The 288,358-nt window shown below is 43.2% G+C and overlaps 3 protein-coding genes across 5 annotated transcripts; all 3 read left to right on the top strand.

Moving 5' to 3' along the window:
* Positions 1 to 61,173: 61,173 nt before the first annotated feature.
* ATP8B1 (ATPase phospholipid transporting 8B1) lies at positions 61,174 to 163,345 on the top strand. 2 transcript variants are annotated; one of them, XM_080920395.1, is made up of 28 exons: positions 61,174 to 61,285; positions 95,866 to 96,068; positions 112,261 to 112,358; positions 114,031 to 114,144; positions 115,626 to 115,724; positions 115,839 to 115,900; positions 119,717 to 119,789; positions 119,959 to 120,029; positions 121,033 to 121,115; positions 121,218 to 121,376; positions 121,626 to 121,714; positions 125,550 to 125,740; positions 129,382 to 129,590; positions 131,882 to 131,925; positions 132,303 to 132,459; positions 137,268 to 137,456; positions 139,024 to 139,136; positions 140,399 to 140,563; positions 141,597 to 141,708; positions 142,959 to 143,034; positions 146,707 to 146,839; positions 147,225 to 147,513; positions 153,204 to 153,427; positions 154,361 to 154,444; positions 155,489 to 155,734; positions 156,039 to 156,177; positions 160,436 to 160,566; positions 162,359 to 163,345. In XM_080920395.1, exons 2-28 carry the CDS (start codon positions 95,888 to 95,890, stop codon positions 162,581 to 162,583), a joined length of 3,756 nt encoding a protein of 1,251 aa, XP_080776521.1. In that variant the 5' UTR covers positions 61,174 to 61,285; positions 95,866 to 95,887; the 3' UTR covers positions 162,584 to 163,345. The 2 variants fall into 2 exon arrangements, with proteins under 2 accessions (XP_080776521.1, XP_080776522.1); XM_080920396.1 differs by lacking the exon at positions 61,174 to 61,285 and adding an exon at positions 64,884 to 64,896.
* An 11,056-nt stretch (positions 163,346 to 174,401) lies between these two features.
* Positions 174,402 to 190,098, top strand: NARS1 (asparaginyl-tRNA synthetase 1). Its single transcript, XM_080919859.1, has 15 exons — positions 174,402 to 174,533; positions 175,572 to 175,654; positions 178,612 to 178,677; positions 178,782 to 178,874; positions 178,959 to 179,048; positions 179,824 to 179,902; positions 181,199 to 181,269; positions 182,443 to 182,529; positions 184,883 to 185,104; positions 185,200 to 185,399; positions 185,744 to 185,879; positions 186,447 to 186,560; positions 187,870 to 188,001; positions 188,305 to 188,436; positions 189,088 to 190,098. Exons 1-15 carry the CDS (start codon positions 174,491 to 174,493, stop codon positions 189,217 to 189,219), a joined length of 1,680 nt encoding a protein of 559 aa, XP_080775985.1. The 5' UTR covers positions 174,402 to 174,490; the 3' UTR covers positions 189,220 to 190,098.
* A 9,171-nt stretch (positions 190,099 to 199,269) lies between these two features.
* Positions 199,270 to 235,542, top strand: FECH (ferrochelatase). 2 transcript variants are annotated; one of them, XM_080919700.1, is made up of 11 exons: positions 199,270 to 199,421; positions 203,950 to 204,073; positions 211,676 to 211,795; positions 218,476 to 218,624; positions 222,889 to 223,023; positions 225,223 to 225,329; positions 228,676 to 228,774; positions 230,552 to 230,659; positions 231,088 to 231,252; positions 234,119 to 234,178; positions 234,628 to 235,542. In XM_080919700.1, exons 1-11 carry the CDS (start codon positions 199,355 to 199,357, stop codon positions 234,760 to 234,762), a joined length of 1,269 nt encoding a protein of 422 aa, XP_080775826.1. In that variant the 5' UTR covers positions 199,270 to 199,354; the 3' UTR covers positions 234,763 to 235,542. The 2 variants fall into 2 exon arrangements, with proteins under 2 accessions (XP_080775826.1, XP_080775827.1); XM_080919701.1 differs by lacking the exons at positions 199,270 to 199,421; positions 203,950 to 204,073 and adding an exon at positions 206,731 to 206,764.
* Positions 235,543 to 288,358: the final 52,816 nt, after the last annotated feature.

Here is a 288,358-nt window from a genome sequence, read left to right as displayed (position 1 = left end):
AGCCCTCTTTGGGTGTTCTTTGCTATGTCTAGCCTTAGGATATAATACCCTGTGCTGGTTAGTTTTTGTCAACTTGACACAAACTGGGATCATCTGGGAAGAGGGAGCCTTGAGTGAGAAACTGCCTCCATCAGATTGGCCTGTAGACAAGTCCGTAATGCATTTTCTTAATTAATAACTGATTTTGGAAAGTCCAGCTCACTGTGAGTAATGCCACCATAATCCTGGGTTGTATTAATAAGCAAGCTGATAAGATCAGAGTGGAAAAGTTCCCCAGAACTAAAGATATACTTATATAGATAGATACCTTAAGAACACAAAACCCAGAATCTATAAGACCAGAAAGGAAAACTCCCCAACAATATCCTCATTAAAATACCAAATATACAGATCAAAGAAGAGAATACTAAAAACTGAAAGCGGGCAAAAACCCATCAGAATAACACATGAATTCTCAATGGAAACTGTGAAAGCCAGAAGAGTCTGGGCACAATACACTCCAAGTTCTGGCAACCTGGATCACTGTATTCAGCAAAATTATCTGCCATGGTAAGGAAGAAAGAGTTCCCATGAACCAAAGAGCCTTTAAAAAGTTTATATACAACAAAACAAACAAAAACGATGCTAAACAGAGTCCTGAAAGCAATACTTTGAGCTGGAGAGAAGAGCGATATAGACAAGAGACTCTAGAAAGAGAAAAGTCAAAAGAAAAATTAACAAAATACAAAACATGACTAACACAAACAGGAGCAATCAAAATGACTATAATTAACACATGTACACACATTACATTTCAATAATAACTAAGTATTGGTGTCCTCAGTTCTCCCATCAAAAGACACAGACTAGCTGCATGGATTAAGAAAAAATATCTATTTTTTTGTTATCTACAAGAAACCTCTGGGCATAAACATAAATGTATGAAAAACAACTTGATAGGCACATCATATCTCATTTAATAAAACATATGCCTCCCCCAGATACAGGTTTTTGCTTTACAGTTCTGAGTCCCCTTCTATAGAGTGAGCCTTCACCCAAGGAAACAGCAGTTGTTTGCCCTCACAACAGCGATGCCAGTATTACATCCGCAGGCACATCTTGGCTGGCATAGTGTGTTGATGAAATAACATGCTGTATCAATAGCTGAGTGGAACTGTGGAGCCTATATAGGATCTTCTAGCACTTATTCTGATCATCAGGAAAGGAGCCATCCATTTAATTCCACCTCTGTTGTTCCATAGGCTGTAAGTAAAATGTGTAGTGTCTTCCACATCAAGTTCCAACATGCAACCAACAGCAGTGGAAATAATCTATATCGTGTGGGAGGGCCTCATGGGCATCATGGGCCTTATATCCAACAATTCAGGGGGAGGCAATGTGTCTCTGCCCCTATGATTTTCATCCAATAATAGTTCTGGGAAAGTTGTTGTCTACCCATGCAAGAATACATTTGTTTAAACTCTTTAATTGTTCTCTTAACATTTGCAGACACAGGATTCTGCAGGATTTTCCTACCTATTTTGGGGTTTCATCTGCACCTTACCCAGCTGTAACCCTACCCAGAAGTACACAGCTGCTCTGGCCCTTGCACCTCATGTCAACTGATTCCCCATTCTCACTCTGTTACATTCAGCCTTTCAAACAATGATTTTTCCCCCCTAAATCTGTAAAAGATCTATTGGTTAGCATTAGACAATGAAACCTTTATACTAAGGTAGGCAGGGTCTCCAAAGACCCACCCCAGAGTTCCAAGCAAGTGACAAATGGTTTTAGGATTATCAGCTAAGGGATAATGCTGCAAGAAGAATGAGTAGCAAGATCCAGCACGACATGCATAGATCCTGTCACTTACATCACTTATCTCCTTAGAAGACCAATGATGGGTCCAGCTGCACCAATGAGGTCTACTTCCCCTTATCCATCTCCCCACATCCTCCAGCGCTCCACTGGCAGGGCCACTACACATCTCTCCACTCACATATAGTCTCAGTGAGATTAGCATGCATGACTCTGCTTGGCTGAAACCCAAGGAGGAGCTATGCCTACTTCTGGAGTCTTGTTCTATCTGGTTCCAAGCCAACACTATTGGCCCTTGTCTTTTCATCAAGGTCAGGTGAGCAATCTCTACTCAAAGTATGTCTCCTTGCAGAGGAGGAACATATACTATATACTCTGGGAAGATACTTGTTTAGCTGTGGATCAAGTTTAATATTTTCATTAGGGTTAATGTCATATACATCTTCTGTGGATTACAGCCTGGGCTTTAAAGATTTGTAGATGCTTGCTCACACAGCATTTGTCCTTCTGTTATTTATTTTTTCCTAAGAACTACAGCTTAACAAAAATCTTGCCATATTTGCTTTCAAGTGACTCGGGTCACCCTCATTGCCTCTCATCTTCTTTTGATGGCCTTAGCATTTTATGAGTAGGATTTACCTACTGGACTAAATCATTTGGCTCTGATAGACCCTTTCCTACAACATGAAGATGATGACCCCACCACAGAGCTCAGCAAAGCCACTAAAGTCCGATATCAGTCTCATAGTCTCTGCTGAATCAAACCCTGTGAATAGAGTTCTGTTCTGTCAGACCCACCACAACTGTTCCAAGAAAGTGACAAATGGTCTTAGAATTGTCAGCTAAGGGAATGCTGCAGGGGAATGAGTAGCAAGATCCAATATGTCATGGACTTAGTGCTGAAGTTGGTATCAAACACCACCTCTCATACCCAGTTCCCTTACTAGCGACTCCTTCCTCTGCTGTCTTCCAGTCTCCGGTGTTCATGGGGACCTCAGTTGTGATAACCAAAGAGTCCCTAGTGACTCATAGGAGTCTGTTCATCATGGACTGATTTCCCTTGTTATACAGGTTATACTTTGTCTCAATGACACAGTTACACACAAAAAAATAAATGTATTCATTTTCTCTGCTCCTTCAGCATTCAGACTAATTTACCCACCCCCATGCCCCACAGCCTCATGAGCCAGGTTGTGGGAGGCTTTTCATTGCTTATTTAATACCTCCTCCCAAAGAAACCAATTCAAATGATGGTTATTTCTTGATTTTTACAGTTTCTTGCTGTGGGACATTATTATGAGACACTGCCTGTTGACTCATGAGTTTTCTTTTCATGTCTATGAAATGTCAGACTTGAGAGGTATCTTTTATCATATCTCCCCACATTTTCTTTCTCCTCATTATCCGAGTCTTCCCATGGGTTTCAAATATTTGGATCCCAGGAGGGGCTCATTAGTGTAGCTCCAGCTTACGTTCTCTTTTCCTTACATCCTGCTAGCTGTTAGAAACGGCAAGTCAGCATCTCCATGTTGTCCTCTCCTTCTGCCCTCTGCATCTTGCTAATTCATAAGCTACTTCAGAAAATAGCATCTATGTCTCTCTTATAATAATCCCTTCCAGAAGCCCTTGGTCCTGCCAAGTCTTGATGGTCCAGTGTAGGGGAATGTTAGGGTGGGGAGGCAGGAAGGGATGGGTGGGTGGATGAACACCTTCTAGAAGCAGGGAGAGGGGGAAGGGATGAAGGTCTATGGAGGGGAAACCAGGAAAGGAGACAACATTTGAAATGTAAATTAAAAACTATCCAATAAAAAATATAATTCCTCCCTCATGTAGGTAAGATCTTTCTGGGAAGACAACAGAACCCGAGTTGCATGTGTTGCTACCTATCTCCAAGGTCACACAACTGATACCAAAGTTTTTATAATCCTGTTGTGTACGTGCTAATTCCAAGGGCTACTATATATTCCCCAGTCCATCAGCCATTGTGTGGAGTGTGTGTATACTCATGTGACTGAACCCACTCATTAAGGAAGCTTGCAATTCTATACCACATAGAAGGAAATGAGCGCTTCGAGATTACTTCCACCTTCATACTATACAGCACCAGCTCCATGTGTTATCACCATGGCAGGAACAATGCAACTGTTTCTACAGCAAGAAAATCAGCAATTCTGCTCCATATGGGGAAAGGTGCCACATCAGAATCACCTTGTGGATGCTCCACCCTCCCTCGATGGCTTGACTTCAGTTGTACATCTCATACTAGGGAGAATGCAAGCTGTTCCTCTCAACTGACTCTTTAGTTCTGTCAGGTCTTTATTCAGGAACTAAATGCTATGTGACTTTTCCTGATGAGATGTGAACAAAATGTATTCACTCCAGATAGGGCATCAGTGACAGACCAAAGAAACATTTGTACCCAAGTTTAGTTTTAGGGATCAGTGAGTTTAACTTACAGGATCATGGGCAACTGTCTTAGTTACGATTTTATTGCTGTGAACAGACACCATGACCAATGCAAGTCTTATAAATAACAATATTTAATTGAGGCTGGCTTACAGGTTCAGAGGTACAGTCCATTATCATCAAGACAAGAGCATGGCAGCATCTAGGCAGGCATGGTGCAGGAGGAGCTGAGAGTTCTACATCTTCATCCAAAAGAAGCCAGGAACAGACTGAGCATCCTCAGGTAGCTAGGAAGAGTGCCAGAATGACATACTTCCTCCAACAAGGCCACACCTTCTACTAGTGCCACTCCCTGGGCCAAGCATATGCAAACCATCACTGCAACATAGGAACAGAACACAACAAAAAAATAACTTCCCCCTCCTTAAATCTTCCTACCAATTATTAATGACTTACTTATTCTCTGGGAGGGGAGGAGCCTCATGAGCTTCCCAGGTGCTGAAGCCTTTTAACCCTTTCCTCTTTAGTTCCTCAAGTATCTTCACATGAGTCCTTTAACCTTCCATGGCCTGGGTCTTATGAGGTTCTTACGTAAGTAATTGCAGCTGCTTTGATTTGAAGGCATCAATGCCATGCCATGCTCAAAGGATAATTAGCTATTGATAAGTGGGGTAGGAATATAACACAGCACAAAGTACTTTGGAAGAGAAAGGCAGTTCACAAGGAAGAATTCTTGTTATCTCTGGATTTCTTAAGAGGTCAAGAAGTGGAGGAGAAATGGAAGTTGATGGGCCTGAAGATGAAGTCCAGGTATATGCACCATACTACATCAGGAAGATGAAACATGGGCTGAAGGTGTGGCTCGGTGGTATAGCATGTGCTTTGTATGTGAAAGCTGGATTCCATGAAAATTGACCAAACAAAAGTAATGTGGACAAATCTTTGTTGGTTTTGTCTGCAGCTGCTAAGTCATCTATCTTCTTTCTTTCTACATCAACCTCACATGGCCTTGTATTTAAAGTTAGAGCATCTAATTTTTTTTCTTTTATCACATGCCAATGCACTGATTCATGACAAACATTAGATGAGCTTTAAAAATATGTTAATAAAATTTATTTAAAACATGTTATGTTCTTTGAAAAATATCAATATAAATTAAACAAATGCCACAATCCCAATAGAGTCAGCATATTTTTTTACAAATGCTGTAGTAGTTTGAATGAAAATGTCCCCCATAGTCTTAGGTACTTGAACACTTGGTCACCAGTTGGTGATGCTGTTTAGGAATGTTAAGAGGTCTAGCCTCACTGGAGGAAGCATGTAACTCTGCGATGGCTTTGAGGGTCAAAGCCACCAACGTCTTCCAGTTCATTCTCTCTGCTTCCTGTCTGCGGTGAGGGAAGCTCTTGTTTCCTGTTCCTGTCCCCAGGCATATTGCTCACTCCCATGTCCACCTCTTATGATGGACCTTGGACCACAAGCCAAAATAAACTCTTATTTTACTTAAGTTGTCTTCATCATGGTGCTTTATCACAGCAACAGAGAAGTAGCTAAGACAAATGCATAGACAAACCATAACCAACTCAAACATCACAATAAATGAATGTTTAAATACATTCTGCAAACAATGAACTGGGTCTCCAGTTCTTCCTTTAAAAATGGTCCCCAGGACACAACAAAGGGGAGCCAAAATACCCAACAAAGGGGAGATAGAACGTGTAGAGACCATATCCAGTGGATAGGCATGGCCCCTTGTTGAGGGATGAGGCCACCCACCCACCTCAAAAGTAATAATCCAGAATTCCTCCTGTCAAAAGGAAATGCAGGGACAAAGAGTGGAGCAGAGTTTGAAGGGAAGACCATCCAGAGATTGCCCCACCTAGGGATCCATCCAATCTGCAGATACTAAACCCAGACACTATTGCTGAAGCCAAGAAGAGCTTGCTGACAGGAGCCTGATATAGCTGTCCCCTGAGAGGCTCTGCCAGAGCCTGACCAATACAGATATGGATACATGCAGCCAAACATCGGACTGAGTGTGGAGACCACAATGAAGGAATTAGGGCAAGGACTAAAGGAGCTGAAGAGGTTTGCTGAGCTAGCGTTGGGAATGTTATGGCACTTAGGTGGGAGTGGGTGGGTATGGGCACACCTTCACAGAGGCAGGGGTCAGGAGAGAGGATGGGGAGTGTGGAGGAAAAACTGGGAAGGGGAATAACATTTGAAATATAAATAAATAAAATAATCAGTAAAATATAAAAAAAACCCGAAATTTGCTATAGTAGATGTCACTTTGGATGAGTGTGTAAAAGGATAAGATAATCATACATTAGTTAATCATAATTAATTGTAGACTGAAGTCCAGATGTGAGGTAACTGATTGAATGACAAGAACATTTAAGATTATTTATTATTATTGTGTGGTATAAAGGATGTGTATGTGAATGCACACATTCTATGGCTCATGTGTAGAGATGACAGTGCTAGGAAGTCAGTTCTTCCCTTCTACTCTGTTGATCCTAGACTGTGAGCCACCATCCCCAACTCCTGCCAATCACTGACTCGTCCAAAGCAACTACAATTTTGTTAGTTCATAAAGGTACAGTTATTAATTATGTCTTTCATCAAGATGGTAGAACACCCGAGAAAAGCAACTCAAGGAAGGGAAAGTTTCGTTTGGCTCACAGTAGAAGGGTACCTTACGCCAGAGTTGGGGATTCATAAGTGAGGGACCTTGAGGTCACATTGGATCCACAGGCAGAAAAGCAGAGTAAGGTGAGTGACAGAGCTCAGATCACTCTTCCTTTTTTATTCATGGGACTCTAACCCATGGACTCATGCTGCCTGTGGTTAGGGTGGATCCCCCATCCTAGATGTCCCAATCTAGAAATTTCCTCCCAGACATGCCCAGAGGCCTGTGTCCTAGGCGATTGTAGATCTTCAGATTAACAACCACTATTAACCATCACTTTACATAAACGTAATGCACACTAGCTAACCCCAGGGAGTAGCTTTTGCTAATTACCTTGATGGATCCCAGCAGTGTGTACTCACGCTCCATCTGGTTTATTGCTGAGCCGTGTTCTGTGGCATGCCTGGTTACAGCTTAACTGCTTGCTCACTTACTGAAGAGTTGTTTGCTGTCACTGGTTCAGCACAAAGCTGCCATGAGGCTTGAATATAAATATACATAGTAGAGTTCTCTTGTCTGGGCATGGCATGACCATTAGCACCTTGAATCAGAGCAACTGTGATCACCCTCATGGGACCAGGACTATTGCTATTTCCTCACAGAAGAATGCGTGACGTGGAGGTCATCAAACTCTTGCCTGAGATCCGGCTGCCGCCTCTTACCAACCCGACAGGTTCTGGCAGTCTGGGGTATGTGCAGGAGTGTACAGGAGGCAGAAGGCTGGCTGGAGGTGGAACTGTGGTCATGTAGCTTTCATGAGCCATGCTGGGTGGGGCATTCAGTGATGCAGGTGCCTGGGAGTCATCAAAATTAACTCATTGGTTTACCAAGCTGGACTGGGATGGAAGTTGTTCCCTGGTCTTTCAGTGCCTACCTAGGGTTAATAGGTGTTTCTTTACATCTCCCACACAACGCTTATGTATAAGGTTTGCAAACATGTATTTTATTTCTTGGGAGTGAATGTTAGAAAGCAGTTACTGATTTATGCTGTTAAGTGCACGTTTTGCTTTTTTAAAAGCCAGCAAACCCCTTTCTTGACTGGCTGAATTGTTTCACCCTGTGGGGTAGGAAAGATAAGAGTTTCCTCTCTGTTGTCTACAGGTCTTCACTGGGATGGTCCCCTAGGGAAAAGATGCACCAATAAAAGGAAAACAGTCAAAGCTTATTCATTCGTATGTTTCCATTCAAGATACTTAAGCATAAGAGTAAATATCAAAGAGGTGGTTTGAGGTCACATCTAGAGATGTTATCTAGGGGTTAGGGAGACGACTCAGTCGTTAAGCGTTCTTGCTGCTCTAGAGCGGGCAGGAGCTCAGTTCCCAGCAACCACACTGGAGGACTCATGAGCATGCTCCTGAGGATTTAGCATTGTCTTCTGTCCTATGAGATTAGCTTGAGACAGGGTTTCCCTGTTTAGTTCTTGCTATCCTGGCCTCAAAGTCTCACTGATTTACAGACACCTTCCTGGGTGTCTCTTACAAACGGAGATTACCCTTAAATTGTTCTTAAAAAGACAAATTTCTGCTCTGCCTTTAGGACTTTTCCTTGTCTATAGTTTCGCAGAATTTCAGCTAATTATCTCAAAATAATGTGTATGCCTAAGAGGCATATTTGGAGTGTCACATTCTGATCTCCTACAATCAGGTTTTGAGGTGGCATGATCTGCTGTCCCATGCCAGCAAGACAGGAAAATGTAGCTTCACCATATCCTCCCAGCATTTTGCACAATCGTTGATTTTTTTTGATCATAGCTATTTTGAGAGATGGGTAGTGACTACCTGTTGTATTTTTCATCTTCACAATGGCTTATGATGACAAATGTGCTTTTTATATTCTCTGTCATCTGTCTATGCTTTCCAGTGAGATGTCTACATCCCAACAGGATTTCGCTTTTGACTGTTGAGTGGTGAGGTATCTTAGGGTTTCATTGCTGTGAAGAGACATCATGAGCAGGGCAACTCTTATAAAGAGCAACATTTAATTGGACCTGGCTTACAGCTTTAGACGTTCAGTCCATTATTCTTATGGCAGGAAGCATGGCAGCATCCAGGCATGTGTGTGCTGGAGGAGCTGAAAGTTCTACCTCTTGTTCCAAAGGCAGCTAGGACCAGAGTCACACTTCCTCCAACAAGGCCACACCTCCTAACGGTGCCACTCCCTGGGCCAAGCACATTCAAACTACCACATGAAAGCTTTTTGTGTATTCTAGATGCAATTTTTTTCTCTCAGATAACATGACTTGAAAATGTTTTCTGTAGCTCCAACTTCTCAGCAACTTAGCAGCTGCTCAAGAAAGTAAGAGTTTCTATTTAACAAGGCCCAGTGTATCAATATTCCCTCTGGAGGCTGTGCTTGTGATTCAAGTCTAAAAACTCCACTAGTTCTTTGTCCCATAGATTTCTTTCCATGTTTTTCTTTCAAAGCTTTTAGGTTCGAATCCTTCGACTCCATGTTGCAAAGCTAACCCCTGTCTAGTTGCAGAAGCCTCTTCATTCCTGCTTCTGAAACATCCCTACCTAGAAACAGACAGAACAGAGGGCATATGAAGTGGCAGATAAATACCATTTAAAAGGAACTGGAAGGGCTAGATATGGTGGTGCCAGCATCTAATTCCAACACTCAGGAGGATGAGACAGACAGATCTCTGTGAGTTCCAGGCCAGTCTGATCTATATAGCAAGTTCCAGGATGGCCAGGTCTACATAGTGAGACCCTGACACAAGAAAATAAACAAGATAGTAATTTGAGGGTTGGCAAGATGGCTCAGGGATAAAGATGCTTGTACCGAAGCCTGATAATCTGTATTCAATCCCTAGGCTTCATATAGAAGCCTTCATAGAAGGAGACAGATGACTCCTGCAAACTGTTTTCTGACCTACACACATACACACACACACACAAACACACACACACATTAATAAAGTGCTCTAGGGATATAGCTGAGTAGTAAGAGCTTATCTGGCATGACTAAGATCCCTAAGTTTGATGACCAACAGCACAGAAATATGTACTTTGAAAGAAATAGACACTGTTGCAAAATTATAAATGCAAGGAAGTCTGCACCCACTTTACTGGTTGCCTTAGTTTGCTTTCCTATTGCTGCAATAAGTAAAGTGTTCTGATTGAAAGAAAATAAAAGGCAGGCGTAGTGGTGCATACCTTTGGTCCTAGCACTTGGGAGGCAGAGGCTGAAGGATCTCTGTGAGTTCAAGGCCAGCCTGGTCTACATAGCGAGTCTCAGGATAGCCAGGGTTACATAGAGAGGACCTGTTTCAACTCCCCTTATTCCCAAACAGAGCAAACATAAAAAAAGAAAGGACCTATTTCAGTCTCTGGGTAACAGCCCATCATAGAGGGAAGCCAGGACAAGACCTGGGAGTAGAAATGGAAGCAAAGTAGAGACCATGGAAGAATGATGCTTACTGTCTTGTGTCCTCTGGCTTGCCGTTCATATATAGCCTAGGCTATCTGCATAGAGATGGTACTGCCCACAGTAGGCTGGGCCCTCCTATAGCAATTAGCAATTAAGAAAATGCCTCACAAACACACCCTTAGGCCAATCTGATGGAGGCAATTTGCCAATTGCAGGTTCATCTTCTTAGGTATGTCTGCTTGACAACTGAAGCTATTCATGACACTAGTAAACGGAGTTCTGGATTTTGAGACTTTTATCCCTCAAAAGAAGCAAGGTGATTCATAGTTAGATAGCCTACAAAATAGATAAAGAAAGTAATTAAAGATCTCCTCTGTGGTCAACTAAAATAGATGAGTTTGCAAGCCCAGATTTGAATGGCAAGCACTTATAGTACAAATACTTAATAAGTATTAATATTAGTGCTTATTAATAGTTCAAGCCCTGTCAACACTCAGGTTCAGCCCTGTATTAAATAGGAAGCGTCTACCTAAAAGTAGCTGATACTTAAAATACAAAGTGATTTAAAATAAACTCAGCTAGATCACAGACTCGAATGCTAGATTCATGTGCACTTTACACATAAGAACTTAAGACTTTAGAGAGCATTGGTTTGTTTTCTGTGGCTGTAGCTAACATCTGAGGAGAGAACTTAAAAGAAGGAAAGTTTTGTTCCGACTTACACTTCCACAAATTTCTACCCACAGTCACGTAGACCCTTCCCCGAGGGCTTCTGTTGAACTGAAGGTGTCCGAAAATGTGTGGGGTACCGCTGCTGAGCTCATAGTGGATTGTGGGTGGATGGGGGCTAGAAAATGGGGAAGCAGAAAAGACCAAGATTTGCCCATCCCTCCAGTCACTGCTTCCTCCAAGCAGGTCCCACCTCCTAGGGTTTTCCCATTCCAATGCCACCAAGTTATAAACCCAACCATAGATCCACCGGTGGGTGATATTTGGCCTCTGGTGACTCAATCATTTCTCAAGAGCCCATTGGCTTTAGCATATAGTCTGTGGGGCACCGTAATCCAAATTACACTTGTAGGTTGTGGAAACCAGGCGGGGACTTGTAAATGTCAATATCTAAACTTGAATCCTCACCTACTTTTCCACATTGTTAAGGGTATAGTTATTCTATGTTCAATACCATTTTAAAAACTCTCTTCTCAGTTTCTAACTCTAAGGCTTTATTTTACCTAATGAAGTTCAGAGAATGAGATACCTTGGGGGGGGTCTTAGTTCCTATTTATGGAATGGTTAAGTCTGGGACATTGCCCTGAGCATTCTATCTGCACTGACTCACCGAATCTTCTAAACTGTGTGATGATAAACAGGAATTTCCATGGATGCTGCCGAGCTCCTTGTAAGGTATGTATTTGCACACATATTCCCTTCAGTACCACCTTGCTGTTGTCAACCACTTTACACTTAGTATCAGATGCATGAAGGGCTGAGTCGTTGGCCCAGCATACCTCAGCCTGGGATGTGATGGAACTGGGATGCTGTGGTACCCAACTGCCTTTGTACACTGACCACACCCTTGCCAATGGCTGAGCTGTGGGAAGGCTGTGTAAACTCATCAGTCACCCACAAGTGGGTAGGGAAGACCAACATTCAAATTTGCAAAAATTCCAAATTTTTTTGATTATTATTATTGTGGCCAATGCTACACACTCACTCACCACACATGCACATACACAAATACAACGGGACACTCATTACCATAACTGCTTTCATGGGTTCAGTTCAGTAGTGTTAAACACATCCACATTGTTGAGAAATACTTCTCTTGATCTTTTTTGCATTTGGCAATTCTGACACCCTACACATACTTAAAATCAACTTCCCCTTCCAGCTCCCTTCAGCCCATACAAATTACATTCTATTTCCTGTTTCTATTTCTAAGATGGATAACTCTAGACACTCTATATAAGAGGGAGTCATGCATCATTTGGCCTTTTATGGTTGACTTATTTCACTTACCGTGATATTTTTGAGATTGATTCATGTTATATGTGACCTGAATCTTCCCTTTAAGACTGAAGAATATTTGATTGCACACACACCTAAGTCCACGTATCTTTGACCCAAATTCATACTGTTGACTTTCACAGTTTTCTATCTTCTATCTTGTCTTCCAGAACCTTCTCTCACGTGGTACCATTTATCTCTACCAGGGATACCAAATATCTTCAGTCATATTAGTGTTAGCAAGGGTTTTCACACTTTGTCCCTCTAGTGCATATAAAGTTTGCACTAACACACATGGCCTTATAATTGTATCATCTCCTTGGAACTGTGACATCACTTGACATCTGCAACAAGAACCAACTTACAATACATGAAAATTTAAATTTTGTGGCAACCTAAACTGACTAGTGTTGGCGTTCCAGAGCATGGTAGCCAGAGGTTGGGCCTGGGCTCAGAAACAAGAGACATGCTGAGCACAATCTTAGGAGGAGGAATATTACATGAGGTGATGAACACCTAATCCTGGACTAGATGACCTCCACCTGCCCCATACCAGAATGATGACAAAGGATGCTTAAGTATGAATAGAGAAAGTGGGGAGTGGGCAGCTGATGTAAAACTGTCCATGCCATGACTGGCTGACCTGAAGTGGGGACCCTACTCTAAGTCATAACGAAAACACCCTTGCCTGATATGTTCTGGAGTGTGACAAAGCCTTCAGTGGCTTTTCCATTTTGCCTATGAGTTTATCTCAGGCAGGAGGAGAAAGAAGGATACAGCCATTTCCCTCTCTGTCCTATGCCAGCAAACAATGAAAAGAGCCCAAGCCAGCATTCCCTTTAATCTAGAGAAAGGAGACTCCTATAGAACCACTAAGGAGCAGGTAGGAGAACAAGATTCCCAGAACCCTGACACAGCCAGGCTCCCGAAGATATGTGACTTAAGCCAGATATGGTGTCACCAGCCTGCAACCCCAGTACTTGGACAGTCAAGGCAGAAGGATCACAAGGTAGAGGCCATCCTGGACTACCGAGGGAATTACAGGCTCTTCTGGGCTACAGAGCAAGAACTTGTCTCCTGAAAACAAAGACCATCCAACCTAGAAAATAGGTTGATTTTTGGATGAAGCAGCTTTTAAATAGAGTGGTCCTTACCACTTCACTGAGCAAGCTAAATTTCTAACTGCATTCTGAACACTTATTTTGCTACCCACAGAGAAGTATAGATCTCATCCATCATAAAAGATGCTTCTCTTTGCTGTAAATGGGGACCACTGTAGAAAAACCACAATGAAGAGAACCACCGGCTGTAGGTGCCCCACAGCAATCACTGCATCTATAACACAGCACCTGTACTGAAGCTCAGGGAACAACACCTTAGAAGCACCAGGGAAAGGTTGTGAAACCAGAGGATCAGGGAGGCTGCTGATAAGAGTGTCTCCTAGAAATTACAGGAAAGCTTATGACATGAAACCTTAACAATGTTGCTGCCTAAACAAGACCCTGGCAAGAGTGACGCTAATAGACAAAGTAGCAAGAGGGAAACATGCGGTGTCCACCCTACACACAGAGCTATAGGCAAAAAGGAATGCTGAGAGCAGAGTTCATCTTCCCCAGGGAGGAGCCCTTAGTCGGTTATCAGTGCCAACTAGTCAGCTCTGAGGTCATATACACATGAGTAAATGCAGTAAATAGATGGAGCAGTGTGTGTGTGTGTGTGTGTGTGTGTGTGTGTGTGTGTGTGTGTGTGTAATAACAATTAAAAAACAGAAGCCATGAATTTGAGAGAGAGCAATGGGGAACATGGGAGGGGTTGGGAGAAGGAAAAGGAAGAGAAAAATGAAGTTATATTTAATTAAAAATTAAAAAGTAGTATGGTTCTGTTTAAAAACTGTCAAGGACCCTGTTCTCTGTGTTTGTGTGTGTGTATCTATATCTATCTATCTATCTATCTATCTATCTATCTACCTCTACCTACCTATCATCTATCTATCTATCTATCTATCTATCTATCTATCTATCTATCTATCTATCTCTACCTACCTATCATCTATCTATCTATCTCTACCTACCTATCATCTATCTATCTATCTCTACCTACCTATCATCTATCTATCTATCTCTACCTACCTATCATCTATCTATCTATCTCTACCTACCTATCATCTATCTATCTATCTCTACCTATCTATCTATCTATCTATCTATCTATCTATCTAAGAGCTAGATAGACAGACAGACAGAGAGAGAGAGACACAGAGAGAGACAGAGAGGCAGAGAGACAGAGATAGGTCAACCTTTGGTGTTGTATAGTTTCTCAGAAGTCATCTCGTCTGCTTTGCTTGTCTTTTTGTTTATTTTTTCATTCTTCTTTATTGTTTGTTCCTTTGTCATTAGCCTAGAGCTCATCAAGTAGGCTAGACTACCTGGCCAGCTGGCCCCAGGAATCTACTTGTCTTCGCCTCTACACTGGGATGACAGGCCTATGCCATCACCCTTGGCATTGGGAATGGGTTTTGGTTTGTTTTTGAGAAAGGGTCTTTCTATTGTGTAGACTAGGCTGGCCTTGAACTCACAGAGATCTATCAGCCTCTACTTTCCAAATGCTAATATTAAGGGCAAATGCCACTTGTTTTTTAAGTAAATTTAGAGATTAAACACGGGTCCTATACTAGCATGACAAACTCTTTCCTGATCAAAGTATCACCCCAGCCTAAATATGAACTTTTAAAAAAAGATTCATTTACTTATTTTATGTATATGAGTACACTGTCACTGTCTTCAAACACAGCAGAAGAAGGCATCACATTCCATTACAGATGGTTGTGAGCCACCATGTGGTTGCTGGAAATTGAACTCAGGACCTCTCCAGTGTTCTTAGCCACCGAGCCATCTCTCCAGCCCTGAATATGAACTGTTTAAATGATTTTTACACTGAGTCATTTGGTAAACACATTTTTGTTTCTTTTGTTTGTTTGTTGCCTTTTGTCTACTAGGTTTCCTAATTATAATTATATTTTTATTAATTAATTTATAATAATTTTATTATTAATTTATAATTATAATTATAAATACAATTATATTTTATACAACTATATTTTGACATATGATTTGCTGTTTTCAATGGTTTTCTTGGTGTCTGTTACCCTTCATATTTTTAGCTATTCATAGATTTCATCACTACCTATAGCTCAGGAACCTCGTGTATGTGTGTGTGTGTGTGCACACACACGCATGCGTTTTGAGACAGAGTTTTACTACATAGCCCTAGCTGGCCTGAAACTCACTAAGTAGCCCAGGCTTAACTTATGGTGATGCTCTTGCCCAGCCTTCAGACTTGAGATTACATGTGAGTGCCACACACTTGGTTTCCATCTAATTTTTATATACAAAAAACCGATACGGAGTGAGCATTGGAAGGACATTCTTATGATGTGACTAGTCGTACCAAGCACTGAGGATAGGACCCCACATACTGCACGGGGCTCCTGATCAATAGGTAGATTAAAGGTATGGACAGACAAAAACAGGAAGCATAATGTAGACACCAAGAAAATGATTGAAAACAGCTTATATACCTAAATACATTTGGAGTAAGTATAGTTGTAGTTTTTAAAGAAACCTAACAGACACAAAAATAAAAACAAAACAAAACAATAGATGTTAAAGAAACATCTTTGACCCCAGAAAGCAGCCTTCTGATAAGGCATAGTCGCATCAGGTTCCTGTGCCTGCTGGCTCTCCATAGGGAAAAGTGGCTTCTTTTAATTTTGAAGAAGGAAGCACTCTGGGTCCATTGGTGGCCAGCCAAGGAGTCAGCAGAAAAAAACAAAAACAGGTTCAAAAGGAGATTTCTAAAGAGCTTTATTCTGACAACTGTTACCTTCCGGAGGACAAAGGGCTGAGCAGATGAGAGCAAGCTGTGTTGGTCTCCTTTCACAGTCGTCTGGTGACTCATGCATTGATTTATCCAGCTGATTTGTGCCATGCAACTCCCGGGGCCATTGCTCAGCATCCACAGTAAAGGCAAATTCCAAGCAGGGCCTGGCAGTGCTGGCCCACACCTTTAATCCCAGCTCTCAGGAGACAGAGGCAAGCTGGATCTGAGTCAGAGGGCCAGCTCGGTCTACAGAGTGAGGTCCAGGACAGCCAGAGCTACTGAGAAACCTTGTCTTGAAAAAAAAAAAAATCAAAACAAAAAACCAAGCCAAAACAACAAAAAACAAAAACAAAACAGAAAATATCGAGCAGGAAAAATACAAAGCGAACCATAATAAGAGATACGCCTGTGTAAATTTATGTTTTCTGGTAGCCACATTTTCTAAAGAAAGATAGTCCAATAGTGTAATTTATTTAAACCGATGTATGTATCTAAGAGATCTTCAATATAAAAAGTATCAGTGCAATAATCTATCTTCTTCTCTTGAAACTCAGTCTTCATTATCCGCTGGGTGCTTTACTCCTACGGCTCATCTCAACATGGACAAGATGTTTGGAGTGTTCAGGAGCCACTTGGGCTCACAGCTACTCTCTTAAACAGCTCTAGGAAAAACAACAGTGTTAAATGAAGCCGGGATAAAAGAAACTGTATTATATAAATGCATGTGCATTTAAAGACAGGTTTCATATACATGATTGTCATTAATTGTAGGATATTATATATGTATATATATATGTATATATATATTCACTTATTGGCATGAATTCACATATTGACATAAACAGAGCTACTGACAGCATTCCAGATGAGTCTCTCAGGTTTTGAATGAAAAAGTGTATAGAATGCATATGGTATTATTTTTTCCATAAAAATTTCAAAGTGTGAAAACTTAAGGAACATGTTCTTTAGAGACAAATTCGTCCATCATGAATACCATAGATCTTGTGGTTTAATAAATAACACCAATGGGGGAGGGGCATGATGACCCGCTCCTAGTTGAGGAGTCATTGGCAGTCAGTGGCTGCTGGAGGAGTAGTTTTTGTTCAGTTCCTTAGCCCCTGGTAAGTTGTTCACAATTTAGTAAATAAATCCATGGTCGTGTCCTTGCAAGCAGCCCTAATAAAGTCAGAGGGTTATAGTAATAAAATGATGCAAAGTTGGAGAGGGATGTTGGAAAGGTTCCAGAAGGGGTAAGGGGAATAAGAGAGGGAGTGAAATACTTAAAATATACCATATGCATTCTTAAAAAAAAAATAGTATCCACAATCCCAGAGGGTGAGAAATCCAAGGTCAAAGCCTTGACAGACCTGTTGTCTGGGGAGGCTGGTTCTCATCCTTCAAAGAAGGACCTTGTAGCTGTAAAGATGTGTCTTTACCCTGTAGATGGGGACAACCAGCCAAGCAGTCTCTCTCACATACTTTTTATAAAGGTTATAAAGGTGATAATTCCATCCCAGAGACAGAGAACTCACAGGCCAAAACCCTTTTCTGAAGATTCCGTCTCTGAGAGATTGGTTAAAGAACATAGCTCTTTTTTTTATATGAGTAATAATTCCACCCCAAAGACAGCACATTCATGGGCCAACCACCTCCTAATATGGTTGCAGTAGGGAGGGTGTCTCATCATGAATTCAAGGTTAGTCTGTGCTTTCTGATGACAAGACCCCTCAAAGAAGCCATTCAACACACCATCATAAACGTGAAAGCTTGGTTGCTCCGATTTTATTGTTTGTGTCAGTGTCCTGCCACGTGGAACACAAATCCCAACCCTGACAAATGACCTCAGACAGGTCATTCATTTGCAGATCAGCCCTGAAGAGAAAGATGAGGGTTGATCTGTAAAGGCTCCAATAACAAGGCTTACCTGCCCTGTAAGGTGAGGACACATGGTTATGAGAATCTACTCCCCAGTGGTAATCCAGTTACCTACCCTGGAGCCTGTGAGGTTTACTGGCTGGGAATGCCTTAGTGGGGACTGAAGGTTACGACAGTCTAACGTGAAGCTGCTGCCATTGTCATGAGATGTCCATCAGGTCACGCATCTGAATCTTGCTCCAGCCAATCACAGGAGACGAGAGGGAAGTGAAAGCATTAAGACTTGTTTTTTTGGTTGTTGTTGTTGTTTTGTTTTTTTGTTTTTTGTTTTTTTGTTTTTTTTTTACTGTATACACTGTGGTTCCTAATGCCTGGTTTTGCATGTTCAAAGTTGTGTTTGAGTGAAACTCTGAAGGACAAATTTGAACTTTGTCCCTCTATTACCTTCTTTAATATATTTTCCTCTGGTAGGGATAGCATGAATACTAGACTTGCTACTAAGACAGATCCAGCAATACACTGGCTTTTGTAGTATAAAGCGTATTTCTCTGATTGATAAAAATACAAGCTAGTGTGGCAATAGGAGACATGTCTGGATAGTTTTAAGACCTGTAGCTCTTGTCTAGTTAATCTGCCTCCTCCAATGGGTGTGAGGTTTTCATCTCCTAGTGAGCCGACGTTGCTGCTCATGGTCCTGTCAACTCGTCTGTGTTCCATTCTACATAAAGACTTAGTGGGACAAGAAGTGTTGTCAGCAAGATGCACCCATCACTCATGCCAAAATGTTATCATTGGGTCTACACAAAGCCACAAGGAAGGGCTGGTTTAAAGCAGAGAGCAGAGTTCAGCTCCAGCAGAAGATACTAAGTAATATGAAGGAACTTTTATCTACTCACTAGATTCATGCAAGGCTGTGCTATGCTGGAGCTCCTGCATGGAGCAGAAAGATGCTGGCTGAGTCAGCAGTGACAGGACGCGGTCCTCTGACTTGGACAAGACAAAGCCATAAGTGAAGGAATTAAGGGATGTTCAGGAATATTCTCTGTTCTACTGACTCCAGACTTTTTAGGCATATCCCATGTAGTATGTAGTTTTTGCTACCCCATTTTAAGCTCCAGGCCATGCTACCAACCCCAACCCAGATTCCCTCGGATCCATGGATGAAGCATGTACACACATTAATATAATTTTCAATGTGTCTTATTGATCAATTGCTGGGTGCTTCTAATCTCCTGGATGTCCTATGGCTGCTCAACCCGAGATTTCACATGGCTGATCTCCCTCTGAAGCATAGCATAGCATCTGCTAGCTTGCCTCCGGGACCAGAAGCCCCACCTATTCCATCCAGCTCATTGGCTGCTAGCATCTTTATTGATGGATCAAGAACCAATTGGGGAACATGATCGTAGCATCAGAGCCACACCCTACAATCCCAAGATTCCTTGAATTCAGGTGAGTCCTGGGAAGTCTGGGAAGTTGACAGTGTCGATTTCAACCATGTCCTGCAGCAGCTCAAGCCCAAGTCATACCAAACCAAATTCAGATTTCCCACATTGGTTGCTAAGCCAGAATCAGCAACTCCACAGGGGGGTCTCTGGGTCCCGTCTCTTGTGACCCCACCAAGTGCCAGCTCCAAGGTGCTCTTTAGCATTCTAAAGCACAGCTGCACATTTCTGCTGAAGACTTGTACTTGCTGGGCCCTCTGTCCAGATTGTTCTGTCTAGATTGGTGTAATCTGACTGTCTTCTTCCTTTGAGTCTCTACTTCATGTAGTTTTGACCTCTTTTAAGAGCCAACTCCTAGCCCATCCAGACGTACGGGTGCTACCTAGAATGCAACGAATATAGAGCTTGAGGTCCCCACGATGCCTGCTTTAGGGTTTCTATTGTCGTGATCAAATTCCATAACAATGAAAAAAAAACCAACTTGGGGGAGCAAAGGGTGTATTTCAGCTTACAGGTCCACATCACTGGGGGAAGTCAGGGCAGGAACTCATGGTAGAAGTCTAGAGAGAGAAACAGATGCAGAGGCCAAGGGAGTGCTGCTTACTCATGGCTTGTTCATCCCGATTTCTTATACACTCCAGGACCTACCTGTCCGTGGTGGACACCATCCACAATGCACCCTCCCATATCTATCACTAATTAAGAAAATGACCACACAGGTTTGCCTACAGGCTAATCTGGTGGGGGCATGTCTCAGTTGAGGTTCTCTCTCCCCAGATGACTCTAGCCCGTGTTGAGTTGACATAAAAACTAGCCAATTCAACACCCAAGGGTACAAGCAAGTTCCATGTTGTTGAGTTCAGGTGATGAATCATGTAGCTTGTGTCCTAGTCACAGATCTATGGTGTATTTCTATAACTTATTACATCATCAAAGCCATTATAATTTAAGCTCTCAACAAAGCCTGTGTTTTCTTTTCCTTTTTTTTTTTTTTTTTTTTTTTTTTTCTTTTTCTGGGGATGGAATCCAGAGCCTTGCATATAATTGGAACAAGCAAGGGCTCTATTTCTGCATTGCATCTCCAACACAAACTCCTTTTAAATTTTTTTCATGCAGGAGCTGCCCAGTGTCAGAGACCCTGGAACTGGAGACTGCTGTGAGCTGCCACGTGGATGCTGAGAACCAAACCCAGGTCTTGTGAAAGAGAAGTCGGCACTCTAACCACTAGGCAATCCCTGAAACCACTTTAGCCATATTCTTTATTCTGATTAAACAAACATGGCATAGTTTACTACTTCAATCATCCTTCCATTTTAATTCATTGCCATCATCCACGTACGTGGGGGTATGCAGCCAACATCCCCATCCATCTCCAGAGTGTTTTCATCTTCCCAAATGAGACTCTGCCCATTAAACAACAATTCCCTATTTCCCCTTCACCCAAACCTGGCAGCCACTATGCTACTTTGGCCTGTATATTCTGGGCACCTCACAGAGGTAGAGTCATGCAGGATGTGTCATTCTGGTTTGTCTTATTCACTTAGCATAAAAGTCTTCAGGGTTCATCCATAAGTCAGAATTCCTATGTGTGTATGTGTGAGTATGTATGTGTTCATGCACACGTGGTGGCCAGAGGTCAACCTTGGTCATTCCTCAGGACCCAGCCACCTTGTTATTTATTTCTTTTTGTCCATAATTAAAACTTTGAAAAAAAAATGACACCAAAACAGGGGGTCACTGTTATAACAAACTAATTCAGGTGGGGGATATTTGGCTTTCCGAGTTCCCCTTTTGTTCTGCGTGTCTGCTGCCTGTGTGTTTCTTCACTTCCAATAAATGTCTTTCTTCAAAAAAAAAAATATAATTATAGCGAGGTGGGTTGTTGCTGCCCCGCACTCCTTGCCTCAGAGACCCGGAGGAGCAGTGCTCACCGCATGGAAATGAATCAAATAAAATCATTATATTGGCTTGGTAGAGTAACTGAAGATAAGACTTTCTGTAAGAAGACACAAATGCAGGAAGTCACGGAGATCATCGCTGTGGCATTATCCTAAGTGAATAGCTTCTGTGAGCCTGGCTTTTCCTACTGTTGAAAACGGTGGTGATCTTGTAGCAACCTGAACATTTTGCATCCATAAAGCAAGACTTTGGACTAAGCAATTACTTTTAGGGATTTTATTTCTTTTCTTCTCCTGCCCCCTTTGCCAAAGGCAGGTGAGCATGCCTCTTCATGCTGTCTGGGGTGAGGAGTGTGGGCAACAACCCCACCTCAACATTATTTCTTTTTGAAGAAAAACATTTATTTGGAGGAGAAGAAACACACACAAGCAGCAGACACACAGAAAATATAGGGGGCTTCAGAAAGTGAAAAGAAAAGTTCCACCTTAATTTTTCCCCCATGGCTAATGTACTTTTAAACTGGAAATAGATTTTTATTTGTACAATATATTCTAATTATAGTTTTCCCTCTCCCAGCTCTTTCAAGATCCTCCCCACTTCCCCTCCCATCTGAATCCACACCCTTCTGTTTTCTTCTCATTAGAATACAGGCATCTAAAATTAAAATAAAATAAGATGAAATTAAAAAGATGGGGGAAAGAACAACAAGAATCTGGTAGGTAAAAACAGACACAACATAGCCAAAGAAAAAGCACAAGAAACATATACACACTTAGAGGCACATACGTTCACATACATACAAATTCCATAAAACCAGAAAATCAGAATGATACAGAGGCAAAAGATATAAAAGGTAATAAAAATATCCAGACAAAGCATTATGAAACAAACAAACCCCAAAACTCCAAACATACCATAGAGTTTGTTCTGTGATGGTCATCTACTGGGCATGGGGCCTGCCTTCAAGTGATTTGGGTACCCAGCAAGACTCTGTTGGAGAGGACTTATTTTTCCTTTGTGAGTGTATATCAACTTGGATATATTTTCTGGGTTGGGGATCAGGGTATGTGTACTGCCTTACTTAGGGTTTGTATTCCTGCACAAACATCATGACCAAGAAGAAAGTTGGGGAGGAAAGGGTTTATTCAGCTTACACTTCCACACTGCTGTTTATCTCCAAAGGAAGTCAGGACTGGAACCCAAGCAGGTCAGGAAGCAGGAGCTGGTGCAGAGGCCATGGAGGGATGTCACTTACTGGCTTGCTTCCCCTGGTTTTCTCAGCCTGCTTTCTTATAGAACCCAAGACTACCAGCCCAGGGATGGCACCACCCACAATGGGCTGCCCTTCCCCCTTGACCACTAGTTGAGAAAATGCCTTACAGCTGGCTCTCATGGAGGCATTTCCTCAATGGAGGCTCCTTTCTCTGTGATGACTCCAGCTTGTGTCAAGTTGACACAAAACCAGCCAGTACACATACACATCCCCACTCATTGCTGGACCTCTATCTGGTTTTGTTGGACCTGTGCTGGCCTTGTTCATACTACCATAGTCTCTGTGACTTAATGTGTGCACCTATAGTTCTGTGTTTAAAAGCCTTGTTTCCTTGATGTCCTCCAGTCCCTCTGACTCTTACAGTCTTTCCACCTCCTCTTTTGCAAGGTTCTCAGGCCCCTGAGGGAAGGGATTTCATGGTGACATCCCATTTAAGACTGGGTGTTTCAAGGTCTCTTACTCTGCACATTGTCTAGTTGGGGGTATTTGTTGCCATCTCCTGCAGAAGGAAGCTTCTGTGATGATGACAGAGCAAGACACTGATCTATGAGTATAACCTAATGTCATTAGGAGTCATTTTACTGCTATGTCCCTTAGGTAGAATAGTTCAGTCAATGTCCCCATATTCAGTAAGTTATGTGGGTGTTATATTCAGCAGTAAGTATTTAGTAGCATTTGATTTCCCCCTAAGTGCATGGCCAATCTAGTCTTAGGATCTTGGTCACCTGGGCAGTGTCAGGCATGGGTTCCATCCCCTGGAGTGGGCCTTAAGTCTCATCAGGTAGTGGCCGGTTACTCCCAGAACATTCTTGTGCCAATATTGCACAAGCATATCATGCAGGCAGGTCATCCTTGTAGATACAAGGCTTTGTAGCTGGGTTGGTGTTTAACTTTCTTCTCTGGTAGTGTGCAGAGTACATTTCAGTACTAGAAACACTAGCTGATAGGGGTGAAGTTATCAACTTCTTTATATTCAGTAAGTTATGAAGGTGTTGTCTTCAGCAGTAAGGCCTTAACCATCAGTCTGTGAAGAACAACCAATAGCCTTGGCAATAGTGTGGCTTGTCTTTGGACCCTTTTGGCCACTAACTTGATTAGATATATAACCCATTATTGAACTGGGGATTTCATTTGGTAATGAGAGATGTGTCGTTGGGGCCTGTTATTTGGTAATCCCATTTAAATTTCTCTTACATGTGTATTTATTTGAGGAAGCTTCTACTGTATTAGTTTTTCATGTAACACCTGAAATGTCCCTAGTTTTAGATGTCTCTTTCCACATTCCCTCCTTTACCCCCTTTTCATTCCTCTCCCAGTTTAATCTTTCCAACCCAGCTGCCCCCCCATTTGTTTATAACCATCTATTCTATTTCTGCTGCCTTCGAAGACCCTTCCCTTCATGATAATCTATTACTATTACTACTTACTTGACCTCCGTGGCCTTACAGACTCTAGCTTGCTTATCAAACACCTAACAGCTAACATCCACATATAAAAATACATACCATATATTTATTTGCCTTTTGGGCCTGGGTTACCTTACTCGGGATAACTTCTTCTAGCTCCAGTCATTTACCTGTAAATTTCATGGTTTCTTTCCTTTTTTTTTTTTAATAATAGTAATTTGTAATTTGTGTAAATTGTGCCACCTTTTCTTTTTCTAGTCTAATGTTGAGGGACATCTAGGCTGTTTCCAATATTATGACCAGAGAGGCAGTGAACATTGTTGGGCAAGTGTCTTTGTAGGAGGATGAAGCAACTTTGGGTATATACCCACATGTGGTATAGCTGGGTCTTGAGTATGGCCTATTCTTAGCTTACTGAGGAACTGCCACACTGATTTCCACAGTGGCTGTTCAAGTCTGCAGTCCCACTAGCAGTGAAGGAATGTTTCCCCTTACCCCACATCCTTGCCAGAATAAATTCTCATTACTTTTATTGATCTTGGCCATTCTGACTGGTGTAAGAGTGAATCTCAATGTAGATTTTTTTTGTATTTCTTTGATAACTTAAATGCTGAACACTTAAAAAACTCAGCCATTTGTGTTTCACTGATTGTGAACCCCCTGTTTAGCTCTACACCCCATTTTTTTCTTTTTAAATGTGTTCTTCTCTCATATATTACATCCTAACCTCAGTTTCCCCTTCCTCTTGTCTTCCCAGTCCTTCCCTGTAAATTTACTCCCCTTCCCAGATCCATGCCTCCCCACCTTCCCTTCAAAAAATAGTAATAATAAGAGTATGCATAAACCCTCATATTAAGGCTGGACGATGCAATCCAGTAGTAGGGCAAAGGTTCCTAAAGCAGGCAAAAGAATCAGAGACAGCCCTGCTCCTGCTGTTTGGAGTCCCACAAGTACACTAAGCTAACAACCGTAACACACAAGCAGAGGACCTATGTTAGACCTATATGGACTCTCTGATTGTCAATTCAATCTCTGTGAGGCCTAATGAGCCCTGGCTAGTTGATTTTGTGAGCTGAACTCCATATAAATGTTTGGCTGCAGGTCTCTGCATCTGCTCCCATCAGTTTCTGTATGGAGCCTCTCTGCTTCTTTTTTTTTCTGTCATGTTTGGTGTTGTCCCCCAAATACCTCATTATTTTTCTTGGTGTACAGCTTTTTTAGTTATTTGTATATTTTAGATATTATCCCTTGAGCCCTCAACTGAATGCATAGTTGGTTTAAAAAAAAAAAATCCCCATTCTGTAGCCTGCCACTTTGTCTGAATGAAGGTGTCCTTTGCCGTACAGAAGTTCCTCTATCAGATTCAGTGTGTCTGGCCCTTTGAAGAGGTATTTGATCCACTTGGGAGTTAAGTTTTGTGCAGGGTGATAAGTATGGAACCATTTGCATTCTTCTATATGCAGCTTTCCAGCACTATTTGTTGAAGATGCTATCTTTCTTCCAGTATGATTTCTAGCATATATTTTAATATTCATGCATATATATGTATACGTGAACATATGTACCAACATATGTGTGTATATGTACACATGTATATGTGTGTGAGATCTGGTGTCTATCGATACTTATGAACTTACATCTGGATCTTCAGTTCCATTGCTCAGCTTGTCTATCTTATGCCAACACTCTGCTGGATCCATTCCGATAGCTGTGTAGTACACCTTGAGGCACAGTTCTGTAGTATAACGTGAAATTGGGGGCGATAAAACCTCCAGCAGTTCTTTGTTTATTCAGAATTGTTTTAGCTATCTTGGATTTTTATTTGTTTGTTTCCATATGCGGCTGTAAATTGTCCTTTTAAGTTTTAAGTTTGTTTCACTTGCTTGCTCAGAGTTACTCCAAGACACACACACACACACACACACACACACACACATATTGGAGGTCACGGTGAAAGAGTGTTTTCTACCTTATTTTTTGAGACAGACTCACTGTCCTAGAGCTCACTGAATAGGCTAGACTGGGTAGACACCAGGCCTTGTCTCTGACTAATTCAAACTAGCATGACAAATGTGTGCTACTGTGGCTGGTGTTACTAGTTTTCAAGGACTGTAAAGATTGAACTCACTGGGCTATTTCCTTAGCTTAGGATTTTATCCTTTCTATGATTTTTTTAAAGCATTGTGTGTGTATGTATTCAGTTTCTATCTTGGCACCTTGACAACCACGCCCACTGAACTATTTAATGATGTATAGCATTTTACACACACACACACACACACACACACACACACACACATACACACATACATATGCCTTTGGAGACCAAAGGGTGTCCATTCCTCTAGAGCTGGATTTACTCAACCTAGATGCTTGAATTCAGGCTCTCTATCCGAGCCATACGTGCCCTTAACCACTGAGCAACCTCCCAGCCCTAATTTCTTCTTAGTTTTTCTTTGTGGTACATGCTAGGTAATGAGCTGTGCCAAGATGAAACTGAATAGCTCCTTCCTGGCCTCTGGCTGTCCGAAGCTCATTGGCATGAATAATGACTGTTAGCTTCATGCATTCAGTGAGAAGCATGTGGCCACATAATTAGCTGCTTGTGCTTTGCATGAAGAGGGGAACAGTTATGTAGTCCAAACCAGCGATGAGAATGACGCATGAGATTTTCCCACAAGGCAGCACATCTTGACCCACGGCAGAGTGAGCCTGCTGTTGAGTCACAGACAAGAACTGGAGAGATGGAGGGGCAGTCTGAGTTCTCAGTTAGTTATGTCAAAAAAGGAAGAAAGAAAAAAAGGGGGGGGGAAAGACAGTCAGAAGGAAGAAAGAAGGAAGGAAGGAAAGGAAAGAAAGGAAGGAAGGAAAAGGAGAGAAAGAAATTCCTAGATTGAAAGATACTGCTGTGACTCTTCAGTTGAGGGTTAAAATTGCTAGTAGGAGCAGAAATCTTTTCAATCTCTCTGAAGATGATATCCACCAAGATTTTGTCAGAAAGCTCTTAAACTAAGAAAGTGAGAAGCCCAGGACCAAAGCACCCAGTATTCCATGTCTTGTCATTCCAATCGTCCTGGAACACAGCGCTGATGTGCTGCTCTGCAGAAACAACACAGGAAGGAAGAGGAGGAGGCGGCAGCAGAGGGTGCTGAACTGTTGGCCCAGAGGGCGAAGAAGCCGAAGAAAAATTGGCAAGAGTGTATAATATAGGCTGCCTTCCTGGGAGCTACCTAAGTGTGAGTCAGGTCAAAAATAAGACCTTAAGAATAACAAATAATCAGACCCTGAAAACAAACATAGGCTAGATAATATTCCATTGTGCATATAGTTTACTGCTTAATAGTAAATACTTTCTGTAAGAAAACAAACTTGGACCAGCCATTTTGATTACAAGAACATATCCTACTCCATAGCAAAAGGCATCTATTAAGAAGTAGGACAAAGGTCACTCCCGTAAGGAGCTGTTCTTTGTCTTACACAGGTAACTTACGGCCAGGGTCTATAACTGGCCATTCTTTTCCAATTTAACATAAGCTGGGGATTTCCTGGTTTATAAAAATAATTCTCAGTGGCTTAGCAGCTTCAGCCAGTAGCCAGCCACACACTCAGTGATGAAACTCAAAGTTGCTGGACCAGATCCGGAGGGATGAGGTCATGGATGACTGTTCCTCACATGCTCTTGTGAGCTCAAAACGACAGAGGCTTTATATGGAAACGCCTTGGTGACAGCTATGCAAAGATAGCTGGCCCTCTGGGGACAGCTCTGTGACCAGTTTTTCCTGATAGAGGTGCTGCCTTAAAAGGGGGAAAAAAATCCCCAAACGGAAATGAACAGTAACTTGTTTTCTGGACAAAAATAGAAAGGTTGACACCCAATATAAAACAATGTAAGAAAATTTCCCAGGAAGTCCTGGGCTCTATTTTGCAACTGTGGCTGAAAGCAAGCCAATCAGAGCACAGCAATGACCAGGGGTTGTCCCTATGAGTTTCTCTTAGAAAGACCTTCCCACCCAAGGGCACAGAGTTATACGCCTAAGTAATCAAGGGATGCTCTGCCAGGAGCAAACAGATAGATGCTTGCTTACCATATTCCCTCGGAATCAGTGGATCAATAAATCCCTGTGGTAGGCTACCTTGATTTTGTTAACTGATGTGGGAAGGGCCATGTGAAAATGGGGAGCTCTGTTTCTTGGGCTGGACCCCAGCTGAATGAACAACAGAAAGCAAGCTGACTACTGCCATTGCATGTATTAAATAATAGTTCTCTTTCTCTTTCTTTCTTTCTCCCTCCCTCTCTGTCCCCTTCCATCCCCTCCCTCCCTTTCTCCCTTCTTCCCTCTCCCTCTCTCCCCCTCCCTCCATCACCCCCTTCCTGTCTCTCTCTCTCTCTGCTCCTTTCCCTTTGAAGCTAAAGTATGTGTGTGTGTATCTCTCTGTGTGTATATGTGGTGTATGTGTGTGTTTATGTGTGGTATGTGTGTATTGATGTGTATGTGTAGTTTGTGTGTACTGTGTGGTGTGTGTAGTGTCTGTGTATGAATGTGTATGCTGTGTGTTGTGTGTGAGTGTATGTGTGAGTGAGTGTGTGTGTGCTATGTGGTGGGTGTGTATGATTGTGTGTGAGTGCATGGAGTATGTGTGTGTGCTATGTGGTAGGTGTGTGTGTGTGTGTGTGTGCTATGTGGTGGGTATGTATGATTGTGTGTGAGTGCATGTGTGTGTGTGTGTGCTATGTGGTGGGTGTGTATGGTTGTGTGTAAAGGCATGAGATATATGTGTGCTATGTGGTGGGTGTGTATGATTGTGTGTGTGCTATGTGGTGGGTGTGTATGATTGTGTGTGAGTGCATGAGTATGTGTGTGTGCTATGTGGTAGGTGTGTGTGTGTGTGTGTGTGTGTGTGTGTGAGTGTGCTATGTGGTGGGTATGTATGATTGTGTGTGTGAGTGCATGTGTGTGTGAGTGCATGTGTGTGTGTGTGTGTGTGTGTGTGTGTGTGTGTGTGTGCGTAAAATGCTATGCATCATTAAAATAGTTCAGTGGGTGTGTGGTTGTCAAGATGCCAAGATAGATATCGCCAGACCCAGCCTCCTCAGGGAAGGAAAGTATCGCTGACCCTGATCTCTGACCCCATTCAGCACAAATGAGGCGCCAGTGCTAGCAGAACTGGACTGGAAGAGAGGGGGCCACTGATTTTTCTAACATCTCGTTGACACTTCTTGCTCTGTGAACCTGGAATGAAGATCTGCTTTGTAGCATCAGCCACCTGAGCAATAACTGAAGTCAGAACAGAAACTCCTTCTCCACATCTCTAGATGTTACCTTCTCAAAGAAACCTTCAGGACTGTCTTCCCTGCTCTCCTGTCTCCTCAAAGGCCTACCTTACAGCTGACCCTGTGGGGGAGGGGAGCTACTCTGGATTCCTCCATCTTGCTCCCTCTGAGTTCTAGTTCCTTCCAAGTGAACTCAGAGGCTGGTTCCTCTTTTGTGTCTCACTCAGCTCTGCCTCAGGCGTGCAGACTGCAGAACCACAGTGGCTGGCCAGAGGGATGGGACAGGAATAGGGAGTGTGGCCACAGCTGTGTGACCGCAGCTTGGTGCCTAAGGCTGACCTCATGCTTCCCCAGGGCAGGCAATCTCTCATTGCTCAACCTTTAGGCACCTTCCTTCCTTCCAAGATGACTCCGAGTGGAGTCACAGGGGTCACTTCCTGACCAGCCAACTCTGCAGCTTCTACTTGTGTGGGAAGAGCGACAACCTACAAGATCCTTTTCTTTTTATTGTTTCTGAACTAGAGCCATAGGTTAGTTGATGCTGGTAATTTGACAGATTCTAGAATCACTGAGGAGACAGAGTTACAGGCATATTTATGGGGGAACTTTTAGATTATCTTCATTAGGTGGGAAGATGCACCCTAAATGTAAGCAGCACCATTTCGATCCTGGACTAAGAGAGAGCCCGAGCCGAGCACTCCAGCATTCATTCATCTTTCTGATGCACCAACGGGACTGGTTCAACCTTATACTACTGATGCCTTGTCTTCCCCACCATGGTACCCTGACTGTCAAACTATGTGCCAAGGCAAAACATCCTTTCCCTAAATTGTTTTTGTCAGGGGAATGAGACAAATGACTAATACAGGACATAAATTTTAAGCACCCCCAAGAGATAACAGAGGTTCTGGAACGTCCCAAACTATGTATACATTGGTATTTCTCTGCTTGTGTATGGAAGCATTTAATCTATAAGTTGGCACTGTAAGAGATTAACAACGACAGCTAATAATAAAATAGAATTATGTTAGTAATATACTATAATAGAAGTTATGCAAATGCGGTCTCTGTCTCTCCTGCTTCCCAAACAGAATTTCTCATTGTACTATGAGAATATACAAGGCTGTTACTGGTGGGAGACAACTGACCATGGAGAGTGGAACAGTGGGTGGGAGAGCATTGTGCCTTTCTGGAAAGTGGAGCTTACAAGAATGTTTTCTTGAGTAGGTCCCAATTAAATATATACTTATAATGTGTGTGTGTGTGTGCGTGTGTGTGTGTGCTCATGTGTATGTATGTTTGTAAATGTGTGTATATCTGTGTGAATGTGTGTATGTGTACATATATGTATATGTATGTGCATATATGCATGTATATGTGTGTTATGTGTGCATATATGTAAAGTGCATATGTCATTCTATCTGGGAACAAGAGTGCTTCCTGGCCTCATCTGTTTGTTTTTTTCAGGCTGCAACTGTTCTAAACGCCCACCATCTGTTACAGAGTTCTTTGGTATCCTCCGTTGCTAAGCATTTACACTGACCTGGGGCCAGTTACGCTCTCTGGTGTTTTAGAGTAAAGCACCTGTACCAAGCCCACAGAAACCACCTGTTTTGCTTCACTGCTGATCCTTCCCTCTGGCCCTCAGCATCCTGCCATGTAGATTGAGTGGATGTTGAAATTGTAAAGGTTGCTTCCACCGAGCTTTCATCTATAGTTATTTGCTGGCTTCTTTCTCTAAGATGTGGAAAGTTGACTGTCACCATCTCAAGACTCAACTATGACAGTGAGCTGAGAGATAGTGGCTTAAACACATGATTCTTTTTTCTGTAGAAAATAAGCAAAGCAGTGGACAGTCTGGGTGGAGGGACTTCGATGTCCTCAGGTGTTCCTGTTTATCTCTCTGGTCTATGCTCTGTAGCTACGGGCTCAATGTTTAAAGTCCTCTCAGATCCAAGCTCAGCAGGTGCCAAACTCACATTGCCAACATGAAAAGAAGGAAGAGGATGTCTTTCCTACTTTTAACATACTGTTCTGGAACATTCCACCTATACCTATCTCATTGGTCAGAACTTGGCCATGAGATCCTACCCAAATAATAGGGGATTCAGATGTGCAATCCTTTAGCTAAGCACAATCCTGCTTCTGACAACCCTGGATCCTGTGACTAGAGAAGACATGTAGAACAGATGTCAGGGCAGGCAAGGATCGTTCCACCATGCCATTACTCCCATCAGATAGCTGTGCAGTGCTGATGACATTCAAGCGAGTAAGTTTCCCCATGTCCACATTGATAGGCATGGGGGATGGCGGCAGGTGGTATCCCTTATTTCAGAAGAATAGACTGTGGCTGTTGGTGCCTCAAGGAACTCAGAAAGAACTCCAGCTTCAGGACCGGGCAGGAGCCTCTGCTCTGTTGCCTGGAGACCCACCTAAGAGCACCAAGATCAGGTGAAACAGTAGTTTCTACTTACAACAAAGTAACTGCAGGAAGGAGTCTACACAGGGCTATAACCTGCCATTGCTTTTATCTAATGGGAGAAGAGACAGGGCAACATGGTCCTGGAACACAGGAGAAACAAAATCAGGGCCCATCTCAGCCCCTGAAGCCCCTCGCCCGTAAGAACCACGACTCCCGCAAAGCCTGGGCAGGAGGCAAGATGTCAGGATTCTGGGGAGAAGGGACAGTCCATGATTGTAAACTGCAGTAAGAGTGTATAAGCTGCCCCCCATTATGTTTATGAAAAACTTACCATGGGGACCTCCATTGCTGTAAACATACACATTTTTCTGATGTCTGCTTTACATGTCTCTTCTGATTTTTTTTTTTAAGCATTGGAGATTTTAAATCATCAACAAAGGTGTTCTGAAAGCAACTGTTGCTGCTGGGTTCAGTGGTTCTTGCCTGTGATTCCAGCAGTCAAGAGACAGGGAGTATCTCAAATTCAAAACCAGCTGGGACAAAATAGTGAGACCCTATGAAAAAAGGAAGAAAGGAGGGAAGGAAGGAGGAGAGGAAGAAGGAAGGAAAGAAAGAAGAAATAAAGGAGGGATATGCAAGCCACTGCTCCTAGGTAGCTGTTGTCTACCAACATTTAATTAACCACAGCTTTCAGAAATTAATTGATTAATTGATTTCAAGTCAGCCATGGGGAATAGGCTTGGCCAGGACATAAGTGCTGGGCCTCTGGGGAGCATGGTAAACTGTGACTCACAAGATGGAATCTGTGTACTTCTTGGTCAAGTGTTTCATAGGTGTGATGACTACTTGTTGTTAACGTGACTACATCTGGAATGAACTACAATCCAGAAATGTAAGGCACATCTGTGATCCAGATCTTGAGGCTGGAAGACACAGGCTTCTGACCCAGATCTTGATACAAGGTGACAAGCTTTTGAATAAGATCTTGAGGTTGTAGTGATTACAAAAAGCTTAGGCCCAGGCAAGGTAGTACACACCTTTAATCCTAGGAGACAGAGACAAGCCGATCTCTTGAGTTCAAGGCCATCCTGGGATAGATACTCCAAATCCAGGTGTGGGTACACACCTTTATCTGGGCCATACCTTCTGCTATAGGCCTACTTGGGGACAATAGAAGAAATGCCTTCCTCTTCTTCTTCCTCTTTCTCTTCCTCCTACCTACTTCTCCTCCTTCTTCATCTGTTTGCACTTACTGCCAGCACAGCTAGTGGAACCCTCTTCTTCAGGATTCCAGCTTATACAGAAGACTAGCTGAAACACCTATCCTCGTGGGACTGATCAAGTACTAGACTCTTGGACTTCCCATTCACAGCTGCCCATTGTTGGGTAGGACTTCAGACTGTAACTCATTACAGTCATTTCCTTTCATATGCAGAGGCACCCCATAAGTTTTGTAACTCTAGAGAACCCTAAGACAATAGGCAAGTATCATAGATTATTTAGATTTAAATATGAGTGGATTTTTAAATGGATTTGTGAAGAAGCACACTTTGAGGAGAGAGAGAGAGAGAGAGAGAGAGAGAGAGAGAGAGAGAGAGAGAGCGCTGCGGTGCTAGGGTGCAAGGCCTCATGCAAAGGTTGCTGCTACCTGGATCATGCATACATGGGTATGCATATATGTATTTTAAATTGTGAACCTGTAATGTTGTTCTATTAATGGTTGGGTGAAGGAAACTTAGAATATTCAATATGTGAAAATAATTTAAACGTCTTGGAAAAGTCTTCATCCTAGGAAAAGAAGATTGAAGCAATGTTTTTGAAGTCAGAAAATTCTTAATCAGCCAGAAGTTAAGTTTATTCTAGATGCAATGTAGGTCTTATGCATTAGATATCCCTAGTCTCTGTGGACCATTCTTGGTTCCTAAGTATGCTGTTATAAGACTTGGATGTGACTTTTCTCTGCCAAACTTCATATTGGATTTTGGGAAGGGTGCTTGAACTTGAGAGCTTTGTGTCCTCTAGAGTTCAGAGATTAAGATCTATACCCCCACGCCCAGCTTTGTGTTGAAATTTGTCAGAGTAGTGTTCTAAGAGAGATGGTGGGGTCCTTGGGAGTGTTTGGAATGAGGAGTTTCCACCCCATGATTGAATTGTTATAGCACCCTGCTCTTATTCCCTCCTCTTTCACTGCTCGGCTGATCTTACCAAGAGCTGAAGAAACACCAGGCTCTCCCCATATGCCCTCCCCCCACCCAACCTCTTCAGCCTCCAGAAGAAGCATGAGCCTCAATAACCTTCTGTTCCTTCTAAGTGGCCCAGTGCCAGGTACTCTTTAAGAGCAATAGTAAATTCTCAAGGCAAGCCGTAAGCCCACATGCCTATGCTCTGGACTCAACTGTCAGAGTATAAAATAAAAGGCAACTTTGAGGCATTTCTTCCAAAATAATGTGTTCTTGACCTCTTGCAGACACAGGGTGGATTTCTCTACTTTGAAGCCCCAGAGGGCTTGGGACGGCATTGTCTGACCTGGAATCATGGAAGTTGATAGAAAGTAACACATTTAGAGTCAGTTGCAGAAGAAGAAAGGAAATGGCTCCTACTGAGTACCAGACCTGTGTGTGCTCATGAAGTGACTTCTGGGAACTGTTTGGAGGAGCTGAGGAGCCACAGCAGCATAGGAGAGATGGTTGCCCCCAGTGTAGATTCAAAGCCTATGGTCGCAGTTCATCAGATACATGAACAAAAGAAAAAAACAACAGTAAAGAAAAAGCAATATATCTTTAAGAATGGGACACTCATGTGCCAACCAAGAGAAAGAGCAGGGACAAGCACTTCTTAAGAAGTAAATTCTGGTAATCCAGGTGAGCTGGGGACTGCCAAGCCGTATGACAAGCAGGATTAATCACAGCATACATAAATGTTAAACACACACCAAATTAGCTCCTGGCAATTGTTCTACAACTAAGAAAACAAAGGTGAATTTTATACGACTCTTTTTCCCAGTGTTTCAACCAACTCTAACTGGTATGAAAGAGAGGGATCAGAAATGAACTAGGACCTGAGAGCTGCGTGGTTTTAAAAATAAACACAAACCAGATGGATAGAGTCACCGTCCACTCGTTCGTGCTTCCTCTCTTGGAACAGGTGTCCACATGTGTGGGTTAAGAAAAGCAGCTACTAATTCATTAGACTAACTGCCCAGTGTCAGAGGTAAGCAATGTCTAGCTTAACACACACACACACACACACACACACACACACACACATACACACACACACACACACAAAACTGTGAAAGAGACAGGTTGGGGCCAGGTGCCCAGTGGGTATGCTGTTAAATCTAAAACTCCAGAGAACTTAGAGAATTCTAAAAGGAGACAGCCCAGAAGAGGTGTTTCTCTGCTGTCGAGCTAGTCTTGGGCTCGCTGCATTTAAACAGAAGTAAAGGGACCCGAGAAATACACACTGGGCGTTCTTAAAAATATTCAGTGTGAAAATAAATTTGCCTTTTCACTCGAAATTCTAATATATACCTACCCCAAGGCCCATTTTAGTAAAACTTTAGGATCACTATTACCCATCACGGAAGGCGCTGAGTCAGAGTAGCATCAAGAATCCACCATACAGTGAAATTTTGCCTCCAGGATTCTGAGGACAAAATGCTTTCTGGTCTAGATTTCTATTTCTCCAGCGAGGCTTTAAAGGTAAAAGGAAGACATTTCCAAATATGCACAGTGCATAGCAAGCCAGCCTTCTCCTCCATGTTGACAGAGATCAGTTCTCCAGTAGATCTTAAAAAGGTCTTCTTGTCCTCCCAGCCTTCCAAGATGAATGCCACAGGCTCCTGGCATGGAAAGGGGCCATCGCTGTCACCATCACAAAAGTGGAGCACAGCTGTGCCCACATCAGCAGCACACATTCACTCTGGACTTCCTTCTCTCAGGACTCCCCCCTCTCCCAACAGGAGATCGAGGAAGAGCGTGTGCACATGGTTGTCGTGAATGGGATACATCACTCAGTTCTGTAATAGGAAACCCATAGCTACCTAAGATGAAAGAAATAATATCAAAAAAAAAAAAAAAAAAAAAAAAGAGGCAAAATAGGCACATATCAGCATGTGAAGATAAATGTAAGAGCCAACAGAACTAAAAAAAAAAAAAAAAAAAAAAAAAAAAAAAAAAAAAAAATCCCTCTGGCAAATACCATTGACTGTGAGGCTTGGTGCTCTGGGGACAGCTGTTTGCCATCAGAAACTCTGTAGTACTGTGTGAGCCCACACCCGTCATATTCCCAAAATAAATAATTGAAAGACTTTTTATGGCAGCATAATAAGAAAAGGTTTTAACTGAACAAAAATATTCGTGAAAAATTAGTTTCCTCCATAAAGATGAGTGCTAGTACCAATTTCTTACTTATTTATTTTAATCTCTCTCTTCATTCATACATATACATATAGCATTACATTTGATGTTTGGATTTTTTTAAAACGACATTTTTGGAATTATTTTATTATCCTAAATAATACATTAAATTTAAATAATATTTACACATTAGATATTTGAAATTAAAAGTGTATTTTATTATTTTCTGTATATGAATGATTTGTCTGAGGGATATGGGGATACCACATGTATGCCTACTGTCTATGGAGGGCATTGGAGTCCCCAGAACTGGAGTTATATATGGTTGTGAGCCACGGTGTGGGTGCTGAGAATCAAACCCAGTGCTCTTCACTATTGAGTCAGCCTTCCAGCTCCCCACCCCCATGATACTTTAATATATATTACATAATGCACTCATTTATTTATGTAAACAAAAACAGCATACACATTGAACAGATTTATTTCAACACTCTGATGTGCTTGGCACTATCTTATACTAATATATCTTGGTAATTGTAGAAACATCAGTATCACTAGATCTTCCTAATAAAATACTGCATTGGCATCTCATGATGTAGACAGAACCTCTGTACAACGGGCATTGAGGTCTCTGACAATGAGAAAACATGGCCCAGTGAACACATGTCTGTTCACCTTTGCACGTGCGTTCAGCTGATCCTTGGGGTTCATTCTTGGGACACACACATATGCATGAAATTTTGATACTTGTTTCTTACCTTTCTTCCAAAGAAACTGCATAACTTGCATGCCTGTTGTGATGGGGAGATTTTGTCCACGTGACACAAGCTTGGCGATATCTGGGAATCGTGAACCTCAGTTTGAGGACTTGTCTCTATCTGATAGGTCTGTGGCCATGGCTGTGGGGGCATTGTCTAATTGCTGATTGATGTTGACAGCCCAGCTAAGTGTGGGTGGTCCCACCTCTGGGAAGGTGTGTTGTGTAGTAGTTTTCTCTCGGTGCCTTACTTTTTTAAGACCAGTTTGTTAAGACAAAGGATGTTTGAAAAAGAGGTGAGACACGGAATGTCTAAGGCGAGGTGAACCAGTCCACCTTGCAGACAAGCTCATTAAACTCAGGAACTAAACAACTCAAGAGAACCTCAGAAAGTCCCTGACTCACTAGGCCCCTCCATGCCTAAGCATATATAAATAGCAGCACCGAGACAAGACTCTGAGATAAGACAAGCTGCCTAGAAAACTCTTAAAAAAAGACAAACTCTCTGGAAGAGGTTCGGTCCAGTTGAGGTGCCTGGAAGGGATGCTCTCCAACCTGATGAGTTACCTGCAGGTTGTTCAGTGTGTTCTAGGTCTCCAGCTTTGGTCAGCTGTCACGGGTGCTGATGCTGGCTTTGCTGATGCATCTGTCTTGACTCATTTCTGCTCCTGGAAGTAACCTCTCACCCATATCCTTATAACTAACCCCAATTAAGCTCATTGGTCCATCAGTTAGAATCTAATAGTCTCCTTACTTTGGAACACCATCGGTTCTCTCGCTGGGGTGAGTGGATGTTTGTTCATGTCTTCCCATGAACAGTCGTGTTGTGTGGTTGTGGGAGGTCTAACGTACATAGCTAATGTGAGCCATGAGGCAAGCAGTAAGTATTTCCCCCATGGTGCCTGTGTCTTCTGTTGCTTGGTTTCCTGCCTTGACCTGCCTAAGTGACTGTAATTAGGCCGTATGAGAAGAAGGCTGCTGCTCTCCCTTGCTGTTCCCGATTGCTGTCATTGCAGTTTGACAAGAAGTTGGAGATATCCTGAGGACAAGATTGAACTGGTACCAAGAAACACAACATCCCTAATCAGCAGGAAGTAGTCTAAAAAGGTCTACAGTCCCTTTCCCCTCTAATCTTTCTCTACTAGCTAATGTTGGCAGGTGAGGGGAGCTTACAAGGGAGGTAAAAGTACAAGAATACAGTAAAATAGCACAAAAAACATGTTTATACTGTATGTATATATAAAATCATATATAATACTCACACATCTTATATATGTACATATATGCATATATGATTTATGGGTATTTATTTTGTTATCATTCATAATTCCTGGCTCTCAATTCTTTCCCCAAAGCAAATCATTAAATCTATAATTTCACATCACCAAGTTAGGTCATAGAAACTATTTTTTCTGTCATGAAGTTGTCTCTAAATACTTGCCTGGGATACAGTAAAACATGATATCACACACACACACACACACACACACACACATAGAGAGAGAGAGAGAGAGAGAGAGAGAGAGAGATAGACAGACACACAGACACACACATCCCTGATGCAAACAAGAACTTGGGCTCATACCTGGGAGAAAGGATACATCACAGAGATGCCAAGAAGGCTCTGGACAGGGAGGTCTGGCTGGGCTTCCCCATCTGTGTCAGTATCAGTACCCTTTGTCTAATCACTGATCTATACAGTTGCTCAATCCTGCCTACACAGAAGTCTCCATAAGAACCCAAAAAGACCAGGAGGTGGTGGTGCACACCTTTGCTAGACATATCTCTGTGAGTTCAAGTCTAACTACAGAGTGAGTTCCAGATAGCCAGGGCTATACAGAGAGACCTTGTACTGTAAACAGACAAGCACATGAACACAGTAGTCATAGAATTTCTGTATAGCAGACCCCATAGGCTCCTGGAAAGTGCCCCCAAGGCCTTCCCAGAACACCTTGTCATATGTATCTTTTTCTTTACATCATTTATATTAATAATATCCTTTATACCATACTGGTAGATTTAAGTTTCCCCTGCAATCTGATCAATGAAATCAATGGAACGTGAAGATCAAGTCATGGGCCCCTGATTTGCTGGTGCTTGGTCAGAGCACAGGAAGAACTAGAGTGTGTGGGGTCATCTCTGGGGCTGAGCCCCCACCTGTGGTGTCTGGTGCTGCCTCCAGGCACATAGTGTCAGACTGAACTGAATTAGGGACCACCTGACTGATACCCACTAGAGAACTGACAGCTTCTTTGATTTTGGGGGTACACCCACACAGCTGGTGTCAGGAGGAGAAACTGAGTTTAAGTTTGTGTTAGTTTTTCCTTGACTGTCTTTATTTTTACTTATTTGCTTTCTGAGATAGGGTCTCACTACGTAACTCTGACTGGCCTAGGACCTACTGTATAGCCAAGGCTAACACTGAAACTTCCCATGATCCTTTTGTCTTTGACTCCTGAGTTCTAGGATAGCAGCAGGTGTGTGCCAGTGAACCTGGATCCCTTTGCTATCTTTAGAATTATACTAAAATTAAAATTAAAAAAAAAGCCAACCAACCAACCAAATGCCAATGTGACAATTGAAAAATTGCTTCCTGTTTTTTCCAGGTGTTATTTATTTTTATGTGTATGTGTTTCTTGCCTGCATCTATGTGTGTACATTATGTGAGGACCTAGGACCCACAAAGGCCAGAAGAAGGTGGAGGAGAGAAATTTTCTGGAACTGGAGTTACAGACAGGTGTGAGCCACCACGTGGGTGTTGGGAACCGAACTGGAGTCCTCATCACGAGCACCAGTAAGTACTCCTAAGTACTGAGACATCTCTCCGGTTCTTATTCTTTTACCTTACACTTAATGTGGTTCTCTTTAGCTGGGAAAGAGAAGCAGTCAGCAGGCTGTGAGGTTAGGAATATAGAAATGGTTGCATCCTTATGCATGGGTTTCTCTCAGAAGCTTTTAGCTGCCTTTCTCTGTTGTGCCCCAACAACAGCACCAAGTCCTACTGGTATTCAAGTTCTAATCAAACAAAGCCAAACTGGGATAACACTGACATTCCATCTAGAAGGAAGCAAAGAGGGGCAAGTCACCAGTAATGTAACAGGATCGAGAAAGAAATAGGACCTTTAAAAGTCCTTCAAATAGTGCTGGGTGGAGATTAATTCCAGAGGACAAGTGGTAAATGAATAAATATCCCAAACCAATGTTATGCAGTACCAACCATCCCTCCATTCTCGGAGAACAATAACTGACCACACAGAATGCCACACCGAGGCTCTAGAGGAGATCCATCTAGGACCTCAAGGGGCACACAGGCAGTGGGGAGTGAGAAGGGAGGAAAAGTGTAAAGTGCCTTCAGAATGTCCCTCTAGGGGACACCGAGGAAGCCATCTCAGACCTGAGGAATGACGGGTGTCCTTTCCAGCAGTATGGATTCTAGCTGGTACTATTCAGAATCCAGCATTTTGGAAGGGGGAGCATTTCAGTTTCAGGTTAGGCGTAATGAAGGATGAAATTGGAAAGGTGGAGGTGATTCCCAGTCAGTAGGAAGTGATGAGGATGAAGCGTAAAATGACACACAGTTCTCAAAACTACACAAGATCATGGCCACAGGGCAGGCAAGATGGCTCAGCAGGTTAAAGGTGCCTGCCACCAAGCCTAGGTTTAATCCCTAGGACCCACATGATAGACAGAAAGAACAAACTTTCCAAAGATTGTTATTTGACCTCCTTATGTATGCCATGGCCCAAGAACAACCCATGCACACACACATGTGCACACACACACTACCACACAAATTAACAGTCAAATATAAGAGAACATGACAACATGTGCTAACCATAATCATAAACTTGGAATGTGTTTTGTGTTAGATGGAGTGCAGAGCCTTACATATGCTAGGCAAGTGCCCGTCACCGAGCCACACCCCCCAGCTCCGAAAACTGCTACATGGCCATGTAAGTTAATTACACTAATTAAGTTTAACTGGTGAAATGTTATCAACACGAGGTAGTGTAACATTCATTGAGTGTCTATATAGTCACTTGTGATTCTTTAAAATTCCTTCCTTATATAAAATAGGTCTAGAGAAATGCTGCACACACAATTACAAACGTGAAAGAAAAGGAAGCTGGTTTTTAGTTTCTAATTGGTATTTTGTTTTTCATTTTTAATGTAAATATAACTGCATTAACTCCTCCTTTGCCTTTCCTGCCTCTAACCCCTCCCATGTCGGCCACCCTGGCACGTCCTCTCAAACTGATGGCTTCTTTTTCTCCCATTATTATTGATATATATATATATATATATATATATATATATATATATATATATATATATAGAGAGAGAGAGAGAGAGAGAGAGAGAGAGAGAGTCAGCATTGTATATATATGATGTCAGGGTTGACCACTTTGCATTAGATAGACCTGTGAGGCATAAGATAACCAATTAGGACACTCATTCCTGGAAGAGACCATTTTTCCCTCTCTTGGCTGTTTGTAGTTCTTGGTCTACAGGTAGATTCCCCATTATGTATCAGCACCTATTTGTCCCATTGATATTTACATCTTGTTATATTTTTTAGGTCTCTTGAATGTAGCTTCTCTGACATTCTGGTCCTTCATTTCTTACAGTCTTTCTACCCCCTCTTCTGCAATGTTTCTTGAGCCTTAGGTGCATGAATCGTGCTGTAGGTACGTTCATTGGGACTTAGTTCCTAGAATCAGTTGTTCTATGCATTATGGACAATTATGTTTTTCTGTCTATGTGCTGTAAAGAGAGGCTTCTTGGGTGACGAGTAAGAGCCACACTCATCTGTGGGCATAAGGATGAATATAGTTGGGCACTCTGCTGGTCTGGTACAAGGTCAGTAGTAGATTCTCTAAGACACATGGGCCCTGGGTAGTTGGCTAGTTTATAGAAATAGGTATGACCTCCTTCCTATCAAGCAGGATTTACACCCATTAGACAGCTGTTGGTTTGCTAACATTACCTTTGGGAATAGCTTGCTGGTTATTGTGGTTCATGGCCATCACAGCTGAACAGGACTGTTGGATGTGTCCTTCCATTAGCAGCTTTCATAGCGCCTTCTGGTACTGGGAAAGCTAGACAACATGGAGCTTTTCAGAAGCAGAGCAGCACACCAAAACCTAATATTCTGATCTGTGGTTGTTTGAAAAGGTTTGGCCCATATAGATCATGTGTTTGAATGCTTGGCCCAGGGGCAGTAGCACTACCAGGAGGCATGGCCTTGTTGGAGAAGGTGTGGCCTTGTTTGAGGAAGTGCATCACTGTTGAGGTGGGAGGGGGGCTTTGAAGGCCCAAATTATATTCAGCTCTGCCCAGTGTGGAAGTCCAGTCTCCTCCTGGTTGCCCCTTCCGATCAAATCATAGAACTCTCATCTCCTTCTTCAGCATGCACACATGTCTGCCTGCACACTGCCACGCTTCCCGTCATGATGATACTGGACTAAACCTCGGAAACTGTAAGCCAGCCCCAATGAAATGTTTTCCTTTATAAAAGTTGCCTTGGTCATGGTATCTTATCACAGCAATAAAACCGTAAGATATCATCTCCTGAATTCTGGACCTCCCTGCAATTGCCAAAATACCTGAGACACATTTAGTTAGATAACTTCTCATTTCTTCTTTGAAAAGAATGGGAAGCCAGGGGAGAAGCTGGGTGATTCGAAAGGAAGCAGAAAGTATCATAACTTAGGAGGTACATGGAACTTTATTTGTGCCAGAAAATACAGCAGAATCTATCATTCGGGCTGGCAAAATGTCCCAGCTGGTGAAAGCCTTTGTTGACAACCAGACAACTTGAATTCAATCCCTGGGACCCACACTGAGGGAAGAGAGAACTGAGATTCTGGCAAGTTGTTCTGTGACCTCCACAAATGAATACATGTAAAAAGAAAAAAGAGTGTATCGAGTATATCTGCTGTTCAAAGCAGCACTTAAGGAAATGGGCAGATGTTAGAAGTTTCTACCATTAGGATGGCAAAGGTAAGTTCACATGAAAGTGTCTATGCTTAAAGTTGTCTTAACGTGCTGGGGACATGCTCCTTCAGTCTGCCACTACCCTTTCCCCCAAAACCGAACTCCAGAGCTGGTGCAGAGCATGGTTCTGTAGAAGTCACCTTCCAACCGTTCATCCTGGCCGCCAGTTTAGGGTGATGATTGATTGTGTTCAGCGTGGTCCCCATGTCTTTCCATTGTTTAGAATTCATTACCTTTATGGACTCCTAGGGTTAGTAGAGGGTGAATGCAGGCGGTGAATGCACCTCCTTTTAAGATGACCTTTCACCTTTAAGTTTTAGCCTATAGAAAAAAAGGGGGGAAAAAGAACTATTCTAGAAAATGATTTTTTTTTTTTTCAAATTGAACTGGTCTGCCTGATAACGTCCCCTGGTGAATACACAGCGTGATTGTTCAGTGTTACCAGAGCCTGAGGAAAGGTGGAAAGATGGGGGAATTTTTAAGTAAATGGGAAGGGAAAAGATTACTTCCAGCAACCATCCCGTCTAAGCCTTTCCTGCTATGAATGAACATACAAGCTTCTAGAAAGCCCGCATCAAAAAAGGTAATAATTAATAATAATAAATCAAAACCACCGTTTAAAATAAAAGGGGGCATGTTCTACATCCTTGTTCAAACCTAGTGGATCCTGGTTTTACTTCATTAGTTAATAATCTCCTTCAAGGCCCCTCCAGAGGAGGTCTATACTCTAGGAGTGAGTTACTAAAAGGAGAAAGTGTGTATGTGGGGGATTCATGGCAAGCCTTTGAGATTTAGCTTGGCAGCCATGAAAATGGCATGTATAACCACCACTGAGGCATTTACTTGTAACTCTCACTGAGAAGTCCTTCACTCCCACACTAAGTTATGTCACATTCCTTTGCCCTCCCACCTTCTCTCCCTCCCTCCCTCCCTTCCCCCTCCTATGTTTAAAATCAATGTTAAAATATCTTTTAATTAACTACAGCCTATTAAGAAGCCCACAGCCATGCTCGGCTGTGTTTTATTACTCCCCAAGTTTTTTTTTTCCCCCTTAAAAAAATTAACCTTTATTTTATGTGTCTGGAGGTCTTTCTTGGCCTGTATGTCTATGTACCATGTATGTGCAGTTCCCCCAGGGGCCAGAAGAGGGCATCAGGTTCCCAGGAAGCTGTGTTACTGGATAGTTGTGAGCTACCACGTGAGAACTGAGAACCTAACCAGAGTCCTCCAGGAAAGCAGCCAGTGCTCTTAACCACAGATCCATCTCTCCAGCCACTCCCCCCCCCCTCTTTTTTTAGTTAAGTCGAAGCTTTTCATATTAGCTCATTGTGATTTTATTTTATGTCAAAATTTCTAAGAGGTTAAGGAACCCCTTCAGGCTGTTGTGGGAAATAGAGTGGAGCTAGGTAGATTTCAGAATTAATCCTCATTACATGCATGAGACACTCACTCAGTGATTGGCCAAATGCACTGAAATTTGGTTTGGTCTACGAGGGCCAGGATTTCTAGGTCAGGACTCCTTCATCAGCAAAGTCAACTCCTCTAGGTTCAGAGTCAGATTTCTTGCAAGTTGGTTTTTTTTTTTTTCCCCCAAGTTGGGATTCTTCAAAAGGGTTAAGGGTGACTGTTAGAGGCACAGAGAAGTGGGCACTGCCACCAACAACCTGGGGAGTTCCTCTTTTTGCAATGACCTTCAATCAGCTCAAGTAGCGTCCTTGACATTGAGGTCCTGACTCCAGCAAAGTTCGTGAGCTTAATTAAACATAGGCGCTAGTGCATGCTTCATATATAAGCGCTGAAGAGGGGGGAAGCCGAGAGACCTCCATGAGTGCCTTCCCTAAGCTTTGTGCACGTGATCCTATGGTTGGTTTTTGCTTTGTTTGTAACATTGCCCAAAGGATGTAATTTACAACGAGCCTTAAAGATTGGAGGTCTAAATTAAATTAAAAAACACAAGATGGTTTATTGTTCTTACCATACAGAATATTTTTGCAAACAGAATTGTAAAGATGGTTTTATGAGGTGCATTGTTTAGATTTAGAGGTGAGAGAGGAGTGCCAAGCGCTAACAGTTAAACTCAAGCACATCTTCTACCTCCAGCTACTTCTAAATACTCCTACGGACCTCTGCTTGGCTCCCTTTGGACCCTGGAGACTTGTTGGTAGTGTGTAAGCTCTGAAAGTCGAAGGGATGCAGGTGAAGGAGCAGCAGTTCAGACTGCCCGCGAAGACCCGCGATTCACTTAGGACAGTCACCAGCACCGCAGCAAGCAGGTCTGACTGTGGCCACCACACCACAGTTCCCCTCCTTCAGGACCCAAGGTCCTAAACATACGCGACTTTGATCTCAGCAGAAAGTGAGCTTGCTGCAATTCAGAGTTCCTCGGAATCTTAGCGCCCTCTGTTCCGACGCCTTTGGTGACTGATCCCAAAACGTGACTTGGCCCGGAGCAAGCGCGGCTCCTTTTACCGAAGCAGTTCAGGTCCCCGGCTCTCTCTAAACCCCGCCAGTTTTCCGGGCTGGCGCGGTCACCGACCCCGGCCTGCGGCCAAGCCGACAACAGTGGGCGGGAAAGTGACGCGAGGCTCCTGAGGTGGTGACTGTGAAACGAGGAGCCGCAGCGAGCGCCCCGGGTGCCTCGTACTGCCAAAAAGCCAGGGTCACAGGATAGACAAAGATCGGTCACGGTCAGGGGTGGCCACCTGCCTCTGGGGCCCTAGATCGCGGCACTGAAGCAGGTCTACACACAACAGCACCAGGCCTGGTGGCCCAGCCTCTCTCCACCCGGGGGAGGGATCGAGGGAGGGCAGACGGCGGGACCGCCCCCGGCCCCAGCTCCAGCTTGGTCCCCAAGCCGCGCGTGGCCACGGCCGCTGCCAGGGGGAGGCGAGAGAGGCTCCTCCCTGGAGCAGAGAAACCAGTTTGTCCGGTCCGGCAGAGCGGAGGGAAAAGGGCTGCCGCCTAGGAAGGGCGCACGGACGCGGGGCGGGGGGAAGGCGGGGAGCCCTTGGCGAGCCACGAGAGCCGGAGGAGTCGCGGCCAACTGGACAGGCTTCCCGGGGCCCCCGGCCAGCCCCTGTGTGCCATGCAGCGCTAGCGCAGCCGCAGCGCCGGGGCCGGGCGGGAGGTGGCCAGGTGCGCACCAGCTTCGGACAAGCCTCGGAGCGCAGCGCACCCCGTGGATGCCCAAGCCGGGGCCCAGTGAGCACTAGGTAAGAGGGGCGAGGCGCTGCTGTTCCCCGACCTCCAGGACCCGACCAGCCAGGCAGGGGTCCCTGGCTCCTTTGGTTGATCCACGGGCTAGTGGATTTCACGCATCTGCGGTGCGCTGGCGGCAGCTGTCCGCGCCCTCGGGCTCCCGAACCTGGACAAGTGGCATTTGGGGGGCGGGGGCGGTAGTGCCGAAGCCTCTGTCCCCGCCATGGTCCGTGGTTGGCAAAGGACAAGCGGAGCGATTCCCAGTTCTTTAGGGTTCTCACCTGTTCGGGGGAGGGATCTCCCGGGAATTGTTTGGGTCTTTTGTTTTATTTTTTTCGTTGGTTTGTGACACACATGTCCGGAGTTAAGGTTCCAGAGTTAAGCCAAGAACGGATTGGGGATCTTTAAAGAGAGTTTCTGGCTGTCATGCGATGACCACCCGGGACTCTTGTACTGAAAAGTTTGGGGAGGCGATTCAGAGCTCCCAAAAAATGACCTTAGGGAGGAGAAGTGTTTCTGACCGCGGTGCACCTGCTGGGAAGGATGGAGGGGTGAGACCCTCCGCCCCCCTCCCAGCTCCTTCGGTGCGCATCTGTAAGGGAGTGGGGGCATAATAGGGGTAAACAAACAGTTTTCCGGGTGACTGTGGGGTCGTGTTCTCTAGCTCCGTTCGCACCGCCGCCGGCTGGCTGTCCTTAATCCCCAGTTTGATACCTGTAGCTGTCACTTGTTGAAAGAAAACGCGGCAGGCGGCGGGAGATGTGGCCTGGAACGGGGCCAGTGCTTTAACTCCTCTCTTTGGCCAACTCTTTCAGCCCAAAGTGAAAGAAATGTCTGGCCAGATTCTCTGAGGGAGTTGTAAGCGTGAACAGCTCTACCCCTGGAGGCTCAGCATGCAGATGCTGTGTAGAGCACCAGGGTTCTGAGAGGATGAAGGATCGGGGCGAGGAATCCACACAGGGCAATGAAAAGGGCTCCCACAACCTCGCTGGGCGCCTTGGCCTGCGGGCACTGCCTTAGGTGTTCATTCTTCCAGCCCTTCTCTGCAGTCTCTCATCCTCCCCAACCCACCTGACCTTTTGGAGTGAAGAAAAGATTGATTCCCATCTTTCTAGTTCCCTGCTTTCAAAATTCTCTCCTCCCCCTCCCAAACCCCACCCCTGAGCAAATCAAACCAGATAATACCAATGAACTACTTAAAGACACTTGACCACCGCAGAAGGCTAACAGCCTTGGGGAAGAAAAGCTACAAAGGGCGTGTGTTTCAAGGTCTTGGCGGACTGTAAATAGAGGTCCATATCAAAAGAGGAAAGCCATACAAAATTTGAGGTCAAAGCTCTGGTTTCCGCCGTCTGAGCAGCACCTTAGTGTTAGGCCTAAAGTGCCGTCCTTTGCACTGCCTTTTGTTAAGTCCTTATTAAACCCTATTATAAATGCATGTACAGTGCAAAGGATGATGAGCAGTTATTAGCTGATTAATTGCTGGGGAGCAGTCACACCTGCCTACAATTGCTGCTCTGAAGCTGCTAATGGTTTTCTTTATGTAGACACTTCCGTGTACTTGCTTTGAGAGAATCCAGAACCGCTGTGTTCATCTTATCATCTTCTAATGGTTTTCCTTTGATAATTTTCACTGGTTCTCTGTGAAGGGCCTAAGGAGGTGGGAAAGGACCTGTGTGGCTGGCTTAAGACCAGTAGCCAGGACCTCGAACACGGGTGTCCGCTCCGGGTCCGCCACCATCCTTCTCTACTTATTTTTATTTTAAGGATGATACATACCAAAGCTTACTTGTTATCACCTCCTAGAGACAGGACTAAAAGGATTATCTTTCTCTGTTTAAGACTGTGACTTAAAACAATGCCTTCTGGGAGTAAATCGTTTAGTTTAAAAAAAAAAAGTCTTCGAAGTTCATGGCTAGCTCAGTGTTCAGCCTCATTTCCGGGGTTGGGATCTTGGAGGGAATGCAGCTATGGTGTGCTTCCCTCTTTCCTGTCCTGGTCTCCATTTTTCTCTTCCCTTCCGCTTTGAAGCAAGAAGTAAAAGTACCTGGCTTAAGGGTCCAAAAGGCTTCAGTCATTCTTGCTAATCAAATCAGCAGGTTGCTCATTTGTTAAGGGGGAGAGATACTGATGGTTCTCATCTTTTCTTTTCCTTCCCTTCTTCCCTTCCTTTCTTCCTTCCTTTCCTTTTTCTTCCTCCTTCCCTCCCTCCCTCCCCTTCCCTTCCCTTCCTTCCTCCCTCCCTCCCTCCCTCCCCCTTCCCTTCCTTCCTCTCTCCCTCCCTCCCTCCCCCTTCCCTTCCTTCCTCTCTCTCTCCCTCCCCCTTCCCTTCCTTCCTCCCTCCCTCCCTCCTCTTCCCTTCCCTTCCTTCCTTCCTCCCTCCCTCCCCCTTCCCTTCCTTCCTCTCTCCCTCCCTCCCCCTTCCCTTCCTTCCTCTCTCCCTCCCTCCCCCTTCCCTTCCTTCCTTCCTCCTTTTCTCCTTCCTTTCCTTTCTTTTCCTTTTTTCCTTCCTCCCTTTCTTCCCTTTCCTTCCTTCCTTCCTTCTTTCCTTCCTTCCTTCCTTCCTCTCTCCCTCTCCCTTCCTTCCTTCTTTTCCTTCCTTCTTATTTCCTGTTTACCCCCATGGTGGGGACAGCTGAAAGAGAAGGGGAGAATGTGTGTGTCTTTTACAAGTACTAGATGTTTGAATGTTGCTTTGTTTTCTTTATTGGAAGAATGTTGGCTTTATTTTCATTATTGATCCTGGTCCTTCCAGACCAGGTCTCCTTTGGCCACGTTGACCTCAAGCTTGCTATGTAGCTCACAGTGACCTTGAACTCCTGATCCGCCTCCTTTGCTTCCCAGGTGCTGAGATTATTGGTGCATGCCACCACACCTGACTAAGTTTTTATAATGTAATTCTTATTTTTTGCAGAGCAGGGGATAAGCTAACTCCCCGAGCTTTCCTGCCAGCTTGTTGACATGGCTTTAAGAAGCTAGCACCAGGGACAAGCATTTGGTGTTTATACGTGATGATTATTATTACTTGATACTGGAGACTGACCGTGTAAATGGCACATTGATTAACATTTTATTATCACTTTAGTTGAGATTCTGTGTTTGTTTTTTCAGAAGTAATATGGACCACAGGTGATCTCGGTAACGCTAGAGAGCTTTTAATTCTACCGTTGGCCTTTCTCTTCCATTTCTGCTTGTAAAAGAAACCTTTGAACCTTGGGAAACAAAGGAAGTGGCTCTTTTGGGGGCAAGGACAAGTTGTCCTAGGTCCATCCTGGGCTGGGTCCATTCCGGTCCCTAACCTGGGCTCCTACCAAGAGAATCTTTAAGGCTTCTTAAGAATTTGCTTTTGGAATTTTTGTCTTTTTATCTGTTTCTAGATTAATCTTTCTCCATGGAAGTTTTTTTTTTTTTTTTTTTTTTTTTTTTTTTTTTTGTGGGGCGTCTTTGGGTACCCTGTGAGATTTTTGGCATTGATTGGTCTTTTTTTTTTTTTTTTTTTAAATGTAAGTTAACTTGCTTCTTAAAGAGGTCGAATTAATACACACACTCACAAACTGCTCACCTTTCCCATTCTGCCGCCAATGTTCTTGTTGGATTCCATCTCAGTACCCACCTAAAAGCAATGCCAAATATAAGGTCTTTCATAGCTCGCCCGGTCAATAAGGCCTCAGTGTTATGGAGAAAGGTTATAGGAAAAGATGTGTGTGTGTGTGTACACACGGTCATAGTAAATATGTCTCCTTTCCCATTTTTATTCTCAGAAGCCAGAGAACTTACCAGCTCACATTTTGGCACAGATTAGTAGCTTCTTGATACTTTTGATCAAATGGAGCTTTTAAATAAATTATCATGCGATCTACCCACCATGGGGACTGTTTTGAAGACAGGCCCCAGTGAACAGAGTCCAGAACAGTGGTAAAGCAGAAATGCTGACCTCTGACCTGGGTTGGCATCTGGGCTCCACTGTTTCCCAGCTGCATAACCTAGGGAACATTCTGAGCCAGGCTTTTTCACCTGTAAATGGTGTGGAGTAATGACTTTCAAATGAAGGGCTTGGGAAAGGAGGGTGCTTAGAGCCAAATGTGGTCTTTGGTAGAGCTGCATTCTTGTTGGTGCTCTGTGTATAGTGTCACCCCCCCCATTGCCTTTCTTCTGCTCTATGGAGAATACAGGATTCATTTTACATGTTAGCATTTGTTTAGCAAACACAGGTGCACATTTGCACCTGGGGATAGAAACAACGGTGCTCAGAGTAGGGGCTAGTCAAGACTTCAAATCCACGTCATAGTTCCTGGGGTACTTGGGTGCCTAGGAAGCTAACTGACTCTGACCTCACAGGAGGATAAGTTCAGTCAGTCACAGTCTGTCCCAAGGGACTCTGGGTGCTACCTGCCACCTCCTGCCCAGCAGAGGCTCTTGGAGCACTTAGAGGGTGCCTTCTGTACCCTAGTGTTTCTGTTTCTCATTCTTTTGCTTTATCTTCTTAACTCCCAGTTTAATACTCAGTAGCATTTGAATCTCATGGTTTGTGGAGCCTGATGCAACCTGCCGCTCTCCTTCCCCCTCCCTTCCTCTCTTCCTTCCTTCACTTCCATTCCATTGATTATGCCAATGGATTCCCTCCCTATTTTAGGGAAGGTTGTCAGGTTTCTTAAGGGTTTGAGTTGGTTTTCTTCTTTGATAAGAAATCCGGTCAGGGGACTGGAGAGATGGATTGTCAGCTAAGAGCACCCTCTGCACTTGCAGAGGACCCAAGTTTGGTTCACAGAACCTGCACAGTGGTTCACAGGCATCTGTCACTTCACTCCGATGATATGATGTCCTCCTTTGGCCTCAAAGGATACTGCATGCACAGTGTGCACAAACAGGCAAGCATACGCACCTGTGTACACACACACACACACACACACACACACACATACACTCACATACTAAAAATAAGTAAATCTGAAAAAAATAATTGTTGAACAGGTTCTCTCTTCTGCTCTGGGACACTCTTTACATGGAAAGAGGTGGTCTTAGGTTCTGGCTCTCCGGGCCTGGTTAATCATCAGTCCCCAAGTCTAGCCTTTAAGGTGTGAGAGATGAGCTTGGACGTGATGGCCGAGGTGTCCCAGACAAAGGACTAGACTCCCAGGGAAGATTGCCCTGAGTACCTTTCAGTGATACAGCTATTCCCTCGGCTGAGAAGCCACCTTCTGTACCGAGTAAAGTGGAGGCTGACCTTTGTCTGGTAGCCTGACTCTTTATTTACAGGACCGTTGTTTTATGGCTTCATCTCTTTGCTGAGTGGCTTTTGTTCCACCAGCATTGAGGTTTGTTTGATTTAGGGTAGGCTGTGTTTGAAATCGGTTTTCTAATCTTCACCCGAACCAAGCTGAGCCAGAAAATCCCAGCCAGCACTTCTTAGACACAAAATATTTTTCTTGCGTGATGCCTGGTGGTCTAACCTTGCTCCTAGGGAGGTGTGTTCGTGCGTTGGATACATGATTTATTTCATAAAACATAGTGTGGTGTGTGCACATGCTTGCCCTCTTGAGAGCCGGGGAGCTGATATTGTGATATGTCATCTACCTTCTCCATGAGAAAGTGGGTATTAAGACTGCTTACGTGACTGCAGTGCTTTAAATATACACTCCCAGAGATGACCTGGTGCTCTCCACTGGCTGTTGGGAAGCACTGTCCTCGTCTTTGCATTGGAGAGGGAGCACACAGGTCTTCTGAGGACTGAACTACTGGCCAACAATAAGCTCCTGGAACCTCTGACTTGTCACAGAAGTCACATGTGTGGCACGCAGCTGTGCTCCTCAGCCTGCAGAGACTGAGGATTAGGTAAGATTCTCACTCTGCTTCAGGTAGCAGAGGGACTTTTGGGATGGGAAAGGACCTTTGTGATGATCTTCTGATGCAAAAACAGACTTCACGGGCATTTTAGAAAACAGTTAAATGTACAGAGAACATCAAATCCTGCTGTTGGCCACGTTCAGTGTATGGTTCGGTGGCATTAAATACATTCTTATTATTGGGCAGCAAACACCAATGTTAGTTCATAAAGTCACTCAGTGTCTCACACAGAAGCTCTATTCATGCCTCCCTATCCCTGAGCCCCTGTCTATTCCACTGTCTGTCAACATGAACCTGACCATTCTATGGTACCAGCTGTTGAGTTTTATCATAGTTACCCTTTTGCCATTGCTTATTTCTCTCAGCTCGGTGACTTCGGGACTCATCTACAGCATGGCATGCCTCTGAAGTTTCTTCTGCTATAAAAAAAGACTAATATTCCATTATCCATCTCCACATTTTGTTTACCCACCTAGAGACTTGGCAAATCCAATGACGCTGCTGCGGATTGTTTGTAAATGTTCATGTGGGGTTCTGAGTGCTCACTTGGTAAAAATTTCTCTTCATAAGTAAGGCTAGAGACATGGCGCATTTAGTGGCATATTTTCCTCCAGAGCCACTGTTGGGAAAGTCGTGGGGTACAGGGGTTACAGTACTATCAAACATGTAAGATAACAGGCACTTCCTGCTCAGAACCTGCAGCTGCCCATTCTAAGCAAAGGTCATTAACTATTGTTGCCCGGCTGGCCTGCTTGAAGCTGTGGTTGACAGCACTCTATGCCATCCTGGGTGTCCAAGCTCTGTGGCTCTACAGAACACAGATGCCTGTTGGAGATAACATTCTCAACAGGGAAAAGATCAGGGTTTCCTTCACCCAAGTTGTTTTCTAGTTTGGGGTAGAGTGAACAGCCTTCCACCAAAGCTCCAAGTGTCGTTTGTATGTTAAAGCATGGCAGGCTTATCAACTGCTGTCTCTCCCTGAGGAGACAGATGTCCACGTAGGTCGGCATAATTCAAAGTACCTAATCCTGGCATTCAAGAGGCAGAGAGGAAGGAGCATCACAAGTTTGAGGCCAGCCTGAGCTGTGTAGCAAGAGCCTTTCTAAAAAAACAAGCAAGCAAGCAAACAAACAAACAAAAAACCCAACCACCAGGGGCATAGCTCCGTGGAAGAGGGCTTGTCTAGCACACACAATACCCTGGGCTCAATCCTAGCATAAGGTGGGAGTAGGGATAGAAAAGGTGTATTTACTGGTGTGTGGTGGAACATGCCTGTAATCCTACTACTTGGGAAGGTAGAGGCAGGAAGATCAAGTTCAAGGCCAGCTTCAGCTGCATATCCCAAACTACATTCAAGTCAATCTCAAGAAAATTAAACCCAACAAATAGACACACAGGAGAAACACACTTCTCTGTGCGGCAACATAAAAGCTGAGAGCTTACCTTAGGAAGCTACTGGATGTCTGTCATGCTAAAACATCTGTATTCTTCAGAGAACATTAATATCTCAGATGAGGTTGTAGTCATTCGTCTCCCAAGAATTGTCCAAATGGGAATTTTAACATTTTAAAAGTAGGAATTTCTTTTAAAGTAAATGAAACAAAATAAAACAACAAGTGAGAGTTAACCACAAACACCACCTGAGAAGAATACCTCTTTCTTGCTTCATGTTAATCATAGCCACAGAAAGAAAGTAAGGAGGAGAGTTATTTAGGTCAACTTGCTTATGATCATCTATATGTTCACCCGTCTTATGCTTCCTCTGCCATAGATGGAGGTGTGAAAAGTTTAGGAGGTAATATGGGACTCTCAGGCCACCCTACAGTGATCTGCGCAGCATCTAACATGTCTTAGATCTTTAAGATCATTGAGACCAAGGCTATTAAGACAGGAGACACATGGCCAGGCCTCTAAAACTTTAGAGAAGAATTGGTCCCATTTCTTGAGTTGCAGCTCTAAAGTCTGAAGTTCTCCTGTGATTGGAGCTTCCTGTCTCCTATGTCATCCCATAGAGAAAGCCTTTCTTAATATGTACAAAATTTCAAGCACCTATTGAGGCCTCACTGAATCAGTGACAAGTCCAACGCTCTGAAGGTCTGTCTGCCCAGCCTTGGCCTGTGTCAGCGAACTAGCAGAGAAACATGTCCTTTAGGAACTCAAATCCAAGAGGCAACAGATAGTAGTTGCTAAGTATATATAACAAACAGGGTGACTATACATTGTACACCAAGATACCAGGAGAATGGTCCAGCAAGGACATGACTTTGCATTGAAAGTGAAGTTTCCTGGAGCCTTGAGAAGGTGACCCACAAGCAAAGACTTGAGTGGAGAGGAAAGACTTGTAGAGTATCTGAGGCAGGGGGTGAGCAGCATACATGCAGAGCAGAGGTCTTAAAGGAGGAGTGCCTGGTTTGTCTGATAAAAAACAGTACTATAGGAGTAAAAGACTGGGGCGTGGGGAGAAAAAAAGAGAGGGGGAGAGAGAAGAGAAGGAACAAAGATAACTTCCTTGGCTGTGCCTGAGCTGCAGACTTTTTTCTAAGGCCTGCATTCTCAATAAGCTCTGTTGGAGTGACTGGTTAGAGATTCTAAAGACACTCCTCCCGAATATGCACATCTGGTCTTCTTCAGAGAACCTGAGTTGTTTACCACCAGTGTGTGATCCCAGTTTGCTAAGGTGAGAGAGGAGTGTGTTCAGAAAAGGGAATGAATGTGTCACAGGAAGCACAGGTAAGGAGTTGATCTGGAGAATCCACACAGTGCTACAAGAGGAGCCATTTCTTCTGACAATCTATGCCCACCCCATACTTCAAGCCCTGTGTAAGCTCCATGAACAAAGCAAGCATGGTGTTTCCTGCTGTGGCGTTCACAGGACTGTTGGGATTGAGGGGAAAACAAAAAACAAAAAACAAAAAAAAAAAAAGAAAGAAAGAAAGAAAGAAATATAAACAAAATACGGAGATGGTACATTCTCATAATCCCAGCACTCTGGAGGCAGAGGCAGGCTAATTTCCCCAAGTTTGAGGTTAACTCTGGTTCTCAGAGTGAGACTTTATTTCAGAACAAGCTTTTGAGCAAAGGAGGTATGAAATAAATTGGTATTGGAGCATCGTAACAATGACCCTTGCTTCAGGAGAAAGGAATTCAGTGTGGAAGGAAACCCCTTGCAGATGAAAACCATGCTGAGACATTTTGTGTACTTTGTTGCCCAAACATTAGATGTATATTTTACAAATATAAGTCTGTGATCCAGGGCCGATGCCAATGTCAAGGATCGCCTTAGTTATCAAGGAGTGCTACTTTCATGGGCTTTCTTGATGTGTCCTTGGAGGATCTCAAACCTGGCTTGTTGCTTCCCAAAGATGTGTCTCCAGCTTCACCTGTGACTCCACTTCAAGTGTGACCTTGGCTATGCTCTTGTGTTCCAGGAGTGCAAACTGAACTGGCCCAGAGTGGGGGTCTCCATCTCTTAAACCCAATTCTGTTCCAAAGGAACATCTGGGCCATTGGAGTCAGAAGTCAGAGTAGTCAAAAACACCTTTTAGGTTCTCAAAGTGAACCTGTCATCAAGACCACAAGTCTATTTAGAAGAGATAGTTCCTACCCTCTGTCTTTTCCTCCACCCTGTTTTCCTGGACCAAGTCCTTGGGAGCTCTGTCACTGACCCTACAAGACCATCTTAGTGAACTTTCCTGTTCCCAGTCATGTTTCCATTCATTTGGCGTATTGAGAAAAGACAGAAATCAGGCACTGTTCCTCTACTTAAAAAATCTGTTAAAGACAAGTCCTTTACAACTGGCTTGGCCTGCTCTATCTTATATCACTGGTTGTGAGGCCAGCCTTTAATGACTGAGCCACCTCCCTAGTCCACTCTGCTGTATATATGTTTCCCAGATCTGTTCCCCTTCCCCTCTTTCCCCCCTTCCCCCCCTTTCCCCCACTCTTCTTGCTTTCCACAGATCCCAAACATAGCACTAAGTTCCTACCCAGCCGGGGTCTTAGCACATACTGTTGTTGCTGACTAGAACATTCTTTCCCATGGCTGTTGCCTTCACATCCTTCAGGGACAGCCTCCTTTAGAAGACTCTCTTTTGGGCCTGCTTTCTGTGCCGTTTTTACACTGTGGTGACATACAGAACATAAAACTGGCTGTGGTATGTGCTTATAGTTCTAGCTGAGTATGTGGTATGTGCTTATAGTTCTACTGGCTGAGATAAGATGATAGTAGTGAGTTTGAAGCTGGGTTGGCTGTGCTTAGTAAGTACCAAATTACCTGGGGCTATATAGTGGAACCAAAAGGCAACCAAACAGTACTGGCAAAAACCTTTAAATGTATGATCCTTAAGATGTGGAGTGAACAGTTCAAAGGTATATACAATAGTTCATATGGACACGTGGTCACATCCTCCCTGCTACTCATCCGTCAAGATGATGACTGTAGATGGTTTTAACAAATGTGTTCCTGCTGTGTCTGGATGAATTCTCAGAGTCCTACTCATTTAAAACCTTCCAGCCGGTGGTTGTGGTCTAACTGACATGAAGCAGCAAAAGAATTTGCTCGTTAAAGTGTTTTAGTAGGGGATGGAAACATAGCTCAGTGGTTAGTGTGCTGCTCTTCTAGGGAACCCAAGTCTGATGCTCTCCGCCCAGAACAGCCTGTAACTCCAGCTGCTATACTTTGTAAATGCCACAACGTGGCATTCCTCCCCTTTTTCTGTTTTCAAAGTTAGTATCTAATCTGGAAAATTGGATTCTTTTCACATCTTGGTCTAGGTTATGTGTCTTTTTAGGAGTCGCACTTGGAAATTCTTAAATCATTCTGTAATTCTGAACTATGAAACATTTGCACGCAGAGGTAAGAACAGCTTCATTTCCTCACTGGTGTGAGTGTGTTAAAATAGGAAGACAAGGGGTTAAGAATTTTAAGATGATACAATTACCATGGGACTCGTTGAACACTAATGAAACGGGCAAAGCAAAACGTTCAGTACTTGTTCTGATTTGAGTCAACCTATTTAATGTGCTCGTCCACAAAACCAAAACGTAAAAACGTTGGAGTGACTTGTTTAACTCATATTTTCTTGTGATTTTATTTATTTGTTTATTTTAGATTGAGGACAGGTGCTGGTTTATGGAGGATTTTTGGTATCTTGTCTCCAACCTGATCTGTGCCAATTTTGCCCTCATTAAATACTGCAGGATGTCACAGCTCAGGGGATGTGACTAGTCTCTAATGGTAGAGACCAGAGTACTGATAAATGTCCTGTAGCGTATGGACGCCCTGGGTCCCCAGCAGTGAAGTATCCTGTTCAAAATGACCAAAATGACAGTGGTGTTGGGTTGAGAATTCTTATTCTGACCCACATGTAGCAATTCTGTTATAGTATTGTGGTTTCTTGCTACTATCCTTGATCTCTTTGAACCTGCCAAGAGGCAACTTAAGGGAGGAAAGGGTTAATTTTGCTCATAAGTTTTCCAGCATGCCAGGGAAGGAATGGTCCAGGACTGTGAGGTAGCTCCTGACATTGTCCCTAAAGACAGAAAGCAGAGAGGGATAGGGAAAGGGTAGCTTGCTTTTGCACTTGGACCCTACCCCATGAAGTGGTGCATCCTGTGTTCAGAGTGGATCTTCCTTTCTCAGTGAATCTGGAAACACCGTAGCATTCATACCCAGAGGTGTGTCTTCCTGGTGTCTTTGGGTCTCATCAAGGTGATACCGGTGATGAGCCATTCTAGCCTACAGACAGCTGAACTCTGACTTCATAGCTGATGCTTAGATCAGCCTGAATCTGGACTTGGATTTGACTTGAAATATTCTAAACTACACCGCAACTCCCTTTGCAGCCCAATGTCCTTTGCAGCTTCCATGTATGTCTAAACTGTCCAGAGACCAGCTGATTTCTGCTTCTTTGACTATTGTCACCTGCTCAGTTCCAGCCAGCCTCCTTCCTCCCTGGGGTTATTCTAATAGCATCCTAACTGACACACACATTTTACCCTGCTCCCTCTAACTAGACTAGTCAGATCCTGGAACTTTTGAACATCTAGATGAAAACCTTTTAGCATTGTAGGACAGGGATAGCCGCCTCCTCTTCTATGCCTGCTCAGCCTTCTATCCCTTCCCTCTTCCAAGACAGGCAGCTTCAGTCTTTGAATCATGATAAATCACTTCCTGGACTAGGACTTTTACACTGTTGCTTTATCCCCCGAAACCCTTTTTCTCACAGACTTGTGGGCCAAGGGTCATTTCTGCATATTCTTCACTAAGTGCTTCAGTGAGAGGAGTCCTCTCCCAAGCTGTGCTCCAGTGAAAGGAGTCCCCTCTCAAGCTGTGCCCAGTGAAAGGAGTCCCCACCCTAGCTGTGCTCCAGAGAAAGGAGTCCTCACTCAAGTTGTGCTCAGTGAAAGGCACTACCCCCCCCCACAGTAAATAGCTAAAAAAATAATTTTTAAAATAAGTAAAATTGAAGTCACTAGACACAATCATGTCTATAATCTGAGTACTTGGAAAATGAAGAGAGGCGGGAGGATAAAGAATTCAAATCCAGCCACATAGCTTGAAGCCAGCTTGGCCTGCATAAAATTCTGTCTCACAAAACCAAAACCAAACTGATACATAGATAGATAGATAGATAGATAGATAGATAGATAGATAGATAGATAGATAGATAATAGGTAGATTGATTACATGCATATATATATATATATGTAGATAGCTAGATACATGCATAACAAAAAATAGATGCATAGAAACATGCATGCATACATATATACATAGGTTACATACATATGTAGATAGCTAGATGCACACATACATGCATATATACATATTTAGATACCTACAGATACATATGTAAATCGCTAGATATATGCATACATACATAGACATATATAAATAAGTAAGCAGAAGTTCCCATGCCCAGTGCCTTCTTTCTCTGAGGTTTCCTAGGTGACTTCAAGTAGGTGGTTGTATTCAGAAGACCTGCTTTCTAATGTTTGTGGAGATTATTCACATCTAAGTATCTGTGGTTGTGTGAATTGTCTTCAACCTGATTTTAGCCCGTAAAGAGCTGGCTGACCCCAAATCATCCTTTGGGCAGCCAGCATTGTCCAGGCCACACCCTGCAAGTGAGAAGCATTGCTAAGAGAAGGAAATTGTCATCTGTATAAATCATGGAAGATCATGGGTGTGGCTGTCGAGACTGGACTCTTGACTAGTTTGAAGTCATTTCCTAATCTCTCCGGGAGCAAAGGAGCCTGGGCAGGCTGAGAAATGAAATACAGAAAGAACTCCAGACCCAACTCTTCCCTGTGTGTAAATCCATCCATAAGATAAACAAAAACTCATATTATGTACAATAGTATTTCTACCAGATAATCAATCCCTTCTGGCTAAAGCTAATTAAGAGACTCTGAGAGCCATGAACAGTAAAGATCAAGCAATCCTATTGCCTGGAGTGAAGACTTTCCCTGTAGCCTTGGATAGAACTGGAAAACTCCAGAATCCCCCTTTGCCAAGTCATTGTGACCTCTCCTCCCTACATCTTCCCAGAAGCCGACGCTTTCCCCGGCTCTGCAACGGAAGCCAGCCCATCATGGCTTTAATTGTTAGATTCCCGAAGCATGAATGTATGTAAACACTCAACAGGATATTCTTCACAGCTGTGCACAGGGACCTGGGAGCCAGCCACACCGCCTCTTTGTCCAGTCCAGCCAGTCCTATAAAACCTTAGGCTGCATCTGCAGTCACTGTGAAGTTACACATTCTCTAAGGAATTTCAACATGTTGAATGTATTTTAACCTTTTCAAGGACTTACACAAATGTGTAATTTATTTTTTTTAAATTTAAACTCAGCTTTAGAAAAATTTTTCTACACTCATTGACATCAACCAAAACAAACTTACATTTACAGACAATCTTGTGAAATTTTTTAACTGTATTTACCTGTTTGGGTGTGTGTGCATGGGAGGTTGGAGTGGAGTGTAAGCTTACGTGCCTTTGGAAGCCAGAGGACAACTTGCGGGAAACTTCTTTCATATAGATCCCAGGAGTGGAACTCAGATCTGTCAGGTTTAGTGGCAAGTGCTTTAACATACTAAGTCATCTCTCCAAAACCAAACTTCACTGTGTTGTGGGAACCGTAAGCCTGAGCTTTAGTTAGGAGTCTTATTTGGCTTCTGTTGTCAATATTTATAATAGATTTGACTGGAAAAGAAAAATTTCACTTTTTATTCAACTATTTTCCTTCATTCTACAAATTGAGCTTTATTATTAATTACCACAGCATGAAATATTAACACCATGTCCAACACTGCTAAGATTTAAGAAGTGAATACCAGGCCCTGCCTGTCTCTAACTCCAGATTTTCCAACTGAACCTAGATTTAACTTGGCTTCTCAGCAGCCTACCAGTCCTGTCCGAGAGTCTCTGCACCTCCGGAAACCAATTTGGGTGAAGTGGTGTCTCTGTGGTTTTCTTTTTTTTCTGCTAGACTTCTTCAAGTTGTTCCAGAAAATCCTTCCCAGACTACTTTTGACCATATTTGGGCCCCACTAAAGCTTCTGAGGATCCTTGTGTAATTTCTCCGGGTTTTGTTTTCCTACCAGACCTCTCAGGCTGGCTCCCTGAAAGCTGCCTTGACCAAATTTGGATTCTGATGAAGAGTCAGTGGCTCATGCTGCCTTGACTTCTAAGGTTTCTGGGTAATCTTGAGATGAGTGGAGGTTAGACCTAGTTAGCCAGTCTCATGAAGAGACTATGGCTGGAATAGAGGGGGTCACACTGTAATCTAACATGGTCCAATTATCTGAAGTCACAATGATCACAGCTATGACATCAAAGAGCAGAGAAATATCTATTGCCTGCAGCAGGCAAGAAATGCCCTTTCCCAATAAGGGGAGAAAGGGATTTTACTCAGAGAGCCTACACATGTTCATCATATAGAGGCTCATTCCCAGGATGTTCAGTTAAGGAGTATGATACGGAGCATGCTCAGTTTCAGGTTATACCTTAGAAAGATAGTAAACACATTTTGGGGCATGTTTAGCTCAAGGTCATAGAGCACATGTATAAAGATATGGGTTTGGGCATACTCAGCTTGCACAATAACCTTTTAGCCAAAAATAATGGAAGGAACACTGACATAGGAATTTTCTCCTGACATGTTTCTCATGAGTTACAGTTCCTCTGAAACTACATTATGCAAAGAAACCCATTCCTCTTTCTCAAATCCTCTGGCTTTTTTTTTTTTTTTTTGGTCTAGGAGAAGCCAGCTGCCATATTGGTTGGATCTGCCATAGGGGAGAGGAGGTGTAGCAAAGACCTGGAGTGACCCCCAGCTAGGTGTCCATGAGGAACTGAATTCCAACAACAGCCTTGAGAGTAAGTTTGTTACCGGATCCTTCCTACATCCCTCAAGCTGACATATGAATTTCTCCTGTAGGGAGATTTTGTTAGGTAGCAATCAATAACTAACATCAGGTCAAAGACAGACAGTAAAACTGAAGAATCCCCTTCCTTTGGAGAGTTCACTGTGTGACTCTAAGCTTTCCACATGTCAATGAGCACTCAGTTAAGATGTGAAAATGTGACCCTTGTCATTTTCTGATGAAGGGTTCCGACAAAAGCAGTATCTGACCTTCAGTTTTTAATTTCATGTTATTTGGTTTTAATTGCTTAAAGTTTATCCAACCATCTACCCATCTATCATCTATCCATATTTACCTATGTATCTATATATTTATCATCTACCTTTATCTATTTATCTATCTTTACCATCTATCCACCTATTGATCCATCTATTTACCTACCCATCTACCTATCTACCTATCTTTACCTGTCTCCCTGTATATCATATACCCATCTATATCTATCTATCTATCTATCTATCTATCTATCTATTCCTTGCTGTTCAGCCAAGGCTAGCCTCAATTCATCTTCCTGCTTCAGCCTTCTGAGTGCTAATATTATAGATGTGAGTCACCTCATCTAGTGTAACATTTATTCTAAGCAGTGTATGCCACGGTACACCCTTCAAAGGCACAAGCTGGTGGGAAGTGAAATTATGTCTTTGTATCATCCTTCTCACCCCACCTCCCCAGCTCCTTTCCCCAAGGTTCACAGCCACCCAGAGTCTTTTGGTTAAGTGTAGAGGCAATCTCTGCATCTATAAATCTGTCCATATGTCCCTCTCCCGCCAAGGGAATGAGAGTGGGCCATGATTGTCACTTGTACTTATCTAGAATCCAGCAGTTACAGAACAGAAAATTGGGGGACATAGAGACAACAGGGCTGGGGTAAAGTCAGGGAAGCCAACTGTTTTCCCACTAGCTTTGTCCAGACACATGCAGGTGCCCGACTTTTGAGTAACTTCTGTCAAAAGATCAAGAGTTTAAGGCTATTCTTAGCTATAGAAAGTTTGTAGTTAACTCGGTCTACATGAGAAATCCTCAAACACAAACACACACACACACACACACACACACACACACACACACACACACACACAGTAGAGAGAAGAGAGAGCCCTTGCTTTTTGGTTTACTGGCTAGTGCACCAGGGTCTTGTTCATTCTAGGGAAATGTTCTAGCACTGAGCTACAACCCATCCTTTACTCATATTGACTTTCTCCTGGTCGCCTGTAAGGACCCAAAGTGACTCTGGTTAGTAGAGAGCAGGCTCTGAGAAGATAAAGAGGGAATGGAAGGCTTACTGGTGTCTGACTTCTGGTGTCAGTAATGTTGGCGTTATCCTGGTATGCCGGAACACGAGCTGGTCTCCCTCTGAATGGCCCAGGGACCCCAGCCCCACATTCTCATTTACCTGGCTTGCTTTACTTTCTACATAGAGAAGATAGTTAAGCCAGATCATTAAAACAACTCCTAAGAATGGCATAACCTCACTACGGGGTGTATGGAGACAAATACATGCCCCAGGAGAGAGTAACTGAAGAATTGTGTTGGTGTCTTTATGAAGGTCATTATCATCGTAAGTGGTACGCCACAAAAGTCTCACCAGAGGGAAGAGGACCTGGTGGCCCTTGGTTTCCCAGTGTGCAATATCATCTCTCAACTGAATTGAGTCTGAAAACCTACTTCACCTGGTTTAAAGCACTGCAAAGTGAGCTCTGCCTGTCCCTTCTATTTATCACCCAGAACGCTCTGGAAGAAAGCAGCCCTTCGAATAATAATAACCTAATAACCGCTGATCTTCAGTGACTCATGCTCTCTTTGATGGCATTCCAGTGCCCTGTCTGCTCCTTGTCCTGGCACGATTGCTAGATGGTCCCTTTGATTCGGTTACAGCAACATAGGAGTGGACAGATCTGAAATGATTGCCTAATAATTTCTCAGTGCCTGACCTACTCTCTTACTATAGATAGAACCAGTTAACGGCGTGTATTTGTTTCTATTTGTGGAACAGTTATGATCCTGTTACTATAGAGTAAGAATTTCTCCTTCCCTTCCTCCTCCTCTCCTTGTTCTGCCTCTTCCTCCTCCCCCTCTTCTTTCTACTCCCTCCCTTTTCCCTCAACCCCACCCAGCTCCTTTTATTTTTTCTTTCCTTTTCCCTCCCTTTCCAAATATTTGAGTATCCACCCTTGCTAGTCATGCTTAGACATTATGGGTACAGCAGCTAACATTCAGCTTCTTACGGTCAGATAGCAAAACCTGCTTTGGGATGTGTACCTTAGTGGTAGAGCGCTTGCCTAGCACACACAGGGCCCTGGGTTCCATCTCCAATACGGTGGGAGGTAAATTACCCAACTGTTAGTGATAGACGCCATGGGGGACGTAGTGTGAAGGGTAGAAAAGAAGCAAAGGCTGGTGACTTCATATTGGCTGCTAAGAGAGGCTTCCTTAATAAGGTGACCTTTCAGCTATTGAACCAAGATTCTGGTGTTTGCCGTGATTGCGTCTTATCATGGCCTGGGTATGCATATGACGGACAAGCAAAGCCTTTCCCTCCAGAAATGTACATTCTGGTGGGTAGAGACACACCATGCAGGTACTTCTGGTTTCGGCAGAGGAGGGGAAGTGATAATGTAGGGAGATCTCAGGCCAGTAAAGTGCATGGGCTTCTGAGTTAGAGAGCCAGAATCCACACCATCTTGGGTTTATTTTGGGTTTTATCTTCACTTTAGGGGAGCTTAAGTACCCAGTAGGCACACTCAGGCAAATTGTCATACTCTGTTACCAAATGACCCCTTGCTGATGATTGGATTTTTGTTTCTCTTTTGAGACAGGGTTTTCCCAACAGAGCCCAAGCTGACCTCTACCTTATGATCCTCCTGCCTCAGTGCCTCACATGCTGGGGTAAAAGGCATGAGCCACAGCCAAAGGCACAACCTTTGCAGTGAGATCTGGCTGGAAGGTCAGGCTGCTTTGCCTGGGGGATGGGCTAGAACTCTCTGGCTTCCTCTTAGAGATTTCTCCTGAAGTTCTTTGCTTCAGGCTGTGCTGTCTTTCCTTAGGAGTACGGGTGCTGTTTGTTATTTCAACCACACTGCTAAGCTTTAACAAGGAACTCTTTTATCTTGTTTCCTAATGTTCTTTTATTGTTGTTTTGTTTGTGAGACTTGGCTATCCTAGAACTCAAGACGCAGCTGGGCTCAAACTTAAGAGATCCACTTGCTTTGACTTTAAAGGTGTAAGCTGGCAGCCCTGTTTTTGTTGTTGTTGTTGTTGTTATCCTTATCTTTGAAAATTGAGTGCATTCTGAACTGCTTATCGGCTTGGAAAGATCTTGGATTACGGGAAGATTTGGACTTGAGGACCCACCGGGAGCTTACTACCTCCTTATATGGACTGAGACCCAGAGGAAGCTCATCATTTACCAGAATGGGAACTGTAATTGGATTTGAAGTACACTTGCCTAAAAACAGCTCTTCTGCCTGGTTTTTGGAAGCTTGCAAAAGGGAGATTTGGTCAGGTCCGGTCATTGGAGAGTTATAAAGGGTCTACCAGTTGAGAGGCAGAAGGAAGAATCGGATGGTAAGTGTGTGCTGCTTTATTACCGAGTGCCCAGGAGTGCTGAGCGCTGGCCAGTACAGAGCTTAATAAAGCCACCCGAATGAGGGCAGGAAGGCTGGCATGACTTCCAAAGTCAGTGTCTGGTCCCCACCAGAAATAGCCTTCATTTATTTTTATCACCATCAGAAGCAGCTACATTTTGCAGTGATCAAAGAATTTCTGTGTTAATTCTCCTATTAGTTTGGGCTGTCACTCCCTCCCTCCCTCATTCACTCACTCAGCTCCTCCTCGATTCCAAAGCTGAAGTCCACACCTCTAACAACCCGAGATACTAAATTATTCTTCCTTCCCTGTCCCTTGTCTTTTGCTTGCTGCCTGTTTCTTATCTCTCGCTGGACCTTGTAGACTGTGATGGGGAGAACTGATTAGAAACCGACATCCTGGCCGGGCAGACCTGGAAAGAGATAAGTGCTGTGGAGGAATCCAGACACAGGTCAGATCCTGGCCGTTAGTCAGGGGTTGACCAATGCAGACACTGAATCTTCTTCCTTGCTGAGCCATCCTACCTGTTAACCTGCCTAGTGCAGAAACTTTTGAATTCGGAAGCTATTTCTGGTCTACCGGTGTATGCTTCCCAAAGCCACCAGTCCCTCAGCATCAGGACCCAAGCCCTTAGCCTATTTTGTAGTACTTTCAGGGACTCTACCCACTGGACTCTTCAGGAGACAGGAAGAGCAGGCTCTCCCTACTTAGGATCCTTCCTTCCTTACCTTCCTAAGGAACTGGGATGGCGAACCCATATCTGAGTTGTTATCTGTGGGAACTATCACCCATTTTTGCTTTATGGGCTTTGTAACCGGTCAGAATGATAACTGCTACAGTGGGGGGTTAACCTTTCCTCTTGGGTGTGTTACAGCTCGACGCATTTCCTCTTCCCATCAGTACCCACTCGTGTCCTTGGCACCGGGCTCCGTTCCAGCTTGGCATGCTACCAGTTCTTGCCCTTTCTATTTAGAACCTGGAGTAAGGATTAACTAATGTAATGTCTTTGGTACCGCATTCGAACTTGGGTGAGTTAAATGAACAGCGGAGAAGGCTTTCAAAGCTTAGCTGACCCGGAAGTGGTAAATGTGACCTTTTAGAATTTTAGTCTGGACCACTCTTACCTCTCTCAGTTGATGTGGGCAGCTATTTTTAGGATTCGGGGATAGTTTTACAGAGTCAGTGAGATTCTAGGATTCTTCTTAGTGACTTGAAGGAAAATTCACTTTCCTTAGCAAACATGGATGAATATATCTGTAGCTTGAGTGTGTGTGTGTGTGTAAAATGAAGAATCTATAATTACCTAGCTTTAGACTTTTTCTTTCTTGTAAATGTAGAAGTGTATGTGTTATATTAAATGATAGCTCTATCCTGTTGCTTTCGGCTTTCATACTGTAAGACCAGGACGCCCAGGAGTCTTGGCTACAACCCCTGTAACCGCTTCCTGAACCGGTGCTGTCCAGTAGGACTTGTGTGGGGAAGTGTTGTGCGCATAGCCGCCAGTCACACATGGCTGCTAAACCCTTGAAATGTGCCAGTGCCGCCGAGACACTGGTTTTGAACTGAGTCTCTGCTAATTATATTAACACAGTCCACATGGCTGATGGCTACTATGTTGGTCAACACCACAGGCCTTGTGTAAAACAGTGCACAACCCAGAGCATCACCAGGGTCTGTGAAGACCTAGAACTTATGTTGAGAGACTCCAGAGTCAGGCAAATGTGTCGCTACCACTTCCCTTAGCCTCCAAGGTACCCGTCCTGAGCTTTCCCAGGGAAGCCCTAGCTCTAGTTCTTTGGTGCTTTGGGCACTAGAGGCTGGCTGAGGCTGGCTCCCTGTTGTCATACCGATGGAGTCTGATCTCGTTAAGGCCTTTCATGACCTGCTTCACCTGCCTCCTTATTCATCACTTTCCCTGTAACCCTCCATGACTTGGAAAGACCCTCAGTTCTAAGAACAAGGGGTCCGCTCATACAGCACTGTATCCCCTGGTCTAAAATGCCCGTCTCCATCTTGGCTTGCTCCTACATGTTTATCTCACTTCAGATCTGAATCCCTAAGGCCCCTCTGCTGGAACTTCTTGAGCTTTTCTAGAGCAGATGGAGTCTGGGCTGGAATACATCTCCAATGAATCCCTGTCACCACTATTAGTTTCTGATTCCTTAAGCACATTGACCACAACACAGGAACTTCTCAAAGGGTGGTCTGGGGCCAGGAGCATCTGCCCTAGGGCTTGCCCCACACTGGTGTTCCCAGGCTCCTCCCTACCCTTCGGAATCCAAACTACTAAGGGTCAAGGTCAAGCAATTTGCATTTAAATGCCTTTCATTAGATCCTGAGGTCCTTAAAGAGTTGAAAATCTTTGACCTCAACTCTTTGGCCTGCTACTATCTGATGTGGGCTATAAAGTCCTGTTTGCTGCCCAGTCCCCTGTCAGGCATACATAGCCTGGACCAGATGAATGCTCAAGAGCACATATAGGCAGAAAATCTGGGGGTTTTGTTTGGTTGTTTTTTTTTTTTTGTTTTGTTTTGTTTTGTTTTTTTTCCCCCATCTTTCCTGGTCTGGATTTTTTTTTATGCAGAAATCAATGTTAACCTTGTCTCCTTGCTCTAAAAATGACAATCACAGCTGCCTTTTAAAATCCATATATTTTTGAGTCATTGTGGTGAAATGAGCGATAAGAGTACCTAGCACACAGCACATTGTCACACCGAAAGAAACAAAGCTGACAGTATTTATTTTATTGATTTCATCTGATGTTAACTAAATTTAAAATGTTTATAAAGTACATATAAAAACATGGATGTTCAAATGTTGCTAGTCCTTTCTCTAGAAATGCTGAGCACAACGGACTTATAGAATGCATACATATATTTGTGCCAGTGTGGTGATAACAAGCCTGCAGCCCCAGCTGAGCCCGGGAATAGTGAGTTTTAGGGTAACCTGGGATTCATAGTGAGACCCTGTTTTAAAACCAGTGCCAGCCAAGTCCACACAGCAAATTCCAGGGACACATAGTGAGACTCTGTCTTAAAATGTTAATAAATAAAACACATTTATTTTTAGTTAAAAAATAAAATGTATATATACCTATGAACAAAGAACTAAAATCAATCTTCTAAAGATTTTGAGGATTTGATTTTATGTGTGTAGGTTTTGCCTCTGTGCATGTCTGTGCTTCATCTATGTGCAGTGCCCAAACTTGCCAGGAGAGGGATCCCTGGTTGTGAGCTGCCATGTTGGAGCTGAGACTCGAACCCAGGTCCTCTAAAAGAACAGCCAGGTGCTCTTCGCTGCTCAGCCATCTTTCTGACACCCTTAAAAATAAGTTGAAGTGTTCAGTGGTAATTGTGTTCATACAGTTGTGCGTCTGTTTCATTTCTCAAATTTGAAACTCTGTATCCTTTTCCTTGGTGGTGAACAGCTGCCTCTTTCTCTTTCTACTTTGTCCCAGAGCTTGACTGTTCTGGATCCCCCATCCCAGTGAAGGTGGATTCTGTATGCCTGCCCTTTTATGACTGGTTTGCTTGCTTAACATTGTATCTTCAGGGTTTGCCTGTCTTAGAGCTTGCTTAAGGAAACTTCTTTCCTAAGCTGAACAATGTTTTGTTGCATGTACCCTGCGTTTTCTTATCCAGGCGTCAGACAGACCTTCGGTTGCATCTGTTGCTTAGTTACTGGAAACAGTGCTCCTCAGAACATGGGTGTATGAGTATCTGCTCTAAGCATGGCTTTCACGTTTGTGGGGAAATGCCTCCAAGTGGGGCTACTAGATGCTGCAACAAGCTTAGTTTTTCCAGGGAACTATCATCTGTGCTTCACACAAAATGGCTATACCACCTCATACTCCCATCAGCAATGATCAAGGGCTCCAATTTTTCCCACATCCTCACCAGTACATTGTTTCCATTTTGGGCAACCAGATACTTAAAAGAGAAAACCTCATTCAGGATAACCTCAGAGGAAGATAAAGGTCTTCAGATCCTCTTAAAAAACATTTCTCTGCTCAATGAAACCCTAGTACATACTACACAGTGCATCATCACAGGGAAAGAAACAAAGCCAATAGTATTTATTTTGTTGACTTTTCTCTGGTTTTCATAACATTGAAAATGTTTATAAAATGCATATTAAAATATGGATGTCCGAATGCTGCTAGTGGTTCTGACAGAACATAGAGAAGTGGAGCTCTACCTTGGGAGAGTTATTTTTGGGTAGTGATCCTGTGTTTTAGATGGTAGACCATGGAAGGCAGCCAGGAAATTGCAGGCAGAATGTTAAGGAAGCTTCCTTCTTCTCAGGCAGTGCCTTTGTATTAATGCCTGACTTCAGTGGAGCCTGGGGTGCTAGCTATCTCTAGAAAATGAGTTGAAGTCTCTGTCAACATCTGGTTTCCATCTTTTAAACTATATATATAAAAGCGACAGAGCCACAGAGTCTGTGATTCATTGTGTTCTGGAAGAACATTATATCAGCAGGGAATACTCGTGGGCTTGGAAGCTTACGTAATAGAGCAAGGATACTTACTATTCCATGTGTTCATAAGGAAAATTGGAATAGGGGAAAAGCATACTTGCCTGTCTGGTATTTGGCAGAGGTACTGTTGTTGGGAGTGAGCCATTCTGAACTCTGCTATCTTTAGGATCAGTGGGCAGAAGCCTTCTCCTGACTACTCCTGCCTTTCCCAGATACCCCTCTCCTCAGTGCAATTGGCTCTTTTAGTGGGAAGATAAAAAAACGGTCTCTCCAGATTTGTCAAACTCCAGAATGTATAAGATCAGGGCAAACCCCACCATTAACCACAGGCTTTAGATAATAATCAACCCCCCCCCCCGTGTAGTAATTATAGTAACTCATGCCGTCCTTGGTAGGGTGCACTCAGGGTGGAGCCTCAGGCTTGTACTGTATGGTGGCCACTTATATGCCAACTTTGGAGTTATCTGAAATGAGAGAGCCTCAATTGAGAAAATGCTCCCATAAATCTGGAGGGCATGTTCTTAATTTGTGATTGATGGGGAGGGCCCAGCCCATCATGGGTGGTGATATCCCTGAGCTGGTGGACCTGGGTTCTTTGAGAAAGCAGGCTGAGCAGGCCATTAGGAACAAGCCAGTACGAACCAACCTTCCCAGGCCTGTGCATCAGCTCCTGCCTCCAGGTTCCTGTCCTGTTTGAATTTCAATCCTGACTTTCTTCAGTGATGGACGGACAGCCATGTGGACATGTAAGCCTAATAAACCCTTACTCCCCAACTTGCTTTTGGTTGGGGTGTTTCATCACAACAATGGAAACTCTAAGACATAGGTAAATCCTCTGTAATTCTTCCTTCAGTTTTCTGTGATCATCAAACTACTCAAACAACAACAAAAAAAAAAAAAAAACTGGCCTATTGATCCTCCCCAGCCCCACCTCCCACCTCCCACCTCTAAGACAGTGTTTCTCTGTGTAGCCCTGGCTGTCCTGGAACTCATTCTGTAGACCAGGCTGGAGTTGAACTCAGTTATCTGCCTGCCTCTGTCTCCTGTGTGCTGGGATCAAATGCATGTGCCACTACCGCCTGGCTCTGGTCTATTGGTTCTTAAAGGATAGAAAAAGAAAGAAGGTAAGGGAGAGGAAGAGGGAGGAAGAAAGGGGTCTCATGCATCTTTTGGAGGCCCATAGAAAAAGAAGTCCCTGATCCCCAGACCAGGATCAGGGAGGCCAGAACCAGGCTCTGCAGTCAATTGAACTCAAGCTCTGTGTGGTTACTTCTTAGAATCACAGTCAGGTCAAGAACTGTGATAACCAGAGCACAGTAGAGTGTGTCTTGGTCCAGGAGGCCACGCCAGACTACTGCTGTTCCATCTGTTACTTCAGTGATACCCGTGTTTGTCCATCCTTTTCCCCCTTCCTCTTTACTCTGCTGTGTCCAGGTTCTCTCTGTGTGGAACTGGTGCCTCAAACTCACCAGCCCCCTGCTTCAGCCCTGGTGCCGGCTGTGTGCCTTGCCTGATTTCTAATCCTTGTTATCTCTTACTTTGAGAACTTCTCTTTGGAGTATTTCCTGGCAGTAGAGGTGACAACTCTCCTGTGACTCCCTGTAGCAAAGTTGTCTAGTGATGGTGCTCCTAGTGAGCCATTTCAGTTGGACAAAGTGACCCTTCTCTAGGACATGTTTAGATCCAAGTACAGACTTAGGGGGTGTCTTAGTTAGGGTTTTGGTAAGGTCATACCTCCTAACAGTGCCATTCCCTGGGTCGAACATATTCAAACTACCACAGAGAGTGTGAATTGTTTCTACTTGTCTGAGGCATATGTTTCTTTTCTAGAAACAGTTCTTGGACTGTTTGGATTTTTACCATAGAAGACCTCAGGTGAACAAAGAGGCTGTCCTGTAGCTGCATTTTCTTGTTACGTGTTGCACAATGAGCCTTTGGGGAGTAAAGTCCAGATGGGCCATTCTCCAAGCTGGCTTTTGTGGAAGTCACTGACTTTTCCTCAGTGGATACCAGTGTTCAGTTTAGGGAAGTTCAGAGCAAAGGTGAAGGCGGTGGCAGGTTGTTCATGGGAGGGCCCTTCTCAGACATCGCTGGAACTGATAAACTCTGTTGCTCAGCATGGACCGGGATCAGGACTTTTCCCTCTGCCTGTCCTCCAAAGATGTGCTGGTCAGTTTTCTATCCCTAAGGTAACAAAACAAAACACACTCGAGGGGGGAAATTTTCTAAAGGAGGAACAATTCATTTCCTCTCACTTCCAATAATGTGGACCTGAGACAAGGTCACAGATTACAGTGGTAAATGGACAGTGTCATTTAAGGCAACTGATAGCTTTGGTGGATGGAAGACAGAAGGCCAGTGGAGGGCCCAATACCTGCTAGCGGACAGCTGAGACTTTACCACCTACCTGCCTTGGGGGATGTTTTAGATCCAAACCATAATAATAGTCACCAAGACAGAATTTGTTCAGACGTCTCTTCTGCCTCTGCATTATTCTAGAGTGTGTTTTTGAGAAGACTTGGTTAATTATGATATCATCTGAATTCCTGAACTCATCTGAACTTTCTCCCACTTACGTTTCTGGGGCTGATTAGCACCAGTCTAAAACCATGTGTGGCAGGGTACACCTGCAGTTCCTGCACATGAGGCACAGGGGCAGGTTGATGACAACTTTGAAGTCGGTGTGGGCTACACAGGGAGACCCTATCTCATTGAATGAAAATCCCTAGGTGGGCTGGAGGGGGCGGGAGAGGTACATTTTCCTGTGAATTTTTTGTATGGGAGAGGTTGAGAAAAAACTACTATAGCATTGGCCCCTTTCTTGTTGGTGTTAAGGGGTTTGGAATATTTGCCCTTTTCTAGTGTCTAGTCCCTTTGGGTGCTAGTGACAAAGTGAGAGGGCCTCCGGGCAGCTCTCCTTCTGGTTGGGAAGGGAGGGTGGGAGCAAATGGCCTTGAACCTTAGCTGGTTTGTAAAGGGCAGGATTGGGAGTGGGAGTTGCCAGCAGAGCAGGTAGACCATTCTGAGTCATCCAGATGACTTTTCCTGGTCTGTTTCCTTTTATGACCACTTTATATGACTTGCCAACTATCTGCTGGGGATTAAAGGTTCACCGAGTGATCTTTTTGCTATTTTCCCTGCACGTGAATATTTACTTAGCTGCCATTATTTGCATATCATATCATAGAACGTTTGCCACCTTTGATAGAAATGGTTTTTGGGGAAGGGCCATGGTTGGTAAATTCATACTAATATTATTTTAGTCCTGGTTCACTTGAGCCTTAAAGGAAAGCTAGACTTGAATCACGTGGAAGAGCTCTGTTTTGTCTTAGAGAACAGAGAAGGGATAAAAGCAGAGCATGGCAGGATTTATAGATGCATTTTAATAGTATTTCTGAAATGGTGGTACCTGCCTCTAATCTGAGCATTGTGGAGGCTGAGTTGGGATGATTGGATGTCTCAAGCTAGCCAGACATGCATAGCAAGACTGTGTCTCAAAAAAAAAAAAAAAAAGTTTACATACATATATTTTCTTCTTATAAGAAGTTCTCCAAACAGTGACATCTAGTGATTTCCAGAAACTAGAAAAGGGGGAAGCATAGAAGAGTACATGTGATAAGGGGCGGGGGTGATCTACATTTCTGCTGATGGTCACATAAAGAAACACAGGAGACAGGCACAAAGCAGCCAGTCCCCACACAGAATGAGTGGGAGCCTGAAGGGAGGATGAGCAGGACCACTCCTCCTATGTTAGATTTAACTCTTTGCACAGTTTTGGTTTTGTGGAGAGTGGTGTTGTTTCATGTTTAAAAGATGGTCTAAATCAACAATAATAAGAAGGTGAGACTCTCGGGCTGGAGAAATGGCCCAGCAGTTAAGAGCACTGACTGATCTTCCAGAGGTCCTGAGTTCAATTCCCAGAACCCGCATGGTGGCTCACAACCATCTGTAATGGGATCTGATGCCCTCTTTTGGTGTGTCTGAAGACAGTAACAATGAATTCATAACAAAGAAATAAATCTTTTAAAAGGGGGGAGAGCACCTAAAAAGCAAGAGGAAATGAATGACCCTATTTGTATGGTTGGTGGCCCTGTTTGGGGGAAGTCATGAAACCTGTGGGCCATAGGTCCTAGCTGCCTGCTGTAGGCTTCTAGGGACTGGCCTTGCTATTAGAACCTGGTCCCAATTAGGCTCGAGTTCTGACTTCTGACCCACCTAGATGTGAAAAGTGGAGTTCCATGTATCTATAGTTACTCCAGCCACAATGTATTCCTTGTTGTGTTGGATGGTACCCTCTACCCAGGAGCTTGAATAAGCCTCTCCCCACTTTAATTTGTCCTGTTGGGCATTTCTCTACTTGAGTTTCTATTGCTGTGATAAATGCCATGACCAAAAATATCTTGGGAAGGAAGCAGAGGGTTTATATCATTCTATAGTCTACATCTATCATGAAGAGAAATCAGGGTGAGGACTCAAGCAGGAACTGATCTGAAGCAGAGGTCATAGAGGAGTGCTACCTATTGGCTTGCTCCTGGCTTGCTCAGCCTTCTTTCTTGTATAACCCAGAGGCTAGTACTACCACAACAGGGCCCTCTCAGGCTTTCAACAGACCAGTCTGATAAGATGTTTTCTCAATTGAGATTCCTTCTTCCCAGATGATTCCAGCTTATATGAGTTGACAAAAACTAACCAGGACAAGTGTTTAATGATAGTGGTATGAAAAATAGCTAATCCAAGTGACAAAGGAGAATTACAAGGAAATCCCAACTTTTTAGTATGTTATATAGTAATATTAGGAAAGCAATTTGAAAAGAATAGATCCATTTTAGCACTAGACAAATGAAGATTTGGGGGAGCCAAGGTTCTCATTGAATAAGACAGAAACTGGGAGAGGGGTAAAGACATTGTCAATTAGAATTTTAGTACAGTTGTGGACTCATTTCTGTAAATGTGTGTCTGTAAAAGCATTCCAAATATTAGATGCGCATACACAAACACATCTGTATATCTGCATATAGTACATAATTCTGCCCATTACAGGGTGAAGAAGCAGTGGACTATCAGTAGCATGAGGCACATCTCTCACTAAGAGCTTCATCTCTGTTACCATTTTCCTTTATAATGAACCAGGGCTGGGGCTATAACGAGGCTGGAATATCCTGTTAGTGTCCCAAAGTATAGGAGTTCTCAAAAAACGATGACAACTTGTCGTTGCGTGTCTCTTGTAAGAACTCCTATTGACCAAACCTGGTTGGAACCTGATGGGCAATGAGGGATTATAAACCATAAGAGAAAGTGGGAACTTGTGCCTTCAGAGTGATGGACAGTCACTGAATAAAGAAACGAGAAGGGAGTCTGCATCCAGTGTGTAGTCCAAGCTGATGGGTGTGGAAGGGTGTTTGGGTTGGGAAGCATTATTGGATGGTACATGATAGGGACAATTCTGGAGGTACAGTGATGGCTCAGTTGTTAGGAGCATGTACTTGGAGAGGACACCTGTCAGGTGTCCCACAACCACCTGTGACTCTAGCTTTAGGGGTCCTAATGCCCACCGCCCCCCACCCACACCCCAACCCAGTGCCAGCACCTGGCTTCCATGGGCACCTGCATATGTATATGTGGGTATATATACATGCATACACGTGAATAAGAATGAGATTTTTTTTTAATTAAAGAAAAATATGGGGTCAGAAAGATGGCTCAGCGAGTAAAGATGGTCGCCACCAAGCCCAAAGGCCTGAACTTGATCTGTGGCGCTCACGTGGTGGAAGGAGAGACCTGACTTCCGCAAGCTTTCCTCTGACCTTTGAGTGCAGACATGGATAGAAATAAAGAAGTATGATTTAAAAAATAAAATGAGGGAAGAGCATAGGCAGGGCTCCGTGGCAGTGTATTGTTTTCTAGTATAACGATGTCCTGGGATCAAGTTACTGTATTCAAATGTATGAAAAATTAAATATATGTGTATATTATTTAAAAAAATTACAGATGAAACAATATGGCCATCTGAGAAATAACTGATTATAGAATGTATCTTGAACTAAAGGAAACTATAGTACAAATGGCATTATTAGGACACAGGACAAAGTAGGGGTTGTACTCATGTTAATGTTGGACTGGCTAAAGTTGGTAATTATACAATACATCTGTAAAAACGAGGTAGGAGACTGGCAGGTGTAAAAGAGTGGGACTTAACTATGTGGCTTACTCTAGATGGTCCAGGGAGGAGTGTGAATGTGTGTGCTGGAACTATCACAAGATAGGGCAGCCAGAGAATGTGTGCACTCGTGCAAGAGTCATGGAGACTGTGCGAGGCAGAGACAGCATCCGGGCACCTGTGAGTCTCATGTAGCTGTCCCTGGAAAGGCTCTGCTCCACCCTAGCTGGTAAGACTGAGTCGGCACTGCTGTCCCTCCATGGAGATCCTGGGAGAGTGTAGGATTGACAGCTTGACGGAGATCCTGGGAGAGTACAGCATTGACACCTCCTGGGGGTGGTTAGCTGCCACCTCTGCCCATACTTTCCAAAGAACTAGCAGCTAAACTTCCCCCTGGGAGCTGGCCTGTATAAACAGGAGAGGTGAGCACCTGACCAGGGAGGTGCTTGGCCTGAGAGTAGCAGATAATGAATTAATCAATCATTAAACATGCAGATAATCAAGAATAAACTTGGTTAAGTCATGGATGTGCAGTTGCCAAAATCGTAGGATATGATATCAAAGAGGTGAGTTTTTTGTTTCTTTGTTTGTTTACTGCAGATGGATAAAAAAACTGGACAGTCAAGTTTCTTAATAAAAGTCTTTCCTCCCCAAATGTCAGCATGGTTATATAACATATAAATTTTATTCTGTAAATGGGGTGCTGACCAAAAGACGGTTCCATAAAGCTGTCCCAATAGGAGTGTACCGTATGAATATATAAATGCACTCAGCCCTGGGTTCTCCGATTTACAATTTACACATTGTTGATAAACAACCAGGAACTATTTTTGTCTGGCCGGTGTAGTGTGACTCCTGCTGGCGTGGTGCACACAGTATATTGTAGCAGAGGTGTCAGATGTAAAGCCAGTTTCTGGTTCTGAAAAATAACACTGTCCTTCTAAAAAAAAAAAAAATCCCACATGTGTTTATGATGCAAAGATACCGCCTCTAAGACGCATTGCTGCTGTTCTGTGGTAAGTTCTTGAGTAGCGATCTAAAGAAGGTAGTAATGGATCCTCGGAAGGCAGCTTTGTCCTCAGCAGCTGCTCGACTGAAATATTTAATGTCTCCATCACGACTAGGGTGACACTTTCCTGCAGCCTGAGCACACAGGTTACCAGTGAGGCCTTCCCATCGCTATTAATGATTCAACAAGTAAAGGGCCATATGAGCCCAGCGTGGGCTGTAGTAACTTAGCCATTCTGAAGTGTCAGTTGGCAATGTGTTTGTTTCTCCTGTGTCAAATCCTCCCATGCAAGAACAGCAAGAGCTGATATTTGCTGTCCCTTCCTGTGAATCAAGCTCCGTCTCAGGAACTTCACGTGCATCCATCAGCCGTCGTCCCATCTCATCTCATACCGACAGCAAGAGGAGGCAGGCGTGTTATGCTAGATGTGATGGTGGACGTGCAATTCCAGTGCCCGGGAAAGAGAGGCAGGGGCATCCACGGCTACAGGCCAGCCTGGGATAATTAGTGAGCCTGGCGAGACAGACAGAGACACAGACAGAAACAGAGATAGACTCAGACAGAAACAGAGACAGACTCAGACAGAAACAGAGACAAATAGAGACAGACAGAGAGACAGACACAGACACATACAGAGGGAAGGGAGGGAGACAGACAGAAAGAGACAAAGACACATGGTGGTGGGGGGAGACAGACAGACAGACAGGGAGATGCATAAACACAAACACATAGAGAAAAGGGAGGGAGAAAGACAGAGAGACAGAAACAAACACACAGAAACAGAGAAAGACAGACAGACAGATGAGAGAGATGATGAGATGGAGGGGGAAGACAACATGACTTTGTTCATTTTGGAGATGGGAAATGGAGGTTTGTAATGTTAATTCTCCTGGGACCACACAGCTTTCTGGGGCCTGTTTTTGTTGCTGTTGTTCTTGTCGTTTTCCTGGTGTCTGTAATGCTGACCCTGGGAAATGAAAGAGCTTGGACTGGGCTCCAGTTTCAGTCTCATAACAACCCACCATGTGACTTTGAGAAATCTGTGGAGTCCCTTCTCGGCTTCACCTGTTCTTCTTTAAATTAGGGTGATTGTGATCATTTAAATCTCACACTTGGGGTCTGGGGTGGGATTTTCCGTGATTAAAAGGTGGGAACAGTGAAGTGAAGTGAGTCTTCAACAGAAACATAATCACAAACAAAACTGAGGTAATGCAGAAAGTTCCAGCTGGCCCGAAGAGCAAGCGTGCTCCCTGGTAGCCTGGCTTGCAGATATTGCTGCTTCCTGTGATGTTTACCCTTCGGGGAATGGTCAGATGTTCCTCACTCCTAAAAAGAGAGAAACTTCTTTCAGCTCTTTGTAAACTAAATGGCTGGTGTTGAGCACCGGATTTCTCAAGATAAGTCTGGCTACACAAAGCTTGTGGCACTTTTCCAGCTTCCCTCATGGATAGATAATACACATGCCATGTATGGTGATCTACTGCTGATGGGTTCATGTATGCTGAGAATGGCATGCTGCATTGCTTAAGTACAGCAAGACGTCAGACATGAAGAATATTAAAATCAGCAGTATCTGCCCTCCCTCATTCATGGCCGGGACCAATGCTGTTTTCATCTAGGGTGTCTCTACCCACTTTCCCCCTCCCCCTGAGCAAGCTCAGTCAGTGCCTCTTTGTTTAATCGGGTTTCGAAATTTGCTGTGTTTCCCTTTTTTCATATCCTGATGCAACTGTGAGAAGCTGTTTACTAAACAGACTTTGAGGAAAGCAAAAAAATCCAAGATCAGTAATTAGGTCACTAGCTGCAACTTTCCTCTTGGTGATACAGGAATGATCACGTTTCATCTCTTTTAACTGGGATCTTCTGAGCGCTTTACTCTTTGGTAGTCTGAAAGTTGGTGTGTATAGGACAAGGCATTTTAGATGGCCATGGTTCTCAGAAAGCTCACAGAGTGGACTGGGGTGTGATGACAGGGTTTGGATCAGGATCTACTAGACTTGGTTGGCTGGTTTTCTCTACGGAGAGAGCTCCAAGAACAGGGAATACAATGATGAATTCTGATCTCAAGTGTCTGTTTGGCAGTTTGTTATTAATATCTTCTGTGTGCCAGATACTGCTCATGGGAGTGGAGAGATGGCAGAGAGTCACAAAAAAGCCATTGCTTTGCAGTGACAGCAACTGAAAGAAGGGTTCTGATGAGAGGGATGACCTTTCATAGAGTGTGGAGTGTAATATACGAGCTACTATTTGATTTTCTGACTTGTTTCTGCTTGAAAACTGCAAAAATATTTTAAGCTTACAGTAGTTCACAATAAGCTAAGGTCTACTGGAAGAGGAAACATTAGGAACTCTCTGGTTACTCTTTGATTATATCCATCACTCCACTCCTCACACAGTAGGAATCTGACCGTGTTGTATGTGTTCTGTTAATTTCCCATGGGATCAAGCTTGCCAAGGACCCTACAGAGCAAGCGCCATGTCTCATAAATGAACAGCTGGGAGCTTACTAAGGACACTTTGCCCTGAATCCTGCAGGAGATTAAGTAGTACAAGAACAGAGATTGTTAGCACCTGCCCGACTCTTCTTTTGTCTCCAATTAAGTCTTTACCATTGTCTAGATTCTTCCCTAATATGTGGCCCTTAGTCTCAAGCTATGACAAACACCGTACAAGGGAGCGCAGGATTGACCAGGCAGAGTTGTTTGCGTGTAAATGACAAGCCATTGCATGCTGAATCTGAGGAAATCAGATGCTGAAAATGAGTTGAAGAGGCTTGTTGCCCTTTGAGCATCCCTGTGGGTGGTCAGAGGGTAGCAGAAGCTTGGCTGAACTCTGCAGTAGGCAGGGCTGAGTAGATAATTGCCTCTCCAAGTTTTTATGGCCATGTGAAACTATTAGTCTTCATAATGGAACACAACAGAAATGGGCTATCTGTAGTTTTTAGGCCATACCCAAATTTTAGACTCCCACTTGAGTGGTAGCCACTTGTGGCTCCCACTTGTAGCTACTTGTGGTAGCCACTTCCTGAGAATCATCGATTCTGACTTCAGAATACTATATTTGTATATATGTATATATACTATATTTGAGCTAGACAGCAATATGTAAACCATTTCGAATGACTCTTATGCTATTTCCAGTAACATTCAAATTATAGGTAGCTTTGAGACTCTTTAGATCCCCACCTATTTTGGTGAAAAATGCATGTAGTGAACTGCAGGGATCTACTACACCCTTGCTCTCCTCTGGCAGGGTGTATAGTCTACAAAGCTGGGCTAGGAAGTTCCCAAGATGCAGAAGGGAAAGAGCAGAGGTGGACTCTGTGCTCGGGTGAGGTTTCAGGCAGGACTGCCAACTGTGTAGGCCTACAAGGTGCTCTCCTTGATAGCCCAAATACCAGCTTTGGGTCTTGACTAGATCGACCCATTCACTGATGAAAATAACCAGAAAGCAGTTGTCATGGCTGCAGTATTTGAAGGGATGCCACTATGAGGTTAGGCCACAATCTACTTAAGTGCTTTCAAAACACGCTCTGACAATATTTTAATTAGCTTTACAGATATATAAAGTGAAGTTTAAATTTATGTGACATTGGAAGGCTTTTTCAATGGTTTCCTTAATTACCTAGTGTGCAGTCACTTTGGATTTATTCCTAGCGCCTATGTCCCTTTGCAAAGACTTGAAACTCTTCTGTTTATTATTTTAAAAATTTTTTTGAGTCAGGGTCCACATGTAGCCAGTCGTGTAGAATGACTTTGAACTTGCTGTACATATAGCCAATGCTGGCCTTGAACTCCTGACCCTCCTGAATTCAATTCTAGAGTTCTGGAACTATGGATATACACAACCACATCCAATACTTTTTATTATAATTTTGGTTGGTTGGTTGGTTGGTTGGTTGGATTTTCAAGTCAGCATTTCTCTGTATAGCCTGGCTATCCTGGAACTCACTCTGTAGACCAGATGGGCCTCAAACTCAGAGATCGCTTGCTTCTGCCTCCCAGGTACTGGGTCAAAGGTGTGCGCTGCCACTGCCCAGCTTTCTTCAAATTCTTATACCAACTTCATTTTCTTGCTTTCAAAAGAGAACTCTATAATCAAAAGAATTAATAATATATTGAAATATCTAGTTCAGGGCAACTCGAGTTGCTCCTTGATAAGAGTATATTCCTGGTACTGACTTGTAAAAATAATTATTTTAAGAGTTAAGAACAGTTGTGTGCTGTGCTGCCACAGGAGTGCTAAGAATCAAACCCATATCCTTAATCCCCCGAGCCCTTCTGTCCAGCTTCCTGTCAATGATTGTTTTTATGGACGACTGGGAATTGACACATTACAGTGGTAGTAGGCAGACAGTTTCTTGTACTGACAGGAAAGCACAGACCCCTAGACAGCCCTGCCAGAGCCTGCTCCCTCCCAGACTTACAGACAATAATAATGAGTCGTTTCCTAAGTAAAATAAAGGCTGAGTTTCCTGAGTCAGTTTAGAATTCTATTGTATGCCTTCACTAAGGACAGACTCCTTCTGCAGGGTGGGTGGGGGAGGGGTAGACAATATTTGAAGTTAGTTTCATACTATACAATGATATACAGACATAATAGTGTTAATGATAGTTGGACCAACTTTCTGAATCATTTTAGGATAACAAGAGTGTTAAAGAAATTGACTTTTCATTGTTGCTTTAGTCCAGTTACATTCAGGAAAGTCATCAGAGGAATGTGGAAGAATTAACAACCAAACCCAATCTTATGATGAATGACTTACAGTTTACACAGACTTAAAAAAAAACAAAACAAAACAACAACAACAACAAAACCCTGAATATTCTCCCTATACTTTTGAGTGGAGGTTTGGGCACTGTTAAATCAAAGTCACACCCCACCCTCGTCACCTCGTATGGATGCTTTCCCAAGGAAGCACACAGAAATTTAAAAGGGAAGCACCTACTGACTGAGAGGAAAAACTACCACAGTAGAAGAAAGTTCTAGAATAAACTTACTTCCCCCCCACCATCCCGTGACCATTTATTTTTTTAAGCGGTGGACTAGAAGACAGATTCATTTGGCACATCTTTGAGATCCCCAAATATTTAGAAATCATTTTAACAAATGTTGCTTTGTTTTATGGGTATATATTTTCTCTGAACATGCCTATTAGAATGTGTTTCTGTGCAAGCCCTGCGTTTGTGGTCAGGATTTGATTAACCAGTCACTATTCATACTAAATATGACTTTTTGTTTCATCTCCTCTAAATAACACTTCTGGGGGGGCATGTTTCATCATCCATTAATTAAAAGAGATAAGAGAAGGCATCATCACGTAGATCATCTATGTACACAGCTATGGGGGAAAGACGCAGAATGGCAAATCTTTAGCTCTAAACGTCCTCTGCTAGTAAGAATTAAGTAATTTTTAAAGCTTCTTAAAATTGCACCCAACACACTAGAGCTGGGGGGTGCGGGTCACATCTAAAAAGTAGGCAACCGAATGACTTCAGTAATGAAAGCGCAGTGTCTCAGCCCTCAAGGCTGGGACGTTGGCACACCCTTGATGGTTCCATTGGCCTGTGGCAGCTCCATTCCACTCTGCACAAGTGTACTTTGTGTCTGTCTGTTCCAGTTCTGCCATACTGGATCGAGGCCCACCATAATGGCCTCGTCCAACCTATTTACATCTGTTACAAACATATTTCTTTTTTGCCTTGTGCATTTTAGTTTTTGTGACAGGGTCTTCTGGGCTCAGCCCATGGGCTCCAGTGTGCATTAAAAGTTTGCTGTAGCAGCTTTCTCAGTTAGAGAACCTTCTGCATCACTGAAGCTAAGATGCAGATGTAGCAGAAATACCTTCCTAAGCATAGTGAAGAAAACTCTCCAGGAGGGTGTGGCCATTCGTAAAACTCATCCGACAACCCTAAGATATTACTCCTTTTTTCTCAGTTCCCAACAGGTGAAACTGAGGGAAGAAGTGGGTAAGTGTCGAGAGATGGGAAAGTTCACTGGGAAAGATTTTTACCTCTAACAGAGATACAACCGTGTGTCCCTGGGTTGTTTGTCTCCCGAGCTATAAACTAAATTAATTATCCTTGATTTAGCTTATGCCAAAATGGTATCATTAGGTATAATTAATGTCTCACATGTAGTGGTTAAAACCACAGGCTCTGACAAGGAACTGTATACCACCATTAACTACATGTCCTTGAGCAAAGACTTGGCCCTCCTGTAATGTTACTTTCTTATCTGTAAACCAGGGACGATAATTTTTATCTGTTCTAAAGAAATAAGATGATTCATGGCAACCAGTGTGGGAGCCTTGTGCAGACACTATGTAGTCAGCACTATGAAAATGCTCAACACTTCCATTACAGAAGGATACTGAGAGCACCAGAAGCCCTCTCTCAGAAGCATTACTTTTCAGTCTATCTTGTGCCGAGGAGACGCTTAGCAGAATTCTGTTAGTTGTTTAAAACCTGAAAGCTCCAGAGAGAATCAGTAGGAGACTCTGTAGCTCTTTCAAATCAAAGTATTTCTAAGGGACATGCAAAGCATCAGCTCTGTGTCCGCAGTGCAATCGGGCACAGTTCAGGTGTTCTACTGTCAGGAATGCGCTGGTGATCCAGTTGACCCCACAGTTTTGGATGTGAGTCACCAAAGAATGTTGGATGGGAATCACTGAGAAAAATGGTGTGTGTGTGTGTGTGTGTGTATGTGTGTGTGTGTGTGTGTGTGTGTTTGAGAGACAGGTAAAGATAAGTAGGGAAGTGGACAACCTCAGGTATTGTTCCTAAGGCTCCAGCTACCTTGTAAAATTAATTTTAATTTTATTTATTTATTTGTGTGTGCACATGCAAGCCTGTGTGTATCTGTTACCTTCATGCCTCTGTGTATGTGTGTGTGTATGTGTCTCTGTGTATGTGTTTTGAGAGTACACAAGTACCATGGTATATGTGTGTATATAGGTTCGAGAACAACTTGTAGGAGTCTTCCTCTCTTTTTGCTGTCTGTGTCCTAGGAATGGAACTCAGACTATCAGCTTGAAAGGCTATACCTTTTTACCCACTGGACCCACGGAGCCACCATCCCCTCCCCCACAGCTTTTGTGACTTGCTTTGTATGTACCAAGCAAAGACTAGACTAGCTGGCCAGTGAGCCCCAGGGATCTGCTGTCTGTGTCCCACTAGTACTGTCAACTTTTAAAGTCACCTTTGTCACAGGGCCTGTTAGACACTCAAGGTCGGTTGTTCTTAGTGATTGAATGGAGGTCAGTGCTTTAGGACCTTCATTGTTGTGTGGGCCAGCAAGGTCTCAGGGAGGAAGAGCTGGTACAGATTGGATTTCCTGTAGCTTGTGATCCTTGGAGGGAGGCTCTTTACACTTACTAATGCAAATGAACCAGGAAGGTCTAATACAGAGCATAAAGTCGGGTTGCTTTTCTCCTTCCCTGACCTGCAAGGCAGACATGCTCTGACCACAGATGCCATCTCAGGGTGCTGTTGCTAATCTCTTCTGCTGTTTCTACTTTGGTGGTTGTGTGCCAAGAGGATGATGCTAAGAGTGTTTGGGTAAGCATAATCCTAACACTCTGACAGAACTTTTCTCCTACCTAGATAGACTCTGAGGGTTTCCGGGACAAACAAACCTGGTTGAAACCTCCCTAAGTCAACTAGTTTCTCACCCCACATGTATTATTCAAAAAGAGACAGTCTTAAGGCACAGTCTTGGCCTTTTCTTCCCACTTAATACTAGAAAGGATTTCCCGTGTTTGCATTGTCATTTTTTAATGACTATATTGAGATAATAAAGGTGTCTAAAAACCTGTCCTGGCTCAAGGAGCTATTGGTTATTAGTGTTTTCTGAGGGGGGGTGCATTTTATTCAGTGGTGTAGCCACTGGTCAGTTGCAATGTTCCTGTAAATAACCTACCACCTATGGCCACATAAGCAACACTAGGTACACCAAAAGAAAAATGATGAAAAAGAGAAGAGGGGCTGGCTGGGAAGAGGAAGGGGACAAGAGAGGGTAATGATCAAAATATGTTATATACATATAGGAACAATGTCATAATGAATTCATTATTGGGTAAAGTTAATATATGCTAATAAAAAGTGCTAGGGGCTGGATGCCTCAGCAGTTATAAGTGTTCACTGCTCCTGCAGAGGACCTGAGTGTGATTCCCTGTCCCCATGCTGGGCAGCTCACAATTGCTTGTGACTTTAGCTCCAGAGGGATTCAGTGCCTCTAGCCTCTGTGGGCATCTGTTCCCATGGCCCATCCAATTTTCAAGCGGCTTCTGTTCCTGCTCTTCCACTAACAGTAAATATTTTACATGAGTTGAGTTCCTCTGTTAAACTGTTAGAGAAGTCTCTAAACAATAGTCTTGGCTCAGGTGTTCTTGATAAAAGAAGGTTGCATTGTTTTACATAGGGATGTGCAGATTTCTATGTGTATAGCCCAGTGTAAATAGGGGTGTGTGTGTGGGGAGACAGACAGTGTGTGCCTGTGTTCATCTTTACCTGAGCCAGCACTAGGCACCACTGTTAAATATTCAGCATAAAACAGTGGTGTCTTTCGGTTCACCCGCTTGCCCTCCTGTCATTACTAGCGACAATAACCCTCTCCCTGTCTGTCATTCCTGTTTACACACCACGTCTGCCCTTTTATTGAAACAAGCTGTTCCTGTTGAACCTGGACGGGGAGTGCAAATGCTCTCTGTGCCGATGGAAAGTGTTACATCTTAGGCTCTGGAAATCCACGCCAACGATGACATCTTCCTATGACACGCACAGCACACTGACTTTCAGCATCACAGTTTAGCGAACTCCACAGCTTCACTTTCCCCTGGAGGTTTTTCTTCCCTGTCTAGAACTGCCAGTTACAGTCTCCCCTGGACTTTCTATTGCTGAAACATGAAGATAATCTGAGAAACTAATTTCAGCAGCAAAAATAATGCATCAGAAAAAAAAAACCAGATGAATCCATTCTAACTAGCCTGATGAACAAAGTAACAAGTAAATAAATAAATAATGCTTTTCTCCTGACAACTTTGATCATTTATTATAAAAGTACATCCTGGATTGAGGCAGAGTCTCCAAAGTAAACATTTGGGAGGATAGTAACACCATTGCCTTCTGGGAAACAGGTCTTGTCTACTGTATATTTTTTCTCCATAGTTTTCCAGACAAAAGAATGGAGGCCCCACCCTGTCTTGATTTTTAAGCACATTTCTTTTTAGCTGCCACCACCATTGTTGCCTTTTGTTATGGAGTCAGCTTTCCACCCCGAGTGTTTCGGCTGATCGCTGCACCACAGGTGATTAGTAATAATTATTAACAGTAAGATTGCTTTAAGATAAAAATCTCTGGGACCAGGAGCCGGTCAGTGTCCTGTGGCTTGACATGCCAGGCTGCCGCCCCCGCCCTCACTCAGCCCTAGCAGATGCTTGATGAGAGGCTCACATTCCTTCCCTTGGCAGGCACTGTCAGTGTTACATGGACTCCCAGAATTGAGGCATTACCAAGGCCACGTGGGCTGTGGAGGGCGACTCCATACAACCTCTAAATCTCCTCTGGCTCTTTGAACTGTACTTTCCTGCCTCTGCCACTGTGTTCTAGTTCTTCCTTGTTCCTGAAAATCCGCCCTCCTTCCCTCCCTCCCTAAATTCCTCAGCACTTCTGTGACTCCCATATGGTCAGATCGAAAGTACAGAGAAAGGGATCAGCTGCGTAGAGCACTCTTACAGCTTGCTGTCTTTGGACAGACCAGCCTGTAGATTGGAAATTTGATGCATTTTTTTTAAGTTCGTCTTTTCCTTTACCCAGGCCTTTCTTGTGCCTCATGGTGCTCTCTGTAGGTTTATAGTTTGGCTTTTGAATTTCTCTCAGAGACCCTTGTGTGAAAGGCTTGCCCAGCCTGTGTCAATATGGGGAACTGGTTGAACCTTTAGGGGGTGGAACCCTGCAGAGGGAAGTTAGGTCCTAGTGAGCATGTCCTGAAAGGAATATTGGGACCCCGCTCTTTTCCTGTCTTGTCTATTTCACTTCCTGGCTGCTATGAAGTAAATGAACCACCTTATCCATGTATTGCTACCACAATGTTTTGTCTCATCACAAGCCCCCCAAAACAAGCTAATGACCGTAAATGAAAGCAAATCTTTCTTCTAAGTTGAGTGTGTCTCGGGTGTTTCGTCATAGTCACAGAAAGCTGACCTATAGTTGAGACTTGAAGTCCTTGAATGGTAATGAAGCTCCAGTATTTCCTGGACAGATCTTCCATTGCGTTGACTCCACCCTGCTCACTGGCTCACAGCCCAGGTGGGTGGAGAGAGAACTGAAGTCCGAATGACCCGACCACCTAGGAGCTAGGTGACCTTTGGCAACTTACTTGGCACTGCACTTATCTCATTGGTTGAATGGCAGTGCTGACACCTAGCCACATGCCTCAGACTGTTTCCACCACAACTATCAGGGACTCCCTAAAAGGATTCACCAGTATAAGGAGATGTAGGGGAACCAATGACAAAGCTGAGCAAAGAACCCCCCCCCCCCCGCCGCTGCCTTTACCTAGGGGATGAAGATGACCTGTGTTCTCTGAAAGGCCCAAGTGTGCAGGGTTTCCACACCCCTTTTCCATGGCTGTGACTCAGGATGAGAGTAGGGAATGGAATCAGTTCAGGGGTGGGCTTCTGGTACAGCACAGAGAGGCCTTTTGTCTTGAGTGGGTGAGGATTAGAGCTGGATTGTCTCCCCAGTAGTGATGTAATGGTGCCTTTGTTTTATGTTATCCGTCTTGGCTTCTGGGTTCTTAGGCTTTGGTTTGGAGAGGAAATAAATACAGTCCTGCATGTTCTGGAAACTGTAGTCAGATTGTTTTTCTAATATCATAAAGTTTTGTTTATATCTCTATCTTAGATCTATTTTATTACCATTGACTCGTGTGATTCCTTGTCTAATTATAGCTGTCAATGGGCTTGTCAGATTCTACCTTCAAGAATGTTAGGCATATTCCAAATACAACATAACATGTATCAGAGATAATTTAACCAGGATAAAAAGAGATTCCTATTTCCCATCAAAAGATAAAGACCTATAATACTTAGCTTTATTTATTTGTTTGTTTGTTTGTTTTTCATTGGCTTTTCAAGATAGAGTTTCTCTGTATACTGGAACTTACTCTGTAGACCAGGCTGGCCTGGTCTCTTGTTCTACTCAAGAGATTCTACCTGCTGAGTTCTGGGATTAAAGGCATGAGCCACCAACATAGGTGCTTAAGCTAACACAGGTCTGCCATTTCCCAATTATGAACAGATGTCTGGTAGAACGTAGCTGAATCCTCTGCTTCAGGGCCCCACACAAGACTTCATTGAAGGTGACATCTTACCTAGGGTCTCACTTGAAGGCAAGACTGTGGAGGAAACTGTCTTAGACTGTTTATAACACATGACAAAGAACATGTAACATAGGACACATAAATGCAATATGTATACTTATATATCATGATGAGTGTTCTGTTAAACACTATAAGCTAAAAGAGAAAAACTGTATTTTAGAAATATCCTCTTTTAGGCATGGTGGCTCTTGCCTGGAGGTTGAGAGAGGACTATGCAAGTTTGAAGCCAACCTGGGCTACACAGTGAGTTCCAGGACAGCCAGGGCTATAGAGTGGAACTGTCTCAACCATTCCCTGTTTTTTTTTTTTAAAGAAAGAGAAGAGGTTAAGAAGAAAAAAATGTCTTTTCTTTTTTGAAAACTTTATTAACCTATGAAAAAGACAAACTTGAGAGTGGGCAGAAATGAACATTCTGAGTCTGAGCTTGGGTCTTCCTGGACATGAACCAAGTTATACAACAAAGATGTTATTGACTGGGGCCATGGGCCTTTCCTGTGTCTGGGTTCCCATCACTGTTATGAATGCACAAGCCCATCTTGCCTAGTATTGGTAAAACTTTTGGTCTGTGCCTATTTATCTCCCATTTAAATCTAGAGTTCTGTAATGGCCTCAGAAATTCCTGTTTTCTTATTAATTCAACTCAAGGGTGTTTTGTTGTGAAGGTAGGAATTCTGACATCTTCTGCCTAGGTTCCTTTTTCTCCACCTCAGCCTGCCCTTTCCTGTTATGGTATGTGGGGGGGTGGGGGGGAGAGAGAGAGAGAGAGAGAGAGGGAGCAGTTTATTTATTAGGAAGGCAAGTGCATAAATGCTGTTTGTTAGAGGGGCAGATACACAAATTCTACTGTTTATTTCTCCTGTTTTCTGGGCAGTGTGACCTTGATAGCTATAATTCACCAAGACATGTGGAAGATCTGGAGCAAAATAATAATAATAATAATAATAATAATAATAATAATAATAATAATAATAATAATAATAATAGTAAAAAATCCTGCTATAGTAAAGCTTCTCTATGCTTCCTGCTCCCTACCTGTCTGCTTGTTTTAAGTACGTGTCTTAGTTACTTTTGTAGTGCTGGGATGTGGTGCCATGAACAAGGCAACTCATCAAAGGAAGTGTTTCATTTGCGCTTAAGGTTTCAGAAGGTTTACAATCCTTGATGACAGAGCCAAGACATGGCAGAAGAAACATCTGGGGGCTTATATCTTCATCAATAAGAAGGAGTGTCATTGAGACATAGCACCCACCCACAGAGACTTGCCTCTGGTGACACAACTCCTCCAGCAAGACCACACCTTTTATTCTTCCCAAACAGTTCTACCAACTAAGGATCAAGTATTAAAACATATGACCCTATGGAAGACATTTTCATTCAAACCACCACAATAGGTCTGCAGAGCCTAGTGACCAGCAGAGGACATTTCATTTGAGAGGCTGTCCCTAAAGAAGGCAGGTTTGTCTTGGGGTACTTCCCATATGGAGAAAATAAAGGAGGCATAGCCTGCCAAAGAAAATCCTGCACATTAAGGGTACACCAGAACCTGTTACTGTTTCATTACAATGATGAAATGCTTTGAGTTAGGGCCAACTTATAAGGTAAGCAGGCTTCATGGTTACTGAGGGTGAAAGTCACAGTGTTGGGGACTGATGTGCTGTCAATGTTCTTATCTCAAACAGGAAGCCAGACAGAGGCTAGGTGGTCCAGACTCAGGCTTTCTTAACAATCCTCTTCAGAGATCTAACTCCAGTCCTTTAGGGGAGCCTGATGCTCCCTTTAGACCGAGATTCTTCCACACCTGGGCCCTCAGGGAAATAAAATCCCTGTCTAAACCACAGTACCTGGTAGGCTTTGACACACTGTACATACTAAGAACCCTCTCTGAGGAAGTGGCATGGAGCTAAGAGACTTTGTCCTCTTTGGTAGATTTAGGATTTGTCTTGAAAGTCTTTATCCTTCTAGAACAAGGAGAAAGAAGGGAATAGAATTTAGCATTCACACACCCTGGGGCTTTCACAAGCTTTAGTTGCCTACATCAATTAACTCTTACCCCATCTGAGAGGCAACATTGTTCCCTCACCTTTTCTACGTGAAATGTGAGCTTTCAACATGCTAAATTATGCACTGAAGTTACCCACTAGTGAATCTTGAAACTGGAGTTCGAATCCAGGCCCATGTTCCTTCCTCCCCTCTCTGTCCTTCCTCCCTTCTTTTCTTCAGTCTTTTCTTGAACGAGCCCTCACAGTTTATCCCAGGCTAGCCTCAAACCTGTGTTCTGTCTGCCTGGGCCTCCCAAGTGCTGTACAGAATTGTACTGCCAAGCCCAGCCCCCATTCTGGCACAGGGGTTGGATGGAGAGGGATTGGAAGGCTATAATATAAACCTGAAGACCAGTGTTTGCCCCAGGAACATTGTCATTGTGGTATGTCTCATAGCATCTGTCTTCATTCCCTGACACCCAGCTGGTTCCTGGTGGCTTGTTGGGGATCCAGGACTCCTCAGCTAAGCTTTGCTTTTTTAAAAGTGGACTTGCCACATTCTCTTATCTCAGCAGAATATCCTATATTCTATAGTAACCAGAGTATCAGGATTTAAATGCTCTACCACTTTTAACCACCCAGTCTCTTGAGTTGGTGACTTTTGCTACAACTCTGCCTGTCCTGCTGATACCTAGAATGAGAATCCCAAGGGATGGGGCACTGGGGGAAGAGGAGGAGGATGTAGGTAGATTTGCTCTTAAGTCAAGTTGTGTTACTATTCAGGAAGATTAATTTTTTTCAATGTTCAGTAACATTAATTCTATAAAATTATAGTATTTATTCCAAGGCTGAAATCAAACAACTTTCTCTTCTAAGGTGCACACAGTGTGCACTTAAACTTTAAGCAGTGATAAATTAATGTAGCAATGTGAAGCCCACCCGAAAAACTGTAAACAATGTGGTGGCTCCTTGCAAGTAAGCTGACTGAGGCCATTTCTAAGGATAGAACATAGGACTGAAAACTGCTGACAAGTTAAAAAGCAAAGTATAACTTATTGTCTATTTGCTGTTTCCTTTTTTCTTTCCCCCATCCCTCCCCCCCCCTCTCTCTCTGTGTGTGTGTGTGTGTGTGTGTGTGTGTGTATTTGAGACAGGGTCCCATGAGACAGTCTGGCCCCCACTGCTAAAGCTGAAGCCGCTCTTGAATTATTGATCCTCTTTGCCCTCCCCTTCCTACTGCTTAGATTACAGTCATACGCTGTTGCCCATTTCTGTGGCCCCACTTGTTAGCCAAGCACTCCATCTATACATCTTCAGCCTTTCTGTTTGTTGTTTGAAACTAGGTTTCTCACAGTCCAGATTAGCTGCAAGCACTATGTGGCAGCCAAAGCTATCCTTGAACTCTGTGTGTCCGTGGTGTGTGTCAGCCAGGAGTCAGCTCTCCACCTAATTTGGGGTGACAAGACTTCTTGGTGAACCTGTAACTCTCCAGTTTGACTAGTGAGCCCCAGATATCTGCTTGTGCCTGCCTCCCCAGCACCGGGACTCTTGGAACACAGTGCTGTGCCAAACTGGATTTTACCGCGTGTCCTGGGGATCTGAACTCAGGTCTTGGAGTTTGTATGACAACTGTTTTACCAACTAAACCTGCTCCTTGACCTTGAACTCTTGAGCCTTCTGCCCCCACCTCCAAAATGCTGAGATTACAGGCCTGAGCCACCACATCAAGCTCTGTTGTTCCTTTTAGAACATGATTATACTATACAGGTTAAGGGGGGAAATGCCATCTTGGGGGCTAGCATGATGGCTCAGTACTTAAGGGTGTTTGCCAGCAGAGCTCATAATCTGAGTTCCATCCCCAGGACCCACATGATGGAAGGAGAGGACTCCTGAAGTTGTTCTCTGTCCTCGACATGTGTGCCCAAGTACACACACACACACACACACACACACACACACACACACACACACACACACCCCTCTCTCTCTCTCTCTCGTTAATAAAAATACCATCATATTTGTTTGTGGATGTGTAGGAAGGTCCACAACCACAGCATTCTCACAGCAAGAGAAGATGCTACTGTGTCATCTTAGTGGTCATCTGTTGTACATCTTTTCTGGTTACATACCCAAGAAAGAATGAGGGCGGTAACACCCCCAAGTCAAAATGGCAACTCTTGTTATTAAGGGACATTTTCCCTTAATATCTACTTTACCTGGTAGTAGTTTATTTCTCATCCCCAAAACGTGTTCTATTTATTCAGTTTGTTGTGAATTTTATTTGGCTTTGGACATTTGATGTTGACTAGTTGTCTTATTGATTTTATTTAATTTCATTATAGTTTTAGGGTCAGCAGGCTTTTTCTATAAAGGGCCAGAGAGCAAATAACTTTAGGGTTTGAGACCTCATGGTATCCATAGTGATTACTGTAGTTTACACTGTTCCTGCAACCATAGGCAATAATACCTAGATGAATGAGCAAAGATGTTCCAATAGGACTTGAAGAAAGTGGGCAATGGGCCAAGTAGAGCCCCTGGGCTATAATTTACCAACTGCTGTCTAGACTACGAGTCCCGTAAATACAGAATCAAAATTACATCCTCTTTGGCAGATGTGGCACCTGGCCTGGGATATTGTGGTTGGGAAGAAAGGTTGGTCCTTACATGCAGTGTCTTCAAAACCTTACTAGAAGCCCTGCTATGTTTCCTATGCATGCTAAGGTTTTTTTTTTTTTTTTTTTTTTTTTTTTTGATGGTCTCAAAAGAACCAGCCCCTGACAGATGTCTATATTTCTAGACTTTTGACCTTGGCTGTTTTATTGGTTTGTTTTCTTTACTAAGTTTTAAGTTTTGAGCCTTCATCCAGTATTGTTGGAATCTGATAATACCAGGTAAAAGATATGAACTGGAGGTCGATAGCAAAGAATGTGGGTAGGAAACACTTCTCTTTGGTATCTTTGTCTCCAGATCTTTGCCCTCTGTGTCTCCAGATCTTTGAATGCCAAATATGTGGCTCTGGGTTCCTGTAGAGCAGTGGTTCTCTACCTTACTAATGCTGCAACCCTTTAATACAGTTCTTCATGTGGTGTGACTCCAACCATAAAATTATTTTTTTTGCTACTTCATAACTGTAATTTTGCTACTGTTATGCATTATAATGTAAATATCTGTGTTTTCTGATAGTCTTAGGTGACCCCTGTGAAAAGGTCATTTGATCCCCAAAGAGGTCACAATACACAGGTTGAGAACCACTCCAGTAGTGATTGTGGTCTAGTCAGGTTCCTGTGTGTTCATACCTGTGAAAATGCTAGGAAGGACACAAATAATAATGCTACCCTCGGAAGTGGGCAGGTACCCACTTGTTCCACATGATCGGCAGACAGGGACTTTGACAGTGTAGTCTGAAGAATGGGAATCATTCATGCTCAGACTGAGGGAAGTGCGGGATCAAAGGCCCCGAGGCAGGGAAGAAATGTTTGAACTGAGCAACTCTATGATGTGGATACTGTTATTTCATCTTACAAAGGAGGAGCTGGAAGTTTAACTGCTGAGCATCAATCAGGACCCTGCTCTCCTTCAGGGGAGAGTATGAAATATTAAAAAGTGGGAAGCCACCAGCTAGAAACATTTTTAGGTGGTAAGATACTGCAAATGTTTCTACTTCAGCCATAGCCCTGGACACGTTGATTAGTAATGGACAAGGTGTAAGTAGCTCACCCGAGCAGTCTGCGGCTTTTTCAAAGAGAGTGTATGATGTTTATATACTAGCTAAAGCATAGATGGTAATGTATAATAAAACCAAAACAGGTTAATTAATGCACAAGTGACACCCAGGGATCAATAAAACCACAGAAATGTGAAAAGAAAAAAAAATACAAACTCCACAATGAAAATCCAAACCAAACCAAACAAAACCAACCAACCAAAAAAAAATGTCTACTGGCCATTGACATGTTTACTAAAAAAAAAAAAAAAAAAAAAGCATGCTGACTGGAAGGAAAGGGTCATGTCCATGATTAACTTTTAGGCATAATTTGGAGCAGGAAAAAGTGTAAAGTCTGGATGAGCCCTTCTGTTTGCTGTTGCCAATAACACAAGAGCTAACAGGGACTACTGGATAATGCTTACTGAGACCCACTAATTGGAATACTCTGTATGCATCATTCGTTTTTTATCTCTGTATGTCTGCATGACCAAAGGCTCGAGGGTGCCCTCTGGCCTCCAATTCCCTGAAGCCAGAGTGGCAGGTGCTTGTGAGTCACCCAGCGTAGGTTCCAGGAACCAAACTTGTGTCCTCTGGAGAGGAAGAAAGTACTTTTAGCCCCCAAGCCCTCTCTCCAGCCCAAATCTTTATACTTAATGCATGCCAGGGGCCAACATTTGCATCAGTAACTGTGACCATTCTGTTTATATGGACCTACAGCTCTCCTTTTCCCCATAATGCATTGTGGCATCACTCAGTGCTCTCTCTGACAATCATGTTCCAAATCAATGTACAGTATTCCACAGAATGAGCACCAATTTATTTGTATAGTTGACACTCTAGATACCCGGCTTGCTTCTGATTTTTACTGTTTTAAATCGCACCTGACTTTTTTTTATATGGATCCCCCCACCCATATTAGACTTGAAAAGTTCTTACACCCCCATTCATATAAATGCTATTCTAGATGTACAGGATGCTGGGTTTGGTGTAAAGCATGCACTCAAGTCAAGAGATCCTCTGCAAGCAACCGCCACCTAATTAAAGTTCATAATTAACTATAGCACAGAAGTAGCTTATAAATGATATTGCTTGGAAACTTGATTGGATTTTGTTACAAGGTTTTTTTTTTTTTTTTTTTAAATATTCCAGAGTCTTGATTTCTTCTCAGTGGGGAACTAGTAAAGACACCTTCTTCAGGGTGATAGGAAACTCTCAATGGAGCAGTGTTGATGAAGCCTTTAGTCCAGGGACTGGTGCATAGTTAACACTAAATGAATGCGGGCTGCTACTGCTCACAATACTCAGTACATGGCTTAGGTCAATAATGGCAGGCTGTATGCCTGTCCTCGAGTAACCCAAGGAATTTGTGTAAATATTTTCCCAATATAAATATAACTCCAAGTGCCCTTGTTTCTAGTGTAGAGTTACTTTCTGCAACAGCACACCCTCAAACACATTCTAGAGAGGGAGGGAGGACAGTGGTGGGAGGAGGGCAAGAGATGGAAGGAGTATGTGTTCCTTGTTGCAAACTCATTACAGGCTCAAAGTATTAGCGTTCACAGGAAACAGTTCTCTTTAAATGGCGGTGTACCAGCTCTGTCTAAAGTGGAGAATAGAATTCCACAAAACATATTAATGTAATACAAATAAATGAATACTCCTATGTACCGTAAGCTTTGTCTAAAAACCAGAAGGTACTTATTGTTACTACATGAATTATGCTGTAATACTGTTTCATCTATTTCATTTTTATTTTAACACTGAGTATGACCCTACTAAATGTATCACACTGGGGAGATAAACCATTTGAAATATTGCTCTTAAGGTCTGTGCGACCTTCTAGGGAGAAAGAGTTGAGTGAGATTGAGTCTTATATGTTTTCCTTTGTGTGTGTTATATGTGTGTATTATATATGGGTACATGTGTGTATGCAGGGACATATACATTTGAGGTACCAGAAATAACAGTGGGTATCTTCCTCAGGTCCTCTGCTCCTGTGTAACACACACTTATAAACTGAGCCTTGTTTTTTTTCTTCCTCAGTTCTGATCTGGCACTTAATGAATAGTGTTCCCATTACATATCAAGTTAAACTTTTAGATCACTCTTTAGGAATAATTTGCATGTTCAGTGGGACAGCATTCTGTAGAAGGGGTCTTATGACAGGATGTAGCAAGATTTAGCCCAACACAGGAAAGTCCCAATTCACTCTTGTTTCCTCCTTTTCTCTCCTCAGGTAGTTCCAATTTGCCAGCAGAATGAACACAGAAAGAGACTCGGAAACCACGTTTGATGAGGATTCTCAGCCCAACGATGAAGTGGTTCCCTACAGTGATGATGAAACCGAAGACGAACTTGAAGACCAGGGGCCTGCAGTTGAACCAGAACAGAATCGTGTCAACAGAGAAGCAGAGAAAAAGAAAGAGACATTCCGGAAAGGTGACCAAATGAAGGGCCTGCTGAGGGTGTACTGTATGTGTGGATGCTCTATGGGGCAAGGGAAATGTACCAAAGTTGACTGATCCATTCACGTGATCTAGGAGGATATCTTCCTCCTTTGATATCCTCCTAGGGTGACACTGAGCAAGTCTCCCTCATCCCCACTGTGGCAAGGGTGGGAGCGCATATCTGGCAAGTTCTGTTTAGAAATCAAAGGTTTGGTTAGTGCATATGTTTTGCAAAGGGAAAATGTGTAGAAAACTCAGCTTGCTACAGCACCCAGGAATCTAAAAAAATATACACGCCAATCATAATAACAAATAAAATTTTATTTCAAATGATTTGCATTACTAAATAGCATAAGAACTAATGCAGATCTATTAATACCTGAGGCTGGGGAGGTAGCTCAGTGGGTAAGAGCATTTGCCGAATAAACCTGAGGATGTGAGTTTAAATCCACAGTACCCTTATTAAACAAAACAAAATAAAACAACACTGAGTATGTCCACTCACTCGTCTGTAACCCGAGTTCAGTGTTAGGCAGAGGTGCTGGGACCTTTCTGGCTGATATATTAGCTCCAGGTTCAGTGAGAGACTTTGTCTCAGGAAAATAAGGCAGAGAGTAGTAGAGAATGACACCTGATATGTTCCTCTGGCCTCTCTCTGCACACAAGCATGTACAAGCACACCCGAGCACACAGTTGATCATATATACCATATACGTGTCTCCATGGCTTAGCTCACGTGCCCACAAATAGATTAACAAGAGCAATATCCACACACAGTTTTAGCACTGTGCTGAAGTAAATGTGCTTTGGCAAATATTCAACTACTCAGCCAGTGGAAACCACTCTTTGAAATGTGTCTTTTCTCTATTCATCAGAGGTCAGAATATCACACACTGAGGGCAGCTTCCCAAAGAACTCTCAGAGGCAAGGGCCCCTCAGAGGAGTGATATTGGAACATCTCCGTGGCTGTAGATTGGCATCAGGACATAACTTTGAGCTCTGGTTATTCTCTTCAGCTTGTTCTTTCTAATGTTCTTCCCCATACTTTAGGGGACCTTGAAGCCTCCATACCTTTTGTTCAGTCACTCGTGAATATAAAAGGGCTCTGGCCCTCCAGAAAGAATTTTTGTTGGTTATGCTTGAGTGTTTACTTTAAAAATATTTATACTAATTCTTCGAGAATTTTATACGATGCATCTTAATTAATTTACCCCCAATTCCTCCCTTTAATTCCTCCCAGATCTGCTGCCACTTCCCTACCCCCTCAGTTTTGTTTCCCCTTTTTCTTTTAATTTAATAACCCAATAATTCCAACTCGTGCTAGCCATATACTCCTCGGAACGGGGCCATACATGAGAGCATGGTCGATCGATCTCCAGGTTTAAAGTCAGTCAGTCCCCGTCAGCCTGGGCTACATAGCAAGATCCTGAGTCAAAAGGATCAGAGAAAATAGGGATCGAGCCAGTAACCCCCCTTCTATAACTGTTTTTCTTCTTGGTTTAGTCAGACTGCATTATTCTCTATTCCTTCTCTCTAACCCTGGAGGGGTGTAGTCTCAGTGTGTGTGTGTGTGTGTGTGTGTGTGTGTGTGTGTGTCTGTCTGTCTGTCTGTCTGTGTGTGTGTGTGTGTGTGTGTGTGTGTCTGTATCTGTCTGTGCCTGTGTCTGTGTGTCTGTATCTGTCTGTGTGTGTGTCTACATCTGTCTGTGTCTGTATGTGTCTGTGTGTGTGTCCATGTGTGTCTGTATCTGTCTCTGTGTGTCTCCATGTGTGTCACCTCAATGAGTTGAATCTGTGAGTTCTCCTTGTTATCTTCCACTCTTGTACACTATGGATTCACTGCTCAAATTAGAAAGCATAATACTCAAAATCTTTGATTGACATGAAGATGAAATCACATTGATCTGGACAGGAAGACGGCTTCTTGTTCCAACCAGTCCAAACTGGTATGGGTGGAATAGAGACAAAGCTGAAGTAGCCTGACAAGTTAATAGAGAGTTCTAGCTGATTGCCTGGGGTGAATAAAAAAAATGCCTCTTCCTCATTCCATCCTCGTGGCCCTGCCTGGTATCATAATCTTGGGATCTCTGTAGTGTGTAGATATCTGGGGAGTTGGCAGGAGTTTTGTCTCTGTAGGGTGAAGGGCAAACTTGGCAGTTTGTGCCTGGGGCCACACAATCAAATACATGGTCTGGTGAAGGGGCTGGGGTTGGGTGGCCACAGAAATGTTGGAAAAGCACATCACGGATACAAACATCTTCTCTGTTTTTTTCCAATTTGGCCAGTACTTTGTGGCAGTTAGCACCCTTTCCTGATAGTTTAGTGATAGATCGTATGCCTATATTCCTTTCCTTATTCTATGGGCATGGATGGAGTTTGGTTTTCTAAAGATAGAAATGGTTTTGACACTGGTGTGTGCATGTATGTTATGTTTGTGCATGGCACTACCCACTTGTGGAGGTCAGAGAACAACTTCTGATCGTCAGCTCTGTTGTTTTCCCATGTAAGTTGGGGGATTGACTTGGCAGCCAGTGCCTTTACCTACTGAGCCATCTCACTGGTTCATGGTATAGTTAATGTTCCTAGGGAGATTGGTTGGTTTTCATTTTTCAAAACTTCTGTTAAATGACTTTGCCTATGTGTTTTGATATCTGTCTGCTCTCTGTACGAACAACAGACCACAATCAACAATCCCTGTCTCTTTGTTGCTATTTCTCTGCTACCCTGTATCTCTACAGCTAGCCAGCCATCTTCCCTTCCTTGTTTCTATCCCCCCCCACCCCCAACCCTTTTAAAGTTTTTTTCTAGGTCATTTTCTCTGACCTCTGTTATTTTGTTTTTAAACTACCATCTGTCTTCCTTGGCCTTGCATATCTTGGGTTATTTACTACTAACGATTCAGTCCTTAAAGACCCAGGAGTAAACGGTAACCCACCATGGAGCCTACTAAGACCTCAGCCCAGCCTGATTCCAAGGCACCTCAAAGTGCAGGAGCCACAGTTACTTCTTTAATGACATCATTGCCACACAGTCTGTTTTCTTGTTTTAAATCAAGAGAATGCCCTAGTCAGCTAAGCTTTCTTGTTAAACCCATGTCAAACAAGAGTTTTAAGAGACCCATTGAAAGTTCCTTTTCTTTGAAGAGCCATTCTCATGTGCTGAAAAACAAAATAGAGAACAAGTGTTAACATGTGCCTAGAATGTTCCAGGAGGAAAGATAAGCTCACACTGTTCACTGCGGTAGCCTTTCTCCTTCTTGTTTACCTTGAGCAAGGGTAGACAAACAACTAGCGGATGCTTGCTGGTTGAAAGTATGAGAAAACTGGTTTCCAAGGAAGGGTGTCGGGACCCCAGGCTTTGGTTGCCCCTGAGGCTGGAAACATGGAAGACTCATTTTACCTGGAGTTTCAGATTCTTCATTAGTACCAGGGGAAAACACTCTGGCTTTGTGCAGCCAGAGATTTCTATCATTCCTTGGTTGTGGGATGCTGGGTTTTAGCTGATGTTTCCAGACTAGTCCTTTGGTTAATAATCCTTTGCCTTGTGGAAATGCTTCAGAGATGAAATCCTCGGGGAAGGGAGCATGCTCTGGAGAGGACTTCTGGGTTAATGCAAATGTAGGCTTTTCTGTGCCTAGGAATGGGATGTGAACACTGCCTCCCACCTCCTTCACAGCTGACTTGCCTTCCCCCTTCTGGCTGGCTTCCCCATTTATACACAGCTTCTATGGCCCAGGCCACATTCTAACCTAAACTCCACCTTGTACATGGGATGCCACAGTCTACAGTTATTATGAGCGAGCTTCTGAAAACCACTACCAACTATCACACTCTCCCATCCCCTTGGCTTTTTCCCCTCTGTGGGTTCCCTGCCACTACAGATAATGTTTTCTTAAAGGTCACCAAGCTCCCGACCACCAAGCCCACTGAGCTCTGTATCAAGCATGGTCTTCCCATCTCTGCTTCCTCTGGGGACAGCCTTTCTAACACTGCCCTCAGAAAACCAGCCTCCTTACCCCCCCCATTTCGATTCTTTGCATGTTGCTGTTCATGTCTACAACCTATCCTGTGTGACAAACACAGCCTTTAAACCCACATCATAGGGTCCATTCAGAAAATCCAGGCATTTGTCACTAAGCCTGGTGATGACCTGAGTTCTGATCCTGGTAGGAGGACATGTACTCTCAAGTTGTCCTCTTAGAGCCAGATGGATGCTGTGGCACAGGAATACACACACACACACAAACACACACACACACACACACACACACACAAATAAATACATGCATAATAAATGAAATAAAATAATTTTTGAAATACAAATTTTAAATGCTCATGTAGTAGACCCAAGTGTGTGTGTGTCCCTGATAAAGCCAAGTGTGTGGTGGTTATGGGGAAGACCCCAGACTTAGGCTGTGTGGCCAGCTCTAAGTCCTGTCTGGCCTAAAACATGTTCTTCATATTTATTTATGATTAAATTTTCACAACCGCCATAAAATCTCTTCTAACATCAATCCTATAACAGATAAGGACCCTGAAGAACAGGGAAACAAAGCCCTTTCCTTAAGGCCAGACACTTTCTCTCCTTCTCAGTACCTAACCAGGGGCAAGTTAGTACCTTGAGATGCCTGGTTGGAGATTGTTTATCTCTTAACCAATCAGGGTGATGCTGCTGTGGCCTTGGGTTTCATTTTTCTATTCTGTGCTGGTCCTAGCTCCCCGGGCCCAATCCTGCCATGTGAAAAGAAGATATTTGTAAGTGCATCATACCACATCAGCACTGGGGCCAAACTGAGCTCTACCAGAGAAATGTGTGTGTACCAAAGGCCTCCTGGAGATGAGTTCACCTGCATGAGGCAGGTGACTGGCTCCCAGCATGCTCCAGAATGAGGCAGTGGTGACTAGTAAAGAGTGGAGGGGAACTCAGAGGAGCTAGGGTTCCTGGTGCTGAATGGAATCTTTAGAGCCTAAGTGATGGGGATCGAGGATCAGGGTTCAAACAGTATGAATGTCATCCTGAAGGCCTTGGGAGCCTCTCGGGCTGAAAAAAATAGGGCAAAATAAGCAGTAGCCCCTTCCTTGACTGCCTGTCTGTGGCCACGCCTCTTTCTTCTTCCTGCTGCTTATCACAGAGACATATTGTACTGTACATGGGCTCCTTCCTCACTAGCCCCTTCTCCTGTCCTTTGGTGTGGTTTGCTCACCCTCTCCTTGCTGGTTGGTCAGGTTACCCACAGCTGACAGCCAAGCCACTTTCACCAGTTTACTCTCTCGTAGTAAAAAATATATAAAACTATAGGCCAGGCATGGTGGCGAACACCTTTAATGCCAGCACTCACAGAGACAGGAGGATCTCTGTAAGTTCAAAGCCAGCCTAGTCTACAAGGAAAGTTTCAGACCAGCCAGGCACACCTATTGAGACCGGTCTCAAAAAGTATTAGCAATAGACTATTTCTTTCAAACTTTCTCCTGACTTGGAACTTTGTTCATATATCTGTTTGAGACCAAACTGGTCATTAGCAGACAGTATTTATGACAAAGTGTTTAATCATTGGGTAGACAGTATTTAGTATAGCGTGTTCAATTGTCAATAGGTAAGCAGTTTTTAAAGTGGAATGTTTACCAGTCCAGGGAAGGTATCTCTGTTCTTGGCAGAAATGTAAAGTAGATGTAAAACTTTCACGTAACCAGTACAGCTGGACACTTGCTGACAGGAACATGCACAGGAAGGATCTGTAACTAAAGATGTAACTATTTCGTTTACTTGGATCCCGAATACAGATAATGCTGGCCCATTGAAACATGGAGACCTGAGAAACTGTGTACTAAATTAGACACAGTTATAATTGTTACGCATTCACGTGTGGAAACTTCATGTTGTAATTGACTTTCCTTTTCTGATCATGTGTAAACCAGCATGACCAGTGAGCTGTAAAATGAAGGCTGAGGCTATCTTCTACTTCTCTCCTGTTTATCAGACATTGCCTTTTGACACTGTAATTTACTATCTATAGAGTATGAAGCTCTTCTTCATAGAGACCTAATGTAGCTGATGTTTTTCTCCCTACAAGTTTGGAGCCCCTAAAGCAGATTTCAGACCTGGGGAGACAGCTCAGTTGGTAGAATGTTTATTTATCGTACAGGAAGCCCTGAGTTCAACCCCCAGCTTTGCATAAACCAGGCACCGGTGTTGGACTCTGTAGTCTCAGCACTTGAGTGAAGACAGAAGAATCAGCAGTTCAAGGTCATCCTTGGCTACATAGCAAGTGCAAGGATAGCCTGTGCTATGTGAGCCCCTGTATCAAAAACAAGCAGCAGCAATAGTAGACTTTAAGTGTTAGGACGGCACTGGCCCTTGCACTAACTGGGTTTCTCAAGGTCATCTGTATGTCACACTCACCTGTGGAGCATAGACACTCTCCAGGTATCAGACTCACTCCCTAGAGATGGTAGGATGGAGTAAGGCTGGATTCTGCCTCAACTCAGCAGAATAGCTCAACTCATCTCCCTGCAGACTGGTGACTGGTCCAGGCAGCAACACTGGAGTGCTAATTAGAAAGAGAGATGCTTCTAAAGAATCATCTTCCTTCTCAAGAATCCCAAAAGCCCTCAGACCTGGTTAGTTGACTTTGTTGGCCTTCCTGTGAAGTTTCTGTCCCCTTTGGGGCTGCAATCCTTCTTCCTGTTCTTCCATAGAGTTTCCAAGCTCCATCTAATGTTTGGCTATGGGTTTCTGCATCTGTTTGAGTCAGCTGCTGGGTGGAGCCTCTCAGATAACAGTCATGTTAGACTCCTATCTTCAAGCATAACAAAATATGATTAATAGTGTCAGGGATTGGTGCTTGCCCATGGGATGGTTCTCAAGTTGGGCCTGTTATTGGTTGGCCATTCCCACATCCCTGCATTTCTTGTGGACAGGATAAAATTTTGGTCAAAAGGTTTGTTGAGTGGTTTGGTGTTTCTATCGCTCCACTGGGGTTTCTGCCTGGCCTCTTCCGGTTCTATATCCCCAGTGCTGTGAATCACAGCTAAGGTCACCCCATTGATTCTGGAGTGCCTCTCTTGTTCCAGCTCTGTCACATCCTGGAGATGCCCCCCCATACCCCCACCCCGGTCAGTAGCAGATTTCCATTCATTTTCATGGACATCTCTCCAGTCTCTCCTCACCCGTGATCCTGAACTCCTCCATCCCCCACCCCATTTCTCCATCTCCTTCCAGGCTTAATCTAGGACCCACATATATAGTAAATGTACAGCTTGATCTTCATGTGGATCCTGAACAATTGGTATGAGGTCTATCCCAAAAGTTGTTGCCTGTATGTGGACTATGTTCTTTTAGCTGAGCTGCCTTGTCTGGCCTCAGTGGGAGAGGACGTACCAAGCCTCCCAGAGACTATGTGAGGTGGAGGAGGCTACCCAGGGGCCCCCCACCTACTCAGAGGAGAAAGGAAGAAGGGAGGAGGTAAGGATTGTGGAAGAGAGTGACCTGGAGAGGGTGGCAGTGATTGGGATGCAAAGTGGATAAATAAAAATATATATATTAATTTTTAAAATGGCAAAAAAAAAAAAAAAAGCGCCTTTAAACCTGCTCAGAAGCATCACTTCAGTGAGAACTTTTACACCTCAGCCTCACCTACAAATCAGAATCAGATTATTTGGTCTTCCCCAAATATACTAAAGTTGTACACCGTTTGTAGAACATCAGGTCTGGAAGGACTCTAACTCTTAGGAGTGTGCTGGGTATGCAGCTGTGCTCATGGAAGTCTAGGAGTGTGAGGAGACCCTGTGCTGTAAGTCTGGGCTGTGGCAGAGCCTGCATCCCTCACCAGGTCCCAGAGGATGCAGCTACTCCCACCTGGAGTGCCCAAGTGTAGATTGGCTGCTACTGTTCCTCCTCCTCCTTCTTTCTTTCTCCTTCATCCTTCCCCCCTCCTTCTTTTTTTTCCTTCATCCCTCTTTCTTCTCCTTCTTGCTTTCTCCTTCATCTCTCCCCTTCTCTTCCTTCTTTTCTTTTTCCAACAGCAAAGCAAAACATCTAAGTTTTTGAAATTTTTTTGCTTTGCCTTTAATCTATCAGTTATTGAGATTCATTCATCCTTTCATTCATTCATCCATCCACGGCAATAGTCAAGTCAAGCAAATGGGCACAATCCATTCCTGAGACCACAATCAGCTCTATTTCCCACCTCTCAGATGTTTTTGTGACTTGTCTCACTGCTGTGAGCAAATGCTGGACACAAAGCAATGTAAGGGGGGAGTGTCTACTATGTCAGGGAAGACATGGCTGTTGGAATGTGTGGGCAGCAGTTCACACACACACACACACAATCAGAATGGAGACAGAGAAGAGAGCTGGTCTCAGCCAGTTTAATCCTTCTTATGCACTCTGGGGCTAGCCTAAGACATGACATTTAAGGTGACGTTTCTCATTTCTACTAACCCCATCCAGTAATTCCCTCACAAACAAGCAGAAATGCATCTCTGTGTGATTCTAGGGCTTGTCAGGTTGTTGGTCAGTCTTAACGATCATAGCTCTTCCCTTCACAGTTCTCGGTCTGAGCAATTTCCTTAATTATAGGAAAACAAAGACCCTCTCAAAACCTTCTTCTTTTCTAAAGCAGAGACAAGAATCTTTTTCCTCCACCACTCCCACCCTCAGCAATGTATCTGTTCCCCCGATTTGTGCCTCCCATTCACAATGGACACACCCATTCACAGGTCTCATAGACATTTTCAGTTCAGTACAACCCCTCATGTAGACGTATCTCCCCACACTCTGTTAGACATGTCTTTTTCTTTTCAAAACAATGTGTCTGTTTTCTTCTTCTACCTGTGGGCTCTGGGATAAAACTCAGGCCATCAGACAAGGGCCTTTACCTGCTGAGACATCTCACTGGCCCCAGACAAGTCTAACCCTTTGACATTGCAACTTGACATTGTCATCTACTGTTCAAATACTAACCATGTCTAACCCTGCTTAGCTTCTGAAATCATACAGGGTTGAGTGATGATCAGGACACTGTGTCCATAGACAACATCAACACCAAAGGTTGTGCTCAAGTTTGCATACACACACACACACACACAGAGAGAGAGAGAGAGAGAGAGAGAGAGAGAGAGAGAGAGAGAGAGAGAGAGACTCTTTCGTGTTTTTCTTTTCATATATTTACAATCCTGAAAACTGCAGAGAATGCAATTACCTGGTTCAATAGCTATTTCATGAGCAGGTGGGGCTGTCCCGGTGTAAGCATGACATGTGGCTGACAGCTGGGGGACTTTCATTTCTTCCCTCCCCATTTGCTCAGGGGAAGTCATCATCCTTCTTTTCTTTAAAATGTTTTTATTGCATTTTTATCTGTTTGTTTGGTGTATGCATGTGTGTGAGTGTGTGTCTGTGTGTAAGGAGGGCATATGGGGCATGTGATTGTGTGTGTATTCACGCATGTGTACCTTGGCTCACAAGTGACAGAGGACAACTTGTACTGGTAGGAGTCAGTTCTTTTCTTCCACCATATGGGCTTGGGGCTCAAACTCGTGTGATCATGCTTGGCAGCAAGCATCTTTGTCCTCCGAGCCATCTCGCTAACCCCATTCTTAATTTCATAGCCACACTTCTTTATACTTTTGCTGCCTGAATCCATGTCTTTAAATGCTATAGTTTAGTTCTGTTATGCTTTTGAACTTTGTGTTTATTTGTGTAGATCTAAACAATATATATTCTCGTTTAAAATATTTTAAGGTATTCATTATACTCATTTTCATGACCATACGAATTGAAAAAAGTAATAGAATCACAATCAAATGTTTAATACGTGTGCAAATAAATCTAATTTGCATGGGTAGTGAATGAAAATAAAGTCTCCCTTCCCTAGCTCTTCCTCAGCCACAGATTTTCCTTTTCTGGAAAGAAACTTGCTTTTACTAGTTTCTCCTCGATTCTAGAGAGGTATCTGGTGCACACATGAATATGCACAAACCCTCACATACCTCTTGCTCTGTGTCCCCAGGGATGTGTGTGTGCACACAGTCATACCATACATTTCTTCTGTGCATCTTGCAGCTAAAAGTCCAGGATAGTAGTAGCTGTCTGCCTTTATCAGTTGGCCATGTGATGTAGAATATTTCCCTACCATCCATACAAAGCCACCTCATTTGTTTTATTTTATTTTTTCTCTCAACGTAGGCTTCCAATACGTGAATGTTTAACCAACTGCTTCTAGTAGGCGTCTTGTTTATTGCTAATCCTTGGAAAATATGACTGTATACAAGAAGCTCTCCACAGCCAGCTCCTTCCTGGAGAGTAGCACACGTGTGGAGGATAGCGCCTAGAAGCCAGAGTGTCCTACGGTGCACTGGGTATCAAATTCTGAAATATGGTCAAACTGCTCTCCACAGAGGCTATCCAAAGGACCCTGTTCTTTTCAACTCAGAGCATCATGAGATTATTTATTCTTTGCCAGAATTTTAGCATTACAAGATAAAACAAATGCTACCTCTATGCACACTGAATCTTCAGTATCTTTCCTACTCTAAAAGAACTGATTGCGTGTGTGTGTGTGTGTGTGTGTGTGTGTGTGTGTGTCTGTCTGTCTGTCTGTCTGTCTGTCTGTCTGTTGCCTGCCTGTGTCCTGTACCCATTACCCATGTTTCTCTGGGATGATTGCTCTTCTTTCTCTTAATATTATGATTCTAAGCTTTTGATTTCTCTAGTCTCTTGAGTTGTTTGTAGCTTGTACCAAGTAATACAGCCTCTGGGTTGTTGGTGGCCTTGTAAATGAGAATTCAAAACAGCACAGAGGATAGGGACAAGGCCAGGCTGCTTCCTTTGCCAGATGGCACTGATGAAAGCACTTGGCATCTGTGGGAACACTCTGGGCATCACGTAGCTGTGCTTAGATGTATTGGTGACGACAAGCATTTACCAGAGTGGAGTGATACCAGTCCGTGCGTGGCTGACGTTACATGTATCCCAGACATGTACCTGGTTGGTTTTGTTGCCACGCTTTGGTCAATTATCTTTCTAGCATCCAACTGCAGGACCCTATGTTAAAAATGTATTTTGGCATTCTTCCTGGTAAATTTATAATTTATTTTCTTTGTCAATAGTCCTATTCTAGAAAATGAAACAAGATGCTTTCTTGGACTGCAAATTATGATTGTAGTATAGCTGTATAGTAAAATATACCCAAAAGGCAAACACTTCCCAAGGCTGCTTTGTTAGACTTCCTAAAGGCACACCAACACAGCATTTCAATCCACATTAATAAATGTTCTCTGGTATTTTTATTTTACATGTATGAGTATATGAAATTGCATGTATGACTGTACACTGTTCATTCAGTGCCTACAAAGTCAGAAGAGGTCATTAGATCACTTAGAACTGGATGGTTGGAAGCAACCTGTGGGTTCTGGGGACCAATCTCAGATCCTTTACAAGAGCAACAAGTTCTCTTTTTTGTAAAGATTCATTTACTTTTATGTGCTTTCGTGTACTTATATAGTGTTTTGCCTGCATATATATGTATATATGTCTGTGTGAGGGAGCTAGTTCTTCTGGAACTAGGAAAACAGAGTTGTGAGCCGCCATGTAGGTTATGGGAATTGAACCTGGATGCTCTGGGAATCCTGTCCACTTTTTTTCCCTTCCTGAAGTGGATGGCATTGTTCTCAGCAGTGTCTGGTATACTGGTGCCTAACAACATGCCCCATAGTCGACGAGCTCAAGTAAAACCTTAAACCCTTATGTCCCTGGATATGGTACATACCACTGTAACCCAGCACTTGGGAGGCTGAGGCTGGATAATAATGAGCTTCTAGCCAGCTTTGGGCTACATAGTAAGCCCTTGTCTTAAAAAATAAAATGGTAAGGGCTGGACAGATAGCTCAGCGGTTAAGAGAACTCTGCCCTTACAGAGGACCCCAGTGCAATCTCCAGCATGAACATGGCATTTCCCAACTGTAACTCCAATCTCAGAGCATCCCATGGGCCCTGCTAGCCTCCGTGGGCAGCAGGCATGCATGTGGTGCATTACCCATACATGCAGGTGAACACCAAGACACATAAGATAAAAATTAACAAGTCTTTTAAAAAATAATAAAAAGCAGATACGTTAAAAACTGCTACAACATAGACCGGATTCATAAGTGTCCCAAGAAACCTCTACTTAAGCGACTCTCCCTTGGCACTCTCTTCTGAGTGGGAAAGAAGTGGTCTGATTGCAGATCTTATCACAGAGCTCACGGGTTGTTTTGCACTTCCACTTCCGTTTTCCCTCTTGGTGAAATTGCTCTTGAGCTTGAAAGACGCCAGGAACATTTACACTTGTCCTAACACAACACTTAACGCTTCCCCATGAGTGGCAGCCAACCACGCAAGGAAACGCTCAGGAATGGTGTTGTGATTTCAAAACTGTGATCAGGTTTATTGTTTGCGTTTCCTGGCAGGCTGCACTTTCCTTTAGTGGTGTCTGTGTCTCCTAAGGAGTAGGAAGACGGAAAGCGAGCTGCTTAAAAAGATGAGGTATTTTCATAAGCACAATGGCGGTTTTTATGAACGTCACACAATTGATCGTTTTATGATCCCTTGCTCATAAGCTTTTGTTTCTCTATTTCCCCTTCCAAAAATGGCGTGCCATGCTCAACCTTAATTTCATCAAACCCCGGCCCACCCACTGCGTGTCACTCAAGGGAAAGTCATCTCCCAGCAGGTTGATGAACAATTCAGATGCTGCCTATGGCCTAACCCCTAACTGATGGCTTTCTAACTGATGACATGTGTTTTAAGCTTCCGTGGCAACAATCCATCCGCACCTACTTAGTGAAAGTACAAGCACAGCTGTATGCTGTGGTAACCGAGAGAGGGCGGCTCTTCCAAGTTGGCTCTTGCTGGCTGAGTGGCATGAAGGAGGGCCTAGCCAGTTCAGCAAGGTGGAGGGTGGTCTACACTTGGAACTCCCATAGACCAGCTAGATTCTAAATCTTACTCTATTCGTCTTCTTGCTGATCCTGCCAATGGCTCAGTGTTCTGAGCTCTAAAATAAAGATATTAAGCACTAGGCACCATGCTTGGCGCATGCATAGGATAGAACATGTTATCTACAAAACTGATATAGTATACTGCGGTGGAAACCTAGTTGGAAGAACAAGACAAAACACAGGAGATGCAGTCTCATTGCCAAGGGGGGTCATCTCCATGTGGGAAAGTCTCTTGAGCCTACATTACCACCGAGTGCTGGGTTTCAACAACAGGGCACCAATTGATATAGAAAGGGAGCAAGCTAAACTATGAGTTCAGCATTTCCAGTTCATTGTGAAGATACTTTTGGCGCTACCGTGTTCAGAACACATGAACCTGTGAGGAATTCAAGGACAAGCTTGGCATGTCTCGGGTTTTCTTGGGAACCAGTTTGGGCAGAGGGGAGGATGCAGTACCCATGATAAGGTGTGGTCACTGCTGTCCCTCTGAATGGGTTGGCTACAGTATAGGGAGGGAGGTCTAACTTCTGTGAATGAGAATATGCTCATTAATTATATCTCCAAGTGTATGTCTGCCTCTGCTCTAGGGTAGAGTCAGCTCCATCCCTTGAAGACCTATAAGTGGCCCTTCCCAAGGGATCAGCAGGGAAAAAAAAAGCATAAACTAATGTACTTTGGGAGTAGCACTGATAAAGGAGGCTTCAAAGGTTAACAGTTGCCATAAAATGGTGTTTAGATTGGTGCAACTATGTCTTAAATGTGATGGCTCGTTACATTCACACCTTCTACCTAAGGATTGTGATGGTCAAGATTCAAACAAAGAGTAGGCAAAGGACAGTTGTCAATGAACTGGCTTGTTCAACATGTTCCACATGTCCCTAAAAGAATGGCTACAGCCATGCAGCCATCAGTGTCTGAGCAATGCCATCCATACCAGCAAAAGATCAGACATGATCAGTGTACAAATGAAACCATAAAAAGAACATGGCCGTCAAGTCTATTGCTAGAAGTCATGCTGTTGGCCTGACCCAGCCAATGGCTATGTTAAGAATGACTAAGCCACTGGGAGAGGCAGCCACGAGTCTCCAATAATATCAGAATGACCCAGATTCCACACCTTGAAACTTACAAAAGACCTCTGGCCATGACTATGGGAAATATCAGCTGGCTTCCTGTATATCTGTATTCCTTCAGGCAAGTAGAACGATATCTTGGGCAACAGGAGAAAATACATGTATCATCTCATGAGGTTACCATGAAGGACCAGATCAGAATTTAGGCCATTCCAGCTGTGGTCACCCAGAGGCATGCTCATATTTATATCAAAAGGATGAAGGGTCCTACAGCTACAAAGACTTCTGGGAGATCAGGATAGATTTGACACCGAAAGTCTTTACCCCACATAACAAGCAGGCCAAGGAGTGACATTGCCTACGGGGTGGAAAGGATGGACATCATCCTTAGTTTTATTTCTATGGCTGGGATCAAAATTCCCTGACACAAAACAATGGCCTGGGTTTCTATGTATTTTTTTTCTTTCCCTTTTAAAGAAACACATGGGAAGTCAAAACAAATGATCTGCAGCCAACCCCACTTTATCAATATAAAGTTATTTGGTATTAAGGATATATATTTGTTTAGAATTTCAGGTTAAAATCCATCATAGCTGGACATTAAAGGTGACAGGAACTTAAAACAGCTAACCATATCACAGCCACAGCCAAGGGCACAGAGAAATGGATGTACTTATACATACTTCAGATGCCTTTGTCTGTCCATATACAGTCCAGGACTCAGATTCAGGGAATGCAGACAACTCTAGTGGAGAGGGTCTTCCCACATCAATTAATCTAATAAAGACAATCACCTATAAACATATTTATAGACCAAGCTGATCTATCAATCCTTCATTGACACTCTCTTCATAGGTGATTCTAGATTGTGTCAACTTAACAATTAAAATTCAGTTGGAGATAGGGTTGATATCTTCATCAGAGTTGGAAATACAGTGTTAGAGAGAAGACCTAGAGATAATTTAGCCAGAACAGCATGAGGCACATAAGTGTTTAAAGAGACATTTGTTAAACAAATTGTTCACCTTAGCAGAAGAGATACTATGAACTCTCTAACGTTCCCTGGAGTTCAGACATAAAGACAATATGAAATGAACTTGGAAAGATGGCAGGCTGGTCACCAAGAAAAGGCATGCACAATGCCAATTCAAGATTATGACTCAGAAGGTGAGGGTTACTTGGTGATACCCTTATTTGCAATTTATTCATTCAATTAATATTTAAAGCAATGTAAACATTAGAAACAAAGCAATGGGACTGAAATTTTAATATAGTTGTAAACTTTTGGATGTTTGGCTTTGGTTTTCTTTCATTCATGTTAAGAGGTAGATTGTTCTTTTAGAACACTAATGTTCCAGGAGTGGCCTGTCAAGTCTCAACTTGGTTATTCACTTGCTAGGACAACTTGGTTATTCACTTGCTAGGACTACATGCTGTAATTTAAACATCTGATATGTATTCTCGTGGGCTCTTGTTCTGAAAAGCTGAGATCAAGCTGTTGGCAAGTTTCATTCTTCCCTAGGATCACGAGGTTGAGATCTGTCTCGTTTACCTTTCCTGCTGCTGAGATAAAATACCTAAACAAAGGGACCTTGCAGGAAAGGGGGGGCTTACGTTGACTCACAGCTCAAGTGGACAGTCCATCTTGGCAGAGAAGGCCTGGCAGTAGGAGGTTGAGACAGCAATGTGAATGACTTTGCAGTCACACTCATTCATGAAGCTGTTAGAGATGAACACTTGTGTCTGGCTCCCTCGCTTCTCCTCATTCATGTTAGGACCAGAGCCCAAGCGGTGTGCTCACAGTGAAGGTGGGTCCCCTACCTCAGTTAATGTAATCAAGATAAATCCACACAGGCATGCCAAGAGCCCAGTGTCTCATGTGATTCTCAACTTCATTGTCAACTGAAATTGACAATTGAGATTGCCCATCACAGGATCCACCTCAGGCTCTATGACAGTAGATTTCTATCATCCACAGATGACTTCACATCATCCCCCTTCCTTGTTGGCATCCCAATGGCCTCTTTGAGTAGGCCATCATGTATACAGTAGATTAGGGACCACTCTATAGACTGCTCTTTGACTCCTTCCCCAGTGACCCTTGTTTGTACTTATCATTTTTTTTTCTCTTTTAAAGATTGCACATGGCAGGTCAAAGCAAATGATCGAAAGTTCCACGAACAACCTCATTTTGTTAACACCAAGTTCTTTTGTATTAAGGAGAGCAAATATGCGGTAAGTGAACACTAAAAATATGACAATCCAGGTTTTCCTAGTCACTGTCATGCTTATCAACTTCAAACAGTGCCTCCCATCTAGGTAACCACTTGCCTGGGTCTGTTAATAACCCTCCCTCATCCTATAGATTGTCATTTTAATTAATTAAAGATTAGCTACACTGAAGGTTGGTAGGTATCACTTGGAACAAAATAAAATTGTGTCAGTTGGAAATTTCCTCTGTGTAGCTGCAAGGTTCTTGCTAAAATATTTTATGAAAATTATGATTGTCATTGAAGTCCTGTTTTGAAAGTCGTGAGTTGACTCTGCCTTGGATGGGGGTTACAGATATCAAGGGGGGCTGTAGACATGACTCAGTGGTTAAGAGCATAGATCCTTGCAGATGCCAGAAGAGGGTCTTATGCTCCCAAGCACTGGAGTTCTAAGGGTCATGAGCTGCCTTTTGGATGCTGGGAACTGAACCATGGTCCTCTGTAATAGCAGCAAGTACTCTTAACCTCTGAACATCTCTTCAACCCCACCCGTCCGTATGTTTTATTATGTATTAAAGGAAATAAGCATTTTAGGTCAAAATATCCTTGATATCTCCATGCATATGAATTCTGTAGCTGTCATCAGACATACCAGAAAACAGCATCAGACACACCAGAAAAACAACATTTCAGATGGTTGTAAGCCACCATGTGGGTGCTGGGAATTGAACTCAGGACCTCTAGAAGAGCAGTCAGTGCTCTTAACTGCTGAGCCACCTCTCCAGTCCTCTGTACTACCTTCTTAAGTAGCTTCCCTTTCCTCTCTCTTCTTATGAATTGGGCATATCCTATTCTGACAAGTCTCTGATTCATCACTTTTTCTTCCACTCAATTAGACATTACTTTTAAACATCTCCTTCTACAAACTAACTTTGCCTTTATCATTTGGGATTAAAGGTGTAAACTAAGGGCTTGTCTATATTCTAGCCAGAGGAATTAAAGGTATGTTCTAAGGCAGAGCCATAGTTTAACTAGAAATAGCTTTTTTTTTTCAGCAAAGAATATAATCTTGGGGTTCTAGGTGACATCAAATATCCTACATTAGCAATGGAAATACCTGTGTTTTCCAGTGGTCTTAAGCAACCCCATGAAAGGGTCAGTTGACACCCCTAAAAGGGGTTGAAACCCACAGGTTGAGAACCATGGCTATAAGGAGACTAGTCATTAGCTTAGAACTCATCCTGTCCACTGTGAAGTCATTCTTATTTTAGCTGCTAACCTGTAGACTAGTAAGATCTTGTTCATGGGTATTAGACTTAGGCTTCCTTTTGGAGGACATGATCAACCTGCAAGAAACATCTTTTAGCTTTTTCTGACGTAGTGGCCTTTATCGTCCCTTAATAAAAGGTAACTTCCCTTGCTCTGTTCATGTTGGCATCCGTCTTTGCCCCCAAGATCTAAGAGGTACAGAGGGTCAAGAAGTGTGCCAGCAGGATCCATGAGGTCACAGCCTGGTGTCTGCATCTCGTGGTTTAGACTGTAAAAATCATTCCAAACACGTCTAGAATTAAAAACTTAGCAACTAGAATTATGGCCCTAGGCTTGGCAAGCTATGGGAAATAGCGACTTTTGTAGGTCGACTTGATACCTGGCATCATTTACTCTAACTAACTGGGTTTTTTTTTTTTTCCCAACAGAGTAATGCAATTAAAACATACAAATACAATGGACTTACCTTTCTACCCATGAATCTGTTTGAGCAGTTTAAGAGAGCAGCCAACTTCTATTTCCTCATCCTCCTGATCTTGCAGGTAATACGCTTTGAGGCCTTGACTGTCTGCAGTGACAGGTGTTGAAAGCAGGCAGCAAGTAGACAGTCTCAGGTTTTTTTTTTTTTTTTTTTTTTTTTTTGTGGTGGTTGTTATTGTTGTTTGTGTTTGTACTTTTTTTTGTAACTTAATTGCCCATTTTTCCATAAGGATACTTTCGTTCATAAATCTTCTTAGTCCTTTTTATGAGTTGGTCTTATATTAGAAATGAAACACTTCCTTTTTAAGCCAAGGAGTCCTTATCTGGAGCGTTAGACTTTTATCTGTGTAGAAAAGTTACTATAACCAAGGGACTCTATACATTTTAGTTGGTGCTCACAATCAACCTTAGTACCTGATGACCTGTGAGTTATAAAGTTATAAAGTCCTTGACTTTATCAGATACTTTATCTCAGGGTCGGATTGTAAAGCGTCCAACCCACTGGGATTTACTAATAAAGCCTTAAAATATAGTCGCATTGTGTGTCTGAGAGGGTTGTGAGGCCTGTGGAGCAAAGAGTATAGAAAAGATAGAAAAGACAACAGGGAGAAGTGGATATTCAACAGATGTGGGGAGAGAACCCAATAACTTGTTCAGAAAGGGTGTGTCACTGCATAGTGTAGAGGTGTACACTTCGAATCCTATTGGGTTTTTCTGTGGCCAATGGGCTTGTTTCCCTTCACCTAATTCAAGAAGAAAAATAGATCCACACATTCATGATATAGCTGCAACCCACTTACTTTCTCTTAAGGTCCAGCAGCCCCCATTAGAGTGACAGTGATAGGCTATTTGCCTGCTTATTTGCTGACTATGAGGTAAACAGCAGCACTTCATCTTGCAGAGGAGAGCTGAAGTGTAATGTGGCAAAGTAACTTACCCAGAACCTGAAATCCCGAATGTGTGAGAGCTGAACAGTGCTGAACCCGGGAGCTTGACCTCAAAGAAGCAGCAGTGGCCCACTGATCAACCAATAATTCTGAGAGATCTTTACTAAAGATTCATCCATTTTACCTGAGACACTGTCTTGACAAGATGGTGCTTCCTTTGTTGCCTGGACCAGTAGCAAAGCCCATGATGGGAGCTTTACCTAATCCGTTGCCTTCAGAAGCAGCCATCCATATTTATTATCGTTTGTCTAATTGTGGGACCACAGTTGCCCCTGGTTGAACACACCTTGCTTAGAGTCAAGGGCTGCTTCTTCCCGATCCCACACACTTTCATTTTTACAAAATAGTTTGGAGTAGTTATGATGGGAACTCCCTCTGATGTCTATTTAGAGACAACAGGATGGTCCTTAAATGCCCTTTTCTCAGTGCACTTCAGTTTGATAGACGTGGTCAATGATAGACATTAGAATCAGCACACTTAAAATCAGCCACCTATTGTTATCCACTGCGTATAAGTTAGACGTGTGTGTGTGTATGTGTGTGTGTGTGTGCGCGCGCGCGCACGTGTGTACATGTGAGCTTTCGGTTTCTTTCAGGCAATTCCTCAAATCTCCACCCTGGCATGGTATACAACACTTGTGCCTCTGCTTCTAGTGTTGGGCATTACGGCAATCAAAGACCTGGTAGATGATGTGGTAAGGATTTCTCAAGCCACTTTCTCCTTATCCTTCTGACCTTACCGACATTGGTCATTGGTGTTTTAAATATCGAGATGATCTAAATGATACTTCCTCATCTTCCTTCCAAAGGCTCGCCACAAAATGGACAAGGAAATCAACAACAGGACATGTGAAGTCATTAAAGATGGCAGGTACCTACTTTTCATTTATCTGGAAAGATTCCATGTATGAATGTGTCTGGATGTGTATTGAAGATTGACTGTTAGTACCTAGAAGTCTTTGGCACATTAGCTTTGTTTGTATGTGTTTGTGTGTGTTCCTGTGAGTCTGCGCAATGCTGGAGGTACATGTGAGGATGAGTGTGTGTGCACATGGTGCCAGAAGTCAATGTTGGGCGTCTTTCCATAGATGCTATCTGCCTTCCTTTTTGAAACTATGTCTCTCAAGTTCACAGCTTCAGTTAGACAGGCTAGGAAGCAAGCCCATGGGTCTGGCTATCTCCACCTCCCTAGCATGAGGTTACAAGCATGCATGCACTTCTTGGCATTCCTTGGCTTTTCCCATGGGCTCTGAGGTTTGAACTCAAGGCCAAGATTGCACTGCAGGTACTTTGCTAACTGAGCCCAAGTACATTTGAATTTTAATAGGGTGTCATCTCTGACAAAGAGGGATTCAGCTCTCCTTCTGATGTTGTGCGCAAATTGGAACATGTGTAATTGTTTATTGGGCTTAGACTACCATAATCTGTAGCTCTTACCTAGCCTGCTTCCTCCGGTGCATTGTATGTACCTCCACCATTCCCAGATGTGTCCCCTTCATGGATTTGCTCATACAGAACGCTCCCCCACACACACATACCTTTCCTAATTTGCCACCTAAAGTGATTTCTTTCTCCCCTCCACTTTCAGAGGAATATTAATTAGTACTCGTTTTATATGATATGAATTACATCAGAATTATTTATGTAGGTGTCTCACATCGTGGTCTAGCCCACCTCACTGTTTAGGGTACCTCTAACATGCAGAAAGAATTCAATAGACCCTTGTTCAAGGAACAGAATATAGCCAACTCTAGCCAAGCCAGCCAACTGAAGGACCAATAATGAGTTGCTTTATGAGCAAGATCCTCAAGGAAGAACTCCAAAGTCAAGTGCTGAAAAAAGGAGTGAAAGCCCAACTCAAAAGACTTTTTAGTGTGTCCAAAATTAGAAAAATAACCCAATTTATAGCCAAAGCCACACATCTGCTGCATTTAGTTCAAAATAGATGCCACTGACTTATAAATGTTGACAAAGGCTTTTTTGCCCCTCTTTGTAAATAAATGAATGGATTCTGGGCTGGAAGTTACCTCTGGAATTGCTTAGAGTCAATATTGTGAATGAAGGTGAGATTCCTTACCATCTCTGGTAATGGGCAGGTTTGAAGCGCGCGCACGCGCGTGCACACACACACACACACACACACACTCTCTCTCTCAGCTATGCTGAGCTTGGATCTGAAGTAGCATCTCCAGCAGAGCCTTGGATCTGGCTGCAAATCAAGCCTGCATAAACTCAGAGTATCGGTGAGGTAGGGGCGGGAAGCCTTCTCCAAGAAAACTGTCACATCACTCAGCCCAACAGAATGAATGGCTCAAAGTTCTGATGTTCCCAGAATTGGGACATAAAAGTTACTAATGTATCAACCAACCAAACCCTCCACAACTCCCACAGACTAAAACAACCATTGAGCACACATGGAGAGACCTATGGCCCCAGTTGCTTATGTAGCAGAAGATAACAGTGTCTGGCATCAATGTGAGAAGAGGCCTTTGGTCCAGTGAGGGCAGGTTTTCCCAGTGCAGGGGAAGCTGAGGCACTGATTGGGAGCAAGGGGTGGGGGAGAGAGGATGGGGGGTGGGTGGGGAAGGGGATAACATTTTACATCTAAATATAGAGAGTATCTAATTAATTAATTTAATTAAACAACAAAAAAAAGTTACTAATGTGTACCTTTGTAACTTGGGATCAATGCATACATTTCTAAGTCATAATTCAAGCAATATTATAATATAAAATCAAGTATAAATGTCTGTCTTCTTTCTGTCTTGTTCATTGTTGTTCATGTGTTTGTTTGTTATTTCTATTACAATTTTTGGTGTGAAGCTTGAAGTCATGAAGTTATATACCCCAAACCTACAGTCTCCAAGCCACTTCTCCAGCCCTTACAATTTCATTTATTGAGTGATAAGCCAAAATTACTTTTCAAAATTCTGGCATTGGGAATTTAAATTCTTACAAATTTGAGAAACTTGAAACTAGCAAATATTTAAAATGTATCCTAAATTCCCAGTTTCCTGTTATTTGTAAGCACATGGGCAGACAACATAGTAGTTAAATGTCTGTGTTCAGAAAACAGCTGACTGGTTACTGTGGGGTCCTCATGGCCATTACTCCTGGGTTTCTGAAACTTTCACCACCCAGGCCTCCTTTTTTTTTGCCTGAGAATTTTTATTTTATAAAAGCTTGGGTATCTCAAATATGCACACAAATCAACCACTGTCTGATAGTAAATCATAAAAGTTTTGTTTTATGATGAACCTTTGATATCAATATAATTTGATCATTTATTAAGGATAAACATACATTTTCATACTAGCGATCGTGCCTGTTTATTTTCACATGGAGAAATGAGTCCTGGAGGAACATTTGACCTACAGGACTTAGCACAGCTTCAGCCCTTTTCCGCTGGCCAACCCTTTGATAATTTTGAATCTTCATTACTGGCAACTCTGCCCCATACATGCACAGTACAGATGGCCGAAGGGAGTTTAAAGCTGCTGCAGAAATTGTTGCAAATTCTATCCTCATCCCAAGCCAGAATTTATATAACGTTTTGTTTTGGTTTTGCTGTTGGTTTTGTTGTTGTTGTTGTTGTTGTTGTTGTTGTCGTTGTTCATTTGTTTGTTTACAAAACTAAGTAAGAAACTCAAAACCAGCAAATTTTACAATTATCTTTTGGGTTACCATAAGAAATAATGAGCCTCATGATAACATTTTATGTGTCATATTTGATTCTCAACAATTCTCTTCCAGCAATTTTCAAAGTCAAGCATTCTAACATAACATAGTACAAAGATGCACTACCTTTCTGAGGAATGTGACAGGGAACATTAAAGTCTTTGTTTTCCACAATTAATCGGCTGTGTCTCTATAAGAACAGAAAACACTTATGTGTACAATGAATACATCACACTCAATAACAAGTCATCCTCTCGAACCTGGACTGACGTATTCTCGCCAGTGCTGATTGCCAGAACCAGGGCCTCGGTGACATTTCATGCCATAGCATGAATGAACACTCCCAGAAACACCTCAGGCTCCTTAAGCGCTTGATTTTGAATTTTGAGTTTTTGGATTCTCATCAATCTGTTACCGTTGCCAAAAGTTGTAAAACACCCCCTCCCCCCATTCAGTTACATAACATCATATGGAAGAGCAAACCCAGGTTTACAAAGCTGGAAGCTAGCACAGCTTTCATTCTGTGTGAAGATAGCTTTCGAGGCGGAGGACTACAGTCGGAAACTTTTCAAAGGTTGATGCATTAGAAAGGGAGCTATCCTGTGGAATTTAAAGGAGAGGAACCTGTGAGAGTTAAAACCTGTGGGGATTCATGATTTCCTCTCTGGTACCAGCATCAAGCAGAGAAGGAAAGAAAGAAACAGAGAGCAGGGAGGGATATCAAGCCATGGGCACAGAGAGAAGGTGGCCACTGTCCCACACCGCATGTAGAAGTATGTTCTTCGCTACATGAAGCATGGTGAGGGGAAAAAGAAAACACTGCACAGTACTCCAGTGCCAGCAGGTTAGAACAACCCCTGTGGCATTGGTGGAGGGGAGAACTGTAGCAAACATTCTCCTGTGATTTTTTGTTTGTTTGTTTTTAAAAGAATCTTTGACACCCAGGAAGAATGAGAATTTCTTGGCCTAAAACTTAAAAACCCAAATTGTCCTTATTTTTGATCCTTAGGTTTAAAGTCATCAAGTGGAAAGATATTCAGGTTGGAGATGTCATCCGTCTGAAGAAGAATGATTTTATTCCAGTAAGGGAACAGCGTCTGCTCCTCTCCTTTTCCTCATGCATTCCACCTTATCCCCCAACCTATCCCCACCTTCACCCCAGCTACCCCCCTGCCAGACCTCCCAATTCCCCACACCATTTTCCTTCCTCCCTGGGGACGTTATATGGCAGGTGTCTTTTGTTTTTGACAGGCTGACCTCCTGCTATTGTCCAGCTCAGAGCCTAATAGCCTCTGCTACGTGGAAACGGCTGAGCTTGATGGGTGAGTGTGTCTCGGGTGGACCAGTCCCAAAGGTGACCTGGGAGGGAGCATGCACTGTCTATTCTGGGTAGGAAGCCCCATGAGTTGTCCTTTGCCTCGGCTGCAGTCTGACATGTCCCCAGTGGACTGGCTCCCTTTCCCTATAAAATAGAGCTGTTCCCACCTCCCATTAAGACCACGACCTGAGTTCCTTGTAAATTTCTGAGCAGTGACCTTGGATACTATTATATATTCAGAGATGAGACTAGGTTCTTTGCTAACAGAAAATTTCAAATCCTCTCATCATTTTTAGAATAAAATGCTGCATTTCTTTTTTAGCCATTTTCAGTGGATTTATTGAGTCTTTAACCACATGAGGGCATTTTAGCAACCATGTAATTATTATCACACGAGGAAGCTGAGGCCCAGGGAGGTGGAGTACCCTGGCAAAGGTCACATAAGAAGGGACAGTCATGGCTCTGCTCCCGGTGGCCCCTGTTTCTCATACCCCAGCTATGGACCCATGGCTTTATGGAGAGCTAGAACCGCCATGGAGCACTCCCATGGAACACTCCCACCTGCTTTCCTTTGGGCTGTGGTTGGTGCAGCCTAAATAGACTTACCACCTCCTTTCCTAACTAGAGTTGCCTTCTTTGAAACACATCCAGCTGTCTGCTCTAGAAAGTATACCGACAGAAGGTGCTAAGCAGGTTGTCTGCACTGCTTTGCATACTGTTGAGTCTCAGCATGCTGTGGACCAGGTCGGGGGCAAGAACTGGCACATGGCACGAAGCGAAAGGGTGTGGCCCATCTCAGGTTAATAATCTTCCTCGAGCATCAGATTGGCCCATCTAAACTCACAGGTAGATGGGAAATAGAACAATGATGAAACTCCAATCATCCCCAGATACCCAGATAGGCAGAATGTTTCTCTGTGGGATCTTTTTGTTGTTGGTGGTGGTGGTGGTCTTTTGAGCTCCAAAATGTGCTTCCTTTCATTTTCCCTGCCTCCTCCTCTCTGTAGAGAAACCAATTTGAAGTTCAAAATGGCCCTGGAAATCACAGACCAATATCTCCAAATGGAAGATAACTTGGCAACATTTGATGGTTTGTACAGAACTACCTTACTTGGTTTTCAGTTCTGTTTTCTTCGGTCTCCGTGGCTTAAGCCAGAGATTTGACTAATGTGAATTCTACCTTTTGAAAAAGGTTTCATCGAATGTGAAGAACCAAACAATCGGTTAGACAAGTTCACAGGAACACTGTTTTGGAGGAACCAAAGTTTCCCTTTGGATGCTGATAAAATCCTGTTACGTGGCTGTGTGATTCGGAACACCGATGTCTGCCATGGCTTGGTCATTTTTGCAGGTACTTCCCGCTTTGAGTTCTTACAATTTACAGAAAGATCTGAGCATAGTGGTCCAGGCTCTTTATTCCCTGCTCGGGACACCAAGGCAGAGGGACTGAAACACCAGAGCCAACTGAGACTGGATAGCCAGACCAGGAAGGAGTGTTTGTCATGAATTAGTGGTGGGAAAAGCTTTTCTGTGATTTTTATTGATGTGCTTATTAACTGAATTATCCAACTACTGATCACATGGAATTTTCCATTTCTAGGTGCTGACACAAAGATAATGAAGAATAGTGGGAAAACCAGATTTAAAAGAACTAAGATTGATTATTTGATGAACTACATGGTGTACACGGTATTTTTTTTTTTTTAACTCTGCTAGATGGGAGAGATGACTGCTATCTTTTGCTCTAGTTTCAATGTGTTTTCCTAATGCAAGGAAATCTTACATCTTCATATGGAGTACAAAGAGGCCTAGGTACCCCAAGCCTAATGGGATGAATGTAAAGGGACTCCCAAGCCTTTTCTGGGAAATTCCACACTTCAAACAAGAAAGCCCCATTGGAGAAAGTTCGGAGGCTGTTCCTGAGTGTTTTCATGATTGATTATTGACTACTTTAAAACCAGGAATGTTACACTGAGGTTACTGGAGTTGTCATGGTCAGAGCCTGAACCCGGGCATTCTCAATAAGATGGCCTTGGCTACCCAAGCTTATTAGGTCAATGAAACAAGCAAGTACTAATTAAAAACAGAGAAAGGAGGTTTCTTCAGTGTGGCCACACTGGGAAGAGAAACAGCATCATCAGAGTCCTGGCATGAATGAGGATTCAGCTCAACTAGAAGGGAAGGAGGGTAGGGAAGAGAGACATCCTGATTGGGTTGGGATCCCAGCCATCACTGGCCCATCATTTCTGAGTTCCAGTTTCAATCCTCTGGCTGGCACTAGGTTTAAGCCTTTCTCTTCAACCAGCATTAGATTCCTGGGAGATTTTCAGTTCCTAGGGGACCATCATTTTGATAGATTGATAGCCAAAGGGAGGGGGCACAAATAGTTCTCTTTAAAATGTTTCCCCTCTTGCCAGGATTTGTTAAAGGTCTAGGAACTACAGAGTGGGCTTTGTTGCAGTTAGCATTCCATGGGGGTACTTATCATAAATACAAGTGTATCTATATGTCTTAGGGTTTTATTGCTGTGAATAGATACCATGACCAAGGCAAGTCTTGTAATTGAGGCTGGCTTATAGGTTTAGAGGGTCCATATTCTTAATAGGATAGCCCATTAAGCCCTAGTTAAAGCCTTCCACAGCTTTCCAAATCCAAAGTCCCAAGTCCCCAAATCCACATGCTTCCAAACAAAAGCATGGTTAGGCCAATCACAGCAATACCTCACTTCTGGTACCAACTTCTGTCTTAGGGTTTTATTGCTGGAAACAGACACCATGACCAATGCAAGTTTTATAAAAGACAGCATTTAATTGGAACAGGCTTACAGGTTTAGATGTTCAGTCCAGTATCAAGGCAGGAGCATGGCAGCATCCAGGCAGGCGTGGTGCAGGAGGAGCTGAGAGTTCTACGTCTTCATTCTAAGGAAGCTCAGGCAGCTAGGAAGAGTGTCTCCAAGCCCACACCCAGAGTGACATACTTCCTTCAACAAGGCCACACCTTCTAATAGTGCCACTCCCTGGGCTAAGCATATTCAAACCATCACACTATATATTTTAAGGTTAGCCATAAGGTGTCTTGAGAGTCTTCAAAGCCATACCCATGCTCAAGATTAGGAAGATTCACTGGGTTTGGTGTTAAGATTACAAAATAAGCAGAAGGCTCACCAGGCACATCTAGAGGAGGTTGGTTTTATTTGGAGTCACACCAAATAGGCACTCAGTTGCAGCAGCAGCAATTTGTGGCTCTATTCATTCCCTGTTGTCTGCAGCAGAGTCCCTTAGAGACTCTTAGTTGGGAGCAGGGTGCATAGGCTTCACTTGCCTGCCATACTCCAAATTCCAGATTTACTGTAAAAATGCATAAAGGTGTCATTTGCCCAAACAGGTACAGCGAGCTATTCTTCTAGGACAGTTGTTCTCAACCTGTGGGTGGAGATCCCTTTAAGGGGGTCAAACCACCCTTTCACAGGGGTCGAATATGGGATATTTACATCACGGCTTATTGCAATAGTGAAAATCAGTTATGAAATAGCAATGAAAATAACTTTATTGTTAGGGGTCACCATAACATGAAGAGCTGTATTAAAGGGTCACAGCATTCAATAGGCTATTACAGGAGAATCAGAAATAAGATGCTGGGAAACTCTCCCTAAACCTAACTTTCCATGTGTCAGTCAAGGGAGATGGTATTAATGGACCATGGTATTAACTCTATTCTGTATGCTCTGGGATCTGAATCTAAGCAATCCAACTTCCTAAGGAGAATTGCTTTTCAAATATCCACTTCAACCTGAATGCATGGACTCTTCAGATTGCATAGTTACAATTTGTTCAAGTATGTGCATGCTTATAGCCACATTAAAGCAATAAAGTAATCTGAGTACACAACCCCAGTTTTATGAAAACGTTTCTTGGACTTGGAATATTTGTCTCTAATGTCATTGTAACCATCACAATGCAAACACTCAGATCACTGTCTCTCCTCTGGTCCCTTTCATTTCAAGAAGGTACTTGGAGAGCCCATATTTAGAACTCTGTTTCCCTGGAAATTCCTCCTATGGCTATATAAATGTTCCTAGGAAAGTTAGGGGGTGGCAGTTGAGACAGGGTCTTGCGATATAGCCTAGGCTGGCTTGAATTTTTGTCCCGTAAATAGATGCTTCCTAACTCCACAACGTGGTATCTATTGTACCTTAGACAATCTTATCCAGTGTATTAGTTACCTTTCTGTTGCTGTGATACTATACCATGACCAAGAACAACTTGGAGGGGAAGGATTAAAGTTTTTATTTTATTTATTTATTTATTTATTTATTTATTTATTTATTTATTTATTTATTTGGTTCACAGTTCCCAGTGAATAGAATCTGTCACTTATTAAGACATCACCTAGCCAAAGAAGTTTAAGATGGGCCTGGCAGCCAAGATCCAGCCACAGGGAACAGGAAGTGGAGCCAAGCTATAAAACCAAGACCCACCCTTAATGCTATTCTTCCTCCAGCAAGGCTCCACCTCTTAAAAATTTCACTGGCTTCTCAATCAGCACCACCAACCAGGAACCAAATGTTCAAATACATGAGCCTATAGGGGCCATTTTGTCATTCAAACCAATGCATTTACGATGTCACACAACTCCTATAACATTAAATCTGTATAAATAATTACCCAAATATGGGTCATTCTTTCCTTGCCTTTCAAGGTGGTAGGGGTGGATACGGGGCCCATCCCTATATTCACAACATTTGGCAACTAAGACAGGATTGAAAGTTCAAAGCCTGCCTGCGTTACCCAGCAAACAGAACAGGACTAGCAATAGAGCTCAATCTGTAAGGAACTGGTCTAGCGTGGATGAACCCCCTCTGTCTCATAAACAGAATGTAGCATACATGCCTTTATTCCCAACACCCAGAAGATGGAGGCAGGTAGATCAGAATCACTGAAGTTGTCCGCTAGTGTATAGGGGGCTCAAGGGGCACACAGGCTGAGAACCTTTCTCCGAAAGAAAGAAAAAAAAGAAAGGAAGGAAGGAAGGGGAAGAGAAGGGAAGGAAGGATTGGAGGGAGGGAGGAAAGAAGGAAGAGAAAAATAAAAGAACAAGAAAAAAGAAAAGGATAAAATAAAAGAAACAAAACATCTTGCATCTAGTACTTTTTATAAACCTCTCAATCTAGTACTCTTTGAAGTCGCTTCATGCTAAGGTGGAGTACATAAACAATATGTTACTGTTCAACATAATAATAGCTGAAAGGCTGTCCTGACATATAAATGACTTTCAGGATTGAATATGAGACATCAACTCTTCTTTTAGGATATTATTTTGAGAAGAAAACCTAGCCTTATAAATGAAAAGCAATCCACCACAACCTTATAGATTTTCAAAGCATCTCTTCAGTCCTGTTTCCTTCTAAATGTAATACTTTTATAAACCACTGAAAGGCCATATGTAATAAAATGCTAAATAATGTTATTAGAATCTGTGAAATGTATGGTGTTAGAAACTCTGCTTTCCAATATATGTCTTTTAGATCATTGTGGTTCTCATCCTGGTCTCTGCCGGCCTTGCCATTGGCCACGCATATTGGGAAGCTCAAGTTGGCAATTATTCCTGGTACCTCTATGATGGAGACAATGCCACACCGTCCTACCGGGGCTTCCTGAATTTCTGGGGCTACATCATTGTATTGAACACCATGGTGCCTATCTCTCTCTATGTCAGGTAAGCTGGGCCTCTTCTTAGTCTCTTGCTTTATGGCAAAAGTGTCATATCTTTTCCCAGTGGGGCATCTTCATGTTTAGCAATAATCATTTTGAAGGTCCAAAGGAAAAAGAAAATCAGTTCCATCTTGCAATTGAGGGTGAGGTAGGGGAAGGGCATGAACTTTGAATATCTACCCTGTGCCAGGCATTTTCTATCTTGTCCTTTGGGCAGATAAGACCAGTGACGTCCCATGGTCAAAGGTGACAGTCATTTGCTTGGTGAGTCCTTCTCAGTCGGTTCCAAAGCACAGGGTTCAAAAAGATTCTGAGAGAAGGTAGAGATTCAGAATGCCATGGAAAAAGTCTTCCTCTTCCAGAGCCCCTCTGTGCTCTTAATAGAACCTTCTTTATTAGTGTTGCTTTGACTTTGCTGGCCTGCCAGGTTCCTGCTTCCTGCCACTACCTCCTGGTACGAAAGGTGTCTCCTGCATCCCTTCAGCCTCTCTAAACACTGTTTCTCTGTGCAGTGCCCATCTCAAGCTCAACCAAAGGTCAAGGTCACAGCTTTCTGTCTTATAATCTTCTTTTTTCTCCTCCTTTTTCCTCTCATATCAAAGTTCACAATTATTGACCAGTTGGATTTGAGACCGTTGACGGACAGGTTGCATTGTAGACATAAAATAACCAGTCAGTCATTACACCAATGAATGACAGCCTGAGGCACCTAGTACCTCACACTCATCTATCACTAGAAGCTTTCGCTTGCAGCTGGAGAGATGGCTCAGTGGTTAGAAGCACTGACTACTCTTCCAGAGGTCCTGAGTTTGATTCCAGTGGCTTAGTGGAATCTTATGCCCTCTTCTTACGTGTCTGAAGAGAAAGTGACAGTGTACTCACACACACAAGATAAATAAATAAATCATTTTTTTAAAAAAAGAGTCTTTTACTTAATTTAAACCTTATTACATGTGAATTTATTTTGATTTCTTCTATTTTATTTGATTCTTAACATATACGTCATTGCTGATATCCTCTGAGTGGGAAGTAAACACTGGAGCTGCCGTCTCTCCAGTAGCCACTCTCCAAGAAACCACGATGGCATGGCGGTGCTAAGGAGAAGGCTCAGTAAGCAGAGTCCTCATTACACAAGCAGAAAGAAGAGTTTGGATCCCCAGCACCCACATAAGAGCTGAATATGCTGGTGTGCGTCTGTGACCCCAGTGCTTCCGGGAGAGGAATGGCGGGAGGGTGCACAGAGACGGGCAGATCCTTGAGGCCAGCAAGTCTTTCCAAAATGGTGGGCTCCAGGTTCAGCGAGGGACACTACCTCAAAATATAAGATAGGGAGCAATAGAGGAAGACCTCTGGGGTTGACCCCTGACCTTCCAATGCAGATGCATGAGCATCAATGTTCTTTCGAAGACCAGATCCCTTACTGACCTGCAACTCTCAGAAGCTTGGCCAGACTGACTGGCGGGTAAGCACTGGCGAGCCTTCTGAGCCCACCTCCCGGTGCTGGATCACAGGCTTAGAGCAATCACTGTATGGGTTCCCAAGCTCACTTGACCAATGAGTCATTTCCCCAACCCTGTTTGTTTGTTTGTTTGTTGTCTGTTTGTTATAACAGAGCCTTTCTTAATACTCCTGGCCTGGAGTTCTTGGTTCAAAACAGGCTGGCCTTGAATTTATAGCAACCCTCCTGCCTCTGCCACCCCGGTGCTGGGACTACAGGCACATATTACTACCCCTGATTTCAAGCACTCTTTCATTTCCTTCAGACCTCGCCTTAGGCATTACCTTGTCCCTGTGTCCTCCGTCTCCCCTTAGCTAAATGGACACTTCCCTTTCCTACCTGTCTCTCTCTCTCCTGCCTGCTTTCATTTTCTGCAGAGAATGTGCAGCCTCTGCAAGTCATATTTGCTGGGTTGTTTTTTGTTGTTGATGTTCAAGTCGGGGATTTCAGCTGCTCTGTTTGCTGTATTCAGCACCAAGTAGGTCTTCCCTTCAGAAAGGAACGAGTTATGTCCACCCATAGAACTTGTTACGCAGACAGATATCCACTGCCCACTTAGCAGTTGCTGGGTATATAAACAGTCTTCTTCCTAACAGCTAAGTTTTAAGAGAAACACGATCCTCTTAGGATGCCTCCTTTTGGACTTTCAATGACTTCTAAGAATTTAGGAAGTGAATATACTTTGTCCACAGTGTGCTAAGCTACTAAGCCACTAAGGCGCTAGTTGCTAAAAGGCTCTGTTCAGTTGACACATGGTGGTATATTGTCTAGGGGACCATCGTTCACTTTGTACAGGTGAACTTGGCCATCCCAGAGGGGCAATGGGAGAAAGAGTGGGTGATTGTCTCTGTGGCTCTATTCTAGTGTCACTGAGCCTGAAGTGTGCTATGTTTTTGGTCAGGGGATCCCAGGATGGGTGACTTTCATAGTTCAGGGGGTTGGAGGGTCAGTGATCAAGGGCAACATTCTTGGTAAGTGGTGAGAAGCCATCCTTGTGTCACAGATGATCTCTTCTTCCTGGCAAAAGAGGCAAACAAGCTCCTTCCGGCTTCTTTAATGCAGTCACTAATGTCATTTGTGAGCTCTTTGCCCTTCAGACAAAGAAAAGCCCCACCTCTCAGTACTGTTGTGCTCATGGTGAGGTTTTACTATTTGGACTGGGGGTGGGTAATATTAGCCACTTACCCCATTGGTATAGCAATATGTCTGTTAAAAGAAGACTGAAGGAAGAATTGACTGGCTGACTGACTGATTGATTGATTGATTGATTGATTTGGGTTCATGATTTGAGGGTTTAGTCTATCATGCTGCAGAAAGCATAGTGGCGGGAGTGTGAGGTAGCTGGTCACATTCTATCCACAATCAGGAGATAGCCAGATACTGACCCAGTTCACTTTTTCCTTTTGATTCAGTCTGGGGACCCCAGGTTACCCTATGGGGCCTTCCTACCTCAGGTAAACTTCTCTTAGAAATGCTCTCATGGCCACAAGAAAAGGTGTGTCTCCGAGGGAATTATAAAATCCTTTCCAGTGATGGATCATGGTTAACTTCAGGGCTGGAGGATATCCTAGCAGTCAAAAGCACTTATACTCTTGCAGAGGAACCAAGTGTGATTCCCAGCATCCCAGTTGAGTAACTCACAGACTCCTGTAATGTCAGCTCCTAGAAGGTACAACACCTCTGTTCTTGTGAGCATCTGCTCTCCCATGCACATACCCAAACAAAGACACACACACACACACACACACACACACTTAAATAAAACACATACACATAATTAAATAAAATAAAGCTTTTTAAAACATCTGTGCTTTTAAAAAAAGATTTATTCATTTATTATATATAGCTGTCTTCAGACACACCAGAAGAGAGCATCAGATCTCATTACAGACAGTTGTGAGCTACTATATGTTTGCTGGGATTTGAAATCAGTATTTCTGGAAGTCAGTGCTCTTAAGCACTGAGCCATCTCTCCAGCCCAAAATAAATCTTAATTTAAAAGAACAATTGACCACCACAGGAGTGAACACAAACTTTCAAACTAAAGCGGTAGATAAGCAAATTCATTCCCAATTGCTCACAGAGAGCAGAATCCACTCCCTGCCCATCCCCTCTCTGCTCACCACTGAAGCCCTCTTCCATCCTAGTGTGGAGGTGATCCGTCTGGGACAGAGTCATTTCATCAACTGGGACCTACAGATGTACTATGCTGAGAAGGACACTCCTGCAAAGGCGAGGACCACCACACTAAATGAGCAGCTAGGGCAGATTCATTACATCTTCTCTGATAAGACGGGGACTCTCACACAAAATATCATGACCTTCAAAAAGTGCTGCATCAACGGGAACATCTATGGTGAGTGACGGTTATGAGCGGGCGAGTCAGAGCATATCGTAAGTGCACGTGAAGCTTGGGTTATTGTCTTTCTGCAAAGTCACTCCAGAGATACACATTCAGTTACTGGGCTCAGTTATGTTTTGGGTCTAAAATAACAGGAGTGGTTAGCTGTTGTACAGAGGTAAAAGCAACATTCCCTGGAAGCTTTCTGGAGCAGAGACTACCTTCCCATGGCTGTCAGTGCCCTCCCTGTGTGGAGTCCAACTGCCAAAGAAACTTGGGCACTGTTGGGGACAGACAGACAGACAGACACACACACACACACACATATACACACATACACACAGAGAGAGAGAGAAAGAGAGAGAGAGAGAGAGAGAGAGAGAGAGAGAGAGAGAGAGAGAGATCAACAATTAGAAATAAACACCCTTCAAAAAAAAAAATCAAAAAACTGAATTGCCACATGGTCTCTCAATTCTGCATCTAGGAATAATTTGTGTTCAAAAAATTTGAAAACAAGGAACCAAGGATGTTAGTGAAATTTTAAAAGAAATTTGTTTTTCTGTAGCCTGACTTGCTCAATTGGTAGAGGGTCATGGATTCGAAGCTAGCTCCCAAATAAATGAGACAGACACAATACAATTTATTTACTAAGCTTTACTGCACAAAAACTGAGCAGTTGCTAATCTATTCTGTTTCTCTAAACAAATCTGGCTACCGTCCAGCCAAACTTCCCCTATACTTGCATTTTAGTATTGGTTTGGCTCTCTCTGCTCCAGGTATGTTCCATGGTGTCTCCTCTCTTCCTCTCTCCTGTCTGGGATAGGAAGTTTGTTTCTATTCTCTGCTCTGTTCAGTCATTGGCTGATCAGCTTTCATAGACAAATCAGAGAAAACATGAGAACCATGTTTACACACAACATTGACACCTGGGGATTCTTAGCATAAACATTACAATGACTAGATCTGGCTGCAGAGAAATCGGCATTTGAATAATATAAGGACAACCTTCTCACAGTGCACACTAACATTATGATTACACAAGGAGATATATGTTTACCCATGTTCACAGCAGCCTTGTTCACATTTGGCAATGTGTAGGAACCCAGGTATCTGTCAATGGATGGAGAAATGAATGAAATGTACTACAAAAAAAGTGAGTCCTTGGGGCATTGTGCTAAGCGATACACACTCACAAAAGTAGATGCTGTGTGATTTCATTTAGAATGATCAAAGTCACAGGGACAAAGATGAGTACTGGTTGCCAAGGTTTCAGTAGGGCAATAGAAAGTTAGTGTATAATGTTAGAGTTCAGTTATCAAGATAAAAACAACCTAGTGGTGATTGCACAAGGTAAACACACTGAGTATGGCCAAGCTGTACAGTAGGAAATGGTTAATTACAATTGTTTATAGTTGATTTTCATCCTACTTTCTGAAGCATTCTTCACACACATAGACAGTATTAAAGTTAAAATTGCCTTAAAATACAAATTTTTAATGTTTTGACTTTTTTTCAAGTAATTCACATGTGCATATTTTTCCCCTTTTGAAAAAAAAAAAAACAGTATGTATGAGTTTCCCCATGACCAAGGAAGGTGAGACACTATGGGGTTGGGGAATTTGTCACATGGTGATGTAAGACTAAAGCATGTCAAAGGACTCTATTCTGCTCCCAGAGGAGTATAGTGGGACCAATACCTGTATTTGAAACAACTCTGGTCAGTATGTGACCACCTTTCCCTGTGAAGAGGCAGATAGCAAATACTTTAGCCTTTGAGGGCCACATAGTGGTTTCTGCCACATTCTTCATTCTTAGAACTCTTTATGTATTTACTTAGCTAGTTTTTAAAATTTATTATATTTATATGAATACACTGTAGCTATCTTCAGACACACCGAAAGAGGGTGTAGAATCTCATCACAGATGGTTGTGAGCCACCATGTGGTTGCTGGGAATTGAACTCAGGACCTCTGGAAGAGCAGTCAGTGCTCTTAACCACTGAGCCATCTCTCCAGCCCTTTAGCTAGTTTTTAAGACAGGATTTCACCCCAGAATCCAGACTAGCCTTGATTCATGGTGATTCTACATCAGCCTATCAAATGCTTGACTTATAGAAATGATCTATCAATGCCTGCATCTAATATTCTTCTAATGTGTCATTTTTTCCAACTCATAAAAAAATGACTATTTAGCCCAGAACCACTCAAAACCAAGGGTAGCGTCAGACGCTGCAACTGTGTTTGCCAATCTAGGCAGCAGGCCCTACACACACCTAGTCAATTTGTTTTGTCCTGTTTGTTTCTTAGGAGATCATCGAGATGCTTCTCAACACAGCCACAGCAAAATAGAGGTGAGTAGCCCTGGTAAAGCAGCTGTTTGATTGTTTCTTTCCCCCAGGCTGCTGGGATGAACTTCTTCAGACTGGGGCAAAAGGCAGCAGAAACTTTTTCTTCCCACAGTCCTAGAGACTGGAATCCAGATGTTGGTCCCTCCAAAAGTGTTAAGAGCTGGGGGTAGCTGCGAATGATTCTTTCTGGCTTATAGGCACCATATGTGGAAGTTGGAGAACAACTTGGCAAAGTTGATTCTCTCCTTCTGCTGTGTGCATGCCAGGAATCAGCATCAGACTCGGGCTCAGTCTCCGCAGCAAGTGCTTTTGCCCCACAAACCATCTTGCTGGCCCAAATACATATATCTTTTATTAATTTCCTTCTCCGTCTCTTTCAGCTAGTGGACTTTAGCTGGAATACATTTGCGGATGGAAAGCTTGCATTTTATGACCATTATCTTATTGAGCAAATCCAGTCGGGGAAAGAGCCCGAGGTCCGGCAGTTCTTCTTTTTGCTTTCAATTTGCCACACCGTCATGGTGGATAGAACTAATGGTGAGTGTTTCTCCAAAGGCCGGTTTGGGAGTTGGCAGGTGACCCGTCTTATACAGCATACGTGTAACAAATGCCACGTCTGTCATACACACTCAAGCGGTGGCCAGTTGGGAGCCCTGACACTGAATGTGCAGGAGTATCAAAACGTGAAACGCATAAAACGGCCAGCTACTGATCTTTTTAAATTACTCTATTTCATTTCATCATGGGGTGGGACTGGGCTTCCAAAGTGTTTGTGCGCTAGTCAAATGCTCCTTGCAGCTCCAGAAAGACGCCCTACTTCTCAAAGTTGATGACTTAAACTTAATTATACTCTGAGTGGGTTTTCGCTTTGTAAGCAAAATTCTGATAAAAGATATGCTTGGTGCGGTCGGTGGCCTGGTGAGATGGCTCAGCAGGTAAAGGTCCCTGCTGCAAAGCCTGACAACCTGGGTTTGATCCTCGACCCACAGAGTAGAAGGGAACCATCTGTCTCAACTTGTTCTCTGACCTCCATATGCCTCATATGTGTGCTATCCCCATACACAACACACACACACATTTGTGCACACATAGTAATACACTAACACTAATTAATAATACACTTTTTAAACAGTTTGCCATTGAATAAGATAACCTAAGGGGCTTTTTTATTTCTTGCCCAGTGCACAAATGCTCATTGGGAATGTATCATCAGGTCTTATCTATATCATGTGTGAACGTTAAATTTGAGCATTACTTTCTACAAGTTTCTTTCAAGTTTTGTTCTCAAGATTAAAATTTATAAGTTATACATATTATAGCCAAATATATGTTATATACTCATATATTAAAAAATTACCCATTTAAATTGTATTTAATTTATTTTAATTTGATATTCTATTTTAAAAATTAAAGATAATTTTAATATAAAACGTAAAATAAACATTTAAGACATATTTCTTAATTTATCTAATGAAAATTAAATAAATAATAAAAAAGTAAAATAAAAAAAAAGATTAAAATTTTCGTAACTCACATTAGATCAGCTAAATGGAGCCTGGGCCTTTTGAAAGGTGGCTTTCCCATTTGATGGAGCAAAATGAAGGAGAATTTGTGAGCAAACAGCAAAGAATTTAGGTTCTGTTGCAGAATTCTTTAAATGCAGTTCTGGCCAGCTTTGTCGGAGGAAATCAGTCCGGTGGTCAATGAGAACTAGTTATTTATCGCACATGGACATAAACTCTCTCATTCCCTAGATAGACAAATGCATTGTGGGAAGAGTGAAGGCGATGCTGTTGGTGTGGCTCCAGTCTGCCTGTCCTTCACTCTCCCATTCCATCCCATTCTCTCTTTACTTCAGTCCCTAGGGAGCTCCAGTGGAGCCCCAACTCATATGCTGTGATATGAAACACTCCCGAGAAGGCATATGTGTAAAACCATCCCTCAGCAAATTTCAAAGAAATCCATTCGCCGAGGATGAAACAAATAGTTCCGTTAAGCAAAGCGGCACAGTTCCCATGGGAGGTGTTGGGGAATAACAGGGAGAAATAACAGAGAAAAAAAAACTGTCAAAGCTGGGGTTCAGGCTAGCCAAGCAAGTCTGACTTTTTTAACAAATGTAAAGTTAGATCATTTTAAGCACCCTTGTTCTCTCAGGTCTTGATTCATCGGTAGAATTCCTCTTCGAATGCACAGTGATAATTTGGGGGTTAGTTGCACCCCTTCGACAAATGTATGTTAGTTGTAGAGTCTGTTTTCTTTTCCTCACTGAAAGACAGAGTCTTGTGCTGGGTGCCAGAGACAAAGCAGTCCCGGTTTAGTCACTATCTGGCCACCATTTTTTCCTCAACATGCTGTAAGAAGAGTGGACATTCAAGGTTCCTTCCAGCACAATCCTGAAACTCTGTGTCCCACTGTCGGCTGAGGTGCAGGCTGTATATAGCAAGAAACTTTTGCCCAGCAAGGGACAAGTAAAAAGCTCCTGAGAACCAGAACAAGTCATATTTTGAGATGCAGAGTGTTAGACAGGAACCTGAGTTTTGATCCACAGAAGACCATGGAGAGTTCATTGAGACCATGGGTGCTTTGTGCAAAACAGATTCAGATGTAGGAATCGCTGGGGCTTTCCTGGGGTCATCCTGCAGGGGTCAGTTCAGTACAGTTCTTCACCATATGACCATCTCTTTGGCCACCTTCTTGTGTCTCTCTTTTCTGAGGATCATGGAGGACAGGAAGATAGCCCAGTGAGAGAGTACTGGCTTGACATGAATCAGGCCTTGGGTTTGATTCCTAGCACCACGGGATAATAGAGACTGCCCTTTTAAATTTATCATTGTCTGAAGAGGAAGAGGCATTTTCATATGTGTGGCCCCAAATATTTGACTTTCTCAGCAAACATTCTGTATACATCCATATATATGTGTGTGTGTGTGTGTGTGTGTGTGTGTGTGTGTGTGTGTGTGTGTGTGTATCTGTTTCTTACCACACAGTTCTGTAGGTCAGACATTTTGTGCCACATGACTGGGCTCAGCCTCTTGGTGTCATCACCATGGGACCATGTTCTCACAGAGTATTCGCTACCCTCTGCAAAGCTTGTGTGATTGGGCCCAGAGTTCGGTTCTTTGTAGCTCTAAGATTCCCGTTTCTCTGTGAGCTTCTGGCTAGGCTTGCTCTTGGCTCTTGTTCCTTATGAACTGGTTCAGTTTTAAACCAAGTTGGGGAGCCCTCTTTAAATAAAGCACCAGGTTCCACTTCTCTCTTCCCAAGCCAAAGCATCTCCTTTCTAAGGACCCATCTACTAAGCAGAAAAACACCAGTTATTCTGTCTCTGGTTCTGGGGGTGGGGGTGTTGTTCGATTTTTCCTTCTTTCTCCTCATTGTAGAGGGCCAAGCCTAGCATAGGCCAGACAAGTGTTCTACCTTTGAGCTACATACATCCCTGGTAATAATCTCTTCTTGATTATTGGTCAGGACCTACTGTTAAATCTAAAATGTCCCTTCAAACTAACACCTAGGTTAGTGCTTGCTGAATGCCTGGAAGACAGTGAATGGGCGTCACTGGGGTGGGAACCTGAGGCCATGGAGGCTTCTGTTCCCACAGAGACTGCATGAGGGCTAAGTCCAAAAGGTCACAGAGCCCGTCCCACTTTATGCTATTTAATCGGTGCCCATCGAGTTTCCATAGGGGCCTTGAGCACCCTTGGGTATGATATTATGGAAACTCTGGGGTCAGGATTGGTGGGGGATGGGTTAGGCTGGGGTGAGATGCTTGTGAAACAATGAGAAAGTCATGGATATAGGAGGCATCTTGTAAACAATTAGACGTGGTGAAGGGCTAGATTTCTGTATTTGATTTTTATTTGAAAGAGGTCGGGGTGGGGGCAGAAGAGAATGTAAACTAAGTTCCCACAGTGGCCAGAAGGGGGCGCTAGGTTCTCCACAGTTGGTATGACAGTTGTGAGTCACCTGATGAGGGTGCTGGGATCTGAACTCAGGCGCTCTATAAGAGCAAGAAGTGTCTGGAGCCATCTCTCCAGCCCTGCATCTTTGTTTTTATTGTGACAGCATCCTAATCCGTAGGTAGGTCTGTCAAGAAAAGCTTTCAAGATGCCTCTAGGAGAGCAATTAGAGCAAGTTTTCTTCAGAAGAATACTTGGCTTTCCACATTTCTCCTGCAGGTATAAAACCGAGAGTTGGATCAGGTCTCAAATGTTCTTCCAAGTCTGTGATGCCACAGCTGGAACATTTTTCCTTTAATAATCAAATATGGGGGTTTGGGTTGCCTTTAGGATTGCCTAACCCGTAGAGACTTTGAGACCATTTGTTATTTTGTTTCCGTTCTCTGTTGGTATTTTGGAAGATATTCACGTGCCAGCTGAGGTAAACTATTGAAGAAGACACTTCGTTCCCCCTGATGCCCCCAAAGCACCAGGCACACTGGGCACCAGCACTTGTGCCTTTGCAGAGAGCTGCACGTGGGCAAGCACTCCCATGACTCTGCGCGTGGCTTTCCGGATGGACAGACAGAAAAACAGCCTGTGGTGCCATCTTTAATCACTAATTGGGAAGCGGTTGGTCCTGGTGCAATCAGGGACAGTGGCATCTGTAGACCCAGCTGTTCTGGAGGCTGAGGAAAGAGGATGGCATGAGCTGAAGGCCAGCTTGCAGAATACAGTGAGACACACACACACACACATACACACACATACACAAATACACACACATAGACACACAAATACACACACATACACACATATACACACACATATACATACATACACACATACACACACATACATACACACACATACATACACACACATACATACACATACACACATACACATCATCATCTACATGCATAGTCAGTGATTACTGCATTTTTATTTTTAAGAGCCAGAAATTTTGAATATAAACCAAATGCCCATGAGAGACGAGAATAACAGATTTATATTCACTAAAATAATAATTATGGATAAGAAAACAATCAGGTTGTAAGTACCCACCCAGTGTGGTAGGAGCAGAGGCATACTGACAAGGCCTGAGGGGCTGACAAACTATTACCAGTCTCTTCTAGTTAGTGGAATTCTGAGACTCCCTTCACACCCCCTGACACACCTACACCCCACCCATTTTTAAGCAGTTTTATTTATAAATTCTATTGCCTCTTTCCATTTGGACGGAGGGTTAAAGCTTAGGACATTTTGATTCTGGATAACACTTCAGAGGCACTGACTTGTTTTCTCCGCAGTGTGCTAGACCCTGTAGAGGACGCTCAGCAGGAGCTCAGGCATGGCCCGCAAGCTCAGTCCCACAGCAATGAGACTTTCTCCTGTTTCCCTCCTCAGGTCAGATCAACTACCAGGCAGCCTCTCCTGACGAAGGCGCCCTGGTTAACGCCGCCCGGAACTTCGGCTTTGCCTTTCTCGCCAGGACGCAGAACACCATCACAGTCAGCGAACTGGGCACAGAAAGGACCTACAGTGTGCTTGCCCTACTGGACTTCAACAGCGACCGGAAGCGGATGTCTATCATCGGTGGGTCTCTACCTCGGTCTGTGTAAATCCTTGCGCTCTATGTGCCTTGTGTCCATTGCAGTGAATGGACAACTAACTTCTGAAAGTGTCCAGATTTCCTGAAAATGTTTTTCCCCCTCCGTTCTTCACTCTGCCGCTTCTCACAAGGACAGCCACGGCCTTCCTGAATCCTGCGAGGATTGTTGAGCTCTCTAGGTATCAGGCTGCTGAGTCTGCAGTGACAAGGGCGGTGATGGCCCGACCTACTTTGCTTTACTGTCAGCCGCTCGAGGCCAGGAAAGGGAGGCCTCAGCAGGAAGGGCTGTGCCCATGAGTCCCAATCTTACCTCCAGTCTAGGCTCTTAACAGCCCACCAGGTAGAGATGAGGGCCTCATTCTAGATTTTAATGTCTTTTTCTGGTTGGTTTGAAGTCATTTCCAACCTACAGGAAATTACAAGGTATGGTGGTACTGTGGTATATTCTTTAATATCAGTTGTTAGCATTATCTACAGTTTGTCATTTTGATAATAGATACAGGTGTCTACCAGGTATCTTCTGAACTATTTGAAGGTAAATTACTTTCCAATCCTCCTTTTCCCAAACACCACAGATATTCCTTTCCAACCAGAACCATAGATGTACGTGAGTGGTCAGAATTAGAACCGTGCATTGGTACAGCATTATCCCCTGCACTCTATAGTACTGGCTAACAGGCGTTTTCAAATCTTAGCAGGAACCCTCCAAAATGGTATTTGGGTTTGGGGCTCAGACACCAATTAGTGAATTACAGAATCATGATTCTGAATAAAGACCAGTCCCTTGTCCTTTCTTGGATCTTTCACATATTGGTATTTCCAAAAAAGCAAAGGTTGGGTTTACAGTAGAGTATACCTTATTTGGGATTTGTCTACTGTCTCTCAATCCTGGTCACTCGTTGGCATAAAGATTACTTACTCATACTGTGCCCTTCTCGAAGTGTCATCCTCCAAAGACACCTGGTGCTTTACCTTGTGGACAGTGATGTAACCATTGCTTGGATAAAGATGTGTCCATGACCTTTCCCACTGTGATGCCAGACTTTAATGTGTGGAGTTAGAGTTCACTCAGGCTCTCTAGATGTCTAACTGATCATGGACTGGTGATCATGGCTGGAACCTACTTCAAAGAACCAAAAATCTAGTTAGCAGTGGGGCATATTCTGAGATTATATTATTGTACAAATTGAGCACTATGAGGAAGTGGTCACAGGAACCTGTCAAAGGCAATAAACGGTATGAGCTCAAGGACAAGTAAGAAAGATTCCTGTTTGTTAGTGTGGACTAAGAAAATCCTATGGAAGATGTTAGCTTTCACAAAACATTGCACATAGTACGGAGACTGTAATTCATTGTTAAAAGGATACAGAAAACTGAACTGGCCTGGAATGGATATTCTCATATCTGTCTCACTGCTACATTCAATAAAAGTGGCAGCCTGCCAAGTTTGCTGAGAGCAGCACTTCAATTCATGTGACAAATGTGTGGTTTATTTTTTTAATAAGAAATGAAACCTAACTTTGTTGCTTCCTCTCCTTTCCTTGCTACCAGTGAGAACCCCAGAAGGTAGTATCAGGCTGTACTGTAAAGGTGCTGACACCGTGATCTATGAACGGCTCCATCGGATGAATCCTACAAAGCAAGAAACACAGGATGCCCTGGATGTAAGTCTGACCTTCGCTGTTTCTGCTAGAGACTCCGCCCTTGCCTTCTGGGACTCTCCCCAACCACTTAGTGAACCCTCCCCTCACTGTGGTGTCATGGGCTGAAAACACCAAAGTACGAACAAGACCAGTGGTAGTTTTGTTCTTGCCGCCAGTGTCCCAGAGAATGATGGGGACATTCTTTCTTAGCATCTGGATCTGCAGGGCTTATTCCTCTTCCAAGGACTTCAATTAAGCAAGGAGCAGCTACCCTGAGCTACAGACTTAATGTCTCTGGGGTCCCCAATAGTTTTCACAAATTCTAGAGTAAAGGAAAGAAAGCATCTATATAGGTCAGGATAATGAAACAAAGTGATAAATCACTGAGTTCTGATGCCTTCTCTGTAACCCATTTACTCCAAGCTGCAAAACTTTGTCTTAAGGAGCTGCATACTTATTGCTGTTGAGCTTCTAGAACGGATCTGAAACTTGCACTTTGGAAGGTCCCACCAGAAATCCTGAGGAGGAATCCTGAGGAGATCCATGAGAACTATGTCCCTTTTCTGCCGTTTTTGCCCATCTTGTGTCTTTGGGGTGGATAATCGTTATACTAAGGAAAGTATCAATTTCCATGTGTGGAGTGGAGGAAACCCGCTCTGCTCTGACACAGTATTGCAAGAGAAAGCCCACTGCCTAGGTTCCTGAAGTAAAGAGGTTCTTAAGAAAAAGCTGTTTCTGTCCTTTAAGAATTCACTGAGCTTTTAGGGTCAGCCAAAGTCCCATCAGAGAAGCCTGGGAAGTGTGTTGTTTACCGAGTAGGGTCACACTTTCAGATTGTGAGCCTATACAGACAGTGAATGAGTTCTCATGAAAATGAGGACAGTGTCAGAGGTCGGCACAGTGAAGACCCATCCAGAGACTCCTTGGAAGTCAGCCTGTGGTCTCAGCCCTGCTGCCTCAGCTGCAGAAGATGACACTTGGAAGTGAAGACCTTAGAAGCTCAGATAGAAACTGTGTGAAGCTGCTCACCACAGGAAATTTTCCACAAAAACTTTTTGTTAATGTTTGATCTGGTTTGAAAGTCGCTTGCCAGTTTTAAAATTGATCTGGTGTCAGTGTTGGGTTGAGAGTTCATGTATGTGTGCCTGTGTGCACTCATGTACACACACACACACACACACACACACACACACACACACAGAATATAAGTATAGTTTTTAAAATGATCTTTTGGAAAGTAACTATTGTTTGCATGGGCGGATCTTGTCTTTCAAATAAAACAGATCTTTGCCAATGAAACTCTCAGAACCCTGTGCCTGTGCTACAAGGAAATTGAAGAAGAGGAGTTTGCAGAGTGGAATAAGAAGTTTATGGCTGCCAGCGTGGCCTCAAGCAACCGAGATGAAGCTTTGGATAAAGTGTACGAGGAGATTGAGAAGGACTTGATCGTGAGTTCAGCCCTAGTCACTCTCTCCTGATCGTCTGAACAAATTTACATTTTCGTTTTATTGCATCTCAGATATCATGGTTTAGAGAAAATTTGAATTTTTCTTGTTCAGCAGATAGAGTAAAAGTTGATATCACAGAACAGAAAACACTCCCCCCCCCCAGGGCATGTTCTTTTCTATATGGCCTTGTCTGTCCTATATGGCCCTTTGTGGTTCAGACTGGCCTTGAACTTATAGCAGGAAAGAACTTTCATTTGATGCTTAAATGGCAACAAACTAGCATTTAGTGATTTTACTGAGAGAACCACAAATCAATTTAAATTATGGAAAGTTTATAGCAAAACAAAATGTTTCAAAAGTCATACATGGCTTTCTCACATGTTTTAAAGATTTATTTATGTATGTAAGTTCTCTATTTACATGTATGCCTCACGACGGGAGAGGGCATCAAATCCCCTTTTAGATGGTTATGAGCCATTGTGTGGTTGCTGGGGATTGAAGTCGGGATCTCTGGAAGAACAAGTTCTCTCAACTGCTGAGCCATCTCTCCAGCCCCCCACACCCTAACCCCCACCTGCTTTCTTGAATTTATATACAAAAGTGTAATGCCGTCTTTAACTTGGGAAACAGGCTTACATTTATACAGCCCCAAGACACAATGAAAGTGAATCTTTAACATCTTTCTGTGCTTGCTCTCTTTTATTTGGAGAGAGGAACTCACCATGTAGCCCAGGCTTGCCTCTTACTTGTGGGCGAGCCTTCTACCTCTGCCTCTTTATTGCTAGATTTTTATAGGGCGAGGCCCCACTTACCCTGTACCTAATCTTGCCCTCTCGTCCTCGGTAAATTAAATCCTTTAAGAAGCACATTTTGGATGCCTTGGTCTGAGATGAGTATGCAATGTCCCAGCTTTCGGTGACAGGGCCAGCCATTGCCATCCTAGCACCTGCATCCTTAGCTCCCCTTCCTAGAAGAGGACTAATTGCTTTTCAAGAGACTTTTTATATGCTAATTTTGTAAATGTCTACTCCAGCTCTTGGGAGCTACTGCTATTGAAGACAAGCTGCAGGATGGAGTTCCAGAAACCATTTCAAAACTTGCAAAAGCTGACATCAAGATCTGGGTACTTACCGGAGACAAGAAGGGTAATTTATCATTAGGGGTGACACATCTGCTAAGTCATAGTATTTATAGTTGCTATTTCCTTTCCTTTGCCTAAGATGATCTTCATAGACTTCCTACCCTGTGGGAACACAGGTGCTCCCTCCTCTTAAAACCCTCCTCCTAGTCCGGCCCACCCCGACCCCATCCTTCCCTCTTTCCAGCCAGAGATAAGCTTCTCTCTTCAGAAAGGCCATGTCCCTGTCTTGGCTGTCTCTCTCTCTCTCTCTCTCTCTCTCTCTCTCTCTCTCTCTCTCTGCCATTTGTCGAACGCAGACTAGAACAATACAAAAGGTTGCTACAACAGCTTTGCTTTTCCTGCCTGTTTATTGTGCTAGGAAATCGTTTAGCATTTAAACTTATAGCTAAACGGGTCCTTGTTCAGCGTTGATAACTTTTCCTCCCAGCCTTCCTCTGGAGACTGCTGTCTCTTGTTGCAACACTCTCCCAAGAGAAGCACAGCCCTGGCCTTCAACAAATACCTGGTGGCTGTTAATGCAAAGAAAGGAAGGAGATCCTAAGCAGCAGTCCTGTGTGAGAGTTCATGGGAACAGTCATCCTTGCCCCAACCCTGAACTGTGTGATTAAGCCGCAGGATATGAATGTTTAATATTTTAATGGACATTGGCTGATTATATATAAGCAATGTCTGGGCTTGATGGCATTGATGGCATAGTGCATTCGATTATTAAGAGTATCTTAAAGTAAACTTTAACTCTGACTTTATTTCATTACAGAGAAAATATTTTTTTCTTTGTGGTGTTTATGCATGGCCACAGAAAAACAGCATATTTGGTTAAATGTGGTTACGATCATGGGTTGAAAATATTATCAGGAAATTCCTCAAATGTTTACTTACAATCTGAAACTCTTTGAGCCCTGACATGATGCCACCTGTCCTTATGCTACGTAAGCTATGGTCAAATGCATGTGATTCGTATGAGGCTGCATAAGTGATTTACATACAATTGCTCTCATGAGATGTGTGTAAGGTTCATCTGGAATACAGGTGACGTCATGTTTAGATTTGCATTCTACCCTCCAGATTGTGTGTGTGTGTGTGTGTGTGTGTGTGTGTGTGTGTATGTGTTCTGTCATGTACACACACCCACTCACACCCACTCCAAAGTCCAAAATCTCAAACACTTATGGTCCCAAGCATTTCAGATAAGAGATACTTAACATGGCTTAGATATGTAGAAATAACATTCGACTTGATTTTAATCTGTTGCAGAAACTGCAGAAAACATTGGTTTTGCCTGTGAGCTTCTGACAGAAGACACCACTATCTGCTATGGCGAGGACATAAAGTAAGTACGCCCCGTGGAAAGGTGCATAAGTACCTGCTTTGGGCCTCTGGTGTGAGAGGCTGTAGTAGCTGGGGTAAGGGTGTTTGTGAGAGGCTGTAGTAGCTGGGTAAGGGTGTTTGTGAGAGGCTGTAGTAGCTGGGGTAAGGGTGTTTGTGAGAGGCTGTAGTAGCTGGAGTAAGGGTGTTTGTGAGAGGCTGTAGTAGCTGGGGTAAGGGTGTTTGTGAGAGGCTGTAGTAGCTGGGGTTAGGGTGTTTGTTGGATTTTTTTTCACACAGTCGAGACTCAGTGCTGAGGGCAGAAAACACAGAAATTGGAGCTAGACCATGTCCTTGCATCTTTTTCACATTAAAATGAAAAGGGTATTTCTGTGTTACCACAGTTCAGCTCCTTTTGAACAAATTTTAGTCAGGGGAACTCGGGAACTTTAAGGAACCCTTTCTCTATATTCTTTACAAACCTTCTTTGTCTACCAGGGAAGAGTTAAGTCAGAACTGAGACTGCATGCCACTGTCTTAGCTTTCTTCATGGATGCTGGGCATCCAGACTCAAGTCTTCATTCCCATATGGTAGCCACTACTCACAGACCTATCTTCCCAGCCCCGTCACTAGCAAATTAATATGAATTTTATTTATGTCCTTTTTCTAGGGACTCCGTCTTTTGAAACAAAACGTAAGAGATTAAAAAAAAAAAAAAAAAAAAAAAAAAAAAAGTCCCACAGTGAAAGTTTCAGTGAGTTATATCATATAGGTAAATAGGTTGGTAGGTCGTTTACTGGTAGTCTCTGAGGGAACGTGCCAGATATTTCAAGCCTTGACTTGTGTTAGGACAATTCTTAGCCTCTAAGCAGTCGCAGCAGATCTGGAAATGTGTAATGTCAAGGCACAATCTTGTTACAGTCTATAAACATTCATTTTTTTCGAGGTGTTCACTGCTGGCTCAATCATTCGGTTTTTGGTTTTTTTTCCCCCTCAAGCTTTTAGTTTGAAATCACAGTCTTGTCTAATGGCACGAAGTGGAACTGAGCTATGCATAAACATACGCTAACCCAGGATGCAATGTCGAGCCTTTCCTAATGCAGTCAACTTTTAGACAGTTTGTGAAGGCAGGCAAAGCTAGCAGCCTTTGATCCAAATCCCCTCTGTTTGAACAAAAGCACAGAAGCTCTGCAGTTTTGAACTTGCACTTTTTTTTTTTTGATAAATTCCAGCAACCATGTTTACTTAAGAGGTTTTTGGTGGCAAGCAATTTGGTTAAGTCCCATATGACTTTATTTATATTTTATACAGGGGATGCTTAATAATTTTTCTATCTCTCTTTTGAAAGGGCCAGATCAGGTCTAAGCCAAACTAAATGGCAAGTTTGTGTAGACATCATATGAGAATGAAATTGATGTGGAAGGAAGTTAATAAACACCTAGTCCTCTGAGCAGTACTTCTAAGTTTTTATTATTATTATTATTATTATTATTATTATTATTATTAATTATTGTGCCTGCACATGTCATGGCACATATGTGGAGGTCAGAGAACAACTTTGTGGGGTCGCTTCTCTCCTTCCACCTTTACGTGGTTTACATGGGATCTGGGGGAACAAGCTCAGGCTAGTATAGCAGGTCTCTTCATTCACTGTGCCATCCCTGGCCCTGGAGCAATGGTTCTAACTGAGATAAAATTTTGCCTTTCGAGCATCATTGGCACTATCTGCCAACATCTTTGGTGGGTGTAACGGGGGGAAAGGGTCCTAACTGGGTTCTGGTGGGCAGATGCTAAGAATACGCCAAACCGTATAGGAAGGTCACATTCTATAGCAGATGACCATATAGGGTGGAAAATTATCTGGCTCACGATACCAATAGTGCCAAAGCTGAGAAGCCTGCTCCCGCCGATGAAGAGCAGTGGTGTTGGATAGGGAAAGCCTCAGGCTGAGTGGGGACACCCAAGTCCTTTTACCACATCTCCACCAGGCTCCCTGCAAGTAAAATCACATCCTCTCCTTTTGCCTTCATTTCCTGGTCTGGGAAATGAGGAGATCGGCCTCTTCTCCAGAGCTTTGTGACTTGCCTTCCTATCATACAGAAGTGTTCTAATCATTTATATTGACAAATTATGATGATTTAAGCAATAAGAAGACTGGAGAGACGGCTCAGCACTTAAGGGTGCATACTGCTCTTACAGAGGACCTGAGTTCAGCTCCCAGCGACCTTGTTAGGTAGCTCAGGCACCCACATCTACATGACATACAGTTATACAGCCACACAATGCCAGATGGTGGCCAGTTCATGCCTTTAATCCCAGCACTAGGGAAGCAGAGGCAGGAGGATCTCTGAGTTGGAGGCCAGCCTGGTGTACAGAGTAAGTTCCAGGACAGCCAGGGCCACACAGAGAAAACAAAGTAAATAAATAAGTTGGTTAGTTAATTAATTAATTTATCAAGCACTGAGAATTTTGGAGAGCAGATACGATTTTGAGAATGTGGGAAAAATTATTTTTATGTCATACAATAGAGTGGTAAAATTCACACCAAGACTACTTTCCTTCTCTTGCATATGGATACACTGTTTCTTGCATCTTTATTTGGGTCTTTGACAAATGATAAAATACCAAGATGTCCCATGCTGGAGGACTGAGCACTTAGACATTTCTCCACAGTGGTGGCACAGTTGCTAAGGGCCATACAGAAATGCTCAGCATCACAAACTATTAGGAACCTGCAACTCAGAATCAGAGAACATGGCTTATTTCTGGATGACCAGAAAAAAAAGAAAAAAAAAATTTTCCAGTGTGGCTGTGAGGATCAGGACTATGGTGTGTGTCTGTAGAATGAAACACGTGGTTGCCAGATGGTGGTGAGGCTGGGAAGAGGCAGGACATCGGCGAGCATTGGTAGGATGAAAGCGTGTGTCCATGGTATGGGTCTTCCTCGAGAGCATTATAAATAGAATTTTCACATTGTTCAGTAGTTCTACCCCAGGTACCTACTCAGAAGAGTTGAAAGCAGGGTTTTGAAAAGGCATATGCATAGCCACATTTATATAGCACTGTTCACAGTAGCCGAGAGGCTGAAGCAACCCGTGTATCCATTAAAGTATGAGTTGGATAAGCAAAATTCAACATATCCACACAATGGAATACCACTTACCCCTCAAAGGGAAAGTATGACATCTTGTTGTATAGCACCTATGACATTTCAGGCATCAGTGACATGAGCCAGTCACAAAGCAAGCGTGTTTTATTAGACAGACTGGCTCCATGATGTGTGAATAGATTCCCCTCTCCTGAATTACACTCAACTATGTGATGAATGTCAGGCTGGGTACTTTATAACATGAGGTCAAAGTTAAAGTCTAAGGCCAGACAGACATGGTAGCGCATGTTGTTAATCCTAGCACTTGGGAGGCAGGGGGATTGTGAATTCAAGGCTAGTTCATCTACATAGTAAGTTCTACACCTATCAAGGATACGAATGTGTGTGTGAGATCCAAATGCTAGGATTAAAAGTGTATACTACCATGCCTGGCCCTAGTCTTTAATTTTAATATATACCATATATATAGTATATTTGTATATATTTAATTTCTAATATGCAATATATTATAGATAATAACATAAATATTATATATTAGAGATATTTATAGTCACATGTTTCAAACACCTCAATTAATTTTCCCCTAGCTCTCTTCTTCACACCAGGATGGAGAATCAGAGAAACCGAGGCGGAGTCTCTGCGAAATTTGTACCCCCTGTATACGAACCCTTTTTTCCACCTGGAGAAAACCGTGCCTTAATCATCACTGGCTCGTGGTTGGTGTGTATCAGTAGTGAGTCTCACCTGATGTTCAAACAAGTTCATTGGGGCCATTCTTAATGGCGTTGCATGTGAATTGCCCATCAGTCTGAAAGTCTCATAGCCTATCACAGCAAGTGTGACTTTGCTAAGTCTGAATCTTAGTGTTAGAGGTTATCTAAGAGGCTAGAGCAAAAATGGTGGAGTTGGTTATCCAAGTAGTTCCACGTGTACATAGTTCCCACTTTCCCCTGAAAGATATGCATATTTCCTATAATTTTATTGTAAGCCTTTTTATCAGCACAGTATAATCCAGGTTATAATCTATGACCTTCCTTCCGGGGACTCACATCTTAGGTGTCAAAACTAAAGTGACTGGTGATGCTTTCTCCCTCTGGTGTCACAGAATGAAATCCTTCTAGAGAAAAAGACCAAGAGAAGTAAGATCCTGAAGCTGAAGTTCCCACGGACAGAGGAAGAGAGGCGGATGCGGAGCCAGAGTCGGAGGCGGCTGGAAGAGAAGAAAGAGCAGCGGCAGAAGAACTTTGTGGACCTGGCCTGTGAGTGCAGCGCCGTCATCTGCTGCCGGGTCACACCCAAGCAGAAGGCCATGGTGGTGGACCTGGTGAAGAGGTACAAGAAAGCCATCACGCTGGCCATAGGAGACGGGGCCAATGACGTGAACATGATCAAAAGTGAGTTGTGCACGGTTGGCCTGTGACAACACCCGGCTGAACACAGGCGGTGGAAGCGTGGGGTGGGGGAGGGGTTCTTCTGTTCCCAGGGCTCAGGCTTCCTAAGGCAGGTATCACTGAAAGCAGTTAGTTTTGCCCTGCCTTTACCTACCCTCTGGAAGCCTGTAGTATGCCCAGCAGGAGTGGGATTCACAGAATGTAGAAGAGGAGCTGTAACTGGAACACATTGTTTCCTTTGTGTAGCTAAGAAGCATTGTTTTTTGTTTTTTTGTTTTTTTTTTATGTACAGTGTGGCTGAGTTTTCTCAGGATGGTTCATTTTTTAAAGAAGTATTTCATGTATGTGACTACACTGTCACTGTCCTCAGAAGAGGGCATCAGATCCCATTACAGATGGTGTGAGCCACCATGTGGTTGCTGGGAATTAAACTCAGGACCTCTGGAAGAGCAGTCACTGCTCTTAACCACTGAGCCATTATCTACTTATTTACTTACTTACTTATTTATTTATTGTATATGAGCACGTTGTCACTGTCTTCAGACACACCAGAAGAGGGCATCGGATCCCATTACAGATGGTTGTGAGCCATCATGTGGTTGCTGAGAATTGAACTCAGGACCTCTGGAAGAGTAGCCAGTGCTCTATTGCTTTTTTTTAATGCAGTAAAAACCCCTGATATGTCATAAATTCTGCAAGAGAGTTCTGCTGCACTCAGCATGGACTATTCTCTCTCTCTCTCTCTCTCTCTCTCTCTCTCTCTCTCTCTCTCTCTCTCTCTCTCTGATATTTATTTTGATAATCTTATTCTTTCTCACCTAAGCCCTGTAGAAAACATTCTACCACAATCTCATGGTCTCCATCTCCCTAGCAGACAGCCCATGGTCATTTCTCCAGTTAGAGGATCCTAGGTACAGAGACATGGTTAGACTGGCATTAGAACATGCAGACCAAACCTCTGGTCCTCGCCTGTGTGTCCAATTCTGTCGGTAATATAGGCAGATTATCTCCTAGCCAAAATACTTGGGATGAGGTGTTTCAGATTTTGGCAGTATTTCATTTGGTGGGGGAAAAAAGTGCATGGGTTTAACTCTTTGAGTGCTGCTCAGATCTTTTCACACTTTGGAACATTTTAGATGTTGAACTATGGACCCTCAACTTCCATGGTGTTATGAGAGCACCCACGCTGTCTTGATCTGAGTATTGCTTCTCTTCTTACTACCAAACTCCCATGTCAGCTGGGGCTTCAGGATAGGTTCATTTTCTCATCTGAAGCAAGAAAATTATCTTCTCTGTCCTCTAACTCTGTGATATTACCTTGTTACTGAAAAAGTTAATTATGTGGTTATACACACACATACACACACCACAGACACACATACACACAGATGTACACATAGCACATGCACATATATACACGGACACATATACACAAACACACAGAGAAACAAATATACACACACATACAGGCACACATTCACACATAGGCACATAAGCACATTCACAGAAACACATACACACACACTAACATATACACTACATATACATTCATACACATTGATACACTCACACATACACACTGACACACACCACACATACACAGGCACACACATACACACACACATAGACACACACACACACATAAACACACACGCACTGCCTGTTGTTTTGGGAAACTTAAGTGTGTCACCTATAAGCAGATATTAATTCAGCTTATGACTCACAAACCTATCTCTTTCTTTCCTCAGAGCCTCCTCTCCTTTCCTCCTTGGTATGTGCCAAGAGTCTTCCAGCCCTGTCTTCTTCAGCAGGAGCCATCTGTATGACGTATGTCTTCTTGCTTTTTATCAATGAGCGTTATCTGTTGCCACTGCCAATTTTGTCTCCCTCCTCTATCTGCTCTGTGCCTGTCCCACCACACAGATGTTACTGTCTGCTCTGAGTGAGATCCCTCCCTCCTCTGTGGCCAGCTCTGGATTACTGTCCCACTATGTACTGTACTTGCACCAAAAGAAAAGCCTAAACACGGCTTTTATTCGGTTCCAATATAGATTTCTAGATGTCCTGGAAGGAAAGAGGCCTTACAGACTTGTCATTTTATTAGATGACAGAGCCTCCAAAGTTTCCTTCCTGAGTTCACCGTCTGTCTTCAAGAGACAGATAAACCTCATGCAGGCCCAATTTTCTGAAGTTGTTTTAAACCTTCATTTTAAAATTTGTATTCATTTCCTTATTTAGTGTGTGTGTGGGGGGGTGTCCATGCAAGGGGTATGTGTGTGTGTGTGTGTGTGTGTGTGTGTGTGTGACCCTTAAGGAGCATCCAGTTTGGGATAAAAATATAGGGAAATGGGATCTACCTAGAACTTGTCCAAATAATATCTGTGCCTATTTTTTATTTGTAAGTTTTTTGCTGAATCAAGAACAATGCACATGAAAGAGCAGAATTCCATGTTCTCCCTCATCTGCAGATTCTAGCTTATAATATATGTATGCGTGTAACTGGGTGTGAGTGTGGGCTAGGTTACGACATCAGAAAGGAAACCATAGGGGGCTGGGGAGGAAGTGTTAGGGAAAGTGGAGACAGGCAGCCGGACAAATGAAACATGTAAACAGAAAAGAGGCCATGGGAACGGGAAGAAGGGTGTGGGGGTAACAGTCCAAGGAATAGGAAAGAAGAGGGGCCGGAGGAGAACCAACAGACGCATATCTTGTTAGAAGATGCCATATCAAAACCCAATGCTGTGTGCATGTTAACCTGAGAAACAACCAAAAAAGATCATTGTACGTTGGGCAGCAGGATGACTCAGCATGTGAGGCTCCTTGCTACCAGGAACAATGGCCCAAATTCAGTCTCTAGAACCTGTAGTTAAATGACAAGACCAGTTCCTGAAAGTTGTCTTCTGACTGCTACACATGCACCACTCCCCTCCCCCTACACACACACACACACACACACACACACACACGTGCACACATTAACATACAAATGCTTGGGATAGTAATAATAACTTGTTAAAAGAGAAATATATGGACTGGGTAGAGTGGAATGGAGGTGTTAGGAGTAACCAGACCATTGGTGAATATGTTTCGTGCACTCTCGCAGAAATGGAGGAAAAGCCACCAATGTTTTGCCTCTAGCAGAAATTTCAAAGACTCGCTCAGAGACTTCCCTTTCCCTATCTTGGGCCTGAAGCTGTCTCACAGGAGCTGGATGAGTGCTGACTTTTCTTGATCTTAGGCCCTGAAAATACACATGAAGTGTGAGAGGTAAAATAAAGGCAGAAATCCCTAAAGAATCAGTTTTGAGGGATTATGAAGGTGTGTTTCACTAGTGGGACATTAGGCCAAACTTGGAATTTCATAAAAATTTAGGTTCCTGTGTCTAGATTTATATATAGCTATATATATATAATTTTATTTATATTGTATGAATATAATATATAATTAAATAAATATAATATATAAATAAATAGGTTCTATTCTTTGGCTATTTCATGCACACATATACAAAACTATCTTGAGTGTATTTATCCCACCTCCCCAGTCTCTTCCCACCCCAGGAGCCCCCTGAGCACTTTCCCGTCCCATCTTCCATTCCTTTAAAAAAAAGAATCCAATTAGCGCTGCACAGCCCTGCCTACCCTCCTCCAGCTCTCACTTTCCTCAGGCCTGGTCTGTCCAGTGTTTCCTGAGGGTGTGGTGCGCTGCCCCACTCAGAGCTGAGCACTCAACGACCACTGATTCTCACACTTCCTCCTGTTGTGAGTCTCTGTAACAACAGCTGCCCACGGCACAACCAACCCCCCAAGGGTCTCTGCCCAAAGCAGCGCTCATCTGTTGGAATGAAGGCAGTTTTGACCACACCATCTATGAGCAGAACAGTAGGTTCTGTGTTTAGACTTTAGGGGGAAGCGATGTTGCCCCGGAGTTCATTTGTCCTGTTACTCTGTGAGCTGTGTCACTGTTCACTTTCACCCATGGCTCCATGGAAGTTAAAGAACTGTGCCAGGGTCAGGACAGATGCCTTCAGCTCCTGGCAGCCCACTGGGAATCCCTGCTGCTTGCTTAGGGAGGAAAGAGGCCCATGGTTTGGTTCCCTCCCCTTTCCTCCTCTCTCCTTCCATCCACTCCCCCCCCCCCCACACACACACTCTCTCTCCCTTCTGTTAGACTTACAAGGTCTAATTGAAAACACAGGCCTGGACAATCATATAATCATCCTATAATCATGTTTTAAAGTTTTCATACTTCGGGCCAAACCTGGTGCGGGATTTTTCAAAGCTTCTCTCTGTTGGGAAAGTGTGGAGTGTGAAGGCACACCTTTGGGTTGGGGTGATGGCTGCTTGTACATCTCCAATACATTTTCTCTCAAAGACCTCACTGTCTTTGTTTATACTAATTTTTAAGGCCTGGACAATATTACGAATTCTCGAGCTCTAATAGTTATTAATGTATTTAATAACTATTAGAAGAACGAATACTGGTTTAGAAACCAGCTTTGCAGCATGTGCTTGTGGATGTAGTCATACATGCGTGTATCTTAAAGCCATAGTGTACCTTTGAAATTTGAAGAAGACATCAGTAAAAATTACTTTGGTTAGGAATATTAGAAGACAAATAAAACTGGCTTAAGAAAAAATTTTCAGGAAAAAAAAAAGATATAAGAATGTAGATCAGTTTACAGAGTCCTTGCCTCTCGTGCACAAAGCCCTGGGTGACAGCCATACCCCTGCATAAATGAGATGTGATAGAATAGAATTCCACCAAGAAACAGAGTCGGGGGTTGGAAGTTCACAGCAGTCCTTCATTACATAGTGAGTTAGAGACAAGCATGAACTACATAAGAGAAAACTTCAAACTAAAATCAATTTAAAAATAAAACAAAATCATGTAAAGATGCCTCACCCCTGGCCAAGAAGCCAGGCTTCAGAAAGACATTGGATTTAGGATGCCTGCTGGTCTGCCTGTCTTTCTGTCTTTCTTACTCTCTCAAAGACCTTGGGGGGGGGGTCTATTCTACACTTAGATCATTCTAGATACTAGGTGTAGTTGCTAATTCTAGAATTCTAAATTGATCCAAACCCAGGTTTTCTATCAGTTAGGGCTCAATACAGAAAACAGAACCTGGTAAGACAGGGTTATAGGTGCCTTCAAAGGCTTTTAATGCACATGAACTCTGGTACAGATATGTCAAAAAGGGAAGGGAAGGAAAGCCTAAGCTCCAGGTCACCTCAGTTTCTGAGTCATGAGTGGATCTAAACAATGGACCCCAGTCACAGTGAGACCAACTGCAGCAGAGTCTGGGAAAGCATGCTGGTTTGCTTTCCTGCCATACTACTTCAGCAAAGGGAGAATGGAGGTTGCAGAGCTACCATAAGTGAGGTGCAGCTGAATCATCTCTGGCTCCTCAGGGTGCCTGGGGCTCGCCCTGTGGGTGGAAGAGATGGACGATATGTAGAGTAGAGAATCCAAGTGGAATTCACCACCCACCTGAGATTCTGTCACAAGTATTTATGGAGTCCCATCCGGGCTTGGTCTAGCACACTTGTCCCTCTGAACTGAAGTCAGGAGCTGGAGGCGAGGGATGGTATGCAAGTTTTTGTTTTCATTTTGCGATGAAAAGCCTTACATGGCTCGATGCTCTGCCTTGAAAGCAATGTCTGACCCGCCATTTCTCTTCCCTCTGCCCCCAGCTGCCCACATCGGTGTTGGAATAAGTGGACAAGAAGGAATGCAGGCTGTCATGTCCAGTGATTATTCCTTTGCTCAGTTCAGATATCTGCAGCGGCTGCTGCTGGTCCACGGCCGGTGGTCTTACATACGGATGTGCAAGTTCCTACGATACTTCTTTTACAAGAACTTTGCGTTTACGTTAGTTCATTTCTGGTACTCCTTCTTCAATGGCTACTCGGCCCAGGTAAAATAACATTGTCCCTTTAAAGCTATTCTTTTTTTTTTTTTTTTTTTTTTTTTTTTTGAGTAGAACATTTATATAAATAAATGTTAGGTTTTTAAAAAACATTTTATGTATTTGTTTATTGTGTGTGCATTTGTCGATGTGGGGGTGTGGGGTTGCACAAGGGTCATAGTGTGCATGTAGAGGTCAGAGTAACAGCTTTGGGGAGTCAGTTCTCTTCCATCTTTAGCTGGGCTCCAGGGATTGACCTCAGGTCACCAGGCTTGGGTAACAAGTAGCTTTGCTTGGGGGGGGGGCATCTTGCCAGCCCGCCTTAACTAGTTTTATTTCAATATTATTATTTTTTGAGTATTAAAAATGTCTTGAATGTTTCAGTTCCATTTCAGAATTCTACTTCCTTTAACAAGGAGGTATAAAAATTACGGACATGGCTGGAGAGATGCCTCAAGGTTAAGAGTACATACTATGCTTGCAGAGGACCTGAATCCAGTTCCCGATACCCATGCAGGTGGCTCATACCACCCATGACTCCCATCCCAGAGGGTCCAAAGCCCCCTTCTTGTATCTGTGGGCACCTACACTCATGTACGCATACCCCTACACAAAATTTAAAAATTGAAAGTTTTTTTTTTAACTAAACACTGATCTTATTTTACTATCATTATCAGTCAGAATAGTTTAGCAAAACCTTATATAGTATTCACGCGCACACACATTTAAGAAGACAAGTTGTGAGGGGAGGGGATTGTTGCTATGGAAAAGCCTGTGGTGCATGCATCTCACTGCATAGACAAACTTATCATGTAGGGCTAGCTGAGGGCTATTTTCTCTTCAGGATAGGTCCCCACTTGGCAGGAGACAATCCTGCATGGCGAAAGCAGACCTGTACTCTGTTTTTGTGCATGACACGGAGCTTCTGTCTTCTGTTTGCAGACGGCGTATGAGGACTGGTTTATCACCCTGTACAATGTACTGTACTCCAGTTTGCCTGTGCTCCTCATGGGGCTGCTTGATCAGGTAGGAGCCCTGGGCTGGGGTGATCTGGAGGGGTCCATCTGCTGCCGGGGAGATCACAGACAGCACCTCCATGAATTCTTCTGGTTTTACTCACCCTGATAAACCCGTGTACACCTGTCGAGCGACAATAGCTGCTTTATGCTCTGTCCCAAAAAGAGTTTCTGTAGCTCACTGAGTTCAGGCAAGGGTACTCACATTTTCCTTTCAGACAGATGACACCTGAGAATCCAGCATGATTTGTATCAATAACTCATTTAAAATTTAATTTTTAAGATTTTTCCAAAATGTATCTAATTCTTAAATCATGTTTCGACTGACAAGTTATTTTTTTTTAATATTCTATTTGTATTCACTTTACATCTCAGTCACAGCCCCCCTCCCTCCTCTCTTCCCAGTCCCATTCTTACAAATCCCTTCCCCCCACTGCCTCCACCCCTTCTAATCCGGGAAGGGGAGCCTCCCTTGGATACCACTCCACCCCTGGGGCATCTATCTAGTCCCAGCAGGTCTAGGCACATCCTCTCCCACTGAAGCCATTCCAGGCAGTTCAAGTAGGAGCGCAGGGGATCCAGTGTCAGGGAACAGAGACTGAGGCAGCCCACGCTCCTCCTGAGAGGTAGATAACTGATTCTTGGGAACGGGATAATTAATAAATAAATTAGAATAATTAAGAATTAATTTACCGACTTCTGTGAGTATTCTCCCTCTAGATTTGTAATAATACAAATACATTTTCTCAGGAGGTTAAAAACCAGTCTCCACATACCATTTGACATTACCAATCAATTGTCTTTACTAGCACAGTGATAAATCCCCCATAGCCACTGTCTGTAAACATTGAATTCGGGTGAGCTTAAGCTGTGTGACTGACCTCTGCATACAGAAATATTAACCGGGCTGCCTGCCTCCCTGACCTTCCTAAAACACAGGGACAATTAGCAGCTGTTGGTGAGATCTGAGACGCTCACTGTGATATCCCTGCATCCTTGACTTGACAGGCCATACATGACAGACACATCTTTCTAATTTTGTTTTCTCTTTAAGGATGTGAGTGACAAGCTGAGCCTCCGATTCCCTGGGTTGTATGTAGTAGGACAGAGGGACTCGCTGTTCAACTATAAGAAATTCTTTGTCAGTTTGCTGCATGGGGTCTTAACCTCGATGGTCCTCTTCTTCATACCGCTTGGGGCTTATCTGCAGACAGTGGGACAGGATGGAGAGGCACCTTCAGACTACCAGTCCTTTGCTGTCACAATGGCCTCAGCTCTAGTGATAACCGTCAATTTCCAGGTATGTGGCTTTCCTTGACCGATCCTGTACCTGTTGGTACCTGTGTTTCTGTGCCTAGGCGAGTATGTCCAGCCCATGCTCAGAGCCCCTGTCACATTACAGATGTTCTTTCCATTCTTCATCCTGCCTGTTTCCTCTCTTTTGCTTGACCCAAGGATGGTTTGGTCTCTGGGTGTTTACTGTTCAAACCAAACCATATCCAAATTGCCAAATTCCATTTTGAGAGTTCATGGATCCTTGCTTTTCCTGCTAAATTCCCCTAAATAAGTGCTCTGTCCACTCTCCCCCTCTGGCTTCCCAACAGATTGGCTTGGATACGTCGTACTGGACTTTTGTGAACGCCTTTTCAATTTTTGGAAGCATCGCACTATACTTTGGCATCATGTTTGATTTCCACAGTGCCGGGATACATGTCCTCTTCCCATCTGCATTTCAGTTCACAGGTTGGTGTTTCTCAGATTCCGAAAGTAAGCGCAGGTCGGTGTCATTAGATTACAGTCTGATGTAATCACTGGATGAGTACAAACATACAAAGAGCATGTATCTTTGCTAGTAAAAAATAATATTCTAATAGAAATTGAATGACGGTGGCTGCTTGGAAGAGTCTAAGCAAGTTACAGTCGTATTAAGACACAGCTGAGCATCTGTTAAAGAAGCTAGCTTAAAGGGTAAAAGGTTCAAAGCATGAACGGGCAGGTAAATAACCAAGCCCACCACCCAAGCCTGACAATCTGTGAGCTCACATAGTAGAAGAGAATTTCCAAAGCAAACTGTTCTCTGACCTTTTTCTGCAAATGTGCTCATACACATACACACATGCTTACACACACACACACACACACACACACCATAGAAACCAATTAAGCCCTTTTAAAAGTCAGAGCAGAAGAGATACATCAGTGGTTAAGAGGACATACTGCTCTTGCAGGGGACCCAGGATCAGTAAATAACTGTGGTGGGCATGGTTATTTACCTGCTGGTTAGTTTTACTGTCCTAAGTCTTTTACTCTCTGAGCTACCTAATTTAACAGATGCCCAGCTGTGTCTTAATGTGGCTTTAACTTTCATAGACCCTTCAGACAGCCACTAAAACCCATATCGGGTGGCTCCCCATTGCCTATAACTCCAGTTCCAAGGGATCCATGTCCTCTTCTTGCCTTGACAGGCAACATAGTTTTAAGACAAAATTTTATGCCCTGTAGTAGATGACCAACAGAAAATGAACGTAATGGTACTTTTGGAGGTTCTTTGGATCACAGTACTTTGTCAGGGCTTTGTCTTTTAGTTTCTTACAAACCTTATGTGACTATATTAAGATTTCCAGTTTTGTGTTTTCGTGAAATTTCTGTGTTTATGAACATGTCTCTGAATCTGTATGTGTTCCTTGTACTTCTTTTTTTTGTTTGTTTGTTTGGTACTATTCTTGGTTTTGGTTTTTATTTTATCTTATTTTTATTATTTTTAAGAGATTTATTTTATTTACATGAGTACACTGTAACTAACCTCAGACACACCAGAAGAGGGCATCAGATCTCATTACAGATGGTTGTGACCCACCATGTGGTTGCTGGGATTTGAACTCAGGACCTCTGGAAGAGCAGTCAGCGCTCTTAACCACTGAGCCACCTCTCCAACCCTTTTTGTTATTTATTAGATACCTGATTTAGTCTAATGAGAGAAAGGGAAGGGTGTGAATGTGGGTGGGTGGGGAAATAGAGAGATCTGGGAGGAGCTGGGAAAAAGGAAACCTTGATCATAGATGAGGAGAAAAAATCTATTTTCAATTTAAAAATTAAAATGACATTCAAATTGTATACAGTAAAAGATAATAAAGCACAATTTAAAAGCAATAAAAAATAAATATAGCCAACAATTAAATTGCTGGGAACAGTGGTGTGCGCCTGTATCCAGTCACGGGAGAGCGGAAGGAAGATTTCTCCAAGTTCAGGGTTGGCCTGGTCTATGCAGTGAGCTCCAGACCAGCTGGTCTACAGCAGACTCTGCTTTTAGAAAGAGGAGGAGGTGGTGGTGGGGGCAGCTAAATAAAGCCTTCCTCTAATCCCACAAGACCTAATCTTGATAATTATGACACATTGAGTGCATATATATTGCTGAAAGTATGTTTTAATTTTTCCAAAGCACTCTCTGAAAATACACAGTGAACTATAAAAATGCTTCCTGCATTCTGACCAGGTGTTTCTGTTTTAAGGTTCTTGGTACAGAAGCTGGAACACTATGACAGTATTAATTATTTGTAAAGGGGGTGTGGAAATAGGTCAAAGACTTAAGAATATTAAATTAACTAATCAAATGATGAATTGCTAATACAATGGAAACCTAGAACTTAGAAGTCGGGTCCATCTTTGGAAATATGTATGCTGAACAGTAGTAGTTCAATGAACAGTACACAGAAGCCATGGGCAGCAATGATGGTAACTGTGCAAAACATGTGGCTTAAGCTCCAGAGGTTGGGGCTGGAGAGATGGCTCAGCAGTTAAGAGCACTGGTTTGACTCCCAGCATCCACATGGTGGCTTACAACCATCAGTAACTCCAGCTCCAGGAAATCCAGTGCCTCTTCTGGCTTCCAAAAGCACCAGACATGCATGTGATACACAGGCATACAGGCAAACAAAAGGTGTAAAAGTAAAAAAACAAAACAAAACAAAAAAACAAAATGTAAGAGCCAGAGGTCAGAGCAGCAATAGTGTCTTCTGGGTCTAACGGGACAGCTGCCTTCATGAACTCAAAAGGCTGTGGCTGCCTACACAGGGTCAAGTCAGCCAGTATTTATGTGTGGTGGGGGAAGGGGCTCATGTCCCTTTAGTGGGACAGTTGATGGCTTCTGAGCAAGTGAGAGTCAGATTTCTTTAAGGGTGTCACCCCTCACTCTGGTAAATGCCCCATTCTTGAGGATGTGGGTAGCACAAAGCAGACTTGGCTGGTTATTTGAAAAGAAAAGAAAAGAAAAGAAAGAAAATGAAAGAGAAAAAGAAAGGATGAGGGGTTGGTCTGGGAAGTGTTAGAGGAATGGAGGTTAATTGTACATTGTATATAGAATGACACTGATATAAAGATCACAGTTACAAAACTAAACATAAGCTGGACTATGTGAGATTCTCAAGTAGTTTGGATTTATGATGAAATAAAAATTCTCCACAACTTTCTGTTTGAATAGAAGATTGGGACTTTATGGCCCATTGTTGGTTCATAAAAGCTTGTTGCTGTGGTAACCCTTTTAATCTCTGGTGGGGCTAGTTTTCATAATTTTCATTTTGTTTTGTTTTCTTACTCTTTTGATGCTTACTTAGAAAAAACATTCCTATGTGAAGCAGGTGTTTTTAATCTAATTTATATCTAGTAGTTTAAAAGCAAAGACGGGGAAAAAAAGCAAAGACAGGGTGTGTGTGTGTGTGTGTGTAAATATGAGTAAAGTTTTTAAAACTAGAAAGGGAAATATGAGAGAGTAAATTATATGATGAGGAAAGATGGAAATAGGCAAAGGACAAAGGACGCACAGGATATGGGAGAGCAAAAGACACCAAGTAGGAAGAGGTTCTGGAGGGGATTAAGAACAGCAGGAGGGTAGAAAGCAGGAGGGAGGGCCCAGTTTGAAAAAACACCCTAATAAAACCCATACCTTTGTGCTAATTTTTTTAAAAGATAAAAGTTTTTAAATTTTAAAAATTAATTTCATGAACTCATATAGAGCACCAAAAGCTTTTCGATACATCCGGCTCTAGATGTTGGGGAAGTGTATATAATCACCTGCTCGCATTTTAAAATCAGACAGCAAATCACACCAGTTCCTGTGGATAAAGCATGGCTCCTATCACAGAGTGGGTTTTGATCTTGGGGCTGTCCTGACTAGTTGTGTTTACTAAGCTCTCAACTCCGAAGTGGCTCAGCTCCCACCTCAGAGTAGACTGAAAGGCATGACCCATATAAAACACAGCGGGCTGACAGTTTTAGTGACAAATGTGTACAGTCTGGGGCCAAAACTAGAAGCTAGAAACTTCCTTGTTTTTAACATTTTGGGGGTGAGGGAGACTCTCTAGTTCTAAATGATCCTAAGGGCCTAGTGCTTACAAAACAGGTACTGTCCATCCCAGCTCCCATTTTTTATTGATTGTTGATGCAGTATTAACAAAAGCATTCTTCCTTCCTTCCTCCTTCCTTCCTTCCTTCCTTCCTTCCTTCCTTCCTTCCTTCCTTCCTTCTTAGACTGTAGCAGACAGACAAATGACTTTTTTTTTTCTTTGCTGGCTCTTGGTTTTTAAAATCTGCATTCCTGCCAGGCAGTGATAGTGGATGCCCTTAATCCCAGCACTGGGGAGGCAGAGATAGGTAGATCTCTGTGAGTTCAAGGCCAGCCTGGTCTATAGATCAAGTTCCTGGACAGACAGGCATACACAGAGAAACCCTGTCTCAGAAAAACCAAACCACAACAGTAAATTCTTGGCCGGGCAGAGTGGATCTTATCTGCATTCCCCACACTCTGAAGGCTCCAGGGTGAGACCCTGTCTCAAAAACAAAATCTGAAAACGGGGGGGGGGGGTAAGATGTCCATTTCTGGAGCAGTGTGGGGAGGTAATAAAACGTTACAAAATGTTACCTGAGATGTGTGCTGAGCGTTTGGAAGGCTAACTACGTCCTTAAGATAGAAGCACCTCTGTAAACCCATGTTGTGATGTTCTTCCAGGTACGGCTTCCAATGCCCTGAGACAGCCATATATCTGGCTGACCATCATCCTGACGGTTGCAGTTTGCTTGTTACCTGTCGTGGCCATCCGTTTCCTGTCAATGACCATTTGGCCATCAGAAAGTGATAAGGTACTAGAGATGCAGACCTACCCCTCCTCCTACTGGAGTGTCCCTTCGGAGACCCAGTACATCCCCCATCACTACCATTCCTGCTGAAAGTTCATGGGAAGGCTGATAAGAACCTTGTTGATTCACCATTTTTCCTTAGTTCCATCCTTAGGGATCGGGAACCTTCAGACATTTGTTCACACGGTGAAGCATGTTTCGCCCCTTCAGTCTTACAATTATGTTAACAGTTTGCCATGCAAATGGTTTGGGCTTTTTCCCCACATCCCCCTTATTTTCTTAATTAATTACTTTATTTACATTTCAGACATTGCCACCCCTCCTGGTTTCTGCTCCCACAGTTCCTTTGCCTCTGAGAGGGTCCTACCCTCTCTCCCCCCACCCACCCTCTTTATTTAAAGCAAAATATTATCTCTGATAATATAATCAATCAAAAATAATGTGTCATCTCCCCTTGCATAATGATTAGCAGGCTTCAGATCCCGTTGTTGGGTAACTTAACGTTGCTTTTCCCACTACTCTCTTGAGAAGAGTGTCTTTATTAGTAAAATGACCACAGCACTTCCTGGCATCACATGGATAAATGGGGACAAGACTTCCATCTTTTCCCTCAGGACCCTGGGAACTTTGAACATGTACTTTTTCTCATCAGATGTCATTTGTCAGAATTAGCTGCACATTCAACCAATAGCCAACAAGAGAAATCACTCTGTCTTATGAAGAATGTTACTGTAGAGAGGAGGGGCACTTACCTTCATAAACCAGCATCCTGTATATAGGTGAGGCCGGATGTTAGGTCAGCCAGTGCCCAGGAGAATACTGTGACAGTAGACACTGTTTGGAAACAGGGGAAAAGATGGGACCTCGGTTCTCAAAGTGCAAGAACGAAGACTTGGGTTTGGGTTCCAGCGCGCACGCGCGCACACACACACACACACACACACACACACACACGCGCGCGAGAGAGAGAGAGAGAGAGAGAGAGAGAGAGAGAGAGAGAGAGAGAGAGAGAGAGAGAGAACAAGCAAGAGACAGACTACGCTGTAACATGCCTTTGAGATTTGTCAGCACATAGTCTGCCCTGGGACTCACCAAAAAAGTTAGCTTAACTTCCTAGTTTGCTTTCTATTGCTCTGATAAACAACATTCGCAAATCTACGTCAGGAAGCAAAGGTTTATTTCATCGTGTGACTCCCAGGTCAAAAGCTACCACTGAGAGAAGCCAGGGCAGGAGGTCAGGCAGGACGCTGGAGTCAGAAACTAAATCAGGAGCTGGCCGAGTGCTGCTCACTGGCTTGTTCTCTGTGGCTCGCTCAGCCTGCTTTCTTAACTACCCAGGACCATCTGCTCAGGGGTGGAACCCTCACGTTGGGCTGGGCCCTCCCATACCAGCCATTCATCAAAAAAATGCCCTAGAGACTGCCTACAGGCCAATCTGATGGAGGCACCGTCTTAATTAGCATTTCTTCTCAAACTTGACTCTAGTTTGTGTCAAGTTGACAGGAAATGACCACTACACTTATGAAAAATGTGAGGCTTGGTTTTCCTGGAACTTTCGATATAGACGGGGCTGACCTGCCTGACACTTCTTCCTTTTGAGTACAGGGATTAAATGCCTGGCAATAGTTTTCCATAATCTACCTGAAGGATGGTGGAAATAGTCCCCAGCCCCATGGGCCCATTAGTCTAGAATAGGGGTGTAAAGCCTCTCAGCGGGGCTCGCTGCTGCCCAGCGTCTAGTGGTTGGGTGACCTGTGCATCTCAGATCTGTCTCTTGATGGCTTTCTTTGTCCAGATCCAGAAGCATCGAAAGCGATTGAAGGCCGAAGAGCAGTGGAAACGGCGGCAGAACGTGTTCCGGAGGGGAGCATCTTCCAGGCGCTCAGCCTATGCCTTCTCCCACCAGAGGGGCTATGCAGACCTCATCTCCTCTGGCCGCAGCATCCGCAAGAAGCGCTCGCCCCTGGATGCCATCATTGCAGAGGGCACGGCTGAGTACCGCCGCACAGTGGAGAGCTGAGCTCTGCACCGCTCTGCTGAGAGACCGCAGCGCTGGGAAAGTGTCTTTTGTTTTTCTTCTTTCATGAACAACTCAGGACTTTAAAAAAAATAAAATAAAACAGACTGAGGTTGTCACAGTGATACTGATGACAATAACCTTTTTAATAAACTTTAGGTTTGAGCTGTTAAGCAATAGCAAAGCCAAGAGACCACCTGTTATTCAGCTGACCGTGTCTGCTGAGATTCAAAGGGAACTTTTTTTTTTTTTTTAAATCCAGGCCTAACGGAAGACCGCAGAATTTAGAAAAGTCTCCATTTCAGCTTGAAGGAGACAACTACACTACAAAGTTACAGTTCCACTCTTCTGTGTTTGCAAGCATGGACTCCTCAGATACACTCTCCACTGCTTCTCACCTTAAAAAAAAAAAACAGAAAAAAGAAAATCTGTTTCTAATTTATGAGTGCAGTAACAAAAGGTCCTAATGTTTATCCCCTGACGGGTTCCCTGTTTCTTTGTACCAATTTTCAAAATTTGAAACAAGTTTCCTTGATTGAAGGCAACAGTTTGATTAAGTGCGACATTTCATTCTGGTTTTGATTGACTACCAGGTTAAATAATGTATTCCATGTTTTTACTATTTGGTATTTCCCTGTTTGACTCTTTAATTTTTCTAAAATTGATTTTCAAAAGCTAAGGACATTATCAAGTAGCGTAAAGTTCCATTTAGATAAGAGTGCATTTGCATTTCTAAAGATAATGGCTTGTGTGTTTCCCAAATGCTTGACCAAAGGGATTTGAATGTTTTCAACACAAAGTGATAACTGATGTCAATAGCATACAATACATACATGTCGAGGGACAGCCCATGGCGGGCTACCTTGTGGCTTAGTGGTAGAGTTGGGGTCTTAGGTCCCAAATCAGTACAAAAAAGAAGAAACATCACATGGTATCCCATAAATATGCACAATTATGGATCACTTAAAACTGACTAGGAAAGGACAGGGCAATGCCTACTGAAAGTTTCCTTTGGAAGAAGATACTACTTAGCACTTCTGAGCCACTGGGTGGGCTCTGGGGGAGGGTGGGCAGGGGCAAGAGTCTTGACCATTAAGTGATGGGAACATTGTTACTACTACCCACAACAGAGGAGAATGAGACATGCAAAGGTAGATTCAAACTGCTGCCTGTGGCCACATTCAGCCAAGGAGAACTATGAATGCAGCCCCAATACAAAAATGGTAAAGTTACTTAAAACACTGAGAGAGTCCGCAATTATGATTCCATTGCTAGGTTCTTGAGTGTGAACTTTGCAGGTTGTTTGTCCCGTTGTCAGGAGCTTGGACTTGATAGAGGAGCCTGTTGAGAAATTCCCCTTGTGTTTCCTGGAAGTGAAACTCCAGGTCTCCTGTTCAGTACAGATAAGTTTAAACAAACTAAAACGCCCAGAGGGCATTAGCGGTACATTTGGGAATATTTTACAGAGTTATCTGTTGAAAAGAAACTGTTAGTGTCCCCCTTCCTAGAAAGTATTTTGAATGAGTCTTTTGGAGCCTTGCTCTGCCATTTGTCTTATGCCTAAGACAAAAAAGAAAAAAAAAAAAAAACAGATTTTTTTTTATATTTAAAAAAAATATTAGGTGATTAAGGAAAATAGCCTTGAAAAGGTAACTTCTTCCCCCAAGGGACTTTTCTCATTTTATTTCTTTCACAAAACAGTTTCCCTGCTCTACTGAAGGTGCCTGTGGGTTGCAATAAGTAACTTTTTTTGTCCCTCACAAATGTTCATAGCAGTCTGTGAATTCCCAAGAGGAAATCATATATAGTTCATCTTCTATATACAGGACAGGAAAAATTAAATTGTACTTTTAAAATGCATTGTCTAGGTATGATGAAAGAATGTATGCCTATCTTCTGAAGATAAATTTCTGAAAGTTTACAACTTTACCAATGTACATAAAAAGAATTGTATGTTTTCCTTTTTTTACGAAAAATTTAGCTTGTGTAATTTTGTCAGTTTCAGGTTTCGATTTCATTTTATTTTTGAATGTCGGGAAGGGTTGACAATGCAAATGTGTCAAAGACTTAACACTGTTGGGTGCAATATTAATTTAAAGTGCAAATCATAAATTATTTCTATATGCTGTAAATCTGAGATTTAATGTATATTTTTGTTTAAAAAATAAATGCTTTAGTAAAATATTTGGAATGTATAATTTTATACATGTATATATATTTTGTGGTTATTAATTTGAAGTGCTGGGGATTTAAACCAGGACCTCATGTATGCTAGGCAAATACACTCTGGTTGGGTTGTTGGTGTGTGTGTGTGTGTGTGTGTGTGTGTGTGTGTGTGTGTGTGTGTACCAGTGCCTGCAGAGACCAGAAAAAGATGTTAGGTCCTCTGAAGGTAGAGTTGCAGATGGTTGTAAGTTACCTGCTGTGGGTGCTGGAAACTTAACTCCATACCTCTTGAGGAACAGCAAAGATGGCTAAGCTATCTCTTTATCTCCTGTTAAGTTTTGTTTTTGGTTTTTGGTTTTTTTGTTTGTTTGTTTTATTGCCTTTGTAAGAATGTCACTCCTATATCCTAAATCCTAAGCTGGTTTGAACTCCTCAAGGATGACCTTGTACTTCTGAGCTTCCTGTGGCCACCTCGTACTGCTGCTGCTGTTGTTAGCACATGCCACCATAGCTGCTTTTATTCAGTGTTGAAATTTAAGTCTTCCTGGATGCTGGCAAAACAGCCTAGGTCTTCTTTTTATTTGTTTATTATTATTATTATTATTATTATTATTATTATTATTATTATTATTATTATTATTTGGTTTGAGCTTTGTTGCTGCTGCTGTCATGTGGGTTTTGTTTTTGCTTTGTTTTGCTTTGCTTTTTTGTTTTGTTTTTCTTTTTGCTGTTAAGTATGGAGGACATGACAGAAGAATCTAGTCCTGTGATGATTCCTGAAAAGTGTAGGGCTCTTCCGGCCATGAGAAATAATGCTAGAGACCATACAAAAAATCAGAGATGTGGCTGACAAGGTAATTAGACTTTCAAGGAAGAGGGAACGGCTTTGATGGTGAGACAAAGTCTACTACTCCAGACCTCTTCCCCCTCAGTTCCTCAAGGAGAGTAAGAAAAAGAAGCAGTGGGCTATTGTTCTGCAGTAGCTGGCAGAAAACATGGGCAAGCAGGAATAGGTGAGGAAGCTAATGGAGAGGAGGAGCGGGAGTCTTTGAGCTGCTGTGAGGATGGAGTGTGAAAACCTCAGTATAGCGTTCGGTCGGCCCTCACCAGGGAAGTGTGGTTGTGCCATCAGGAAGGAGATTCTCTGGCGAGGACCTCTCTGGGAGTTATGATTAGCAGCAACTGATGAGAGGCTGTCTCTGGGAAGAGCTGAGCAGCTAGCAAAACGCTACCGAGTTATGGAGTTGGCTCAGCGATATTCTCAACTCAACAGCACCACCTAGAGGAACCCAGTCACACCCCATGACATGCTGTTCAGGACTGCTGGCGTCTGATGCAGATGAAATGGGATCTAAACAAAATGTACTCTAAAGGAATCCAAGTATGTTTCAAGAGCGCACTGCCTTCCTGTGAAACTTAGGAAAGCTGCAAAAATGGCTTCTAAAACCCCTGTCAGGATCCACTAGCAAGTTACGGCTGCAATGAAAATTTTGGTGCAGTTATAAACAAGAACGGCCTGTCAAGATATTGAAGTAAATATCTGGGGAAGATGGAAGTTAGGATGCCTAAAACAAAGCACTGAATAAATAATTTTCTAGGGGGCTAGAGTGATGGCTCAGGGGTTAAGAGCACTCGCTGCTCTTCCAGAGGATCCGGGGTTTGATTCCCAGCAACCATGTGGCCGCTGACGACCATCTGTAACTGCAGCTCTGAGAGATCTGAAGCTCTCCTCTGGCTTTCACCAACATCAGACATTCGAGTAGTACATAGATACGTGTTAAATTGTTTTTAATGTAATCATAACTAGACAATTAATCTGGCAGCTGTATTTCTTTACCGCTACTAGTTTTCCAATAACCATACCCTTGAGTCAAGTACTAAGCAATTATCATTCCATTCTAAACCTCCAAGCTGGCTAGGCTTCCTCCCAGGCAACAGCCCCATGTTACCTTCATTTTTTTTTCACATGTTCTTGATCCAGCTCTCTTCCTGCTGTTCCTTCTGCCTCCACTTCCTGTCCCATTCTCTACCCCATCTAGAATCACAAGTCCCACTGTATTCTCTCTGAGGTTCTGTGTAGGCTCACTGGCTTTAAAAAAAAAAAAAAAAAAAAAAACTATGTATACAGTGTTCTGCTTGCTTGGATGCCTGCATGTCAGAAGAGGCCACCAGATCTCATCACTGATGGTTGTGAGCCACCATGTGGGTGCTGGGAATTGAACTCGGGGCCTCTGGAGGAGCAATCAGTGCTTTTAGCCTCTAAGCCATCTCTCCAGCCCCCTGAATCATGGGCTTTTGTTGGCAAGGCAGAGGATGAATGAAAATCGATGCTTATACAAACTTGGGACCGAGAATAAACATAAAGCCACGTTCAGATTGAAACAAGATATGAGGGCGGGAAGATCGTCAGTTGGATAACACAAGGGTAACTTTACACAGTGCACAAAAACACATGCACAGGCAAAACACCCATCCACATAAAAATACTTGTTAAAGGAAAGGAAAATGATTTTCTAGAGCTACTTCTCCAGGTACCTCTGTAAATGGTTGATAAGTACATGGAAAGATGCTCAAGGCCTTTGGCCATCAGGAAGGTAAGAGTCAAAGTGAAGCCAGGCATGATTCTCTGGGAGCTGAAGGCAGGCAGCTTGTTATCAGTGTCATGGTGAATCTGAGGCCAATTTGAATTGGGAAGACACTGCCTCAAATAAATAAATGAGCAAAACACAATCCCACTTCACACTCAATATTGTAGTCATGGTACTAAGAGAAAGTGGAGAAACTGGAACCCCCATCCTTCTGGGGACACAGGGTGGTATGATCAGTGGGGAAGACCGGTTTAGCTTTGGCTGGGCAAGTCCACTCTGAGATAAATACTTGACAGTATCAGAAACAGGACCTCAAGCAAACACTTACAAACCAGGGTTCATGGCAGCCCAGATGTAGAAACAACCCAGACAGTGCATCAGCAGGCAGATGAATCAACAGATACGGATGTAGACCACTGGAATACAAGTTGACCACAAAAAGAATGAGATGTTGATCCATGCTACAACATGCATGAACCTTGATACACCTTAAATGGAGGGAGCCACTGTCGGACTGGGGGTGGAGAACAGAGAACAGGTGTTTGTGAGCAAGAGGGTCAGCATAGTTTATTTTAATAAATATATATGTACATATATATATATACATATATAATATTTTTGTTCTTTAAAAAATCTGTGTATATATACAGCATATTTTGATCATATCCATCCATGAGTGGCCCTTCAACTCTCCCATTGTTCCCACCCCATCTCCCTCCTACCTTCACATCTTGTTGGTGGTGGTGGTGGTGGCGTCGTCGTCAATAACTCCCTAAGTCTAACTCTTGCTCACCATATATCACGTAGCGCATGGGAATATGGCCATCTACTGGGGCATGATCAATCTGCCAGCAGCCAAGTCCCCAAAGAAGAGTGACTGGACTCTCCGGCCTGCAACAGCCATCAACTGCCAATAGGGACAGCATCTTGGAGGCCTTCCCCAACCATGCTGAAAGTTTGACTGGCTTAATCTTGCACAGTTAACCACAGCTGCCTCAAGTTGGTGTGTGCTATGGCCACATCCTAGAAAACAACATGTGTTGAGCATATACAATTGTGTTGGGGGGGTAGGCTTATACATGATTGGAGCCAGCAGGGTACCCTGGGAGATTTGGGCAAGAGACTGACATTGCATGCCTGAATCTGAAAGCTGGGAAGAGAATAATTGACCCTTCAATGGACAGACCTATTAGAATTAGCTTAGAATTAGCCTTCAAAGCAATTGCTAGACTTGTTTGACCAAGCAGGTCCACAGGATAGTAAAGATGAAACACAATTAACAGCCGAAATGGCCATGGGAGAGGGGCTTTTTTGGGGGGTTAATGAGATGGTTTGGAATTTTAATTTACCTGTAATGAATATCTTAGAAGAAAATCGGGGCTAGGATTATATAACTCAGTTTGTAGAATGCTTGCCTAGCTTGCAGGAAGCCCTGGGCTCCATCCCTAGCCCTGGAATAAAATGTGGTGTGATCAGGTACAAAGGCACACACCTTTAAGTACAGTAGAGGCCACTAGATCTCTGAGAGCATAAGGCCAGCCTGACCTTCATAGAGAGTTCTAGGCTGACCAGTGAGACCCTGCAGAACAACAAACAAGCAAACACCTAGTTGTGGTAGCAAATGCCTGTAATGCCAGCACTCAGCTGCAAGAGGTGGGAGGACTCAAAGTTCAAGGACATCTTTAGCTACAGAGTGGGTTCAAGATGGACCTAGGCCACAAGAGCCCCTATCTAAATAAATAGATAGCTAATTGATATAGATGGATGGATGGATGGATAAATAGATGGTTTATCTTAACATAAGAGAAAGTATCTAGCAAAGCTTGGTAATGTACTGTTAAAGCTGTGAGCAAAACAAACTTTCTGTTTTATTATTGACAGAACTGTAAACTGATGAAACTTGATATGATCAGTGTCTTAGTCAGGGTTTCTCTTCCTGCACAAAACATGACCAGGAAACAAGTTGGGGAGGAAAGGGTTTATGCAGCTTACACTTCCACATTGCTGTTCATCACCGAAGGAAGTCAGGACTGGAACTCAAGCAGATCAGGAAGCAGAAGCTGATGCAGAGGCCATGGAGGGATGTTACTTACTGGCTTCCTTCCCCTGGCTTGCTCAGCTTGCTTTCTTATAGAACCCAGGTCTACCAGCCCAGGGATGGCACCACCCACAATGGGCTGGGCCCTCCCCCCTTGATCACTAGTGGAGAAAATGCCTTACAGCTGGATCTCATGGAGGCATTTCCTCAACTGAGGCTCCTTTCTTTGTGATAACTCCAGCTTGTGTCAAACTGACACAAAACCAGCCAGTACAATTGACCCCTTGTAAACTTTACACACAAACATATCACTATTAAGCCCTAACCTTTACTTTCTTATTCATCCCCAAGATCTAAATAACCTTAAGAATCTTACAGTCTTTACAAAATCTTACATATTAAAATTTCAATCTCTTTAAAATATCCAATCTCTTTTAAAATTCAAAGTCTTTTTTCAATTCAAAGTCTCTTAACTGTGGGTTCCACTAAAATGCTTTCTTCCTTCAAGAGGGAAAAATATGAAGGAACAGCCACAATCAAAAGCAAAATAAAACTCTAATTGTCTAATGTCTGGGATCCACTCACGAACTTCTGGGCTCCTGCAAGGGCTTGGGCCACTTCTCCAGCCCTGCCTTCTGTAGCACACACCTTGTCTTCTAGGCTCCAGCTGCCTGTTCTCCACTGCTGCTGCTGTTCTTGGTGGTCACCTCATGGTACTGGAATCTCCAGAACACCGCTGTCTTCTATTGCAACTAGGCTTCACCAATAGCCTCTCTTAGGCTCTCTTCATAGTGCTAAGCCTCAACTCCTTTGCATGACCCCTTCAGTCCTGGAGCATTAACTGCAACTGAGGCTGCACCTTCAGCAATGGTCTTCCATGGCCTCTCACAGTGCCAAGCCTCAACTGCTCTTCATGATGCCTTCATTCCTCCAAAACCAGTACAACCTGGGTGACTCTTACACATTACCAAGTCCAGCCACAGCACAAAGTACAAACCTTGGCTATCTCTGCAACACAGCCTCTTTGTGCTCTCAGAAAACAGTTTCCAGAAGATTTCACCTCAGTGATAATGGTCTCTTCTTAATCACTACTAATTTCTTAACTCCAGCTGACCAGCATCAATAGTCCTTGTAAAGGTTTTGCTTTAGTAGTTTTGGTATCTTGTTAATCACAGCTGACTCTTCAGCCCCAGCTAACCAAAACCACAGAATCTTCACAATCAAAACAGCAACAGCCCTGATTAGGGTCTTTAATCTTCCCTCTGCAATTTCAAAAGCCAGGCCTCCATCTTCTGCACTGTTCTCAACATTATCTTCCAAGCTCCTGTGAAACATCCCACAGAGCTCTTAATATTCAATGGCACTGCTAGCTCAAAGTTCCAATGTCCTTCCACAGTCCTTCCAAAAACATGGTCAGGTTGTCACAGGAATACCCCACTATGCTGGTACCAATTTCTCTAAGTCAGGATTTCTATTCCTGCACAAAACATCATAACCAAGAAGCAAGTTGGGGAGGAACGTTTATTCAACATTGCTGTTTATCACCAAAAAAAAAAAAGTCAGGACTAGAACTCAAGCAGGTCAGGAAGCAGGAGCTGATGCAGAGACCATGGAGGGACGTTGCTTACTGGCTTGCTTCCCCTGGCTTGCTCAGCCTGCTTTCTTATAGAACCCAAGACTACCAGCCCAGGGATGGCACCGCCCACAGTGGGCTGAGCCCTTCCCCCCTTGGTCACTAGTTGAGAAAATGTCTTACAGCTGGATCTCATGGAGGCATTTCCTCAACTGAGGCTCCTTTCTCTGTGATAACTCCAGCTTGTGTCAAGTTGACACAGACCCAGTCAGTACACCTGGTAACCACAGTATTGTACAGGTGGAGACAGATTCTTGGAGACCTCCAGCATAGCTCCAAGTTCACTGAGAGACCCAGCCTCAAAAGAATAAGACAGATAATGCCAAACACCTGATATACTTCTCTTGAATACGAACCCACACTTTTAAAAAGGTATTAGATAGGATGAAGGGGTGGTTCTGTTGGTAGAGTGTTTTCTGTATAAAAAAGAGGAGCTGAATTTCTCTCCTAGAACTCACATAAAAGCTGGCTGGGATAGCACACACCAAACCTCCCACTGCTGGGGAAGGGGACACAGGAAGATCCCTGGGCTTGCCGGGCCTTGTTACTTAGCTAGTCCAGATATATCAGCAGATTCCAGGCTCAGCAAGACACTCTGTCTCAAAAGATAAGTTGCAGAGCTATAACAGAAGATACTTGATGAGGACTACGACTTTTAAAATGGAGGAATCTTTTCAGACTTTTAAAACTAAAACATGAACTGTGCATATATAATATACTCCATGATGAGAAACAGAACATGTTGTCTTCCTGTTCCTGAGTGTGATAAAACACCATAGTTAAGTTACGTCACAGTAGGTCTCAGTGATGACCGATTATCAGCCAAGATGGCTGCGATGCTTGATTATCAGTTTGATCAGATTAAGAAATGGCTAGAATAGTAAGGTGTTCCTCTAAGAGTGTCTGTGGGGGTTTCCAGAGATGACTAGACCTAATAAGCACAGTAATGGATTCATGATAAGAGGTCTTATAGAGAGGTGGCAGAAAGCAGAAAGTCAGCCATACTAGAGGCAATCCATTGCTTGGGTTATGTCTTTTGATGCCCTCTTTCCTTGGCACCTGTCTTGGCATCCTTCTTTGTCTTTCCCTTGGCTGCCACAGTGTGACTGTTCTGTTCTATCACACCCTCCCCCCCATGCTGGAAGCCACAAGCTAAATTTCTCCTACATTACCTTATGTCACAGATTTAGTCACAGCAACGTAGAGACGAACACAGTGACTTCAGTAATAGGACACACAGAGGAACCATTCGTAGTTTTAAAACTACCAATATTTTCATCCCAGGGTCTGACGTCACGATACTGGCCCCGTTGGTGAAGCACACACCTTCCTAACAGAAAGACATGAATTCAGCTCATCAGAGTCAGCATTTGCAGAAGCTAGATGTGATGAGTGAGGTTCTCACTGATGGGCAGCCATTGAAGGGGACACCAGAGGAGCTGGGCAGTGTAGAGGGTCTGCCTGTTTCCTTCAGAGTTGAGTATTAGGATGCTTCCTTCTTGTTCTGTTGTCTTCTCTGGAGTGCTTTGGCTATTCTGAGGTGTTTTGTTTTGTTGTTTGGGGGGGGGCTGTTTGGTTTTTTGTTTTTCTTTGTTTTTGTTTGTTTGGTTTATATGCATTCTAGGGTTCCTCTCCCACTGTTGTGAAGAAAGACATAGGGGTGGTGGTCTTGTTTTTAACATAAAGCCTCATGTGGTCCAGCCTGGTCTTACTGTTACTATTGATGGCTTTTTGTTTATTTGCTGTCCATTTTAAGTTTCAGATTTAAAAACTAACCTACAGTAACTGTTATTTTCCAGTGCATCGAGCGTTAGAGTGCTACTAGCATTGGAGTGCTGGTTGCTCAAATTCATCCTTTTTAATGGGATATTAGTTTTTAAATCATTTTATTTCTTATTGTTCCTGGGTGCTTACAGTCAAACATGAAGCGGCTTAGGGAGTTACAGAAGAGAAGGTTCTCCAGGAATAAACGGACTAACTTGTGCTTAAATTTAACTCTCCAAGGCGAGAGGGAAGACGAATCTTCGGTTCCTTAAACCAAATCTCACAGTGATAACACCACTGTTGTCTGCAATAGATTTTACACACTACTTATATCTTCCACACATTAAACCCCCTTCCTAGGCTGGGCTGGAGTAAGAGGATCTCACAATGATTTTTGCCTCTTCTCTCTGAAAAATTGTTTTGTGGAGCAAAACACTGAATGGAACAAAAGCTCTTGAAAGGCGTTTGCGAATTTGACTGGACCCAGGAGAGGAGACTGCCCGTTGTCAACGTGGCGACATTGGATTCTTATGCCCTGAACTTAGGCAGGTAATTATGGTGAGAGTTAAATAGACACATACCCTTTACCAGAACAATCCGAAAAACACAGCGAGGGAACACGGTGACCACAGGAACAGAGCGCCCCTAAAATGACCATAGCCTGAACAATGCCAATAATTAAACACAATTCAGTAGGCAAGTCAATGAATAAAAGGCACTGGAAAATTCCAGCCAATTTCTGATGGTGACTATGCAGTAAGGAAATGTCAGCTCCAGGAGGGGGAGACTGTTTGCCTAGAAGAGTTAGCCATTCGCTTCCTAAACTCCATGCTGTGTTGGGAGCACTAAACCTATCCTAGCCAATTACCCATTAATACATTACCCATAATCTGACTAGTAACATAGATCCACCGCCAGACACAGGGAATGCGGTCATCCCCTGCACTCTCGGAGATTGTTAACAGATTGCAAATAGTGAAGTAACAGTCACCTTATACTAAATAGCGTAGTGTCGGCAACAAACCTATACAAATGTTCTCGAATATTTTAAATCATCTGAGAATTAGTATATCAACGAACACAACTAAATGTTATATAAACTTGTTCTATTCGGGAAGTCTGTAGAGGGTCGGCTCATCACAATTTCTTTTTTAAAGTATATTTTCGGGTGCTTATCGACTAAGAGCACTTGTTGCTCTTCCGAAGGCCCTGGGTTCGCTTCTCAGCTCACAATCATCCAGAACTCAGGGTTCTCAGCAGAACTAGAGATCCGATGTCCTTTGTTTTACAAGGCAAGCATCTAGTGCGTGTAGCTACAAAACACACATACATCAAAAAATAAATCTTAAAAAAAACCAAAAAACCCTTTCCCCCATGGTGGTTGAATTTCTCAAAAAAAATAGAGCCTGCAATGCGTCCAGCTAGGCGCAGGGCTGAGAACCAAAGGAGACTGACTGCTCACCCCCACGCGGGGACCTGCAGTTGCGACTCCTGAACCCAGAGACAGCACCCCGCCCAGTGTCCTCGAACCGGAAGTATTCTCTTCCCTAACTAAAAATGGCGGCCGCTGAGTCACTTGCCCATCTCGTATAGCCAATGGATGCCCGACGTTCCGCTGACTCATATCCGCGACGGCTGCCCTAGGTGATCTGATGCAACGCCTTGGTCAAGGAAGCTTTCGGTGCGTGTTGGGGTGAACAGGCGGCTGTGGTGCACTGTCGATGTCCTCAGAGGTGATCAGGGGGACTGCAAAGATGGTACTAGGTGAGTGAGGTTCGGCGTGTGGCACGACACAGAAATGTTCCTACCGAATTCCAGAACTTCTCTTAGTGCTTGGCGCGGCATGGGCGCACTCCCAAATACTCGAGGGGCCCTGGTCCCTCACCCAGGACCTTCAGTGCTGGGCCACCAGGCCACCCGACTCGGTGGCCCAGGTTTGGTTCTGTTCCAGTCCTGTAGGTTCCTCGGCCTCCGCCTCCAGACCCACCGCGAAAGTCTCGTGATTCCGCTGCGGCTAGGATGCTGAAAGGGTCTCGGACCTAGTGAAGCCCCAGATGTGCGGTTCTTCAGTCATTCTTCTGGGAATGATTTAAAGCTTTTAATTAATTTCCGCACAACCTCGTTTTCCCGTGAGATGTGCATCGGTGAAAATAAAAAGATTTAAGAGACCGAGGTTATGTCACAGTTGTGAGGCCCTCTGCGGCTTAAGCCTAGAGTTTGGATTTGTTTCGAAAAGCACAGGGAACTGGCATTTCCACTTGCTCACTGTGCAATGTTACTGGGATGCCTGATTCACATCCTGTTCTGTTTTATTTTCGGTATAGCCCTGTACGATGTGTATTGTCTTTCTGATTTTATAGATGAAGTAAGTTCAGAAAGGTTAAATAAATTCTCCCCAGGTCTCTCTGACTTTTGAGATGCAGAATCTCATAAAGTTAGAATTTATTATGATAAATTATAATTATTAATGAAGTTAGAATTTATTAGAAGTTAGTGGGTTTTAAAACTCTACCTTAATGGTTGTGCAGCCAAGTAGAGAAAAGTGCGAATAGGTTTTAAAAAATGAAAAAAAAATTCATATAGGAAAGTCAGATTTGCAATTCATTGTGTTAGGAGCTGGGATAGGCTTAAACAGGGAGATTGGAAAAATAAGATGTTGGCTTTTGGACTGTGGGAGTTTTTACAAATCAGATGATTTTTCTGTTTATAGAGATAGAAAATTGATAAAGCAGTTGCATTGTTAAGTTTAACTGTCTGAGCCTTACCAGTGAGGGATGAGTAACTTTTCATTTTAAAATACAGCAGAGCTCTACGTCTCTGACCGAGAAGGAAATGACGCAACAGGGGATGGAACCAAGGAAAAACCATTTAAAACAGGCCTAAAGGTAATATCTCATTAGGACAACTGCTGTGCATTTTAGTAATGAGTGTTGACATTGAATGACTTGTCAGGAATTTTATTTTATTTTTTTCTTTGAAAATACTGCATTTGTTCACTGGGGGTGGGGAGTGATAGAGGGGGACAGTATTTGTGTGCCTCTGCCACAGGTATGGAAGTTGGGACAACTCCGATGGTTCTGTTCCCCCATGTGAATGCTTAGCAGCAAGCTCCCAATTCAGGCCGTACCGCTTCAAGGCAGTCACCTTGACCTTCTCAGCCGTCTACCCAACCTAGTAATTGTATTTCAAACACTAGAGTTTGAAAAGAATCCCCCAAAGGGGAAGGCAGAGGAAGTGTGCACACATGTAGATCTAACAGTGATAGATCTAGGCCCCAGCTTTCATACAGATCAGCTTTTCCCTTTTCTCCTTGACCACAAGGTGTTCATCTCTGGACTTTTTTTCTCAGTCAGACTTTCAGTTCTTATAAGAGTAGGAGTCCCCTCTCAACCACACTGAACTCATTCCCTGGGTGAGTCCTAAGAAGTCTCCTGATGGCTTTATTGCTGTACGGATACCATCTTAACCTTGAGGCCCACAGACTTGACATACCAGCAACCATCAGTGGACCAGCTTCTTAAAGCAGACTCACAAGTCTGAATGCTGAAGACAGAAATGCCACTTCGCTAACGTACTGTTATTTTGAGGACCTAGGGACATCATATAAGGTTAGCTTATCCTAAGTGGACTGTTACACAAGTCATCAGGTAAGGTGTGCCCTCTATAGTGTTTGTTGAACTGGAATGCTGGAGCCCTCCAGCTATAGCTACTCCACAAGGGGGAAGATTAAATGCCCCCTCTTTGGAAGAGCAAGAACCCGGCACTCCTTTCTCTGTCCATCCATATTTGGCCAGTTCTTGTTTTTATAGATGCTGTATAATATCAGTCATCAAATCCTCCTAGCCTTGAAGGGTTTTCTAAGGTCAGGCCACATGGTCATTCTTTAATATGTTTAACTCTTTGGAGGGAAGTCTTTCTCAACTGGGATATCTCCTGTGACTTTCCAAGAACAATGGTGACTCTGGAAGAGGAACGTTGCTATTTGTGGGTGTGCCCTTCAGTTGTGAGGAGCGGTAGTTAGGGTCTTTCCGACCCTGGCATTAAAGATGGGTGTCACTGTACAGTTCGAGGAAGGAAATGGATCCCAACGGCTCTGTAGATGAGCTGTGTGTTGAAAGGAGGTAGAACATCCATACAAAGAATGTAGGTGCTCACAGTGCTCCTCTGCACCGATCATCTCATGGGGCCAGAGTTGGACATGCAGTCCGTCCATCATTGACTGAAATGTACTTACACGGTGCAAGACTGTGATCCTGTGATACTTACCACTGGGTGTAAGTGGTACTTACCACTTGATGTTGTCAAAAGATTCACATTCCTGCTGTAGGGCAGGTAATAAAGTGGACTAAGCCACGCTAGAAGGTCAGGGTTTCAGATGCCTTATGTTCTGGAGCAGTGAAGAAAAAACTGGTCAAGAACAGCAGAAGTGGGGGATAAACCTGAAAAGCAGCATCTCAAACCCTGGGTATTGGAAGGCTCAGAATATGAGGGAGGAGGAGAAAGTAGTCAGTGGGGCTGTTTGTATCTTCTCTGGGAATGGATGGAGATTTTTCAGGAATTTGGGCATTCCTTCCTTCATTCTTTTTATGGTGTGCATGTGTGTGTGTGTGTGTGTGCGCGCGCGCGCGTGTGCGAATGTGTTCATGCTTGTTTTGCATGGGGGTGAGGGTTTCCTCTTCGGCCTAACTGTTTAAAACCCCTAGTAACTGTATTTTGTGACTTTATGGCCTCTGGCCTTTAGCTGAAGAATGAAACCAGACATGTCAGGTTACATGGCTCATAGAACAGCTGAACCACAAGGCAGCTCTGCAGCCCTAGGGAGAGCTCAAACAGGAAAAAATTAGATGGTAGAATCTCAAAGGTCAGACTTTATAAACTTCAGTCTTTATTGCCAGAGACAAGAAGATACTTCTTTTCCTATTGATGTAATAACTGTAGAGAAAGTTTCAGACAGTGTATCAAGGTCACTGAGACATTCTTCTTTGTCTTTGGCCAGTAATTCCAGCACTTGGAGGCAAAGGTGTGAGGGTCAGGGGATTAAGGTCTTCCTCAGCTATACAGCACGATCAAGGCTGGTTTGAGCTAGAGACCCTGTTTAAAAAATTAGCCTTTTGTGGCCAGTGAGATGGCTCAATGGGTAAAGGTGATCGCTACTCATCTTGACAATCTGAGTTCAGTCCCTGGGACACATGTAGTGGGAAGAGAAAGGTGATTTTCCTAGTTGTCCTCTAACCACACACTCACTCTAAAAACATCAAGCATTTTAAATTTTTTTATATTCACTAACTTAAACCACACAAACTATAAACTACTAAATGATATATAATACAGGAATGCCTGATATACCAATATTGATGAAAAAATAGTCTCGTGAGGATTTTTCAAATGAAATGGAGATTAGCCTTCTGTGTGACTTGGATTTTACTTTGTTGAAAGAGTTTCAGACCTGCCTATCTTAGGTCTTGCCCTTGATATTGTACAAGTCTCTGACTTTTCAGATTGTGTTTGCAAAGTGTTTTTGCTTTTGGCTGCCTTCTTCTGTTGGTATAGCTGTGCTGGTCCCTGTGACCATTTGGCTCTCTTCCCTGACGGGTGGAGGTAAGGGCTGCTTACTGTGTGGCTGAACCGGTCTGGATTTTCAGTAGCATGACCCCGGGGAGTTAGAGCAGGCTCCTTCTGTAGGAAGCTCAAGGAGTCATCCTGCTGACATGGCTTTTGCCTCTTGGCTTCTGATGCTTTTTTCTAGGCTCTTGGTAATGTTGAGGTTCATAATCCAGGTGTGGTTTTGGTTATTAAGCATTGCATAATATTGAAGAGATGTTTTCTTTCTCCCCCACCCAAGGCCTTGATGACAGTTGGAAAAGAGCCGTTTCCCACCATTTATGTGGATTCACAAAAGGAAAATGAGGTAGCGTGCACCAAAACCTTTTGAGGCTGTGTTTTGTGAAAAAGAAGTTTTCTGAGCACGTGGCAGTACTGAAGATAATGCATATCTCTGTGCTCTCTCTGTAGAGGTGGGATGTTATTTCTAAGTCACAGATGAAGAACATTAAAAAGATGTGGCACAGAGAACAGATGAAGAATGATTCTCGTGAGAAGAAAGAGGTGATTAATGAATTTGCAGCTACATGTTTTTATAGTTACAGCACCCAGAGCTATATTTACCAATTGCATTATTTTTAAAATCAGGCAGAAGATAACTTACGAAGAGAAAAGAACCTGGAGGAAGCAAAAAAAATCATCATTAAAAATGACCCGAGCCTGCCAGAGCCAGCATGTGTGAGTGTCTGTCTTTCCTGCTGTTGTGGGCTTGATTTCATCTGTGCTACTTCTGGGTGTTCAGCGCACATATCCTTTGTTTTACTGTTCTCTCCTCTTTAGGAGGGGTAGGTAGTGTTCCGAGTGCTGAGATTGCTGACCCAGCAGTGAGTGTGGCTTGGGCTTCGGAATGTTCTTGCTGCCGAAGTGTCTGTTGGCTTTAACTACTTCCCCCATGTCACCCAGTTCCTCTTGGCAGCATTTATCCTCTCTGTCTTAGGTGTCTGGTGTCTGGGTGTTTAGACCCTGTGAGGCAGGGATTGTTGCTAGTGTGGGTGACAGTCACATCTCTTGTGACAACCTGAATCCATTTATTAACCGATTTTCTGTAATAGTATCTGAAACAGTTTTAGGTATCTCTCATTGCCAATTTTGCATTAATGGAAAAGATTTTTTTTTTCTCTTTTTTAAAATACAGCATAGTAAGGTGTTGGATTCTGAACTGTCCCCCAATTTTGTATTATTTGTGAGTTTTATTTTTCTACCGATTATTGTGTCTGGTGGGGGTTTTCTTGTTTGGCTTAGTTTTTGTTGTTATTAGTTGTTTGGTTGTTGTTTGAGATAAATGTGCCCCCGACTGGCCTAGACGTCACAGAGCCCTACCTGGCTTTGCCTTACAAGGACGGGCACCACTGGTTGTTGTTGACATTTGACATTTTACTGCCTCTGGAACATGGGTAACAATGCTGGTTGGTAGTAATGATAGTATTAAGTGGTTTTCATTTCTATTTGACAGGTAAAGATTAATGCGTTAGAGGGATACAGAGGCCAGAGGGTGAAGGTGTTTGGCTGGGTCCACAGGTTACGCAGGCAAGGTGAGTGGGGAGATTTTTTTCTCTCTTTACAGTTGTAAATAATTCTGGTTTTAGGTGAAGAAGAGTCTAGAAACATTGCTTTCTGTTTAGTTAGGTTCTAGGTGTACTGTCTTTTTAAAGGTTATAATAATTTATAGCCTACACTCGTTCCCATGTCTCATGGCTGAAAGTTTGAAAAGTAGACGTTTTTTCACCTGTTAGAAATCACAGTGGTCAGGAGGTCTATAAGTGCACCATCCTCAAACTGAATTTCTTAATTATTTAATGAGAACCAGGGACATGTGTTACAAGGACAGACAGGGTTTTTTGTGTGCTTGTTTTTTTCCTGTTTTCTACGTTAGCATCCTAGTTGTTCCTGCCCTCCCATGTGTAGTCTGTGTGAATGCGTGTTTGAGTGTATGTGGAGGCATGCGCACATGGAGGCCCGAGACTGATGTCTGAGCTTACCCAGAGTTACCTTCCACTGTATCTGTTTGAGGCAGGGTCTCACTCGAACCCAGAGCGCCTTGGCACGGCAGGTCTAACTAACCAGCTTGCTCTAGACGGCTCCCATCCCCTCTAAGGCTGGAATTACAGGGGCTCCCATACCCACCTGGCTCTGGGGATCTGAAATCTGCTCCTCATGCCTACATGGCAGACACTTTAACCACAGGCTATCTCCCCATCCCAGCATCTAGTTTTGATTTTTATAATACCTTTACCCCAATTCTTTTTTCTCCTTTTTATTAGTTTACTACTTTACTATAAGTGATTATCAAATCTTTCATAAAAACGAATGGGATATATGTGTGTATCTTCACATCATTCATTCATTCATTCATTCATTCATTCATTCATTTATATATTTATTGTGAGTACACCGTAGCTGTCTCCAGACACACCAGAAGAGGGCATCAGATCCCATTACAGATGGTTGTGAGCCACCATGTGGTTGCTGGGATTTGAACTCAGGACCTCTGGGAGAACAGTCAGTGCTCTTACTCTCTGAGCCACCTCTCCAGCCCATATCTTCACATCTGTATGCCCATCCTGAGTGCTCAGCACTGTTCTTTACATTGTAGGGGATTCAGAAGTAAATATGACAGTGCCTCAGTTCAGGACTGACTGACTGTTCATGATCATGTGGATGGCAAGGACCTTGTACGATTAGAACATACAGTACATAAAAAATAGGCTTGGGGGCACTTGAACTGGGGAGGTTTGAACTTCTAAAGCTTAACTTTGGAGATGCTATGTAGGGTGGGTTATGAAGTGCTTTGCAGTCCCTTGAGACTGGCTGGATTTTCTCGTTTCTAGGAAAGAATTTGATGTTTTTGGTGTTGCGAGATGGTACGGGTTATCTTCAGTGCGTCCTGTCGGATGACTTGGTAGGTATTTTATGTTAAATATGTCTGAAAGATTGTATTTAATACAATTCATAACTGTAAATTTTGAGAATTTTAGGACCTATGTGCATATTTTAAATTTGTACTGTCTTAACTGGATACCTGTATCAAAACCATTGTCTTATCACAGATATAAAATGTTTTAATTATACCGCAGAAAAGCCAGAGGAAAAGCTTTTGTTACGGAAATTTCCTGAAGCATAAAATCTTAGCACAGTCTAGAGAGTCAGTTTATGGTGGGCCCTAGATGTCATATTCAAGACAGTGTCTCCTTGCCCTCATCTTTCCTTCTGTGGGAGGAAAGCCCAGAAGCATTATTCTGTGGAGGGTCTCACGCTGTGAGATGAGTTAACCCTGCCTGTGTCCCTCACTGTGCCTGCCTGCACTTACAAATGGACATTGTGTCTGGTAGCATTGGGTTTTTATTTCCTCCACATAACTACAAATGAAGTTTGTAGTTATGTCTTATGTCAAGAGGCACATATGCCCACTGTGTTTGTGTAGTTAGTGTAAGTGGAAGCAGCCTTATCCCACTATTGTCAAACTGCTCATCTTTTCCTGGAACAACTTTAGCGCGTACTGGTCACCATTGTGTAGGAAAGCTCTGTCCACTGAAGTCAAAGATGGACCGTGGGGATCTGTGATGGGGTTGTGCCCATTATGCTAATAAGTTCATGCAAAGGGACAAATGTGTTTTTATATAGCCATATGCTTTGAATGATAGCACCACGGTCCAACAAGTGCATTAGTAAGCTATCTCATTGAGCAAATATGAGGGTGTACTTAACTTAGCTATCATATTGATAGGTCATATAAGTGTTCTCCATTGCTAGTAGAAATATTGTGTGGTGCATGGCTGCACTGATATTTCTGCCTTCTCCAAAATTAGCTAGCTAGTTCCTGTCCTCTCTCCCTCCCTCCCCCTCCCCCTCTAGTTTTGGAAATCAGTGGTGGACCAGGGGTGGTAGCACATCCTATAATCCCAGCACTTTCTCTCAGAAGCAGGAATGTCAGAAGCTCAAGGTTAGCAGGGCTATATGAGACCCTATGTCCAATAGAAAACCACACCAAAATTACCTTGTTTGTAAATATTACTTTATAAGACTATTTCAAATTAACATCAGTAGCCTAATAGGAACTTTGACCTTTTTACAGTGTCAGTGTTACAATGGAGTAGTCTTGTCCACTGAGAGTAGTGTGGCAGTATACGGAACCCTAAACCTAACTCCAAAGGGCAAACAGGTAAGTGAGCTGAACTCATGGAGGAAAGTAATAAATGTTTAATGTTTGTGCCCAATGTCTGTAGTGGTACATTTGGTATTGTCATATAAATCCACAAGTCTCAAATACTATAAATATAAAGTTAATATACTGTGTCCAGTAAAATAGGCACACTGTATGTTTTAACCTTAGTCTGTTTTTTGTAGCTACAACAGCATCTCGTGAACTGGGAAATTCATGACGCAAAGACATTTTTTCTTATAGTTCTGGAGGTTGGGAAGTTCAAGATAGGCTGCTTTCAGTGATGAGTTTCTTGCTGTGACATGCAATGACAGCTAACTACATCCAAGTGAAAGTAGATGTGGATGGGGCCTAACTGACTTCTGTGACAAACCCAGTTGCGTGATCACTAGCAGCTAACCTACTGTCTTACTTAGGGTTTCATTGCTATGAAGAGACACTGACCAAGGCAACTCTTACAAAGGAAACATTTACTTGGGACTGGCCATTATCATCATGGCAGGAAGCATGGCAGCATCCAGGCAGACATGGTGCTGGAGGAGCTGAGAGGTCTACATCTTGATTCATGGGCAGCAGCAAGGGACTGAACTCCATAGGCAGCCATTCCACATTGAGCAAAGCTTGAGGAAAGAGACCTCAAGGCCCACCTCCACAGTGACACACAAGGCCACACCTCCTTACAGTGCTACCTACCAGGAGCCAAGCATTCAAACACATTAGTCTATGGGGGCCACACCTATTTAAACTCGGAGATTTTAGAAAACACTAATCTAAACTGAAACTTTTAAAAAAGGAATTGGTAGTTTCCTAGGAAAAAAGAACGGGGGTGGGAAGTGGGGGGGGGGGGGACTGACCATAGCATATATTTTTGCTTTAGCCAAGGGCAGGTAATGTATTCTAATGTTTACCTGTTGCTGATAACAGTTAAATAGCTACTGTGGTTGTGACTGTTGCCTAGGGAAAAAAAAAACTTACAAATGTAGCTTATTAACCACAAGAGGGAGCAAACACTCCTAGTCCCAGGGTTCATGTAAAAGCTGCTCTGTAATAAAAATGAGTGTCTGAGCGAAGTTCACTGAGCTTTCCTTGAAGTACTTTGATTACAGATGGAGTGGTTGTCATGGTGTTTCCTGCTGTCCCACTGGTAACAAGATAATTACATGGTCCATGAGTGAGTGAGAGGCTTTCAGAATAAATTACTTTCCACAGAGTCAATAGGGAAAAGTCTGATGATCTCTTTCTAAATAGACAACTGCTTTTAGTAAATTTTCTCTATTTAAATGTAAGACTTTGTTTTTTATTACTTCAATTATGTACATGTGTGTTGGTATGTGTTGTGTGCACACAAGTACTGATGCCCTCAGAAACCTGACACTGGAGCTGGTTTAAAGGTAATTGTGAGCCACCGTGTGGGTGCTGGAAACTGGACTCAGTTCTTTGGACAGGTCATATGCACTCTTTACTGCTGAATTAGCTTTTAAGCTCTGTATTTAAGTTTTAAATATAGAGAAGTACATTAACTTACTCTTGAGACAAATGCTAGAAAAATAAACCACCATGCTAATATTTGTTGGTAGTTACTCCGGGTCATGAAATCAGAGTTGATGTAATTCTTAGTGTATGCCTTTGACTTAGTTAGGGTCTTCACTACTGTGAACAGACACCATGACCAAGACAACTCTATAAAGGACAACATTTAATTGGGGCTGGCTTACAGGTGCCAAAGTTCAGTCCATTATCATCAAGGCTGGAAGCAGCAGCATGCAGGCAGATCTGATGCTGGAGAAGCTGAGAGTTCTACATCTTGATTTGCAAGCAGCAGAAGAGGTCTGTCAGGAGTACAGGCACTGAGTGGAGTTTGAGCATAGGACCTCAGAACCCACCCTACAGGAATATACTTCCTCCAACAAGGCCACATCTCCTACTAGTGCCACTTCCCATGGACCACATATATTCAAACCACCACAAACCTTTTGATTTACAAAATTTGGGGGCTGGAGAGGTGGCTCAGTGGTTAAGAGCACTGACTGCTCTTCCAGAGGTCCTGAGTTCAATTCCCAGCAACCACATGGTGGCTCACAACCATCTGTAATGGGATCTGATGCCCTCTTTGGGTATGTCTAAAGAGAGCAACAATGTAATTTACAAAATGCATATATATGTTTACAAGGAACGAAATATTAAATGTAAACTTATAGCATTGAGTTATTTGGTCTCTAATTTTGGAGACTATAACTACTACTAATCTTAGAATAACACCTTTCTGAAAACTTGGGTATAACATCTTCAGTGCTGTTAATTTTTAGTGTCTGTCTCATTCTCTGCTTTTCTCTTCTGTCTTTTACAAATGTAGGCTCCAGGAGGTCATGAGCTGAGCTGTGACTTCTGGGAACTGGTGGGGCTGGCCCCAGCTGGAGGGGCTGATAACCTGATCAATGAGGAGTCTGATGTGGACGTCCAGCTCAACAACCGGCACATGATGATCCGTGGAGAGAACATGTCCAAAATCCTGAAAGCACGGTCCATGATCACCAGGTGTTTTAGGGACCACTTCTTCGACAGGGGGTACTGCGAAGTAAGTGCCTGTTACAGGTCACCTTTTGCAAGCGGTACCCATTGCCACTTGGAAGTGATGGTCACAGCCATCTTGTTTGCTCCTCACCTTGCTAGGTCACCACTCCAACACTGGTGCAGACGCAGGTGGAAGGTGGCGCCACACTCTTCAAGCTTGACTATTTTGGTGAAGAAGCGTTTTTGACCCAGTCCTCACAGCTGTACCTGGAGACCTGCCTTCCAGCCCTGGGAGATGTCTTCTGTATAGCCCAGTCATACAGGGCTGAGCAGTCCAGGACACGGCGGCATCTGGCTGAGTACGTAACTCTCTCCTCAGATGCTCCTCCGTCTGGGGTAGAGATCAGCTGGCAGAGTTCGTGCTTAGCATATCGGGGTTACGTCCCGGCGCCACACAGAAGTGGGCCTGGTGGCATATGCTGGGAGGTAGAGACAGGACTAGATGTTCTGTCCTGCCAAAGAAGAAAGAAAAGGCAGGTGGCTTCTTAGGCCACAGCCAAAGTCTGTTCTCGGGTTCCCATGAGCCTTCATTGAGGCTTGTGAGATACCTACAGCTCACTCTGGACGGTTCTCCAGGGTTCAGTCCTTTGCTTGAGAGAACCATCTGTAATAGGAGCAGCGCTCAGCTGTGTCTGTTCTTCAGGTTCACTCATGTGGAAGCTGAGTGTCCTTTCCTGACCTTTGAGGACCTCCTGAACCGTTTAGAGGACCTAGTGTGTGATGTGGTAGACAGAGTCTTGAAGTCACCAGTGGCGAGCATAGTGTATGACCTCAACCCGGTAAGTATAGTGTCATCTCCAAGTGAAAGGATTCCAGTCTTTATAGAAGACAGAATCACTCTGTTGCAGGTTTGGTGAACTGAGAAAAGTAAATAATGTTTTGAAAATTTAGTACTGATAAAGTGCCAATGACTATATTTTAGTTTATAGAAGAGGCAGTTCATAAGTGTTTCATCATCTAAAATACTTTTTCCTAATAGTGATCTGCAGAACTGTTTTCTGTGTAAACAGTTTATTGTCATTGTATGTGTAATGGTGCAGATGGAAGGCAGACACACACACACACACACACACACACCTTGGGTACCAGGCTTTACCTGCTGAATCATCTCCAGGGTCCACTCCCATCCCTACTTGTATTTTTATCATACATATATATATTTGGGTGTTTTGCCTGCGTGTATGTCTGTGCACCATGTAGGACTGGCAATCCTGGGGCCTTTGAAAGAGCGGCTCACACTCAACTGCTGAGCCATTTTTTCAGCCCCCCACCCCCATTTTTTAATTGGCTTTCTGAGGCTGGATGCTTTCTTTACACACAGTTTTGCTCTTTTCTTTTTGCTCTAGAACTTTAAACCCCCCAAACGACCTTTCCGCCGGATGAACTACTCAGATGCTATTGAGTGGCTGAAGGAGCATGATGTAAAGAAAGAGGATGGGACATTCTATGAATTTGGAGACGTATGTACCCCTTTCCCTTTGCCTCAGAGGGGCTTGTTGTATTGAAAAGATTGCTGGCTGTGGCATCTTACTGATGCTGGATGCCTCTGCTTGCCCTTAAGTCAGTAACTGGAGTGCACTTTGGAGCAGGGCTTATTGTGGAGCTCCAGAATACTTGAGTGTCTCCTTCCACACAGCATCTTCTTCTCTTACTGCTCATAGTCCTTCCTCAGCCAACTCATTCTCAAGCCTCCCGGGCTAGGACCCAACATGCAAGTATTCAGTGTATTTGACCATTCCCGTGTGTGTTCACAGGTGATTCACAAGTAGTGATTCACACGGAGAACAAATGATGTCTCGGTTCTCCACACATCACTCTTGCTGTCTTGCAAGTTCAGCTTAGGATGTGCAGCATAACTCTGAGCTGAAGTTTTGAAGTACCTTATTATACCTAGTACTTAGTGGGACTGTCCCCAGCTATAGAGCCCTAATGTCTCAGTGCCCTAGATGGGCTTCTCTCTCAGCCTGCCTTGTAACTGAAGACTAGTGACCCAACTGTCCTCATGTCTACCACGAAGTAACACCCTCTCCTAGCAGATGAGGTGGCCAGGGTTGGTGGCACAGGAAGCCCTCAGTGCATGCTGGTTTCTATTGTGCATTTCTCCCTCCCATAGCACAGGGCTCTAGAGCAAGTAAGATCTGCAGGCTTTCCTGGGTGTGCACTCATCTCATAGTGAGGCCGTCCAGTTCTCTGTCAGCTTTACTGGCATTGGAATTTTGAGTTCTGATTTGAAACATCACTAGTTTCTGAAGGGATGTTTTGAGAGAGACTAATTTAGCTTGGTTTGCCATCTAGTATTTCCTGACTATTGTTGCAGGTGTGATGACACAAACTTGACATTGGCTATTTACTTTATGACTGTTTCTACCACTGTGTCAGGATTTACTGTGACAGGAAAGGAGTGCGGGTAACCACGTCAGCCCTCTGCAGTCGGTCACGTTCTAGAACATACACTGATTGCCTTTTGCTTGAGAGCCTGAGTCTGGCCACTGTCCAAGAGTCAGGGCAGTATCTAATCATGACGTCAAGGTGTCTGGGCAGTGCTCATCCACAGCAGCACGCAGCACACTGCATGGGCTGTGTCAAAAGGTGGGCCTGCTACTGCTCATTCGATAGCCACATAAGCTGTCCCTGTGTCCATGTGCACGGGCTATAGGTTCATGTGCATTCTCTAGTGTATTAGAGGAACATAGAAGGGCTGGCTGAAGGGTGAGGGTGCTGCTTTCTTTTTGCAGTTTTAAATGTTAATGGAATCTGGTTTAATCTCAGGATATTCCTGAAGCACCCGAGAGACTGATGACAGACACCATTAATGAACCAATCCTGCTGTGTCGATTTCCTGTGGAGATCAAGTCCTTCTATATGCAGCGCTGTCCTGAGGATCCTCGACTTACTGAATCTGTCAGTTTGTGGTTCCATGAGTATTAGAAAATGTGCTTTTTAAGGGTCTGGGAGCTGTCATTTGGGATAAGATGTAGCTGGTGGCAGATATTTCATAAATCTAGAATGACACTAATTAAAGTAAAAATCCCTTCCCTGGTAATAGTTGACATATCCTGTTAGAAGGATTTGAGTAATACTTGAATTTTGCGTAGTCACAGGGCTTTCTTTCAAGTTAGCCGCAACTTGATATGTAATTTCTCTAAAGCCCCGCAGTCATGTCTGGTAGAGTGGTGGTAATTGTGGGGTCTTCACTGTTTTAAGGTCGACGTGTTGATGCCCAATGTCGGTGAGATCGTGGGAGGCTCGATGCGCTCCTGGGACAGTGAGGAGATTCTAGAAGGCTATAAAAGGGAAGGGATCGACCCCGCTCCGTATTACTGGTATACAGATCAGGTAAAAGCAATTGTTTAAACTTTAAGGTATTTTTTTCACTGTAATACTTTTTAATTAGGAGGCTAGAATCGCATGTATTCAGGTGAGCTGTGTGTACTTCATGTGGTGTTGGGATACTGCCATTTCTGTCTTTAGCCAGGTCACAGCAGTTTTATTTGCTGGGGCTTGGGGTTTTTTGTTTTGTTTTGATGCAAATAGTATTTGGCCTGCCTGTTTGTTTCACATGCAATACCCCCAGAAGCCAGAAGAGGGCTTAAGATCTCCTGGAGCCATCCCTACAGATAGCATTGAGCTACCCTGTGGATGCTAGGATTTGAACCAGGGCCTCTGGAAGAACAACCAGTGCTCTTAACTGCTGAGCTACCTTGCTAGCCCCTGCGGCAGTTTCATAAAATAAATTATTAGATCCTAGCAGCATCTAATACTATTCCTCACTTTCCTCTAATAAATCAAGGCAATTAGTTTGAAAGGTGAAATCTCTTCCTTTCAGATGGCTCTGTGCATGGTTTATGAAGGCATATGGATTTGGGTTGAATTATTACTACGATGAGCTAACTGTTACATAGTGGAGGTTAGCTCATCGTAGTAATAATTTTAATATGATTAGATACAGTTTTAAAATAAATGTTTTTTCTCTCATTTATTTCACAGAGAAAATATGGTACATGTCCTCACGGAGGCTATGGCTTGGGCTTGGAGCGATTTCTAAGCTGGATTCTGAACAGGTACCACATCCGAGATGTGTGCTTGTACCCTCGGTTTCTCCAGCGCTGCAGGCCATGACCACGTGGCCCCGAAGCACGAAGGAAGTGCAAAGTTCAGGCTGCATCAACAAAAGAACAAATGCCCCAGTTTTCCCTTGACTTCCTGTTGGGGGTAGTAGCTTTTTCCTGTCTTGTGTTTTTTCTTCCCATTATCATAAAAGGCAGTAGGTTTTACTTGAACATCAAGTGATATTGATGCCCCTTTAATAAAATACTCTTTGCAAAATTTTAAGAAAAATACATGGCATGTCACTCTTTAGTTACAGAGACATTTTATTGTACTGTAGGTTCCAATCATTGTATTAAATAAACCATACATGATTATATAGTTTTTAATTATGGTCTGACATTCCAGTACCTCCATCTTTTTATCCATTTAAATGTCACAGGAATTCTTTAATTTATTATATACGTCTGTTAAAAGAAGCATCTAAAAGAAATTGACTATTTGACATAAAAGATACTGCAGTCAAATACATAGCCCTTTATATCCACATTAATTTTTTCTAAATTCATACATTGTTTATAATTCTGAGTGGTATGAGTTCACAGGAAAATTAATGAAGGGGAATTTGATTACAATTTGCAGTGAAAATGATTTGGATAGTGGGTTATTCAAATGTTTTCAACCCGCTTAGCCTTTTAAGAACAGGGGGCAGATAGGGCTTCCCTCTTTGATGTAATTCCTGAGTAACAAAAAGTAAATGTTTCCAAAGACTTTGCACTTGGAATCTTAGCCACCGTAGACAGCTAAGTCATCTCTGCCTCTTCCTTGGGTACCATCTGCGTTGCCTTGCAGACTCAGCAGGTTAACCAATGGCTGCAGTGCACAATTGCTCTCACCCAAATGCATGCCATGTGTTCGGATGGGCTGTGTTCCCACTAACCAATAAATGAATAGTTGTTAAAAAACAAAACATTTTGCTGACTTATTTTCTCAGTGTTGGCCATCTCTGACTCATGTTTCAAATCTTATGCATTTCTATTTGTTATAATTATTAGATTCTGAAGTTAGTATTATGAGAGTTAAATGATAGTGACAATGAATTTTTAAAATTTGATGGATGCTTGGGTTCCAGTTATAACTTTTTGTACTTTTTAGTTGTTAGTTTGAAATACATTCAATTCCCTACTGTTTTTCGAGTCAGTAAATGACTGTTGGAAATTGGCATAGTACCTGGACCAAGTCAGTAAACTGTGCCTAGTCAGTTTGGTAATAGTCTTCACCAGAATTTAAGGGATGAATTTTGTATAAATTGTATAAATAGGTTGATAGAGAAAAGGGGATCAGACTATGGAGTCAAGGACCGAACCACAGGTATGTTATGCTCTTATCTAAGGTGTGGTGAGTATATTTTCTACCTATGATACTGTCAGCGTATGCTATGACTATGGAGGAGAAACCTCATTGTATGCCAAGAAATACCTGGTTGGACCATCAGTTTTTCTTAAAAGTTCCTTCCACCATTTTTAGCAATTCAAATTTCTCCTTTGTTAATCTCCTTCCCACTTCACTATGTGTAACTGTTCCTAAAAAATACCTTCTCAAATATAGATAATAGTTCAGCACTGGATGCATATTGCAATTGCTTGACAATTTTATAAATTCTAGTGCCTGAGTTCGACTGGATTAGTCGAATCTGGATTTATGAATGAGGCCAAGATATGTTTTGAAAATTCCCAAGTAAAACTAGAGTATATTGATGTTAACTGTTACCTAAATGAACCTCAAGACTCAGTAATACCTAAGTCCTCAAAAGTTTCTGCTCATCTCTAGGTGAAATGTGTCTTAGGGTTTCCATTGCTGTGAAGAGACACCATGACCAAGGCAACTCTTATAGGGGGGTCAACACTTAATTGGGGCTGACTTAACAGGTTCAGAGGTTCAGTCCATTATCATCAAGGTGGGAGCAGGGCAGCATCCAGGCAGGCATGGTGCAGGAGGAGCTGAGAGTTCTACATCTTCATCTGAAGGCCAATAGAAGACTGACTCTTCCACACTGGGTGGAGCTTCAAAGTTCACCCTCACAGTGGTACACTTCCTCCAAAAAAGGCCACACCTCCTACTAGTACCACTTCCCATGGGCCAAGCATATTCACACTAAAATGGGAATTTCCTCACTAGGGAAAGGTTTGGTTTAATGTCTTCTAGCAATAAAGGAGGCATGAAGTTCAGTTACTATAATTCATCCCGTCAGGAGATCATTTAAGGTAGTGACCAGTGCTCAAAGCTTCTTATTTCTTGGACCGTTAGCCAGGCATCAGCTTGATTAGATTTGAAAGACGTCCTAAGTGTGAGCACTGAGTTCACACTCAGTGAATATTCAGCTTGTACCTGATGTAGCATACAAAGCTGAGAGACATGAGTGTTGTCAGAGTTTAGCTTCATTTAAGATTAAGCTCCATGCTGCAGGAGCACATGCATGTCCTCTGATGCTTCATAGAAACCATCTGTCCTGTGGAAGACAAGAACCACCTTTCCATCTGCACCGTTCATGCTCACATCCCCATCTTCCCAGCTTCCTTCAGTTGTCATTTCTTTCGTAGAAAGAAATTGGACTTGCTTTTCCTTCTGTGCCTTCTCGTTCTTACATTAATAGTAGGTTTTCTTCAGTTCAGGCGTACTGGGTAATTACATTCTTCCTGTAGAAGTCTACCTGCCTTGACCTAGAACCTTCAGCAGCTTATCAGGGAATGTGGTCTTCAGTTAGGGATAGGGGAGCTGTGCCCCACTGCAGAGTGGGCAGAGGGGGAACCAGAGCATCTGACAGCTGCTTTGATAAACTTTTTTTTTTAAAGATTTGTTTATTTTATGACTACGCTGTAGCTGTCCTCTGACACACCAGAGGAGGGTTGTGAGCCATCATGTGGTTGCTGGGATTTGAACTCAGGTGAGCCATCTCTCCAGCCTTCCTTTTTCTTTTTTAAAGATATATATATTTATTTTAATTATATGAGTACACCATGTGGGTGCTGGGAATTGAACTCAGGACCTCTGGAAGAACAGTCAGTGCTCTTAACCACTGAGCCATCTCTCCAGACCTTTGACAGACTTTCAGTCCATCTCAGATGTGGTTTTGGTGAATGGAGTCAGTGATCGACAGGATCTAAACACTCATTGGAAACCCCTTTGTAAAAAGACATTATTTCCTTTTTTTTCCTTGTGGCTAAATGTGGGTGCAAGCCAAGAACTAGGCTAACTTTCTTTACAGCTGCCATTAGGAGCCCACATCTGTTGCCTTGGGAAGGCAATGGACTCATTGGGTAAGCCAGCAAACCCATGAGTACTGAAGCCTGCCTCTAGCCCATGCTGTTCCAGTTCTGTTTCTCCTTAGGCAAGGATGAAGCCCAGGCTTAGGTGAGCTTGGGACTGGTGACTGTTGAATGCTGTGTCTCTCCAGGAGTCAGAATGGGATGCTGGATTTTGTCATAAGTCCTAATACTTGGTAAATCTGGAGAACACCTTTGCTACCTTTGCTTTGGAGTCAAGGTTTTAGAATGGCGGGGAGGGGTGATGGACCTTGGACTGTTAGTTTTGGACGGCTTTTAAAGGATTGCTAAGGGCTGTGCACTCACGGAGACGGGCGTTTCTAGGAGAGGATCACAGACAGACAGGTCTTACACAAGACAGGTCTCCCCCTTCCCTTGTGTTTCCTGCCTGTCCCAATGTCTCCTCCGGCTCAGCTTGTTCCAGTTTTCCCTTCTAAAATTCTATCTGTGGTTTATGTTTTGAAACATCACTACTTAAGGCAATCCTTCTGCCTCAGTCTCAAAAGTGCTGCTATGCCAATGGTTTCTCTTGTAAATTCTAATCCCACTTTGATGAGCATTGCTTTGTCCTCTGATCCTGACCAAAGTCAGTTCAATTTCTGCTCACCCTTTTGTCCCCCACTGTAAACACATTCATTGGACAAATTTAATGCTTTCTTCGCCGAAAGAACATGAAAAGAACAGATCCTGGAATCAGAACTAGAGGGAGGAGGCGGAGATAGAATCAAAGCTAGAGCTGTTAGGTTAGTGTCTTAATTAGAATTTTACCACTGTGAACAGATACCATGACCAAGGCAACTCTTATGGGGGACAACATTTAATTGGGGCTGGTTTACAGGTTCAGAGGGTCAGTCCATTATCACCAAGACAGGAGCATGGCAGAGTCTAGGCAGACATGGTGCAGAAGGAACTAAGTGTTCAATATCTTCATCTGAAAGCTACTAGTGGAAGAATGAATGGCTTCCAGGCAGCTAGAATGAGGATCTTAAGCCAACGCCCACAGTGAAACACCTATTTCGTCAAGGCCATGCCTACTCCAATGAGGCCACACCTCCTAACTGCCACTCCAGCGTATACAAACCATCACAGTTAAGAGTCCCAGCTCCTTGAGAATTGAGCCCAGGCAAAGTGTTGAGGGACTTTAAGCAGAGCATTTACAGTGTACACATAAGTGCTGCTCTGAGTGTTCACAGGCGAACAGAGCCTCCAGGATCTCCACGTGAAAGCCGAGTGACAGAGCCCACGCAAAGGGGACTCAGAGACCTGGCTCTTCTGTAGAGAAACCAGAAAGCTGGAAGCCCCTCTGGGAAGAATGGAGTTTTACACCTTAAACTTATACAAATGTACACATCTTTAAAGAGCAAGACTGTAGAGCCAAGAAGATAACATCAGACTTTCTGAGAATCAGGACACTGAAGGATGCTGGACAGGCTCTGGGGACCCTTTTATTCACCTGGAAGTTGGGACAAAAACAGTCTTATAAATAAGAGCTCAGAAAAAGCTACAAACCATGGGAAGAAATAGTGTGCACAGTCTTACATGTGCATCTTAGGTCAGTCCGGACACTCCCACTTTGCCTGAGCTTCTGAACCTTTAGAAACTCAAGTGTGCACCACAGTGCTACAGGGCCAGCAATCAGATGGGCATGTCAAAGAGCCATTGTCATCTGCAAAGCCCTACTACATCAAGAACCTTGGTTTCACCTACTCGGGCCCTCGGACCTCTCGGCTCCCTTGTGTCCTCTAAAAGAAGTTGATGTCCTAATTTCTAGGTCTTATTCATTGACCCTCCCTGCCTCTACCTTGAAAGCTGGAATTATAGGCATACACCACCATACCTGGCTGCAGAAACACAGTTCCTGCTGGGCATAGTGGCACCTGTCTTTAACCCAGCACGTAGGGGCAGAGTCAGGAAGATCTCTGGGTTTTAGGCCAGCCTGGTCTACACAGTGAGTTCCAGGGCCACGTAAAGAGATCCTGTCTCATGAAACCAAAAACCAAACAGAAAACACGCTCGTAATCCCAGAAGTTATAAACTCTGGATACAGGGTTACAGAAAAAAAGCACTTCAGATGAAACTATGGGGTTAGTTGGTTTCAGTATAACCAGAGATTCAAAGCCTTACCAGTCACTACCAGAAGACAGGGAACAGCAAGGATGGGTTCTTCCATATAAACTTCAGGGGGCATGTGGCCCTCTTACTACTGTGATGTCAGGTTTCTAAATTTTAGAATCGGAAAAATAGCAAACTGTTGAGGCCTTGTCACGGCGAAACTAATACAGGTTCTAAAAGGGTCCCTACCTTTGCAGGTCCCTTCTGGCAACCTCCTGATGTCCTGCTCAGATTTCACATTTGCGGAGTTCACATCTGACTTCTCTACAGAAACTAGCAGTTCCGGCCCCTCTGCATTTGTTCTGCCTGTGCTTCCTTCCCCGGCCCCTAGCCACAGCAGACATTATGTTGTGTCTTTGTCTTTGTCATAGACAGCTGCCTCAGTGACCCTCTAGAATGTTAGTGCCACATGGGTACAGGTTATTGTCCAGGCTGTGCACTAGGTAGCTGACAGCAGCCTTTGCCTTCATACTTGTCTGCTAAGAGAATGAGCGACTGACAAGTTTTCCTTTAGAACGTTTCCACACTTTATCCTCCCTGTCACATGGGGCCGTGCTTTTCTCACTGTGGACACACTCAAGTGAGTGTAAGCGCAAACGGTCTCCAGACTCTTTGTGGCTAAAGAAGGTTTCCTCAAAGTATGCAGAGGCTCCGGTCTTAATTGTGAGGACAGAGGCTCAGATTTCCCGGAGTGATTAATCTAAGCTCACCATTTGTCACATGGAGCCACCATTTCTCTTGTACGGAATCCCTTCCCCCAGTCCCTTTCTGATTAAGGAGACAAAGTCGAGTGATCTAAATTTAGTTCATGTAGCTCAGAGGTGCCAATCACTACAAATAATGAATTAGGGGAGTCTCCCCTTCCCTGGAGCACTGAGCTGAAACCAACAAATTCATTTTATTTAGAACTCCAGGCTGAACTCCAGAGTGTTGTCTGTGACAGGCAAGTGCTTTATTCACTAATTAAGTCACCCGGGCTCAGACAAATCTTCTCCCTGGTGGCAATGCTGCCTATCTTGGCCAACACAAAGGCTGTGTCTCTCAGCCTTCTGTTTGCTAATGGAATTGGTATAGAATTTTCTTTAAAAAGTGTAAACTGGGAGGGAGAGAGGATCCTATCCAGACATACATATGCAAATCTCATATTTATTTAGACTTTTAAGGGCTTTCAAATTTTTCTGTAACCCAGCATCCAGAACTCACAACTTCTGGACTAAGAACACAGTTTTTGTTTAGTTCTTGAGACAGGCTTTCTCTGTGTAGCCCTGGCTGTCCTGGAACTCACTGTGTAGACCATGCTGGCCTTGAACTTAGAGATCTGCCTGCCTCTGCCTCAGTACTGGGATTAAAGCCAGTGCCCAGCAAGAACTGTATTCTTGAAGCCTAGTATGGTGTAATATACCTATAATCCCAGTGCTTAGGTGGTGGAGGCAAGAAGACCCGAGAGTTCAGGATATCTCAGCAACATAGTAAGTTCAAGGCCAACCTGGGCTGCAGGCAATCCCTGTCTCAAGAAAATAAAGCAGCAAAATACATCAGCTTTAAATAGAATTCATACAAAGGACATTTTACCCACTTGTATTTTGTAAGAATAAAAAGAAAATTTCACTGGGAAGCTGTTGGATTTGATTTAAGCACAACCTCAAATAATATCGTTTTGTATTTAGAGTCAAATATTAGCAAAAGGGTTGAGCCTAGTGGCTCAGGCCTGTAATTCCAGTGACAGGGGTAGCCGAGGCAGGAGGATGATAGGTTAAAGGGCTGCCTAGACACAAATTAGAAAAATAACTCAAAGTCACAACCTTGCTTTTGCTTGTTTTCTATCTTGAGTGCTGTGGTGCGTGTGTCAGAGGACAGCTTCCTGTGTTGGTGCTGTCTTTCCATCATGGACTCCAGGAGCTGGAGGTGGTCAGGTTTGTGCAACAGTCAAGTTCCCTGTTGATCTAGCTTCTCGCCAGTCCAGGCTTTTTTCTTTTCACAACCCGTGAACCCACTGTATGTGCATCAAGAAGCTTACTCGCAGAGACTTTCCAGTGAGCTTCTCAAAGTCGGCAAACAAATTTAAATAAAGGGAAAGAAATGCCCATTAAAAATTTAAAGAATGTTGTTGGATTAATGTCTGGAATAAAGCATTATGGTCAGTTCTTTCTTTCTTTCTTTTTTATTTATTTATTTTTGCTTTCTGGTCACATGTAAATTTAACATGTCTCAGCTGCAGATTCTGTGAGAATTGGCCACATTTTGCCTCGTCACTAATCTTTAGCATTTCCCTGGGAGGGGCCAAGAAACCTGTTATCTCTGCTTAGCAGGAGTGCCTAGCACCCAGGATGGCAGAGTGACTCAGGGCTCATCTCGGCATCATCCAGCACCGCATTTCTAAGAGTGTTGGAACCCTTGTAGTTCATTTACTAAGTGAACTTTAGAATAGTTCCAGCTTTAGATGGGCAGCCACACTGTCTGTAAAGGCCATCTTGGAATGGATGTTCTGGTGTTAACCAAGTTGGTTCCCTGTGATGGGTGAAGGATTGACTGAGGCATTTTATAAGACTCCTCCCAATTCTGTTGCCATTTTATCCGGATGTTTGTCCCCGAGCAGGTGTTTCCCCTCATCTTCACCTATCTCCAGAGAAAGGCAGCAGCCCTCTCCAGAAGCCAGTCTCTGCTCTCTCTCCCTCTGTCTCTGCCTGAATCTCCTGACTTTCCCTCAGTCTCTCTTTAGGAAATCTCAATGTCATTTTGGTTTTTGAGAGGAACTGGCAAACGACTTGTCCTGGTGGCTCAGTATTGCAATCCCAGCTACTGGGGAGGCTGAGGCAGGAGGATGGCAAGTTCAAGGCCTGTCCCTGCATCTTATAAACCCCCTGCCTCAAAATGAAGTGTAAAAAGAGGCCTGCTGGGGTTGGACCTAGCCCGTGTGAGGGGCTGGCTCAGTCCTCAGTAGGAGAGAATTTGACACCTCTCTGGGGACACACTTGTATTGTCACGGTTACATACATTACATTTTATATTGATCTTCTAAACACAGTAAACCAATAATGCCAAGAGCTCAGATTTTAGGTACTTAGAAAGCTAATGTTCAGGTTGATCTGGACTCCATCTTTCCTCAGCTAACTTACTTGCCCACCTTCCTTCCTCCTTTTCTCCCTCCTGCCTTCTCTCCCATCCTTTCCCAAGCCCCCATGAGGACTTCTGTGAGTCTTACCCTATGGTTCTTCTCTCTTCCTAGAGCACTGAGTCTTTCCAAACACTGTCGTTCTTTTCTGCTAAGTCTCTCCACAGCCTCTAAAAAATATCCTCTCATTTAGACACTTTACATCCCAACATCACCCCCCCATCTGAGTCCTCCCCCCTCACAGTTTCTCCCCATCCCCCTCTTCTCCTCTGTGAAGGGGAGCCCCACCCCCCAAACTAGACACATCCTCTCTCACTGAGGCCAGGTAAGACAGACCAGTTAGGGAAACAGGTAGGCAACGAATTCGGGGACGGCCCCTCTCCTGTTGTTGGGGAACCTCCATGAAGACCAAGCTGCACATTTGCTATATGTGTGTAGGGTGGGTCGGGGGAAGACTAGGTCCAGCCCAGGCTCACTCTATGGTTGGTGGTTCAGTCTCTGTGAGCTCCCAAGGGTCCAGGCTGGTTAACTCTGTTGGTCTTCCTGTGGAGCCCCTGTCCTCTTCGGGACCCTCAAATCCTTCCCCCAGCTCTTCCACAAGATTCCCTGAGCTCCATCTAAAGCTTGGCTGTGGCTCTCTGCATCTGTTTTGGTCAGCATTGGGAGGAGCCTCTCAGAGGACAGTTATGCTGGGCTCCTGTCTGCAGGAATAATTGAGTATCATTAACAGTGTCAGGGATTGGTTCTTGCCCATGGGATGGGTCTCAATTTGGCCCATTGGCCATTCCCTCTTCTCTGCTCTATGGGTGACTCAAGCTGAGACTAGCAGTGATGAGGGCTATGGATCTGGAAGTGGCCACTTCCTCTAGCCCAGGAGGGACTCCCAGTGGAGGGATAAGGATAGCAACTTACTCACAAAACCCTCAACCTAAAAATGTGTGGCCTACAAGATATGCAGGCTGTCTTCCTGTCCTGTCTGCATCTGCCTTCCTAACCAGCATTGTTAGGTTGGCTTCTTTGTGTCAAACTCTGCTACAGAAAGAGGGGTGCTGCCAAAGAATCAAAGAATGGAGCTATAGCCTACACACACACACACACATACACACACACACACACACACACACACACACACACGCTTACCAAAATCCAGAAACCCTACCCACCCACCCACCACCACCATCTTTCTGCTCTGGAGGTAAGGAGAAAGGGTTTGCAATGTGTGGTGCCCCAGCAAAGCAACCAAATTGGAGAAAGGAGGCAAAAGCATGAATACATCTAAGGACAGTTATGGAAACATCTAGAAAGTCTTTTGCTGAGTCGTGGCTGTCATTCCAGCTTCGACCAGGTTGGCCGAACCGACCGGAAGGTCCTCCAGCGTCGCAGACCTAGCGGGATTCAGGTGTGCTGACCCGTGGTGGCAGAAGCCCGTCTCCAAGCTTTATCCCGGCCTGCTAGTTTCCAGCCGGGAAGGCTTCTGGCTGCCCCGGACTGCAAGCCCCGCCCTCCCGTCACGCCTCAGAGGGCGGGGCCAAAAGAGGCCCCGCCCCTGCCGGCGAGTGCGCTGGGCGCGGAGAAACGGCGTTGGGGCGCTGGTACGCAGCGCTGCTAGGTCGGCGTTCCCCGGCCTTGCCGGAGCAGAGGATCCCTGGCTGTCCCGGAAATGCTTTCGGCCGGTGCCAACATGGCTGCGGCCCTGCGGGCTGCGGGCGCTCTGCTCCGCGAGCCGCGTAAGTTGGGTTGCGTCTGTGTTTGCGAACGTGAGGAGCGTCCGGGAGGCCGCGGGTTCAAGTCGCAAGGGTCTGCTGGGGGGCTCGAGCAGTAGCAGATTTAGTGATTACTGGAAGGACCTAACACCTGAACCGTGACGCAGGCGTCCTTGTCTCCATCACTGTTGGCATCTGCCTTTGCAGTTCGCTCACTGCTGATGGCGATCTCAGTCCCCACTGCTGCTCTGCCCAAGCCAATGTCACGACTTCTGGGTAGCAGGACCCACCGTGGGGATGCCTAGAGATCTTTTTGTTTGTTTGTTTTTGTTTTTGTGGGATATTTGGAGAACAAACGAGACCTCAAGTGTTGCTGGTACATTTAGTGAATGTAGGATGTACCCGCTAGATGAGCTGGGACCCTGGGTGGAATACATCTGGTTGGGACAGAATTGAACAAGGACATTTTGAGCCAGGGTCCCAACTTACTTGCTATGAAGATTGGAATGCAGGTGAAGTACACAGCACAGAGCCCCTCAGTTAATGATGTATCTAAAAGACTGCCACAAAGGAACCCGCTTAATTAATAATGGTGACTAGACCCGACTTATTTCAAAGGAGTCTCCTAATATGCCAATTTGGCATCTCTTTCAGGTGGAGAAAACCTACTCTGAATATCCACACATTATTGCTGGTGCCTTTGTTACAAGACTAATAGAGTACAAAGATGTCCTGAGGACACTGGGAAGCAAAGGGTATTTAAGATAGGGACAGTGCCAGTCAAGGAAGTACCGAATTAATCTTTTCTTTCACCATCCTTTCCAGTGGCAAATAAAGCCCAGTAGACCTGAGATTGGAGGTCATGAAACAGTATGAAAAATGAAATTATTTTCTGTGCAAGTCAGAAGTAACTACATGAAAGGGCCAAAAACCACAGTATAGCTCAATTCCAACTGTGTTACAGGCCCTAGTGCTTTTAAACATATTTTTAATTCCTTGATAATTTTATATATGCATACAATGTATTTTGGTCATACCCTCAATTCTTTCTTCTTCCTTCAAGATTCATACCTATTTCCCCACCCCTCCCATAGTCCCTCTCCCTCTCCTCCCTCCTTCCTTTTTACCCTTTCTCTCTTTCGCTCTCTTTACCAGTAAATCCAGTTTATGCTATTCCTACATCCATGGGTATGGAACCACCCACTAGAGAAGAGAGAACTTAAGGGAGCCACACCGTTAAAAAGAGCCTGACTTTCCCTTGTCCAGAAGCCATCAATTGATCGTAGCCCCTTAGCCAGGGTTGGGGGTGCTCAGGAGACCCTCACCACATCACGATGGAACGCTAGGTGGCTTGATCTTATGCAGGTCTTGTGCGGCAGGCACAGCTGCAGTGAGGTCATGGTGCAACTGTCTTGTTATGTCTAACAGACAGTGTTTCCCGTGGCCCTCCACAGTCTTTCTGCTCCCTCTTCTGCCGTGTGCCCAGAGGGCTTTTCTGGGCAGTGCGCATGACAACCACCATCGGACCATTGTCGTGGAACGCTTTGGTTAACTAGTTGTGAATTTCTGTGTTAACTGTGCACACTCCAATATTTAAGGTTACCGTATAGTACTTTTATCTTTTTGGTTGACAGGAAGAGATAAATATTAGCTAAGAGAACATTTGAGTATATTCTGCAACTGAATTCTGGAAACAAGACTGGGAAAAAAAACAGTTTTATGTTCTATAATTTTTTTATCATTTAGAATTAAAATGCTTCCTCCAGTGTGTTATGTCTGACACACACACACACACAGAGTTCTGTGTTTTCTTAGTCAAGGACTCTGTAGATCTGTGTACATTTCTAATACTCTCTTTCACGTAGTCACTTTTTATTTTACTCTGTATGTTTTGGAATATACAAAATTGTAGTTCATTATGTACTCGAGGTTTTATTATGCTCATTTCCATCCACTTAAGGCTTGTTTTTATCTTGAACTGTGTGTCTGTGTGTAAGTCTATGCGTATGACTGCAGATCTTACAGAGGCCGGACGGGTCAGATCCCCTTGGTGCCTGGAATACAGGTCTTTGTGGGCTATTCAGTATGGGTGCTAGGAACCAAAATTGGGTCCTGTGCAAGAGCATCAAGCGCTGTCAGCTGCTGAACCAACTCTCCGGCTTTCTTTTTCTTTTTTTAATGATTAAGCTACATATACTCATCCACAATGCCTTCTGCTTCCTGTATGCCGTATACATAAAAGCAGACTGTCATCAATAGGGTATGTGGAGATTTGTTCATGTGAAGGCAGCTACCCTAGGTGTGGGATCTGGAACTGGGGTACAGGTGTTTGTAAGCTACCAGATGCTGGGAGCTGAACTCAGGTCCTCTGCAAGAGCAGCAGGTACTCTTAACACCTGAGCTCTCTACTCCTGATATACTCTATTTATTTTTAATGATTTATTTATTTCATGTATGTGAGTACACTGCCGCTCTCTTCAGACACACCAGAAGAGGGCATCGGATCCCATTACACAAGTTTGTGAGCCATCATGTGGTTGCTGGGAATTGAACTCAGGACCTCTGGAAGACCAGTCAGTGCCCTTAACTGCTGAGCCACCTCTCCAGCCCATATTTTAATTTTTAAACGGTTCAGTAATTACATTGGTTTTGAAAGTTCTCCTAACATGGATTTACAGAGCAGTGCTGGTCCTTTGGAACAAGATCAGAATAACGGGCCAAATCTGGGAAGCAAGTCCCCTTCCTCCTGCAGTTCCAGCTTCTAAGGTAGTGTAGGATCCTATTATTTTAATGAGTATATTACAATTTAATGAGTATTTGTACAATTTGTATGTGTTTTTCTGCGATACTTTTATACAAGCACATGACACACCTCTTCTGCTATCTCCTCTGACCACCTGCTCCTGGTACCTTCTATATCTGTGATAGCCCAGAAGTTGGGGAGGGATGCTTTAGAGATGTTCTTGAGGGTGTGGTAATCCTAAGTCACAGGAGGAAGGATTCCTTATCAGTACCCAAATTTGGTCAGCCACAGAGTTTTGTAAGCAAAGGCATGGTAATAGTTGGGAAGTTTAGAAGCTGTACTAGGAAACCCTAATGTCCTAGCTGGGAATGTCCCACCCCACCCCCAAACCCCTGCTGCTCCTTTTGTTAGGTCCACAGAAAGAAATTCATGTATGACCATCAGTCAGAATTCTATTATCATAGCCCGGAGACTCTGAAGGATTCTCATTTGAGTAGGGACTTGGAAACATTGTGCATGATTGAATACCTGGTTAGATCGCATTATGTAGTTCACATTCAAACTTGTCTAACACAAGGGGATTCGTGTTGTTTGAGACTTCGTTTGAGTGGAATTGTACTTCTTTACAGCAGTGTTTCTACTCTGCCTTGATTTAGTAAGTCATCCCCGGCAGGAGCTCAGAGTGGGCTCTGCTGGGAGTGTGCATGAGCTAGTTTTCTTTATTGGTTTTGAGGCAGAGTCCAGCTCAAACCCTGGCTGGTCTCAAATTAAAGATCCCCCTGCCTCAGCTTGCTGATGCTTCGGTCACAGGCATGTACCACCATCTGTATATAAAGAAATCTAGGTGAGCTGGAAATTCCAGTTTCCCCTGTTTTGTTCCATTTGGGTGATTTAAAGGAGTTGGAACAGGTTTGGCTACTATTCTCTAGAAGCTTCCAAATGAAAGTATTATATTATACTAGCCCTGTCATGTGACATATGCCACAAATCACTTCTCTTGGTTTTCTTCTTGAATCCTGTCCCTCAGCCTTATCCAATAGACCTTTATAGCCTGAAAGCAGTCTTGCTTGAACCCTCCTAAACCCCTGCAGAGGAGGGGCCTTGAGAATGTTGACCTGTGAGCTTTCTTGCCTCTCTTCCTAGTGCCAACTCTTTCCTAATACCCCTTGGCTACCTGAATGGTACACACTGCTTATATGGATGGTAACATCTGCCCTCCAGAGGATAGATGTGGGGAAGAAGCCTATAGAGATTCTGGAATTTGGATAAAGGAGTCAGGTCTATCATGTAGAATACTGGGAACTCTATACCTCATGGTGCATTTATTGAGAAGAGAGTGTTCCCCCTTCTCATTGTCAGAACATAGAGCAATTCTGAGGTTCCCATCATGGATACTTTATTCAGAAGGCTTGAAGACAGAAATGGGATTCACAGTTAGTTGGGAACTGGCCCAGCTCCTACCCACGGTGCCCCTTACCTCTCCTCTAAGCCCTGTCCCACAGTTGGAATTATTCTGAGTGTACAGAGGTTCTAGGGATGAGATCTGAGCCAAATTTGCAGCCAGGGCATGGTGAGAAGGTGTGGGTAGCTTCTAAAAAGATCAAGCCACCCAAGAGAAGGGAATTTACACCGCAGCCCACGGGAGGAAGAGGCCTTCAGTGCATTTACCTGCCTTCAGAGATGTTGGGAAAATCACCTCTGCCATAGCACTATTTTAAAATTTAAAGCCAGGAATTATGCCCCGAGGACCTCTTGAAAAGAAATTACTTTCCAACCAGGTTTCATGCTAGCACTCTAATTTTGTCACAGTGGTGCATGGCAGTTCAAGGGCCTGTCAGCCATGGAGGTGCCAGTCGGGTGCAACAGTAGCAGCCACTACGGAGAAAAAGCATCATGCCAAACCTGCAAAACCCCAAGCTCAACCAGAAAGGAGGTAACTTTTGTTCCAAATAAAGTTTTCCTTTGTTTTTCCTTTCTATTATGACAAACGTGAGTGGGTTTGAGCAACCTAGGGGGAGAGGTACTTGGAACATCTAATATACTTATTGGCAATGGTATGTTATTTTCTTGGTTTCCTTTTAACATCTGTTAAATAATAGGTTTTAAGGACTAACAAAGGACATATAGTTAAAGATATTCTTCAGTCATGTAAGAATGTGGCCTTGGTATATGTCAATATATAAAATCAATTATGTGTATACCAGAACTTTCTGTATGAACATATTTATGCCTATAAAACAAATACTTTGTACGGGATAAAAAGCAGTTAACCTACCAAGAACTTCTCCAGGAGATTCTACCATTTTTTTAACTTTTAACATCATGAGCATAATTATCAACAACATGCCATGGCTTATAGTTTATTAAGGAAAGAGAGTGTACTTCACTCTTGGTATTTTTGGATGGAAGCAGAAACCATGGTGTGGGTTTTCTTCAGCAACAGAAGCCACAGATGCCCATGAAGCATCTCTTCCATGATACAGAAGAGCAAATTTAATACAGGGGAAGTGGTTGAGCTCTAAGAAGGAAAGTAGCTGAGTCATAGTGACATCATGATCTTCCTGCCTAACAAGACATCATTCTCGAGTTGTACAGAATATTGCTCTGATAAACCACACCTTATAGAAGAGTTTATCTGGGCTTCTAGTTCCAGAGGGTTTCAAAAGCATAGCATCTGGAGCAGCATCAGAGAGCTCACATCTTGAACCACAGCAGGAAGGAGAGAGATCAAACTGGGAATGATGTGAGTCTTTGAGACCAGGAAACCCAACCTCAGTGACATACTTCCTCTAGCAAGGCCAGACCTCCTAAACCTATCCAAACAGTACCACCAGTTAGGGACCAAGTATTCAGATGCCCTAGATTATGGGAGCATCATTCAAACCACCATCAACAGTCATGTAAACGAAATGTTTTCATTTTATGATGGCTATTTTTCATTGTGTTATGGGCTCATTGATTGAAGGCTAAAAAACTGAGATTAATTTAGGATATGGAATTAGGAATAGGTCTCAAATTTCTTCCCCTTAGCTATGTCTTTCTAGAATATGGAGTTATTAGGTAAGGTAGAAAACAAACATGTTTTTAAAAGAAGATTTATTTATTTGTTATATAAGTACACTGTCACTGTCTTCAGAAGAGGGCATTGGATCTCATTATAGATGGTTGTGAGCCACCATGTGGTTGCTGGGAATTGAACTCAGGACCTCTGGAAGAGCAGTCAGTGCTCTTAACCACTAAGCCATCTCTCCAGTCCCCCACAAAGAAGGTTTTATTCTTGCTTACAGTTTAAGGGTTCAGTCCATCAGGGTGGCAGGGTGTGGCTGGTCACATTTTACTTGGTCACTCAGGAAGCAGAGAGAGATGAATGCTAGTGTTCAACTCACTTTCTCCTATTCATTCATTCCTGGGTGTGTGGGATGGACTGCCCATGGCTAAGGTAGATCTTTCCACTCCACGTATCTCAGTCTAAAAGTCTACTTACAGGCACACTAAAGGCGTGTCTCCTAGGTGGTTCTCTATATGATCAAGTTGACAGTTGGTCTCAACCATATCAAGTAGTCTAGGAGCATTTTTAGTAAGTCACAGTTTATTTATCTAAGCCCACATTCCAGGCACTAGTTACAGCTAGTTTTGAATATTTGAGATGCTAAAGTAAGGGGTATGCTTAGGGACCATTCTAATGCCAAGGGTTTGGACGACCATGTGTTGTTTAGTGCTTGGCTTGAGCTAAACCACATTGCTAGACCAGCTTCTGTACTAGATCAAGAGTCCACAGGCTTTTAGAAGGAATTTGCTTGTTATTTATTTATTAGACTTTATAGGCCACACAGTCTTCTTTGCTGTCCTTTACCTTTGATGGAACAATGTCAAGGCAGCCATGGATAAAACAAACACAAGAGTGGAGCTTTGTTCCGTGCGTGTTCACTCTGTCTCGGTCTCTGTCTCTGTGTGCGCATCTCTGTGGGGGTGTTGGGGGGCTGTGCATGTGCATTTGTTGTTTTTATTCTAGAAATAGCATAGATCCTTGGGTCAGTGATACATTGTAGGTTTAGAACTGAGACTTTATTGTTCTTCATCAGTGCTGTCTAGATAGCACAGAATAAAATGACTGCTAATTGATGTGCTTTGGTTCCTGTTATGCACATTTTATGGTTCAAAGGAAAAGCTTTGTGTTTCAAAGGCCTAGAAGACAGCAAATGCAAAACACATAAACTTGTCTGAGTAAGTTTTAAAATACATGTCGTCGCTCTGCATACTTTTATGTCCAAACAAAGAGAGCCATGGCCAGGCAGACCTTGGTCTCAGGTGTGGTCTGTCTGGAGGGAAAAAGAGACAGAGACCCTTGATTAAAGCTTTGCACTTTATACTCCAAAACAGAGTGGAGTCAGACTAATGCACCACTCACCATGCACAACACAGTTTTGAATTAAGTGTTCCATGTGTTGGGGCGTCTTCAAATGATATGCTACTCTTTCATGTTTAAAATCAACATGGGTTTGCAAAACGTGAGCAGGGCAGAGTAACATCCGCTTTAAAGCCACTCTCGTTCTGAGCTCAGGTGTTACGGATGGAAAGCCCAGTTCTAAATCCCGTCTGCACTTTGAGACCCTCTGTGGCTTAGGTAAGTCTTTTAGCCTGGGCTTTCTTAACCAGTAATCTGTTAACTGGCAACAATCCATAGGAAAAGGCACTTAATTTATTAGGAGTCACAGATTTCGAGGGTGCAGGGGAAAGATGGGTGGTCTCAGTAGGAAGATTAGGGGAGACTGTCTTACCAGGTGATGATGCATCTGGCATGTTTAATAGCAAGAAAACTCAGCAGCCTTGTCTAGTTGTAACATTTTTGTGTGGAAAAAAAAAGTTTTGTAGGGGCTAGGGAGATGGTTTTGGGTTAAGGGTCTGCTAATGGACATGGGGGAAATCCCTACATCCTCATAAAATCTGGACACAGCTTTGCATGTTGTAATCTCAAGTGTGGGGAGTAGGGCAGGGGCAGGAGGCTCCTAGGGGTTCACTGTTCAGCCAGCTTAGCAGAATTGGTAAACTCCAGGTCAGTGAGATAAAGTGGAGAACAAAAAAGGAAGACAGAAGACATTATGCCTCAGGTCTATGTGTGCACTGATGGATAAGTGTGGCTCCCACACGTGTGCACATAAACACGTGCCACATATCCACACACAAAGTTTTGTAACATCTTAAGTGTAATTGCCTGGTATAATCCTCTTAGTAAAAAGAGGATTAGACCTTCTTTCTCTAAGGCCTGGAGACATTTTTGCTCGCCACAGCTGAGGTGAGGAAGTATACTGATTTGGTTTCTATTGGTATAACACAGTATCAGCCAGAACCAATCTGAGGAGGAAAGGGTTTGTTTGGTTTGCAGGTTACAGGCCAGCCAAGGCAGAGACCACAGAGGAAGATGCTCACTGGCCTTCTCCCCATGGTTTGCTCACCTTGCTTATGTAATCAGGAACCACTTGTCCAGTGGTCACACTACCACACATCAATTGGAGAAAATGTCTGACTAACATGCTCACAGACCATTGTGAGGGAGACCATTTTCCTGTTGATGTTTACTTTTCCCAAGTGACTCTGGTTTATTTTTCTTTTCTTTCTTTTTTTTTTCATTTTACTTTTATTAGATATATTTTATTTACATTTCAAATGTTATGTCCTTTCCTGGTTTCCCCTCTATAAACCCCCTATACCATCCCCTATCCTCCTGCTTTTATAAGGGTGCCCCCCCCTCATACTTCCTCCTGCTTCCCTGCCCTGATATTCTCCTACACTTGGGCATCTAGCCTCGGCAGGACCAAGGGTTTCTCTTGCCATTAATGCTCAACAAGGCCATCCTCTGCTACATATGCAGCTGGAGCCATGGGCTCATCTATTTGTACTCTTTGGATAGTGGTTTAGTCCCTGGGAGCTCTGGTTGGTTGGTGTTGTTGCTCTTATGGGGTTGCAAACCCCTTCAGCTCCTTCAATCCTTTCTCTAACTCCTCCATTGAAGATCCTGTTCTCAGTTCAGTGGTTGGCTGTGAACATCCACCTCTGAATTTGTCATGATCTGGCAGAGCTTCTCAGGGGACACTATATCAGGCTCCTGTCAGCATGTATTTCTTGGCATCAGTAATATTGTCTGGATTTGGTGGCTGAATATGGGCTGGATCCCCAGGTGGGGCAGTCTCTGGATGGCCTTTATTTCAGTCTCTGCTTCATGCTTTGTCTCCATATTTCCTCCCGTGTATAGTTTTGTTCCCCCATCTGAGAAGGACTGAAGCATCTGCACCTTGGTCATCCATCTTGAGCTTTATATGATCTGTGAATGCATCTTGTGTAATCCAGGCTTTTGAGCTAATATCCACTTATCAGTGAGTGCATACCATGTGTGTTTTTTTGTGACTGGGTTACCTCACTCAGGGTGATATTTTTTAGTTCCATCCATTTGCCTAAGAATTTCATGAAGTCATTTTTAATAGCGGAGTAGCACTTCATTGTATAAATGTATCAAATTTTCTGTATTTATTCTTCTGTTGAAGAACACTGGTGTTCTTTCCAGCTTCTGTCTATTATAAATAAGGCTGCTATGAACATAATGAAGCATGTCTCCTTGTTTATTTTGGAGTATCTTTTGGGTATATGCCCAGGAATGGTATAGCTGGGTCTTCAGGTAGTACTATGTTCAATTTTCTGAAGAACCACCGGACTGATTTCCAGAGTGGTTGTACCAGCTTACAGTCCCACTAACAGTGGAGAAGTGTTCCTCTTTCTCCACATCCTCATTAGCATCTACTGTCATCTGAGTTTTTGAACTTAGCCATTCTGACTGATGTGAGGTGGAATCTCAGGGTTGTTTTGATTTGCATTTCCCTGGTGATTAGGGATGTTGAGCATTTCTTTAGGTTCTTCTCAGCCATTCCATATTCCTCAAGTGAGAATTCTTTGTTTAGCTCTGTACCCCATTTTTAATAGGGTCATTTGATTCTCTGGAGTCTGATTTCTTGAGTTCTTTGTTTATATTGAATATTAGTCTTCTATCAGATGTAGGATTGGCAAAGATCTTTTCCCATTCTGTTGGTTGCCATTTTGTCCTAATGACAGTGTCCTTTGCCTTCACTGAGGTGTGTTTCCTGTATGCAGCAAAATATTGGGTCCTCTTTATGTATCCAGTCTTTTAGTCTATGTCTTTTTATTGGGGAAATGAGTCTGTCCATGTTGAGAGATATTAGGGACCAATGATTGTTGTTTCCTAGTATTTTTGTTGTTTGAGGTGAAATTATGTTTGTGTGGCTGTCTTCTTCTTGGTTAGTTGAAAGATTACTTTCTTGCTTTTTCTATGGTGTAGTCTCCCTTCTTGTGTTTGAGTTTTCCATCTATTATTCTTTGTAGAGCTGGATTTGTGGAAAGAAATTGTGTAAATTTGGTTTTGTCATGGAATATCTTGGCTTTTCCATCAATGTTAATTGAGAATTTTGCTGGATATAGTAGCCTGGGTTGGCATTTGTGTTCTCTTAGGATCTGTATGACATTTTCCCAGGATCTTTTAGCTTTCATAGTCTCTGTTGAGAAGTCTGGTGTGATTCTGATAGGTCTGCCTTTATATGTTACTTGACCTTTTCCCCTTACTGATTTTAATATTTTTCTTTGTTTTGTGCATTTGGTGTTTTGACTATTATTTGATATGAGGAATTTCTTTTCTGGTGCAATTTATTCAGAGTTCCATAGGCTTCTTGTATGTTTATGGGCATCTCTTTCTTTAGGTTAGGGAAGTTTTCTTCTATAATTTTGTTGAAAATATTTACTGGCCATTCAAGTTGGGATTCTTCACTCTCTTCTATACCTATTATCCTCAGGTTTGATCTTCTTTCTCTTTGTGTCCTGGATTTTCTGGATGTTTTGGGTTAGGAGCTTTTTGCATTCTGCGTTTTCTTTGACTCTTGTGCCAGTGTTTTCTACTGTATCTTCTGCTCCTGAGATTCTCTTTTCTATCTCTTGTATATTGTTGGTGATCCTGGAGTGTTTGACTCCTCATCTCTTTCCTAGGTTTTCTATCTCTAGGGTTGTCTCCCTTTGTGATTTCTTTATTATTTCTATTTCTACTTTTAGATCCTGGATGGTTTTGTTCAATACCTCTTTGCTTGTGTTTTCCTGTAATTCTCTAAAGGATTTTTGTGGTTTTTGTGTTTCCTCTTTAAGGGCTTCTACCTATTTACCTATTTTGTTGTCCTGTATTTCTTTAAGGGAGTTATTTATGACCTTCTTAAAGTCCTCTAACCTCATCATGAGTTGTGATTTTTAAATCAGAATCTTGCTTTTCCGGTGTTAGGTTGTCCAGAACTTGCTGTGGTGGGTTCTGATGATGCCAAGTGGCCTTGGTTTTTGTTGCTTAGGTTCTTGGACTTGCCTCAACATCTGCTTATTCCTAGTGTTAGTGGTCTTGCTGATTGTGACAGTGGCTTAACCCTCCTGTGTGTCAGTCTGTGTGTCAGCACTCCTGGGGAACCAGTTCTCTCTCAGCAGCGTTTAGGTACAGAGAGCTGTGACACAGGGTCAGCACAGGGCACAGACAGAAACCGGTAGATCCTGTCCCAGACAGCTCATAGATTCCTGTGTCCTGAGGCCTCAGGGCGGCTTTCTCTTGGGCCAGGAGTTTGAGCAGAACTGTGAGCTCACCTGTGCTCACCTGTGTTCTCAGATGTGTCAGCTCTCCCGTGAGACCAGCTCTCTCCCAGCATAGTCTGGGTTCAGAGAGCTGTGGCATCGGGTCAGCTCCGGGTGCAGGCAGAAACTGGAAGGATCTGGTTTGTTTTCAAGTTGACAAAAAATTAACCAAAACAGGTTAGCACATAAGTGTACTCGTTATTAGCAATATAATATTGCTAGCCAGAATATGGAGGCTAGGGTGTATTAGTAAACACCCATAGGAGAGTCCTCCACAGCGAAGGGAAAACAAACAGAGTAGTAAGGAACTATTTAGCTTTGCAATAATTTCCTAAATGACCAAAGAGGTGGGGAAAGGTGAAAGAGCAGGCCATGGACTCATTGAAGTAAAAGGGGAACACTTCTCCATGTAACAGAACTCATTCTGTGGTAGATTGTGTTAAGTATGTGCATTACACACTGAATTCTTTAAATCATGTTGAAGGTAAAATGTTGGACTTTAATTTTAGCATACAAAACAACCTTAGACTTTGGAAAGCAAGCCTGTGTACTTACAAAGCACTAGCAATTCCAGGTCCTCTGGCCTCTGGGCAATTTTTGATTTCTAAAACTCCGTGTCTCTGTCTAAAGAATTGGATCTGAATGAAGACAGACAGGAAAATAGAGAAATTGAGTCCAGTTCATGCTAGCCTAGGGCTGGATTGAGAGGACAGGGTCAGAGTTTGCGGTGTCTCAGTGAAGAAATGGAGGCCCTCTGTGTCTCTGGGGAGATGGTCCTGTGATGGCAACATAGGGCCTGTGGTTCTTATCAGCTGAAGTAATTTCTGCCCGGAGCAGATGAAAGGGTGGCAATGAACTGTTTTATCTCGTGTAGGAAGCCAAAAACCGGCATATTAATGTTAAACATGGGAGGCCCCGAAACCCTTGGAGAAGTTCAAGACTTCCTTCAGAGACTCTTCCTGGACCGAGACCTCATGACGCTTCCTATTCAAAAGTAAGATATGCTCTGTGGAATGCAGTGTGTGGGGTGCGTTTGTCATCTATGTGGCTCTGGCTGTGGTCAGAGCGGCACTAGTGTCTTCTGTTGGGAAGCAGGGGGTGGTATGCAGAGCCCTGAGGAGGAGAGCCAGTTAGCAAGTGCTCCTGTTGGGCCCTCTCCTCCCAGGGCCCTTGACCTCTGGTTAACATTCAGGAAGCAATGGTTATCATTTCTTGTGCTTGAGGGTAGATTATGTCTTTTCTCTTTTCCATTCTTATTTTCCTGTTTCCTTTTCTCTCATTTCCTTTCAATAAACAAGTTTTGCAATAAAGAAATTAACTCATGTATATAACTAAAGTGCAAATGATATATTTACACTAAAAAGCAAATGTCCCTGTTGCCTCGAGTTCCATCACCAGCTAACCATCTGTAAGTCCTGTTCTATTTGAAACAGTGCATGCACATCTGAGCAGGTATATGCCTGTCTGTTCTCTCCCGGCTTCGTTATGCAAACATGAATACTTACCTACCTCATTTGTCACTTTTGTGACTTTTTTATTAACTTTTGTTTTGTAACATTATATAGAGTTTCTCGTGGTTGTTTGATTATAACTTTATTTAGCTTCATTGGTAGACACTTGTTTACAGTGTGTCTGTAGACCCTGTTCCTACAGCCCACATATGCAGATGGATAGGATTAACATTCATTTTGTTAAATTGGTAGCCGTATGGACTATGAAGAGGGCCCAGAGTTTAGTTTAGTAGAGTTTAGTTCTTAGAACCCACTTTGTTTTTTGAGACAAAGTTTCTCTGTGTAGCCTTGGCAGTCCTAGAATTCCCTCTGTAGGCGAGGCTGGTCTGGAATTTACAGAGAGCCACCTGCCTCTGCCTCCCGAATGCTGGGATTAAAGGTGTGAGCCACCACGGCCCAGCCCCAGACATCCTTATTAAGAGCAGTGTCCTGACACTGAGAGTGAGGCTGTGGCAAAGAACAGGCTTTTCCGAATGTGGTTTCAGCTTCAGATTCATAGATTTGGTTTGTTTGCTGGCTTGTTAGTGAGGTCACCAGAATCTCCTCCCTCTGTCCTAATTCTTTTGTCTTACAAATTATTAACTCCATTTCCAGAAATGATCTGTACCAGCACTTTGCTTACTGTTTGGTGATGTGCCAGAATTCCCCTGATGCCAGTGAGCTGACTTGGTGTCCAGGAAGGCAGATTGTGTGGCAGTCACACCTTCCCAAAACTGCATCCCAAAACTGCAGCGTCACCTCTACCTTGGGTTAAATAGAGCAAATGGCAGGTTACACAGTGCCTTTTTTTTTTTTTTTAAATTAAACAACTGTATTTTAAAAAACAGAGATAAATGTCCAGATTTTAAAAGCATTTATGCATAAAAGTATATGAATACATTTTTGTCAGTACTTGATTTTTTTAAAGGTTTGATAGTATGCATTAAAATCTTACTAGTTACAATGAGCATAAAGTACATGTAAAACAAGATGTGACCTAGAAATAGTCAAAGTTTTCTTGGTGTGTAAAGATTAAGCATAATGATTTTCCTTCTGTTTTTGTTTTTTGGCCTTTGTTTTTCTTGAACTTCATATAATCTGTGAGTTGTTTCTGGGGTGTTTAGAGCTTTCTGGGGTTAGTATACAATTATCAGTGACTGCATATTATGTCTGTTCTTTTGTGACTGGGTTATCTCACTCAGGATGATATTCTCTAGATGCATCCATTTTCTTAAGAATTTCATAAAGTCATTGTTTCTGATAGCTGAGTAGTACTCCATTGTGTAAATATACCACAATTTTTGTATCCATTCACCTACTGAAGGACATCTGGGTTCTTTCCAGCTTCTGGCTATTATAAATAGGGCTGCTATGAACATTGTGGTGCATGTGTCTTTGTTGTATGTTGGAACGTCTCTGGGGTATATGCCCAGAAGTGGAATAACTGAGTCTTCAGGTAGTACTATGTCCAATTTTCTGAGGAATCACCAGACTGATTTCCAGAGTGGTTGTACCAGTTTACAACCCCACCAAAGTTGTGTTACTCTTTCTCCACAACCTTGCCAGCATCTTCTGTCATTTGAGTTTTTGATCTTAGCCATTCTGACTGGTGTGAGGTGGAATCTCAGGGTTTTGATTTGCATTTCCCTGATGACTAAGGATGTCGAGCACTTCCTTAGATGCTTCTCAGCCATTCGATATTCCTCAATTGAGAACATTTTGTTTAGCTCTGTACCCCATTTTTTAATAGGATTGTTTGATTCTCTGGTGTCTAACTTCTTGAGTTCTTTTTATACCTTAGATATTAGGCCTCTATCAGATGTGGGATTGGTAAAGATCTTTTCCCAATCTGTTGGCTGCCATTTTGTTTTCTTGACAGTGTCCTTAGCCTTACAGAAACTTTGCAATCTCATTAAGTTCCATTTGTCGATATTTGACCTTAGAGCATGAGCCATTGGTGTTCTGTTCAGGAAATTTTCTCCTGTGCCTATGTGTTCTAAGGTTTTCCCTAAATTCTCATCTAATAGTTTCAGTGTACCTGGTTTAATGTGGAGATCTTTGATCCACTTGCTCTTGAGCTTTGTACAAGGAGATAAGAAAGGGTCTATTTTCATTCTTCTGCATGCTGAGTGCCAGTTGGACCAACACCATTTGTTGAAGAGGCTGTTCTTTTTCCATTGAATGTTTACAGCTTCTTTGTCAAAAATCAAGTGACCATATATGTGAGTGTTCATTTCTGGATCTTCTATTCTATTCCATTGATCCACGTGCCTATCTCTGTACCAGTACCATGCAGTTTTTTAACATAACTGCCTTGTAATATAGCTTGAGGTCAGGGATGGTGATTCCCACAGATGTTTTTTTGTGTTGAGGATAGACTTCGCTATTCTAGGTCTTTTGTTATTCCAGATGTAATTGCACATTGCTCTTTCCAACTCTATGAAGAATTGGGTTGGAATTTTGATAGGGATTGCATTGAATCTGTAGATTGCTTTTGGTAAGATGACCATTTTTACAATGTCGATCCTTTCAATCCATGAGCATGGGAGATCTTTCCATTTTCTGAGATCTTGGATTTTCTTCTTTAGAGATTTGAAGTTCTTGTCATACAGGTCCTTCACTTGCTTAGTTAGTCACACCAAGGTATTTCATATTGTTTGTGACTATTGTGAAGAGTATTTTTTCCTAATTTCTTTCTATGCATATTTGTCCTTTGAGTAGAGGAAGGCTACTGATTTGATTGAGTTAATTTTATATCCAGCCACTTTTCTGAACTTGTTTATCAGCTGTAGGAGTTCTCTGGTGGAATTTTTGGGGTCACTTATGTACACTTTCATGTCATCTGCAAATAGTGATGTTTTTACTTCTTCCATTCCAATTTGTATCCCTTTGATTTCCTTTTGCTGTCTAATTGCTCTGGCCAGGACTTCTAGTACTATGTTGAATAGGTAGGAGGAGAGTGGGCAGCTTTGTCTAGTTCCTGATGTTAGTGGGATTGCTTCAAGTTTCTCACTGTTAAGTTTGATGTTGGCTATTGGTTTGCTATATATTGCTTTTATTATGTTTAAGTATGGGCCTTGGATTCCTGTTTTTCCCAAGACTTTTAACATGAAGGGGTGTTGAATTTTGTCAAATGCTTTCTCAGCATCTAGTGAGATGACCATGTGTGTTTTTTTTTTTTTTTTTTTTTTTTTTTTTTTTTTTTTTGTTTGAGTTTGTTTATATGGTGTATTATGTTGTTGGATTTCCCTATATTAAACCATCCCTGCATCCCAGGGATGAAGCCTATTTGATCATGGTGAATGATCGTTTTGATGCGTTTTTGGATTCGGTTTGCAAGGATTTTGTTGAATATTTTTGCATCAATGTTCATAAGTGAGATTGGTCTGAAGTTCTCTTTCCTTGTAGGGTCTTTGTGTGGCTTAGGAATGAGGGTTATTGTGGCCTTGAAAATGAGTTAGGTAGTGTTCCATCTGACTCTATTTTGTGGAATAGTTTGGAGAGTATTGGTATTAGGTCGTCAATAAATGTCTGATAGAATTCTGCACTGAACCCATCTGGACCTGGGCTTTTTTTGGTTGGGAGGCTTTTGATGACTGCTTCTATTTCTTTAGGTGTTATGGAATTGTTTAAATGTTTTACCTGGTCCTGGTTTAACTTTAGTATCTGGTATCTGTCTAGGAATTCATCCATTTCCTCCAGATTTTTCAGCTTTGTTGAGTATAGGCTTTTGTAGTAGGATTTGATGATTTCTTGAATTTCCTCAATTTCAGTTGTTATGTCTGCACTTTGTTTTCTGATTTTGTTAATTTGGATACTCTCTCTTTGCCCTCTAGTTAGTCTGACTAAGGTTTTATCAATCTTGTTAATTTTCTCAAAGAACCAGCTCTTGGTTTTGTTGATTCTTTAAATGGTTCTTTTTGTTTCTATTTGGTCAATTTCTGCTCTGAGTTTGATTATTTCTTGCTGTCTACTTCTCTTGGGTGTATCTGCTTCCTTTTGTTCTAGAGTTTTCAACTGTGCTGTCAACTTGCTAGTGTATGCTCTCTCCAGTTTGTTTTTGGAAGCACTCAGAGCTATGAGTTTTCCTCTCAGTGCTGCTTTCATTGCATCCCATAGGTTTGGGTATGTTGTGTTTGCATTTTCATTAAATTCTAGAAAATCCTTAATTTCTTTTTTTATTTCTTCTTTGACCATGCTATCGTTTAATAGAGCATTGTTTAGTTTCCATGTGTATATGGGCTTTTTGTCGTGTTTGTTGTTATTAAAGATCAGCCTTAGACCATGGTGATCTGATAGGATGCATGGGAGTATTTCAATCTTCTTATATCTATTGAGGCTTGTTTTGTGATCGATTATATGGTCAATTTTGAAGAAGGTGCTGTGAGGTGCTGAGAAAAAAGTGTATTCTTCTTTTTCTGGAGTGTTTGGCATTCCGCTGTTTGCTGTAATAGGAGAGCTGGGTTCTGATGTTTCCAGGTTGTCTTGGTTTCCATTGGGTGAGTTCTTTCCCTTTCCTCTTGCCATCTTGTTGTCAGTGATTGGTTCCCATCTCTCCCGTGTACCTGGCCTGCGTCCCTGGATCTCCGCAGTTTTCAGTGGCAAAATCATTACACAGTGTTCTAAAGGCACTTTGAGAGTTAGGAAGGCAGTCTTTGGTACCATTATAGATAAGCCTGCCTTAGCCATAGCACAAAGTGTGGGTGGGTGTTCATATAAAGAAATATATTGCTTTCTGCAATAATGACACATTTTTTGTTTATTTTTTAGATTTTATTTTAAGTGCAGTGGTGGTGTTTCATACTTTAAATCCCAGTAGGAAGATCTCTGTGAAACCAGCATGGTCTTCAGAGGAAGTTCCAGCACTGCCAAAGCTACACAAAGAAACCAACCCTGTCTCAAACTGTTTTTATTGTAAATATTGTGTGTGTGTTTGTGTGTGTGTGTGTGTGTGTGTGTGTGTGTGTGTGTGTATTTGGATACAGAAGCAGAGGAATCCAGAGGAGGTCAGGTCTCTTGGAAGGGAAGATGCAGGTCGCTGTGAGCTGCTCAACATGGTGCTGGGAGCAGAGCTACAGTCCTCTGCTAGAGTAGCACGTGCTCTTAACTGCTCAGCCATCTTCCCAGCCCTGTAGTGAGGTCTTGATGCCCAAGACTTCTGATATTTAATTGCTGAGGCCTTTGTTCTATACAGTGCTTTCTAATCTCTTAACTCCACTGTTGAGAGATGTCTTTTATAATGTGTAACAGCAGTGATAGCAGTTTTAGGAAAGGAAGTATGATAGGAGCTAACTACTATTTTCTAGAGAACTTTCTTAACATCCCACTCAATATATATAGATGCATAAGAAAGTCTTGGTTGCAACTTAAGCTTTATGCTGCTCCACCAAAACCTGTTCCATAACACCAAAGGATAAATTTCTTTTTACATTTTATTTGGTGTGTGTTTGTGTGTGTGTGTGTGTGTGGGTGTATGTGTGTGTGTGTGTGTGTACATATCATGGAGGGACTCACATGGTAGAAGGAGAGAACCAACTCAGCTCAGGCAAGTTGTCCTCTGTCTACCAAGTTTGTTCCAGAGTGTATACACACATGTGCACACACCTGTATGCCCCCACAAATACATACAATCAATAGGAAATATAACAAAAAAAAATGCTTTCAGAATAGTCCTAGGTGCGTCAGGCTTGTTGAAGCAAGAGGCTGAGGAAGCAGTCCCCAGGGCCAGCATGAGCAGCACTATAGTTCCAGGGCAGTCCAAGTAACAAAAAACAAATGGGGCCAGTCCTGGGGCTTCAGTTCAACAGCAAATTCTTTGCCCAGTGCTCTGAGGGCCTGGCCAGTGTCACAGAACCAAACACACCAACAGAAAATAATGTATGCTTCCTGTGCTTTCTCCCCTGATTGTTGTTAGGTTCATATTCAGCATGTAGGATGGTAGCTAGCAGCGTCCAGGTCAGGGATGTGAGGTATCCAGAGTGTGCAGGATAGAACACTCGTGGAGTGCAGGGGTGAACTCTCAGATCCATGCTGGATTGTCAGGGGCCTCACGGCCACATTTCTAACTGCTTGTCTTGTTTGGTTCTCCTTAAATTTTACTCATGTCTTCTTTAGTGAGTAGAACATGTATCTCAAGTTGCAAAGGTGGAATCAAATCCACTCACTTATATGTCCCCTGGTTTAGTAAGCTCGCACCATTCATCGCCAAACGCCGAACCCCCAAAATTCAAGAGCAGTATCGCAGAATTGGAGGTGGATCACCCATCAAGATGTGGACTTCCAAGCAAGGAGAAGGCATGGTGAAGCTGCTGGATGAGCTGTCCCCCGACACAGGTGTGCCCTTCTCACTAATTCTGTGCTCGGCTTGCTAAAATAGAATTTAGAGGATTCCTATAATCCCAGCGCCCAGGGGACAAAGGCAAGAAGATTCTCTGCATGAGCATAGTGTGTGTGTGTAAGAGAGAGGGAGAGAGAATATGTGTAAGAAAGAGGAAAGAGAATGTGTGAGTGTAAGAGAGAGAGGGAGAGAGCATGTGTGTGTGTGTGTGTGTGTTTATGAGAGAGAGTGTGTAAAAGAGAGGATGAGAAAATGTGAGTATGTGGGTATAAGAGAGAGGGGGAGAGGATGTGTGAGTGTGTAAGAGAGAGGGAGAGAACGTGAGTGTGAGTGTGTGTAGGAGAGAGGGAGTGTGTGTGAGTAAGAGAGAGGATGAGAAAATGTGAGTGTGTGGGTATAAGAGGGAGAGAGAATGTGTGTATGTAAGTGTATGTGTGTAAGATGGAGAAAGAACGTGTAGTGTGGATGTAGGAGAGTATGTGACTGTGATGTATACATTGCATGTTTGTAACAGTGGGAGCACCTGTGTGTGGATGGTAAGGGTACATGTGGAAGCCCAAAGTTAAGGTTTGATGTCTTCCTCCATTGCTCTCCTCTTCATATACGGAGGGTGGTCTTTCAGTTTAACTCAGAGCTCACCAATCTAGTGAGTCTAAGCGAGTCAGCTTACCTTGGGATCTCTCCCCTCTGCCTTCTACGTGCTGGGATTGCAGGTGGCCACCTCTCCTGGCCAGCTTTTATGTGTCACTAGATCTGAATTTGAGTCTTCATGCGTGTAGTGTAAGCATTTTATCCACTGATCCATTTTCTTGGTTCTGGTATTAACAAGTACTGATTTGTGAGTTCCTATAAGACATGATTCATGGTCAACTGACTGAATTCTCAAGGCATTGTCCTCTGCCTGTAGAACCTTCAAAAATTACTTCCTGTGTTACAAGTAAACAAACTGAAAAGTCGGCAAGTGTTTCAAAAGGAAATTTAAAGTTCAGTTGAGCTGGGTTGTAAAGAAGAGACAACACTCCAGGCACCTAGGGTAAGACTGTTGTGACCTTTTCTTCTAACTGGATGATTATTAGGTGAGCATTTAGAGAAGTCACTTGCTGTCACTCAGACTGAGGCACTGGGCAGCCTTCAGCCACGCTTGCAGCCAACCACAGCTCCACTGTGAGGCAGGAGTTGCTGCATTGGCCGGGCTCTGATGGCACACATCTGGTAACTTGTGATAACCTCTGCACACACCGAGATATTAAGTGCAAGAGTGAGCTGCAGATGCTGCATTTATTCCCGTCCGAGGCTTGACTGTAGGACACGGGTCCACATAACACATGAGCGCCATGAGTGTCCTGGTTTGCTTCCTGTCATTGTGACACTGTACTGACCTGAAGCCACTTAGGGGAAAGAAGTTTATTTCATTTTACATTTCCGTGTACATCACAGAGGGAAGCTAAAGAAAAAGCTGAGGCAGGGCCTAACGCAGAGACCACGGAGGAGCACTGCTTCCTTGCTGGTTCCTTATGGCTGGCTGGCTCAGCTGGCTTTCTTATGCCATCCAGGACCTCCTGCCCAGGCATGGCACTGTCAGTAGTGAGCTTGCCCTTCCCCATATCAATCATTAGTCAAGAAAATGCCTCACAGACATTCCCACGAACCAACCTGATGGAGCAATCCCTCATGTTACCGTCCCCCTTCCCAGGTGACTCTGGTTTGTGTCAACCTGACAAAACCAGCCAGCATAATGAGAAATACTAAAACTGAAAAAAGTTCTAGCTAAGGCATATGTTCATTGTAACTACATTCTACAGCTTCATATTCAACAAGAGTTCATGATGTTGGGACCCTCAAAGAGAACAGCCCACTAGGCAGCGCTCTCTTAGAAAGTATCACTGAACATCAGCTCGAACATTCTCATCAAGGGACCCAGTTCTCTCCTCCCCCAGCCGACCATCTCACCTAGCAAACTGTTCAGCTGCACTTCTGACCTCTCAGGTTTGCCTCTCACCATTTTTGTGGCTCAGGGGCCTTTCGTTCACAGTTCCTGCACACAGGCCGTAGTGCACCTCTTTACATATGACAGAAAAACGCCGATGTCTCTACCTACCCCTGACTGTTGCCAGCTTATCATGGTAGTGAATTTGGTGTGCAATTTATTTAATGGAGAGAAGAGTTAGAAAGGTTTCTATGTTACTACAGTGTCTGCCCCCCATGAAGAGCCCCATCAGATATCAGGCCTGAGGAAGAAAACAGCCAGGAAAGCCAGAGTGGTGGCCCACACCTTTAATCCCAGCACTTGAGAGTAAAGGCAGGCAGATATCTGTGAGTTCAAGACCAGCCTGGTCTACTCAGTCTATTCCAGGACAGCCAGGACTACATAGAGACCTTGTCTCAAAAACCCAAAACAGACAAAGAACAGTAACAAACCAGACAGGAATGCCTCCTTTCCACCTTTTCACCTTTTTTTCCTCTGGTCCCTGTGAGGAAGCTGTTGGATGTCCAGACTTTCTATGGCTCAGGTTCCCAGGTTTATCTAACAGAGTCCCAGGGAACCTTCCCATTTTCTATCAAAAGTGGTTCCCCACTTACTGTCTGGTCATTTTATTGTAAGGCCATATAATGCAAAGCCAAGAATTTACATGTGGGCAGGTTCCGACATTCATTTTCCTCTGCTTATGTCAGCCATCAAAGGATCAGAGTACTCACTTTGTACTTGAAGTTGCTGGGAAGGTGGCCTTTTAATCTAGTGACTGAGCATTCTGTTCTCTAGAGATTTATTTTTAAAATATCCAGGACTCACTACAGTTTGGGGCTAAGCTCAGTGGCTTGCATGATAAGTCATTAAATCACTCAATGTGGCATAAAATTGTCTTTTCTCCTCTGTTTGGTCTGTCATTTGCCCATATATTTACCTACGCTTCTACCCATTGATTCCTGTACCTGTGTCTTTCATCCATCCATCCATCCAGCCTCCAGGTCTATGTGCTCACTGAACATATGGCAGTTACGCACGGGAAGAATATGAGCACATTGCATATACCCTCCACAGAGCCAGCTTGCCTGACCACGTTCACTCAGGCAGCAGAGTCGCCTCCCTTGGGAGCCACCTTTTGTTTCTCTGGACCTTGAAGGCTCTCCTTGGGTTCCTAGCCCTTAGTGGGCCTTGGTACTCGTGACCCTTTGGCAAGTCACTATCCCCTTAGTGACTCTACTTCTGGGGAGAGACATGAACAAACATCTCCTCCAGATAGGAAACAGATAGAGCAAAGTATGGATAAACTGGTGAACCAGTGAGTTTTACTGAGCTTATTACAGGGACAGTATTGCCTCTGATGCAGCTGCGTCACCAAAGCCCACCACAGCATGTGACCTGGAGCCCACTGCACAGCCAGCAGCCATCTCCACAGGCTGGACATCTTTTCCTCTTCCAGGCAACTTAGCTGTTCTTTGTCTCTTGTAGACATGTGTGCTACTCTCTGCTTCCTCCAGACTGCAGGGCTTATCTGAGAGTGATGCTCAGAAGCCCTGAGCTTGCTCTGGATTACGCTGACTTCAGACTCCAGTGTCCTGCCGCAGACACTTGAGTACTCTGATCGGGCTCACTTCTACAATGCCCCAGCAGCCCTCGTTTGTTTGTTTGGTTTGGTTTTGAGATGTGTTCTATCAATGTAGCTCAGGCTGGCCTTGAACTTATAGCCCCAGCTTGCCTTAATTTGGCCTTGTGTTCTTGCTTTCTGAGTGTTGGAGGTTACAGGCATGTGCCACTTTGCTCACTGAAGACAGTACATGTCAAAAATGAGTACTACATTTTAAAAAACGAAATGGAGTCTCACTGGGTAGCATGAAACCTGCTATATAGAGCAGGCTGTCCTCAAACTCACAGAGATCCCCCTCCTGAGGCTAGGATTAAAGGCTCTGCCACCACACCCAGCTAGATACTAGTTTTGGGTTCCTTCCCCCTCTCTTTTCTTCAGTCTCTTTATGCCTAATGAGGACGGAGAATTAAGAACAAATGTTTGCATTTCAAAGATGATCATGTTAACAAAAGGTAGGCAGCTAGGACTGCTGATCTCAGAGAATGACCAAGTGGCCCTGTGCCTGCTAAAGGACGGACAAGATGCCAGGGCTGTCCTAACTTGCTCACCATATCAGCATTGTAGAAAATTAGGTTAGTCGTTTATTGTTCTGGCCATTACACTATGTTTGGTGACTCTGAGGAATCTATATAAAGATTAATCCCTTCTCCTTTCCGCTTGTGCTTCCTAATAGCACCTCACAAATACTATATTGGATTCCGGTACGTCCATCCCTTGACAGAAGAGGCAATTGAAGAGATGGAGAGAGATGGAGTAGAAAGGGCCATTGCTTTCACACAGTACCCTCAGTATAGCTGCTCCACCACAGGTAAGCACATATCGAAGGCGGCTTTCCCTCGCAGAGTTAGCCCAGGAGTTGCTTTGAAACTGCACGCTTCGTGTGCTGCTGGAATCGTTGGCCAAATGGTGGGTGGTGGATGTGCTTGGTTACTACTTGAATACAGTTGGTTAACAGATCACTTTCTAGGTTTGTATCATAAGCTTATTTTTATGTCTACCCTAAAATTTTTATTAAGGGAAAAGGGAATGGCTCCTTTCATTTTGAAAGCAGAAGTGTCTGTGTGATACAGAAAATACTATTTTTATTTATGTGTTAATTTAAAAATCTATCCTAGCCAGGTGTGGTGGCTCACACCTCTAATCCTAGGCAGAGGCAGGCAGATCTCTATGAGCTTGAGGCCAGCCTGATCAACTTAATGAGTTCTTGGACAGCCAAGGCCATATAAGAAGACCCCATCTCAAAAACAAGTAAACCCAACAACAAACAAAAACAGCAACAACAATAAGAACCAATGTGAGGCGATGTGTGTTGGGGGAGGGGGAAGGGAGAGCCATCTGTTAAAATGCCTAGTTTTTCACATGCATTGAATTGTGATTTACTTTGGGAATCTACAGTTTTAAAATAACTGGTAACATATTATTGGAGAATGAGTCAGATCTTAGTATTTTCAAGGTCTATTTTTATCTTGCTTTGCAAAATGTCCCTTAACATACAGATAGATGTCTGTTCGCAAAAGTATGTAAGTTAAAAGTCATTATTTGTGTGGCAGCAGATGCTCGCTTTAGCTCGCTGGTGGTCGGAGCTCAGGGCACACTGCTGTCCTCTAAGCATCTGGACTTCTGAGCTATAAACGTTTCAGGAACTACATTTGTTTCTTTGAGGCCAATAATCTCCTTTGCTACTTTGTCTTTTAAACGGAGTCTATGAATTTCTCATGGCAACTTCCTCATTTGCATTTCCCCTTCTTAACTACTTCTTCTGTAGTATGTTCTCCACAGACACGAGGGAGCTAACGTGGCTCCCAGAAGCCCTTCTGCCCATCAGAAAACCATGCCCACGTGATCAGGGAGGTCTGCTATGTGAAGATCATGGGGCACTTTGAATTCTACTGGAGATTATTTTGACCCCCAAGCTTGTATTCTCTTACTTCATTATATTCTTCTACTCACTGAAATTGAACCCATTGATTTTTTTAAATACAAGTTGAATCTTAGCCTGAGCTAAAGTATATCTGTGCCCCAAGTAAGCTTTTTAAACTGGCAACTTAACTGATTTCTATGACAAAAACCCAGGAAACTGATGTGGGGCACAGACATGTTGGAACTTGATCTGTTTAGGACTGAATAAGAGGGTCCTGTCAGGATTGGTTTCATAGGCCTTAGGGTCTGACCCCCGTGCCAGCTTCCCCAGGCCAGGGAAAAGCCGTGACTTCAGTCTGCCAACCCACTTCTGGACTTTGGGTTGTCATTTTCACCTTTCATTTAGAACACAATTTTTGTTAGGTTACTTGGTAGAGTGGAGTGTTTACTTACTTTACTCCAGGGAATGATACATTTAGTAAAAGTTGATTAAATACAGGGTCTCTCGACCCCTCAATAGGCTGTTTGTTCTATGAGGACATCTTTAGAAAGGGTGGTTCTAACGCTTTCATTTGAACATGAGAAATAATTAACTTATAATATTGAGTGAAAATATCCAAACTGCTCCAATATAGACTAATGCACAATCTAACACAGAAACTTGGTGAAATGAAGCAGTTCTAAAGGAAAATAGCAGAACGTGGCCCCACTAGGATAAAGCAGAGCAGTATCCACATGCTGGGATAACAGCCCACTTCTGTCTCTCCCCACCCCCCACACTGCATGTAATGAGGCCGATTCTGCCCATAATAGGAGCGTTTTCTTCACGTGCTCTCAGTTGTAGGACTGGGGCCTTGCAAGTCCACAATAGCTTATGTCGCATAGGCTCACGGCCCGCACATTTCTCGGTAGAAATGGCCTTAGTAATCTTTGAAGGTCTGTTGAAATTGATTGTTCTTTAGTGATCTTCATTTGCAGGGTTGTTAAATCTATATGCATTTTAGAGTGTTGAAAAGGTTGTAATTAGACTGGCTTTCTGTATAGACGCAGCTGCCCACTTTGAACTCACAATTATTGCCTTTGCTAGTCCGAGTTGTATTTTCACTGCAGTCAAGTGCATCTACTAAATGGCTCCCTTGTATTTCAGGCAGCAGCTTAAATGCCATTTACAGGTACTATAACGAGGTGGGACGGAAGCCCACCATGAAGTGGAGCACAATCGACAGGTGGCCCACGCATCCCCTCCTCATCCAGGTGTGTATGCCCATGGCAGCCTCCGTCCGCACAGCATCCAGCGCCATTCAGCTTGGCTCTGTTGGAGATGCCCACTGAGCCCGTTTTCTCCTGCTCAAATTGCATGCTGGGAATTAAAACCACATCATTAGACTTTTCACTTTTCGTGAAAAATGACAGTACATTTGAAGGTTAAAATGACCAGACTCTTTTCTTTCTTCAGATTATACTTTAGTACTGCAGTTAGATTTTGAGTTTGTATTTTGCAGCAGCTAGAAGAGCATTAAGGATTATATCGATTTCCACTAACTTACATGTCTAGATTGAATGATCAACAAATTACTTAAATCCTATATTTTTAAGTCTTTTAAAAACATCAAAGGATTAAGAAAGCGAAGATAGTGTATAGGTACGTGTTTGGAAACATGAAAGTAAACATTCTAATGGGTAAGTTTTATAGATCGAAAGAAATTTTTCATTTCTTGTGTACACTTACCTTTGTAATATTCTGTCAGTGGGTATTTTATTTTAGAAGAATCAGTTAAATTATGCTGTCAGTGGGTACTTTTATTTTAGAAGTATCAGTTAAAATGACAATTCTAAAACCATTAGCTTTAAATTGGTACTACCTTATTTAAAAAAAAAAACAACATGAGAGTGAAGTTGGTTTTAAAAACAAATCAAGATCAATTTGGATAGGGTTTTGAGTCTGTAGGAATTTTTGTTTTTGATTTATTTTAAGTTGAGATATATGAAGTGGTTTGGATTTATTTTATATACTCTGTTCATTCTGTGATCTTTGGCAAATATCTGCACTTAAACATGTGACCACTAGATGGCAGTAGACGGCATTAAAATCAGGCTGGCTTCCCCAGAGTGATGTCCTGTGGGCAGGGAAGGGGTTAACACTTGTGTAGGCGTAAAAGAGGTCCCCTAGGAATGGGTGTCGCTGTGGGCTGTCGCTGTGGGCTGCGTGTGTCCAGCGTTCATCGTTCTCCTGGGTTCAGCCAGGGTAGCAGGAGCGCCTAAGGCCCGGAATGCTGCTATTGAAGCCGTGGCCGGGAAGGAGGGGTATTGCAGGTCTGAGCTGACATGTGGCACAGGAACTAGGGATCTGCACAGCATCTGCCTGCCCTGATCGCGGGAGTAATTAGATTTGCATTAAAATTCAGCCCTTTGAAAGGGGGGAAGCAGAAAGATGGAAAGGTCTCTTAACCGAGGAAGTCTCTGTTCATGAAATGAAAGGGAATTTTAGAGGCATTTATCTGCCCTCCTGGCTGGTGTGATTGAAGGCTCTGAGAGGCCTTGCTGCTTTCATTGTGCACAGGGGCTGTGCAGGAAAATCCTGCAGATGGGTCTTAGGTGATTTAAGTAGCACTTCTGTTTGCCCATGCCGCTTGAGTTTTGAAGATGGCTTAGTGACTCTTGCAAACCCTGAGGAATTGTGTTCTTACTTGCAATTTTACAAGCTGGGGAAAGAAAAGAGGTGGGGAGGAGGCAATCCCCTAAAACTCTTACATAGACTCAACTAAAAACTAGGGCCTTAAATCTTATATTTCTGCATGTTATCAGTACTGGACTCAAAATTGTCACATTTATAACCATTTCTCTAATCTGCTATTTATCTCGCTTTTGGAGTAGTTGCAGTAAATGTGTATTCCAGGGTCTCACATAAACTTTGCAGTGGCTTCTTTATGTAGGCTATTCTCTAAAAATCATCCTTTCTGAGCAGTCTTGCTTCCTAAACATTATGAACACTATAGAAATATAGCTTTTGTTTGTATCAAATGCTATCACACAACAAGATGAGGGGGAAGGGAGAAGGAGAAAGAGAACCCCAGATACCTTCTCTAAGTTTCATTTTCTTCATTAGGGCATTTGCTTACAAAAACTTCTGAATAAGTTCTTTAATTTTTATTTGGAAATTATTCTGACATGCAAAATTGTTACAAGATTATTAGTTAAAAGGATAATGAATGTGTCCGGAGAGCTGGCCCTTTGGTTAGGACCACATACCACTGCTCTGGCTGAGTTCCCAGGAGCCAGCTCCAGTGGCTCACAACTGCTGTAGCTCAGCTCCGGGGACCCGATGTGTCCTCTGGGCCCCGTGGGCACCTTCACTCGTATGGACATAACCCAATTGGTAGCTCACAACCCTTAGTAACTTTAGTCTTAGGGGATCTGATGGGCTCTGGCTTCTGTGTGTGCACATATGTGTATACACATTGTGCACAGCCATACATGCAGACAAAACACCCCCACACACAAAATAAGTAAAGTCTTTAAAAAGGTGCAATAAACTGGCATCTGTTCTTACCCGTATTGATGTGTTTGTCTCACTTGACCCATCAATTACGTGCTCTGTGTATATATGTCTGTGTCTGTACATATATTGTTTCTGAGCTACTTGAGAACACACACACACACAACCTTAAGATCAGGGGTGTATTCTTAATGTAACTACAATAGAAAATGCTGCAGAAGTTTATTTTAACACTGATAACAACTTCTGTCTGATTCCCAGCCCAGCCATATTCCAGTTTATCAGTTGGCCCATTCCTGTCCTTTGCCTTGTATTTCCTTATAAGCCAGACGACAAAGAATGATTCAAGTGTGAGATGAAAGAAAGGCTCTTCAGATCTGGTGTTTCAGCACCTACCCGTGAGAATCAGCAAGTGCCAACTAGAAGCGGGAGGGAGCTGGTCTGGCGGGCAGAGGTTGGAAAGCAGCAGGGCCCGGATTCTAGTCCACATGTACACATATGGCCAGCTATCCCTCACATCAGCCACAGCCTTCCCCTGTGTTTAATGGGGCTGCCCAGCTCATCATCTGTCATTAGGAAGTGTGTGAGAAGGAGTGCTGTGGTGCAGACCCTGGACATAAGAAAGATGTCATAAAAATAGAAGAGTATTTTCTTATTTCTCTCCTATTTCTGGCTAATGTATTTTAATGTGATAGGGCCTGAAAGCCAAAGTAAGGGAGGTTTAGAAAGACCCTGTAAGCTGTTTTCCTGCTAACAGAGCAAATGTGAGGTCTTAAAACAACCTCTCCTTCCCATCTGGGTTTCCTTTCCATCTGGAAGTGTGCCCTGCTCTTCCCGAGGGGAAGCGGCTCCTCCGCGTTCATTTGCAGAGAGCCATTAGTGAGCTTTAGAAGTTTCCCATCAAATTCCCCAGGCCCCTGAAACCATTGCGAGCCATTTCGAAGCAGAGAGACTGTGCTGTGCTTTTTTTTTTTTTAAAAAGAGGTAGGGTTCCAGATTTTGAAGATTGTGCTAAGGTTGTCAGTACAGCTCTCATTTCTCGGATCCTTCTTCGTTCTTTGTTCTCTTCTCACCACCCTCTTCCCATTCTTGGGGTTCCCACAGTGCTTTGCAGACCACATTCTGAAAGAGCTGGACCATTTCCCAAAGGAGAAGAGAAGCGAGGTGGTCATTCTGTTTTCTGCCCACTCCCTGCCGATGTCTGTAAGTAAGAGCACGTTATTAGCGGTAGAGGACCCACTTTCTGGATGTGTAAAGTGGACCCGGCTCCATTCTTTCCTCGGCTCAGTGCAAGCATGGATTCTAAACTCCCAGCCTTAGCTTGCTCATAAACTCCCTTCCTAAAGCCTCCCAGCAATCAATTCAACGCACAGTATCACAAATAGATCTCTTATTAATAGCCTTCTTTAAAACGATAACTGGGAGATTCATTCAGATATTAGGGTTTCTAACAAATGCATCAGCTAAAAGAAGCAGGCTTTTGCCTGCTCTGTGGAAGAAATACAATGTGCAGTTTTCCTGTACGCAACTGTGCAGCCAGCTTTGCTCACACTGAGCCCTAACTCTGGTCCTCAAGACTTATCAGAAGCCTGTGCCTTCTAGGAAGCCTGCAAGGTTTCTGATTTGCTAAGACAAGGGACCACAGCTTGGCCAGAAAATATACAACATACAGTGTGTGATCTTTAGTTCATCATGTTATACCAGTTTGTCCACAAAACATCACCTCCTTCATGCAGGTCCCCAACAACTGGAGCAGGGCCTATTTCTGAGCCTGATGCCTGCCTGTGGATCCCAAGTCCCTAAATGGGAGAAGATATGCTTAGTCCCAAAATTAGTTGATGTGTGGCGTTGGTGTATGTGGGGTGTTAGTGGGGGATGACACCAAGAGGGCGGCTTCCCCTCAGAGAAGGGGAAGGTGAAATGGGTGGTCCTGGGAGGAGAGGAAGGGGTGATTTGAAGTTGTAAAGTGAATAAATAAATAAATTAAAAAAAAAAACAAAATTGAAAATTCAAGCCACACGTGGAGAATTATTCAATCATATAAATCTGACAAAAGTTTATATCCAGAATATGTTGTTAAAATTACTTCTGTGTGTAAATTATAAAATGAAAAATCAATGGGAACATGAAAAAAATGTCACCCTTCTGCACTACAGTGGTTGTGTCTCAGGAAACGCAGAAATATCAGGCTTGTGTGCTGTATGATATTTGAAAGGTCTTGGCCACAATCCCCAGTTCCGTTTTCTCAGAACTAGCATCCCATCCTGAGAATTCTGTTTTCCTAGCCACAGAGGTGGAAGATTCCATTTTCTTAGGTGTGATCAGTCTGAAACACACGATTGATGGAACCAGCCAGCCTCAGGTGGAGGATGCTGGTGGTCACCAGAGTCAAGCCCTGTGCAGCTCACCTGGAAAAAGCGGCCACTACGTTGGTAGGGATGGCTTTAGGGATAAGGTCCTCCCATTGGGAGCCCTCCTGTTCTGTTCCAGTGGGATGATGTCTTCTTTCTGGTGTCATGCAAGCCCTTTCCGAGGGTCCATGCAGAGAGGGCAGGCGGATATTTACACTGGGACATCCCAGAGCTGTGATAGTGGCTTCTTCCTGAAGTAGTGATTGTTACCGGGCCAGAGGCCACCTTTATTTCTTTATCTCTTCTACATTCGTGCTTTAGTGCTCCTTTGGCCTCTAGCAATGTCATAGAACATTGTCTTAGTATTTCTTTTCATCACTGTGGTATTGGGTGCTTGCCGTACACATCAAATGTGGGGATGGGGTAGACAGGTGAAGCCTGTATCCCTGTACAGTAACAGGAAAAGATAATGAAAGTCTGGAGCCAAGGACCTTTTCTACCAATTGTCACTAGTTTGAAGAGAGCAAAGGAGGGGCCTAGCCCACATTCATCTTCTGCCTGCACAGCCAGTGGTGCTTGACATCCTTCACGTTGTTGGTGGCTGCGTTATTATTTTGTGTCTACTGCAGGTTGTCAACAGAGGGGACCCCTATCCCCAAGAGGTAGGAGCCACTGTCCACAAAGTCATGGAAAAGCTGGGTTACCCAAACCCTTACCGACTGGTTTGGCAGTCCAAGGTAGGTAGCTTGCATGTTTTCAGGCCAGCATCTCTTGAGAACATGTGTTTTATCCCTTACCTATAAATGAGGATTTGGATGCTTCCATGCCAGCCAGCTTTTCTGTATGTTGACTGCTCACAGTGGGCAGAAAGAACTCTGTCAGAGCAAGCAGACAGAAGGGGACATGGACAACTGGTAGAGCAGTGTCAGTCCCTATCTGACTTTTAGCTTTAATGAAAGAAGGGGCTTATTTGTATCATCAGGTCAGGCCAGCTATGGAAGGATTCTGGCTTCAGTATAAAAATGGTGAAACCTGTTCAAGGAGTGTAAGAGCGGCTCTCACCAGGATGGGCAGATGTGGGTGTGCCCCAGCATGTGTTGAGGCCTGATAATAGTATGTTGTTGATGTGTCAGCTGATTTTTTTGGTGGTCCTTCTTTCTCATAGGTTGGTCCAGTGCCCTGGTTGGGCCCTCAGACAGATGAAGCTATCAAAGGGCTTTGTGAGCGGGGGAGGAAGAATATCCTCTTGGTTCCAATAGCGTTTACCAGCGATCACATTGAGACACTTTATGAACTGGATATTGAATACTCTCAAGTGTTAGCTCAGAAGGTAAGTGTACCCATATGGTTTCTTAGTTCCATCATGGTTTCGTTTAAAAGGACATTTTTTTTCTGCGACTATCAAACTATACCATTGAAAAAAAGGACTGTTTATGAGGCTGGGTGTGGTGGTAGTGGAAGGCAAAGGCAAACAGATATTAAGGAGTTCAAGGCCAGCCTGGTCTACTTAGTGAGTTCTATGTTAGCCAGGGCCACACAGAGAGACCCTGTCTCAGAAAAAAAAAAAAAAGCAAACAAAAAGAGGGGAAAGAGAGAGAGAGAAGGGAAGATGGACAAACTTTTAGTGTGTTTGTATGTATTGTGTAGTCCTCATTTTGAATAGTACTTTATAAATTAATTCTACATCAGCAGTAGAGAGGACATTTATGTCTTTATTAAACCATGTTGCCCAGTATCACTGAAACTAATACTTGTTCAGTGTGAGTTACTGTGCCATCTAAAGGTGAAATCTTTAGTGAAAAGGACTTGTGTTCTCACTAATTCTGGGGGAAAATGTTTATCGGTCTATAATTCACTCTTTCCACTTAGTGCAGTTCTTGGACTGTTGCTGTTTCTGGTTGGGTCTGTGGCATAGGCGTCTTTGACATTTCAGAGGAACATAGAATAAACACAGAGGCAGTGTGTGTTGTGATTCTCTTGACCTCTTCCGTGCACTCACTTAATTAGCTGTTTGCTAACAAGTTGTGATCAATCTGACGATTGAAATAACAAATACCACTGTTGGCATAAGATGGATGTGACTTGTCACTCAGGGTGAAGAAAAACTGTTGCTCACCTGTCTTGTAGCTTCTGAGAGCTAGCCTGAAACCTTCACTGCTGTGTTTCTGTGTTTGGAAGCACAGGGACCCAGGAAGTCCTTTCCTCACTCTCATCTTGGATGAGAGCTCATGGCCTTCCCATCTGTGGCCTGTGGAAGTCTGGCTCCACAGAAACCTGCTCCCATTCTGGGACTGGATGTTGGTGAGGGGTGGGTGGAGAGTGGGTAGGGTCGGAACTGGAACCAGTTGTCAGATATTAGTGTTTATGCCAGTCACCAGTCAAACATTAGTATGTTAAGGGGAGCCTATAGTTTCTAATCATTAGGAATTAAGTTGCAACTGGCAAAAATAAGGTCTCATTGTTGCTGTTGGGTTTCATTTATAGGTAACTCTGTATGCCCACCATGACTTTGGCTAATTTTAAATATACTAAAGACACTTCAGTAATAATAATAAGACTTAATTAGTGTAGGGTGTTTGAAAATAAGTTTTTTCTCTATGTTGAATGATAGTTTCCTTTCATTTGTATTATAAATGGAGACTATTAGTAACCAAGAGGATTATTAGTGATTAATAAATGGATCCTTGTAGGGAATAAAGAAAACATGCAACTATCATTATTTTGATATGAAAATACAGCATGCTTAAAACAAATAACTTTAACAGTTTAAAAAATGTTTGGCTCCAAAATAGAAATGACATTTTGCCTTTTGCTGATAAAGATAATAAAGTTCTCAGATAATACCAAAGGGTGCCATGTCAAGAGTGGGTCACACTACTACTCAAAGAGGACGTCTGTTAATGTTTTCATAAAACACCTCCCTTTTCCCTCAATGTGTCTACATTAGTAATAGGCTTTCCTGCGTGTAACAAATGATATCTTATCCACACCGTTTTGGGATCCCCATTTTCCTTTCTTAAATACATATCTTGGGTACATGTGAGTAAATATGATCAAATGCCTGTAACTGTTTCTAGTAAATCCTTGATTAATAGTCAGTGGACTTTTTTTAAATGTTTACTATCATACTGCATGACTAAATCCTTTTGTTTTTCCAATAATGTTCTGTGGACAGGTTTGTGGCTCTTGCGTCTTCCTAGCCTGCCTGCCCTGCTGATCACTAACACACTGATTCTGCTGCCATGGGCACTTTGTGGATTTGGGTTTTTTATTATTTTTTAAGTAGAACCTCCATGTTGAGGTCTAGGTGTTTGCTGAATACCAATGGGTTTCCCGTGTGGGCTTCTCCTGTAAATGTCAATCTAGAAGGTAAAGCAACTAACTATGTATGTCTCAGTGTGGATGGGAAAGAGACTGAGAAAGAGCCACAGAGCAAATCATACATAGTTCTCTATTGTCTGGGCATAATTAGCTGGGTTTTTTGTTTGTTTGTTTGTTTTTTTGTTTTGTTTTTTTTTTAAAGCAGGGGAAAAGAATGATGCTGAACAATACTCAGATTTTCCCCCCCTATGGAAGTTTATTTTAAAATCTAATTCTACAATGGATCCAATTTAAAACCGATATGTTTTATAGTTCATAAATTAATTTCCTTCATTTTAGCACTTATATGGGATTAAAGTAAATAGGAAATTTTACTTAATTGCTGTAACATTTACTTAGATGAGTTTGCAAGGCCTGCATTAGAGAAAGGAAAGGGGGCAGAGGGATGTGGGCTTGGTTAGCTCCCAAGGCCCATCCAGCATGGTCTGCGTGCATGGAACTGTGGGAAGGACAGGGCCAAGGCAACACAGAACCAAAAGAGCAGGTTCTAGAGCCTGGTCAGTCTGTCCATCAGACATGACCATGACCGTCCGTCATTCAGGAGCTGCCTGCGAACATCACAGTCAGGCTGAGTTGCATATGTGTGTGTGAGCATGTGTGTGTGTTTGTGTGTGTGTGTGTGTGTGTGTGTGTGTATGTGTGTATTCTTTTTTTCTCTCTCTTTTAAAGTACTTTTTTATTGGATATTCTCTGTATTTACATTTCAGGTGATGTGCATTTATTCTTTTGTGGTACTTAATGTCTTTAAAATAAGAAAGGAAAGGAAAGAAAAATAAAATGTATCTGTGTTTTCTTCCCATTCTCATTTGATTCAGTGTGGAGCAGAAAACATCAGAAGAGCGGAGTCTCTTAATGGAAATCCATTGTTCTCCAAGGTACCGTGGTGTTACAACCATTTTAGTAGAACACAGCGCAGAGCAGTCCTTTGAGGAACTCCTGCAGAATATTGGTTTTCTCACATATTAGTACATTTGGAGTTCCAATTAATTACAAAACTAAGAGCGAATTCCTTCTCTGCTCCTCCTTTCTCCTGCAGGTATCCCCAGCCTCCTCAGTTTGCCCACCTACAGCTGCCTGATTTGAAGTCAGCTTCTCAGTGAACAGCTGTGGTGGGTGGGGTAAGAGGATCCATTTCCCAAAGTCTCTGTTTTAACGTTGCTTGAGCTGACGATGCCCAGAACGGGCAATGTTTTACACTTCCATTCAGCTCGGTCTAAAAGAAACCTCCATCTGGAGTAATCATCCCCAGGACAAGCTGAGGGTGTGTAGGCAGGGCAGGCCCCCAGACTTCTCGCCTCAGGTGACTCTGCTGTGTGTCTTGCAGGCCCTTGCTGATCTGGTGCACTCCCACATCCAGTCAAACAAGCTGTGCTCCACACAGTTGAGTCTGAGCTGTCCGCTCTGTGTAAATCCTGTCTGCAGGAAGACTAAATCCTTCTTCACCAGCCAACAGCTGTGACCCTGCCTGAGGACCCGTGGGATTGGCAGATGTACAGCCTCCAGACGCCTCCAGTGGGGATGATGGGGACAGAAGCCACATTTGTCTGGGCACAGACTATGATTTCTCCCTGCCTATGTTTTGTTTTATTTTATTTTATTTCTTGCTTCCCTGTGTAGGCCAAACTGGCCTCCAGTGTGCCTCCTGCTCCCATTTCCTGAGTGCTAGCATCACAGACATACAAAATTGTGTTTCTTGGAGAATGGGCTCAATTCTTACTGAGGTTTCTATTTTTATATACACATACAGTGAACACTTACAACCCTTTCTGGGGTCCATTTTCGAAGGTAGAATATCTGTCTACTGGGACATCCCAGGGATGAATTTTACATTTTTATCTTATGAGAAACAGACAGATTAGTATGGTGTGTCTCCTCAGTGCTACCATCAGTGACTGAGAAGTTTATAGTCTTGTAATAGAGCCATAGTTTAAGTGAATATGGTGAATTTATGAAATATAAGGCTGAGTGCATAGCTTAGGGTTGCGTGCTTACCCTGCGAGGCTCCTGCTTTGACCTCCAGCACTAAACACAAGCATTATGTTACCCACTCTTTCCCTAAGTCCATGGGTGCGTCAGAGTGCAACCTGGCTCTGGGTCTGTGGGAACTGCTGCCTCCGTTGACTGGCTGCTGTGGTGTCTGTGGAAGAGTCTCATCTTCCTCCCTGGAACCCGAGACAAGTGTGTATCAAGAGTGCTGAGATTCTCCAGGCGCATAGGCTAATAAACATGTGGAAGCTCAGTCCCTGCTGTCTATGCCTTAATTCGAGTCCACGGTGCCTCAGGGAAGGGGACTCTGTCTTCTTCCTGTCTCCAAGGACAGTACCACCAGGAAATACTACTGATGGATTTGGGCTTGTCTCCTCCGGGGCCAAAGAACCTTCCAACACTGTCGAGATCTTGGCTGAGTGCTTATTTTATAAAGTTGACTGTGTCTGATAGCCTTGAATTTTCTTCATGAATAAGTTTTTATTATAAAAATTATATGGTCATAGACTAGGCCATGTGTAAAACACAGAGAAATAACTAATGTAATAATTATTTTTTTCTAATCTTTTCCTGCATGTGTGTTTATACACATATATATACACACAGATACATATATATACACATTCATATACATACATACATACATTTATATACACATACATATGTATACACACAAAGACATATATACACACATACATATATATACATACACATATATATATGTACACACATATATACATTTATATAATCTTCAACATATTTCATCATACTTGGTCTCCTTTCCCCTTATAACTAATTCTTGCCTGAATTTGTAATGGAAAGTTATTTTAAAAATGTAAAAACTATATCAAAGCAGAATCTGATCTTCGATATTTGGATTTAAATAGATTTGAAAGTCTTTGGGATCCTTGAAGGATTTGTAATAATCACTTTGTCTAAAACTTTGTTCTTCAAACCAAACATTTCTTTGAGTCCCCCCACCCATAGAAGAACAGCTCCTAAAATGAAAGCAATTAGTAAGGCGCATAGATATTCTATACTCAGGATTTACTGTTAATAGACAGTAAGCTTTACCCTGTTTGATCTGTACTGTCTCCTGAAGTTCTTCTGAAATGACTGCACATGGGGAGTTCCTTTGTAATCCAGCAGCGAAGCCTGCTTTCTGCTCTGGGTAAGAGTTTCTTATGCCAGTAGTGGCTTTCTAATTTGAACAGCATCAACTTTCTGTGTCTAGATTGGCTTCATCTTCATGAGTAAGCAGTCTCTAGAGAAAGAACAAAGGTCTGGGCACTTCAGAATGTCCCTGTATCCATTCCATCTCTTCTGGGGATTAGCTTTAGAGAGGACTTGGAGTGACTTTCCCATGGTGAGTGGACATCTCAGGGCCAGTGGTCCCTGTTGGCAGGCAGCTGTGCTCACAGCCACGCCCCCCACAACCCCCCTCTAAGGGAACTTGCTTGTCATCAGACTTGGCTCTTGAAAGGCTTTTCAGATGAAAACACGTGGGCATGGGGATATTGCGGAAGTGCGAGCTCAGGCGTCCCTGCTGGAGCGTACAAAGCCCCCTGTGGCATCTTCAACACCCAAAGATGCTCACCATAGATAGGTGAGGGTAACGTACTGGGTAGTGTTTGGAAGGATGGGAGTCTTTTTAGAACTAATGGGTCTTCAAGAGTAGTTTTCCTGTTTGTCAGCTTTGAAGTACAAATGTTTGCTGTTGTAGTTAGCAATGGACTGCCCGTGCTATTTTGAGCTGCTGTGTGTACAGACCTGAATTTTTTTAACTGATCCAGAAGATAGGTGGGCGCTGGGAAGGTTCAGTCCACTGCTGTCATTGCTAGAGCCCAGGAGGATGCAAACCCAGTGGAAGGGGCTCTCCTACAGGCCTGTGTGAAGGACATCTGCTTCAGAAGTGAACTTACGTCTGCAGCCTTGTCAGCAGTGGGTTAGCATTGATGGTAGAAACCCACGCTCTTAGATCTGATGTTTCCTCAAAGTGCATGTGCTTGCTCACATGATTCAGCAGCACTGAGTCCTACTATTTTCAGCATGTCTGGAAGTAGTTTGCAACCATCATCAATGACGAAGTGACTTTTTCCATCTCAAGATGCCCATACTAAGCCTGTCACCAGCCCTACAGTCATACAATAGAACCTTTACATTTTCAGATGATCCTGAAGGAAGATTTCCTTTTTTTCTTCCCAAAGCAGTAGAATAAGTCATGTGGAATAAAATCTCTGTACTTGGCTCCCTCCTCTACTCCCTTCTCAGGTTCTCAGACTTTGGCATTTAATCCAAGAAACCACAGTTGAAGGCACACATTTGCTTAGTGTGAGTAGATTTATCTAAACTGCTACCACACCATGAGGCAAGGGGACATACTGTCCCAAACACCCAGCTGGGCCACCAGAAAGACCTGCAGCCTGCTAAGGGTGAGGATGGCTGTGTAGCGTCTACAACTGGAGGCTGTACTGTTTGCCCCCTTGTTCTAGGGAATGATCATTTGTGCTGCTTCATCTGGAGGGTCAAACACGAGCTGGTAGCCATTAAAAAACAAAAACAAAAGACCAGCACCACCAACAAACAAGGCTATGTTCTTTCTTTCCTCTCAACCATTCCTGCAAGTCCTGCAATAATGACCTATGACCTGGAATTGAAAGCCAAACAAACCCTTTCCCCCAACACTTGCCTTTGGTAAGGGTATATTGTCTCAGCAGCAATGGAAGTGAGACTAAGACAAGCAAGCAGTCTCCTGGCCTCATGGCCAGATCTGTCCAAATCCTGCAGACAACACTGACTGGTGTATCCCAGGCGTGTGGGAAGAAGATACTCATCGAGAAGACGATTGACACCACAGTCTGCCGTTGCTCACAGTCCTTAGGTTCTCAGGAGTGTTAGCAAGGGGGAGATGTATTTCTTAGAGGAGGCCGTAAACATGGCTTTCACATTTCTAAGTTCATATCCGCCAGAAGCTTCATGAGTATTATTCATACTCCCAGTTGTCTCCTCACTGAAATTCTCTGAGAGGCCCCTCCCCCTTGGTAATTCCTCCTAGTCCCAAAGGTTTTCAGTGATATTCAAAATACATTTATAGAGATCAGTGTAAAAAAATTTGAGTATATATGCCAAGTGGATTAAAACACAAGTTGATTTTGCCTCAAAGAAGTGAATCGCTTCCGGTTAAACTATTTAATGAGTTCGACAATAACGTTGCTGTCTCCTGTGCCTATTTTGTAGCCTGCCTGCGGCTAACTCAGACCATGGCACTTGGAAACTTGTGATGCTTTGCCAGGCTCCCTCTGGCTGCTAACCCACCTTGCCCTCACTTTGTGCTTCTTTTTGCAATGCATTTTTGGGGACAGTAGAAAGTGTGCAGTTACATAGCGCTGGGTCGAGAGCTGGGCCCCCTTGAGAACCAACTTGCTATGTATCTTGCACAGAGGTGACTCTGGGAGTCATTTGCCTCTTGGGAATACAGTTGTAACATTTTATGGCCCCAAGAGAGGAAGGTATGCTCTTGCTTTTTACATGGAAGCCTCTCTACAGGAAAATGTGAAGAAAATGATTGTATGGTCAGATAGTTTTGTACAGTTTTCTTTAATAGTATTGCGTGGTTATGTTTAGCTGAGTTATTAGCTTCCATTTTTAGCATAATAAATTAGTCTATAGTAGGCCACTGTTATAGAATGTTGGAAGTACTTTTTAAGATTTTATTTTTTTGTGATATTTTTAGTGTGTGTGTTCATGAGTTCAGGTGCCTACAGAGACCAAAGGTATCTGATTCACCAGTAATTATAGTGTAATTACAGTGTAAGCGGCCTGACACAGGTTCCGAGAATCAAACCTGGGTCTTCCAGAAGGATAGTAAGTGCTCGTAATGGCTGAGCCATCTCTCCAGCCCTGGATGTCAGAATTCAAAACATTTGGTGTAGCTGGGGCAATGGCTCAGTTCATTAGTACTTGCTGCTCAAGCGTGAGAACCTGGATTCAGATTCCCAACTCCTATAGCAGAGTCAGGTATGGATGTGCGTGTTGATAATCCCATAGGCTACGCATAGGGCAGAGATGGGCAAATTCTAGGGGCTCATTGGCTAGCCGGTCTAGCTGAATCATTAAACTCTGAGAAATACTGTTTCACCAAGTAAGGTGGAGGACTGAGGATGGCATCCCATTGTCAACCTCAAGGCCATGTGGATGAGTTCATCAGCACATGTATACAACACACACACACACACACACACACAGAGAGAGAGAGAGAGAGAGAGAGAGAGAGAGAGAGAGAGAGAGAGAGAGAGAGAGAGAGAGAGAGAGAGAATGAATATGTGTGTTCTGGGATAAAGGGTGATTTGAGCCTTCTTATAAGCCAGCGGACAGGGATTAGGTTCTGTTTCTGTGTCTTGCAACTTCTCACTCTGATGCTGTTTCCAGACATTCACCCTTCATGGGCTGCTCTACCCATGTACAGTTCGAGCTGTTCCCCTCCAGCCTCTCTTGTGGTCCATGGTTTCCCTTCCTGTCATGTGAAGACAATAGGGTTGGGGGTACAGCTCAGTGGTGAGCGGAGCTATCTGTGTATCAGGACAGCCCTGGACTCCATCCCGATAATCCATGATATGCCATACATTTTCTCCCTTTATGCACATGAAAGCATAGCGCATGTAAGGAATGAAAGTGAATTCACACACCGGCTCACAGCGGTGGCTGCGTTCTTGGCCTGCAGCAGCCGAGCTAGAGCTATAGTGGACAACAGTTAAGCTATAGTAGACAAAAGGTAGCGTTCAGAGCCCGTCACATGGATCCTTACAGACAGATGAAGAAATGCTCTCCAGTTGCCTCTAGCTGTCTGAAAAGTGTTATCCGGTTTATCCAGCTGACATTCTGACAGTTGAAGTATTCATTAGTGAGAACAAAATCAGCAACATTGGGGCTGGAGAGATGGCTAGTGTGCAGAACATTGGTTGTTCTTTCTGACAAACAGGGTTCTATCCCCAGCATCTACCTGGCGGCTCACAGCTGTCTATAACTCCAGTCTCGAGGGACCTAATGCCTTCTAGCCTCTTTTGGTGCCAGACATGTACATAATACACTAACATGCAAACAAAACACCATTCACATAAAATGATTAAGAAAAAAAATAAAACAGAACACCAGCATTTATGTCAGAATCACACCTGTTGATCAGTTTCAGATCAGGTGGCTACAGAAACAAAATCCATTTTTTTGTTATATTTTGTTTGTTTTTCAAGACACAGTTTTGCTGTGTAGCCCTGACTGTCTGGAACTCACAGAGATCCACCTGCCTCTGCCTCCCAAGTACTGGGGTTAAAGGCGCACACCACCACCATCTGGCACAAAGATGAAAATGAGGAACAATCGGCCGGTGAGATGGCTCAATCAGTGCTTGCTGCCAACCCTGAGAACCAGAGCCTGATTCTAGAACCCCGAAGAAGGTAGAAGGAGAGAATCAGCTTCACAGAATTGCCCTCTGGCTGGTCCTCACCATGACACACTCACCTGCCAAGTCACGCTGTGCACACACAATCAACAAAAAGGACTTCTTTTTAATGAGCAAAAGACTGCTTTTAGGCAAGTCACACTTATGATAAAATAAACTCACATTCATGCTTAGACTGTTGTGTTGTCTTTTTCCTCTAAGACTTTTAGGGGTGACTATTCCAGAATCCTATACTGTGGCCCAATAGGTTTTTCTAGGATGCCAAGAATGGTATAGACTTCCTGTTTTCTTATCCTCTCTAGGCTTCATTTTCTACAGAGGCCGCTCTCCCTGTCGCTGCCTCTTTGGAATGAAAGCTGCTCTAGGCAACTGCTGTCTGATGGTTTTAATGCGATTCCCTTGGTTTCCAACACATGCCCGTGGGCCTGTTAGGGAATGCCTAGACAGCGGATCTCGGGAACAGTCTGAGCCAAGGGGGCCTGAAGGAGAGATTCCACACAAGAAGGTCTGCCTGAGAAGCAGGCTTTGTGGTTCTTGTCACTTGGTCCTGGAAAACTGTCACGGAGAATACATGAAGCCGTGGGACCTTGTCCAATGGAGCATGACTTGCTCCTTAAGATGAAGCCCTGACTCTGTGTCCTGCTTTTGTTCTCCAAGACTCATCTTTCATATCCTTTCTCCTGAAGGGCCAAACCTTGCAGTGCCTCTCTCAGCTAAGATGAAATTGAGAGACCATCGAGTCCAAGGCTGTTGGATTCTAGGAGGCTCATGAAGGCGGCCCAGCCGTCCTCTGGTTCCTTATACACCATCTCTATAATTTTACTATCATGCCCCAAGGGTTTCTGGTTCCACAATTCTTGATTTTTCCTGAAGCAAAGCCTTTCTTTCTCATAGCTAGCCTCTGCAGACAAGTTTTTGTATTTTTCATCTCTGTCTTTCCCATGACATAACAGAAGAGAAAGAATGGTATCACACACATCCTGGGGGCGTGGCTTAGGCAGTATACCACTTGCCTGACCTGTGTGAGAGTCTCTGAGTTCAATTGCCAGTTCGTGGAGGATACCAGTAGCCTGCTCCTGTCTCTCATAACTCAATCAAATTAACAAACTGTCTGCACCTCTTCACACTTGGTCTCGGCCTCCCCGCAGGAGCTGAACCTTCTTTTCTGAGACACTTTCGTTTCTTGAAACAACATTATCCTTCACCGAAATCTCTTGATCCTCTAGAGCTAGGAATATCTCTAGGGTTTTACACCTGATTCCTTCCATATCCCATAAAGGCCAAGTGCCAAGCTTAAGTCATTATGATGTTCAACAGAAAAGGCTAGCCTGGTATCACCCACCTGAAAGACCAAATGACTCTTCGAGAGCCTGATCAGACATTTCACAGACACTGTGGAGCATAAGGTACAATCCCTTTTTGAAATGCTTCAGTGGGCTGCTCCAGACGAAGGACAGACACAGCACAGGCTTCTGCCTGTGTTTTTACATGCTGTCACCATCGGAACCAAACTGTCTCTCCATTATGTTGAACTTTCAAGTTGTGCCATCCTCAAGTCTAGAAAATCTAGAGATGTTTGTCTAGGAGGGAGGTCTCCCAGGACTGGGCACCTGCAGGATGGGAACAAAGAAGCCTCCAAGTCTGCACCTGAGTAGTCTCACCTAGGCACAAGACTGGAATCAGTCTGACACACATGTGGATTCCTGCCCCTGGCTAAACCCAATTCTCTTACTTCAGTGGTGGCTTGAAGCCATCAGACGTGGACATAAAGTAGGTGTGCCTGACAATCTAGGACTCTGTAGAGGTACCCATTTTCTAAATAAGGTGTCATCAGTTTTAACTCATGCTTCTAGTTGGCTTTTGTCCTACTGACATCAGGAGTCTGGGTGCTGGCCTTCATTTCAGTGAGTAGGTTCTCTTTTCTGAGATGCTCCAGGTTAGTGCTAGCAAATGTTTATTTAAGAAGTGGCTCACTCCTCCTGGGAGAAGAGAGAACTCATCTCTGTAGTGTGTAGTGATTTCCTTCATGTAGAAATTACCACTACAGGTGTTCTAGGTCCCTGATCACAGAGCTGGGAGGAGATGTCAACCACTGGCTTTATGAGCCAGCACAAACTAACTTCCACATCAGAGAGGCCCTTCTTTATATGTGTGCTGGAATGTTCCATCAATTCACTCCCTTGCTCTCCTAAACAGAGCAGAATCCTCGAGACCCTACAGATTAAAGGGGGAGGTGATGTGGAGCTAGAGGAGGAAAAAGGCAAGTTGCTTTCAGAAGGGTTCAAGCTGTATCCTTTCTTGTGACAGAGCTTAGGGAAGCCTTCCTGTGGTTAGTGAACCAGAGCAGCCCCCCTTCAGAGAGGCCTGGGTGCTGGTTGTTATAGGACATGGAAGGGGCCTACATTCTTCTGTTCTCTTCAACTTCTGTGTGTTGAAAATTCCTTCGAATTATCAAACAACTGCTCTGCTCTCCCCTGAAAATGTTGGTGTAAAAACCATCCGAGGTAATGTGTGTGAAACCACAGCTCAGACCTGAATGGGCTGCTTCGTGTGTGCAATGGGGCTGTTATTAAGTTCACTGCACCTGTGAATATTTGGATACATTTAAAAATATGCGGATGCGATTGGTATATTTTTACATGATTTAAACTTACAAAAGTGCTCACATTGTTCTTGTCCTTCTAAAGCCTAGGTTGCTCCCTGAAACCTGGACTTAACTTACTTGTCGCTGTATATTATTTTACAATACATTTTCCAATGGCTGCAGTAATATGAGACAATGACTCAGTTACTGGACTGTTTATTATTTTCGTTTTTCACATATTACTAAGCAGTGGTTTGATAAACATCCTTATAGACAAAAATATTTATGCATAGTCTCAGTGATTTCAGAGAAAAAAAATTCCTGAAGGTGACTTTCTCCATCAAAGGATACACTTGCAGATTTTTTTTTCTTTTTTTTTTTTTTTGCAGAAGGATGAACTGTACCGTGTTTGAAATGTGTGTCTGTGTATGTGTGTGCATGTATAGTAATGATCCAATTACAAAGCAGGTCCTAAGATCTCTTTTGTTTATTTGGCTAGTCGACTGCTGTAGTTTCCAGTGATAACTCTTCTAGAAGGTGGAGTTCTCTGGTTTCTAAGAACAGCTTTGAGGAGCCTGGAGTCAGGATACTGTAAGTTGAGTGCACACGCAGAGCATCCAGCAACCTAGAGATCAACTCTTTTGTCTCACTCTTTCTGTTCCTTATTGCTACTGACTTTGCTCACTTGTCCCCACAGGCTCATGGGCGGAGGTGAAAGATCCTAACACAGTTGGTCTCTATTCACCAGTAAATTTGTGGAGATTTTGAATGGCAGGAGAAATTGGAAATTCAGGTTGGAAAATTTGAGGGGATTATGTGTTGATTTCACTTGCCCTTTGCAGATCTGCAGGCCCCTAAGTATTGCCCGTGTGTGTCCCTAATGCCCTCATGCCCCTGTGGGGCTCTGAGCCGTCCGTCACAGCCGGGCATGCCTTGGCTCAGGTAACCACAGTATTAAAACAATTGTCCCCTTACAGAAGGTCAGCAGGGAACATGTTCCTTCCTGTTTGTGCCCTCCTGAAGGTTTTCATGTCCATGCTAATCCACAGCGGGCCTGGGCCAAAGCCAAGATGCCCATCAATATTTTAAAGCAGTGGTGTTATAAAATTTATGGAAGACGTACAAAGGACAAATCCCTGAAGAGATGAGCCCGCTGAGAAGGGATATTGGCTAAAAGGAGATTTCCCACTTTGAAACAGTGTGAGATCAAGTACCATGCTGAAGAGGCCCTTTATATGCACGGAGCTCAGAGCTCGGTGCCGGGGCCTGACCTGGTTTCCAATCCCACCTACAACTGTTAATTTATTTGGTTATCTATTAACGGTCTCCTGGCAGCTTACTTTTATGTTTAAAATTAAGTGCTTGATTGATTATTTTCTAGAACCGTGATGGGCTGTTGTTCTATACTTAAGCCAATCCATTAGTGGGCTTCCTCATTACTGATCTCTCTTCCTCCTCAGTTCACTGTGCTTGTCTGGATGAGGGTGTGTGCACCCAAAGGTGGTGGGGCTAGAATGGGGGGCAGAATAAAGGTACCTTCATCCTGAAAGTAGAGGAAGGTATGGCTTTTCTTTTAACATCCTAATGGGGTTTTCGGTAATCAAGGGATCATGTTTATAGGAGGAAGCAGTGTGCCAGAGAATTTTATAGTGTCATAATTTCATATATCAAAATTCTTAGCATAAGTTTCTATTATTGCTCTCTCTCTCTCTGGTGTGTGTGTGTGTGTGTGTGTGTGTGTGTGTGTGTGTGTGTGTGTGTGTGTTTATTATACAGCCAAGGGTAGCTTCACACGTGTGATTCTCCTGCCTCAGCCTCATGAAAGCTGAGACTACAGGTGTGAGTCACATCTGGAAATTTGTTTTTCTGTTTAAAAGCTCTATCATCTCTTGTCGGTTGATGTGTTTCTGGGTTTTGTTCCAACGATCGAAGTCTTATTACATTTTTTTATTTCAAATTTTGGTTTTTACTAGATATCAAATATATAGAAAGAAGAAAAACCCTTGACATCAGGCAGAGCTCCCGACTCTATGCTTGAGGAAAATTCCCAGTAACTTGAGAGTTTCTTGGTTGCCTTCAGCCCTTGGAACTGTGAAAGGTGGCATAATTTTCCCCGAGGTCCAAGCTGGGTCATCTCTGGTCACTCAAAATAACAACATCACAATGTAAGATCTAACCCACTTTCTTCCTGGGGAAGTCTGGGAACACTGGAATATCACGTAAAGAATAGTTTTCAAGTTCTGTCCCCCACCTCTCACCCCTTCACAGCTATTGAGAGATGGCAATGTCACCTTTGGGAGTAAGTGCTCTTCTGAAGCGTGCTGCCTGATAGCCCGTTACCTTGGCTCTTTGGTACAAGGAAGCTCTGGGTAGGCACCACAATCCAAACTGTTAGGCTGGGCTTCAAGTATCAGATGAACTGGGGAACCATAATCCACTTCATCAGTGTGGAGGACAGAAACATTTTTACCTCCCATCTGTGTGTTGAGAGTTTTTTTTCTTGGAGCCAGCAAGTCTCTTTGAGGAAGTTCACCTTTGTCTCATAGTCTAAGGGCTCATCAGAAGCAAGCATGCATCTTTGCCAAAGTGTGAAAATGTCTGTGGAAATGGAGGCGTTATCATTCTTATTACATAGGACTTAGGTTTGAGAGGTGGGAGGATTTGTTTTTTAAAATCTACTAAAATAGAGAATCTTTCTCTAGGCTGGGAAGATAGTTCCGTTAGTAAAGTTCTTGTTATTCAAGCATAAGAACCAATGTGGAATGCTGGACATAGTGGCGTTTGCTTATAAGCCCAGTGCTGGGGAAGCAGGAGAGGTAGATTCCTGGAGTTTGTTGGTCTGACACCCTAGGTCCAGGTCCCAGTTAGAGACCTTGTCTCAAAAACCAAGGAGGAGCAGCACCTATGGTTGACTTCAAGCCTGTACACACACACACACACACACAGATATGCACATATATATACACATACATATACAGATGCATATGTACACGTATACACCTACACAAACATGCAAACACAGAGACACCAAAAGAACCTTTCTCCAACACACTCTTGACTTAGCAAGTTTGTTCATTTAGATTTTTGCTAAGCTCATGTGCACTGCATACACCTGACTTATTTCTATGCCAAATACCTAAGAGAATCAGCTTCCAAGAGGGGGATTTATTTCAGCTCACAGTTGCAGAGGGTCTGGCTCCATCACAATGAGTTTGAGCGAAGCAAACTGTCATGGTAGAAGAAGAGGTTGTCTACCTCATGGCGGTCAGATGTCAAAAGAGAGAGACTGGAAGAGGCTTAGCAGAACTCACCTTTTAGCTTCCAGGACCTCTTCAATAACACTAAGTCACTAGTACAAAAGACTTTGGGGAATACTCATCCTAACACTAACACTGCCGTAAATCCTAACACTGACAGGAACTGGGTACCATGAGACAAGTCCTAACATGTCTTCTTAATGGTTAGGAACATGGGAAAGTTGGGCTCTGGCTGGAGCTGCCAACCTACCAGGTGACCTGTGTGTTCCTCTTACTAGGTGGACCAGAAGCTAAGGAGACTAACTCCTCCTACCTGATAACTCTGATAACACTATAGCTGGAATCAACTGTATCCAGACCCACAGCCAAGTGTGCACTGGGGCATTCTGAAGGCACACCCACTTCCCACTGTGTCTTTGTTCCCTGGAGCAACTGAGAAAGAACCACAAAGTCTGTGGTTCAAGCCAGCTTATGTTTAAGATGTGGATAGATGTCATTCTGCAGAGTTCAGAGCTAGGGAGTCAGAGTCCTGAAAGCTCTGATGACTTGCTCTAGTTACAGCTGAAGGGTGAGGAGTTGGACTTGGCTTCTGTGTTTTATCGAATGCAGGCCTCTGGTGATTACCACCAACCTTGGTCCTGAGACCCATTTTTATAAAACAAACATACTGTGGTTCCTTTTGGGCAAGAGATAGGAACCTCCCAGAGCCCATGGAGATAGTCCTGGGGAAAGCCAGTGGGGGTTGGATTTGGAGAGTAGATTTAATGGAGTTGCCTGGGTTGGGGAAAGAGAGCCTGGGCTTTGGTCCTGATAGATGGATCCTAGCCAGTGTCTTAACCCTCACTACTCCTAAGGGCCCCCCTCTCTTCCTCGCCTCTGACCCCTGCTAAGATTGCCTCTCAACTGTGGAATGTGTAGAAGCAGCAGTTGAACAGAGCAGTTTCTCGGCCTTCCAGCCACCTTGCCCTTTACTGGGCGGAGCCTCTTCCTTTGCATCAGCAACAGCACAATTCATATGTGTTCCTGAGACCAGGCTAAGTAGCATGAAGGGTTGCCTTGTGTTTTTTCAAAAATCAGGTGTGTTTCCTGAGTATCATTGAGAAAGGAAGAAAGCTTCTTCCGGGAGCTTGTGCTTCACCTCTGAGAGGGAGAGAGAGACAATGAGAGTCCCCAAGTGAGCAACCAGTAGAGAAGGAACCATTCAATCCATTCTCTAGTATCTAAACACCATGTTCATAAAACACGGAAGTGAGTCTCATAGAAAGGAGTCTATCAAGGAGCCTGGGCAGCACCTGAACAGAGGACTGCCCCGCCCCCTTCTGAAAACACAAAAACAACAAGTGCAAATGAATGTACAAACGAAGGCAGGAAATTTCAGAGCGAGGAAGTGATTCTTCTAAGGTCACACAGAGCTACATTTTGGATGCTAAAGATTCTTTAAGATTTTTATTTCTTTTGGTACTGTGCTGGTAACCCACTGTACAGGGCACCTTTAAAAATATTATTATTTTATGTGTATGAGAGTTTCTTTGCACGAATGTCTGTGCAACACTTGTATACCTGGTGTGCACAGAAGACGGTATCAGATCCCCTGGAACTGTAGTTACAGACAGTTGTGAGCTGCCACGTGAGTGCTGGGAATTGAACCCAGGTCTTTTGGAAGAACAATCAGTGTTCTTAACTGCTGAGTTATCTCTCCAGCCTCTCGGGGTACATTTTTTTTTAAACTAGATACCATAATGCTAAATTTCAGACACAGTTACCATTTAACGGTTGTTTCAGTGACATAAAATGGGGGGAAGCTGGAGGGAGGAGGTTGGAGGAGAGAGGGCAGTAAGAGCTTTTCTCCAATGTAACACCTACAGTGAAGGTTTAGGTCTCAGGCACTGTTCACCGTGGGCAAAGGTATTTGCTCACACACTCCGGTATCCTCCACGAAGACCTTTTCCTCACACAGGCTATGTGACAAAACTCTCAAGATCAATTTCCTATCATCAGCATCCTACTTAGGGAGTTAGATACGCGAACATATGTCTTTTAAGAAACAAAAGAGATGCCTGTCATCATGAGAAGTACGAGTTTGCCCTGTTTAGCTCTCTGGCTGTTCGAATAAGATGGCTCATCAATTCACAAGTTAGGCTGACCTTTGCCCTGGGAGCATGTGTGCTAGGTATTAAGGACAATTGAGGGATAATCTGTATGGTACGGGAGGGGACATCTGTTTAGCCGAGTGAGACTTGTACACTCCCCCACCTCCCCTTCCACATATATAGCAAGCTTTTATCTTCTTCCTCCTCTGCCTCTTCTCTCGACACTGATGTACCTAAGGCTGCCTTCAAATTCTACGAAGCTGCGATGACCTTGTGGTTCTGGTCATCCTGCCTCCACCCCCCAAGTGCTGAGATTACCTGTGTGCTCCAGCACACCCGGAGTACATAGTCCCAAATACTAAAGCCAGAGCTACATTGGCACTTGACCAACTGAACTACATTCCCCAAGTCCTCATTTTTTTATGGCTTTCTTGAGCCTCTGCTTGTCAGCCTGCCCCTAAAGGCTCTGGTGGCCAAGGAAAAACACATGTGACCATCGAAAAACCTCCCTCCTATACCTGTCCATAGCAAGCTTAGCCACCAGGCAAACCTTTGGATGAGTGTGATTTCCTGCTGCAGTTGAGGCAGCACTGTGTGTGCACACATGGGTTAGTGTATACACGGGGGGGGGGGGGGGGGGGAGGAAGCAAGGAAGGAGAAGAGAACAGCTTATAAATCACTTCCTGCAAATCCTTCTATTCAGAGCCGGTTGCAAACTAATTTCTCTGCTTTTCTCAAGCTCTGATTTATGTATTGGGCTCCTGGGGTTTGTGTCCCATCTTCTGGCTGTAGCTTTGGATTTAGCCGGGTGCTCCATAAAAATGTGAGGTGATTTGCATGCTCTGTGATGACTGAGTTTCATTCTTTATAGGGTCATTTTAGATGGATTGTGTCTGCAGGCGGCTGTTCTTTTGTTTGCTCAGGTCCAGGGGTTACATCAAAAGCCCCCGGGCCTGCTGCCTGATGTGACCTTTGAACTCCAAAGGGCACAAGATCAGGAGGCCATAAAACAAGGCACAAACACTAAAGGTGTCGTTCTGATGGTCCTCAAAGGACAGGAGTTTAAGGCTTGGTCACATGACTCAGGATAGGAGCAGTATAAGAAAGCAAGGAGCCGGATCAGCACATCTTAACCTCAATTTACATCCGGGGAGATGTAGAGGACCCTCTGGGACTAGACCCTGGGTGAATTGCTAAATCTGTTTTCGTGTCTTTGTACAGCCATGTTGATAGATAAATAGATAGATAGATAGATAGATAGATTCCAATAAAGCTCAAACTGCGAGTCTGCAGTCTGTGAGGTGTTGTTTTCACTGTGCCATAAGCAGGTTCATTTTTCTATCTGTTGTGGTGAGCATTACCAAGACAGTAGAGGTTACAAGGAGGGTCTGTGTATGGGCTACCTTAGGGTTCAGGCTCACAGGAAGGACAACGGAGCAAAGCTGAAACCTGAGAGCTGTGGTGAAGGTGGCTTGGAAGAGCTCTATATTTGATGCTTTTCTTTCTTTCTTTTTTTTTTTTAAGGGGTTAGAAGTACTGGCTGTGAGTCAAACCTCCAAAGAGCATGTCATTAGGAAGGGAAGATCTATTTTGAATAATGATAAAAGTCTCCTTGTGCCTGGCTAGCACTACAGAGCCAAACAAGACAAGGGGACAGAGGTGGTGCAGCCTCGCCTCGCAAGGATGGAGGCAGAACAGTGGAAACATAGACTTAGGATCCTTCACAGCAAATAAACGACCTGGAGTGTTCTAGACCATAAATGAACTTCTACTGATTTATGCAGAGGTTTCCAAGGTCTTGCAAAAATGCATTGTGAGGATATTTGCACTCCCTCGTGGCACAGAAAATGGTCCGTAGCAGCAGGAAGGAGCAAAGCTGAGGCACGCTGAAAGCCTTCAGCTACAAATAAACTGTTGGGTGGGGGGAAAAAGCTCTACACAGGACCTGATGTAGGGGGAGGGATAGCCCTGGAGAGAAGTCATAGTCCACTGTGAATTGTACCATAGTCCTGTGTAGGTTGACTTGGACACATCTATCTCCAGATGCTGTTCTCATACCCTATCCAAGTGGAAGGAAATTTCATCTTTTAAGCTGTATTTTTGTTATTTCATGTGTGTGTGCCACATGCTTGCCAGGCTCACAGAGGCCAGAAGAGGGCTGGGATCCCCTGTGTCTGGAATTATAGGTAGTTAATGAGCCACTGGACATGGGCGCTGAGAATCAAGCTCAGATCCTCAGAAAGAGTAAGGAGTAAGAGTCCTTGGCTGCTGAGCCATCTCTGCAGGAAAGGACATGTCTAAAAGTGAGGCACCAATGTGGAGATCTGAGCTTCCCCAAGGAAAATAGATCTTCTTCACTGGAAACCTAGACCCGACACTCTGGTTCAAAGGCCTTAGTAGGGCCCAGAAGAGAGTCATGGATTTTAGGCAAAACACTTGAGGCTCCACTGCAACTGCAGAATAAGGTTGTCTGAGATGCCAGTTTTAAATGAGGATCCCGGTATATGGGTCGCCTGAGGGTTTCCAGTGTTTGGTGTACCTTTTGTGAGATAGTGGCATCGTTGCAGAGATGCAGTCAAGTCTCAGGACATCTTTAGTCACTTTCCCGTCTTGTGCCCAAGCACTCCAGGGACCATATCTGAGTTTTATATCTGTTTGGATTTGAACGGGTGGTCATTTAGACCCTTGGTCCTCTGATTTGCATAATGAGAAAAGAAGTCACCTTATGGTAGGGAGGTTGAGCCCCAAAACAGGGTCTTTCCACATAAGAAAGCCTTTAGATGAGTCTGGCTGTCAGTACCCTCAGTGCCTTGTGGGAGAGAAATTAACAAAGACCAAAGACCATTTACATATCTGTGATGGGGGTGGGGTGGAGTGAGCAGAGTTCCTAGAGGAGAAATGTTATTCAGCAGAGTAGAGATTCTCTTCTCCTTCATGAATCTAAAGAGCTGGGTTGTCCGTTCAAGGGTCTGTAATATCCTGCCTGCATTCTCTACTTCATTTGAAGTCACTTATCTTTGAAAGACCAGGTTAATCCTGCCATCTCCAGAAAGTCCTTCTGGGCCAGTCTAGCCCAGAAGGACCTTTCCTTTGGATCCTCTGGAGTACCAGTCATCTGGCATAGCTTGCTTGACTTCTTCCTGTTACCCAAACAGCATGCACAGTGCATATGCATTTATATACTGAGATACCTACAGCCACCTCCAAACCCCCTCTCCAGCTAAATTAGAAACTGTCCTTCCTCCCATTCATTTCCTTCACTAAAAATATTTCTTGCTTAATCGATGTATTGACTTCTTGGGCACGTTGCTCATCTTCTTTTGATGGACATTCATTTTATTAGAAGTTTGGTTGGAGGATGTTGATTAAAAATGCCCCTTAGCCCCCACAATGCCAAGTTCCTTGAGCCTGGGAACATATAGACCATCTACAACAATTTTATCACTGCCCCTTGTGCACATCCAACTAAGACAGTTCAGAGGCTGTTTTGGGGGGAGGGGAGATGGGGCCAGACCAAGAAATTCCGTTTTAAGGGATGAGATATCTGAGGCAGTCTAAGCAAAGTTTTTAGGTCATCAGCAGAGACACAAATAAAAGTTGTTTGAACTGGAACCCCGACTTAAGTGTTTCTTAAAACCGCTTAAGTGACTGGACTGTTGAGCTAGCTTTGGGGTCATAGGTCTGTATGGGAAAAGCAGGCTGACACCTAAAGTTTGTGGCCTCTAAATCTCAATCCCTAATTAATTGAATAGGAAATTTGATTGGCTAAGCTTGGTACCAGGTGTCCACCTTGGGGTGGTAGACACATGAATAATAAACCTGGCTATTGAATGGCCTACCCCCTCTGTATTTGTGGGCTATCTCTCAAGAATGAGATGATTGTGTGCTTGGCAGACATTCCCCAACGTGACTGGAAAAATTCCTTGTGTCATAATGATATCAAATCCTACTGTGACTGTTTGTTTTGAGTTTTATGAACTCTTTAAAAGCAGAGATGATTATTTTTTCTGAAATACTATGTATTAACCTAGTCACTTGTTTTCTACATTTTTATGTTGCTTTAACATGTCAGGGCCTTGTGAAAGAATAGCCTCTGCCAGGCTTAGCACATACCAGAGATGCCAAGCAATTTATCTGTAAAAAAGTCTTTGCTATGAAAACTAGTGGAAGCCAAGTGTCTATCCTCATCCACCAACCTTTCATCAAGGTCAGGAGGCTTAACTAGACCTCTCACTTAAGCCAGAGTCCACCAAAGTTCTTCAAACTATCTACTAAACAGGCTGCTCAGTGACAATACTGCCTCATCCCTCCCCATGAGTCCCCACAACAAAGGCTTCTGCTCTGCTTTCTCCTTCCTTCTCCTACCACAGAATCACCCTGGTACTTCCTGGTGTGGCTCAGTGGGATCCTTCTCATGAGAACTGTAAATAATAAACTAGTATGTTCTCATGTGTGTGTGTGTGAGCGCACGTGCGCGCACACACACACACACACACACACACACACTTGTTTTCTCTCCTTCCCTTCCTCTCTCTCTCCCTCTCTCCCTCTCTCCCTCCTCCCTCTCCACCCCCATTTTTGTTTTGACATGGTTTTATGGATGTCAGTCTGACCTTGGATTTTCTATATAGCCAAGGATGACCTTAAACCTTTTCTGATTCTCCAGCTTCTACCTAGACATGTTATAAATTTTTTGGCTTTCTTTTCTCTGAATACAAGCAAAATTCCAGACTTATTTTAAAAAAAAACAAACAACAACAACAAAATCCCCAAACAACAACACCTGGCAGAGATATAGAAGGCAAGTGATAATAAATATTGGCTGAATTATATAAGTGATGGTGGAAATGGATGATTAAGATGGATGGATGGATGTGTGGATGGATGGATGGATGGATGATGGATGGAAGGATGGATGGATGGATGAATGGATGGATGGATGGATGGATGGATGTGTAGATGGATGGATGGATGATGGATGGATGGATGGACAAATCTTTGAGAACTTAGTAGGGAATGGGCATGATGTCATATATTTGACCAAAGTCTGGATGTCATATGCCTGTGCCTCATCCCACACTTCTTCCTGTTATAAAAAGAACCATAGACAATTCTAGGAGAAGAATAGAAAGGGGAAACCATATAAATTCCTGAAAAATAACAATCAAATTGAAGACTCAAGACATTAGAAAAAGTGTGAGTTCAACATCCCTGCTTTGGTGAAAGCCCTTCGCTGTTTGTAAATAGACGTGATGAATGGGCCTGCTCTGACATTCCTGTCGCCACGCCGGGACTTCCCCTACTCTTTTGTGCACACCCGCACCGTCTCTAGTGTAGAAAGGCTGAGCAACAAAAAACTGTCCCTTCTAGTCAAAACTAGGGGAAATTGACAGACTCAATACTGGTTCATTAGACCTGTAGATGAATTATGGGACGTGGAGGGAAATCGTGCTTGGCACACACATAATGAACCCAGGATCTCCAGTGATGGATGGATAGATGGAGGTGAACATTAATCTACTCTCACTGGCTCAATGATGTCATTTTTAACCAACCGGCCAACTTCTCCCAGAAGCCAGTCTGGAGACAGAGCAGTGGTACTGAGGTATAAGGTTGCCAAGGGAACAATGTGGGGCTGGAGTCCAGAATCCTGACAGTCAGTGCTGTTATGAGTTCATTTAAATGCTCTGTTTAGCTCTTTTTCGAATTAAAACAAGACAGGGCTAAGACTTTAATCAATCCAGTTCAGCTGCCACACTCGGGCACGGGCCGGGAATAGAATGAAGGTCACAAGAGAAGTCCAGGAGAGAGAGGTTGACAGTCTGTGCAGATGAATGGGGTTCTGCCGAATGGCCTTGGAGATGAAAAGGAGGCTGGAGCTGTAGTTCATTCAGAACTCGAATGGCCATCTGTCTATGGCTAGTACAAGATTCCTGATCCCTGTGTTTCCTGGGGGTTGGGAGTAGAGTGAGATGTATGTGTGTTCACCTGCCGGAGTGCAGAAACAAGGAAGAGGCTGTCACAACGGAAAACCTCTTGTACATTCATCAGTTAGAGACTCGGTGGGTTCGTTTATGACTAGCGTCTACAAAGAGGTCATTTAAAATAAGTTTGAAAAGTCACTTTTCATAATTGGCATTCTGGTCTCAGTTCTTGGGCTTCAGGGATGGGCAGGACTTAAGCCCAGCTCACATCCCAGTGGACTTAAGTTTCAGCGAGGGAACAGGCATGGGAGAAGGTTTTATAGGCATGGATCTGAGTCCAGAGAGCATCCACTGGGGGTCCCAGAGGTCTCATATGGATGGTGATAGAGCCAACACAGTCTTTCAATGAGAAGGGAACACCCAAGAACAGGAATGGGCTAGAAAGCTGGTGCCGGTCCAAGGCTCAAGAGTCCCATGACCTTTTTAGGTCATCTATCTAACAGCTCTTTCTGGTGTCTGGAGACCAGGGTTTTTCTTTTTATGCACATCCTGTTTTGTTATATAAGAAACCCATAACTGGGATGTAGGGTACCTTCAGTCTTCCTCTGGCATTGGTTGCTCTCAAGTGTTAGTCTCAATATCCTGCCTCTTCCCCCCATATACTACAGTTCTGGTCCAAAGAGAGTGCAGGGGTCCAGAGGTCAGCTTCCCCTCCGAGATTTTCTTTGCATTCTGTAGATAACCTCCGTGGGATCTGGAGGAGGTAACTGTGTGCTGTGTGCTCAGAGGTCAGCAGAGAAAAGGGAGCAAGCAAACAACCACAGAGACCTGGGGACATACAAGGTGTGTCCCTGTGAAATCAGCACTGACACTCTCCCTACACGGACACCCTACACCTCTTGCCTTGGCTCCTCTGAGTCCTTTGGGCCTTAGACAAAAGACCCATAGAAACATCAGCATTACTTATGGCTGCCTCCGTCCTTCTGCCCAGACAACCTGCTCCCTGCTACCATTATCTTTTGCCTCCTCTCTCCTTCTCAAAGATGCGTTGCGCTGGCCCCCTTACGGATCTTACATACCAAGCCACCATATAGAGCTTATAGAAAGCTGTTCTCCAGGCCTTTGTCCTTGGCATTCTCACTTGCTGAAGTGCTCTGTGCTGAAATGTGTTCCTGGCTCCCTTCCCCACTTCACTTGTCAGTGTCCAGAGAGGCCTCCCCTTCCCTTATTTAAAGAAACACCGCCACCCCTCATTTGTCCTGTTCAATTTGTCTTCTGAGCACTTTGCCACCACTGATGGTATGTACGTCTATCTGAATGAGTGTGTGCGCTAACACAATGTAAGTGCATTATAAATACCTGTTATATCATACTGCTTAGGTAATAATGGTAATTATTCCGCATATACTCATCTAAATGTACTCCTGCCCCTCAGCACACAATGTTTTGATTCCCCGTTGCTTGGCTTTATAGGTATAAATCATCCAAGTTCCCTTTTACTGCAGTGAGGGGTCAAACATGGGAGAACATATTATAGGCAAGGACCTGAGTCCAGAAAGTACCCAGTGGCATTTAGAGAGATGACTGCACATGTGTGTGCGTGCATGTGTGCGTGCGTGTGTATGTGTGTGTGTGTGCAATACTGTTTTCTCATCACAATGCTGCTCCAGAGGAGCCCCACCCATGTCTTTTCTAATTTCTGCTGTATCCAGAGTGCTCAGCACCATAGTCCTACCTTAGCATCTTCTGAAAATAGACAGACACTCACAGCCCTTTTAGGGTCATGAGAGGGTAGGGAACCTGGCTTTTGTCGGCCTTCCTCGGCTCCTATTGCATCCCTGCTTTAAAGCCCTTTACTTCCCTCTCTGATTCTCCATTGCCTCCGTCCAGAGCAACTTTATCTAGCCTGAGGCAGAGTGGCCTGACTCAGACTGATCACATATTCTTCCAAATCTATTATTAATGCCTAGGCCGTTTGCCCCAGTCCTTCAGCCCTGAGGCTTCTTATGCTCAAATGCCAGGCTATGAAGCAGCAAGACCTTCTCCCCCCAACTCTGTGGTCTCTGCTGGATTTCCAGACCCTGTTTTGTAATGTAGAAGAGAAAGCTTGACTCTTTTTTTTTTTTTTAATTGCATTTTGCAATATCATCACTTCCTTAAAGCAGGAAGCATGAATATCCCTGCAGCTGCCTAAGGGTGAATGGGGGAGGGGCTGGTGGGTCAAAAAATACTATCTGCCATGCACTTTGTAGTGAAGGAACTCCCACCAAGCACTGCAGAATGAATGCCCTTGGTGAAATCTCTTTAAAAGCATTTCTAATGGGTGCTGCAGCACTAACAAGTTAAGAACGGAACTCAGCGTTGCTGGGGATGGAGGCCCTGTAGCCACCGCTGAGGTCATTTTCATATGCCCAGTGTTCCTAGAGAGCAGTCTGCCCACAGGGAAACAAGAACTATGAAATAGTCTATCCTCCCCCGCTAATACTTCAGTAATCTCTCCCTGGTAATTATCCCTGGGGAATGTGCTCTGTGAGTACACGCCAAGGGAGCAAATGAAAACTTGTAACGAGCTCAGTGACAATTATGGAATGATTTCAAAATAACAAGGCCATTCAGGACAGGAGACTTGTTACTAAGCAGAGGATGATCTGTTGGGGTGGTGGGTAACTGGGTCAACAGCCTCAGATTTCAGTGGCATCATTGGATGGTTTATTCCTTGCCCACATCACAAGCCAAAGTGGGTCCTCAGGGAAAAGGATTTATTTCTTCCCCCTTGTCACTTAAGAATCCTTGCTTCTGGTCCAGAGGCTCTATCCTTCCCCTTCTGCATCTGACAGTGAACAGGGAAAGAGGTGGGGGACAGGGAAATTGCAAGGACGTTTTTCCAAAACTATAACTGCAAATCTGGAGACATTGGTCCTTCCATTTACATTGTCAGAGCAAGAAGCCATTCATTCGCTGGTCACACCTGGCTGCAAAGGAGCCTGGGAAGTTAGTTTCATTGTAGGTTTAGGTTGAAGAGGAAGCAGTCTGGAGCTATATAGCAATGATAGATTGACACATTACTAACATGTTATACAAGTTGGTTATATCAACACATAGGGACTTAAACACATTAAGCAGAAAGGGTAGAACAGAAAGTATTAATTGGAGCTATTAGCTAATAACCCTGTAATCATATATATATGTATATATATTGATTACATATATGTACATATATATACCAATTATTTATATATATATATATATATATATATATATATATATATATATATATATATATATATACCAATATAATAAATACTGTGTGATTACTGTTATGTAGTGTCTGTGAGCATCAAACCCTCAGAGGCAGAGTAGAGCAGTTGTACGGACTAGGGTAGGCCGGGAGTCACTGAGAGATGCTAGTTGAAAAAGTTCATACATCTCAGCTCTAAAATTAATAAGTCTTGGGATTCTAGGATGGTAATGTTGAATACATCAATTGCTTTGATTGTGGTAATCATTATGATGCAATGTATACATAAATGTCACATTATACAAGTCAATATATTAATCTTTACTGACAATGAAATCTATTTTTAAGCTTTTATTTATTTATTTGCTTATTTACTTATTTATTGTGTTTGTGGTGGTGGGGGAGGGATGTGCTTTGGCATGCTGTGGAGGTCAGAGGTCAACTCTCGAGAGCCCCTTCTCTTCTGCCATCTTGTATGATCTGGGATCAAATTTAGATTATCAGACCTGCTCACAAAGGCCTCTATCTGCTGAGCCATCTATCCAACCCTATCAATTAAACATTTTAAATTAAAAAATTAAAATAAACATGATGTTAATGTGAAAAATAGATTTTTTGGAATTCTTTCTTATTATAAAATAATACCGCTTGTAGAAAAATTAGAAATAAAAGCATATTACTATTTAACCCATTGATGTCCACTCACATTGCCAGTTTTTTCCCTAGGCATATGCTCATACACTTGAGATCTTATATTACATACTGTTTTACAGCCTGCACGTTTCATTTAACACTGTTCCTACAGGTATTTCTCCTTGCCATTAGAGCTACTTTACTGTATCTTTACAATATTCTATGTTACTGATCCAGTACAGTTCAGACCTATGTTTTGGCCAACCTCATCTCCATATTGTACTGGTCTAACCTGCTCTCTGAGATCTCTGACAAACATCTCAAGCTGCCTTTCCAATTGTCTTTCAGGAGAAAGACCTTAACAAGGAATGGGCACGGCAGGGGACAGGGGCTTCCCAAGACTCAGCACAGCCTGCCTACTGCAGGGAATGCACCGTAGGCACCCCCTCTTCACTGCCATGGTGTCTGCTGCTGTCTGGATCTGTCCTTTTCTTTTTGGCTAACTTGATAAGCAGGGAGCTGTACCTGGTGGTTTTACATTTAATTTCCCTGATTATTTCTTGTGACCAAAAACCTTTCTACATGTGTTTGTCACACGTGTATATTTTCTGTTTTGTAAATTATCCATTCATGGCCCTAACCCATTTTTTTTTTTCCTGTCTGTCACGTATTGATTTGCAGAGACGCCTCTCAGTGTAAGAATATTAACCCTGTGCCTGTCAGGTGTGTGGCTGATATTTTTTTCAGTCTATTGTTTGCTTTTACCTTTTTTGTTTTCAACATTAAAACCTTTGTGTGCTCTTTTAGTCTACTCAGTGCCTACCTTTTTTTTTTTTTATGCTTTTAATGCTTGGATTCGATAAACATTTAGCTGCGTTTTGTGATAGTTTTCTCCTTTTTAGGGTATTATAATTTTGATATGCTTGGAGTTGGTTTCATCTTAGGATAGGAGACGAGGACTTGAGTGTTTCCCATCTCCAGGAGATGCACAGTCTCTCCTCTCCACTGACAGATGAAGCTTCCATCCTGACCCACGGGTGCTTAGAATCTGAAAGATGGGAGAAGCCACCTCCTGCCAACTACCTAGAGTTCTCACCGGAATAGGATGTGATGAATTCCACATCTGCATGAAAACACTGTCCGAAATACCCAACCAGAGCTTTGGTAGCCAAGGAGAAGGAAGAGAGAATGAGTGAAGGACTTGGTGGTTATCACTTTCTTTAAGGAAGTACCAGCTAAATGCAGTCAGTGTTGAACACCCTGGTTCTGCCTACCTTGTCCTATTTCATAATTGTGTCTCTGTGCTGCTCATATTCGTGTCGCAGACTGCCCCTCCCTCAAGTCTTATAAAACACAGGGAAGAAATTGGTTTCTATTTCCAGGATCTGGATTATGGGTAGGTTAAGTGCCAACTAAAACAATAAACAGGGATTAACTTTGGCCTTTCTCCAGAAGTTCCAGCCGCTGCCTACAGACCTGGCCTCCCGATCTCCAGATGAGAGAGAGAGAGAGACAGCACCGGTGTAACCACGAGGGAGCTGGATGGTGGCTTTCTGAGGTTCCACTTCGAGGGTGGCTCACACAAAGACTGTCTCATGAGGAAGCCCTGAGCTAAGGCAACATCTGCCACGTACCACGGTGGGGAACAATGAAGGGCCAGGGTGACTCAAGAGCTCCGGGTGAAGGGGGAGCAAAGACAAAATGATGAATTCGTGTGAACTTTCTGGGACAGGGGATGGCTTAGAAAGGAAGCTAAAGAAATATTTGTAGTATGCAGGTTCAGATTAACAGCCAAAATGGCGGGAGATCAGGGCTTTCGCTCTGCTTAGGACCTGGATGAACACTTCTCTGGAGTGATCATCACCCAGGGCGCAGGTGAGGTAGGGGAATGCCGAGACTCCTGGGAAGTACATAACTGAGCAATGCATTTACCAGTCCTTGGCAGTCTATTTCTCGGGAGCCAAAACTCATGGATGGAAATGGCCTTGAGGCGAGAAAGTGGAGATGGACAGGGGTCACCGTTGGCAGCCAGATGGACATCTGGCTGCACTTAAACAGACATGGCTGTTGCGTTTCTGACTTATCTGGGATTTTGCTTTACCAGAATGGTAACATATCTTCTTTCGCTTTGTCCATGGTTCTGACTACATCTGCAGATGTAATGGAAACTCCCGAGTTCTTGTGTTCACGGTCTTCCTATTGTCCTGGCTCTTTCCCCCTCCCCCTTCTATTCTAAAACAAAATGGTCGTATCACTGAGTATTCAGAAGGCTATGTGTTTAGACAGGGGATTATTAAGTGGGCTCTTTTTTCACAGTGGTGAAAGGCCTAATACCCATTCCGTATAACCCCGAATGATTTTTTTTCCTGTCATCTTTAAGGATGATGCGCAATGTGTGAAGATGGCCCACAATTGAGGCTAATTATGACTCTCCAGCGATCGTGCTGTGTTTTGAGGAAGTCTTAAACGAGCACTTAAGCAGTAATGCCTCTGAGCACACTGCTGTGGATCTCACAGAGCTTGATTCCTGAGCCAGGAGCAGCCTCCTCCCACGATGCTCCCACGATGCTCCCACAAGCGCTTTTATCACCAAGTTATTAGACCATTATGGTCAGCAATTGTCCTTTGCCGCCTTTGATTTTTTTTTTCCTCCTGTTGTCACACATGAGGAAAGTGATGTGTAATGTGATCCAAAATGCCCTTGTTTGTTTTAATCCACCATTTTAATATATTATGGCTTCCTGCCACTCTCCTCTGGCTGGACCCTAGGGCCCTGGGAAACAGTTTGAGCCTGGAATGTGCTGGGCACTTTGGGGCTTTAGTGTGATGCAGGGGCATGTATGCTCTTGGCAGGTGGGGACAGACGAAGGAATGGATGCAGAGGCTGTGCTAGTCTGGAATGACAGAATGGCTATGGGCTTCTAAGAACTCCTTCCAAGTCCCGAGTTGCAGGAAGCCCTAGTGAAGGACCGGACTCCAAGCCCATCTTCCGTCGTTATAACTGCACACAACAGATGAACTGTTATAAAGAAGGCTGAACGGCCCAATGTCTAGGGGCTGCATGTGATGAGACCTTATTGGTTTAGTCTCTTGGAGGTCCAGAGTGAGACAGGCATCCTAGAGTGTGAAAGAGTGAGCGTGTGTTTAACAAAGACACACCCCAGAGTCAGCTAGATGGACTGAAACTTTGAAGAGGGAAGAGAGGGATGGATCAGTAGTCCTCTTCTGGAGGACCAGAGTTTGATTCCCGGCACTCACATGGCATCTCAGCATCATCTGCAACTCCAATTCCTCCAATTCAGGGGCCCCCATTCTTCTTCTGACCTGGATGGGCATCAGGCACCCAAGTGGTGCACAGACATACATGCAAGCAAAACACCCTTACACTTAAGACAACAAGAACCCTTCAATTGCCCTTTTAAAGTCCTTACTGGTCCCACTCTTCAATTCATCATGATGGAGATTAATTTTTAAATCTTTATTTGTGTGCATGCGTGCACATGTGCATGTGTGCATGCACATGTGTGTGTGTGTGTGTGTGTGTGTTTAATATGTTCCAACTGGTAGAACACCACGTTATATACCGAAACAGAAGAGGCAACTCTAGTGTATCTTTCTTCATTTTAATTTTAGAAGTTAGTTCTGGCCTTCTACCTACCACATGTATTCCAGGGAGAAAACTGAACTAAGGTTTTCAGGCTTGGTAGCAGGATCCTCCGTTGTTGAACCATCCAAATTCCTGGGCTTCGTTTTATTTTCAAATGTGAGAACAGTCGGTGTGTAAAAATGATGGGATCCAAATAAAAGGCTGTGTATATATAGTTTAAACGGTATAAAGGTGTGTATTTTGTCTGAAAGGATAGTGACAACAACTCAAAAAAAGTTAGCATGATTGCAAACAATTAGCAAAGCTTAGAACAGGCAGAGGTGGCTGCAAAAGTAAGTGAATTAAACGTTTGTCAGTGAGTGTAGACGCTACTTGATGCCATCTACTGATTAGGGGCTGAGTAATTGGCATCTCAACATATTTATTGTTCATGGCTGTGGTGGGAGCTTAGCATAGTGACACATGCTAGTTATCTGAGGCAGGGGGATCCAGGCTACAGACCCAACCTAAGCGAAAGAATTTCGGTGGTGGCTTCACAGAATAATTAAAATCTAAGAGTGATAAGGACATTCTCTGAAGTGTGGGGTCAGGTGGGGACAGCTTCCTTACCCACAGCCTGCACTGTTTGCACGCCTCAGCTTGATGCTTACTTCACGTTATATGTACAGTTTTGGACATACGCTTGTGAGAATTTGGGGTAAACAATAGGTATAAAAGAAAGGGCTAATTAAAGAACAGTTCTTTTCTGCTGGTGACATCTGCTAGCTTGAGTCTTTAGCTAATGATGTATCTACTTATCCTTTGGGGACCCCTTCTCTGCGGCTGAGTTCCTGTTCTTCGCATGACACAATCCATCATTCTAAATCAGCATGTGCACTTAACAGTGCTATTTAAGCCTTAATAAATATTGTATCAACATTCACAGGGGAGGGTCTGGAGAGAGACAGGAGCTTATATGGAAGAGTGACTCCTCTTGCTAGGGCGTGTGTGTGTGTGTGTGTGTGTGTGTGTGTGTGCAGGACACACATATGTATGTCAAAGAGATGGACACCAAGGGGAAGCAAATTTCCATGGATACATTTAAGACCTTGATGGAGAAACTCACAGCACCTTTCTTGGTCTCCTCGGGAGTGGAGAAAGAAGGCAGGGCTTCTCCAGGGTGCTCAGGACTTGTACCTCTGGCACTACAGCTTTGCTTCATCAGTCAGTTTTTCATTTGATGCGTGGCCTCTCTAATCTCAGACATGTTGCAGAGGACCAAGGGTGTAGGTGCACCTCAGAGCATTCCCTCGAGAAGTGAAGCTCTTGTTCCTGACGCCTGGTGTTGCTGGTGGTTAGGACCCGGCCCAGGTGTTTCTAGCTTCTTCACCTCTTATCCACACAGCTCTGTGAACCATCAGGATAACGTTATTTAGAGCAACAGGATAGTAGCATACAGTGCCACAGGTGACAGAGAGCCACATGAGTATGAGTGCTCAAGGCCCCCCAGAGTATATCCTGGGCTCTTTTTATGGGACCTAAAGGAAGAAGGACTGTTTACTATGGAGCACAGTTTCTGTGGCTTTCTAGTGGGCCCGATAGAGTAGGTTATATATATTCTGTATAGGATTTATGAAATTCAGCTTTTGTATATCCAGTCACAAGCAGAGTGTTGGTAAGATCCCTGGAGACTGAGGGTCAGAGACCTTGGAACTCTACTGTCTAAAGGCAGGAGAAGGATTTTCAAGTTCCAGGAGAGACAGCAATCCCCCCCTTTCTTGGCCCTTTGTTCTTCTCAGACCTCTAGCTAATTAGACAGTTCCCACCCACACTGAGGGTGGATCGTCCCCAGTGAGTCCATTGACTCAAACGCTGAGCTCTTCTAGAAACTCCCTCACAGATGTACCTAGAAATAGCACTCAACAGGCTATGGGCATAGCTTCTGTCCAGTCAAATTGACATATAAATCTGTACATGTGTTCTTCTCTTTTTCCTTTTCTTTTTAATTTAAATAATACTTTTTGGTTTTGAGACTAAGTCATTCCCCCTTTCTCTTTCTGCCTATCTACCCATTCTTTTACTTCCTTTCAAACTCTTTCTATGTATTCATTTACCTTACTGTGTGTTTCCTTTCCTACAGTGCATTTTTAAAAATCATGCCCAAGTATGCATAGACATAAAGGAATAAATAGGAGATTCTCCCTAAAAGGCTACTAGAGGCCACACTTTTGCCTTCCTGCACTTACATCTTAAACCAGTTCAGGGCAGATTTTTATTTCTATTCTTTATACCCGGATACACCCAGAACAGACCTGAATAGAATCTGTCTAAATGGGAGCGAGCCCAACGGTTGGGAAACATGTAATTGTTCAGAGGCTCGAGTACTCATAGTCCAATGCGCACAAGAGTCTGACGGATTCTGAGTTTGCTGGATGCATTGTTTGGAGAGGGGTGTGTGTGCACAGTAGGTGTTAGTGAAGAAACTAGGTTGTACAGTGCATTATACAAGAGGTGAGTATGTCCATAACCAGATGCATATCCCAGAGGACTGAGCTGTCTCTCCCAAGCTTGCTCTCTACTGGCTTCAGAATTGCCTTGGGTATAAAAACGTGTGCTCCAGTGGCAGCCAGTTCTCCACAGCTCCAGCAGAACCCACTTCTCAACATCAGACTCTTGCCTTCTGCAAGTCTTTGCTCAAACACGTGTGTGCACATGCACACACATTATAGTAGACATCTTAATAAGAGCATGAGCACACGGTGGGAGAAGATAAATTGCCGAGGAGACATCTGAGCATCTCTTTAAAAAGACAGGCCATTCGATTTTGTGCCTCAGCTTCTCTTCTCCCTTCCTTTGTCTTCAAGCCTACTTTAGTTGGTTACTGTTATCATCCCGTTTTCCTTCGGTTTGGTTTTAAGATCCACATTCTTTTCAGTTCATGAGAGGCTTCTCTAGAGATCCACTACACACCCTTGAGTTGTCAGAGTCTAATGCTGACTCCTGGATTCTGGAAAGCTTGCCTGTCTCTTTGGTTATATGCAGGTCATTGTATTTGAACAACTCCTTATATAAATACATATTTCCACACACGGTATTTTCTTCCTCCAGGGTTGTTAGTTTGCCTGCTTGCTTCTACTATATGCCTTGGAAATGCTTGTATTTTGGGTAAACAACCTTAAGGAAAATTCAGGGCTTAGCATCTTGTTTGAACAGATAGGTGACCATTTATGGACTGATTTGCTTCCAACTCTCTGATTGTCTGTGCTGTAGTTTTTAGCTTTACATTGATTGATGGATCCCACATTTCTGTCTTTTGTCCTTTCAGCTTTTGAGAGATTTCCAGAAGCACAGAGCAGCAACTTAACATCTCTTCTTTATCAGCAAAGGTTCCAGGGCCGAAGCTATAGCAAACAACATGCTTCTCTCTGCTGTGTTTGGGTAATTCTTCACCACCTTATCGGGCTTTCATTCTCTTAACATGCTGCTCTTATGTTTCATTCATGTGCCTAACTATTTGTTAAAGGAAGGATTCATCTGAAATGATTGATTAATTACTCGGCCAACTTAATCAATGTGTTTTGAAGGATATTCTAGGCACTGGGAATATGGTGGTTAGTCTGGATTGTCAACTTAAAAAAAAATGCCTAGAAAAATATTAAGGCAGATGGAGGTAGAAACAATTAGATCATAAGGGTGGTGACATAGGGAATGGTTTAATTCACTGATGGATTTTACATTTGATCTACTGATCTATTTTACATTTGATTTTACATTTGGCTACTGGGATGCTGTGGAGCTATGGAAGGTGGGGCCTAGTTGGGAAAAGTTGATCCATCATTGATGGCTGTTTGTCTTGCCTGTTCCCTCCCTACTGCATCCTGTCCACCATGAATTAAATAGCTTCCTCCTCTCCACATGCTTCTGCCGTCATCATGATGTTCAGTTTCAGGCTGGACCTAGAATCAGCGCTGCTGACAATTACCAGAAAAGCCCTGCAACTATGGGCCCCAAGAAACCCCCCCTTAGGCTGTTTCCGTCGGGTGCTTTGCTGCAGTGGCAAGCAAAGCAGTGAACACAATGGACAAATACATGGAATTGAGAAAGCTCATGGAGGTGTTTGGAGCCTTGCACACACAAGGCTATGGGTTTCGTCTCCCAGAGCTACAAAAGCATTAAAAACCAGGGAAGGCCAGATAGGAGGTAAAAGGGTTAGAAAACTGACTTCCTAAAGTCATCATCTGACCTCTGGGTGCACACCAGAGCATGTGAACCTGTACACACACACACACACACACACACACACACAGATGCACAGACACACACATACAAGCATGCGCACATGCACGCATACAACAATAATCATAAATAAAAATTTTAAAATAAATTTTATAGTCTATAAAATATATAAAATGATAAATTGAAAATTATTAAAAAATAAATAAAAATTTAAATGAACACATAAAACAACAAAAAGCGCCATGACAGTATTTGGGGGGATAATGGTACAGTGAATGCCAGATTCAAGAAATAAAACAAACAAAGAAACAAACCTCAAGATACCTGCAAAGCAGGAAAGGGTCACAGTCAAGAGCTTCAGGTAATAGTTCACAGCCTTGTGAATCAATTGTGAAACTGTCTCAGGGAAGAGGAGAAACGATGAGAAGAAAGTGAAACCTGTTGGGGGACTACTTCCCAGTGCTTGATCGTAAGCAAGGGAAAGAAATGGGAGACAGTGAGCAGAGGCAGGAAAAAAATCTTAGATGTAGAAACAAGAATACTTATGGGCTGCCAGAAAATTCCTTGCTGAGCATCAGGAGTGAGTGTGAGGTCACAGTTGAGTCCTGGCACCGATGTAAGAACAGCACGGTTCGTTTACAGACTTTGCTATAATCAAATCACTCTGGAACCTTGACTAGGCAGGAAAATTAGCTCACTCTAACGGCAAAAATTAACGTGGTCACAGAGGAGGAGAAGAGCAAAGGCACCCACTCGCTTGGGAGAGTGTAGAGGTTTCTGTGATTGTGACAAAGATTTTTTTTTTTCTTTTTAATTCGGAAGTAGAATTTTTTTCCCCTTGGGTAGTGAAGCCTGAGCAAAGCGAATTTAGTGTTCTGTGATGGAAGTAATTTCCAAGCTCAGATAGGAAAAAGCAAAAATCAATCAGAAAGTTAGTTGTCATGAACTGGGGCTTAGAACTGGGGATGACTCCCCTTGACCTTAGAAAGAATTACCCTGATCGAATTCCCAGCTTTCCTTGCGTTTGCTCCTCTCAAACCTAGGTCCTTAGAGATGTCATTCAGCAAAATAATTTTAGATGATACCTACAGTGCTCTTCAGGGCTGTTTGGACTGGGTGACAAGAGCTGCAAGCAGTGTGACATCATCTGTAACCAATAATTTCAGAATGGGAGCAAATCTGTGTTGGGAGCTCTCTTGGAATAGTCTTTCTAATAACTGCAGCCCATTGGGACTCTGGGCAGGTTAGCAGAGCTCCTTGGGGCCATCTGGATGATGGGGGATAACAACAGCTTTTCCCTCGTAGGGTTTTGGTAATAGTTAAACACCATTTAAAGCGTTTAGGGTAGAACCTGACCCAAAGTAAACCGTCTGGCTGTTATTTTCCTTTAAATGTCTTTAGCATCGCCCAATAGTTTAGTTATTTAACAAGTAGATTATAAATGTTAACTATTTATTAGAAAACAGACTAGTCTCTGGAGACTAGAAACGAGTACAAAGTAGCACTTGCTTCTGAGCAGCTCCAGGTGGGGGAAAGAAGTTAGCAGATTTCAGGCAGGTCGGATGGGCATGGAAGAGACTTCCAGTCCAGGGAGTCATGAGGGGTTTCTCAACCAAAGAAATTACGGAGACAAGGAAGGCTGTCTTTAAAGGGCTAAAGAGAGAGGACTAGGTGGAGTGCAGAATGCTGTTTCCATTCTGGTTGGCTACATGATGGGAGGTCGGTGGGACGCGGGGCAGGGGAGTTAAGCAGGTCCTTGATGAAGGAAAACCTCCTGTGACGTGATAGACTTTAGGCTTTATCCTGAAAAATGGAGAACCACTGACCTCATCGAGTAAAGAAACGGCAGGTTCGAACTAGCAACTTAGACGTGAACTGGCTACGATGTGAGTGATGGGCTGGAGAGTTAAAGGTAAAATCAGTTGGGATCCCTTTCATCTCCCTCTGTTCTTCCTCTGACCGCTTCAAAATGTGCAAGTGCAGAGGCCATGACATGAAAGGTAAGTGATGTCAACTTTCAATTTTGCCTTTAGTGGAAGTCAGCAGCTTTCTCCTCACACAAGCCATCCCTTTGGACCTTAACATGTTAACTTATGCTGGAGAGACGGCTCAGCGGTTAAGAGCAGTGACTGTTTTTCCAGAGGTCCTGAGTTCAATTCCCAGCAACCACATGGTGGCTCACAACCGTCTGTAATGGGATACGATGCCCTCTTCTGGTGTGTCTGAAGACAGTTACAGTGTACTCATACACATAAATAAATAATTCTTGTAAAACTATGTCAGTTCACCTGTGTTGTAAAGATTCTGTAGTGAAACACCTTGAGAGATGGTTTGGCAGTTAGCACACTTGCCGCCCTGTTGTGAGAACTGGGTTTCAGATTCCATCATTCATGCTGGTCAGCTCACAGATACCTGTAACTCCAGGAGAGCTGGTTTGTCTTCTGGTCTCTCTGGGCACACACACACACACACACACACACACACACACATACACACACACACACACACACACACACACACACACAGAGAGAGAGAGAGAGAGAGAGAGAGAGAGAGAGAGAGAGAGAGAGAGAGAGAGAGAAAGACGTAAGTAAAAAATATAAGTAAATAAGAAATGGCTTTACTTTAAAGATTCAGAAATGAAATGATGGTTATAAAGCCTTGATTCAGGTCAGAGGTTGTGGGAGAGAAGAGAGAAGGAGGAGGAAGAGGAAGAGGAGAAGGAAGAGGAGGAGAAGGAATATTAGGAGGAGGGGGAGAAGGAGGAGGAGGTGATTGGAGACATATTAAGTAAGTGAAATTGTTATCAATCGGTAATGAGATTTTAAAAAAAGTCAAGGATGAGTCTCAGACAGGTGTGGTGATACAGTTCTGCCTCCACCATTTGGGAGTTGGAGCCAAAGGATCAGAAGTTCAAAACCATTATTGGATACAAGTTGAGTTTGGGACCAGCCTGACCTGTGTAAGGACCACCTTACAAAGCAAACCAAACTAAAGAAAACCTAAAAATAAAACACTGAAAAAAAAGTATGACTCCAAGTTTGTGGTTTGTGGATTATATGATCCTGTGTCCTAATGTTATTCATTATGAAGAAGGTAAGAGCCACAATTGGAGAAGGAGAAGTTGAATTTTAAGTGAGGTTTAGGAATACATAGGCATATGTATGTTTGTACATGTTTATGTACATACCTATGTATGTATTTATAAATACATAGGTATGTCCCTGAGGAAATGAAAACAAATGAGTCATTTATATGTGGGTAGGATCAGCCGGGAAGATCCTATAATGATCCGCATCATGGGAGGCCCCCTATGGCTGTTCCCAGGGTTATCAGCCCCTGGAGAAGACAGAGTAGCAATGACCAGAGATATGGAGAGTCATGAGAAAGGATGATGTCTCAGAAAGGAAGCACGACAGAATTTCTGGGGCTATTATGAGAAGGATGTTCCTGCTGGACAGCAGAGTGCTGTGAGGTAAAGAAGGATGAGGTGTAAGGCAGTAATGGTGTGAGAGCAAGCTGTTGCTTCAAATACCCTCATACACACAGAGAAAAAAATCACCCTACTATGCCAATGCCAGCGGAGATATAGAAGAAAGGGAATGAGAGCGGAAGTGTAAAACAATGAAGGCAGTACTGAGTGGGAACGGAGATGTAAATACAACCCAGGCTCACGCAATTAAAATGAAATCTTAAAAAGGAAGCAGAGCCGGACAGAGGAAGTTCACTTGGCTTAGTGCTTACCTAGCAAGCATTAAACCATAAATTTGACTTACAGCAGCTCATAATCTAGGCAGAGTGGGGCAGACCCATCCATAATCTAGGTACTTGGTAAGTAGAGAGTGGAGGATCAGAAGTCTACCATCATAGTGAGTTTGAGGCCATCTTGGAAGGACTAGAAAGTGGAGGGGAAGATCTTACCTTGGAGGGAGTGAGGGTAGATGTGGTTTAAGTATAAAGTTCCAAGGATGGTAGGCCTGTGTGATAAAGCAGGTGATGGATCTGACAATGGTCAGGGAATCAAGCCTTGTGTTCTGGCTTGCTTGCAAGATGTCTCTCAAAGGCTTATGGATATGAATACTTAGTGGCACTGTTTGTGGACTCTTTGGGACCTTTAGGAAGCATGACATATCTGGAGGAATTGAGTCAACCAGTGACAGGGTGTGGTGGCTGTCATGGTTTGTGGAAATATGAACAAGTGACTCGTATTTCTGCCATAGGCTCCAGGTGTTATAGAGCTACCCACTAGCACAGTTTCCCTGCCATGCTGGAGTGTCTCACTTCAAACTGGGAGCCAAATAAAACCTTCATCTTTTAAGTAGCCTTTTTTTTTTTTTTTTTTTTTTTTTTTTTTTTTTTTTTTTTTTTTTTTTTTTAGTATTTCTTCACAGCAACACGTGTAATTATATGTAACTGATATGCTGTACCCCTGTGCAGAGTGCTCATCTGGGAGCCCCCAGATCAGTGTTAGTACAAACCACTGAAGCCCAGGTTGGAGGTGTGAGAGGTGTGAACGGAAAGTAACAGAAGCAGGGGTTTGGAGATCTTAGCAAGCATGTTGGCAGGAAGGCAGTTAGTGCTCTAAGCTGGCTAGAAATCAAGATGGCTGGAGGCTGGCAAATGAGGAAAACAGAGGAAAGAGGCAAACATCCAAGAGAATAGATAAGAATCATTTTGAGATCTTTTCCGGTCAAAGCTGAAGATGGTGGGGTATAACACAGGAAGCCACAACATTAAAAACCACCACAAAGCCAAACTAGAGCATAGAAATAGAAGTTCTTTTCCACCGTGACTGTTGTCCAGCACAGGAGTTAGTCTGAAGACCCTTTGCCTGCTTAAGATGGTCACATTAGTTTAAAAACTTTTAATAATGTTTTTTAAACTAAAACATAATTACATCATTTTCTCCCTTCCCTTCTTCCCCCAGCCCTTCCCATGTGCTCTCCCCCTTGATCTCTCTCAAATGCATGGTCTCTAGTTTTTAAACCCTTGTTGTACACACTCATAATGTATATATTTGCCAAATGTATAAACACAGCTTGCTCAGTCTGTATAATGCTACTTGATCCATACAGTTTCACAGATGACCATTTGGTACTGAGTAGCCAGCTTGGAGGCTTTTCCCTGGGGAAGACTATTCTTGGCATTCCTTAGTTTCCTGTAGTTCTGTGTCCAAAACATGTTGAGGAACCATGAGATTTTCCCCATTTTAATGAGATCTTGTGGGTGTTGCTTTTCTGACCATTTTAAGGAGACAAAAATCTCACAGCAAAATCTCTGATCCTCTGACTGTTATAATTTTTCTGTCCTGTCCTTTGCTATGATCCTTGAGCTTGAGGTAGAGGAGTTGTTTAGTCAATGTTTCAAATGGTGCTAGGTTAAACATGGCCCACACAGTTGTTCTCTGAATTCTGATTGGTTGTATTTTTCTGAAATTGTCTCTGTTGCAAGGAGACATTTCTTTGATGAGAGGTGAGACCTGAAGTTATCTGTGGGGATAAGGAGAAATGTTTAAAATGTAGTTAGGAATTATGTTGGTTTAGGAAAGTGATAATTTTTAGTTTTTCTCCAAGACCAATGTTTCTAACCCCAAGTAGTTGACTAAGTTTCCAGTATCAAACATGGCTTCCCACTTGTTAAGTGGGACTTGCTTCCAATGAGAGAGCTGTTGGTTACCACCACATTGTGCATGCCACGACTACAACCTTAGACTTATGGTGCCATGCTGGTCATTGTATTTTATAGTCTTCCTAGCTGGGCATGATTACTTTGTTGTGTTACTTAATCATAGTACATGTTTTCTCAAGTCCTAGTTGGATGATCGCCTTCTGAAAGATGGTGGAGTCTCTTAAATTTGTGTGTTTGTACCTTTGTGTAAGTGTTTGCGTTGGATTCATGTGTGCAGGTACACTCACCAATGTGGAAGCCAGAGGTTTGTATCAGTATATATTCTTCAGTTGTTTTCCCCCCATATCTTTGTGAGACATGGTCTTTCTATGAACCTGTAGCATTTCAGCTAGACTGGCTGACCAGCGAGGTTCCTGCCTCCAGCCCCAGTGCTGCGGTTTCAATGCTCGCTACTCTTCCCAGCTTGCATGTTACCCGGAAGTCTTCTCCCTGTCTCCCCGATTCAGTTTGTTCGCGTTTGGTTGCTCATAGACCATGCTGGAGGCAAACGAGAGTCCTCACAATAGGAAAAAGGAGCCAGTGGATGTCTTGAGACTAAGTAGACAGTAAGGGCTGATGGTCCAGGCTTCTACGATGAGGCTAGCTCTGGGAGCGGGCCTGTGGACAGTCTGGACTGCAATCATCGAACGCATCATTGAAATTCAACTGCAGTACCAGCACATTTGAAAGAGATCTGACGAAAATGCAAAGTTTATGCCGTCTCCAGTGACTTCCGCTAAGTAAAATAAACCTAGAGGGGAAAAACAAACTGCTTTCTAAAACTTCACACAGGGAGAAAGCAAAAACTTTCAGGAGTCACAAGCAATGACTCCTATTTCCAAAATGGTGTTTGATTAGGAGCATGAGAGGCCAGAGGTGGTTATGAAAACTAATGGGGCAATTGGGAGGCGCTGGGTACTGTAATCAGCTCTGGAGAGGGAACGATAGAAATGCAAATCTAAAATCCCCCAGCTAAGTGCAAACACCTAGAGGCAGAATCAATTTTTCACTGTTCGATGATAGCTGCCTTTTTCTACAGGGTGAAGGCGGCGGGGTAGGAAGCTTTCAAAGTTCTCAGGAAATAACAGGTAAGTAGATGATGAGCAATTACTGCTGCTGCTGACATACTCCCTGGCTCTTTCCTCCCCCTGGAGAGGGGTAGGTACCCACGGGCACACTTCCTGTCTTGGTCACAGTTGGCTACCCCAGCTACTAATTAGCTGTGATTGTTCCCATGCTCAGGAGGGAAAATAGAGGATGCTGAACCAGGGGTGGGCACTTCAGCATTGGTCTGGGCACTACAGGCGGAAGTCTGAAGGGGCAAATAGGTTTTTTGTTGTTGTTAGTTTTGTTTATTGTTGTTGTTGTTGTTTTACTGGCGATTCTGCCTGCTTGAGAGTTTTGCTGAGCACTTGCTCTAGATCACACACACAACACGGTGGTGGTGGTGGTGGTGGTGGTGGTGGTGGTGGTGGTGGTGGTGGTGGTGGTGTGTGTGTATGTGTGTGTTAGCATACTGATGACTATGCTTGTTCTTTTTTAGTTGAGGGTGATGAGGATGAAAGCAGATTTAGGGTGTGAACTCCATTGTAAGAGAACAGGGATAGAAGCAGTTCACTTTCCCCCAAGGCAGAGAGGGTCTTGCTCCCTTGGCAGGGCCTAAAAAGGCCTAAGGGCCAGAAGGAAGCAGGGCATCCCCTGGCCACTGAAAACAGGCTTTCTGTCTCTGTGTAGAATTACAGTGCTGTGAAGTTCTGAACACTGGAGCTAGGGATCTGAAAACACGGGGAGTGTGGGACAAAGGGAGTGAGGCTCCTTAAGTGTGGGTCCCACATAGAGGCTTCCAGGCTGAAAACATTTCCAGAGGGCAGAAACTGACAAGCTCCTCAGGTAAGCAAGGAGAGCCTCAATAGCCACAGGCTGTGTTGATTGTGTGATACCCTCCAGGGCAGCAGGAACAGGTTTGTCTTTACCAGTTGAAGGACTAAAAGGTGGGAAAAGTTAAAAACTTTACTAGTTTAAAAGAGAAACACCCCAGTGTTGTGTCCAGGATCTCAGTCTTGACTAAGGCGGAAACTACAGATATGAAAGAAATAAAGCTCTTAGAAGAAAACTTTTATGGTTTGAATATGATAGGTCCCCACAGGCTCAGATGGTAAAAACTTTCAGTGCTGCAATGCAACTGAAGCCATGGTTCTCTCCATGTGTGCTCAGTGGTTGGTGTTTTAGTCCATGGGAGTTCTGAAGGGTTTGGTTGGTTGAGGATGTTGTTTTTCCCATGGGGTTGCAGACTCTTTCAGCTCCTTCAGCCTTTTCTCTAGTTCTTTCATTGGGGTCCCTGCGTTCAGTCCATAGGTTAGCTACAAGCATCCTCAGCTGTATCTGTATGTCTCTGGCAGAGCCTCTGATTAGGCATCCATATCTGGCTCCTGTCAGTAAGCAATTCTTGGCATCAGCAATAGTGCTTGGGTTTGGTGGCTGCATATTGGGTGGATCCCGAGGTAAGGCAGTTTCTGAATGATTTTTTTCTTCAATTTCTGCTTCTTGATTTGTCCTCGTATGTCCTCCCATTAGTATTTTGTTCTCCCTTCTAAGAAGGACTGAGGCATCCACAGTCTGGTGTTCCTTCTTTTTGAGCTTCCTAAGGTCTATGAATTGTTTATAGGTTATTCAGAGCTTTCTGGGGCATACCATTTATCCGCTTATCAGTGAGTGCATACCATTTGTGTTCTTTTGTGACTGGGTTACCTCATCTCAGGATGATAGCTTCTAGTTCCATCCATTTACCTACAAATTTCATAAAGACATTGTTTCTAATAGCTGAGTAGTACTCCATTGTGTAAATGTATCACAATTTCTGTATCCATTCCTCTGTAGAAGGACATCTGAGTTCTTTCCAGCTTCTGGCTATTACAAATAAGGCTGCTATAAACATGGTGGAGCATGTGTCCTTGTTATATATTGGAGCATCTTTTGGGTATATGCCCAGAAGTGGAAGAACTGGGTCTAAGTTAGTACTATGTTAGATTCTAACTAGTTAGAACTAAGTTAGTACTATGTTCAATTTTCTGAGGAGCCACCAGACTGGTTTCCAGAATAGTTGTACCAGATTGCAACACCACCACAGTGGAGGAGTGTTCCTCTTTCTCCACATCCTCACCAGCATCTGCTGTGAATTGAGTTTTTGATCTTAGCCATTCTGACTTCTGTGAGGTGGAATCTCAGGGTTGTTTTGATATCCATTTCCCTGATGACTAGCGATGTTGAGCATTTCTTTAGGTGCTTCTCAGCCTTTTGGTATTCCTTAATTGAGAATTCTTTGTTTAGCTCTGTACCCCAGTTTTTAATACACTCATTTGATTCTCTGGAGTTTAATTTCTTGAGTCCTTTGTATATATTGAATTTTAGCCCTCTATCAGATGTAGGGTTAGTAAAGATTCTTTCCCAATCTGTTGGCTGCTATGTTGTCTTCATAACAGTGTCCTTAACCTTATAGAAGATTTGCAATTTCATGAGGTCCCATTTATTGATTCTTGATCTTAGAGCATAAGCCATTGGTGTTCTGTTCAGGAATTTTTCCCCTGTGTCTTTGTGTTCTAAGCTCTTCCCCACTTTCTCTTCTAATAGAAAGTGTACCTGGTTTTATGTGGAGATCTTTGATCCACTAGGACTTGAGCTTTGTATAAGAAAAGAATGGCTTGATTTTCATTCTTCTGCATGCTGACAGCCAGTTGAACCAACACCATTTGTTGAAGAGGCTGTCCTTTTTCCATTGAATGTTTTTAGCTCCTTTGTCAAAGATCAAGTCACCATAGGTGTGTGGGTTCATTTTTGGGTCTTCAATTCGGCTTCATTGATCTACCTGTCTATCTCTGTACCAATACCATGTGGTTATTATTACAACTGATCTGTAATATAGCTTGAGGGTAGGAATGGTGATTACTGGGAAGTTTTTTTTTTTTTTTTTTATTGTTGAGACTAGTTTTCGCTAACCTAGGTTTTTTGTTATTCCAAATGATTTTGCAAATTCTTTTCTAACTCTATGAAGAATTGCATTGGAATTTTGATCGGGATTGCATTGAATCTGTAGATTACCTTTGGCAAAAATGGCCATTTTTACTATGTTGATCCTTCCAACCCATGAGCATGGGAGATCTTTCCATCTTTGAGAGCTTCTTCAATTTTCTTTTTCAGAGATTTTAAGTTCTTGTCATACAGATCTTTCACTTGCTTAGGTAGGGTTACACCAAGGTATTTTATACTTTTTGTGACTATTGTGAAGGGTGACATTTCCCTAATTTTGTTCTCAGCATGTTTATCCTTTAAGTAGAGGAAGGCTAATAATAATAATTTGTTTGAGTTAATTTTATATCCACTCACTTTACTGAAGTTGTTTATCTGCTGTAGAAATTCTATGGTCAAATTTTGGAGTCAATTAATTATACTATCATATCAATTAATTATGCTATCATATCATCTGCAAACAGTGATGTTTTTACTTCTTCCTTTCCAATTTGTATCCCTTTGATTTCCTTTTGCTGTCTAATTGCTCCGGCCAGGACTTTCAGCACTATATTTAATAGGTAGGGGGAGAGTGGGCAGCCTTGTCTAGTCCCTGAATTTTAGTGAGATTGCTTCAAGTTTCTCACCATTTAGTTTGATGTTGGCTACTGGTTTGCTATATATTGCTTTTATTATGTTTAGGTATGGGCCTTGAGTTCCTGATCTTTCCAAGACTTTTAGCATGAAGTAGTGTTGAATTTAGTCAAATGCTTTCTCAGCATCTAATGAGATGATCGTGTGGTTTTTTTTCCCTTTGAGTTTGTTTATATAGTGGATTATGTTGATAGATTTCTGTGTATTGAACCATCCCTGTATCCCTGCATCTCTGTATTCCTGGAGTGAAGCCTACTTGATTATGGTGGATGATTGTTTTGGTGTGTTCTTGGATTTGGTCTGCAAAATTTTTATTGAGTATTTTTACATCAATGCTTATGAGGGAAATTGGTCTGAAGTTCTCTTTCTTTGTAGGGTCTTTGTGTGGTTTAGGTATGAGCATAATTGTGGCTTCAAAGAATAAGTTGGATAGTATTTTCTCTGTTTTTATTTTGTGGAATAGTTTGGAGAGTATTGGTATTAGGTCTTCTATAAAAGTCTGATAGACGTCTGCTCTGGACCCATTTGGTCTTGGGTTTTATTTTTTGTTTGTTTGTTTTGGTTTTTTTGTTTGTTTGTTTGGGAGACTTTGATGACTGCTTTTATTTCTTAAAGGTTATGGGACTGTTAAGATGGTTTATCTGATCCTGATTTAACTTTGATACCTGGTATCTGTCTAGATAATTGTCCATTTCCTCTAGATTTTTCAATTCTGTTGAGTATAGTCTTTTGTAGTAGGGTCTGATGATTTCTTGAATTTCCTCAGTTTCTATTGTGATGTTTCCTTTTTCATTACTCATTTTGTTAATTTGGGTATTCTTTCTGTGCCCTCTTGTTACTCTGGCTAATAGTTTATCAATCCTGTTGATTTTCTCAAAGAACCTGTTTTTGTTGATTTTTTTGTATAGTTTTTTTTTTGTTTGTTTTTTTTTTTTTTTTGTTTCTACTTGATTAATTTCAGCTCTGAGTTTGATTATTTCCTGTGGTCTACTCTTTTTGGGTGTATCTGTTTCTTTTTGTTCTAGAGCTTTCAGATGTGCTGTCAAGCTGCTAGTGTATATATACTCCCTCCAGTTTCTTTTTGGAGGCACTCACAGCTATGAGTTTTCCTTGTAGTACTGCTTGCATTGCATATGATACATTTGGGTATGTTGTGCCTTCATTTTTCTTACATTCTAAAAAATCCTTAATTTCTTTCTTTATTTCTTCCTTGACCATGTTATCATTGAGTAGAACATTGTCCAGCTTCCATGGATGTGTGGGATTTTTGTCCATTTTGTTCTTATTGAAGACCAGCATTAGTCCTTAGTGGTCCAATATGATGCATGGGAGTATTTGGATCTTCTTGTATATGTTAAAGCCTGTTTTGTGACTGACTACAAGGTCAATTTTCAAGAAGGTACCATGAGGTGATGAGAAGAAGGTATATTCTTTTGTTTTAGGATGAAATGTTTTATAAATGTCTGTTAAATCCATTTGGTTCATAACCTCTGCTAGTTTTGCTGTGTCCTGTTCAGTTTCTGCTTCCATGATCTGTCCATTGATGAGAGTGGGGTGTTGAAGTCTTCCACTATTATTGTGTGTGATGCAATAGAGCTTTAGTAGGGTTTCTTTTATGAATTTGGGTTTCCTTGTATTTGGAGCCTTGATGTTTAGGATTGAGAGTTTATCTTGATAGATTTTTTTTTTCTGTGATGAGTAAAAAGTGTCCTTCCTTATCTTTTTTTGATAACTTTTTGGTTGAAAATCTATTTTATTCAATATTAGAATGGCTACTCCAGTTTGTTTCTTGGGACCATTTGCTTGGAAAGTTTTTTCCCAGCCTTTTACTTTGAGGTAGTGCCTGTCTTTGTTGCTGAGATGAGTTTCCTGTATGCAGCAAAATGCTGGATCCTGTTGAAGTATGCAGCCTTACAGTATTTTTATTGGAGAATTGAGTCTATTGATGTTAAGAGATATTAAGGAATAGTGATTGTTGTTTTCTGCTATTTTTGTTGTTAGAGGTAGAATTGTGTTTGTGTGCTTTTCTTCTTTTGGTTTTGTTGCAAGAAGATTATTTTCTTGCTTTTCCTAGGCTATAGTTTCCATCCTTGTGTTATTATCTATTATCCCTTGTAGGGCTGGGTTTGTGGACAGATTTTGTGTAAATTTGGTTTTGTCCTGGAATATCTTGGATTCTCCATCTATAGTAATTGAGAGTTTTGCTGGATATAGTAATCTGGGCTGGCATTTGTGTTTTCTTAGGGTCTGTATGACATCTGTTCAGTATCTTCTAGCTTTCATAATCTCTGTTGAGAAATCTGGTGTAATTATGGTCGGTCTGCTTTCATATGTTACTTGTCCTTTTTCTCTTACTGCTTTTACTATTCTTTCTTTGTTTTGAACATTCAGTGTTTTGACTATTATGTGTCAGGAGGAGTTTATTTTCTGGATTATTTCCAAATAATCCATTTGGACTTCTATAGGCTTCTTTTATGTTCATGGTCATCTCGTTCTTAAGGTTAGGAAAGTTTTTTTCTATGATTTTGTTGAAGATATTTAGTGGACCTTTTAGTTAGGAATCTTAGCTCTCTTCTATACCTATTATCCTTAGGTTTTGTCTCCTTATTGTGTCCTGGATATCCTGGATGTTTTGGGTTAGGAGTTTTTGATTTTTGCATTTTCTCTGTCTGATGTGTCAACGTTTTCTGTTATCTTCTGCCCCTAAGGTTCTCTTTTCCATCTCTTGTATTCTGTTGGTGATACTTGTATCTATGACTCTTGATCTCTTTTCTAGGTTTTTTAATCTCCAGGGTTGTCTCTTTTTGTGATTTCTTTATTGTTTCTATTTCCACTTTCAGTTCCTTCACCTGTTTGGTTGTGTTTTCCTATAGCTTTTTAAGTGATTTTGTGTTTCCTCTTTAAGGCCTTCTCATTGATTACCTGTGTTCTCCTGTAATTCTTTAAGGGAGTTATTCATGCACTTTTCAAGGACCTCCATCATCATCATCAAGTATGATTTTAAGTCTGTATCTTGTTTTTCTGATTAGTTGGGGGTATCCACTACTTGCTGTGGTAGGAGACCTGGGTTCTGATGTTGCCAGGTTGTCTTGGTTTCCATTGCTTAGGTTCTTGCACTTGCTTCTTGCTATCTTGTTATCTGTGATGTTTAGTGATCTTGTTGTCTCTGACTGGAGCTTGTCTTTCCTGTGGGTCTGAGGGCCCGTGGGCTTAGGAGGAACATTGCTCCTGGGTGTCTGGCTCTCTGCAGGCAGGTAGTGAGTCCTGCTGGTGGTGGCCCAGCTCTGTCTCTGGGTCAGAACAGACTGTTCCCAGACAGCAACACACTACGTGCTCACTGAGAGTTCCCAGCAGTCGCTCCCCAGATAGTCAGTGGGGAGGGAGTGGGGGCTCACCTGTGGGCTCAGGTGGGAGAGAGCTCATGAGGCTTTTCTGCATGCTCAGCAATCTGCTGCCAGGCCCCGAGTCCTGATGGTGGTGACCTGGCTCTATCTGCAGGCCAGAACAGACCATTTCCCAGAATTTTTCTAACCTTAAATCTCTTTTTCTTCTCAACTGCTTCTCCTGGATATTTGACCGTACATGTGTAAAATTAACCTATACAAAAGTGTAGGTATAATTTTCATAACCTTGATTTAGGGAGTGGCTTCTTATATATGACAGCATAAGTATCAACGAAGATCAAATGGAAACAGGGGAATAAAGAGTGGGATCTTTGCAGATGAGCCCGGTACCTGCAAGGGAACCCAAATCTACATCTGTCTCTAATAGCCTTGGCATCAACCTCCAGGAGCTGATTCATAGTGCTTCAAACAAACAATGCTCTACAATCTTATCATTGGAATACTTGGTCTCCAGTTGGTGGCCCTGTTTGAGTGGTGGCTCTGTTGAAGGAAGTAAGTTACAGGAGGTAAGCTTTGAGAGTGTAAATATTAATGCCATTGCTAGTTCACATTCTCTGCTTCCTGCTTTTGCTTATGGTGGTTTGAATAAGGATGATCTTCATAGGCTCCTATATATGAATGCTTAGTTACCAGGGAGTAGAAAACTTTGAAAGGGTTAGAAGGATTAGGAGTTGTGGCATTGCTGGAGGAGGTATGGCCTTGCTGGAGAAAGTGTGTCACTGGGGGTGGGCTTTGAAGTTTCACAAGCCTATGGTGGGCCCAGCCTCTCTGCCTACTGTCCATGGATTATCATGTAACTATCAAGTAATTTTCAGCACCATGTCTGCCTACTAGGCCTGCTGGCATGCTCTACACCACAAGAATGGATTAAGCTTTTGAAACTGTAAATCAGCCCTCAATTGTTTCTTTTATAAGAGTTAATTTTCCTTCTTCCAATGTCATTATGTAAGTCTCCAGCATAAGGCGTGGCCCAGATTAAAGGTGTGTACCGCCACACCTAGATCTATAACTTGTTTTGTCCCAGGCTTAAATTTAGAGATCTGTTTTTGTCAGTCTCCTGGGATTAAAGGCATTGTACTACCTTGCCTGGGTCTAAGCTTTTTATGGCCACTCTGACTCAAGATCTCTATGGTTAGAAACCTCCAAATATTCCACCAGAGAACTTCTACAGCTGATAAACAACCTAAGCAAAGTGACTGGATATAAAATTAACTCAAACAAATCAACTGCCTTCCTCTACTAAAAGGACAAACAGGCTGAGAACAAAATTAGAGAATCGATACCCTTCACAAAAGTCACAAAAAGTATAAAATACCTTGGGGTGACTCTAACCAAGTAAATGAAGGATCTGTATGACAAAAACTTCAAGACTCTAAAGAAGGAAATTGAAGAATATCTCAGAAGATGGAAAGATCTCCCATGCTCATGGATTGTAAGAATCAACATTGTAAAAATGGTCATTTTGCCAAAAGCAATCTAGAGATTCAATGCAATCCACACCAACATTCCAACTCAATTTTTCATAGAGTTGGAAAGAGCAATTTTCAAATATATCTGGAATAACAAAAAACCTAGAATAGCAAAATCTATTCTCAAGAATAAAAACACTTCTGGGGAAATCACCATCCCTGATCTCAAGCTATATCACAAAGTAATTATGATATAAACTGCCTGGTATTGGTACAGAGATAGGCAAGTAGATCAATGGAACATAATTGAAGACCCAGAAATGAACTCACACACCTATGATCACTTGATCTTTGACAATGGAGCTAAAAACATTCAATGGAAAAATGACAGTCTCTTCAACAAATGGCCTTGGTTCAACTGGCAGTCAGCATGCAGAAGAATGCAAATTGATCCTTTCTTATCTCCTTGTACAAAGCTCAAGTCCAAGTGGATCAAAGATCTCCACATAAAACCAGATACACTTTCTATTAGAAGAGAAAGTGGGGAAGAGCTTAGGACACATAGGTACAGGGGAAATTTTCCTGAACAGAATGCCAGTGGCTTATGCTCTAAGATCAAGAATCCACAAATAAGACCTCATGAAATTGCAAAGCTTCTGTAAGGCTAAGGACACTGTCAAAAAGACAAAAGGGCAGCCAACAGATTGGGAAAGGGTCTTTATCACTTCTACATCTGATAGAGGGCTAGTATCCAAGAAATACAAAGAGCTCAAGAAGTTAGACTCTAGAGAATCAAATAATCCTATTAATGGGGATTATTTGTACAGAGCTATGTTTAGTACAGAGCTAAACAAAGAATGCTCAACTGAGAAATATCGAATGGCTGAGACACACCTATAGAAATGCTCAACATCCCTAGTCATCAGGGAAATACAAATGAAAACAACCCTGAGATTTTACCTCACACCAGTTAGAATGGCTAAGATCAAAAATTCAGGTGACAGCAGATGCTGGTGATGATGTGGAGAAAGAGAAACATTCCTCCACTATTAGTGGGGTTGTAAGCAAGGTCAAATAGAGGAACAGGGATTAAAGAAAAATCATTCAGAAGCTGCCTCACCTCGGGATCCACCATATATGCAGCAACCAAATCCAAGCACTATAGCTGATGCCAAGAAATACTGGCAGGAACCAGATAGAGATGCTTCCTCAGGGACTATGTTAGAGTCATATAGGTACAGCTGAGCATGCTTGCAGCTAACCATCAGAATGAACTCAGGAGCCCCAATGATAGTGCTAAAGAAAGGACTGAAGGAGCTGTAAGGGGTTGCAACCTCATGGGAAGAACAACATTATCAACCAACCAAACCCTCCAAAACTCCCAGGGACTAAAACACCAACCTTCGTGGGCACATTGAGAGACCTATCGATACAGTTGCATATGTAGCTGAAGATAGCTGTGTCTGGCATCAATGTGAGAAGAGGCTTTCGGTCCAGGGAAGGCATGTTTTCCTAATGTAGGCTAATGCCAAGGCAATGGGGTGGAGAGGGTGATTAGGAGGGAATGCACTTTTGTGAAGGCAAATGGAGGAGGAGAAGGAATGGGAGTGGGGCAGGGGAAAGGGATAATATCTCAAATGTTAATACCGTGTATCTAATAAAAAATGTCTTACCTTTTAGCTTTGTATCAGTCATTCTGCAACCTACACACACACACATACACACACACACACACATACATTTACTTTTTTTTTTCTTTTTTGCTCTGTTTTCTTATTGTACAGAACAATTTCCCCAACCAAACTGACACCATATTAAGAGATTTTCCTGGGTTTGCTTGCAAAAGTTCATCCCAGCTTAGCCTGTTGATGTCTTATCTTTTCCTAGAAGGAGGAGTTGGGAGGGTTGTGAGACCCTCATTTAAGTATCCATCCTCTGATCCTAACTGGGGGAAAAAATGAACAAGATGGAGGAGGACTTCTCCTAATCTAGGGAGAAGATTTTTATTGTAGACACTGGGAAGAAAAGCAGGCAGAGGGAAGAGTCCAGGATGAATACAGCTGGTTGACTGAACAGGACATCAGAAGGGAGAGCAGGAGGGAGAGCAGGAGAGGAGCCAGCAACCAAAAGATGTGGCCCTGGCCAAGGGGCCAAGACACTGGCATTGCCCAAATGGGCTCAGGCTGGGGGATGGGAAGCAGAAGCTCAGCTCATACAAGGGAGAAGTTTAGGGTGGAGTGTAGGGTGAGGAATGCTGGGAACATTTTGTTGATAATAAAGGGGTGACATAATCTCTTCATTAACTACTTTGTGCTGAAATTGGGGTGTCAGTGCTGGGGTTGTAATGCTGTTAGGCAAAGCTGGTTAGGGAGAGAGGAACGCAGGCTGGGGAACTCTGTTTCACTTTGTCCAGGTTTTGTGACATCACCTCAGGCTAGTGAGGGTCTGGGCCATTTTGGAGCCATCTTGGATGGTTCCAAGATGCACTGGGGCTGGCCCATTGCAGGCAGTTGCAGGCAGTTTTGGAGCAACCTACAGTTTCGAAATCTGCCGGGACAGATCCAAACTAGGAACAGAGATAAGTTAAAGAGGTTGGGGGAAGTTTGGGGGGGCAGATATTGAAGCTTCCAGGTCTATGGTCCTGGTAGTTAGGAGAGGGGAATCCGAGGACCAGGGAAGAGAGAGGGATCCCATCCTCAGGAACAGACAGGTTTCGAGGAAACTCAGGAGTAATTACCTGAGTCCATTTGACCTGTGAGAGGTGGATCCAAGCCAATATCTTGAAACTCACAAGAAATTCTTTAAGTTTATAAAAAGAGATAAAAAGTTTTCTATATATTAGTACTGTCACTGTTTGTAATTTGTACTGAAATCCACATAGATTCATGACTTTAAGTCACAGTAAAAGCTTGGGGACCCAAAAATTCTGAGTTAAAAGTTTGAATGTTCTTTTCAGAGGGCTGGTATATAGATTGGAGAGATTTTTTTTTTTTTTAGTATGATTGAGAAGCACTTTTAAGTTTACACTTAGAAGACAACTGAAAGAAATTTGAACCTTTGAGCTTGTGTTATCACAACTCCACTGATTAATGTTAAACTTTTGGACTTTTGAAGTCTTTGTATAACAACAGCAAACAGAGGAAAAGAAATCTGAAACACTTTTTTCATTTATCTTATACCTTTACAATTTGTATTACACACAGTAAGACACTTTTAAAGATAAACTTTAACTCCCCTCAATCTAATAATTTACCATGAGATATATAAGTAGTTGATTGCTGAGAACAGTCATTGCATATCAAGTTTCTTTAAATAAAGGAATAGTAAAATGTTACATTGAAACATGTTTTGTAAGTTTATCTCTTTAAGAGTTGAGTCTGTCAGAAAGGTAAACTGTTCTATGTCTGCCTTTCTCAGTTGGAGACCTAGTAGCTCTAGAAAAGGGAGACAGATCCTTCCATGAACTGAACTGAACTGAACAGGAAGCTGCAATCTTGGCCAGAGGAGCTGGGTGCCTTTGCCTGTTCACATGGAGCTACAGTTGGCCATCAATATTATCTGAGATCTGAGAAGAATACATGATATCAGAAAGATCCTATAGTATCAAAATAAAACATAAAACCATAAATATAGTCTATAGAGAGATTGGGAACTTTATCCTTTTACCACCACTATAGAATCTCAGTTTCTTGTAAGACTCAGTTTATCCAAATAGCTAAAGCTCAAGTCAATTCCTGTTAAACCTGAGTAGACCTTGAAAATTTATAAGCCTTATTTATCAAACACATGTTGTTTCTTACTGAAAAAAATTTAGAAGCTTGGTGTTGAGCAGTTAGCAAGACCTAAGTAGTTGGATATAGATCTCTAAAGCAGTCCGTTTTTGTTAACCTGAGTATAGCTTTATAACCTTAGGAATTTATAAACTATACGAAATGCTATGTTAATCCAAAATATTTTATAGACTGGCCGTTGCCTTCTTAGTCTTAGTGATAAATGAAAAGCTCATTATGGCTAAGAAGTTTTATAATTGCTGCTTTATGTAGGTTGATGTCAAGGTGATACATGACTGGATAATAGAGAGTGGATGGGAACAAAGTTCTGGTAAGAGAGGGAGAAAGCAGGAGTTTCAAGATGGAAGAAGAGAATGACTCATCTCCTCCATGTGGCTCTGAGTAGCCATGGATAAATATGTATACTTTCTAGGGGTAAATTTTTATATATCAATTTATCTTATTATATCTTTGTCAACTGGTTGTAAGCTTATTGTGTGGAGATTCTGGGTTGAGAATTTAACAAAAAACCTGTTTCAGGATGTAGCAAGTTTCAGCGGTCAGAGACAGGACACTTGCGGAGTAGTGAGAAGAGACAGATAGTTAGGTCAGATGATTGCAAAAGTGGATGAAGAAGCTGTCTCTATAATTTAGAATCAAATATGTGGGGTGGCAGAAGCCAGCAGAAACCAATGATCCACACATACCATAGGATAGTCAAACCAGCAGTTTGGTTCAGAGAAATTAAGTCCCTTGTAAGAGAGCTCATTTATGCCAATACCAGATTGTGGTACCAGAGGAATGAAAAGATGAAATAAAAGGACATGACTAACTCCTAAGCTACGGAAACAACTTTCATTGTAGGTGTAAGGGAGAAAGCAGGCAGAGGGAAGACTCCAGAGGGAACATGGTCCATGGTCAGCAGAGGGGGGTAGACAGAGACAGAGAGAGACAGAGAGAGAGGGAGCAAGAAAGGAACAGTGGACCGAGAGAGGAGACTCTGGGCAGAGAGGTCCAGAAACCAGGAGTCCAGAATAGCTGAAATGGCTGGGTTATATTGGGATCAGCCTGGAGCAAGAGAAGTAGATCAGCTTCTGAGAGTAACGGGTTTCACTAGGGGCAGGTTGAGGAGTGCTGGAGGAGCCACAAGTACTGAGTGGTACTGGAAGAATAGGGAGGTCTACAGGCACTGAGTGATACTGGGAGGACCGGGAGAAGCCACAGATTCTTGGGGATGCTGGGAGAACTGGGAGAAGCCACAGTTACTGAAGGATGCTGGAAAACTGGGAGGGGCCACAGACGCTGTGTGGTGCTGGGAGAGCTGGCTCGTCTGTGCTTTGATGTGTCAATGGTAGTTAGCTATTTGTTCCAGGTTTCTGATAGCTAACACTAACCAGTTGGATGCAATTCTGCTCTAATTGCCTGTGGCCTGGGGGCCTTGGGGGAGGAGCTAATGGCTATATCTGGGAAAGAATGAGGGGAAAGGGCTCTCTTTATCTATGCAGTCATGGGGAAGCCATCTTCCCTACTGGGTTCAGATCTTCCGGTGTAGCTGCTATAAGGCCATTTATGCTCCTTCTGGAGACCCTACACCTGAAGGATCGTTGCTCTATAATTAAGCCTGATAACCTGTATGGACTCTAGTAGAATTATACCTTGGCTTGTCATTAGGACCTTAGAAGGAGGAGGTATTTGCATCCCAGAAAAAGGATGTTAGCAATGGTTGTATAGTGTGTGACCTGAGAATTAATGTTAATAATTAAGATCGGAGTGAAAGAACCAATGTTTGCTTTAGCCAGGGCTATCAAGGGAAATAGGATTGTCTGGCAAATGGCTATCAATGAAACACCAAATCTAATACATTTATTGATTTTAAATTCAGACATTTTAGAAAGACACAAATATATTCATCTATAGTTCTGACATAACACATTCAAGATCCTGGGTATAAATCTTGGGCATCTGAATTTTTTTTTTCTTTTTAAAACCTGTTTGTTTATTATGTGTGTGTTTGTTGTGTGTGCTCCATGCAGTGTATGTAGAAGTCAGAGAACAACATGCAATACTTACTTGGTTCTCCTCCTTTGCCATATGGGCTCCAGGGATTGAGTTCAGGTCATCAGGCTTGACAGCACCTTCATCCAGAGTCATCTTGCCGGTCCTACTTGTTTTTAGACATGGTCTTACCATGCAATGCTTCCTGGCTTCAACCTTGAGCTCTTCCTGCCTCTGCCTCCCTAGTACTAGATTATAGGGTGTGCCAACACATCTAGTAACTCAGAACTTTTGAGCAGCTAGCTAGTGTGCCAGAAGATATGGATTGGTTATGACTAAACCGAAGCAGCAGGTTCATGGAAGTTTGTATGTATAAGAACAGCAGCATATTCTCAAATTCTACTAGTCGCATTCCTATTGCCAAAACTAATTGTTTATCTAGGTGTTATGGTGGGATCCTACTGTCCTACCATTCAAAAGGCTGAGACAGAAGAATTGCTGTAAATCGATTCCATTACTATGTTATCTAAGACATGGTACATAACCTTTCCGGGCCCAGAATTTCTTTCTTTCTTCTCTCTTTTCTTTCTGAACAGTAGTAGTTTAGGGAGACAAAGTGTGGCCATGTAGAAAAGGTTCAGTGGTCATCTGGCTTGACCAGCCTTGACACAAACGAGGAGGGGTTACATGTTCTCTAAGATGCTTCTCCCTGTCAAATAGTGCCTGATTCACTCTGGTGTGTGGGAGACTGTTTTATTTTAACTTGTATTATCCCACTCTAGGTGATATCTGCTTTGTAAGTCTGATAGCATAAATTGTTTCTTCATAAAGTGAGTTCTGTATGTGAACATGATGATGGTATTGGGGGAATCAACAGGTAAGGATGAGGGGTTGGTGTCTACAAAACAAAACAAAAACAGACAAGAAAAATACAACCAACCAACCAACCAACCCCCTCTAAAATCCCACCCTACCCCCTAGAAATATAAGATTTTGTATGTTTTGAGATTTTAGCTGAGCATTTGAATCCATGGAAGATATTTTAAGACGATATTAAATGTAGTAGATTGCAAACATGGCCACACTCTAACTCTTCTCCTGGTCATGTGATTCTGCAGCTTTCCCACTGGCTGCACTTTGATTTTTTTTTTTTCTTCAGTCAACA

Source organism: Micromys minutus, assembly GCF_963924665.1.
Source record: "Micromys minutus genome assembly, chromosome: 8".
In the NCBI taxonomy this organism is placed as follows: Eukaryota; Metazoa; Chordata; class Mammalia; order Rodentia; family Muridae; genus Micromys; species Micromys minutus.
Note: the sequence above shows the minus strand (reverse complement) of the source record. Positions and strands in the feature narration are given on the sequence as shown.

Bases quoted from the DNA above. Each gene is read 5' to 3' on its own strand.
- NARS1 (XM_080919859.1), top strand. From the start codon at position 174,491: ATGTCCTCAGAGGTGATCAGGGGGACTGCAAAGATGGTACTAG. The intron at 175,655-178,611 runs GTAATATCTCAT...CCCCCACCCAAG, and splicing joins CATTTAAAACAGGCCTAAAG to GCCTTGATGACAGTTGGAAA. The intron at 178,678-178,781 runs GTAGCGTGCACC...CTCTCTCTGTAG, and splicing joins ATTCACAAAAGGAAAATGAG to AGGTGGGATGTTATTTCTAA.
- FECH (XM_080919700.1), top strand. From the start codon at position 199,355: ATGCTTTCGGCCGGTGCCAACATGGCTGCGGCCCTGCGGGCTGCGGGC. The intron at 199,422-203,949 runs GTAAGTTGGGTT...ATTTTGTCACAG, and splicing joins CGCTCTGCTCCGCGAGCCGC to TGGTGCATGGCAGTTCAAGG. The intron at 225,330-228,675 runs GTGTGTATGCCC...GGGTTCCCACAG, and splicing joins CGCATCCCCTCCTCATCCAG to TGCTTTGCAGACCACATTCT.
- ATP8B1 (XM_080920395.1), top strand. From the start codon at position 95,888: ATGAACACAGAAAGAGACTCGGAAACCACGTTTGATGAGGATTCTCAG. The intron at 132,460-137,267 runs GTGAGTGTTTCT...TTCCCTCCTCAG, and splicing joins CATGGTGGATAGAACTAATG to GTCAGATCAACTACCAGGCA. The intron at 146,840-147,224 runs GTGTGTATCAGT...CTGGTGTCACAG, and splicing joins TCATCACTGGCTCGTGGTTG to AATGAAATCCTTCTAGAGAA.